Genomic DNA, 209,074 nt, shown 5'->3' with positions numbered 1-209,074 from the left:
TGATCTGATAACGACTGGTTTGTGGGAAGGAGGCAACTCCCTCCAAAGAGAATTCCAACCTGGAGAGAATATGATTTGCAAATAGCAGTGATCTGTACTTTCCAGTTGTATCAGAAAAGGAGGCATCTGAAATACATAGCTGTGAAAACAGAGATTTTTACAGCTCCTCTTCTATTTGTTCTCCCTAATTTTTTGCAAATTTCCCACGTTCCAAACCATGTTCCCCATTGTTAGCCCCAGTCTCCTTTCCTCAAAATGAGGAGCACCTCAAAATGAGTGCTCTCAGGTGTTCCTTATTGTCTCCTTCTAGGCTAGATTACATTCAGATTGCCACAGGTGCCTCTAGCATCCTTGATCACAGTGATTATCAACAGATACAAAAGTGGATTAGCAAAGGTTAACAATTAATGGGACACAGAAACATGTGGAGAGAGCTGATAGGAGGAGAACTGCCCTGTTCAGTGAAAGGTGTATGGGGAGATGTGTGAGATTTTGCAGCTGAACTATGCAATGAATAAGTTATCATTGTAGAAGGTATGTTTCATTCGTCGCTTGTGGAAATAATCTGGTGGCAGGAAGATTAAATGTCTGCCATACATTTTGGTGTTACCTAGAATTTGTAGATATTTGTGTATTGATTTTGCTTTATGTTGTAGTTTCTTAGGTGATGTGTGTAAAAGCATATGTACCTGTATTCCTTAGAGATGGCCATTATTCTTGCTCCTCTCCTCCCTCCCACAAGCTACCATCAATGAAAATGATCAATTCTAATGAAAGAACTCAACTACCGTGTATTAATTTTAGATGGCACCTCAAATATACTGGCAAGTTAGATTCCTTTAGATCCACTGTTCACGTTAACATTGTGCTAAAGCCCATAGTTATTGTTTCTGGACGCTGTGTTCTGTGCTGTAAGAACTCTGACAGCAAACCTTTTGACTAAATCCACAACAAAGCTCTGTTTAACACTCAGCAATCTGATTTCCATTATCCAGTTGGACTGTTTTTTTGGGTTGTGCCTTGAAGTTTTATTGCAACTATTTGGATCTAAACTAGACATCAGAGTGGAAAGGAGAATTTAAGAAGATAGGAGGAGCAAAGAAAGAGTTCTACTTTTATTTATTTTATTGTGTGCTCAGAAAAGAAAGGGAACGATTTTAAATCCAGCCTTTCAAGATGTAGCTTTCCATGTTATTTTAAATTTGGATCATACTTCAGTGTATTTCTATGGCAGTCTATCCCCCACTTCGAAACAAGCGGTAAATTGCTGCGTAACATTCTGACTGTGCAGAGGGAAGCTTTTCTGCTGCTCTGCCCTAGTCCTACAACAAATTAATAAGCCAGGGCACAAATTCGCTTTTAGCTGCAGGCTTTTTACAGTCCTTTTTCCTATCCCCCAAAGCAGACTCTGTTCTGGGGTGCAGGTTAGTGCACTCGAGCATGGGATCACACCAACCTATTCTCCATCAGTGAGATGATGAATTTGCAGGACAGAAAATGTCCCAAAACATTTTACCTTTTGGACTATGGGACAAATTTTGCTTGATTTCCCTGGTGTGTGTCAGAAATGGCTCAGTTACAACAGTGTAAATTTGATAAGCCCTATTGGCCTCGGTGGGATGGTTGAATTTGGCCCATTGCTTTACAACTGTGTTATTGAAACAGTAAATCTTCTGGCTGCAAGGAATAATATAAAAAAAATTAAAATTCACATATGTTGGGATGTGCCCTGGATAGTGTTGTAACAGGATAATCAGACTTAATCTTGTTTTGTACTACAGTGCTGACAACATATATGTGGCAGCACTGGAGAAAAACCAGCATCTTCATTATTCTCAGTGCATTTTGTAGCACACCAATGCGTCTGGGCAAGGAGAGTCTCAGAACCATGGCAGGGCTGGAAAAAATTGCCTGAAATGAGGTGTAAAGATGAATAAAGAATGATTTCCTTGTTTTAGCTTGAAGAAGAAAGTATTTTTTTCAAAAAGCAGGAAGATAAATTAGAAAGATTTGCAGCTAGTGTGAACAGTTCTATGTATATCCAATTAACAGAAAAAATACATCAAAATTTATGATGAATGATACGTCTGCTTCGTCCTATTCTCATTATACATACATCTGAAGTGGAACCAATGCTATTTATGAATAATTTAATTAAAGTGATGACAAGTATTATTTTTGTAGCATACAAAACTGTAAACATTAATTTAATAAGGCTGAGAATCATGAAATGCAATCTTAATTACTAGAAACTAGAATAATCAGCTGAACTGAGGCAGACAAGACAATTAACTCTTTAGAAAGGAGTTTACAGCTGCTAGGGTGGGACTAACATCCTAAGAGAGTTAGCATAGTCATTACTTTGAAGTGCACAATGTTTTGGAATAAACTATGAAACCACCATAAACTCCCTTCATTCCCCATGTCTTTTGAATATTCTACAGCCCTTAGAATTTCTCCCAATATCTTATGTTTCTGTTGTCTGCCAGCCCCAGGGCTTAGTAATAAATCTCCACGCCAGCTTTCCTTCCTAGTGGTGGCTAAGCTGTCTTCAGGTGAAACTACAGACTGGATGATACCCCTGGATCATTGCAGGCATTCATGTCATGTTTTCCCTCTCCTATCTATAACTATCAAGGTCTGCTTAATAATGAGTAAAGTTTCTTGCATCTTGCACTCTCCTGGAAGGCCCTTCACTGGCTTGTCAGGTGGAAACCTTCTTCCAATTTCCCAACCATTCCCTGCTTTTAGTTGAGGACACTTTTTATAGCTGCTTCTTTGCTCAGGTTTTTACCCCTCACCCTGATTATTTAAACAAAACAAGCATACTCTGTACTATCAGGATAAGCAAAGCAGTTGTTAAAGCCTCCTCTTGTAAGATGGGCTTACCTTTCCCCTGATCATTATTTCTATTTGATTTTAGCTTGCTTTAATATTGGTACCAAGATTGTTCATGGCTTTCTGTCTGGCTGTAGGGGAGAACGCTTTTCAAACTGGGTCACCCTCTGCAAGGGCAGACTTTTAGTCCAAGTTCAAAGTCATAAGCATCAGAAAGCTGAGAGTTATCACCCTGAGAATAAAATATACGGAGCCTTTAAACCATAAACACGGTGCTTGACAGCATCTCTGTTACTTACAGCAGGATAAAATGACACCGTCTGCTCTGCAAGTGGCACTGCTTTTTTTCTCAGTGTGTTCATTTCTCTGCTTTTCATTCTCTGGTGCCTCATTTCTGACTCATCGTATGAACAGAGCAAAAGAAGAATTTGAGCTGGTAGCTGAGGCTTCATGTTTTTCTTCCAAAGTCACCACATTCGCTCTCATCAGCCCTGCTGCCCCTGCATGCCGAGGGCCAAGCGTTTCCCACTTCTGTAATTCCCTAAGTTGCAACAGGATTACAAAACAAGCAAAAGTGTGATTTAGTGGAGATGAAATTCTGATCCCAAATTACAGATGTGATAGACAAATTTAGATGACATTTACACTTTACGAATAAAAGGGATGATTTAACCTTTGCCACAGTGTTTTAAGAGCTCAGATTTTGGAATACGGAATACTCATAATCATTAAATTAGGTAGAATATTCATTAGCATCACCAGTTCACATGTAAAACGATTTAAAATGAGAACGAGATTTAGAAGCTTATCTACTAACACACATAAAACTCACATGCTGGGGGGAAAAATCTTAATAAAGTGACATCTAGTGGCTACACACAGACATGACAGAAACTCTGAGAGGTTGGCCCAGCGCAGGGCTGTGCACAGCCTGTGTAATTCAAGGCAACACAGTTGCGGCAATAAAAGCAAGTGCCGTGTAATTTTGAAGGGAAAATACTTGAACGTAGCTTTTTAAAAACTCGGCTGGTAGCTGGCACTTTTCTCTCAGAGAACAGCCTATTTGTCCCTGGAACACAGGGCAAGTCACGTTCTAACATGAGAAGTGGGTCCTGCTGCAGTCTGTGAAATATTAACATTTACTTCAATAGGCAAGGATTTCTGACCCCAAAATTTAATTCCAGATTTAATACTGACGAACACTGTGAACATAATTCCTCTTGACTTGAGTTTCTCTATCTGCAAACTAGAGACAACACAGGGAAAATTTTTGTTTCAGCGTGGCTTTCCAGCAGTGCTTTATTAGGTCAGTTCTTACAAAACATTTGCCATTTTCAGATGGAAAATGCTACTAAGGAGCTTGATATTGTCAGATGTTCTAAAAACAGTCTTCTAATGCCAGGTAATTGAATTGATCGCGCACAGGAGATGGAGAAGCTGGTATGCTGTTCAGACTAAAAGGAAAGAAAGTGAAGACAAGTATTGTTAAAACCATTTAAACTGTTAAATTTAGTCTTTCTCTCTCAGAAGTGATGCATTTGGAAGACTTTGGAGAGGACAATTCTGATTTCACCAGCTGTCCCAGTGTATTTGTTAGCTGATGTGTTTCACCTTTTAAAGGCTGACTTGGTCATGCTGTGTCGCCTTTCTTCTAAATCAGCAAAAATAGACATCTTTCTCCATAGCTTCACTAGGAAGACCAGCGTGCAGGAGTGAAGGCATTTAATGCACTGTGTACCAGTACAACAGAACTGTCCTGTGTTTCAGACAGTGACTATGGCCAAAGTCCAGTTTACGCAAATAAACTACAGGGGCATCAGCCAGCAGAGCTGATCGGTCAGGATCTGGCTGACCGACACAGCTATGGAACACCTGGAACGATAGTGCTGCTTCTCTCACCAAAGCACTCAGCAGTATGATGCTGCTAGGATTGGGAATGCTTCCCAATGCTTCCCATCTAAGTATCCTGCTGAAATTTTTTTTCTTCTAGGTTTATTAAAAAATAATATTTATTTTTTCATTTGTAATTGTTAGCGCAAATTTTGCTGCTCTTGGCATTTTCAGTGTGTACCAAAGTTTCCCTTCCAATTTTATTTTGTGTTTTATGTTTTCTTGAAAGTTAATAGGTTTTTTTAATGCAATTCCAGCTTGAGGGAATATAAGGGAAGTAGAATTTGGTGGCATGAAGTGCTGAAATAGTACAAATTTCAGCAATATCTGAAATGCCTGTTGCTCCTTAGTTTGAATATATAGTGTCTATATTAGTTTTATTTCATTCCATGTACATTCATCAGCTTTGTGTCTCTTCAACAATGGCAACTTAATAAGTCATATTTGCCAGAAGCACTGAAGTTTGTATGTCATCAAGAGCAGTTTTACACAGAAGATGGATATTCCAGGGCTCTTAAATATAACCAACTAAAAATATGACTGTAACTTATTAAATTTGCTGTTTATATGTAACAGAACTATGTTTGTCTTGGAATTTCTATAAGAAAATACATGTATTTTTTCCCAGAAAGCAACATATTGTTAAACAACCTTGCACACTAAGGATCATATCACAGCTTCTGGTGGTTTATGTGGTGCATCTCTTATTTTAAAGAATTATTATTTCCATAGGAAGTTTCAATGATAATCAGTAAGGTTTGACAGTAAGTAAGTTTTAATGACAGAAAATAGAATCGTGCCTTTATATGGACAGACAACTGATTTCCTGATAGGCAAAAAATGTCTGATGGCACTTCAGAACTGACTGAGGGGTTGTTTTTGTACAGAATTAATCTATGTTGAACCATATGATTAAATTCAGACTTGGTCTTAAGTTGAAGTGTTTTGTGCAACTGTGAATCCATGGGGTTTTAGAAGTCATACTGTAGGAATCAGAAAATTTAGAAGTGCTGGAAACAGTCACTTCACAGAAATGAGAATCTAAACTGTGTGGAGTTTTATCTTCAAGTGTGAGTCCAAGAGAAACGTTGGTTTTCATGTCCCTCACCCCTCCCCAGCTCCTCCTCCTTCTCTCCCTTCAGCCAGTATCAGATTATAAATGGATGCAAAGGCTTCTTGCTAGGTCTAAGCAAATGCCCCAATTCCAGTTCTTCAGGAATTCTGTGTCATGATTTTACTCCTTGGTTCTGGCCTAGTTGGAGTGCTAGGTGAGTCACTCGCTTTGAATTCGTGTTATGAAAACAGGGCAGGGGGATCAGTTTGTAAAGACTACCTACAGAATATGTTGTAGTGGTGGCCAGAGAATAATGTAATGCTGGGAAACACAGAGAAATTATTTCCTATTTTACCACAGTCTTTAAAACAGAAAGGCAATGACTACTGTGTTAAGGACTCAAAGCATACTGGCAAACTGCTTGATAGGGCACATAAGGACATCCCACAATCCAGTCTTCGCAATCCTTCTTAAACAAGAGGAAGAAGCAAACTATTGCATTCTGTCATTAGACAAATATTCATTTCTCAAATATAACAGTACTGAGTATTTTATTGAAACTTCTAGACATCAGCCTGCACTCTCCTTATGTTCAGGGTTTTACAAGCTGTTTCCATTACAAAAAGAAATCGATGCTGAAGCCAGACAGTTAATTGGGTAAATCCTTTTTATTTGCCGAAAAAATGTAGGCAAAATGCTGTTCCTCTCAACACAGTAGGCAGATTCCTTGTTTATGCTTCCCAAACCTTCTTTTCCAGAAACCACTCTGCTTATAAAGCTTTCTCTGAGGAAGATGATTCTTTCACTTCCTCTTTTCTTTTGTTTGGTTTTGTTTGTTTGTTGTTGTTTTTTTAAATTGTTTCTCATTCATTAGGGTGAGAAGAGTTTTTCAGCCATATAGAACTTCTAAATCCAACCCTTTGAAAGGTCTGTTCATTTGTGCTGTCTTCTGTGAGAGTGAATTTCCTATTAGTCTATATTTTGCAAGGAATACTCATTATTGATACTAATCATGGATCAGTAGAAAGCATAATCTCCACTGTCTGTATAATTAATGCAACTGTTGGAAAGTTGCTGTAATCAGAAGAATGTGCTCCTGTTTTTGGTTTGTTTGTGGGTTTTTTTTCTTCAGGATGTGTAAGACAGGACAAAACACTTGTCCATTCAATGGCCAAATGGTATTAGAGAACGTGCTTCACAAAGGGATAAGTATCATCCAGTGAGTTTTATGGAGGGAAAAGCTGTCTGTAATAAAAAAGCTGCCCAGCTGCTCTTTATGCAGAAATTGCCCCATGTATTATTCAGGTTGTCACATCTGTCATAGGTCCACTGAAAGAGATTAAATTTTAGGTATGCAGATAAACTACACACTTTTCAATTTATGTTAACTGATACTGAGAGTCAGTGTTCAAATTGTGTTCTTAATTTTTGGTGGCATCAGCTCATTTACATGAAAGTTGAACCAGTTGAAGAGATCAATTTAGGAGCTCTCAGGGGTCCTCCCAAACTCTCATTCTCTACCATGATGAAAGTACCGTGCAGCACAAATGTCTGGTCACGTTGCCCATAGGAGCTTGGACTGCAGCACACACAGACTATCTGTATAGCAAACTTGGGAATCAAGAAGCTTTTGCACAGGTTAGTCGTTTGAGTCACTTGACTTCCCAAAAGGCCACTGCTACTATTAGTATCTGAAACAGCTGATGTAAAACCTAGATTGCATCTGCTTCAGTCACACCTCTTGTTGGCACTGCGTAGGAGCCCAGATGGAGCGGCTGCTGCTTACCTACCCTTCCTGAGCACCAGTGCTGCATCACAACCCGCTTTTTAGCAACTGCGGGGAGACAGGGACAGGAGGTCCAGCAAATTAACCATAATTTTAAAGTGTGCTGTCCTTTCTATATAATGTCTGTCTCATAATTCTTTCCCTTGCCGTAGAGTTAGAGCAGTTTTACATGTGAAAAGCCATCCTGTTTCCTGTTCAAAAAAGAAAGAAATGAGAATTTCTAAATTACTGAATATTTCTTTGTGAGGCAAATCCAAACATAAACCACATCATTACTGATCACAGTGGTGTAATTCCTGTTGTGGAGAAGTTAATTTTGGATTTTTTAAAGCAAAAAAAGTCTATTTCATTTGAATTTTCAGGGCTTTATGACCAGCAGAGGCTCAATTGCATTTCAGAGAGGTAATTTTTTCACTCATACTTTTGTTCTGTGAAGTGCAGATCAGAGCCAGCTCTGTAAAGTGGAACAGGCCAAAGCCACACTCCTAGCTATGGTCCTCTCTTAAACCCTTTTTACAAAGTGCTGTTTGAACACTTTTTTAATCTCATCTTTTCTGCACACGTGATACACCCTTTCTCTGAAATACATTCCCATTCTGGTGACTGGTGTTGCTCTTGGAGACTACCCCTGAAGAGTGTCTCTCTGAGTTTTGGAGCTATAGCTCTGCCTTGCAAAATTTGAAAAAATAAGTACTATTGTGGTTTTATTTTTAAAATCAGTACCTGATGCTCCAGATAATCTAGGTTCTACATAAGATGATTTTTGCTAATTAATAATGGACTGTGAGATTTCCTAGATGGCTGTTAAGAAATCCATTTATTGAAGTCAAATGGTTACACAATTGTTGTAAAATTTTGGAGCAGCAGAATGCATTTCAGTAGGCAGAATTTGAAATAATTAATTCTGTAAAATAAAGAAAAGGCAAGCTGGAGGGTATAGTCATTCCTTTAAAGTAACCTCTCCTGGAAAGTTCTTTGCATTACTATTCATCTGATTGATACTGTGTGGGAGGAAGGGTTTTATTTAGAAAGATGCAGCTGAAGGCTCAGTTTGCACGCTGTTAGGTGTGTGCAATTTTATTGAAGTAAATGGAGTCCTGCACAGGAACCAAGCTCTTAGACCGCTGTAGCTCATGCTATTTCCCAATGCCTACAGAAACCCCTCCAATTCCATCCTCTATGTGCATTACAGAACAAACAGGCAGAGCAAACAAAAAGTACCTTTGACTCTTCAAATACAGGCAGTACTTGTTTGCAATAGGAGGTGGCCAGCTCTGTGTCACCTAGGGAGAGGTAAGTAGCACCCAGTTCTTCACAGATCTGCCACTTGTTGCACTGATATTCTGTAGAAGGCCACACTATCAGATTTTCTTACTCCATCTCTGTAATTTGAATGGAAAACATTTCATTTGTAATGAATATGAAAGTTTCCATTGATACCAATGGTCTTTAAATCAGGAGCTTGTTGTGTAATCAAACATGGAGAGAGGATGAGAATATAGATGTTAAACAGAATGGGTTTGGCTATAACACAAAGACTGAATTATATTTAAAAAGAAAATCTGGTTGGCAGTTATGTAAGACTATTTTATCATGTTTGTTTATGACTTGGGAAAGGAGGAGAGCTTGGCAAGGAAATGTTTTGTTCTAAATCCTAGTAAGCATGTTCATATGCCAAAAATGCTGTTTTGTCTACTTTTCATTTTTCTAAATTCTGGAGACATCAGAAAATACCCGCCTGTGTGTTTGTGGACATTTATTCTGTTGTGAGAATGTAGATTCATCATGTGAATATGAAATCAAAAGATCAAATAATTAAGTATCACAGCTATTTCACACGTACGTGTTGAAAACTTAAAGTTTTCTCAGTATGCATTCTGAAGAGAAAAATACCCAATTCAGTAGAAATATTGCCTTGATTTTCCATTCATTTATATGACTTCTACATTATTGCAACCTTAATTGTTTCATTGCGCTTCGTCCCGATATACCACATTGCAAATGAAAACAGAATCGGCTCTATATGCTTCTGCAGACTTTCACTGGGTTTTGGTAGGTTGCTGATTTAGTTGGAGAGCCATAATCTCAGAAGAATACTAATCAAGTCATCTTTATCAAAAATATCTCAATGTCTTGCAGACATTTTTCATAACTTATTCGGCACGTTGGCTGATTTGTGCATTGGGCTTTAGTCTGATCTGTAGACTAATACAAACCATCTATAAAGAGCTGGAAATGAGGTTTTATTAGAAATTGTATTTACTAAAGGCAGTTTTCTTAACTGTCTTTGCATATACATCAAGAGCATGGTGATAGTAAAACAGAGCCATTCCATCATTTTCTAGATGGCCATAAGCATATGGTGAATTGAAGGGAATGTTTCTCAGACTTTTTTCTCTCCTAGAGCACCTGTAGCAAAGATTAGTGTGAATGACTCATAAGCCATATCTACATAAACAGTTTTAAACCCATACACCGTATGAACAACTGTCTCTAAGAATATAGCATTAAAATTATTAGAACAGGTATTTTTAAAGTATCAGTTCTTTACATGTATTACATTTTCATTTTTATGTTCTTAAATGTATGACACACCCTGAAGGGAAATTACAAATTCATATTCTATTGGGGATTGAAAGAAATAACTTACAGTTCCTGCACTATCAGTGCAAAACTTGAGTAAAACATCCTTCATTAGAACGTTTATGTTTCACATCTGAACATTGGGAGACCTCAGGTTAGATAGTTCACAGAGTCTGAGATCTAAAGAAGCTGACAAGTATCCTTTTAAGATGGATTTATTGCATAATGTGTCTCAACTAACCTGGCTGAGGGGAACAGTTTACGGAGTCCCAATTTATAGAGTTTATGGAGTCCCAGTTTCTGCTTTGAGTTGCAAGAGCAATTGCAGTATATTTCATACTGAGAGGCAGTGAATGATTCTGTCCTCTGTGGCAGAATTCAGTTTCTACTTTACTTTTGTAGTGATTTTGTAGTGAGGAATGACCAACCTTTAGTATCCAACACACAGCAATGAAAATAATACATGCAAGTGTTTGAACAGCTTGGGTAGCAGCTGGTAAATGGTGTGTAGGAAGGTTTGTTCTCTTATCCATGTACGTGCTAAATACTTACTGGTCCCCACCTTTTAAATATGAAATACTAAATAATGAAATTTAAAGCAGTAGAAGCTCTTAGGAAAAATGTGCTTTTATGTAATATGTGTCTCATATTTCATTATGCAATGACAATACACCTATATGTCAAGACAGGACTTAAAATTTAATCTTCACTCCCATACTAGACATTAATTTGGACTTTATGTGAATCCAAGGGCATTCAAACATATTTTGAAAAACATTGTTTGGCCAGCTGTCTATAATTAGCAAAGGAACTGAATAACACATCAGTAGTAATGAAAAGCCTATCAAATATTTGTACTAACCAACTTTAAACCTCAGCAAGTATAAGAATCCTGTAGTGGAACATTTACCAATTATTTTCTACCATATGGGCTAAACAGGAATGATGGAAATAAGTTTTAATACATGGTTTAAATGCTGTAGAACCAATAAGATATGTAGGTAACGTGCTAAACAGAAGAAAGTACAATCCAAGAAACCATACCTTTTAATTAAGTTTATGACGAAGTAATTTGGTGTTGGAATAACTTCTCATGCATTTTCAGAGGGGAGAAGAAACAGTTTGCCTACATCCCATTATTAAATAAATTCTGTAATGGATTATAAATGAAAATTCTGAAATTAACATTTCAGAATTTCTCATGTTTAAAGTCTATAGCAATTCATCATTTGATAGGGAATACAGAGATTCTAATTAGGTTATTTTACAAAACATTTAATGTAGAAATCATTCAGTGAGAGTGCTTTCTAATTGTAGAAATGTGCCTGTGTGAGCTACATCGAATAGGTGTGCTTGTGCCAAACCCTGTTCCCTGCTGTTCCTGAATATTCATTTGGAATTCCTGGACTGGCTTGCTACCTTGCATTTGTTTGACGATGGCTGGGGTGTTGATGGAACCAGCTGCTGTCCCAGCTATGCTGTGCTTGCCCCAGCCAGGTGCCATGGGTTGCGGTCCTGCCTGTGCTGTGGTTGCTCACAGCTTCCCTCACCAAGCAGCCCTTCTCTTACTGCTCCCTGACCATGAATTCGAGAAAGGATGGAAAGATTCCTATAAAGGAACAGGGGAATTTCTAGAAAGCTGCAGAAAAATTCATACAAAGTGAGGGGAGAAATACTAGAAAGCATCAGGAACAGGCCCAGAAAGCAGCACATGAATTCCTAGAATACTCTGTCAAAGTTCAAAGAAAGTCTAGGAGAAATTTCTGGAAAACAGTCAGGATATTCCTAGAAAGCACCAGGTGAATGCCTAGAAAGTATGAGGATTTCTACAGTCTAGATGGGGAAGCCCTAGAAAGTAGTGGGGAAATTCCTAGAAAGCAGTGAATGAATTGGTAGAAAGCAGAACGTGAATTCCTAGAAAGCCTCAGGAATATTGTTAAATGGACTGATGTAATTCCTAGAAAGCACAAGGAGAAATCTAAGAGAGCTCTTGAAAATTTCCAGAGTAAGGATTTCCCAGCAAGCTGCAGAAAAAGTATTTGGAAGTGCCAGAAAACACCAGCATTGGTTAAAGATCCAGTTTTCTTTATAAATCTTCAGAAAATATAATTTTTATACCTTTAAGCACAGCCTCTTGTTTTGCTTGAAAACTTGATACTCCATACTGGCCTTAGAAGTTCTTCCTTTTAATTGTTTTATTGCAAATATTCTCTCTCTCATCACGAGGAACTGTGATTTCACAGTCAGCAGCTTGTGATTTCAGACGAAGGAGAAGGAAGTGGAACTCATGAACTTCCAGGAAAAAAACCACTTGTTGTCACACAAACCTTCTTAATAAATGAAAAACAGGGAAGCAGGAAAAAAGAATAAAAATAACATAGGCTCTCAGCAGACTCAGTGAGATTGTTTTACATGAGAACTTAGTGGTTCTTAATGAATTACATGAATCTATTAAAATATACTGTCCATTTTTCAGTGTATAATGTCCCAACTTTCTGTGTAAAATACATGACTAATCTGATTTGAAATGATTTAGGAAGGTGCCAAAATAGCAATCACATATAGACACATGTGAAGGCTAAGGTGAATGTCCAAAGCAGTGCCTGCCTACACCTGACTATTTTCACCTAATTGTGTGAAAATTCTTCCCTACCATTGCCCTCCAAAGCCTTGTTGATTGAAATGTTTTTCCCTTTGTTCTTGTGCGTCAGCGTGATCCAGCAGACTGGGCCCCCCGACCGCATCTCTGCCAGGCCCTGCTCTTGCTTGTCCTCTTCCAAGCAGGAGTCTCAACAGCTCAGTTTACTTCTGTGTCTGCTTTCCCATTGAACCAGAGCTCCCCAACCACTGTGCAGCACTGTGAGATTCGTGAGCAAAAAGCACTAGTACTTGGTGGCTAACTAAATAGAATTCTTCAGGAAGAATTCTTTTCATTTCAATAGTCTTTGTGCCTGAGCAGGCCCTGCAGGTTATGCTAATGTGAACATTTAATAAATATATATTCCTTGGGGAACCTAATAACTAGATTTTCATACCAATGACTGATGAATGCACCACAGGGCTTGACCTGGCTAAAGGCATTTGAAATATTGGCCATGTTGAATAGTTACAAGCCGACATATGAATCTCTTGGGGCGTATTCCTTCTAGATAGGAAGTTCCCCATTGTAAATGGTTTCCCTGCTTTAAGGCACCAGACTTTTAATTCAGCCTTTATTGCAAATGCGTCTGGTTAATGTTAAATTAAAACACTCCAGGAAATCTGTACTTTTCACTGTATTTGTTATTTATGTAAATCTTTGGACAGCGTCCATTGCTCCAAGATCAAGTTAATTGGAAACATAGAGCAACAGGCGTGAACACAGTCCCAGCAGAGCATTCTGTGTCTGATGCTGAACTGTTAATCTTTATTATTCTTCTAAGACATTCTCCAGATTTCCACACTGTGAAATCTTCAGATGCCAGGTGAAGGCACAGTCTTTTATACTGAATTTCATTTTTTTTCTGAAGACTATTCCTATTCAGCAAATCATTTTAGGTAAACATTGTAAGTCAGGTTGATGTAAAATGAAATCCGTGCTCTGTTGATTTGGGGCTTTGGGCTGCATTTGAAAGGTTTGTGTAGATTGAGAGGTCAGACTCCATGACCAAGGCCACAGATGCTATTCTGATTCGCATGTCTGTGGCCTGTGGAATGTGATTGTCTGAATGAATGACAACATACAGTGCAGCTCTGCTGTCTCTCTGTGATGTTTTCAGTGACATTTTATACTGATGAAAGGCTTTGTAGACTCCTCCCAGGTTTTATAGTAGGTCAGCTCTCTGCTGCGTGAGACCATTTTCTCCATTGCAGGTTTGCGTAGCTTTGACAAAACGTTTCTCTGCTTGGCTGAAACACTTTCAGCATAACGCAGCCCAACATGTTTGCCCAGAAAACAGCACCGCAGCAGCAGCACTAAGTAACCATGGCTAGGGATACAGAGAATTTAGGAACTATCGTTTGGCTATATATTTTCTTCCTTTGATGAGTCTATTTGGGTGAAGTAGCTTATTCTACATTGAAATGCTTTTCCCAGCCTAGTTATATTGATTCCAAGTTTAACAAATCATATGTTACCTGCCAGCATAGCCTGACCAGCAAAAACTCTAACGTATGTGCACCTTAACCACAAAGTTAACCAGCTGTTGGTGCGCTGAGGCTGTGATAGTTAGGAAGATATTTTGATCAAGAGAAATTCAGGCAGAAGACCAGGCCACTCAAAGTGCCTTCTTGGGACTGAGCTTCCCCACGTATAATGTGCCACTCAACTCACAGAATTGCTTGAGAATCACAAGATTCTCTGACAACCAAAAGTGAGATCTAAAGTTGGTGTTCGTATCATAAAGTTTCCCTTAAGTAGGACGCGGTGATGACAGCGAGGGAGGAAGTTTTTTCTTTGATTGCAGGCATTGCCATGGCAGTTTGCAGATGTTAATTTTCAGGAAAAGAAGTTTTCATGGAAATGAGATGTAGTTGCAGAGAGGGGCTTTTACTTTGTCATACTGGTTTTGAAACTGGTGTAGGGCTGAGAAGTGCCATGTGCTAAAGTAAGGTAATTAGGATTCAGCCCCCAGTTGCTTAATCAAGAATTACAAAGATTAGCAAAAAGTAACAGCATGTTTTTACTTTGTGAAGTAAAACACAAAAGTTACCACAGGACAGCCCAGCCCCTAAATGTTCCAAGGTGTTCCTTGGCCAATTAACTTCAGGAGCAGGTGAGGCAAATTAGCCCCAGCTGAAGCCTTATTAATATAACTCCTGGCACCCAAGCTAGTATCTTCAGCCAGGCATGCAAAAACTGTGCTGCTGCCTTTGGAGAACTGCAGCTTTTCTAGATAACAAATTCTGCTCAGGTACCCCAGGATGCAGGTATGTGCATTTAGTTAAAGTCTTTAGCGCTTCCACTTTTGAGGATTTTTGCTCAAAGTCATATAGTCATCTCCCTCCCTCTCTTTCGACCGCAGCTGCATCTTGTTTTCTTTGCCTTTTGGCAAGTACAGCTGGTCAGCCTGAAAAAGCAGAGAGGAGGTCTCCTGCATTCGCAAAGCAACTGCTAAGTTTGATGAGGGTACCTGCATTGTGTTTCTCTCAGTTTGTATGCTGTAGCAGCTCTTCCAAAATGCTTGACAGCTTTTGAGCTTTATTTCATCGTAAGTATTCATAATTTTAGGGATCACTGTCTTTCTCCACAGATCTCATAGACTTCATCAGGTACTTGGTTCCTTTTTGTGACTTTCCTTCTGCAATATGTGTAGTCCCAACATCAAGGAGGCATATCTGTGTTTTCTTCTCAGATAAAAGGTATGCTTTTTAAAAAGTATTCAGTGCCTGGACTACTTCATTTTTATTTAAAGACTTAGTCCCAACTTTTGATAATTTTTTTGTTTCATGTAGACAGTGGTTGTTTGGTGGCCTTGACTTTGGAGGAATTTGAGAGTAAACTACAGGTTATTTTTTAAAAATCAAATTCAAACTGTGAAAGGAAATAAAAATTTATATAACTTATATTTCAAAACTGCACTGACTGTATTTTCTAATATATGTGCATCTTTTGGTTTTGCAGTCATAAGGACCTGAGAATTATAATCAAATTAAAATCCTGAAAGCACTGCTTGGTTGGTTTTTTTCTTTTTTCAAGATGGGGAAGATGAATATGATATTTGAAAGTGTCTTGGAGGAGGTCAAACATGGTTTATGTATATAAGAGGGGTTAAGTAAACTGTGTCAAGATTTTTTTGCAACATGTTTCACCGAGACTAAATATAACATGTCATCAGGCCTTTATGGGCTAACATTTATAGAAAGTATAAATTACGTATAAAGAGAAGACCAGGCAACTTCTTTAAATATTGCACATTTCCAAAGAGTTTGACTGAAGCACACTATTCTAATGGACTGCTTACTGCTGACAGTACTGGCTGTTATTGTGAGATAAACAGGTTAAATATTGACTATCTAATTTTAGTTGCTATGATTGTAAGTGGGCAACTACTAAAATATGCAAGTATATCTTGTAAGTCTAGATCAAAACAATCTAGTATGAAAGGAATGATTAATTATACATGAAATGTGTGAATCCCTCAGAAAACGCATTTTTATCCTAGGAAGTATTGAGATAGGGAAAGTAGATAGATGTTTTATGTGTGCCCATGGAGAACCTGATTCAAAACTCAATGAAAACAGTGGGCTTACTTTCAGTGGGAATAAAGTCCTAAATTAATGCACTGCACTAATTCCTATGGCAAATATGGACCTGGTCAATTCAAAACCATGGCCCTCCAGTGGGCTCCAAACAGTCGGGGAGATCTTTCAGGGACCTAAAAATTCTAATGCATGTCTTGTATTTGGAGATATGTTCAGTCCATTTGGTATGACTCAACTTTTAGAGCTTTTTGAAGTATATTTCATTTTCTTATGTGAACTTCAAACCATGCATAAGTTTATTTTTAATTATTTAGAGAATTTTGGAGTATCTTTTCATACTCTTTTGTTTACTTCAAACCAAACCACCTATTAAAGCTGAGGCAAAAGTGTGAGAATGTGATCTCATTTGAGTTTTAATTCTTTCTCTGAACATAATGTAAAACAAAAAGAACTTCTGGAACACAAATATACAGGTTGTACTGTAACATTAGTTTCAGCTATCCTGGGAACTCATTAGTTTCTCATTATATCTTTGGTCTAAACATAATTTTCTATTAAGTAATTAAGCAGTGAACTTCCTATCCTGTTTGTCATAATAATATGCTTAAGTACATATAATTCTCTGCTGGTGAATGGTACTGTGGAAACGTTGCTCTGATTAAAAACCATTAGTTGATAAGGAAGAAATTAGCGTGACAGAAAATTTGTGGTCCCGCAAGATCAAATGCTATTTTTTAGCAATACTGGGCAACGTACTAAGACTATACATTATATATAGCTTTCAATATTAGTCTACAAAATTAGCCTATCTTTTCTTGTAGTATAATAAAATTTTTTGATAACTTTTCACTTTCATAGTGCTCCTATATGACAAGGGTAAAGAACTTACAGCACAAGTAATCTCTTTATTGGCTGACTTACATGATTTTTCTTCTATTTGGTCTCTGCAAGATATTTTCTGGACGTGTGTTACAGTTTAATCCAGTGACTTTCATTTGGACTAGATTTTTGATTCCTGGACTCCTGAATTTTTCTTATTGAAAAACCTATATATAAACCACCTGGAAACTAAAAAATTTCAATACACGGAGGACAAAATGTTTAAAAGATGTCAATGACATAGGGTTCATATATTCTCTACTGTTTTAAAGTGTCCTCAATACTGAGAAGATATAGCATTTGCGGGGGGGGGGGGCAAATTTATGAGGGAAAAGTTTAAAATATCTTACGATGTGTACTTCTAATTCCATTATTTTCCGAGGCTGAAAAGAGGAAAAGTCAAATTTATTATAGTTCATATTATAGTTCAAATCTTCTCTTTTTGAAAAATTGAGCAAGAAAATATTTTAGTTTATTTTGGAGTTTTCTAATAAATCCAAAAATATAATTTTTGGATGAAGACCCAGTTTGAATGCACACTTAGTAGATAGCATAATTTTTGCCCAGCTGGCCTTTAAACAGTCATGCTTCCATATACTTCATTCACACCAGCAGCCTGCTTTATACCTGCAAAGCTTTATTCCTGTTTTATGTATATTCTGTTCTGAATGTGGGTGCACATAACATCACTCAGGGGTCATAAGAAAATGCTTTTTTCCTAGTACAAACCTTGAGGAAGAGAGTTGTGTGTAGGTTTCTGTAACTTGGATGCTAAATTCAGCAGATCTTTGCAATTTGTCTGCAACTATTACAGGTTGTGTAGCCCTCCTTGTCACAGCTAGGCTGATAGCTTTCTCCACCCTTTTGTAAAGAGCTTACTTTCGTGGTGTTCAGGAGATAGAAATCATTTTAAGAGGCTGTTCTGTTTTTCATGGTAATTCTGTCTCTGTAATTTTTTGGTCCTTCAACACTGAATAGGAAAAAGTAGTTATCCCTTAGGAAAAGCTCAGATATTGACTAAGGAGTAAACCATTAGATCAGACTGTTGCTGACATGAGATATTCCGATACGCTATTTCAATAATGAGCACTTGCTTTGCTTTAAAGATTTTATTAAGGTTCCCAGGAGGGCAAAACAACCAATCAGCTTAATGATGAGCTCTCCAGCTCACTCTGGAGCATGTAGTTCATGTTACTGTACGGGTCACTTTACCACATTCTGGCTCCTGCCCTGCAGCTGCATTAGCTGGTAGCTAGTGGTGTAATGGAAGCAGCGCATTCCCCCAACAGTCTCTTGTGTACAAAGGTAACTGTTCTTTTCTATCTTTAAAAGTACTTCCAAACTGGTGACACTCTCTTTTTTTTTTTTTTTTTTTAATACAAGTACAAAAAATAACCTAATAATAGAACAGTAGCTGGAATGTGAGCTACTTAACATGGATTAATGTGTTTATTAAAAATCTTGGGATTTTTGGATAGTCTTGTGAGATATGCATGACCTTTTCATGATAATCCCCAGAGATACTAGTCATACTGTCCAAAAGCAGCATAAAGTAGTTCAGTCTCATACAAACAATATAATTAAGGGCACTTTGAGCCTGGTAATGGGATATGAACGTACCAATCTGCTCAAATCATCTTTCCAAGTATACCATTGTTGTCAAATATTGCAATTAGTGCAAGGGGTTTATTTCTCTGGATATAAGTAAGTTTTGTGCTTTCATTGTTGAATATAAAGAATCAGTTTCTTCTCTTAGTAAGCTTATGCTAAATGCTACTCTGTGTAACAAGGAACCAGAATCTTCCTCTGAAACTCTGTGCGTGGTTTATGGTGATCTCAGTTTACTGGAAGTCTGTCCAGTCATAAAAGACAGCCATCACTCTCGGCGTTCCTTGGAAACTGTATTATTAGCAGTCTCACCAGAGGGGTCAAGGACTGCACAAATGACATAGGCTAATCTGTCTCCCCTACAACAAAGGGCTACGTTTGGGGTCAAGGATTATTGTGAAGCAGCAGAGAGAAGCTGCGTATCCTATTATCGTCCCCAATACTATGGGGCCTCGTCATTGTGCTTAGCATCATACAAACATGTAACAAAAAAATGTCTGCACTCAGACCTTAAAGTCTAATCATTGTCCTCCCCATCTGGGTGCAGGACTCAAGTGACTTAAGTGAGGCATCTATTTGTGTTACATTTGCTCACTCCATTTCGTACTTATGCTGCTGATGATTACAGAAGGCACCTCTGTAAAAACAGTAGGATCAATAGAACTTGCTCTTAAAAATTAATATTTAATAAGCTGATAGCATTTGAAAAATCTTCTAATTAAGACATTCACATAAGCAAACAGCTTAATAAAGTACAGGCATAGTCCGTATATTTCAAGACTGAGACGGATAAATAACTTTTTTTTTAACTAACGTGATCTTGCCATACTCATCACATTTACTATGTATATTTTACGTCAAAATAATATGTTTCTGTAGCACGTCACAGTCTTCAAAAAATAATAGTAAGTAATGGTGATAAACGGCACCCTATCCAAATCAAACTTTTAAAAACAGGCTTTGTTAAAAAAAAAATAAATAAAAAATCTACTGGTTGAGTACAGCTGATTACTAAAGCTTACAAGTGCTGTGGCTTTTGATACGTAAGTAACTGAAAGGTTTCTAGGTGGTGTTGCACTGTTGATGTTCTGGAGGAAAAAAAAAGGTTTCTTTAAAGGGCTGCCTTCCACCAGGAACTGCTCTTTGCCAGGTAAATGCTCGTGGCAGCATCTTCAGCGACTTATATTCACCTCTTCTGTATGTATTTGTAGCATCCCTTGGTCAAAGTTGCCCAGCAGAGGAATCATGTGCCTGAAGTACCTCCTTATGCTTCAGTGGTACATTTGCTACAATATAGGTTTTTTTTCTGCCCAAGCTTTTATCTGACCCTTATTGCAGAACAGCTGGACACCCACAGTCAGCACTGCACCCCTCCTTGGTAGGCCGGCCATCCTCTTCCTCTCACACCAGTGAAGCTGAGGTACCACTACAGCCTCCGTGCTAGACATTGCTTTTGATAAAGCTGTCCTACAGAATGAAGGACTATTCTGACAATGGAAAAAATCTTCCCAAAGCCACTGTAAGAGAAAGGTTTGTGGGATGAAGCCCTCTAGGATGGGCTGAGCAGCTGCAGTTTTTTTGGAAGCCTGGTGTGTAACACATTGCTCTTCTACAGTCAGATGCACCACCTGCAGGGAGTCAGGGAGCTTCGCTGTGTGTACCAAAGCTGAGGAGCAAGATGATCATGAAAGAGGATGTGTTTACCATCAGATCAAATAAAAGCACACAAGAAAGGACTGTGTTTGTGTTTACTAAAAAAAAAAAAAAAAAAGGCAAAAAGAAATATGAGAAAGTTCAGAAGCATTGGAACAGAGCACTACGCCTTCAGGGACATGAGGAAAAATGATGACAGAAGCAAAGTTCATAGCCAGAGGCTATGATGTTATAAATCTATGAAAGAAAAGTAAGTTTGGAAGTAAAGCAAACTAAGTATTTTTGGGCATGGTTATCTCAGTCATAATGTTAAAATGCCATCAAAAAGGCTCGGATTGTAGCAGTTCCTTTACAACATTTCATTTTTATGAATTGTATATACTTGCTGTTTGGGAATGGAGTGAAGTTTCTATATCTGAAGAGAGATTTTTTTTTTTTTCCAGGTTAGGTATGCTCTAAATTTTACTTAATATTTTTAGGGACATATGTTTTTTTCTGGCTTTCTAATTTCTAATGAAATTACCTGAAACCAGATGTACAAATAAGAACTCTGTTAACCTTAAACACTTTCCACCCAGAATCTGGAAGACAAGCTTATTCTTACTGATTTATGCACCATATCCTGTAACAGAGTGTAGCTAAGTACCCAGTTTCTCAGGGTCGATCTTGTATAGCAAATAAAATCCACCAATGCCTGAGCTACGTCTCTTTTTCTAGGATTTTCCCTTGGGGGAAATCCAAATCCCATGTACTGTAGATCTCCCTTAGTGAGATAACTGTTGTTCTGCTGGGTTGCTGTAAGCAACACATCTCATCAAAAGCAAGAAAAATAGTTTAATTGCCAGGTGAATTGTTGGACAACAAGTTTATTAGCAGTATACACTTTGAATTTGTATGGAACCATATGCATTTTGAAATACACCTTGAAATTGGTTTTTTTGGCTTCATGGAAATGGAATATTTTAGATGGGGCCTGGTGCTCAATGGATATGAGAGATCAGTGGCGCACAGTCAAGTGGGGAGCCCTTGAGAGAACTGGCCTGCTGACAGTTGTGCTAGAAAACCAGATAAAAGACTTCGAAGAAGAAAAGGCTACAGATTCACTTGCAGGCAGGGTAAATAGTTTAGGTAGATTTTTGTCCTTTGTTTTAAAGCTGTACTGTTCAGTTTCTTGTGTTTCTCTAATTTCAAAGAACTACCTATTTGACAGCAAATAGGGCTATTAATGGCTTCCAGTATTCTGTAGCTTTTAGTATTTTCTCTTTTTGTGACAGAGCAGATTGAAATGTTTGTAGTTATATCCATGTTTTGTTCAGCCATCACACTTGCTTGGATCAGAAGCCTCAGAAGTGCTAGTGCGGTTTGCATATACATTCCGTTTGCAAACGGCCTGTGTCTTCGAAGCATTCTTCTGTGAAGACTATTCATAGGTGTGAAGAATATGTGTTTCTGAGTCAAGATTTGTCTGTTGTTGCTTTCCTTCCCCAAGACTTGCTGGAGCAGCCTTTGCACTTGCTTTGTCTCCTGGGATTCCATGGTAATCTGGCAGATGGATTTATGTCTCTATTTGTGTTTCTGATAGCTGTTCTTCAGTGCTAGCATCTTCAAAAACATGTGTTTCTATAGCCTGAAAAGCATGAACCCGCTGGGGATTACATGTGTATGAGATGAAATTCTCTCTGCACTGAAGCCAAACAGGCTTTCTTCCTTAGATGGCAAAATGGTTACGTAGAAGAAGTTTTCTGCGGTGCGTTGCCATCAGTTGCCAATGTCTTGAACATCTGAGACGGAAATGAAGATACAACAATTCTGGTCTTGGTATTGTGCAGTTTAAATGGAAAGGTCCTTACTGCCCCTTGTGAGGGGCTGCAGCAGGGCTCATGGGGCTGGAAATTAATTCAAGAAAGTTACTACTGTGCTTGCCCTTTTCCCCGCTGATATTTGCATTCTTTTTTTCCTCTTTTTTTTGTTTGTTTTACTTTGTTTCAATAATCTGAAAATGTTAAAATACTCAAATTTTGCTCCTTTACTATGGAAAAAACCACCACTGCAGTTTATTCCTGTTATTGTCAAATAGAATTTATTTTATTAGTCTACTTAAAAGGCATTTACAAAAACACCCAGCTCTCTAATTTACCAATTTATTTTTTTTTTGCCAAGCTTGTGCTGCTGCTTTGGCTTTGTGCTTATTATTTGATGCCTCCATCATGCTACAGAAAATGTCTTCAATTCTGGTTGAGATTGTTCATTTCCTTTTGTTCAGACGCTGACTTTTCAAGTCTTAACGTACTGTTTGCTTTGTTGCTTTTCCAGTCACAGTCCTGTTAATAACTGGAAGGCAGGCAAGGCTTCCTGAGACGAGCTGTGCAGTGAAACAAAGTACTTACTTTTCACGCCCTCAGAAATGAATCCTTCAACTACTAGACTATTATGTGCCTAATGCTGAGGAAATAGTAGTACTCATGTGGCTAAACTGGTCCTCTTGGTGATACTGAGAATGTTTGAATTTGCGTCCAAGACAGAAGTGTTTTCTGATAGATGAACAAAAAGACAGTCTTCTGATGGTGTTATTTCATACCGTTGTCTCTTTATTTTCATATTCCTCAGTAAAATGTGTGCTACTTTCTGAAGTAACCAAGCATTTATCAATCAGCTGACCTCTGTCCAAAAGGGCTTGCTTTGTTTAACCAGCCTTTGAAGTTTTCTCTCTTCTTTATCATGGCTTTATTTGTCAGTGTAGCACATAGCAGGATCTTTACTCTCAGTTTCTGGATGGTTGAATTTCTGGATGGTGTGAAAGGAAAGCTTGATTTCTAATAATTTAAAGCAGACTGCTCAGTCCCTAGGCAGGTTGGAGAGAGACCATATTAGTCCATTCCCCTGTTGTGGAAAAGGAGTTAACTGGGTTATCTGGCCAGAAAGCTTGATCACCGCTGATTTAAAGTGCTGTAATATTGTGTTCCCTATCTTAGGAACAACCTTTGAAGGAAGTAGTGGTCAGCAAAGAGAGAAAAATAACATGAGTGTGCCATGTCTAGCTTCATACTATATGGATTTCTTTAATATTTGATTCAAATACACAAAGAAATGCCAATGGCTAGAAGTATTTACCTACTACTTTCTCCTCTGAGACTATGCCATTAGAGTGTGCAAATAAGCAGAAAGACACTAGCACTCACAGTACAATAATAAGAGGGGGGTTTTTTTTAACAGGTTGTAAGTGCAAATTGGAGATAAAAACCCAAACTACTAACTGATGTGCAGAGAATAATTTTTTCTGGATAATCTTGGTTATTTTTAATAGTGGTTTGAAAAAGGAAGGCTTTCAAATTTGTACATGTTTGCAAGAAGTAATCTGTTACGCAATAGCAATTGTACTAAACAGAAAAAGAGCAGCTGTTACTGGAAGTTACAGTTAATTGTTGTATTTTCCAGCACAAGGTTGTTTGGTGGGAACAGTGGGGAAAAAATGCAAGCAACTGCCAAAAAACAAGCGTGTGAGGTGAAACTTGAATTTGCTCTCATGAGAACTTTCTAAGATTCATAAGTAACTGAGAAAAGCATGCTGCATTTAAATCTCTGGAGATGTATTGTACTGTATAGAAACAGAGCACAGTGCACAGTGTTGGCAGGAGAAAGAAAGGAGAACAGAAAATCAGAGAGACTGAGGGGAAGGTAAGGGTCATTAGGATGGATAGAGGATAAAATGCCTGCTGCCACTTCAAATTGAGTTGTTGGTTTTATTTGTGTTGGTTTTTTTTTTCTTTTTTTGTGGCTTCCTGAGTAAATTTGAAGCTTCTAATATTTCCCTCTTCCCCCTGCGCCTGCAGAACAGGTTTTCATGTGATTTTTAAATGGAACAAGCAAAGCATGTCCCTGTTACAAATCTGTAGAGTAGAAGATAGATAAATTAGCTTGGGGCACTTTGTAAGCGCTGCAGGCCAAATCTGATTGATATATGCATGCCTTAAAAGCAATCTCTGAAGAGGGACTTAAGCAAAATATCCCACCTAGGTTCTGGCTATCGTTAGACCTGTGGGAAAGCTGTGGCAGAAAGCATCCCCAGGCAGGAACAGGGGAAGGCCCAGAGACAAAGGGCCTGGCCCTCTCGTTGCACGGGTCCCTCCTGGCCCAGCAATGGCCATTACTCACCTGGGAGTATTTCGGTGCTTTGGCGCTACTTCTGACCCACAAAATCTGCCACAGTGGCTGCACTCTGGGAATACAGCTTGTTAGTCAATGTGTTCTTCCAGCACAAGGCTATAAAACATTGCAAGTCATAATAGGCGGCTATTTATTTCTTAATATGTCCTTAGGTGCCAGAGGGGGGATTTGTTTATAAAAATAAAAATAGTACTGGAATGCATTTATTAGGGATTGACTGTATTTATTTGGAACTACAGCACATTCATCCAGATCCATGGTTCAAAAGTACAAGAAAGTACAGTTTCCAGTATACTCTGAGCTCGATTCTCTGAGCACTTATCCTTGCCTGTATTGCCTCCCGTTGTGAATAATTCCACTGGCTTCTATGAAACAACATGCAGTAGCCAACCTTTAACCCAGTACTATTTGCAGGATCACTCTCCAAATTACTTCAGTACTAAGTTTAGCTCTAAAGAACAAACACATTGCCCAAAAAGAACAAACACAGCCCAAAAGTTGAGCAATGCTCTGAAAATGAATTTTTTTCAACATTAAAACGAGCAAGCCTGATTACTATTAATTCATTAAGCAGAATGTCTTACAGCTGGAAAAACTGTTTCTTGTTGCCAACTGTATTATATTAATTCAATATGAGTGCAACCACTGAATATCAGTTGATATTAGAAAATTGCATAGTTCATGCAAAGTAAAAGTAGTTTTTTTGTTTTGCGCAAAACAATCATGATGTCTGTGAAAGCTTATGGCATGAGATGATTATTATTGTTCCCTTTATATTATGGAGATACTGTTCATGGCTCTGTAGTTAAAACTCAACTGAGTTTTGTCCCTAAAGCAGGAATTCAGTCTTATGCTTATAAATGTAAATTATGTCAAATCTGAGACAGGGCTATAACACCTTGTTCCTGAATGAAATTCTGGGGTTTATGAAGTCAGTACGAATTGTAGTATTAGTACCATGCATCTTCAAAGAATTTAAAAACCTACTAAATGACTAATTGAAGTTTAAGAATGAGTTATTTAAGCAAACGTAGGGTTGACAACAACTTATTGAGAGCATATTTTAGATATTGCTGTGCTATCACTCTATTGTGTCACTGCTTATGATGTGAATGTTGATAACTTCAAACAAGTAAATATCACTTATACAGAAATTCAGTGCATAGGAATGTCATGAATAGGAGAAACAAATCATGTTGACTTACAGGCAAAACCTGTTTTCATCAGAAGGATTTTGAGAAAACATACAACTTTATGTACCCTGGCCAACGCAGAGACACACAGCAAGTGTGAGCTGGTCACTCAGTAGGTTGTAGAAATAAACTTCTCATTCCTGACCAGTATTCTTCTTTTCCCCATGTTTTCCATGGTGTATTAAAGGACATAATATCATGAGGTGTATGAAGCCTACAGACTATACAAAATTCTAGCACAATAAGTGATAATTTGCCTCTACCACTTTGAACAAAATCAGTTACTTCTCTTAATTGGCTGTCTGTTTTTATTTTCTGCACAGACATTTCATGTTAGATGTTGGCGTCAGTGGAAGAGTATACGCCTTTCAGACCTGAGGGCAGCCCTCTGGCTGTTCCTACCTATGTAATCCCTCTGCTGACAGAGATGGCTGGCGGCCACCTAGGAGTGCTCCTGCCAGGTATCACCAAGGGGTGCGAGACAGCTCTCATTGCAAGGGGGAGCAAAAGGAGGCTCAGTCTGCAATTGCTTTTACACACCATCTTGTTTTATGTAGTGGGATTTATCAATTTGCAGGACAGATGAACTAGCTTGTCTGTGCTGCCAATATAAGATCTGCAGTTAGGAATCATTTCCACTTTGTACTCTTGATTCTCCTTTATTTGCCTCTGCTTGGGTTGAGGACTGATTCTGTAAACCCTCTTTCTTGTTATTGAGGCCCTCCAGATAATGATACTATGCAGTCAAATGTGAATGGGTTATAGCTATATCTGTTTTTAACCCACCGCAGAGAAACACTGAATCAAATGAGCATTTTGCACAGGGCTGATATGGTTGCTGGTCAGCCTAAGTTCATTACAGTTCTGTAAGTTTTATTCAAAAATATAATTAATATTGGAACTATACTGCCCCAAGTGTACCACATCATCTGACTTACAGCTGCAGCAAGCAAAGTTTTGCTTGACCTGATAGTTCTATGCCTTTGCTGCCAAGAATTGAGCGCAGCATACCAGAGAGCATGATAAAGACACATGGTGACACAGGCCTGATCTGCCCGAATGCTGAGGCAGATTCTCACCACAGTATGTTCCAAAACACTTGTGTGGATACCTCACCAAAATGTGTGGTTACTGGCATCACAAAGGGTTCCTCCCTTCAGGACCGATACCAGAAAAAATTGTGGAATGCTAGGGAGCAGAATTGTAGGAGTACAAAGGGAAGAATGCGCTAAAATGAGTGCATTGAACTTGGTACCCTGAAGTTTTGCTGTGAAAATAGCTCAGGAGCGTCACTGAATAGGATGTCTATTTATTCATCATCACCACCACCAATCATATATATATATATGTATACATATTACAAATGAACTTTGATTTAATTGGCTAGATTCAATTCACAATGACTAAGCAGAAATAACTTAATTATTCAAGGCTGGATATTTAGGGAGTGGTGTATGTCCAACCACTTCTCTTTAGCAAGAGAGAACCCATGCTTCAGAACTCCGATGAGGAGCTAGCCTTCCCTGAGGAATTTAGAACTAGGACTAGGTCTGACACCAGTTTCTAATTTTAATTACTGCTACAAAAATAAAAATTACTCCCATAAAGCTGATGAAATCCCCCCCATGTGGATCATCAGCAGAAGGCCTCTTTAAAGCTTATACAGGCATAGGCCTTGTGCTGACCTCTGCACAGCATTAGCCTCTGTTGCTGGCCCATCTCCACAGGGATTCATTTTATCCAGAAAGCACAGCGGAAGAGGTTCATACTGATATTCTAGGTTAGGATTTTAATATTGGGTAGCATAAAGGTCAAGTAAATAGTTTAAAAATAACTGGACATTATTGTTATGAAGAACCTGTGCAGAAGTACAGCTTTGTCTTTTTGGTGTTGATCTTATAACACACATTTTTTAGCTTTTGTGATCGCATTCCAAGTTACTAAACCTCATCACTGATAAGTTGATTCCTTGCTGTTCAATTAGTGACTTCATAAAAGTTTAGCAAGTTATTTAGAACCACTTCAGTTGACATTTAGGCAATTCAGGTATTGTTTTGAATTTTCAGGCAGCCATTCTTAAGTAATGGCTCTAAGACGTGAGCAGTGCTCTTGCACGTTAATTCATCACTGAACAAATTAACTACCTGTGCATCCCATTTTGTAAAAATATCTCATCTATTTTCCGTTAATTAGGCAACATGATTAAGATCATATGTGTTGAATTAGCAGGTCAGTGCATCATCTCACTACAATTTAACGTAGGAGATGACTTGCTCTGAAAGCCATACGAAAAGAACAACAATTTACTGCTCCTATCCCCAAATTCCCAGTTTTTAATGTGATCAGCCTGAAGTTTCATGGAAAGAGGTCAGTTTTGACCTTGTCTTTTATATAGATTTTCTGCTTTGAAATGTGAATTTCTACTTGAGGCATACAGGTTTTATAAAATGGTCCAAGCAATCATTTGCATAAAAGCTACACAACAAAATGAGAGAGAAAATTCTTCACTTCTTACTCCACATTGGTCAGTTCGTATTTGTCATACACATCATTTTCTTCTCCTGGTTGAGCGTCTGAGTGATGAATTTCAATAAAAACAATATAGGTCATTGCTCCAAGTACACCTCCCAGCATAGGTGCAACTATAGGGACCCACCACCAATTATTTCCAGCCCTGTAAGAAAAAAAAATAATAGTGAACAAGAGTTATCGTTGTTACTCTAGTGAAGAGTATTTGGCAGTGAACAGATACAGTGCTGTGACACTCACTATGCTGTAGACCTTTCTATTTTGTCTCCTGTTTCTGTAAATGGATGACACCCCTGTCTGTCCTGCCCATGTTGCGACTGAAAAGCTGAGTAACAGCCACCAGGTATGTTGGCCTAGTGCTGTACTCGCGCCTTAGCAAATAAGGCCTCTCTACTGCATGTCTGGTTTGGGGGCAGGGGATAACTTCTCCCTTGTGGAAAATGGGCTTCATTGATTTACAATGAAATGAACTGGGACATATTTATTGCACAGCAATCTTGACTGGTGCTGTTGCCAGATGCTCATGAATAGGTTTTTCAGGAGTGATTAATGCAGATGCATGTTGCAAAAATGGGTTATCTCATCTGCATGGAGATTTGCAGGTTGAGGCCTGCAATAGTATACACAGTGTTCCTCTTGACAAGTATAATAGATTATACTTGATTTTGAGTATATTTGCCTTAAGGAATGTAATGAACACTGTAAAAAAAAAAAAAAAACCAAACAAACAACCACCAACAAAATGTAAAGTGGATTATACTTGACTAGACTGGTCAAGATTCAAATTTCAGGATATAGTGTCTTTGTGTTTAAAATCTGGCGTCTTTCAGTAAGAGGTAAATAAGTGTTTAGAGGTTTTATACACCTAAAACTTAATCTTTCTTAAAACTGCTGTGTTTAGTAAGAAAGTCCAGCATATTGGTTCCTCTGAAATGTTTACATTCACTTTACACAATTACTAGGATTTAATTTTAAATGTGTAGATTTATGAACAATTTTAAAGAAACAAGTCCATTATTAAAAGGTACAAAACAATAAATAACAAGCTTGTAATGCAGGATGTAGAATTGCTTTCCCTTTCCTGGAGGTCCACATTCAGGCAATCAGTTGCTGAGTAGTGGTTTCAAAGCACAGGCTTTCATGTACTACTGGTGCATGAAGGTGTTTTGATTCAATAACATGCTGTATTAATTGAAAAAGCGAGTCTGCAGTGAAAACCCAGTCACCTCAATTTCATGCATATTGAAAATGGAGAAGTAACATTTCTTTCTCCCTCCCAGAATTACAAAGGGACAAATTCATCTGTGAGAGGAACTTTACAGGAAGCTCCCAGGGGAATTTTTAAACTGTGAGGATAATTTTTCGGTACTCAGTTGTACAAATTTATGCAGAAGTGAACTTGTGGTTAAGTCACACCACAAGAATAGAACAAGGCTAATCTCATGGTTTCCTATTGAAGATAATATTATTCCTTGTTCAGAATACCTTGGTTGTGTAAGTTTTGCCTTTGGAATTATTTAGATTTTGCTCTGAGGATATAAAATAACTCCTGATATTGTTCTACTGAGCTTGTAGATCTGTTTGTTGTTGAATTATGAAAGTCTTTTGAGCCCCTGAATTTCTGGAACAAGCGTGGACAAAGGTTTTATTGAATTAATCAGCAACAAAAAAAATCTATATCAAGTACTTGCATGTTCTCCTCTGTCTGAGTGCCTGTGTGTGTACGTGGGCATGCAGTGAAGGTGTTTCTTGGCAGGTTTCTCTCTTGGCTTGTTCCGCAAACTGACATGTGCCTCGTTGGCTCCTGCATGACCTTCTCCAAACTATGGCCTGTATTTGCAGCAGCTGCTGTCAGCTGTGTTTCAGACACCCTCTGCTAAAATGATGGGTGTAGAGTCTTTATAGAGGGTGATGCCAAAGCTGAAATGAGATCAGGACACAGCTGAGTTACGAGTTTCCATGACACCCAATTGTCCTTCATTGACACAGGAGCAAGAACTCTTTGTGACAAGCATAGATAGCTTCACTGAAGTAACATTAGTTCCCTTATATGTTAGCTTACAGCTTTGCTGCCGAGTTAGCAGGAAAACATCTAGCTATGCCTTTGCCATCATCCTGTGGTTTTACTGCTGGGCAGAGCAGGAGGGATGGGCACAGGCCCGGCAAGCAGCACTTTGGTTAACTGCAAAAATTTCCAGGAAACTACAGCATATAAACCACATGGACTAGGAACTTTGGCCCATTTTAGACTTGCAAATACTTTTCTTGCCTAGCCACCAGCTGCGGGACAGTGCGATAACACTCTGTGCCATAAGAAATGCCAGGATAATTCAGGCTTTCAGCAGCACGGAAGGTGTCTGGCTACTGACCTATGCCCCGGCAAGAAAGCAGAACATTTCAGAGGTCACTTTCCCATCCAGATCGCTGTGCAGCCAAGAGGTGCGTCTCCCGACCCTTCCAAAAATGCCGTTTGGTGTAGTCCGGGCGACTTGTCCCCGGTGCCGCCGGCGGGGCGGGCGGCCACGAGGTGTCAGCGTTACCGCGCCGGCGGCTCTGCCCGCCCGGCCCCGCCGAGCGCTCTCGGCGCCGCAGCCGCCCCCAGCCGCCGCAAAGGTGCAAAAGGGCCCGCAGTAAACCAATATTCTACAGCTAGCTTCAAACGCTGCTGTGAAACACTGTTCTGTAGAGCTGTTTCTCCCTTCTTCATTGCCATTTCATGCTCTGTTGTGCTTGTCAAAAGCCAGAGTCTGGTATTTGTACTCGAAGCTCTGGATGTTTTCTCACTGCAGTCAAAGCTTTGCTACCCAAAGCTTTTCTTAAGCTTATTAGAATATTAAGCATGTGCTTAAGAAAGACTCCTGGCTATCTCCATGGTCTTAGGGCAAATCATCAGAAACATTGTGGTCCCTAAAGTCAGCGGTTGTCTCTAATCATAGAATAGTTTCTGTTGGAAGAGACCTTAAAGATCATCTAGTTCCAACCCCCCCTGCCATGGGCAGGGACACCCCCCACCAGACCAGGCTGCTCAAAGCCCCATCCAACCTGGCCTTGAACACCTCCAGGGGCGGAGTGTCTGTGGCTTTTCTGGGCAACACGTTCCAGTGTCTGACCACCCTCACAGGAAAGAATTTCTTCCTAATATCTCAGTCTCTTCTCTTTCAGTTTAAAACCATTTCCCCTCATCCTACCACTACAGTCCCTCATAATGATGGGGACAGTTGCCACCTGTGACACCTATTCCCAACAGGTTGAGGAGCAGTTTGCAGGAAGAGGCCACAGTGCTGACTACGTCTGTCCTGTGCAAAATGGTGCTCTCTAGAGGGTGCTGGGCAGACACCCCCTTTCCAGCTGCAATGGGTCATAACAGCTTCTAATGGGAGCCTTTAACCAAAACAAATCCCATTGCACTAGCTCGGGAAACCACACCATGCTGAGAACATGATAAAACCAGAATTTACTGGACCTGCAAGCACAAAGAAGGGTAGAGGGAATTTTCGCCCTGGGAACCGATTATCTCAACGTTTAAAGCATTTCTTTGGGATCAGGGTATAGAGAAGGATGAGACTCTCTATGTGATCTCTTCTGAAGTGAGGCTTTCCCGGCGGTCCCTGCCTGCTCTCTAGGCAGCACCCAAACACTCACTGATCTGGACAGAGAGACTGTCACCTTGTGAGATGCTTCCATCCTCATTCCAATGAGTGCTCAGTGTCTCTTCAGTGTTTCCTATTGCTTGGTTTGTGCAGCACTCCCCTTGTGTCACTGGAGGTTTTGTGCTCAGGTCCCAGTTCCTGGGCATGCCTTTTAATAGAGAGCTTAAGCATCTGCCTCAAGGCTGTGAATTCCAGTTAAGCTGAGACATCCAAGGTTTAGCTGTCAACTGTTGCTACATTACTTAAGTCTCTCACACACGTGAAAAGCCAGCAGACCATCAGGTGCTTCAGGATCCGATTTCTCCCATGGCCTGTAACTGACCCAAAGCTTCCAGCTACCTAACAAAGCTCAAGTTCTTCCCAAGTCCCACCTGGATCTGGGCTGTAAATAGATGAGAATATATTCCTGTTGTATCATTCCCTTAAACTTGGTTACAGCTGTAGCCTTATAACTGAAGGCAGGGAAGAAGACTTTTTCCTCAATTTATACGTCCCTGAAACTGCTGGAAGTTTATTCTGGCAATGATGGGAGATCCAATATCTCATTTTTTATGTTCCCATTTTAAATTTCTTAGTATGGTCTTTACAGTGGGAATGTATTTCCTCTCTGTATATAAATCCTAGAAGTAAATTAGGGAAGAACCCGTGTTGGTACAGATGTAGAGTTTTCTTGTAATTTCGTAAATGTAAATGAGTAAGACCTTACTTCTGGAGATGAGGGGAGTTCACAGGTACTCTGTGACTAGACCACAGTACAATCAGGCTTCCAAAGTTTTTCAGCAATGTAATAGCCAACTTCATAATATATTACAGATTATAGCACATGACACTATGATTAACATCATAGTCGACAAATACTAGTTGTCAACAATTATTAGGAAAATAACTAAATAGGTATGAGAGAGGAGAATCATAGGTCTGGGATGTTGCTCTGTGTGCTGCTGTTTTTAAAAAAAAAAAAAATATATATGTCTAATGGTACCATGGTAAGAGCTGCTGGGGAGGAAAAGTTTGGAGGTAACTGGACTAGACAGCTGACCTCCCACCAGCGGCTCACTGGAGCTGGGTTACATCTGAGCTTTGGACCTGCCTACGGTGTGACTGTGTGCCTGTTTCTTCTATGCCGTGCCTAACTTTTTTTGTACAAGAAAAGCTTTGCTACTGCTCTCCTCTACTAAGGCACATGATTTGTGTAGATGGAAGTCATACTAAATAAATATAGATTATTTGTACTTGCTGAAGCAGCTAAAATGAAATATCTATTAACCAGAGCTCTCTAGTGGTCTACAGTACTTCTGGGGATTCCTACTTGTAAATAACTGGAAAAACAAACTATACAAAAATAAACTAAAAGATCTGCCTCCCGATGACAGATTACTCTTACTTGGATATCCCAGAGTGCCTCTTACACTGGATATGTGTAAACTGTGGATTTGATGTGCAACTAATTAGCTGTGCATTTGGCCAGCCGAGAGCGTATGTGTGTGCACGCGCATGCCCAGGGATTTGAGAGTGTGCTCTGAAATGTGGGAAAAATGAAGGGATCTTGCTTTCATTCACTCCTTCGCTCCCAGGCAGGAAGTCAGGCTTTTAGATTGTTGTATATTTCTGCAATAACTCAGTAGTAATAATAGGCTAAATCAATCTGATATGTCTGTGTTTTTTACAGCACCCAATAAATATTCCCACCTAACTCTCTCACGATTTCATTTTTTTTTCTGAAAGCTACAGGACAAGAGAAGAAAGCATTCTTATATTTTCAGTGACCTCTAAGAATCTCTAATATCTTGGGAAGGGTCTGCTTGAAACAGTGATTGATATTAGAGATAATGCATGTTTGATTTGCCCTGGGAGCAGGAAATCCTTTTTAAAGCCCAGTTCCTAGAGGATGTCTGGCTTAAAGTGCACGAATAGCTGCTTCTGGTATGCAAAGAATTACCTATATGTATATAAAGTATGACTTGGTACCATGTTGAATCAGGATCTTACTTTCCTAGGAAGAAATTTTAGCCAAGAGCATTTTACTTCATATCCAGGCATACTTACGTGAATACTTCCATCCCCCATCCTGCAATGGCTGTGAAGAGCCTTGGACCTAGATCCCTGGCCGGGTTCATGGCACAGCCACTGTTCATTCCCAAGGAGCAAGTTAGAACAATTATAAGAAGTCCTATTGCGATTGGCTCCAGGCCCTTTGGTACACTGTTATTTCTGGTGTCAAAAATTGCAAATACAGCCAGAAGAAGAACAGCTGTTGACATCACCTGGCCAATGCAAAGAAAAGAATATTGAATAAGTATGTGCAGATTCCTTCCACTAATGAAAAGAGGGGCCATGGCAGCTCTGTGGATTGTGGTGGCTTAGAGCTGGTATTTAGATTTATCCTGCTACAGAGTAGCAAAATTTGGAACCCAGTGCCTCTCTACTTCACAGTGCTGAGAAGTTTTGATACTTGTGCTGTAAGAAAAAGACAAGAAATGTGTTGAGGACATTGCTGCAAATCTGCAACAACCTGGTGTGGAAAGAATAGAGGAGTTAAAAGGCATCTCCTGTGTGAGGTCTGATGCTTTGTTCCCACATTTTTTCCTAGCAATTTAACGGTTCCGCTTGCTTGATTTTTGGTAGTTCTGCTATGCCAATACAATCAGTTACATTGTTATAAAAGTGGTTTATGTGACTGTAGCTTATGCTGATAAATTAGACTAAAAATGCGTCTCTTCATCCAGGTATTGCATAATGTGAGAAAAAAAAAAAAGTGAAGTCTACAAAGTGAAAACTGAGCAGCTAAAAAATTACCTAAAGTAAGATTGCACGTGTAACTGTAATGTGAACTCTATTGCATATGCTAATTGAGATGATGAAGGAAATTTTCGTGGAATTACTTTGATGGAAGTGCTGCTCTGCTTAAATCAAAGGCTTTGTAAATGTTGATTTTGATAATAATTAACTTAGAGGGAAGAACAGACAAAAGTTTCAGTGATGTCAAAACATTCAATTTCTATACTGATCTAAAGAAGTTTAAGTTTGGGGCTTTGAAAAATTATTTTTATTTCTTCTGGTTTTAATTTTGTTTTAAAATACCTGTGGGCAAAAAGATCTTATGGAAAAGGCTGTTGACTGATCCAAAGAATTGTCTACCTTACAAAATTTCAAAACAATATTTGGATTTTTTTGAAGCCAGATTTCACAATCTTCAAGTCCTTTACGTAAGGAATTCTTGCGCTCCAGCAATCTCTAGTTTTTCATAGCTTGCTTACGCAGTATATTTATTTACTGTATGCCTGAACAAGACAGGTAAATTGATTAGAAGTAGATAGAAGATATGAAACTTCATTTTTCAGTGTTGGATAAGTGGGATAAGAAGATACAGATTGTAAACAAAGTTGAGTTTTTTCAGATTCAGTCATTTGAAAAATAAAGAATATTACAAATGTATTCCCAAAGCGAATGTTAGAGAGGAGGCTTATGGTAGCAGAATACTTGGTTGTTCAAGGTGTGTTAATCTGGTGCTTAAGCCTTATTTAAGGAATAATAGGTCCACAAAATGGGCTGGATTTTGATGTAGATGGACATAGCTCTGCTAAAATTTGTGGAGAAACACTGATTTATGCTGGGAAAAACCTCTTACATATATTGCATTAAAGACATGTAGAGTGCAACAATTAATATGATGTACGTGGAAAGAACAACTTGAAATTATCTTTCTTGTAAAATATGACTAAAATGTTACCCCCACAAACAGCATTGCATTCTCATTGCTGTTGTAGGCAGGGATGTATGACCAAAATGGTGAGGTTATCGTAACCATTAAAGATCTCTATATTTTTTTACTGCTTGGTTTTACAGTTTTCAGTGTGTTTAATTTGTAGAATCAAGACAACAAGTGCACCTACCTGATCTGCAAATCCATTTATGAGGGACAGATACGGAGCTGGATATGTTGCAAAGATATGCGCTGTTGCGTTAGGTCCTGTGACTTCAAGTGTTCCATTGCTATACTCCATAAGGGCATCTGTAGAAAACAGACATTACCTGGTTGCACTTCTCCATAAAGACTAGGTTTTCTAGGACTAGAATACACGTGATAGGTCTGAGGACTTCACGTTCTCAACTGAAATGGATCAGTTTTCTGTGAGCACAGTTAATGGGTTTGAGGTGATGTACTAATTATACCCTCCTGTCTCGTCTCTCCTCTTGTGCATTGAAGTACTTGTTTTATCTATCGCAGCTTTCAAAATGGGGCTGTTTTTTTCCCTACTCATTGCTCCAGACTCAGTGCCAGGGAGCATTTTCTGATTCTGAACACAGTTGCATTATTCGGTAAGAGGTGCCTTATTTGGCATGATGCTCCCCAAAATCATAGCGTCCTGATTGTTGTGGATTCCCAGCCACCAGGAATTCCATTTGACAGTTGTGCAATGACTGCTGGGAATGCAGAGACCTCGTCTTCCAAAGGAGTTTGAATTTTTCACTCTGCTTGGGCTTCACACCCAACTGCTATGCTTGTCATCCAAGATGTGAAGGGGAGAAGCTAGCCCCAAATCTTCAGTTCTTAGTATATTTAATTAAGTGTATTTTTATATCTATTGTAAAGATTTATGTATATTTTAAATACATGTATATTTCTGTTAGTATATTTAAAGTGTATTTTAAATAGTACAATATGACTTCTGTGTCAGAAGAATTTGTTGCCTTGGCAAGCCCTGAAATGTTAGAAACAGGAAGATACTAAGATGAAGCACTCAAAAATCTGCACAGACAGACATGAATAACAAACGCTATGCCTTTATTTCACTAGTGGATCCAGGGATGAGGTGATACTTGTGAGTAAAGAAACAGCTCCCCATCTCCCATGGAAGTCATGGTGAGGGTGATTACCGTCTCCTGAAGCTAGCAGACAGATCTATTTCTCCTTGCCCCTGTTTTTTCTAGCTTAGCTTAAGGCCACGACATGGGTGCAGAGAATATGTGGTTGTTTACTTTGGTCAGGCTCTCTCATTTGCAGTGTCAGTTTATTTTGTTGCATTTAACTCTTAGGAGAAAAAAGAATACGGAAATTAAAACTTCTCAGTTGTGAATTACTTTGTACACCTTTAGAAGGGCCTCATGTTTCCAAATTCTAACACTAACCTTAAAAAAAACCAAACAAACAACTATCCCCTCTCCCCCCTGCCCCAAAACCCAAACAAACAAAACCTTGCCACCAAACACAAACCAGTTAACACACTTCCTAAAGATTTTTCTGTTCATGATTACTACTGGTACTGAGCACTTAGTTGACATACAATAGGTATTTTCTTTTCTTTTCTTTTTTTTTTTTTTTTTGTTGCACCTAAACCCAGCACTGTCTGCAGACATAGTGTCCATAAGGGAGAGGCTTTGGAGTAGGTGGGCTGGGACAGTAGAAGCAGAGTTTTGGAGAAGATGATTGAAGCAACTGATCCGATGGATTCATGAAGTCGGGGAGTCTGTTACTAAATTTTTTCCTTTTGTGGCACACCATGTAAAAGAAACATGCATCAAGGATAGGGGTACTCTTTTTTTTTTTTTTTCCCTCTCTTTTCTTTTTTTCCCTTCTAATGTGTGACCCCTTTATCACTCTACCTGGAGTTCATTGCCTTGGAGAGCTACCTCTCTAGGGTGGTCTGAAGTTTAGTCAGGAGGGACTTGATCTCATATCCTGTAACCTCAATGAACAACGTTGGTGATACTTGCCTACAGGCACTTGGATCAGGTCTTTAATGTTTCTAATTTGCTTGGAAGATGAATAGCCCTATATCCTGGCCATTAAGTAATTTAAAATCCTTACTGAGAAATACATGATCTCAGAGTATCTGATTTCCCATGAATAATTTTTTCTAAATTTCAGAATGCTTCCTGGAGTATTAGTGTTTCAGAAAAGTTGTAGGATAACTGGAATGTTTGAGCCTTTTTTTTTTCCTTCAGACTCTATGCTTCATCCTTTCCTCTTTATGGCTTTAGCTTCAGTCCTGTCATTAGCCCTGTGTGAACAGAGTCCTCTGCCTGCTTGGCATTCATTGAAAAATTGAGGCCTTAGAGACTGCCTGACCTCGAGTTTGTCCTGTGAGCACGTCTAAGGTGTACTCACCGTAATAAATCCCAAAGACAGCCGCTGCTCCAACAAATGCTCCCAGGAGTTGTGCTAATATGTAAATTGGTAATTTGGTCCATTTTAATCTTCCAGTCACGCACATGGCTAATGAAACGGCTGGGTTTATGTGACCACCTGAAAAATAAATCACAAAATAAGTCATATGGATGACTCAGATACATGAGAAAAGGTGAAGGATTTGTAAAAATGTGGGCACATTTGAGCATGAAATTAGCACATGCTTTTCTAGATGTTATTTTGCAATTAAATACTGACTGCAATTAAACTGAAACAAGCTGGATGAAATTAGAAGGGGGTGTGGAAAAAAGCCAGTATCCACCAAGATCCAGCTTCCCTCGTGATGTTTGCAGGCCGTGTTTTTTATCAGACTGATGCCTTGCAGTATATAATCTATAGATAACTCTTCTAGAGAAAGCCTAAACCTGCCTTATTTGTTGTGATGGGAGGGTCCATCATTCTGCATGTATTCTCTCTCCTCAAGAACTTTGAGTTTTTATTTTTCAGGGAGGACTGGGGCAGCAGAACGTTCATTCAGTTTAGCAAGCATGTATTAAGATTAAGGAATATTACTGGCTAGATCATGTATCTTGAGGGAGAAGTGGAGTACCCTGGATTTAAGTCATGTTTATGTCACTGTCTTCAACCTGGGGTTACTTAGGAAGTCAGTTTTCAGGAACATAAAATAACGTTAGGGCTGTCCAGCTTGAAGCTGACTGTGGGTGAGCTATGCCCAGGTGGGATCTGGGGACAGCAGAGCGTAGTTCTTCATCACACGTTTTCATCAGTTCTCACACCCTCCAGAAAGGTCCATGATAAGGAAACTGATAAAGTAGTTGTGCTGAAACAGAGAGTTCTATTTCCTATGGAATTTCCTTCCTTTGTATTTCGGAGTAGCTACACCTAAATTCGCACATGGAAAAGATTTCAGCAACATTGAAATTCTTTGTGACAATTTTACTTTTTAAAATACATTTATTATTATGTCACATACTAGTCACTTCCTCAACATCTTTTGTCAACGTGGAAAAGAAATGTTGAATACTTTTGGCAAAATTAACTTTTTACAAATATGTAGTTGATGCATAAGAAATACAAATTGCCAAATAAAGAGATGAAACAGTACTCCACAGCAAAAGTACAGCAAACCCCAAGATTTGCAAGGATGTAGCAGATATCCACTGCTTACCTTCCAGGCAAAGTCTCATTTCAGCCTGTATGGTTATCCTATCAGAAAAATGGCCTCTGTCTTAATAAAATAACTAAAAGAGCCTGACCTTTGTCTGTCAAAGGCTAGTCATGGAGAAAGGGCCTCTATGTACAGTTTCTGTGTTTGCTTGCACTTCAGGTCAGTGAGTCATTATCTTATGAAATCCAGGCACCTTTGATACATAATGAACTGACAAACACAGATAACAAGCTGGATAAAACTTTCTTTGTATCATTTCCAAAACTCTGACCTAGTAGCACAAGTCTTGAATTAATTTTGAATTCCTCGCTGTGTTTCAAATTCTCCACACAGAGCAAATAGATGGATGGCACCTTATTTAACAGCCCTTCATGTGAATCTTGATAAATTGTTGTCTTGTCTTTTGTTCTTTACTCTGGCTGGAATGAATCATTTTCCTTTCTTTCAGCACTTGATATTGTTCCCCACCTGTACATAATACAGACTGATTATGATGGCCAGGACAAGTCATAATAATATTAGAGATGTCTGATTAACATTAAATCTGGAAAGAAAAAGTCTAGTTGAAGGCTCTCACACTGACATAGGGAAGTTAAAATATTCTTGGTTCCTGTGCCACTGGTAGTTTCCCAGTTAAAAAAGAAAAAGGTCCATTTGGAAAGTGTGTTCCCTATTCTTTTGCAGTTGCAGTGATGACAGTCATGAATTTGTTTGAAATGTTAAGTTGGAAAAAATGGTGGGAAATTACCTAGACGTTGAGGAAAATTAGATGGAGGAAAAGCAAAAAGGGGAATTTTCCTAGGTAAAAGAGGAAACACACCACGTGTGCTGATTTTATGTTGCCATGAATTTAGAACTGTATAAAGAATGGATGCAAAATGTTTTAGCAGTACTTAAACATGAGACTTCATGGCCAAAGAGCCACAGAATTTGCTAGCAAATTCTATACAGGAACTGATATTCTGAAGTGTCCACTAGTGATCGGATGTTGGACAGTCATAGCCTGCTGAAATATCTGTTCCTATTCTTTCACAGAGAAAATGCACTGCATGCAGAATCCTTTGTCATGGGAAAAACACAGGAAGCACGATACTGCAACATCTGCAACTGCTCTGCCCTGCTGAGATTGAAGTCTAATCTTCTATATGATGAATATAGAGATGAACATCCCTTAAAAATGCAAACGTAGGCCGAGTTAGTGACTTTACAAGTTTTCTTTTCACGGTATTGCATTAGAGGAGTTTACCTGCCTACAGGTAAACCAAAAGCTGTAGTTTAAAATTGTTCAGATAACAGGAATGTAGGGCTGAATTAACTTTGTGTGGTATTAAGGAACCATCCTGCTCCATTTCAATGACAGTAACAAGACTGCTTCTTTTGCAGTACCTTGAGCACTTTCTAATGTGAACTTAGAAACCTCCTTATAGTGTCTTTATAAAAGACAAGAGATACGGCCCCAGTAATTTCTACTATAGCAACTATTTATAATGGCCTAGTTATACCTCGAGATATCTGCCCAAATTGACTTTACCCTTTTTATGAACGCTAAGAAATTCCTCTATGAGAACTGCAGTACAGGGTCACCGCTTGCTTTAACAGTGCAATAGAAACTCCACATACAGCATGAAGTATTGTGTATTATAATACACAACCCTGTGTATTATCATCATTTTCTCATTTTGAAGGGAGAATTTAAATGTTAAAAGCAGTTATGTTAATGTTCCTGATATTAATTTAGCCAAATTGAATGGTGGAAATAGGTGGCAAAGCGCCATCTGTTATGACACACGCAGACACTGATTAGTTAGCCCAGCTACAGACAAAAGAGAGATTCCTGAGCAATATATAGTGAGGAAAAGTTACAGCAGAAAGAAAGGGGCAATGACGGTACATTGACAGTGTATCACAGAACATATGTGTAGTACTGTATCTTTTTGCTGTTTCTGCTTTCTGTGATCTTCTGCAAATAAGCAAACAGACAGAAGCAGACTTGCTACTGCCTGTCATAGGACATGGAGAGATAAATTGTACTCTGTAAGGTGAATCTTGCTCATTATACCCATTAGCATGTCGTTCTACCTTCTACCTAGCTGGCAACCATTGTAGCTGGTGACTGCTGGATTCTGCAAGCTTTCCATGGTTATTTCCTTAAATGTGGTGCCTATGCTGTCCAGGATCATCTCTATTGACAGAATTTTCCAATGCCAAAGAAAGCAGATTTCTGGTTTGCGTAGACCACTTTCCATAAAGGCCAGAGGTCGGCCAAGGTTTGGATACAGTAGTTCAGTGTTTGGTGGAAGAACTTGTCAAATGCAAAAAGTAGAAGGAAACAAGAAAAACGGAAAAGATTTACTTGTGAAACTCTGGTGTGGGCTCTGTCGTTGTACTTGTTATGGTGCTTGTTATTGCTAGATACATAATTGTTTATATCATGAAATGGAAGTAATTTAATAAGGTAGCCTTAAACCTGTGTCAATAAAGGCTATATAAGAAAAAAAAAAGTCACTTACCAGAAACCCCCCCAGACACATACACTGCTATGGTGACTGCCATTGCAAATCCAACTGATATTGTCATGGTCCCACCATGGGTTCCTCGGCTAAGGACAGCCTGTCCCACACACCCACATCCAAGTGCCTGTATTTTAAAAGAGAAATGTAAAACCATGAGCATGTCTGTCAAATGTTATTGGTTATTTTGCAACTCCTGCTGCTGTCCAGGTATAGCTGAAAATGGTGTTAAATATTGAAGCAATGCTAGAACGTGAGATTAGTGGCATGTGTGCCATTGTTGCCTTTGCTGCAATGAACATTTGCTCTTTATTTTCCCCTGCCCTGTGATCAGGAGAAAAGTTTGCTAGTAAGCACCTCTCTCTCCCCAGAAAACAGTTTTCAAGTACGATGATGGGATACAGATCGGAACTTGGAGCCTAAACAAGATCTCAGAGGGTCTACAACAAATCTCTGAAAGCGAAGAGGGAATTAATTGTGCGGTAAGTTTTCAGTTCCAAATTGTTATAAGCAACGAAAAAATTACTATAAAAGTTATGAAAGATAGTTCAAGAAGCTTTTCATGTTTAATGCTGAAACTCTGGAATGAGACAACTTTCTGAAAATTAGAGTGTGTGTTACTGTTATGCTGCCTTGGTATCATATATTGCTGTATCAAAATATGAACTGTTAGACCTTAATATAGCTCATTTAAAATGGATACAATAAACAAGAGAGAAAGTTGTAACAGAATGATTCTGAGCCACGCATGAAGAATCAAGACTCAGGGCAATAGAAGTGAGAATCTGAGAGTTACTATGGAGCAAAGCTAAATAAAGAGAACTTAGGGCAAATCCTGGTGAAATGAGGCAAATAATGTTTGTGGCTTCATAGTTCAGACAGATTTAAAAATAAGTGGTTACTTACACACCTGAAGCATTAGTTCTCCCTTTGCCATGCTCATCTAGGTTGCTGCAAAAACTGAGAGCAGGGTATGTTCTAGGGAAAAGGAGAGGAGCTCTGGCTGTGGAGCACAACTGCTTAGCTTGAAGCATGTGTTTGGGTCCTATTAAAGTTGGTAGGAAAGATTTTCAGAGGTACAAAACACCTTTGGTTTAAGATAGACTAGCTGATCTGTTTCTGCCAGAAATCAATTTGTTTCTTTGAAAATCTCCTTTTACAATGTGTGCCTAAGTGCTTTGCTGAATAAGGACACGACACTCTCTGGAAGATATCAAATGATATCTATAGTCTGAAATATTTTGCTTCTCTGCAAGTATAAGTGATCTGAATCATACCATTTCTGGGATGACTAGATTTATCTTAAGCAACCTTAATTACTTTGATGTTAAATTGGATATATAATATATATACTCATATTCGTCCTTTGATGGTATATGGGAATCTCATCTTTTTTCTTCCTACAAAATCATACCATTTTAGCCAATGCAGTTGCTTTGGTTAATCTCCTTGTTTTGCTTTAGTGTTCTGCCATTACTGTGTGTCACCAATGACTGTATTGCAAATATTCTTCCTAACTATGCGTATTTGAATTAATAAAATTTAGTTATTTTATAAATGGTTATTTTCAGTTGCAAGGCAGTTGCATTCAGGAACTGCAATCTAATGGGAAAATCTGTTCTGCCTTAGAAATAGACTGTACCAAAAAGATTTGGTGATTGAGGTTTAACAAGCAAGTCCTGCCAGAATAGCTGCAATTTAAACAGGCAAAATTATACTTTTGCTTCCATTATTTCCCCAAGGGTTTTAACTAATACCAAAATGTGACAGAAAAACTCTCAATAAATTTACGCTCTTAACCAGCTTTGCAATGCACACGGAGTTTCTGTTATAAAACTGCCCCGAGCATGTGTCATATACCCAGGTGTGGTTCTTGCCTTGAGGTTATAATCATGCAAGCAAACAACATATTGTCTGGTGCCAAAGTGTTACAGCAGTCAGGTTAGGTAAGGGTAGGGTGGTGTTAGATAGCAGTAGTTTATTAGGCTTTATAATTGAAAGTTACGAGACGTAGCCCAAGCTGCGGTCAACTGCTGTGCAATGGATGACATATGCTTACGTTAGGCATTCTCTCATTGCTATTAGTATCACGTACCTAGCAATTCAAATGGTAAGCACAAATGCACATACAGATATAAATCCAAAACAAAATACATTTTACTTGTTTGCAGCTGAAATTACATGGTTTTTTAAAACTTCATATGAAACAATTCTACTCATTGTGTATTTATATATTTAATTAATATGGTAAGAATGGGTATGCTGGAATTTATCTAGCTCAAGATTAGGGCACAAGTCTAGAGGAGGTGGAATTAGCATGCTCTAGCCTTCATTTTCCAGACTTCTCAAAGGGAGTATTCCAGAAGTTGCACCAAGCAAGCTTTAGTGAAAGATACGGCTCAGAGGTGGAGCAAGTTCAGTTGACTGCTCTAGGGCCCTGTGTATGCTGGGGTGCACTTTGCATTCAGGCAAGCAGTTAGATCTACAAGTACACACTTGTGTTCTGAAATGGCATAGACGAAGTTTTGCAGATTCAAAGAAAAGGCCATTCTTTTGAAAATATTTACCCCATTCTGTAGGGACGATGGAAAAGGAGAACAGGAGTTGGGCAGATTGGTATAGAAAAGGATACAGGACAGTAACCACATCTGTGTATATTAACTACAAATTCAGAAGAAGAGGGAAGGAAATAACAGAGGAAGGCTGTGGCCTCCCCTCCCTGATTACCAGAACTGAGAAGAATCATACAGAAACAGCTGAGTAGTCCTCTTGCATAATAGCTTCTGCTCTGCACGTCGTAGGGAAATATGCAACCCCAGATGCTTCATTTTTGTGCTAGCCAGCCTCAGAAAAGTGAATCTACAAACAAAAAGGGATACAAGCCAGCTTGAACACAGCTGCACTGGCTTCTTGCTCAGCGGACATTGGTAAATGACTGCCTGATCATGTACGATGAATAAACACTACTGCAGGCACACTCAGTGTGTGCCCATTCTGGGATGGGGAAACTGGCAACCGAACCTGCAAATCTGAGCCATGTCATGGTAATATTTTCTCAGTCTGCTGTTATTTTAAGAAGGAGATAAAAAAAAATTCTCATACCTACTGTAGCTAGGTTAACATAACTGGAAACTATCACCTAATCATGTAATTACATGAGGAGCAATTTAATACACTGTGAATCTTTACTTGGCTGAGTTAAGACAAACTAGATCATCAAGTTGTAACTAAATATTCTAAGTTTCTATGCCAAGCTCAGACATCGGCTGCACCCACACAGACTCATTGATTGAAGCACATGGAGTCAATTGGAGCTTAATTTATAGTAGAATACAGACAGATCTCTCTATCTTATCTTATCTTATGTTACCAGGTTTTCATCTTAGCAGTTGCCTATAACCTGATCTGCATAAATTCACTGAAGTAGATTCAGTACTGACTTTTTGTTCACAAAGTAATTAGATTACTGTCATAAATAACATGTTTGGGTGTGGAATAGCTGTCTGCGCCTTCTCTGCCAAAAACCTTGCTTCATAGACATTAGATCTTTCTCTTTGTATTGTGTAACAAGGCTAATGTTGGAAAAGGAAAACAACTGACCTCCAATGAGCATAATGTCCTGTTAGTCCCTGGAAGCTTGCAGAACTTTTTCTCCATCCCACTCATCAGAGAGACTAAAGATCATTTTGCCTCCATCTGTGCCATTTTCAGGATTTTTGCAATAACTTCTAATAGCATTTTTCAATATAAATGGGATTTCCAGCAAGATCTGAATTCGGAATTCTAGGGATTCTATTTTTCTACGTGGCCTGTAAAGCTTTAGACATCTTAAAGCAGAATGCCTTGATAAAAAAGGGCTCTTCTTATTGAACAGACCTAGTGGCAGTGTGCATTCATAGCCTTACGCTCTTACTGTAACATTAAAGAAGAAGACAGGTGTCCAGCTTTTTAGCAGTGTGGAGACAATGACGTGTGTTTGTTATATCTTGTACATCACCAGCTGCCAAGCTGTGGTGAGTTATGTACGTAAGTGGGCTACCATAGTTGTCCCTGCAGGCAAAGTATGGTCTTAACGGCCGCGCAACTGATGGTGCTCTACATGAATGCAAGAATTCAGTGTGCTACAAGGAATCCAGAGTCAGCAGCTACAAAAAAATTGTATTTTAATTATAAGCTGTACACTTTCAATCAATGAATGCTGGAGAAATAGTTCAGAATTACTATTTTAGTCAATTTTCAGGACAGAACCGTACTTAAAACAACCACAGCTAATTATGAATAATCTCCAAGGATTCCTCTACCAATTTACAATTTTCTGTAAGGATGCCTTTGTTCAGGGAAGGCAGCAGCCCTGCCCCTTTCCCACGCTGCACTCCCACCTATGTTCTCCTACTGTTCCCCAGACAGGCATTTCCTGCTGGCCCCCGACTTGTCTGCTCCCCTTTTTTGGACTGGATGGACCTGCAGTATTGCTGGGGATTCTGCCACACACGCTTGTCTGCGCTCCTGCGCAGTGCGGTGAAGGGGACAGGCTCTCCAGGGCACTGCAATGCGTTAGGCTCAAGCTGTGTGCTTGTGGCGGGTGTCCTCCTGCTGTCCCAGAGGTACCCATTCCAAATCTGAGGAAGCAGAGCAATATTGCTGGGACACTCAAAGATACGAGAGCAAGCCCCAGTATTAGGGAAACCCCCATGACTTCTCCAAGCAGCTAGATTTAGCACCGCATATTTAGGCCCTTAAAAGCAGGGATACGGGCAGGAAGAGCCAGAGAGTCCTTTGGGGGCTGGGAAACGCGGTTACGTTTGACCTTAACTGCAGGTAGGGATCTCTTTGACCAGAATTGCCCATGAAAACATTAGAGGGTTGTTTGTGGTTTACTGTAGTCTTGTACAGTCCCCCCAGCCCCCCATTAATAGTTCCATTGGGTGTTGGTTATAAAAGTAGTAAATAAAATTTTCAGGTAGGAGGCTGATTACTAAATTGATGGTGTCCTTCTAAAGGTCTTTAATTTGGAGTGTGTTTTAGAACTCAGTTTCATTTCCAACCTCTTTATTTACAAAGCAAGTCTGCTTAAGAATTTATCTATTGCATTTCATAATAAGGTGTTTTATAATGGATTAGAAACTCTTTCCATACAGAGCCATGTTTTTGCTATGTTTGTTTATTATGTAGGGCTTTAATTCAGGCTGGGCTCCTAAGCATTCTTTCAACAGGGACGGTAATGCTAACAGCAACAATAATTGAGACACGTTAGATCTATTAAAATTCAGGGTATTAGCTCTGCAAGAATTCAAGTTGCAGGAAACCCCTGTTCTTCCAGGAAAGAGCAATCTTCATCTAATTTCATGTTTAATATTTGCTGTCTTTTGTTAGATCAGATAGTACTTAAATTTTTCAAGGTGAGATAAAAATACAGCTTACCAGTCAAGTAATTTTTTAATACTTTAAAAGCACGTGGGTCTTATTTTATCATTAATTAAATATTTTGGTGGGGGTGGGGAGGATTTCTGTACATTATGATTTAATCAAACTTGGAGTAATACAAAATCACTACATCCGTTCTCCTGATGCTCTCCTGGGACACAACCAATATCCTCTTGGGATCAAATGGATTTCCCTTTACTTTTTTCAGCCTTGCTATCTAATAAAATAAGGTTTTGAAAAAAAACCCCAACCTTATCATTTAGTTAATTAAATAGTATAGACATAAGTCTTAAAATGATTGCCATTTTGAAACCATTTTTTTAATGACAGAAGGCATTAGTACTAGGAGACATGAATGTAAATTTAATAAGGCTGTGGGTGAATTGTGTATATAAAGCTTTTAAAACATAAAGATCTGGTTCAAATTGCTCTGTGGGAAAAATACAGTGAAAATATTGAGGGACAGACTATGCTGTGTTATATACACTGATGCTTTTACGTTTTTATTACTGCTTTTGCACATGCAATAGGAGACAAATAAAAGCTTGAAATCACCTAGAGAGAATGCAAAGATCTGCATTCTCTCATATTTTATTATGATTAATACTACACTCTTCATCCTGAAATGCTAAAATGCTTTTCTTTCCTGAATTATATAAGGCAAGTGGCTTGAGTCAGTTTCTTCACTGGAGATTATTTTTATTTTCTTACTAAGTTTTAGAAGTTCATGAGAGGAAGGAAATGAAACATTTCATATTCAGATACAAACTTTCAGGAGTGAAACATGGCCTTGCGAAGGGGCTAGGAAGAAAAGGTTAGGCAAGGGAAGAAAATCTTACCTATTAGCTTCCTGAGGAGAAAAAGAGCCTATTCAGGTGCTGCTTCCCTCCCAGGCTACTCATTTATTCTTGAGCTGAGAGGTACTTCTCTGCTTTGCTTCCTACACTAACTGAAAAGATCAAAATCTCTCTAAACTCTTCATGCGTGTTTAGTCTCTGTAACGGTGCTCAGGGCACTGTACCATTCAGAGAGAGTGCAGGAGCGGGCATTGCAGTTTCTGAGAAAGGAGGTTTTCTGTCCTCTTTCAGGAGTACAAGGATACATGTGTCTTTTCTTTTACTCTTCCCTTTGGGTGCAGGAACAGGGTGGCTGGATCTTTGCTGTGCCCTTGTGCTTGGACGTGCATGGCTATGAGTAACCAGAGCCTCAGTATGTTCTCTTCCTAAGCTGATTTCTGTTCAGAAAAAAAAAAAAAAAGCTGAATGCTTTTAATAGTAAAGAAACCTTTGAGGTATGGGTTAGAGGAACTGAGTTGAGTTTGCTTTTAGATGAGACCGTGGATTGGAGAGCTCACTAGAATTCACTTTTTGCCAGAATGGTTTATTGAGGTGTTGAGATCACAGATATAAACTCACTGTATGGCATGAACTGCATTTATTATCTTTTATTCTGTTCTCCAACTGTTTATTACAGTTTTAAAAAGTTATTACTTTTATTACCTTCTTTTATTTGGCGAAACTTTTGAAAAAATGGACTGTAAATCTCTGTCTATAAAACGAATTCAAGTTTTGCACTCGCAGTTGAATGCTGGAAGGATGCAAGGCTTCTGAGAGTGCCTACACTTCAGTCCTAAAGATGCAAACTTTCTGCAAAAAAGTGCATCTACACAAAAAGCTCTTGGAAAATTAAGTTCAACTTACTGGAACCTCTTGGTTAAACAATGAGAGTCAAGTTATGTGTTAGGGCTGATGTTGCAGAGATGAAGATAATTCTGTTTTAAAACTTTCATGAAACACAGAACATCTGAGTCACCTGAAAGTTTAAAATGTCATATACTGGAAAACTTAAGTTTGTATTGAAAACAAAAGGTTTCCTGTGACTTTTCAGAATTATTTGCTGTAATAAACATTTCAGGGTGAAAAAACAATTAGGTAACCTTCCTTTCAGTTCTTTCACACTCTTAACTATTCATCTGACTTAAAGAATGACTTCAGGGAAACAGAAGTGTTGTCTAGAAAAACAAAAGTTAATTGATTTTGATAATAGTAAAATTATAGAAATAATACCGGTGTGCAAGAACACCTCCTTAACCTCAGCACAACTAAGCGTCTTTGTTACCACTTTGACTTCTGTTTGCAATGTTGATTTAATACAGCTGCAAGAAAGAGGACGAGTTTGCACATTTTCAGCAGAATTATAACCAAAATTTCATGCCATCAAAATACATAAAACTGGTACATTTGCAGAAACAGAAAGGAGTCCGAGTTGGTAACGGCAGGGAAAGGAAGCATCTTATTCCCATTAAATGAGTGGGTTTGGTCTAGCAGTGCAGGATTAAATTCTATGAGATTGGATTAATGAGTGACTTCTGTTATTTACTAGTTGTACTATAATATTGCTGATAGAGACCCTGATCTCAGAGATCTCTGTGACATGAGAGCCGCTTTTCAGAGTGCAAACATTGCTAAGGCCCATGTAGCATTATATAATATTTAAAAAGCTGTTGAGTGGCATACCAAAATACCATATATAAATAACTTTTAATAACCTTTTTTATCTAGCTTTGACAAACTGAAGTTCACAGTCTAAGAGGTAATTATACAAGATTCTGTACTCCAGGAAATTCATTGTTGGTGGCAAACAAAGTAGCTGTTAGAAGCTACTGCTATTTAATTTTCTACCTTAAACAAAACTGACTGTAAGCAATTTCATCCTATACAAAGAGCCTACCTTTCGCAAAAATTTAGACTGCGCAATTTATCTTTGCTTAAAATATCCAAGTAGTATTTTTTTATTAAATGCTAAACACTTATTTAAGGAGTAAATGATCAAAAGCTACATTTGCTTTCATGTAATAACTTCATGTAATGAGGATTCTAATACACATTTTGAATAAGGGATATGTATTACTATTCAGTACAGTAATTAACATGCACCGGGATGCAGGGCCACAAAAAAAAAGATACGGAAAAGTTATTTAAAGTTTAATCTTCTGGACTGAGCAAATCCATGGAATGTCATACTTAAAGATTTTTCAGGCAAGACTAAACTCTGCAGCAAAGCAGGAGTGATAATTTACATAATGAAGCGGTCAGAATATGAAAAATGGGCAAATATTTTGATGCACAGAAGATCAATAGAGTTCCTTCTCATTAGTTGGACTATTTGCAGCGTGGGGTGTCATGCATTCAATTCATGCTCATGCACTGCATGCTCTATGCACACACAAACATTTGCTTCAGTGGGTGTTTTGCAAGATGCTCCCCACCTCCAGTTGGAGTCTAAGGTTTGGGACAGGAATATATATACTACCTACTTGTCTTTATAGATGCTAAATGGAAGCCTGTGCTCTGTTTCAGCAAGGAAGCGTACACTGCTCCGGACTCAGGAGATACTGGCTCCTGTGCAGCTCCTTTCTGGGAAACTGTGCAGTAAGGCACTCTTGAGAGTGAAATTGAAACACAAACTCTGTTAGGTGAGCAGTAGCTGGTAAAGGAAGCCACATGGCCCATTTGGCTTCTCTTTTTGGAGCTGTTCCAATTCAGATATACTTAATGGCGTAAGCCAGAGTAAATCCCATTTTGTCTGAGAGCAATGCAGCCAAGTTCCAAAGCGGAAATATGAAGAGAAGCATGATTAAAAGCAGAGAGGCAGTTGGATAGGTGAGTTCCAGACAGACTGAAAAGTCACACAAGCCATCTATCTGATGCACTGTGGCTTCTTGTCTCTGTTGTGCTGACACCCAGATGTTGTCCCTCACAGTAACACACAGGAGCCCCAAGGGGAGATGTACTGAACCAGGAGACATGTTGGAGAACGAAACCCTCTCCAGAGAGCTCTTTTTTTAAGGGAGGCCTCAGGGGCAGCCACAGCTACAGAAGGCTGTGGCTGTGTCAGAGGCTGGGAAACGCATGTGCGCACTGGCCTCTCAGCCACCATGGTACAAATGGATGGGTGTCCTCCCACCTCAGGGACCTGTTGCATCGGTGTAGGGTGGGGGGACCAGTCCCACAAGTTGGTTCAAAGCACTCTGTGTGAAACCCACATCACTCAGTATCCATTTCCTGGAAAACAGTTGTATCCTTTTCAAATGTTCATTGAAAACTTTATGGGTAGATCGTGAGTTTCGTGGAAATTTATTCTAAATTACAAGTGGTGTGATTAAGTGTTGCAGGTTCAGGGTTTACCACATGACAGCACCAAGGTCAATGCAAGAAACAGGCAGGAGTTTACAAATAATCTGCAAATATAAAGACCATTATATCCACCTATACAGCAGGGCACTTCCAGGCTCCTAGAGTTTAGTGTTTCTCACTGAACCCTCAGAGGTTGGATATAAGCAGAGAGAGGCTCACATGGGCTATGTCTGTATTATCAAGTTGTGTAGTGCAAGCAGCTGGTTCAGAGAACATGACTATGGACATCTCAGGAGGGATTACTTAGGAGTATCTCCAGTCTGATCCACTGGGCTGAGCATCCATTAATGGTCAGCACATTTCCTGTGATTCTGGATCTCACCTTCCACTTCAGTTTCATCTGAAAAGAATTCAGTTTACGTGCTCTGAAAGCATGCTGCAAGCCAAACCACATCATATTAAGTAGGGGTGAGCAAGAGATGTTATCCAAACTGTATACCCAGTGACTTTCTCAAGGCTTGTCTCAGATCTGTTCAACATTGCAGGCAGAGCCCTTCTTACCCCAAGGTGAAGGCTTGGGTTTTGCCTGATGAGTGATTTCACTTTCTAGATGTCCTGAAATTAATCTTAGAGGTTGTACATTTTCCAGTTTGGAAAACAATGTTGCAAGTCTTGAGAGTTACCAAAGACGGTAGTTTAAGCTCTTAATAATATGTGGTCTGTGATGTTGTTCTCCAGAAAAAAACAGAAGTAGGCTATCTGGGGGGACAGAATTTCACCCAGCTAAGGTTGGTGCTAGGTTGGCCGCAGATTGAGGTACGGCCAAGGAGCATTGACTTCCAGAGAGAGCCTGTGGGTAATAGAAAGGTTGGTCCCTGCCTCTCTCCCTGGCACAGGTGCTCCCTGGCACGGGTGCTCCCCACAGGCCGTAAAACCCATCACAGTGACATGAAATGGCTTTCAGCAAAGACCTGAATCAACCGTGCTGTAGGCTGTGAACTCTCATCTCACTTTGACTTTGTAACAGGATTAAGACATAGTAATAGGAGGGTGGAGAAAGATATTGCATACTTGGTATCTGTTTTTCAAGGATTTCTGCCCTCAGACTTATCAGGGCGCCCCTTTAATTAGCTTCAATTTAAGTTAAGGGTTTAATATTTATCTGTTCTTAAAGAGAAACTACTTACTAGCTGACACAGCCTAAAAGCAATAGCAATAAATAACAGCAGCAAAGTCCGTTTCTTTACAATACACGCTTCATACTGCCACTAGCTTGCACAGTCGAAACATAAATCGAGGCATCCAAGCACCGAGAAAGCTTCAGTTTAATCCATGTGGGACTCTTCTCTGCTTTAAGTCAAGGTTGAAACAAGAAAGGGTAAGACAGAATTGAGAAAGATTATCAACAACAATTTTGGAGCTTCATTTGTTACTATATTCATATGGTGAATATACTAGAAAATGGGCTCTGGGTTTCCATTTCCTTCTAGTCTTGTGCAGCAGGACACTAAATAATAGCTTTTGCGGTCTAATCTGCACTTTAATATGTTTTCTTCACTTGCTCAATTGTATTAATGGAAAGAGGAGGATGATCTTGTGGCGAGGACAGAGTACTGGAAGTCAGGTGACCTGGGTTATATTCAGAGTTCTGCCACAGGCTTCCTGTGCAGTCTGCTGTAATCAGCTTTGCTAATATATAAAATGAACATAATGACATTTCCCCTCCTTACCAGGGTGTTGTGACACTTAATTCATTAATGTTTGTAAAGTGCTTTGTGCTCCTTGCTTCTAAATGTGCTCCTTACTGTAATAATGTCTTATGGATGGTATTAAATTTGAGAATAATGTTACTTTAGTGCCTGTGCACTTCAGTTGGCTGAAGTGTAGTAAAGACCATTATTTTCATATATTTTATGAGCTACTGGAATTTTTTAGATGACTTACTTGAAATTTAGCTAATATAGTTACAGTTATAAAGCATACTATGTCAGTACTATGCCCGCTTCTTATTTTTTTCTGTCCTTTGACTATGATGAAATATTCAGCAATAAGCAAGACAGCCTTGTTTGGACAAAAAAGAGGAAGAAAGAGTTTGGCATAAATACTCTAGCTGCTTCACTTCCAGCTCTGCCACTGAGCCTGCTCTCTCCCCCGGTAAATCACCAAACAGCTGTGTCCCAGTGCAAAACGCACAGAAAAATTGAGAAAAAAATTAAGTAAAAAAATATATCTGAGAATATGAAAATGGAGAGTCTGGGTGTTTACCTAAATTTTAGCAGCACTACAGGACCAAGCAACTGTATAGTTTATGTAGTACAGTTAAAAACAAAACAAAAAATAGTTAACTTAAAAAATCTCAGAAGGCTTGGCAAAAAAAGGCCAATAAATTCACTACAAATCACACAGCTAAATTTCTATATTGCGCAGGAAAATAACTCAGCTAAAATTCTCTTATTGTGCAATACAGTACATTAGTCAAAGAAAAGGGCAGTTGTGCATAGAAGTGAAAGTACAATAAAGAGCTGAGTTTTTTAAAAACAAAAGCAAGAGTATTATTAACATTCACTGTGCATGTCTGGATTTTTCAGAATGTGATAGTTCAACTGAAATTCTGCTCCTATATGAAATCAAATGCTTGTCAGGCAATTGTAATACATAAAGCTGTCTGGTTTTAATAGCCAGTGATAATTACATCAGGTGAAGAAAGGAATTACAAACTTACCATAAATAGAAGCAATTCATTCGAGGCTGTACAATGTTTGTCAGGCAATAACCACGCTGCTGGTACGGTACAAGAAAAAGCATACGTGTCCCCTTACAAGCGCTGTCCCACATTAGATTAGTAGGAAGAAAGGAAAGCAGCTGACACTTACTATCAATATAAAAGTTCCCAGGAATTCTGAGAGGGCTTCTTTAACCAAGCTGTTCTTCAAGGCAAATTTCTCCTTTAAACTCCTTTTGCTTTTCCGGCTCATTTTGGCTTCCTCTATTGCTCTGGTGCCCTAGTTACAAATACACACAAAATTTGTTCTGGATTCGTCCCTGCTTCGGCTGAACTTTGACGCTTTTACTTATACATTGAAATATGAGATTTCATCTTGTACAGCCAGTGAAATCATCTGACTGCAGGCATTGACAGAACCAACTCAACATGCCCTAACAATTCATCATGAGTTTTCAATCCTGTGCCTTCTCTGAGTACACTTCTATTTATACTGGTTAGATAACACCAGTAAGTTCACAATCAGAACTCTTCTTTTTTTTCTTGCAGAATGGATTAATAATTACCTTTCCTGCTATGTTACTTTTTTCTTTTTTTTTTTTCCAGTAAAAATGAATAAAATGTTGTTCCTGTCACCCTTATCAAAAAGAAAGGCAAAAAGAGAAACCGTGAAGTAAGGAGCCAAAACGTGGTTGAAAATTTCTCTCTGACCTAGATTGGGATTTAGACCGTGCTACTATTGGCTATCCAAAAAGTTTTAAAGGGGAGGTTGTGAAAGAGAGTGAATGCTTGTGAGAATGCTGTGCTCTGTAAACAGAAGCTCCTATCTTGTCACTTCTGAGGGAACTCAGTGGCTAATGGGGAATCTTACCTTGGTAGCATGTTGAATTTGTATAGTCACTCACAGTACTCTTTTTGGACTAAATGCCTTGCTCTCTAGTGACCTGCCCTGTTTACAAAAGAGCAATGAGGCAGGATAAATTAGGAACATTTAATGAACTCTGCTTCGGTCCAGTGGCTCCCTATAGTGCAGTATAGGGAAGCGAGGCACTGACTGACTATATGTCTCCAATATGTTTAACTTAAAAGTTCATAGATGCTACAGTATGAATCATTATAATATTATTTTCCATGGTCTTAAGACAGGAAGTTGCTGAATAGCTCAAAGAATTGGGCCTCCTAGAGAAAAATATTACACTCTCTGTCTCTTAAGCATCTTGAATGGTTTTATCAGATGTAATACTGACTTGACTAACAGGCCGTTTGGTTGATTTACAAGTATTTTCTGTTGTTTGACTTGACACCAAAACCTTAGCCCAGTTCCGGTAGACCATTTTGGCATGTGTTGTAGATGCTCAATGCCTTGGTTTGTATCTGTCCTAAACCTTTTTCACCTTGGTGGTAAATATGTTTAGGTCTGTCAGTACTGTTGCCTGCTGTGAATAGGGCAGAGCTTTATGGGATTGGGCAAATAGGCTACTTCTGTTATCCCATCAGTGCTCTTCCTTGACTTGAGCTAGGACCTGATGCATGTAGCCACCTTACCACCACCAGTTTCATCCCTTAACCACCCAGTTCTCCCTCACTGCCCAATTTTAATCCTTAACCACCTTTCCGTGTCCTTTTACTTGCCGTGTTCTAAACTCTGCATTCAAATACCCCTCTGCCTTTCGCTGATTCAGAAAATGATGGTGTGTGGAAAGGCACATAGGTGATGAATGATGAGATAAGTGCATCTGCACTGGTGCTGCACAAGCCAGGGTGAGCACCTATGCAGCAGCAGGCGTGCTCTGTTGTAGCAGTGCTACAGGTCCGCACTTGCACAGGCAGCTGGGAGCTGCCTCTGGGAAGCCCCTGAAAATAGCCGGTGTACCGCAGTTTGAAAACCTTTACCCTACACTACTGCAAAACAAAGATATTATTCAGGGCCCTAATTATCCCAGCATGCTAAAGTATATGTTTATTATGTCTGTGAGAGAAGTCTTTCAGAATTATGTATACAGTAGAACTGAGGGAGGATGCTAGGGAGGCCATTCATTACAGCAGGAATGAGATAAAGCACTTCCTCTCTTCCAGGAAAGCGATAAATAAATAAATACATTTATGAAAGCAATTTTTAGTTGATTGTCCATAGCGGTTCTTTCTCTTATGCAGATGCAGGTCTCCCTCGCAAAGTAGTATGCAGGTACCTCTTAGTTTAGTCTCATAACAGGTGCAAAGGCATTGATGCTATTTTTCAACTAGCAGTAGGGCAATGACATGTCAGAGACAGAAATCCCTACTTGTTTGTCCACATCACGGTGCCTCCCTCATAACAATTTTCTGTCTTTACAAGGTGGAAAACTGACACAAATATGAATATATTACATTTGCTTTCTTCAAATTGTCTTCAATACTTTATAGAAATCACATGATTTAACTCCATTAATAAGAACTGTGATGCTAAGTTAGACCAAAGATCCTTCTCAGCTCCATAACCAGATTCAAACAGATGCTCTAAGAAAGTATAGAAGAACGGAGTACACAGGGGATGATTGTTCCCTTGGTAAATTCTTCCAGATTTTGACAATTGGTAATTTAAAGTCATTACTACACTTTGGAATCATTTCCAAATAGAAAAGGGGCAACACAGAAAATTTGAATTGTTTCTCCTTTTGTTGTATTCAGAAAGGGGTTCTAAAGATATTTCCCAAATCTAAAAAATACGTACATAGCACTACAAGAAAGACAAGTAAAATGTAAAGATAAACACCATGAAAGCTTCGGCTTCATAATTACTAACCTATATGATCCATGCTCTGTGTTACTGCCTTTTAGTCACATGCAATGGACCACCTGGTTGAATAATGGAAAGAAAATACACTGTGATTACTGTTTTCTACTGATCTCCCTCACCCAGACCCTGCTCCCAGAGTCATAATGGTAAGGATATTGGCAGTGCCATCCATAAATATCAACAGCTGTGGCATCTGAGGGAAGAAAATGCAAGCATCCTTCAAAAATGGAAGTCGTATATAAGCAAGGAGCATAGAAAGAGCATAAACTCTGTCATATTGAATGTAGAACCATAACACAGCTGACCAAAAAGATTGTAAGATTTTGCCAAGAATGTGGAAGTAATAATGTAAACTTTTTCAAATTCCATCACCAGAGGAGTCCCACAAGACAGTAAGTAAAGCTATAGAGGATGAAAGTGTAGAAGCAGCATTCAGGGTGGCTAACTCCACAGCTAAAAAGCTGAAAGAATTATTTGCCTTGCTAAAGAACCAAACTTTAGGTGGGCTGAGTGTGAGGAACTGTCCTGAAATGAATTGTCAGTAGGAAAGACTTCGAGAGAAATTGATAAGTTAAACAGTAACTAATTGCTGGAGCTGTGCAGTGTTTCCACCAAGGGATTCAAATGTTCAGCTACTGAAGTGCTAGCCCCAGCGGGTTGTTTTTCGCTGAACCTGATCCTAATGCCAGCAAAATAGAACACAGGAAATGTACCACTGAGCTACTGGTCTTTCAAAAGAGTCCTCCAAGGGTGCTCATGGGAACCACAAAACTGTCAATGTGACTTCTATGCCAGGAAAATTATATGAACTGTTGTAAAGAACAAAATCAATAGATACACAGACAAAGCTGATACGCTGTAGAAGCATCAAATGGATTCTGTTAAGGGAGGTTATGCCTCACAAATCTATTGGCATTCTTTAAAGACATCAAAAAGCACATTGATATTATTATTCATGCTTGAATGTGTGATCAGCGTAACCTTAGATTGCAAGACTGAGACCCTTGGGATCCTTACCCCAAGGCAGTCTGAACGGAACTATTTCTTCTCTTCACCTGGATTCAAGCAGAGCAGGAATTCACACAGGGTATATAGCCTAACCATTTTTATAATAATCTTCACTCCTGTAGAAATAGCAAAGCAGAGAATAATACACATAGCTCCCACAGTTTAAATCCCATGGGTAACAGTGTATACTGTACTGAATTTTTAATAGCACATTATTCAGAGTATCACGTAAATTGTTATTACTGATGTAATAAAACCTAAACCAACACAGCTGGAGAGACCAAGGCTATAAATACACCATATATTTTTTTGTATTGTAATAATAATGGCCAAATTATTTTTAAGTCTAATTCTGCTGATTTTAGTTGAATTAGAAAAAGTCTGAATGTGTATATCTACTATGATTCATGTCCCTGGTCAAATGCCTTTCCCTAATTTATATTTCTGTTTTCATACAGAAACTGCTGCATGGTCCTTAAAGGACATTTTCTGGTTTATGGATTGATGCTGCTGCTGGGGAACTCAAAGAAAAAACATTCAGGTGAGGAAGATCTGAACACACTGTAACTCAGCATTCTAAGCTTTTTGAGTACATAAACCCCCTATTTCTTTAGTTCTTGTGTTTTATGATCATCCCTCTGTCTCTGCTGTAGTCCCTGGTGAAAAGTGCTCACGGGAGCAAACACCTGCACTGTGCAGCTCAGGTCCAGCAGGTCGCACCTTGCAGGAGGGGCAGGGCACACGGGGTGACCCCTTGCGAATTTCTTTGTTCCTTCTTCTCTGTTTCTGCGATCTCAGTGTCCAGATAAAACTTCTCAGTCCAGATCATGAATGTGAGATCAAAACCACATCACATGTCTGTGTTTCAAGCTTTTTGCCAGTAATCTTTAAGGCTCGATTCAGAGCTTGTTGAAGTCCACTGCTGCTGACGCCGATTTCAGGGAAAATTAAATTGGATTTTCTCTAAGGCAGGACTCAAACTTTTTCTTTGCTCTTGCTTGGCTGGGCACACCATCAGGCCTCAGTGCATAACTGATGCTACTACCCATATATGTGTTACATATAGTTATATAATTGATGATGGTAAATTTTAAAACTTGTGGTACGGACATGTCTGTGTATAACATAGGCCCTGAGAGTTTCTGAGGATGTTTAATCTCTGCGATAGCCACGCTGGCATAGTGGGGCACAGATAACGTTCCACACGGAAGGGCTCTGTGACAGGACTGTCGGCGCTGGCAAAGTGCACAAGTGTTAGGGAAATGTCGTACAGACGGTTAGGTGCACCGGCACTATCTGCTGCGCGGGGCTCTGCTTCCTTCTGAACGTACCGGACATGGTTCTAATATAAGCTTATCTGGTGGGTTACAGTATGGGCAGGTCTGACTTTCTGAATGCATCTGGAAAAAAGACTGCTTCAACGCAAGAAGAATTTTGCTTTTAAGGAATATATCAATTTAGTACAGAAACACTTTGTTGTAGCCAATTCCCTGCTCTTTTTTTTCTGCATGTTCCCTTTTCTCAAATGGTTAATGTACACAAGAAGTAAGTGTAAGGGAAGATTATTGATGGCATATTCTTTTTAAAATAACTCTTTCCTTTTCCAAATTCTTTATTAAAAGCCCTCAAAATGGAGATAAACACTTTAAATTCAGCTTTGCTATTAAAACCGAAAGATATCTTGGTAAATATATCCACTCAGCATGAAGAAAACCTCAAAGCATATCCAGTGGGCTTTGCAGTGATCTAAATCCTATGTTTTCTTAACCCAAATGGGATACGTTTTCCGCTTTCTACAAGGCACAGATTCCCTATAGCAATAGATGCTCTGAAACTTATTGTGGCTACCTGTAGGGTTGTGAAGAGCAGGAGATCTGAGCCTACCTAATTAATAAAAGAGATTTAACATGAAAGCCAAAGATCATGACAGATTTGACGCCACTGACACACAAAGGCCAAGTAGTGTGTTTGGCAGACAAATAGATGTAGCTAAATATGACTTCATGGTTCTGAAGTCTAATTACCGTCAGGAAATTGACGGTGTTTTCTGCATCTGACTCGCCAACACACCTCCCTTCAGCTGTCTCCCACTCGATGTGGACGCCCAAGGACGCCGTCCAGCCAGGATTTGACTCTCTGTTGGAGAAGTATTTGCTGTAAGAGCTGCTGTTCCTGGTGCTTTGTCCTCTCTCCTGCAACAAGAGCGTTCATTTGTTTTGCCTCCATGCTCCAAACACTCATCCCTTGCCCTTCAGTAGGTGAGCTGCCGGTCTGCCTGGTTTTCATTCTTTTAATTCCCTTTCACTCAGAATGATTCATATTTGAATGTTTAAATCTTCTGTCTTTCCAGAAACATAAGCTTTGCTTCTGGGATTCCTTTTACATATTAAATATTAACAATATAGATGATAAATTTATCTCAGGCCCCTGTAAAAGAATATTGGATTGCCAGGCCCGGTTCCTTTGGAACTCCCCCATCAAGGTATTTTAATCGAAAAAGATTGTTCTGAGGTTCATAGCAGACCCTTTATAGGGTGTACTTAGGAGCAGACCCAGGCAGCAATCTTTCGTTATTTCTGTGCAGTATCTATATTCATTAAGGTAATGAAGCTATTAATTGAATATGTAAGTTCAGGTAATTAAATATAAGACTTATTTCTTTAGTTTAAAGGGTAATAATAAAAAATTTAAACTTGCAAACTAGATCACACATTTAGTGATGATAAATGTGATCTGGAAAGTGCAATTTTCCAATATGAATTAGTTAATTGCATCTATTCATTAGGTGAGATACATTAGCAGAAGGTCAATCCATTTGAGGCTTGATGTGTTTTACAAATAACAAATTCAAACAGGTAAATTGAAGAGAGATTCAAAATAGAAGAGTTTTTTATATATTTAACCTCAGAATAGAACCCGTACAACCAAGAGCACATTGCCTATAACTTCAGAGTTAACGGCATGTGCTCTTTCCAGCACTCTCCCGCGGCACTGCCGCTCACTGCTGTGTGTACTCCACGGGAGGTGGGTGCTGTTTTGCAGAGACGGGGCTCACCCCCCCGTGGCTGTGCGTTGCTGCACGTTGCTGTGCACAGGGTGGTGACTGACCGAAGAGCAGCGCCGAGCTGGATGGTCCCAGGGAGTCTTCAGGCTGTAGGAGTGGTACCTGGGGCTCACTCCGTAACTGGGAAACCCACCCTTCTGCACAACAGCCTGGTGAGGGACATGTTACATTTCAACTGTCGACTTCAACTATGATACTGGGTTTTGAAACTGGCCCAATTATAAAGTGAATTGAACACTGACCGTCTTTCTGAACATATTCTGCTTTATTGCTATCACTGAATTATTTGTGGCTTGCTTAAATCCTTAAACTCGAGTTCCCATTTAGGACTGAATTTACTATAGCCGCAATATACAGTTCTACAGGGTATAAAATGGCCAATATCACAGGTGAGAAAACTGATCCGTTTGACTAATTTTTAGTAAAAATTATGTTAAATCAAGTTTTCTTCATTAACCATTCCTTGATTTTCAGTGATAAAACTGGTCGTTCCTGATATAAGCACTTATTTTATTTTTTATGTTAATGTAGAAATAAAGAAAATTAAAGTAGGTTTTGTTTCTTTAGAACTTAAAATATATCCAGACTCATTCTTAAACAATTATTAATACAATTTATAATTTTAAGACAATTAATTCACTGGGATATTTGAAAAATTTCTGAAATAATATTTTATAGGATCATCACAGTATTGCAGGTGTTGCTTTACAGATAATATTGCCTATGTGTATACCAGTATTTTTACCTTATATGTATAAAATATCTTTGTCTGGAGCAAGGACTGATACCATCCTGTGCACAATTCAAGGGCCATAATTCTTAAGAGATTTCAAACGGTGACCCTCTTTCAAATGATCGGGCTTAGAGACATTTAGAGAATTGATTCAATTAACCTAGAGGAAAAAAGTGCTATAATGTGTGATTTATGTTTGCAGATAAATTAAAATACAAGTATCTCCTGAAGAGCATTTGCTGCCATCATGGTCAGTAATGAAAATAGCAGGCAATTAAAATAGGACACCTGAGGCTGAAGCTTTTACTGTGTATATGTCAGAAAAAGAAGTTCAAATTTCTTAAGCGGAAATCTGAGCTGAAAAATAACTTAGTGGCAGTTTCTTTTCGGTCCCTATTTTTCTTCCAAAAGCAATTTCCAAAGCACATAATAGGAAGGGCCATTTGCTGAGGCGGGAGGCAAAGAGAAAGAGTACAGAGGCACCGGCTCTCTCAGTCACTACTGGGTTTGTATGAGGAACCAGGGATATCCTTGCTAAATGGCAGTGGGACAGCTGTGAGAAATATATATAAAAAGAATTCATGGGTCAGATTGGAAAAATTTTGGGGCAGGTTTTGAAGCTGCTCTTGAAATGAATCACTGGAAGTGTCTGACAGAATGATGTGATTCAGTTCCTTCGTGTGTGTGACAAAGTGCTCAGAATCTGGAGCTCACTAAGGAGCAGAAGAAGTTATCAGGGACTCGAAGCAGTAAGAACGAAGAGCTCTGTGTTGCGGTAGCCACTGTCCATTTCACAGGTGTGTCAGTATACGCTTTGGTTCAGTCCTCTGCCCAAAAGAGGCATTTGAGATACAGATGTTTTCACCCAGTCTTCTAGTTTCATGACTTCCTTTTGTCAATGGGGACACGGTAGCATAGAGCAGAAAATACCAGTCCTCTGCCTGAGCAACCCAGGAATGCCTTAATTACACCTGTACAGTCTTCAACATCACGGCTCTGGCTATTGCACCTTCTCTGGCTACCAAAGCTCCTGTTTCCATCAGATGGTGTTTGTATAAGCAAGGTCTATGTCCTTGTCCACAAATACTACCGGTTGCTGGGGGTGGGTGAAGAAACTGAAATTTGTAAATCAAACAAAGGTATTTTTTCAAGTTATGCATTCAGATTGATCTAAATAAAAAAAACTGAAACTCTTCAGGAACGATTTTGATCTTGACTATATACTAGCCTAAATCCTAACACTGAAAGAAGAAACAGAGTCACTTGGTTGTTCTTCTTTTTTTCGGCAGCCATTTCTTCACAAAGTGTGAAGACAGTAATATCTTTGTCATTACAGTCTGAAATAGAACAGATTTGTTTCCTGATGTGCTGTCTAAGTAGGAGTTTAATTAAAACCCATTCATGTGAGAGAAAATAAGCCAGTCTGAGTTAATTGCCAGTTGATTTAGTATTGCCAATTCACAACCAAAAAAAAAAAAAAAAAGCCAACCAGAAACTACGGGCCTGCAATAAGAATAAGGGGTTTCTCTGCCCTGAGTAGACGTTTAGGGACCACAGAACTCGGGCTGAACTGGAGCATTGTTTCTGTTCTTTCTCTTCTTGGTGACTGAGAGACTCACTTTTTTTCTTTCACAAATTAATTAGTTTACTTCTGTATTCATTGTTATTATGTTGTATTATGTTATTGTATTATGAGTTATTGTCCTTATGTCCAAGACAATAAGGATAGTAATCCCTTCCACAAAGAAATTGTGTTAAATATTAAGTATTCACTTGCACGATTTGAAGCCATGACTCAATTCGCTATCATAAAGAGGCCAGTGTCGTGCTGAATCACTGAAGCAGCTCACCACGCTGGATCCATCAGTGTCTCCAACATCCCGTTACAGACCTTGCTCCTAATTCTGTTCAGCAAAGCTGCTGTTGTACTCGATGAGACACCACTTGTGCTCCTGGCACTAAGGCCTACATCGTTGTCTTCCCAGGTGGCAGAAGACAAGCAAGTGAGGCTGGTCAGTTGCTGTTGGGAAGAGCAACGCACACATCCACCATGATCTTCTGGGGAGCCCTCTGAAGCTGGCTGTAGACCAGGAGCCTGCAACGTGGTAAGTGCAGTGCCATTCTCCACTTGGGGAGTGCCAGCAAGGTGTAGGCAGCAGTTAGGCTAGAGGTGGTCGGCTCCGAGAGCTTTTACAGAAAAAAAAATTGCTTTTAGATGCAAGAGGAATGTGGTTTGTATGACAAGTAGTTGATGGAGGTCTCTTAAACAGCTCCAGATTATGTGGGTTTGAAGCACATCTCCACATGCACTGGAATCTCTTCTCGCCAAAATCTCCTGAACTTTATTGACTTGATTTGATAATGAAACTGTTATACCGTTTCCTCATTCTTGAAACTTGTTTAAATACAGTCCCCTTTTGAAGGAGCACATCCCCACTCTGATTTATTTTAAAGCAGCTTTTAGAAGGTGTCATCCTTGTGATGAAGTGTTAGGTCTGTGTTGCCAGTGTGCCATTAAAAATTGAATTTCTGACGTTTAAAAGTCTCACTCATCCCAAGTGTCACAGTTTGACAGCTCTGCATGTCACATTACAGCACAGTATTATGGATCCATTTCCTCTGTTGGTGGGGGGGAGATGAAAAATGAGAGAAAGCAAAATCTGCAGTCTCTTTCTTCATTATTGAGCTGGAAATTTACAGCAATATGCATGCTAACCCTGGAAATGACTGAAATAGTACTCCATACCTTGTGCTGCCTGTCTGTGCAGAAGCAACCTTTGTCTCGCGCTCCTGTACAAACACTAAGAGAACACTGGGACAGTCTTTTCAATTGTCCATGAACTTGTAAAACACGGAGCAAGGAATATCTATGGAATCAACAAGTGGATAATGTAACAAAATCAAAACATGGCCAGATACCGTTGTTTATTCTTGACTAGGTCAATAAAAAGGTCACGCAGTATATTTCTTGCTGCTTTGCTTTGCCAACTTCAGACAGCTGTAGGCTTTGGTGTCCTTTCTCTGTTTATCTATCTGGAATGTGATAACCAAAACACGACATCTGATCGGTTTCAAAATGTTGGGAGTGTTTGCATCAGTAAGCAGAACTTTATTGATTTTGCCTAAAGTATCAAAAATGGTCTGGGCTTCATAGGTTTTCTGCCTGGAAGTTTTGACCAGAGAGAGTGTAGGGCTTTGACCACAGATTTCTGGTGTCCGTCAGACCAGCCAAGGCTCAAGCTCAAACCACCCGCTGTTTCATCCAGCAAGCTAGGACAGATGTCCGCTGCACATGGGCTGCTTGCGATGAGTTTCAGACAGAGAGCAGTGGTATCAGGTGCTATTTGGCTGCCAACTTCTCGCTGTATGGCGTGCCCGACCTCTTGCATGGTGTGGCCTCCCACTAAGAGAGCCCCCAAAAAAATAATAGCTGTGAACAGGTGGTTGTTGCTTGAACAAATTATTCTGCCCTTTAGGCCTCTTCCTTTTGCAAAGCACTTTCAAGAAAAGAGAAGGCCAGAAGGCCACAGCTTGGTGGCGGGACTTGCCCTGGCAGGGAGGACTTGCTCCTCTTGGTTGCTTTCTTTCCTGAGAGGAATTTGGAAACAGGTGCAACTGAGCGCCCTTGCTGCTCAAGTCCCAAGCCTCTGGGCTTCCACACAGGCTCTCTGTGTCTGCGGCCAGGCCTGTCAGTGAGGGCCATGCCTCCAGCACTGGAGATGGGAGACCGTCTTCGAGGAAGGAGGAATAACCCCATGTGCGTTAGGTCACAACAACCCCATGCAGCATTACAAGCTTTGGGCAGAGTGGCTGGAGAGCTGCCCGGTGGAAAAGGACCTGGAGGTGTTGTCGACAGCTGGCTGAACATGAGCCAGCAGTGTGCCCAGGTGGCCAAGAAGGCCAACAGCATCCTGGCTTGTATCAGGAACAGTGTGGCCAGCAGGACTAGGGCAGAGATCGTCCCCCTGTACTTGGCACTGGTGAGGCCCCACCTCGAGCGCTGTGTCCAGTTTTGGGCCCCTCACCACAAAAAAAGACATTGAGGTGCTGCAGCGGGTCCAGAGAAGGGCAACGGAGCTGGTGAGGGGTCTGGAGCACAAGTCTCATGAGCAGCGGCTGAGGGAGCTGGGGGTGTTGATCCTGGAGAAGAGGAGGCTGAGGGGAGACCTTCTCGCTCTCTACAACTCCCTGACAGGAGGGTGTGGTGGTGGGGATCAGTCTCATCTCTCAAGTAACAGGCAACAGGACAAGAGGGAACGGCCTCAAGTTGTGCCAGGGGAGGTTTAGGATGGATATTAGGAAAAATTTCTTCACTGAAAGGGTTGTCAAGCACTGGAACAGGCTGCCCAGGGGAGTGGTGGAATCACCATCCCTGGAGGTATTTAAAAGATGGGTAGACGTGGTACTGAGGGACATGGTTTGGTGGTGGTTTTGGCAGTGTTGGGTTGAGTGTTGGAGTCCATAATCTTAAAGGTCCCTTCCAACCTGAACAATTCTGTGATTCTGTGGAAGGTAGGACTGCACAGACCCGCCGCAGGGAGAGGGGAGTAAGCGCGGGCCCTGGCAAGGGGCAGCAGGGGCAGGCGCACAGCGCCCTTGGCTGAGGCAGCGGGAGGCGGGCAGCGGGACGAGGAGCGCACCCGGCGCTGCCGGCCGGGTGGAGAGCGGGGGCCTCGGCGCCGGACGGTGGCGGAGCCCAGCAGCGGCGGGAGGAAGGGCCCATCCTGCGCGGGGCCGCGGCGGGCGTGCGGCGGGGCAGAGGCTGTGGGTCGCCGAAGGTGCGGGGCGGGCGGCGAGGCGCGGCCGGCAGGGGGCAGCAGGCGGACGGGGATGGTGCCGCCGCGGCGGCAGGTAGGGCCGGGGCCGTGGAGGGGGGGGTGTCCGTGCATCCGTCACTGTCGCCGGGGACGCGCAGCCACTTCCATGTCAGTTGTCGCAAAACAGTAAAAGCGCGGCGGTGCGGGGAGCAGCGGGGACGGGCCCTCCGCAAGAGTGCCTGGGGGGAGCGGGGACGGGCGGCGGCAGCGCAGCCGCCAGGTGCGGAGCAGGCGGCGGGGGCTGGCCGGGGAGCGGGAACAGAGCGGCTGCCCCGGAGGCGGAGGCTTCGCCTGGCCTCACCGCGCCTCGGCCTGCGACCCCCGAGGGGCCGCTGCGGTGAGGTAATGCCGCCGTCCCCCGAGTCCCCCCCCGGCCTCCGCCCGGGGCTGTCAGGGCTCCCCCCGGGATGCCCCGGGCGGGGCGGCGCAGAGCCGGGGCCGGGGCTGTCCTGTCCCGGACGCGGCGCCTCCCCGCCGGCCCCCGCCCGGCCCGGGGGAGGCGAGGAACACACACACATACACACAAGTTTCGGCGACCCTCGCTCCCCCGCCGGCGCCGACCGGGTTCCCCCGTCCCGCTCCGCGGGCGGGAGGCAGCGACCCGCAGGCGGGAGCTCCGTCCCCCCTCGGGGTGGCAGGGGAATCCCCGGCGGCCGCGGGGGCCGGGGGGGGGCCCGGCGGAGGCTGCGCTGTGCCGCTATCGCCCTAGGTAGGACGGACCTGCCCCCCTGCCTCTGCCCCCATGTCCAATAAGAAGAGACCCGGCTTGACACCTGCCTATATACAGCGGAGGAGAGCAACATCTTCAGCGCTGGTCTTTGGAGGGGGGGGGGACCAACCCAAAACACAACATCAGGTCAGAGCGGGGGGCTCGGTGGTACTATAACCCCCCCCTCAAGGCTATGACTTCCAGTAAAATTGAGATGCCAGGGGAGGTGAAGGCAGATCCCGCAGCTCTGATGGCATCTCTGCATCTGCTGCCTTCTCCCACTCTCAACCTTGAAATCAAATACACCAAGGTAAGTTGTGTTCGTTTGTTCTGGCAGGGAAATTCACGGCTTTCCCTCTAAAGGAGGGATTTTGCTTAAAATCAGTTTTGTTCTGCCCTAACCAACTTGAATGTAGAGATAAAAAACTACTAAAAGACTGCCTTGAATCTGCAATAAAGGAAACAGATTTTTACCCTGTAATCATCTGAAAAACCACAGGATACAAGAAAAGCAAATTAGATCTGTTGGGACTAGCTTTGCCACTTCTCTTTAAACGTAGTATTTTCTACAGAGCTGTTGGGGTTTATTTTCAGTGCAAAATCAGTACTTCTCAAATACATTTCAGTTGCTTTTGATGTACTTCAGATGAACTTACTATACATACCTGTGTATCTCAATCAGAAAATAAAAATGTTTTCTTTCTTGAATTACCCTGTGTGCCCAAGGGACTCTTTTACAATTCCTGGAGGACTGTTAACACTACCAGGTTGTTACAGCACTGGAACAGGTCTCTCTGCTGACTTCCGTGATACTTGAATACACCCTTGAACAGCATTGCAAGAGAGCTTATTTTTCCTTACTAACCTTTAAAACTAATTTTCATAAAGAGAGGGTTAAGAACAAACCCATTGGGTCAATGTAGGAAAATTCTGCTGGTTTTCTATGGTGTATTATGGGACAAAATTGTTTTTGTCAATTAAAATGGGCTTTAAGAGCAGTCATTTGTTTGTAAATCCAATTTGAATTTTTAAATTCGTTTATATATTTTGAATCTTTGCATCTTTAGTATCTCTAGTTAAATAATGTTTTCATTTCTGTTGGAGAAGTTTCAAATGTATTGTATAAACAGACTACAATGTGTCAGACTTTGTTTCTAATTACTGGGTAACTTAATAGGAAAATAAGCACATCAGCACTGGAAAAAAGGTGATAACATTTTTATCTACTGGAAATACAACTTCAGGAGCTTTAAAGCTGATAGGAAACTCATTTTGGCTGATGCAGTGCAATTTTTTCCTCCATATCATCACTTTAGAAGCTTTTCATCTTTTCTCTTTTTTAAGCGGGTGCCAAAACTAATTTGTCCTCTAATTCGTTACAGCAATTCCATGTTCTAGAAGAATGTTTCAGAGGAAAGTCAACTATTTTAGATTTCATTCCATTTTAATGCAAACTGCAATATGCAAATTAAAAGATGCATATGGTTTCTTGCATGCGATTTCTTTGAAAATAGTTTAAATAAATAAGGAATGTAGTTATTTGTTGTTGTGTGGTGTTACACTTTGGGAGTAATCATACTGTGCAAATGGTACTTGGCATGAATTTTGTTTATTGCTGGTTTCAGTGTAAAATATGCTTCTGGAGTGTTGGAAGAACACTCTGTTGGTGGAGAATACTTGAGAGTATTATCACAGTCAGTTTGCATAATAAGTGTCCTTGCGTTTCTCTGTTCTAAAACTCGAGAGTTGGTTCTAAAAATCTTTGAAAAAGATAAGTCATCAGCAGTCATATCTTCCTGTCTGTGAGAACGTAAGCTGGATAGTAACCTTTAATAATTCAGAATATAGAGTGCCATCATCTCAGAAATATGTAAGATATTATACGCTTTATACTAATGGAACAAGTAAAAGAAAGTTATTTTATTTCAATATTAAGCCAAAAACAACGGCAACATGTTTCTTCTAAGCTCAGTTTTGAGATATCAGGTTAATTCCTGGTTGCTTTTGAGAGCTATTTGGTTTAGGACAGGTATTGAATATTTCACTTGGCATATCCTCTGCCTCTGTTTTTCTGTCTGTCTCGCTCTTCTCTCCTTTTTCTCTTTCTCTGCAGGAAATAGAAGTGATTTATAGATAATTGGAGTCTTCAGCTTGGAGTCTTGTCTTGGGCAGGACTTTTATCCAGGATCCACTTTCCCACCTATTACAAAGAAAAACAATCAAAAATTAAATAATGGATTGTAACTTGATTCTTTCTTTTGGGGGAGTGGTCACTTCATGTCTTAAATGACAAACAACTTCCATAAACAATAAATAACATTAGACTAAAGCACTTAGCAAAAAAAACCTCCAACAACCCCAAACCTTGTAAAATCAGACATCTGTAAGCATTCCTAGCAGCCTCTCTCCCGCTTGTTAGCTGAGAATTTTAAATACACAACTAGGACACAGAATTCCTGAGCTCTTTATTACAGCTCTCTCTGAATGTAAAATCATAACCATTTGGGAGTTAATTCTTTATGAAAAATAGAGGTACCTGTGAACACTTAAACTAAGTGAAATAATTTAAAAGTATGTTTTGCCAATAGAATTCCATTTGTGGAGTTCTAAAATTGAGAAACAGACCTTTTTTTTAGGATAGAACATGTTAAAATTCCAGGAATCCCTAAATGAGATTTGTTAAAGATTTGTAATATGCACCGGAAAAAAAGTAAATTTATTATTCATTAATCTTTAAAACACCACATTATCCTTGGAATTGCTTTGAAAGCTCCTTCCAAGAACACAGAGAGAAGAAATACTGCCCACGTAATTTTCACGTATTCGATTATTTAGCAGAATTATTGAAACTTGTGAAATACTCCTGAAATATTACTGAAGTGAGCAGAAATCTGGGTGTTAAGCCCTTCCGATCTGTACACCTGATGTAGCACACAGGGGCAATGTAGTTTTTCACTGGTGAGAAAAAATATATTTAATTAGTGATGAAAATTACACGATGCCTTGTTTTTTATGTAAGGTGTGCAGCAGTATCTATTGTGGGTTCAATACTGGGAGTCAGCCTATGCTTCCTTAAAAAAAATAGAAATATTCTTCCCAGCTTTTTAATACCATGCCATGGTCCTGTGAAAAGGGTTTTAGATGTGCATAATAAGAATTGGTGAATAGGGTGTGAACCAGACATTAAGATGAGTGCTCACGCACACAGGGTTAAGTTGTTCTGTGTGGCTGGCAAGTAGTAAAACTGCTACAGGCAAGATTATCTCTCTTTTCATTGGGATGACTCTTTAATTCTCTACTTCTTAACATTAACATTTGGGGAGGGATTGCATCTGCAGAACAGTATTGCCTGGAATTAGGTTATTCTACAGCCCTGTGGCACAGCAAGCCCTCCTCAGGCTTGTGAGGAGCATGTTGGCAGTGCTGTGCCCATACCTAAGGGAGGAAGGGGATCCATCCCTCTCCTTGGCAACAAGTCATACTTCTACAAATGTCCACTCTATGCCAGAAACTCTCCCAGAAAGGGCTGCTCCAGAAATATCAGACGTGTGAGACAAGCCATAGAATGGTGTCTGGTAAGGACACATTATTAGCGTGTTTCGTACAGGAAGCACACCCCTGAGGTAATGGCTCTGAGAACCTGATAGCTCTTGAGGGTGATCAGGGGGTTCTCAGCTCAGTATTATATTGATGCCTCCCTCTTTCATGCTCTTGCGAAACTCCATTCTCCCTCCTGAGGCTTGAGCGTCTCCCACGTATCTGACAGTAGATGTGGAATCAGCCCAATGGATTGAGCCCTTTGCAGCGTTCTCCTCCTGCTATCTCCATTTGAGGGGCTAAAGGTGTTTCTGCAGGATGTGGCTATCCTTCCTTTGGTGTAATAGTATAATCAAATCTGCTTTACAAAGTACTTTTGTAGTGGTTTTAGTAAGTCACGTTGACTTTAAAAGACTGTTTGGTATAAAATGAGGGTTCTGTCCCATCCTCGCTCTGTCACTGCATCATGTAACTGAGTGAACAAATGTTCTCATTTTGCATCACATTGGGGATGCTAATCCAGCTGGATGTTTTAAGTTTTGTTTCTTGATTGCCAACTGGTTGAAGTCTGAGAAAGAGCAGAAGAACTTTAGCATAAGGAAAAGTTGTAGGATTGTGGTTTTAAGAGCTTTTTACAAAGAGGTGCTCTAAAGGGGTGAAGTTACAGTGCTGTGGCAGTGAAGAGGTACAAAATGTAGTAAGATCCTGTGAATTCGCTGATAACTGTATTTTTTTTAATCTGTATAAAAGGGTTTGCCTCTGCTCATACATCAGTGGCTAAAATCAGGTAAACTGGCCGGCACTGCAACAGGAAATTGTATACAGCATTTTGTATTAAGTGTAGACAAACTGCTTCTGGGTAGACAGGAACTAACAAATATATTTCAAATTCTCATAAGATAAGCATTTGGGTTTGAAGTGTTTTGTTACTAAGTTTCTGTATTTTCATACCCATTGTGCTTTCTTGGCATTGCCCAGAAATGAGTGCTGCAGAACACTGTTATAAAATTCCAGATAAAATTCTAGACTGACATTAAGACAGGAGGCAGGAAATCTATTTTATTTACAATAATATGTAGAATCTTTGTCATTTTTTGAACTGAAGACAAGCTTTGGCAAAACTCAGGTAAGTGATGAATACCTGCTATTTCCCACCTGTTTTTCCCTGAATGAGCTCACTACTTCAGTGTCTCTTGAAGGCAGATTCAGTGACTGATAGCAGAAGAAATCAGCTAGCCTTTCGGGTCAGCTCAGTGAGCGCTGTCCACTTACAAAAGATGGGGCAGAGAAAATTAGAGATGTTTGTGTGAAGAGCAGACAAAGAGAAAAGCTATTTTTCCCATTTGTGGAGCACTTCAGCATCTGATGCTGACACTAGATATGTCCCTCTCTATCATCATATATGAAGTTTTAGGGTATCTACTGTATTTAGATTTACTGTTGTTTAAATCTACAGTTTGAATTCTCTTCTAGTGTGTTCATACTTTGTGGTTAGTATTACAATCCATCAACCCATATAGCAATTGCCAACTATTTATGCGTTTCTTTCCAATTAACAGCCTGAATATAGTATCCTTTCTCTTCTCCCAAACCTTTAAGGTCTTCTGCACAAACCAAATTTGCCCAGGTTTTGCATGAGGGATCAGGAAACAATTGTAGTCTTAATGCATATCCAGTCCCCTGCCTTTGCTTACTCCAATACAGCTGCTATAACCATGTTAATTCAAGAGCATTAAAAATACAGCAACTACGAGGCTGAAACTGGCAACAACTAGATAACTACTGCAGGTAACTAGTGTATTACTGAGTAGGTCACTCATGTAGCAGTGACCTCTGACTGTGCTGAATTTTTAGGGAAAAACTGAATCTTTAGGGAAAATGCAAATTGGATTAATGCATCAAGCTATACAATACTATATTGCTGGTTAGAGGGAAATTTTCTTCTCTTTGTCCAGTCTGTAAGGTCAGATGATACACTGAAAAACAACAGCCATGCAATTAGTGTTTTTCTCATCTTTGCAAAAATGTTCACGATTTCGAGTATTCCAATACAAAAGATGCATATATTTATTTGCACACCAAAGCCAGGTGGTCACTAATAATGAGAGTGCTTTCCCGAGGAGAAGAGCAGCCAAATTCATACCCCTGCTCTGAAGCAAACAGAGCAGAAACCTGAATATGGATCCCAACTTTCTGATGGTGGACAGGTCCCAGTTGGATGCTATCCACCTTTGGCTGTCCTTGGAAAGAGTCTCACGTTCTCTCCTGTTGCCTAATTCACTTGTAAGTATTTATGAGGCCTGAGAGATACCAACTTGATAGCCCAGTGGGCAGGACCCTCATGGGGAAAAAGTAGGATTCAGGTCTTTGCTGTAAGAATACTCATGATGTTGGACAGAGCAAGGATTTGATCTAAGATCTATGGCTGTCTCGGCATTGACCCTAACTACTGGACTATTGAGTTGGGATAATGTGTCTTGAACACACACTTTCATTGCGACAAAAAAAAAATAATCCCTCTTTAATTCTCCATTCCATTCTGTCCTTCAGAAACATTTTCCACAGAAGTTCACCAATCCTGGTACATTTCCATATTAAATTTCTGTCTTGATTTTCCCATCTGCATTTTCTGATAAAAAAATCCCAACAGTCCAAAAATTCTTGATGATCTCTGATCAGCTTGTCCATGTCCCTGTCTGTGCAGAATTGTTTCCCACAGACCTCCATGGGCTCTGCCAGTTTGAAGTTTGTTCCTGGGAGCCCCACGCAGTGGAACCACTGTATCCGTTTGTCTTCCCTTCTTTACAGTGCACATGAGCAGTTGCCTTCAATAAACCATCCATAGACTTTGCAAGTCATTGGGAACATATCAGCATCTAGAAGTAATTTGAACCCTCCCTTCCGACAGGCTTTGCTTTGCGTTTACTACCTTGGGCAAATTTCATCTACCCTTGAGTTGCCCAAATGCCTTTTAACTTCAGCCCGAGTGATATTTTCTTCAGTACTCTGATTAGTCTGAATATCTTTATCTACAAACTATGTACCTTACTATTAATGATCTGCAAAGGCAGGTGAACCAAGATATCGATCGCTAGTCACAGTAATGAAGGGGCACCTTGCTATTAACCTCTTTCCAGGGAGAATTATCCATTTATTTCCAGTCTTTTTATCTTATCTCTTAACCACTTTTTAATCCATGGCAGGACTTTATCTTTCACCATATGGTTACTAACTTTCCTTAATAGCCTCTTGCTAAGGACTTTATCATCAAAAGCCTTTTTAAAGTCTAAATAAATTATATCCACTGATTCATCTCGGCTCCTCATTTGACTAACTATCTCCCAAGAAATCTCCCAGGTTTACAGAGATAAATGACAGAAGATGAGTTCAGTGGTCTATATCATAAATTCTTAGTCTGATCCTGCATAAAGTCACATTTCTTCTTTTCCAGTTTTGCAGCTATCCTTCCTAAGACCGAACTGTAACATTTCGCTTTTTTTTTTTTTTTTGCAAATTGTTTAATTCTCTCCACTTGCAAAGAACACAAATTTTTATCTGTTCGTTTTTTAAAGAGTAGAACTCACTCTCTGAAACAAGTAACCAAAACATCAACTTAAGTTCAGCTGAAAGAAATGAGACAAAAAATGCATTTATACAGAGATGACATTATAAGGAAGCTATATAAATATAATATAAACACAGATGTGTAAAAGTTTAAAGAAGTCTTCAGGAAGTTGCACGTCTGTGCAGTCCTCTAGTGAGGAATCCTCAAACAAGTGCTGGCATCCCTACTCCAGCACAAATAAGTGCGTAAAATAGCCATGTGATGACTTACTACTAAGCAATATATGGAGAAAGATGAAGTCTAAAAAACTATTGCCATCTAAGGGCCCAGTCATTCATTACTTCTGTGCTTACTCAAATGAAGAGAGGAATTCCTGTCCAGCCTGCGTACACCTACTCGCTTTTTCTCCAAAACGCAAGTTCCATATGTCAGAATTTGTCTAAAACCACCAGCTACTGACCAGCATTTTCTGTTCCTTTTAATAGCAGTCCACCTTTGTGACATGAATGCGACACAGCAATTTTAAGTTACGCAGTGTAACTAAGCTTTAAATAGAGGTGCAGTTCATTAGTAGAAGTATGATACGTGAAGCCACATCAAAGTGCTGCTGCAACAGCATTGCTGAAATAGTCTCCAACTGACAAAAGAAAAAAAGGTCTTCATTCTTGTTCACTTGGAGTCAGTTCCTTTCCCAGAGAGCCCAGTGAACTAGATTTTTACCTTATGACTTGAAACATAATACATTCCAGCTTTGTTGGACTAAAGTGTGAAAATACTTTAGAGCAGAGAACCATCCACATCAAATTCTGTGACCCAAGTGAAAACGTTTAAGGTCAGCTCAATCTCAGTTGACCTCATCTGGAGGTTAAAACACAGGGACCGCACTGACCACTAGAGTATATAGACCTTAATCTGGGAGGGATTCATAGGTAATGAAGACTTTGAATTGAACTCCGAATCTAAAGAGATGCCAGAGGGACAGCTGTGGAGAGGTCTACAGCAGGTGGTGTGGTTACAGAAAAGATATACTTTTTCTGTGTGAATGATATACTAATTCCATGTGAATTTCCAGTATGCCCCAATTTAAAATAAGTGAGCTTCAAAAATCCATTTGAAAGTCACAAAGATGTAAGAAGTGTCGTACAGAACAGGCTGCGGCCTCTTTGCTGAACTCGGATGGGAAGAGGATGCCAGGAGAAACTGTTCTCTTACCATGCTCTGGTCATCTCACAATCATTACACAAAATCCCTCCATTTGGACACAGAAACTATCAGAAAGTGCCTTTCCCTACAGAAATTCCAAACGTACATGTTTACGCAGGTAAAGGCTTCAGTCTAAAGTGAAACTGATTTATTTCCAAAGCAGAGCTATTTACTGTTTCAGTTAAATACAGGTATTATTTGACCGTCAAATAAAAGTTGATTTAACCCTCTTGTGAATAGGTCAGCATGCCTTGAGTCTGGCCTCAAGTGACATGAGCTGGTCAGAACCTCAGGCCTACATTTCATCTGAAATATGCTCTCTCCAGCTGGAAGCTCCTTCCGAGTCTGTGCTGTGGCACTGTGTTCTCATGCTTCAGTGGGAAAAGCACCACTTAATACATCATCATCATCATCACCCCACCACCCTGGTATATGCTTAGTGGCTTTTGTGCAATTCCTGATGCCTCAGCTTTTGAAACCTGGAAGAATTGAGATGAATTAGCATTGGGGATTTCTTTCAGGAACTTCATTTCAACTCTTTGCAGCACGATTGGGACTGAAGCACCCTTGTCTTGGACATGGCCTTTCAGTGATCCTTGGTGTATTGCTGGTGTTAGAGTTTTAGTGAAGGTGACTCCCCAGAACAAGTATTTTACCTGTCATCTTCTAGTGTTCAAACTAGCGGCTTTGCTTTTCTTCCCTTGCCCCTACAACACACATTAAATTTTGGCCAGAAGTATCATCTTCTTTGGTATAGCCAAATTAAGATCCCCCGAAATGAGCAGCCACTTCTGGAAATATTTTTGGTCTCCCTTTTATACCTTTCATAGCTAGGTTGGTTTTGGAATCCACTGACTCTCCCCCAGGCCTATATTTGCTTCTTTATTAAAATTAGGCTTCTCTTGGCTGTTTTATTTGTGTTACCTTTTTGGTATTTTTCTTGAGAATATTTAGTAGCAATTTTTAATCTTCATTTTGTGTTTTGCAGTCTTTTAAATTTAGCACTCTGTTTCTTTTTTTGGCCTACATCTCCTCTTGTATTTTCCTGCTTAGCCACCCCATTTATTTTCTTGCTTGTGCTTCCCGTTTTTAGCCTTGGGAATGCAAATCTTCTTTGACTCTTTCACATGCTTAAGCCTCCATGCTGATTCTATGGATTTTAATTTCCTAGCTTCAAGCAGGGAGTTTCTAACTTACTTCCTCTTTTAAAAAAAAAAATCGCTTCTTGAAGTTTAGTATCCCAGAGAGTAGGGCTTCTTCATGTGTTCCTCTCCTGCAATGAAGCTGAAATTATTTATGTGATAACCGTTTCTCAGGGGTTCAGACACAATTTTTAGTCCTTGACAGGACTATGTCAAATGTTGTTTAGATTAGGATACAGAAAACTGTATGTTCTCTAGAGACTACCTCAGTGCAGCCCTCACTGAACTCATCTGCAGTTACTTTTGCACCCGTCTTATTGCCTTCATGTTCTTTTTCCACTTCAGTGCCACTTTAATGTCACTTCAGTTGCTCTTAACCAGAAGTCAGTACTTCACTCCTGCTATTATCCTTCCTGATCTAAACTGCCTCTATATCCGTGGGTCTAGTTATGCGTTATGTTTCTCTTCCAAGAAACATCCTTGCACGCAGAGCTGCTCCCCCTCTCTGCAGCCTGACTCGTCCTCCCTGCCTAGCTTATACCTAGAGATCGTGGTATGCCTCTGATAATCCTCATCCCCTTATGCTCCAAAAATGCTCGTCTTTTTCCTCTCTGTGATACAGTGCAGGTCACCCATTTTCATACTTAGATTTCTTACGCTGGTTTATAGGCACTTGCGCTTTTATTTCCTAACTCTAAGATGACCTAGATGAAAATTGTGATGTAGTTAGTTGAAAAACCCTGTAAAGTTTTTTCAGCTCAACCACTAAAGCACTTCCCATGGCATTGCACCTCATTCTCATTTACCACTCTGCAAGTGTAAAATGTCCTTAAAATAGAAATTAGGTTTAAACTGGCTTTAATACTTCTTTGCACTGTCAAATTGATTTGAGAAGGCATTTATGTAACTGCCAGTTGGATACATGGATTTTTAAATATTTTTTTAAGGAAACACTTAATTTTGTTGTTTGAAACATTTTTCATTTTAAATGTTGTTTGCATCCAGGCATAAAAGCACTGTCCCAAAGCACTGAGTATTTTCAAAACTTACCAGTATAGCTTAACATACGCATTTTACATTTGCTTACGTGGGTTTTTTTCAGCTGTAACAGAAATACTTTAAGCTTACTCTTGAGCAGTTAGAAACTACCAAGAAATTGCTACCTGTCTTTCCAAATCAAGGCGTTTATTTTATTCTCTCCAGTTTTTTCAGTTGTGACATGTGGTCGCAGCAGTCCTGTACCGGAATGGCCTGCATGGACCTTGAGAAAATGCACACGTGTTTTTCAGGACATCTGGCTAAGCCTTCACCCCCTTTTCCATCAGTGCTTGATGGTTTTTTGTTGGTCTTCCTCTTTTTGCCCTTATCACACCTTTTGTACCACAGCTACTTAACGGCCTCTTCTGTCTTTTGTGGTGTCTCTGGGATGCTGTTTACCTGAGAGGTGAGAATCAAGCTCTGCTTCTTCACTTGTCCACCTGAAATCCCGACACAAGACTAACACTAAATGGGTTAGCTGTGCTGATGATGACCTAGCCTTGGTGATCCAGGCCTTTGATAGTCGTTTTAAAATCCATTCTTTATATTACTAAGACACTTTTAGCTAGCATCACTCAACTGCAAGTGTTAATATTCTGCTCCTTCCATCAAAGCTTTTAGAAAGCATTAATTGATTCAGTCTCACTGTAAAACTGGTGACAAGGCTCCTTCACAGATGGGGGAGTTTAAATTTGTGGGAGTGTAACCATGACTAACTCAGACAGTGGGTCAGTGTCAGAGGCAGGATCTCTTGCTAAACCAGCCAGACTACTAGAAGATAAAACCTCTTTTTCTGTACGTACTATTCTGGGAAATGGAAATGCAGATGAACTTCAGAGCCAGTGTTTACCTGTGGATGTACGTCTACAATTCTGTTTGGTATTAATTGCACACTTTTCTGTGCACTCACCTATACATGCACACACAGCATAGACGAAAAGACCCCTTTCTTTGCTCTCTTTCTGTTTCACTTTATCAGGAGTTGTCGCTGTTATTGCCTTGAGCGTTGTCTGGGAGGCAGTGCCCTCCTTGCTGGAAGAGCTGCGTAACGAGTTCAAATGAAGCTGGAGCTTGCAGTGTTGCTCCTCTCTGTGCTTCTCTGTTAGGAGGAGGAATATTTCCATTGGTGCGATGCAGTGACAGTACTGGAAGCCCAGGTTGTTGTCTCTGGTATTGTTGCTATTCACTTTTCAAAGGTTTTGTTTTAGTGAGGTGCTCCAACATGGAGAGAGAAGGAAGGCCCTGCTATTAAGATGACAACCCAGCCCAGTGCAGAACATCCCAGCCGCTGGTGCAGCACAGCTCTTTCTCCCATCAGCTAAGACATTTGCTTTTAATGTTTGGATTCTAGCAGGAACACAAATGTGTTCATGCTCTTGCTTTCTGTCTCAGTTCATTTCTGTCCTTGAGGGAGCAGCAGGACAAATCCTTGATAACTTATTTCCTGGTTAGAAGCCTTTACCTGCTTTCCTAGAGTGGCTCCCTGTGACTGAGAACCTTTGTAGTCAGCTCTTCCAGCTGTTTGCCTAAATGGTCTTCAGGGAGACTAAAAGCAGTGACCCTGGAATAACAACATTTGACTTCAGCTAGGTACCATGAGAATTTAGTTATTACTTAATGGATTGAATTGGCGATATACCTTGTACCAGATAACTGCTAAAGGTTGCATGAAATTAACCTTCACAAACGGCTAGTTATTGGTGTGCTCCTTGCAGAAAGCTGGGCATTGGCTGACGTACGTTCACTTTAATTAATGCTGTTTCTCATACCTTTACATGCCAATAGCATTTGCACTGTCTGGGTGAAAAATTTCTCAGATTAAAGTCTTGATGGTGGTTTTAGCCATTTAGTGATCATGTGTCATTGTGTTCACTACACTGAGCATAAATCCTGTCTTGTAAACAGCAGGGAGACTAATGAGGTTTGCCCACATTCTGGTATCATTACAAGGGGTTCCAGCAGAGAAAAAGGGAATTTGGTTAGAAAGGGGAAGAGAAACATGAATTTTAAAGGAAATGGGGGGAAAAAAAAATTTCAGGACTGCATATATGAACGTTTGTTTTTAAGGAAGGCTTTTTATTGACGAGACTTACAACCTACTTTGCTCATTTAAGGAAATCTCTGCATAGTTAGGTTTTGGTTTTGCCCTAGTCCCTTTTTTTTAATGCGGCATGTTTGGCAAAAGGTGAGGGTCATGTTTTTAATTTACACACTCAAAGTTATTAGTCTGCTGCTATTTAAAGGTAAATAGAAGAGCTCATTTTTCATGCAGGCCTACATCTCTATACAGAATAGCTTGCCAGTCACATATAAAAATGTTAAACTCTCTTAAATATTGGCATTATTTGCTATACCCTGAAGTGTTTTATTTGCTTGGGACTGTAATCGGCTCTTACAAGAATGCTTCACATCCAATTTCAGTCTTAGCACCACAGTGTACTTTGGGGTGTAAATTTGTCAGGTATCCAAGCACAGCAGGGCACTTTGACAGCTTAAGCCCAGTTCTCCCCAATCAGCCTTATGAATACTAAAAAGCAGGATGATCTGTTTGAGTTTTGTATGTGTAAAGTCAATGGCTTATCAACAGAAAGAACTGGAGGAGAAATCAGAACTGAACTCTGAGGAAAGGGAATGTAGCTAAAGGTTTCTTCCCTCCAGAAGACTATTCTAAAGTAAATAAATCGGTATTTCCCAGGACTTCTTATTGAAAAGAATTTCCATCCTGAGAGATTTCATTGCAGCATTGAATGAGAGGTGTTGGGTTCCTTTGCATCCTCTTGAAGAGCAAAAAGGGTTTATAAATCAGACTTCTGGGAATTGTTATCTCACAGCTTCTTCTAACAAACACAACAATTTGTTTTAAAGGCTTTCACCAAAGATGTCATAAGTGGTAATCCCTATGTTGTAAGTGGGTACTTAATGTGATTTAACTTAATGCTGATGATGCAAAGCTATTCTCCCCCAAAGCCCATTAAGAACATCCAATTTTCTGGTAGACTAACACTCCTGCTTACTATCGTAGAGATAAGTGACTGTTTAACCAGGACAATAAGGAATAGTTTCAAACCAAGGCCGCAAAACTGAGTGGTCACAAAACTGGTCTTTGTGAAAGTCCAGACTTCAAAAGCAAATGTCACAAGCTGGATTTTTTTTCTTTTTTTTTAGGAGTAGTTTGAATTTGTGTAAGTACAGATACGTACCTAAGACGCTTTCAACCACCTTAATGAGGGTACTGGTGAATATCATTATTTATGATATTAGTAAGTATGGTCTAGGTAGAAAGGGGCCAGTGCAAGCCATTTATGTAAATGAAATAAGTTGATAAATACTGAATTTTATTTCATGTTGCCCTAAAATGCAGATAATTCTAATAGTTTATCCAAGATAATGCTTCTCATACTGCGTGCTTATTTGTTTGTTTGATTTTTTGTGGGTTCTGTACGAGCAGAATGACATGAAAGGAAATGTCACCGGCACCATTTAGCAAAACACGCTACCAGTAATATCTGAAAATATTCAGGATGCAAAGTAGAAGTGAAGGCAAACTTTCCAGGAGCTTATGGCTGCTCACTTGGGTCTAATATAGAGTTAGCACTTTGCAGGTCAGTGGCTCTGCTATTTGTCTCTGACCTAACAGATCTGGAGTTCTTCACATCAAAACCAAGTCTTGCTGAGCTGAGATCAAACGTGTTAAGGTAAGGATCTTGCCAGTGATTTATCGTGCCAGGGAGGGGTGATCAGGCCATAAGGGGCCACTGCAAATGAAGTTGACATTCCAGCAATTTCTCATGTGTAGTTATAAGGTAATTTTCTCAGACGGAGCTTTTAAGTCAAAATAAATTTGCCCATTGTATTTTTCTGTGTTGCCTGTAGTGTTTGAAATCCTAGTAGGAGTATTTATTTATGCAGCATCGCTAATTTCTAAGTAAGAACTTGTTCTTTGCTGATGAACATTTAAAATGGCAGTTACCTACAAGTGATGATCTGCTAGATTCTTTTAAATGGCAGAACATGTTTCCCATGCACAAATAAATGGACCACGCTGTTTTACATCACGCATAATGAGCACACAAGACTTGCAATGCACAAAGGATGCAAAACACAGGAAAACTGCACAGTCTAATACTAGTCTTGTTTGTACAAACCCCTCCTCACTCCCACCGTTTCAAATGAGTGCTTGTGGAAGGGTTTCCAGGATCAAGTTCTTAATAGGCACAACTTCATTAAAGCCCAGAGAAAGCCCAACAATTGATTCTGTAAACAAATACTCCCTCCTCTCACCTCCTGATTTAATGGATTTTTAGGAATCTTTCATTATTTAATTTTTAAGTTGCAGTAAGTGACATCAAGGATCATACTCCACAAAAACCACTGCCATCCTTACCCAAATCATTGAGTGATGACTTTTCTTTGTTATTAGTGGAAATGTAGAGCATACTTAATTTTTTAGTCATCCTGGCTTCAGAAACAGTATTTTATTGCAGTGCTAAGCAAGAGAGTGAATGTTCTTCTCCAGCAATTAGAGAGCTCCACAAGTGAAAGGATAAGTAAAGCCTTAGGAGCTTGGTTTCTTAGGAATACATGAAATATTACCTGAGCTATGGGAAAGTGTTATTGCTGCTGTATTGTGCTACTAACAGCAGATAAATTCTTCATTAACTGAAAAAAAAAAAAGGCAGAAATTACTTTGAGGAAGCCTTTATGTGCTGTAAGTAAAGTTTCTTCCCACAGGTTTAATAAGGCAGCCAAAAGGAATAAAATGTTTGTGGTGGGTATAGTTCAACAGAAAACACAATCTAAGTTTCTTCTCTTTAGATTAATTTTCTTGAGCAACCAGGCGCAAAATAATCCCTTTAACGAGACTGAATTGGAATAACGGACGCTATATCAGCATGTGGCACAGTGAGAAACTAAAATAGAAAAAAGTATCATCACAGTTTGGCAGCCTGGGTTTTGTGCAGGAAATACCTGGGGGGGGAGGAAAGTAAGCATGCTACTGCATGTTGTTAAGACTTATTTAATCTTCTTAACTAATTGCTCAAACTTCCTAATTCAAAATCATACAAACAAAAACGTTTAGATAAGCTGGGAGTTTTTTCAAATGGGTGCCCCCTACAGCTTAGAAAATAAACATGACAGGTTTGCCCTGTCTGATGTGCTGCCATTTGCAAAAGAACAGACCCAGCCCCCAGAAAGACAGAAGACTAATTAAGACAGGAAGACAGGCAGGTCAAACATTTGGTGTGAGGGATTTGGGACATAGGGGAGAAAAAAATCATGTTACATTCCACTTTCACAGCAGACTGACAGGAGGCTTCAAGCCCTTTCTCCGATTCCATTTGCTGCCCAGAGAACCTGGATTCCCCCAGTTTCTCCTCCTGGTCACACCCATTCCCTAGAGTGCCGTTCCCCAGACCCATGCTGTGAGCTGCCTCAGCGGGGGACTCACCACATCTACCTTTAAGCACCCAAACAACAGCCACTGGAGAGACCATCCCTTACAGGGGGTGACTGAGGTGGCGGGTACTGCCCGCAGGGAGTGCTTCTGCCTCTCCTCCCACCCCACGGGGACTGGAAAGAGCCTGAGCTTCTGCAGTAGGTGCCACCATTGGGTGCTAGCTCACATGAATCCTCCTCCAGCTTATGTCTGCCACGCTGAAGTCTGACTTCATTTATACAGGCTGAAATGTCACTGAGACCTTGATGTATTCACCTATTTTAAATACTTGGCTTCTGCTCCAAAGTCCAGTGATGTCAAGGACTGTTTTTGGTTTCAGTAAGCTTGGCTCAGGCCTTGCTACTTGGAAGTTACATCCAGAGAGGCTGAACACTCTGGCCTTCCCATCCAGACATGTACCCTTGGCACAGGACTCGGGTTGCGTAAACATTATTCTACTAGATTTTGACATACTGCTGCGCTGACAGCGAAACCAGAGCAGCCCCATTCACTTTTTGTGCATTTTCTTTTTGATTACACTTTTTTAATCTTCCTGCTGTAGTATGTTTGTAAATATTTCAAATTCGCCAACCCTCTCAGTACACTCTGAAGTTTGGACTTGAGATTCGTTGAGTGAACCTTCACACTTGAGTGTCTGAAGAAAACCCCCATTTATGGCAGTCTGTGTCTAAAAGCCATGACATTATCCTGCTGGCTCTGAGGTCCAAATGACTTTAACCCCTCCTGCCCAAACACCCCAAAACACACACTGCTTTAAAAAAGAGCTCTTCTTCCTTTTAATTTTTTTTTGGGGGGGGGTGTGGGGTGGTGTGAGATAAGGAGAGGGAAGGCGGCAGGACAACCCAGCAGTAAAGAAGAAGAAAAATAAAAATCAAAATGTTCTAGTTTTCTCTGGCCCTCAAGGCTCTAGAGCAGGTGTCAAGTTTTCAGTGAAACAGTTTTGTCTCCCAGCACAAACATCCCTCTGGAGACTGTTGCCATTGCTTCCTCTTCATCAACTGGGGCCTGATTCAGCTCCCACTGAAACCAGTTGGGTTTTTCCTTTTATTTTACTGTGGGTGGGATTGTACCTCTAATGTTTGAAAACCAGCGATGAATTAAATTTAGTGCAATGTTCAGTGCTTCTCGTGTACAGTTCACTGTTACTCTTCTTTAAACAATTACAGTTCCTCCACAGTTGAAAGTCATCTCACTACAAGAACCCAAATCTGGGTAACTTCTGCAGGACTAATGTTACTCTCTGATAACTCTAATGACCAACATGATAACCGGTTCTGTTTGTATGCTCAAGCCAGCCTGCCTTGACTTCAGTTGGTGTGTCATTTGAAAGCGATGCAGCCACCGGCGCTGCCCAAGGAAAGGCTCCATTGTGGATTGCCTTCAGCAGCGGATGCTGCACTGAGCCTGCTTGGGGAGGTTGGCCTCGAAGTCTGGGGCCCGTTACTCATGATTTGCAAACTGCCAGCAAGGACCAGCGACTCTTGCTGTTCACCTGACCAATCCCCTTCTTCAAAATAAAATAAAAGGACACTGCTGATCAATTGCTGGCTAGTCAGCAGTCGGTCTGCTGGCGTTGACTTTTGCTTTCCTGCTGCCTACTTATAAACCAGGTTGTTGCGGATCCCGTAGCCAGCTGTTGGGTTTTCAGTCACTCCCAGGAGTGCACCGCAACACGCTCTGCCTAGAATGGGAGAGATTTATTCTATCAAGACAGCCATAAAAGTGAAGGAAAACAAAGCTTGAGAAAATAAACAAGCTGCACCTCTGATGGGCAATTCCTTCTACTTCATTCCCTTGCAATTGTACTAATCGTTAGGACTCTTGAAATGTTTCCAAAGGAGAGGAAATGAAGTTGCTGAGATAGGAAAGGATATGAAATTTCCTGACCAGACTGAGGCACAGGTGCCCAGTATTTGTGATGTTATGCAGTATTTACCAAGGGAAATGCTGCTGCTGGATTTTTTGCATGCCTCTAAAATTGCTGTATGTTGCCCCCCCCACAAAAAAAAGGTGCCATTATGTATTTCTTAATGCCTGCAGCTATGAGAAGATGCTAAGGGCTGAACAGCTGTGATTCTTTTATAAAGTACTTTTTGGCATCCGATGCCCCCTCCCCCATCCTTGCAGACTTCACGTCAAAGGCTCTCTAAGGAGAAAGTCACATATGAAAAAAAGATCTTTGATGGAATGAAACTATAACCAGCTACTAAATCAATTGAGTTAGGAAATTCCCATTCCTTCCTCCATTCATCCAGAACCATATCTCCTGTGGGAAGCCATTATTATTTGGATGTTAAAATCCTCTTCCTGTACCAAAAAAACATTTCTGGAGCTGCAACAGCACAAAAACATTGTTTATTAAATCCATGGGAAAATAATTCCACTTCCAAAGAGCTGAATGCTAGGCCACTGTCTGTCCACTGGCCAAAGTTCTTACTTATACAGCTGGGGAGCCTGAAGAAAATGTCTGATGACATCATCACTAAGCAATATCGAATTAAGAATGTAGATCATCATTTCACTCGCACATCATTTGAGAACATTTTCAAGAAAGGAAATGAAAAGTTACATTGTTGCCACCTGTGTTGATTACTCTTATGAATTAAAGGAGCCCAAATTACTTTTTTTCTCTATGTTTTCAGGGAAGGCAATACAAAAAAGAGAGGCAGTGAGCATGCAGGACTCCCCCGTGAATTTAAAAATCGGTTCCATTTTCCAAATCCAGGGCTAGTCCCTGGGCGAACATCAGAATGACTCTGTAGTGCCATGAAACCAAATCTCATTCAACTAAGAGATGCAAAGGAGGTATTAGTTCTGTGCTGCATTTTAATTAATTATATTTATACACACCCCCACAAAGATAGTTGTTGTGTACTTCCTCAGTGGTAAATAGTGACGAAAACACAAGATCCTACCCATTTTCTCCCTGCTCTAAATTTTGCTGCTACTGCATTGCAGATGAGATTGTTCAGCCTGGTTTGTACACATCCCTTTCTCATTGAATACTTACCACTCCAATTACCTGCATGGTTTGAAATGAACATTAAGTTGCTAATTATTAGTAAGCCAACTGGGACAGATGGCTACTTAAACAAGATATTGTAGTTGTTTATTTGCAAAGCTTAATTTGCTTCACTTTATGCTAAAAACATTTACTCTTGGCTTGATTTCAACACTGATGAGCATCCAAAAATACTACTGAACTCAGTGCATAATGCTCTTGAAACGCAGGTCTTACGCAAAATGCAATATATAATTTCCTTCCGACTACATGTCAGCAGAGTCTCAAAGTAACTTCAATTTTTACATGGTAACTTTGAATTTTACTTTTTCTTTGTTTACCTTTTTTTTGTTTGATATGGTATCACAAAGGCTCGGAAGAGTTATGTGGATGTAGGATGGGTCAGGGTGCTTCCTTGATTAGTCCTATGGAACTCTGTCAACAGAGGCTGTATGTAATTTACCATGGGCAGAATTTGAACCTCGAAAATATGTGGTGGCACCATTATCTTGCAACTGTCCATCAAAAGTTCCATCAGAACATGTGTGTGTGAGGAAGACTTTATTCCCAGTACAAGGAGGGATGTGCCTGTTCTTTTAGGGAAACGCCATGCCGTCTTCATCTTTCACTTGGAAAGGAACAGAAATTATCAAGAGACCTTTACGATGGGATCTCATGAGAATGATGACACTTCAAGGGCACATTCACAGGGGCAACTGGGAGCTTCTGACCGCACCTATTACACTGTAAGGCCTGTCTGAAACGTCCCCATCCCACGCACATGCACACCTCACCCACCCGCTCCCTCGGCTGCTGCCTTGTGCTGCATGTTGCCTTGGGGGGCATTGCTGGGGAACAAATAGGATTTAGTTTCCTCCTTAGACCATTGTACATCAACTACAGGCAGACCCCGCACTTAACAGGAGGCATTGTCTGTTTTGCCAGTTGGGTTTGTTCTTGGCCAAATCACTGAACTGACAGGGACACCTAAGTAAAAGGGAAAGGTTTGCCGTTTCTCTTCCTGCTCTGACATTACTGCAGTTACTGGCTCTACTGAGAGTAGATGGCAAACTAAATGTTCATGTGTTCCAAAATTTTTCAAGTGTTCCTTTCTTCCCTTTCCATTTTGGCACAGTTTTGTTGAGAGCACGCAACAGGCCAGATTATTTAAGTACTCACAATACCGCATAGCAAATACATGACATACTATATACTTCTTCTTTTCCTTACTGCAAATCACAAAAGGTAACACTAGGACTCAAACAAAAACAAATTACCTCAGTAACTCCTGGAAAACTCAAGTGGTTAATCAGTTACCTTTTATTTACATATATATGCTTAATGCTGAATTAAGTTGTAAAAACCAAAGGCTGATTTATAGCCCCAGTCAGCCTTAATTAACATTGATTCCAGGGGAATAGTAAATGTGAATAGCCTTCACAATTGAGGTTGAACAATGAACTCACTGGGTGTTGTCCAATTTGTAGCATGATTTACATGGAAGCAAGCCCTTCTTTTTTCTCGGGTTACCCCTTTTTCATCTGGTGTTTAGGATGGGTTATATATAATCCATAGATAGGAACATTTGCTGTCAAATATTCTCCCTGATTTAGAGTTAGCCTTTACCATGGTCACTATAAATAAGGCAGAAAAAAAACCCAATTTGAGGCTTTGCAGGGATTCCTTGTTCTTGCAATGTGTCATCGCTTGTCCATTTCATGGCATTTTTACGAAGTGGCCATAATGAAAGTCAGATTAAATGTACAGGATATATACATTTAATCAACAGCCATTGGAGTCAGTAATGCTGGAAGAGTTATAAAAGCCCCCGTGAATGCAAATTTACTGCAAAAGAATTTGCGTCTTGGTGGTAGGAATATCTGCTGAATGGTACTACCTGACACAGAACACCTAAAACTTTCAAAAGTGAATTATTTAAGTGTAAGGTTTTGCTTGTAAAGCCGCCAGCTGCTGGATTTCAAGACTTGAAACTGTTCCAAAACATGGGACTAGGTACTTTATTTGTGCACTAGAGTAAATACTCTGATTTTACTGCCAATTTAAATGTGCTCAGTTTACAGTAATGAGCTTGTATAGGCAATATCTTGTTTATAGAAAGTGGAACAGGAAGAAACTAACATTAACCATTAACGGTAGCAATTTCTCTTGCCTTCAACTCTAGCTTTATGCCAAATAGATCCTTCCCATGTACTATCTGAAATATTTGCTATTACCGTTCTTTTTCTAAATCTGTGGGATAAATGGAGCATTCAATAAAACAATACACCTGATAGTTCCAGTTAACTTGAATTGCAACAATCTTTAGTAATTCCAGGGCACTATTTCTTGTTCCTATGGTGAAACGTATTTTAAGAACAAATATGTGTCCTGTGTACTAGCAAACCTGATGATAGGTGTTCATCCCAGCAGAATGTAGTTAACAATTTTAATCTTTTTAAAAAAGAACAGACCACTTCTGTAAGGGAAGCGTACTGAACTGTGGTTGCCTCCGCTTCTCAGGTTCTTGTACTCAACCAAGCTGTTTTATTCTTTCAAGACAGATCACGCGAGGAACCTATGTGTTTATGTACATACTGTAACCTTAAACAAACATCCTTACATTTCTTTTGGCCATCTGTTCCTGAAGCTGCAAGCTTTCCTCCCTTCCCCTCCCTCCTCAGCACACCCCCACGTACTTTGGGCATGGAGTTAACGCCGCAGAGCTCAATGGAAAGGGTGAGAGGGAAATCCTTCTTCCACACAGGTCACAGATCTCAGAGTTTCTTTGTTTCACTTACAGTCTAAAAAGTGACAATGATACACCGGAGGATTTCAGCTTGTGGTGTTAGTCACTAGAGATCATACTGGTGATTCTTTCATTATCTTATTTTGGCTGAGTTACCTCCAAAATGTCCTGTTGGGAACCAATACTTTGGTTTGCAAAGCAGTGTAATCACTGAGCAGGAAACACCACCCACAGTCTGAGAAGCTGACAGGCCACGGACATGAACAGGTTCAAGAGACAGACATTGTGCAAAGAAAGCGATAGATTGGTAATGTTGCGGTAGGTCCCGGGTTCAGCTACCTCTGAAAACCAAAACAAAAAGGAGGGGAAAGTAAAGCAAGGACGGACTCTGAAATGGATGGAAGGGCACACAACAAAGTGGCTGAGGCTAGAGGCACAGGGAAGATGAGGAAACACAACAGAAACACACCCATAAAGCAAAAGCACATGTAATTGTTGGTTTCTGTACACAGTTGTTACATCAGCGGGGTCTTCTCCAGGCAGCCACGGGTTCCTTCTGCCCATGTCCTGAGTCAGCTCTGAACCAGAAGCTGTGTCACTGCAGTTAGTGTGGCACTGAGCCTGAGCTAATAAGCCCTGCTGAGAACATGACTTCCATTTGGCTTGGAGAATGAGCAAGATCATGTCTGGTAACAGAAGATGCTATAGATGCATCTTTGCTGTCATATGTAAATATGAGTGTGCACCTTCCTTACTTTCTTTAAAATGCACAGGCACAATGACATCCTCACCATGTTCATTTCTTTTACAGACACTTTATATCTTTTGGTGTTGCCAATGTTCCTCTTGAGCGCTCTGACTGTATTTTCTCCTGGCTGCTTTTTTTGCTAGAATAGTGTTGTGGTTTTTTTTCCCAACTCAGTTTCTTCTCATCAATTTATGACTAGCTCTCTACTTCTTTCCTTCCTCCCTTACAGATATGTTAGAGCTTTGGTGTTCCTCTTTCCTTAAACACTCCGCATTTTGATGCTGATGCTTTTTTTTGGCCATCAGCCAAGTTGTAAACATTTAAGTTAGAATAAGTTTAAACTATTTAGTTGGCAGGCTGGTGTGGCTATCCTCATTGTACTATTCCAAGCCTAAAAAATCAGCAGCCGATGTAAATAATATCATACTATTATTTGACTAGAAAAGACAGGTATTACATTCCATTCATTTCCACATGAAAAAACATGTAATTTTTTTTGTCCTGGTTTTGCCACATCAAACTTTGCTATAAAGAAAACAAACAAAAAAGGAACCAGCAATGTGACACTGTTTAAGCAAAGTCCTTATATATGAACTGTCTTCCATTTTCTCCCTGAGCTCACCTGGCCGACCCAAGCCATGTACAAAGGTAACAGCTTCTTTATGGCATGGCTGTGAGACCGCAGAAAGTGCAAGATGAAAGAGGTAGCAAAGGACTACTCTGGGCAAGTTGTTTTGTGATGTTTCGTCGCCTCACCAGTGGGACAGGTTTTTGTCTCAGCATCTGTGGTGGTTCTGTGAGGAAACTGGACTGATACTGTATTCTTGTTCCGCAGCCATGATCGAAAAAGATAGGTCAGTTTCTACCACCTGAGTATCTCTGGAACTGAGACTCCTGAATCTTTCAAAGGGTCCCTCGGCTTTCTACTCATTCACAGTCGCAGGATCTGTGAGGGGTATGGGGCTTGGCTTTGCTTTACCCAGAGAAAGGTCCCTGTCTCTATAAACACAACCCCTCATGCAAAGAAGGGGGGTGAACATTCCTTCTAGCTAAGGGTGAACTACCTCCAATGAAGTCAGTGGTAAAATTCAATGAGGCCAGAACCTCCCCTTAGACGTTTAAACTTGTATTTCAGGGAATACAGTGAAAGCACATTGATACCTGAACTCCAAGGAAACCCTGTGGTGCCTGCACTTTTTGAACAAGGAAGTTCTTAGAAAGATTTCAAGGACAGGAAGAGTCTGAATACCTGGAAAACCTTTCACTCAGTCATTTTCCTAGAGTGACTTATTTCATATTTGCTAATAAATAATTGCATCCTGTTCTTGAAAGTCATTCAGTAGAAAATAACTGGCATGTAGACAGCTACCAGTAAAAAATCTACTTTAAATAAACTCATTTGTCATTACCTCTCTCAAGACAGCTGTTGTCAGCACCATTAAAATTCAAATTTGGTTTCCCCATGACAATTAAAATGATGTCAACACTGAGAGAATTTAACAGTTTCCATTGTTCCAAGCAGATAAGCAAGTTAATTCTGTGCTGCAAGCCATCACTGTAGCCATAATCGACTGACTGTGTATTGAAGAACTGTGATGTTTGAGATTATTCAGCCCTGACTGGGTTGTATCAGTCACCAAATGTTTACTTACTGAATTGAATGATTACTCCAAATCCTTGTCTTGTCTCCAGCGGTTTCAAGGCTTTTTCCCTGATACGAGTATTTCTTTTTTTAGTTTATTATTTGTTACAGTTTTTGAACCAAATATGAATGTCAACGAAGTTATTTAGAGTTTGATATTACTTCTCTAGTGACACTGCCACAGAATACAGAAAGACATCAGGGGCTGACCCTTAGCCTGAACTCTTGAAAACTGTAATTTTCACAGGCATAAATAAGATTCAGCTCTTTTATATGAGAATCTGCAGCCTTTCCCAGGAGTTTGTCATTATATACATTACTGTTTGTTCATACAGGAAGACTGATGACTTTTCTTCCTTTTCTAGATTTTCATCAATAATGAGTGGCAAAATTCTGAAAGCGGGAGAATATTCCCAGTATATAATCCAGCAACAGGAGAGCAGATCTGTGAGATCCAGGAAGCTGACAAGGTAACGCATCCCGAGAATGGGCAGAAATGTACAAACAGATCGAAGCAACAGGCCCAGAATAGCACTGCTGGGACAGTTATTTATCGCAGTTCCAAACCCCATCATGTTGTACATGTAAGGTTGTACAACAGCAAATTTCATAAGTCTGGTAATGTTAATTGCCTCAGTGCCTTTTGGTTTTTTTCTTCTCTCTTGACAGGTTGATACGGACAAAGCAGTGAGGGCAGCTCGCCTTGCTTTTTCTCTAGGTTCAGTTTGGAGGAGAATGGATGCATCGGAAAGAGGCCATCTTTTGGATAAGCTAGCAGACTTGGTTGAAAGAGACAGGGCAATTCTTGCTGTAAGTGGCACATGAAAATCAACACTCAAATCACCTGTCAGTTTTACATTCTGAGAGCAAATTAGTTCATAAATGTGTTAATATGAATTCTATTTCCAAACTACACTCAGCTGGATGGCTAACATGGCTGACTGTCTACTTAAGACCTGATCCAAAGCTCATAAAAGTCAACAAGAGTCTTCCAGCTGACTCAAATGAGCTTTAAATTGGACATCAGACAAACGAACAGGTATGCGCACACATGTATGCCTGTTACGCACGCTTGTAACTTTCCTAAAATTAAAAAAAAATGAGAAGACTGAGTGAAGGGATTTGTGCTGATATTAATGAAATGGCAGGTGAAATGCCTACTGACACTCCAGTGGTAACATAAATTCTGGGTATTGCACTATTTCGCTCACGTATGAAGCCATCTAAATGGTGGCATTGTTAATGTGGTTTTCCGCATGTCAAGTGCTTTGAACTAAGCTGGTGAACATCTTAATTCCAGCTTTGTCAACACTTAAATCATCTTACCACCAGTGTATACTGTAAAATCGCCACAGGGAGAAGGAAGTGCACAGCAAATCAAGTTTACTCTGCCTGTCATTTGATTTGTATTTCTAGAGCCAAGTTCTTTACTGAATTGCACCGCAGGCAACGCCATTAATTGCTCTTGGGGATATAAGTCAGTGCAGAATTAGGCCTCCATTCTTCTCTATAGAAACTCATTTGATGGTTGGTGTGTTACACACGGGCGTACTTTGCCCATTCTTAACGATTTCTATTAGACAGCTATGGAGAATGAGTTAAGCTACTCAACATCTTAGGATATTTTATTGGATTGTTTTTGCTAAATGATCTTAGGAACCCCTAAGAGGATAGCTTATAAGATACTTTTAAAAAGAGGAATATTAACTTAAAAATAAGGACATTAGCTTGTTAATTTATGAGCTTCCCTAGAGGAGAGTTTGTTTATTTGATGGCAATAAATAAACTGGCTGTACAGTATAGATATCTCAGACCTCAGCAGGAGTCTTGGCAGCCACATAGAGAAATTTTTATATTCACATCAATTATATAAAGAGGGATATGTCCATTCTTCTCTTTATGGATTCAGATCATTAATACGGGGTTACAAGGAGCCCCTTCTCAGCTGTTATCATTAACATAACAGAACCTAGTTTGACAGGCATTTTTATCTTGGCTCCTGATGAAAGCAATTTAGCATTTATATATCTGGACCAAACACAGTGGCTGTTAGGTCCAAAATACACACAGGCACATGTACATGCATGTGGATACACACACAAACCCACAAGACAGACAGACACACACACAAATAAACACACATACCCGCACACGTCCTTAAAATCATAGTCATTCCAGAATACTCCAGAAGGAACCAGATTTTATTTTTTTTAAAGAAAATGGTTTTTATTCACATTTTCAAAAAGTAACACAGGGGATCAGATAGTTGTTCTGAACCTTGTGCATTAAGACTATACTAAGACATAACTGGTTGGTCTTCAGAAAAATCTTTGTCGTGATTTTAAGACAGTGTTAAGACAGTGAATACTTAAGTACAATAGTCTAAAAATGCCACTGTGCTTATATCTCTTAACTTTTTCTTGACGTCTAGACTATGGAATCACTGAACAGTGGCAAACCTTTCTTGCAAGCTTTCTATGTGGATCTTCAGGGAGTCATAAAAACCCTGCGGTATTACGCCGGTTGGGCAGACAAAATCCATGGAACAACCATTCCTGTAGGTAAGGGAGACTAAAGCACAGGTAGGCACCTAAACCTTCTCATGGCCAAATGGCTTAATAGACTACAGCTACGTGAAAGGTAGAAGAGAACCTTGTTTTGCTCTTACAGTGTGTAGTATGTTGCTGAAGCAGATGTTGAAAAGTCAGCAAGTAGATGGCCTGCTATTGTTCTGCCCTACACGCACATCCAAGAGAGCGTTTTGTTTCTTTCGCATGTGTCCATCTCAGAGGGAGACAGCTCAATACCTACATTTAAGTATTGTTACACCTATAAAAATGGATGCAGTATAAGCCTGAAAAATACCTTGGAACACATGAAAATAGCGTTAGCTGTCTGCTTAAGAAACAGTATGCTTATGTATGTATCTCGTTTATATATGTCTTCTTACCCTATGCAAATCATTTTCCTTAGTCCTAACACTAGGTCCAAATTCATTTATACTTTGAGAGAGTTTGTAATGTTACTATAGAGAACTGTACATATGTATCAGATACATTTTGTTATTTATGCTTCTTCAAATTATTCAGTGGGATGAGTTTTATATTGTATCTATGAGATAAATCTTTATGGGCACTAAGAAATTAGTTATTTTGCTCTTATTTTTTGCTAAAGAGATAAGAAAAGAAAAAATCCTTACCATTATTTTTATTTAACAAGTCTCTTCCTCCTGCCCCTCCCTGCCAGCTGTTTAACAAATACAGGCTGCATTTCCTGTTGCAAACATATTCATTTACAGTCTGGAATAGATGTACCAACTGCTATAATTATGCAAAATGGCAAATGGTAGAAGAGAATGATTTTATGCAGGTGCAGTCATTAAGACAAATGTTCTCATCTTTTACCTGCATAAAATAAATCTTTGGAAAAACAGCAAGGAAAACCAACATTTATTCTATGGATTCTTTGTGGCTTCCTGGTGCACACTGTTCATTGCACATGCATGTTTATTACATTTCACTGAAGGAGACCAGGAAGGCACACTCACAGGTAAACAAATTTTGCTGTTGCCCATCTATTTCCATAAAATTACATTCCGATCGCTGCAGTACAGTAGCTTGCCTCCGTGCACAAAACTGCCAAAGTTAGGTGAGCAGATAAATTGAAAACACAAAATTTTCATGAGGAAAACAGATCATGTAACTCTTATTGCCATGTTACTCATCACGGTGTTTCAGCTTATTAAAATTGCAGGGTGTACTGACTGATGTTTATCATCACTAGTATACTTTCACCAAAGAAATGACAATATTAATATTTCAGGTGTATACACTCCTGTAAACACTCTTGAAGATTTCCACAGTCATTTGGGCTGAGATTCATAAATCCTGATTTTGCTGCTTGCACTTCAAATTTAAACATGCAAAAGTGCAGAGCACACCATAAATTCATATATTCAGCAAATTTCCTGTTCCCTAATCCCTTTCTCCCTGGTGAGTGAATGCCTCCTTCTCACTCATTAGCCCCGCAGGTACACAGAATAATTTAGGTCAGGCACCAAAAGGCATTGCCAGGTTAAGGAGAATAAATATTCTCTGCTTATTCTTGTCCTCAAGTAGTGTATCAGATGAAAACCCTGGTTTTTTCAGTGAGGTGGGCTACACTGTGGGAGAGGAAGGCACATTTTCAGCAGGCTTTCCAAATGCAAACTTTTGTGCTAACACACAGTTATCAGTAGTGCAGAATTGTAAGTCCATTCACAGATTTTCAGGGTATCAATTAGTTCTTCCTCTTGGTTTAACGCTCCTCTCCATTCCTCTAGTTTCACACCATAAATTTGTCATTCTCATAAAGCTATTTTAGAGCAAGGCCAGTGTTAAACAACGGTGCTCTTTACATTCACTTACCATCAGCTCATCAACAGAAATCAAAGACAAAAAACCAAAATAAAACCCCTATTAAATCTCAATCTCTTTCTGTTCAGTGTGCTAATAAATAGACAAATAGAACAGTGCATTTTGCAGTCACATTCCTTTTGGTCCCAGAGCTGCTAAAACCTTCAGGCTGCCCTTTGCTTGCTCCCACACGTAAAGACTTGATGATTTAAATTAAAACAGAAAGAGGCTAGACTAGAAACTGTTAAACTAATACACTGAATGCAAGCAAAAATGTATCTTTGAATCAATATATGATATGATAGGATACTGCTTAAAGAACCAGCTCGGCTCTCCTCACCCACTTGTTTGCTGTGTCCTGCTACATGAGGCACTTGACCGTATTATGATTGTTATGCGAATATCTGGGACAGAGACTCCTGATGGAAATCTGCGCAAACACATCTGTGGAAGGTATTGCTGTCCCAAAGTGAGATCCCTGGATAAATGGGGCCTGCTTTCTGGTTAAAAAATAAAAAAAACTTTGGGCCAGGTGCTAAGCAGCTGCAAATTGATCTGGCTCTACTAATATCAGCGAGGACTGAAGAATGCCAGTTTATATCAGCTAAGAATATTAAAAAAAACTTTTAAGACAAATTTTTAGATTGGATGGGGGATCAGACTGCCAGAGCCCTCTCAGGCAATGTTCTTCTGGCTGCCAGCTAGTAGAAGGGTAAAAGTAACAATCATCAGCAACGGCAGCTTAGAATAAATGTCATTAGCATGACTTGTATAAACTAATCTAAAATTCTAACATGTTTTAGAAGTCTCCTATTTAATTTCTGAGCACAGAGGAGCATTCTGTGCTCACTGTTCAGAAAAAAAAATTCACTTCATCAATCTTGAGTTATTTTGCCATGGTAACAGCTTGTTTTACATTATGGACAAAGTGGTTCTTAGATACATCTTTGGCCTGTCCAGAGGCATCTGAAGCTTCTGAATACCTTCAAGTCACATACGTTCACAAAGATATTGTTAGAAAGCAACCTCAAAAATCCCATCTTAACAGTAAGTCTGTGGATGATGAACTTTGGAAGTAGGTGTCAAAAAGGGCAGCTGTCAAGTCTAATGGAGGAAAGCAGTGCAAGCAACTCCGCATGGGAGGTATTGCTCTACAGAAAGAACGTTCTGCCTACGTTCAGTAGAGTTAACCACCATTTGTCTGACTTGGCAAGCAGGTTCAGGTTATCTATAACTTTATGTTATGAAGCACACAGACATGTGGCAATGATTATGCAGTGACAATCTAAAGTCAGACACTGCTAACGTAACTGTGTTACTGTTATGTTGTCACCATCCTTCTGGCTGAGAATCCACCTCTCACAGTATTACCAAGTACAAGCTGGTATTTTTAGCTGACTCCTCTATGTGTCTCTTGAGCACTTAGACAGTTTTGCCTGTATATAATTCTCTGTATTTTGACTCCTACTTTACTTCTGTCTGGTTTGATTATTCTTCCTACGGGCTGTGAGCCACTGCTAGCATCTGTGAAAGATAACCTAGAAAATCAAACTGATCATCCCAATTTGTGAAACAAATATTCTCATCTCCACTAGGAAGTTGATAAGCATCTAGAGATCAAAATGGTGCAATGACATTTTGTCAATGCAAAGCAAACTGACTGATCAACTATTTTCTTCCCCCTTTTCCTAATGTGAATCTCTCCCTCCCTGCTGTATTTCCCCTGTTCTGTCCCTTGTTCTTGGTTGCAGACTATTGGTACCTTTCTCATAATTACTCTGTAGCTGGCCCCCAGCTGATGTATTAGCTACTCTAGCTCAGGTTTCTACTGACCAAATCCTGTAAAGTAGATGTACAGAAATAAGCAGACCTGAAAATAAGTTATTTTCATTCAAATTCTAGTTGAAGTCTTTACTTAAACCCAAGAAGCTTTATGGATTAACCCATTTATTGTTGCCAGATGTATAGTACAGGACATTGCAGCACATTCCCAAAATGTACTCTCCGTTGTGAATTTGATCTAAATTCAGAGGTGGTTTGAGCCTGGGCTAGTTGATACAGCTACAAGACTCAATTTAGATACAAAAGTGCTGTAAATCTACTTTGCACTGATGCAGGCCAAGCACACTAACAAAGCTGATGGTTAGACAATACCTTAACCGGTCCTCACACAGAGCAGGTCATTTTCCTGCTCTTTATCAATTGGGAAGAAACCTACACCGTTATCACAGCATGTATGACCTCAGCGCGTCCTCCCAGACCACCGGCAAGTGCTGAAGCAGCAACAACCGTGCAGCTTTGTGAAAGAGCATGAACTCCATCAGCCCCTGTGACAGTCACTTATACCAGCTGTGCAAAGTGAGCCAGCAGAGGGGCCGGCCGCGCTGAGCTGGCCAGGCCACGGGAAAAGTTCCCACAGACCACAGGCCTGGCCCCAAATCACAGATCTGTTTATTTCACGACCTGACTCAGGCTGCCCTGAACTCAACAGTGTGTTAGTTAAGGACTGCAGATCCAGCGTAGCACTCACTTTAATTAATGATACCTCTCACCCCTGGAGCTTTTTGACATTTTTGTTCATCAGGACCTTAAAAATAATTAAGATCAAAGAGTTAATTAAGTAATTCCCTTTAGCCTCATACCATCCACACCTGCCGTTTGTGAACACGCAGTCTGCTTTTCCTGCATCTTTGTTGTTACGATCATTCTTAGTCCCTATTCTTATTTCTTGACTCAACTGACTCGACTGTCAAAAGTCGAGTGAGAAAAGCCCATCATTTCCAAGTTTCCAGTGACTTGGTCCCTTCATTTATTTATTCAAACCAAACCATTCACAAACCAAAAGGTTGGTGAAAACGTTTCTTATTCTCTGGTGTCTTGTTTTCTAGTCGCATCCAACTTTTCCCTGTCAACTTAAATTGACTGCCTATTTAGCTTGAGGCCATTTCTGATACAGGGCTCGTTCTGCAAGTCAGCTATCAGAGCATGACTATATGATGACTCCCGTATTCTCCTTAGTGTTGTCTTCTGCAGTAAGTTATGCTCAATTGCACATCAGTCACAGGCTTCCTCTTCATTCCACATCTACAGATTGTGGTAAATCATTCTATTACTTCAAACTGCCTGTGTCTTCAATGGAAGATGAGTGAGATGTACGTTACTCTATTATCGCACATCTCCTTGTAAATATACCTTTATATTGCCGTGTTCCAGTCATGCCTTTCAGGAAATTGCCTTTGTGACTCTTCCTTCATTTCTCTCACCCTGAAATCAGGTGAGGCCCGTAAGTGGCTTCCTTGCTACTGCCCTATTTTTCTGCGGTACAGCTTGTCCTCTTTCCCAAGGAACAAAGCAGGGTACTTTCTGCTGAGATGCCTGCTTCCTTTGTTCTACAGAAAGAACAATTAGGTTGCTCCTGAACCTAGGTTTCCCATGCTGGCTCATGAAAAAACATTTCCATGACTTCTTTATTTCTTTTACTGCCATCAAAGGCTGATCCTTAGAGCTTTTCCCCCCCTCTATTTTTTTTTTTTTGTTCTGCCAAGTCAAACTGCACTTGAGAGTAACCATGCTCATCTGTTTCAGATGGAGATTATTTTACGTTTACAAGACACGAACCCATTGGAGTGTGTGGACAGATCATCCCTGTGAGTATCTCTACTAGCGCTTTGTATTTATTTTCATTTGAACCAGCTCTCTTTAAAGACACATAAAACATGGTCCTCAGCTATGTGTGTTTTCCATTACGAAAAAAGCTGAGCTCATATTGTTGACATATCTTTAACAGTCTCCCTGCAAATGCTTATTTGAACATGCTAATAGGGTTTAGGCTCTGTTATTAGGAGTTAAGTTCTCAAGTCATAGAATTCTCATGATTAAAACAAGCAAAGCAAAACACAGTGTTAATATGCTGTCAGTGGTTATGGATGTTCACACAACTTATGGAAAATTGATGCTTTGCTGTGGTAGTCTTTTTATTTATTTAGTTTTTACTGCGATTTAACAGGCTCCTCAGTTCCTGGGAGAATGTGATGCGTTTTAATTCCATTCTTTCCTGCTATTTCTTTTACAAGGCTGGAGGAGAAAAGGAAACTCCAGGAGACATATCATTACAATTAACATTGTGTAGCTAATAAAAGACATGAAATGTTTGTTTTATTTGTTATGAGAGAGAAACACAGTATTTCATCAAATCTAATACTCCCCCTACACCCCAATATACATCCTTAATATACTGTTGCTGAATACTGCATGGGAATTCCACTGCGAAGCTAACCTTTTCAGAAGAACCAGTTAACAGGCTTTGGCAGAAATTTCAATGGGAGGCTCACATATAGCTATTAAAATATTGTATGGAAGCTTTTTTCCTTGAGAAAGCACTGGGGAACTAATCAGGACATTCTCTGAAATTTTTGTTGATGTTTTTTATTTTATTCATGTTGACCACAAAACCACTGAACAGCAACATGCAGCAATTCCATTAAAAGAGGAGCAGCCAGAAAAGAATACTTTAACAATGTTAAACCCTATTTTCCTATTTATACTTGCTGTTATTTCACGTCTTTGTTAAGGGGTGGCTATTGTGTTTGGCACTCTGTAGAAACTCAGAGAAACATGCAAACAACTCAGAGAGTCTGTGGCTACACCCGTCCTGCAAACACCTACACATTCTCCTAACTTGACTCGTAAGTGGTCCCTACGAATGAATGATTCCGCAGCTCTGTCACCATTCTTCAGCCAAGCACATGGATAAGCATTTGGGAAATGATAACCCCAAAGCTGCTGGACATCTCTTAGGCTTGTCTCATTGAGCTTGACTAACAGACCTGTTGAAGAAGTTTGGCTACAGGCTGAAGATCATGCCAAAAGTGGGATTTATTTAGGTTAGAATTGTAAAACTCTTTGTTCCGGGTACCTGGACATCTACCGCAGTTATTCATTCTTCCACCAGGTTTGTCCTCCAAAACTTCAACATGGCTGTCACATGCATCTATTCTAACGCTCTGCTAATCCGTTACATATTTCCTCCACAGCTACCAGTCACAGAGTACAGCCCCTGGGCCGCTGCATGCACTTAGCCATTACACTAGCAAATATGTTATTACAAAAATAAAATTAAACAGCAAGCCTACCACTAAACTCCTCATCCTCTTTCACATCCTAGCTTCCATCACAACATGTGCTCTTTGGCAGCTCTGTAGCGTAAACAAGGCTATATACTACCCTATAAAACTCGGCAGAGCTCTCCTTGCCATACCATGAGAAGTGCAGGCTGTCAGCACACTGTTGGCCCTATAGCTCCCCTCCCAGGTTTATATACTGGAGATGGAATTAAAACATCACTTTGTCTCCAGAGTTTATAAACAACTGAGGGAGTAAAAAATTGGGTGTTCGGTGAAGGAAAGACAGTTGTGTATTTTTTCAAGCTAGCCAGGGGCTGGAGAGATGTCCATGAGAGTGGCAGCTGATATGCATCAGGCAATAATATGTTCTGGCCAGTGGCTGACTCTTTGTGACTGATATTTTCTATTTTCTTTCCAAAGGAGATTATTATATGCATTTATAAGAGTGATTGTGCAAATGCAGTTATTTTATTACTCTGGCATTTCCACTGAAATCGGTGGGTCTAGCCACTTAACCTGTTAGTATAAGGCCTTGATGCAGAAAGGCTCGTTACTCTTATCTTTATCCACAACGTGGTTTTGCATCAAACTAATATAATTCACTACATCTGCTGCTGCAGTTAAATGAAGTTGAAATTAATGACGATATAAAATTTCATATCAGCAAAGAGTGTTTTGCTCAGTTTTTCTTTTAACGTCTTCCATATAAATTGCTCAGTAAGAAGTTTTCAAGAAAATGAAATGCTTTGACCGAGCATTGACTTTTATGGGTTTTTTTATTGTAATCCTGTCAATTAAAGATGATATAATTTTAAGCACGAATTTTATATCTTAAGATGTATTCAGGGATAGGAAATTTACATCCAGAAATGCTTCAGCATGAACAAACCGTTCTTTCCAAATGCATCAGAAGCAAGAATTATTTGTCATGGGGGAATTAAAAGTGCCAATTGCAAAACAGCAAATGAAATTAAAAAATTGTGACTAAAAAAATTAACAGATAACAGGAGATTCTTTTATGAAGACTGCGGGTGGGGGCTGTATTTCTTTGAACAGGAGAGAAAGAACTAAAAGGTCACTGTTGTCGCTTTCTTAATGGCAGTAATTAAAAAAAAATCCTTGCTTTGTGCTGGGAAAGATTTATGTTGAGGATCAGCCTGAGAAATAAGTGAGGTAGCAGCTTGACATCTTGAAAACAAAACACCACTGCAATATTTTTCCATCTATCAACTTTTATTTTTTCCTACAGTGGAACTTCCCCCTGCTGATGTTTGCATGGAAGATTGCTCCAGCTCTGTGCTGTGGCAATACAGTAGTTATTAAACCAGCAGAACAAACACCACTCAGCGCTCTCTATATGGGAGCCCTCATCAAGGAGGTAAGAATAATTGACAGGAATAATGTCTCTGTCTCTCCTTGTGGGGAAGGAACTACCAGCACATGCCTGGTTTAACGTGCTCTGTCAGTTTTCATAAATTATGCTTCACTTCATTCATTCCTATTTTGACAGGCTGGCTTTCCACCAGGAGTTATCAATATTTTGCCAGGATTTGGTCCAATTGTTGGTGCGGCCATAGCATCTCATGTTGGCATTGATAAAATTGCCTTTACTGGATCCACTGAGGTAAGAGGATTCACGGATATGTTACTGTAAAATGTGAGTAAATACTTAGGAAGATGGTATTAAGTCCTTGTGCTGCATTCCTCACTGTCGCCGAGTAAAACAGCTACATGTAAATAACAGTGGTCTGTCCTTCCCAGCTAAACTTGTGTACCGCAGTACTTGCAAAGCAGAAATGGCTCCCTTCCTCCAGCCCCTGCTGTGCTCGGCACCTCAGCACAGGAGATACGCCTGGAAAAATATTGCTGGGATTTCCTGTGGGCTTATGAGGATGTGAATCACATGCAAGTAGGCAGAACATCCCGTGTATATCACAGCACACATAAACGCTGTTTTAGCATCCATAATTTGTGTATCTTGGCATACTTGGGGAAAAGGGGAGAGGAAGGGGGCAAATTGGGGCAAATGTACTTCAACTTTGATGCCACATTCAAGTATATTGAGGATGAGGAGGAGGAGGTCTAAAAAGGAAGGAGTGCAGAGAGAAAAGGAGATTGTCCAAGGTATCTGTTCGCAAAATGATGGAAAGAAGCTGGCCAGAAGATGAAGGGAGTCAGTTGTCTCCTGGATGCCAAATGTCTTGCTATGAGTCTATGATGCAGATGTTACAGAGGAGGTTTGGTCTGAAGACGAAGGCTGTAATCTACAGAAGGAGTACCAAATCCCTCAAAACTCAGATCGTGCCTTGCTCTCAAATATGTGCAAAGCCGGCTGTTATCAGGGTTGGGGTGGGGATGATAGAGGTACTCCAGACTGAAGTCACAGGAGAAGGGGCCTTATCTCATCGTCTGAAGGCAGACAGAAAGGAATCTCAGTGGGAGTTGCAGGGCTAGTTATATTTAGAGAGTGCTAAACCCAGCCCTTTTCAATTCAAAATCTGACAAACTATTGTATGGAGGGAGCTAAACCCCAGGGAACCAGTCTCTCTCTGATATGTTTGACTCCCACTCGTGGCAGTGGGAGGCTTTATGCATCCCAGGGATACTGCTCTTCACAGTGAGTCAATTTGTTTTTGATTTGAGTTGATAAATTCACTGACCAAGCAGCCCTACTAGACATGCGTGGGTATCTCCCTGGTGGGCCCAGGGATTGCAGAGACCAGCTCAATTATTTCAAATAAATTATCCTTGTGGAATTAGCCTGTAATCGAGTTTGGAAGTCACAATACACAAGCCTAAATTACCAGTAAAATGTAGCTGCAGTCATACGCTAAATTTGCACACACAGAGTTGTTTTGCAATTACTATATGCCTGTACATGAATTTTTTATGGCTATTTTAGATTATAACATACACAGGTTACATTCTCAGTCAATGGCAACATCAGATTTCAGATTATTCTGTGGAATTACTCTAGTCATTACATCTCCCATGACCAATTTATATTAGCATCCTGGAATACTGAAAACCTTAATATGAGCTGATTACCCCCCATAAATTAAGTTGGAACAATTGTTTTCATAAAGATATGTGGTCTCTGTTTAAGATAAATATTCTGTTATACAGGATGTTGCACTGTTTGGAGGAGGAAAAATACAGATGGGTTAGGTTTCAAAGTTGTCTTTTGTAGCCAAAATAAATTTTTATTGTAGTTCCAGACAGCTTTAGTTTTAATAGGCGTTTAAACTCAAAAGCTGTGGGTTTTATACTAACTCAGTGCCTACCTTTAAAAGCCTTACTAATAGGAAGTGAAAAGCATTACAGAGATGAAAAAGCAATTCTCTAAGAACCTAAAGCAAGAACAGATGGAACGTTTTAATGCAGAGTTAGTGTAAACTATTCCATATTGTTTCTGATTTCCTGTAACACTGAATTTTTGTAACAGCAAGTCAACATTGTAACATTTTAAACACAATGCCGTGATACCAGCTGTACTATAGAGTCTCTGACTCCTCCAAAAGAGATCTCAATTTCTAATGAAATAATAATAATGGAAATATTTTGTCTCTTTGGTCTTGTCTGGGGCATGTCAACTATACACTCCAGTGATGTGGATGTCTGACAGCCATCAGATATATAAATGCCACAATACTAATTTCCATTCCCCCATTTCATCCAGGTGCTAGTTAAGGCAGTTAATACTTTCAACTTGAGCAAGTTAATGGCAAAACCTATCAGTACAAAAGCAGAGATCTTCAAGTTTAGATGTCTGAAGCACAGGTTTTTCTCAAGTTTTCACCATTACTTTCTTTAGGAAGAAAATATAAATTCTTTACCTTTGAAGTATATGCTTCTGGCTAATGAAAACTCACCATTTGCCTGTAAAAATCACAAACCCCAAGCTATTATTATCTATTTCCTGCAAAGTTTTTTTAAAGGCAGAAAACAGGCTGTTCTTCCTACAAAAAATTTAATGCTAATGTTTTCCAAAATTTGTAGAATCCAATCCATACGAATATGAGCCCAAAGGCCAAGTTCATGACCTTAACTCAACAAAGCCTGACATAGCCACACCAAAGATCCATCCAGCCTAGCACCTTATCTTGCAACATGACCAGGAACAGATGCTTACAGAAGAGATCATGTGCAGAGTGATCCTTTCCTTGCTGTAGCCTCACTACTTCTGGTAATTTAAGAGCTTCAACAATTTAAAGACTTCCTGAGTCCAAAGGTGGACAATTGTATTTGATAGCATCCAATGGCTTTGTTGTCCGTGCTTTAGTCCAGTCTCTCTGGAAACTCCTGACTATTGGTGAGGCCTCAAGCCCATGCCTATGTAACCACAACACATAAATGACTTCTAGTTTATGATACTGATTTCTAATTTATTATGCTGGTCCAGTTTGCACTCTCTATTTCTTTTTCATTTCTTAGATTCTCTAGTGCTTTGAAAATTGCTTTAAGTAACAATATTTACTTTTCACACACTCCTCCCAAATAATACGTGAAAAATCATAAAGACATCTTTTTCTGTGGTACTATCACTGTTTGATTCCGCTTCTCTCCCTCTTTCCTTCTGACCTCTCCTTTTATGGGTTAGCTCATGCACATTAAAAGAGTATTCTGCCAACACTTTCATCCCTTAGCCTGATTCTTATGAAACACCCTGCCATGGATCACCTCTTTTCCTGGTCCCCTAGTGCATGGCTCTCAAAACTCTTCCCTCTACAGCTCACCTGGAAGGATTCTGCAGACACCCGGCAGGCTATGAATTTCACTTTGACAACTGCCACGCTGAAAGAAAGAAAATCATACCGAGTAGGAAAGCAAGCCAAAAAATATTGTGCCTTCTTAGATTCCAGCAGCTTTCTTGGCTTCTCTGCTTGCTTTGGTTCATGCTCATCAGCAGCTTGTTTGATATGGGCATTTTAACAAAAGTGTTTATTTTTACTGTGTTGTTTTTAGTGAACCAGGGCTAATCTATGATCCTCCTTAATTACGGCAATCTCCTCTCAAGCTTCACTGACACATTTTTTCCTCATTTTACACAATCAGATGAAACTTAAACTGCCAAAACCAATCTTTCTTCCAGCCAATCTGACCATGTCAACACTGCTCCTATCCCTTTCTTACCTTCCCTTGAAAGCCAAAAATCAATTTAAATATCTCATTACGTCTTACTGTATTTCTCCTTGATCTTTCTGGTCGCTAGCTGTAGGGGGAAACTCTCACTCACCAGGACCTTGGGGGTGGTTCTGTAAAGCTCAGCTACCTCCCACATTATCCCAGTTGTTCACTATACATGCCTTTCCACTTTACTCTGCCCCTCTCTGCTTTAGCTTCTTCAGTGTTCCATGTATTCCTGTTTACTTGAGTTCCTTTTAAAAAATTACTTGCAACATTTAATTAAAATAAAACTCAGTCGTTTATATTTTCTGAGCTTAAGAACAGATCTAAATTCAGGATGTCTGGCTTACCCATTTGTCTGCTGTTGGGCTGCAGAGATCAGAAGTACAGGAGAGGTTGTACAAGTCTCTTCTCTTCCCCACTTAAATAAATAGTGGACCTTATTTATTTCCAAGACAAATGCTGCTGAGGGGACAATTTTTACACATATCAGAAATGCAGAGAGGTTCTTCTTATTACCTTCTTATTTTCTGAAAGAAGTTTTGCTAAGTAGCAAAGGTGAGAGACCTTCAAATAGCAGAAAAAAGCAGCCATCAGAAGTTGCTTTACTCTTCATTCGCCTTTATTTCTACTCAAGTCTGTGAATTCAGTTACAGACTTTGCAAATACAGCCACTTTGACTGCTCTGAGCTGTTGGGCCATGTATGTATATGTGTGCTCCATTTGAACAGGATCTGAGTATCCCGAAGTTTCTAGCGCACGTGGAATAGTCGGGTGCAGTGTGTTCTGGGTTTAAGATTAGAGATGATTATGAAGAGCAAGAAGTTATGCATTTAAAAACATGTGCGTTTAAAGCACTGGCTGGATTAAAAATTGTATTTTGCTTGTTGCAAAAGTTTAACGAGTTCTAATAACTTCTGTTCAAAACCAAGTTTGTTACCTCCAAATCAGAGTGGCTTACAACTCTCTCCAGTTGTTAAATGCTTTCAAGATGAGAATTATAGATAGCACACAAAATACTTGAAGCCCTGGCCAACAAGAAATGTAGCCTAAGTGGCTGCTTTCCACTTTGTTCAAACTATGTCCCATTAAAATGCAGACAGATTAAAGATAGGATTCAGGGCTGTGTTCATGAGGTTCTGTAGAGTAACCCAAATAAATATCCAACAAATTGGTTTGGATGCCTGTGTAAACAAAAGGTCTATAAACAACTGCAATAAACCCCAGCAAAAGAGTCTGCATTTTGCTTGGCAGAATGTTTTCTTTATGCACTTAGATTAACAAACCATGATCTCATCATTAGTCAACAAGATACTAGAGAGACCATCAAAGCAAACTACAGGAGAGTCGAGATTGATTCATGCCAAACAAATGTTTGTAGCTAACAGCTGTATTACCACTGATTCTAATTTACTCAGCAGGATTCTCCTTTCATTTCCGAAGTGAGATGAATGTCACAATGCATGATGTAGACAGAACGTCTACCTACTGCATGAGCAATGAGTTGTGTCAGCTCTCCTGGATCACACAATCTCTTGCTGAGTTTGGATATCATGAAGAATTACATCCTGGCATTTTCTACTTTGGCAACAAGAATCCTAAAGATGATCTGACCTGTTCTGAGAAGTCTGTTAGCTTACCATGCCACACACATGCCCTGTTCAAAAGAAGGAGGATTTAGGGAGGCTACATTATCATTCATTCCTGCTTCTGCTAAATCAGATCTTGGACAGCTTGTGCCTCCTGAATGAAAGGTAGCTGTATCCCTTTTCCTTCCTTAGTGTTTTTGGTAGCATTCAGGGAGCTGTCTTTGGACAACTGTTGTGCCTCTTTGCCTATAAAAGACAAATATCAAAAGGATTCGCCTTCTTAAAACTGAAACAAATAGGCTGGTGTATCAGCCCCGTCAAAAGTTAACAGGAGTTTAGACACAGACTTCCATGGGGCCAGGATTTAACCTAAGGAACAAATAAGCCATTTCTAGCTTAGGATTCTCTCTGGGAATTTTGTTTGGGATTGCCTTTTTACTTGTGCTGCACTGTTCACTATTCTCTATTCAGGGCTGCTCCTCACACAGGGCATTGCACAGTCAAATAAAGCTGCTCTTCTTCATGTCAATATTTCAAAATTCATTTGTCTTCACTAGACACATGCCCTGAACATGTCATGCAGTCCTAAAATGTTTCTCTGAAAGTTTTTGCATACAATCTGGAATTTTAAAAAAATCAGACGGAGTAAGTAAGCAGCAGCATGGGTTTGAAGGTTTTGCCAAAACACTGACATCCAGTGCCACAACAGCTGAGGAGAGAAAACTGCAATTCCAGAAAACATAGAAAAAAAAACATAGAATTTTTCTGTCTGATCATACCATCTCCCCTAAATTTACAGAATATCTCTCAATATTCTCCCAATATCCCAAGAATGGTATAATAGCAATGATGGGCAGCCCAGTTACTTAAAATGCCTAAGTAACTGAAGATGTATGTCTCCTCTGTCAATTTTTGCACTGTTCATGGAGTCTTTTAATCTAGGTAGCTTCCTGTGCAGTCTGACCTTCACAGTCTTGTCTGTGGCAGTGAGCAAGAAAATTACCTGCCATTCAGCCAGACTGAGGTTCCCCTATGTTCAGGTGTTCCCTAATGCCTTAAAGTGTATCTGTGATCAAAGGGAGGTTCAGAGCAGAGGAGAAGTCAGATGTTCTGACGGAGCCATAGAGGAAGTATCACAAACCTTGGAGGTTTGCTTTTGCCTTGTGAGACTTCCAGTGCTTTAAAAGTAACAGTCAAACCCACCTGTATCATTTAGAAATATTGATTTCTGTCTGAAAACAGAAAATTAAGAGAACATGAAAGGCAACAGACTTTTAATTTCTGCAGAAAGTATTTAAAATGTGACTACATAAGCCTCCTCTTGAAAGAGACATTAAACTTCCAAACACAGAAGGCATAAATAAGCAACAATCAATATTTTATATCCTGATACACTCTCAATGTCTAACGTCATACAGTTCACAGCCAAGAATCAGACCTTTCCAGGACTATTCTTCAAATAGCCTTTTTGCACAGGGGTGCCACAAAATGCTTCTTTAATCTTTTTTGCTGTTGTTGTTCTGAATAACAAATTGTTTTCTTTGAGATGGGCCAAATTACATCTGCCTCACCCTCCATGCAGCTTACAAGGTTATGGTGCTTCACAAGCTATCCAGGGATACTCCTGATATCAATCTTGAAGCCTATTCAAAACAAGGATGGGGAGTCAGGGCTTTCTCTGCCAACATTCCTGCTGAATAATCGCACAGCTCCATTATCTGTGGGGGAGTCCTCTCGTCCAGTGTTCCCTCGCAAGGCTGTACTGCCTGTTGGGAGCTCACAGATAAAGCTGAGAGACACCACAGGAAGCATGTACTGAAAGACCATACAGACTGGAACACTATCACTTATCCCTTTCATGCTGTCTTCCTATACAAAGAGAGGGTCAGCCACAAAAGGCTGCCTTTGTCATGAAAGAATCACAGCGCTGGTGCCTTCCCTAAGACTTTTCTCAACCTGTAAGTGCATAGGGCATAATAGGAGCACAGTGAACAAAAATGCTGATCAGCATGAGCCCTACCGTCCTCATGTCTACACTGTTTTCTAACAGGAAGGACACAGTGAAGCTGTCTGTTAAGTTTATACTTGGAAACTTGACAACAACCTCCCTCTATTAACAATACTCTGGACCATGCTTTTCCAAATTAACACCATTGTCGCCAAGCCCTTTAGACTTTAATATTTGCCATATACATGGACTTGCATATTTGCCAATCACTTGTTTGCATAGAATCCTTTTGAAATCTTTACTTACATGGACAAAAATGTTTTGACATTAAAGTGGTAGAATGGAAGGCTGAGATGGTGGGCTGGACGTGTTGCTCTTGCTTCTTTGGTCTGCTCTTTGTGACTTTTTGAGGGGAAATAGGTGGTGGTTGTTCTTTGAGAGAGGGAGGTTCAAGGCAGTGAGGGTGTGAATGGCATTGGCTGGCACTGGCTATAAACACAGCATTCTCACTGGTTTCCAGTGTACATTTTCAGCACAGTTTGAGAGACTGGAATTTCCAGATGACATGCTCGATGTATGTGGTGAGGGTGGAGGGCAGAAAGGTTCTTCTTTTTCATGTTCACTTCTGGCTGTCAGTCAAACATAGCAATAAAATCAGCTCCAATTAAGGGGATATGCAAGGAATTTCATGATAATGTCAACACTCCTTTCCATCAATACAGGGACAAAGAAAAGCAGCTAATTTTAATTTTATTTTTTTTTAAGAAATAACCTCAGTCACACTCGACTGTGGTATCACCAGATAAACAGTTAATCACAAAGGCACATGAAGTGGTTGACAATTCCTTCATTATCCTGTGGGGTTTTTGCTTTGTTTTTTCTGTGGGGGCCCTGGTTTCTGTTTCATTTGCTTTCTGATTACTCCAGTGCTGACTTAACTTTCTCCAGCAGACTGCCTTCAGTTCTCTAGGAGAGAGAGAGAAGCCTTCAGCTTCTCATCCATTAACCCCTTACTGCAGGGAATCTCACTCACCTGACCTTAGAAATAGAAAGCAGCTAGAGAGAACAGAGAACTATGTGGAGAAAAAGGTCCAGAACTGGACTCACTCCCATCTCACTTCACATCTAACTTTCTGTGTGACCTTAAAATATGTCCTGTTTAAAAGAAAGCACTTACCAAGGTTCTCAAGCTTCTCAATAGTCAATAGATACTTTTAATCCTGTGTTTTACTGTGTAGGGGCCTAAATGTATCTGTGATTACTTCCGAAACTGCAAAATGGGCATAGTTACACTGCAACAATATAAAATCTGATCTATTTTGGATTCCTTGATACAGACAAGGGAGAATTTCCAGGGAGCACGGCTGCGTCTCCAACTGTACATGGAAACACATCAAATATGTAGCTGTCAGACTGCTACTGCATTTAATCTACCCTCATGTTCCTTGGCAAGACCTACAATTTGCTGCTGCTCTGGCCACAGGGCTGCATTCTGCTCCAGCTGACCCCACAATCTACAAAGACATTTTGGAGGTGCTTTTGACCTTCTCAACCCATATGAAGATTATCTGTGGTGCAGTTGAGGGTCAGGTCTGGGATGGTGCCCTACTTGGTCTTCTACTGTGTGCTATTAATCCTGCAGAAAAGGCTGATGATTTCATCAGAATTTCATGTATTCTGGATGGTGATTTCATGGTCAAATTACTTAAACCTTTGGGCACTGAAAACTGTATTTTGAGGCAAACAAATGCCCTCCTACCAACAGGTTGGCTAGCAATTTAGTAATTATTAGTAGAGGGAATTAAATTCTAAAAGCCGTGATCATCTGGGGTAACTAACACCTGGACTGTATAAAGAAGTATGATAGCAGTTATTACTAATGAACAGTAATAGGCTTAATACATGCTTAATACATACTCAATACATACTCAGATAGCAGATCTATTTTCTTTCACTAGAAGTTAAATAACTAAACCTTTTAATAATGGTATCTAAAACCTTGTGAACATGCCACTAGTTTGGATGGAAGTAATTCTAGTTACACCACTTTCAGATTTTTAATTCAGCCCCCCTAAAGCACCCTAAAAGAAAGCCCCAAGCCATTTTAGCATAGATATAAATGGGTGAAGGGTACAAACACTTTGTGCTGTGCCTTATTCCCTCTCAATTTCTGGGAAAAAAAAAGGAAAGCTGTCCACTGCTTATGAGAATCTGTTTGGACTGTAGAACCTGCTGGACTGTTTAAAGCTTTGTTCCAGTGATAGCCAACATTGGCTGTTAAAGTGAACTGTATGACTACATTCCCTGTAAAATGTGTCTCCATTTCCTTTCAGGTTGGGAAGCTGATCCAAGAAGCAGCTGGAAGGAGTAATTTGAAGAGAGTTACACTGGAGCTGGGTGGGAAAAGCCCAAACATTATTTTTGCAGATGCTGATTGTAAGTCAGGACTTCCATATTTTTCTTAAAAACATGTTTGTGTGGTGTCTTTTTTTTTTTTTTAATATTTGAGCATATGTTTCATACAAAGTGAAATGGACCGATATAGCTGTATCGAATTGCTCTTTTTAATCTTACAGAAGCAGCCTAAGGTGTGAATTTTTTTATAAAAAGACAACATTTGAACCCACAGATTCATAGACAACAAGAAAACAGAAAAAACTTATAACCCAGCATATAGAATAACACCAAGTGGTATTATTCACCGTCATAGTGCCATACACATTTGCCATCCTAAACTCTGCAGCAAGGTGGTTTAGTGCTTTAAATCTGGAAAGCCTGTGATTTTTTTTGCTTCACAGCAATTTTAAAAAGGAAGGGCTTTAGTTTACACTTGAGTTGTGAATCTGGCCAGTGCAGTAGTCCTTTATTACGCTGTTTTAATAGTAGCCATAAATGGGGATTATTCCATTTTTTACATTTTCGCAATTGAAGAATTTTCTACTGAAATACCCTCGCTGCTACTGTCAGCAGGGAGCTGAAGATTTTTGCAGCTGGATGATGTTGTGCAGCTGAGATTTTTGGCACCTGAGAAGGTACAGGACAGCCATTTAGGATAGGATAAAAACACAAACTGGAAGTTTCTGCTTAAATGATCAGCAATGAAATAGTTAAAAATGTTAATATCTAAATTGTCCGCAGGAGGTTTTGAAGTTAACACCCCATTAAGATGAATGGGACAGTTCACACCTTGTTTTGAGCTATTGTTTCAGGCTGTATGCAGGCACACTGTACTCAATGCATTTTCTGAGAACTTTGTAACCCAAATAAATAGACATATAAGGATTTGGTCTTTTAATTTAAAAGGGGAAAGTGAATAGAAGAATGATACAGAATAGCATGAATTACAAGAGTTAGTTATAATCCTATATTCGTTTTCAAAACTTATCAATGTCTGAAAGACTAGGGAAAGCTTGAGAACTTTTAGCAGCTTTTCTACAGAAAAATGTTTTACCAATTACAGTCACAGTCATCCTGGTAAGCTAAAAAGGCTCCTGTCAGCTGGAGCCAGATGCAGATGTTGCAGCCTTCTACCCCAGTTACTCATCTCCATCTCCCACCAGAAATCACCACATTTCAAAGGTCCCAAACCTACTAACTCAGGCTGGATCACCTGAACACTTCTAGTAGAGTAATATATGCTGGGGGCAGGTCTGTGTTACGGCCTTCCACCGGGGAAGGAGACACACTCCTAGCTGCCCACACAGAGCTGTAGTTTTATCTGTGACTTGTATCTGCCATATAAGGTTGAGGACCTGGAGAGAAGTTGCAGGCAACAGGAGAATAACAGGGCACAGTGGAGAGCACAGTCTTTTTCAGGACTGTCAGTTCCACAGTATATCATACTAAAGCTCTCTGGTCTTCCCATAATTACAACCACCAGCACTTGACCTGAGATTCAGACTTCAAAGCTCTGATTATTTAAGAACAGCAGACAATTTGCTCACCATTCCAAAGGAGCTGTTTGTTCTTTTTGAGGAACACTGTGTGCCAAAAGTTAGCAGAAGGCATGATAAAGCTGCTGAATGTTTAGTGCACAAAAAACCCCAGAGAAGAATGGCTAAAGCCCCTCATGGTGAAAAACTGTGTTAACAATAGAGCAAGAAACATCAGTTAATCAGTTCTATCCACTAGTGTTTTCAATCTCCATAGAGCTGCCTGGGAAAATTTGAATGTGGTCCAGGAAACACCCTATATAATTTTTTTTCAAGACCGCACTCAGGGCAGAATAAGACACTTCAGTTAGATGGAGTTGTCTACAATGTGCTGAAAGTAAAGCACTGTTGCTTTGTTTATTCCAGAAAAGATTACACTTTAAGCAATGTTCCAAAGTGCTAGAGATGATAACAGAGGTATTACAGTGCTGTAGGGCATCACTGTTTAAGGATAAATTCAATATTCTTGTCTAGTCAGCTATCACACCCAATGAGAGAATTTAGCTCTGAATGTCTAAATATGACTGGATCCTTTCTCCCGCTTGGATAGTGAATGTGTTAGTTTACCTCCAAGAAAGTTAGAGCAGAAATCAATGGTTGTCTGTTCTATAATTGACCTATATTTTTAAAGCCTTACCCAGTCACCTGTATAGGCCAAGAAGATGTTTTTGTCTTGCAGAAAAATAATCTGGCTTTTGGGGAAGGATAGGTCTTGCCATTACCAAAGTCAGATTCTCTCAAGAACTTGGTTGGCTGTAATTCTCACATATGCAGTATTAAACCAAGTGCAAACTTGGTATCACAGACAAATTTTCCCCTCCTCTACTGACCTCAGTCAGATAGACTTCTATAATGTGGGTCACAATCTGCTTCCTATGGTCTCTTAAGAGTTTTAGTTGATAAATTACATGTTGCTGGCATATAAGACATCAGTGAAGTTGTTCTTGCATACCCTACTCCTATAGGCTGTTAAAGCACTGTCTTGATTTAATTTTTGCAGTGCAATATTAAGCAATATTTTGTGGCCTGTGTCACGAGATGGCATGTGGAATGTATTACCTATGGACCTTTCTTTACCTAGATGATGCCTGAAGTCCCAAGTGGTCCCTTGCAATCTAGTATTTGTGAAACAGTTGTAATGCCCTTAATATCATTCCAGTATAGCTGTGTCCAGGGTGGAATAAATGGGGAAAAAATCAACTTCAGACATGCTTAAAAAGTACGTATTTTCACAGGGATTATGACACAAAATGAAATGAATCATCTTCATTTATGGCCCGACACAACAATAGTATGTTTTGATTTGGTCACTTTGTTTTTTTTAACGAAATCCTACTTCTGCTTTGAAGTTTTGCGAATGTGGCACTATGTAATACACATGGCACTGGTGCAACAGCAGATGTGTTTATGATGTTTCAGAGCAACATATGTTGTCTTGGTTTTTTAGTGGACTATGCTGTGGAACAAGCTCACCAAGGGGTCTTCTTCAATCAAGGTCAATGCTGCACTGCAGGCTCACGGATTTACGTGGAAGAATCAATCTATGAAGAGTTTGTTAGAAGAAGCGTAGAACGTGCAAAGAGGAGAGTTGTGGGGAGTCCTTTTGACCCATCTACAGAACAAGGTCCACAGGTAAAGGAATAGTGTTCTGGCTCGACAGCCCAGAAGTTGTCTGTAAGCATTTAAACTCTACTAGGACAGAGGTCAGTTAATGCATACTCACTCACAGGCCAGGGTGGCTAACATGACAAACATTTTAAAGATTAAAATTCTAAAGGAGTAGACAATCTGTGCAGCTCAGAGGTGTTTCTTGTTAAGTAAAAACTCTCATCCTAAGTATCAATAAGTTTTTCTCCCAGCTTTAACAGCAAGATTCTGATCTTCAGCCCCAAAGATATGGATGTAAACTGTGAGAAGTTCTCAAAAGTCTCTGTGGGCAGGCACTTTCAAGAATTGTCTACAACCATAACTGTGCTTGTAGACCACTAGAGAGACAGGAATTCTAAGCAAAAGATGGGCAGGATTAGAAATAGGTCTTTAGAAAATGTTCCTGCCACTGATAACCAGCTGGACTTACACCATTTTCAGGAAGTTAACCTGGGCCAAAAAATAATGATCTGCTTCGTTTGTGCTTATAAACCAGATTGCTTAGCAAGAATGTGGGTTGAGCCACATACATAAGGGGACACATCCTTAAGAAGACTGAGCCCTAGGTTGCAGTCAGCAGCTATTTTTAGATTTGTGGCATCTCCAGCTCAAAAAGCACTGAATATAAGCATGAGTCTATTCACTGAGACATGACTTGCCTAAAAAAACAATTTTGACTTGATTGTCAAGTGCACGGTCTACAAGTCAAATGGCTTCTTCTCTCTTTCAGATTGATAAAAAACAATACAACAAGATCTTGGAACTGATTCAAAGCGGCATTACTGAAGGAGCAAAACTTGAATGTGGGGGTAAAGGGCTAGGAAGAAAGGGCTTCTTCATTGAACCTACGGTGTTTTCCAATGTAACCGATGACATGCGGATTGCCAAGGAGGAGGTATTCACACACAGGGGCAAGAATATTTTAGAATGTCCTAAACATGATTTTTTTTTCTTTTGTTTACTTTCTGAGACAAAAGCTTTACAGTTAAAATTACCACTATATTAAAAAAAATAATAAGGAATTGAGGGAAGAATGGACGAGTTTCACTGAGGCAACTGCTTTCGGAAATTCATGCAGTTTTACAGACAGCTAATTATCACTCCTAAATGTTGCTGCGGGAATTTGTAAAGAGTACAACAGGAGAGACAATTAAAAAAGCAGAATAAAACAGGAATAAAATGCCTCTGAATGGGCTTGTTTATTAATTAATGATTAATCTTTGTTGCAGATTTTTGGGCCTGTTCAAGAAATACTGAGGTTTAAAACCATGGATGAAGTTATAGAGAGAGCCAACAATTCTGATTTTGGGCTGGTAGCTGCTGTCTTTACAAATGACATAAACAAGGCTCTGACAGTCTCTTCAGCAATGCAGGCTGGGACAGTCTGGTAAGGCAGAAGTTATCACACTCCTGCTCTTGGAGATAAAGAGTTTGACTCACTATCATTATGGCACCTCAGTTTTGCACCCTTTGTCTGAAAAATGTTTATCTAGACCATTCTAGTGGTGAATCACTAACCAAGATATGGAACAGCTGTAGGGAAGTGGTGTCACTCCGCTCACTGCAGGTGAATGCTATTGAAAACTCGCTTTCCAGTGTGGCGGCCACACTGATGAGTGGCGTTACTGAAAACAAACAAAGCAGAATATAAACAATCCGTTCTGCGGAGCACAGGAATCCTGAGAGGTTTCTGCTAATGGCATAAAGAATCATGTACTCTCTACAACAATAAGCAACTGAGGGAACAGCTCTTCTCGCCAGTCCTTAGGAATAGGTAATGCCACATCTAGAGTTTAATAGCTTGCAGTTTGGTATGTGAAGCCTGGGTGAACTAAATATTCATGAGAAATCAGTGAGAAAAAGGACAAATTCAAATTTAATAGCTCTGTTTTATAAACTGGCACTGAGGTTTGTCGGCAGATTAACAGTTCATTACTGAAGCTGCATCCAAGTGTTCAGTGCTCTCTTCCAGTCCTCACAGGCCAAATCCCATTCTCCTTATGAGTAAGGAGCAGAATATTGGTTTTGTGGCATAAATCCCTCATTTCTTTTCAACATGATAGAAGTTTGTTATTACTAAGAGGTATACAGTGTCCCTAGCTCCACAAGTTTCAGACTCTCCCTGAGTTCTCCAAAGGCCTCGCTGACAGCAGAGTTGGACTTAATGTCTCTTCCTGTTACAGGATAAATTGCTACAATGCCTTAAATGCCCAAAGTCCTTTTGGAGGATTCAAAATGTCTGGCAATGGGAGAGAGATGTAAGTATTACACCACTGTCTTCTAAACTGTTTTCAGCTCTACAATTTAATAAACATCATTGAATTCTTCCATGCAAATTAAGATCAGGAAATATTCCTATCTGATGTTGAGGGCATATTATAGGATGACTGATAATCATTGCCAGTTCTAAATGCAATTGATTTATGTGGTAAGACGATTTTTTTTTCCTTTTGTTTTTTTGACATAGCAAAGCAAGTTACTGGAACTGCCTTCTTATTCTGAAAGGAACTGAAAATTTCTGAGTGTTTTTCTGAACTTGTAACCTGTGTTTTCTGAGAGTTTTTCTTAGCCATATTAACCAGCACTTTTGCAGAAAGATTATCATTTTGGTACTGCTGTGTCCTTGTTGACTGGTTTGATGTACTTGTTTCAGAGTTGTTTTGACATATATTTTGCCTCTTTTGCTATTTTTTTCTTTATTTTTCCCTACATTTAGGTGCATCTGAATTTTATTAAAATGTTATCTATCTCTTCCAGATTTATGAACAATGTTAAATTAAATCAGGCCTAGAGAAGGATACACAAATGCGTTTACATCCCTTTCAAAAAATCACCTTCCATTACAAAGTTTTCTGTCTTATTCCATTTAGAACTAAGTGCCAAATATTTTGAAATGGAGCTCCACGCTCAAATACTGTCTCATGTACTTAATTTAAAGTCTTAGCAGTTTTTAATTCTCATTACAATCACAAGGAAGTTTAGCAATTGCATCAGCCCCAGATTGGTTACGCATACAAAGAATTCAATTAATTTCTGTGCAGGAGGCATGTATACCAGATATGTCTCACCTAAGCTTTCAAAATAGCTTATGGCTAATGGCAAACTCAGCAGTAAAACTAAAGTAAGGTCAAACTCTTTAAAACTTTAAATATGTTGAAGTATACAACTTGATCTATAAAATAAGCTCTATGTAGTCTGAAATATTTTCCCTCATTAGGGAGTACTTTGAATAACACATTCATACTATTCTCCACATTCATGAGTTATGAGGTGATCTCACACTGGCATAAATATGTCAGCTCATCTAACTCTTATCATTGTGAAAATATTCTAAAACTACTAAGCTCGATAGAGCACATGCGTAACTTGACACCCAAGAGTGACCCCCATTGACTTCAGGGAGGTTAACTGTGCAAGCAAAATATTCACATATCGATATCGTCAAGTTTTTGAAGGGGGGAAAACCAGGCAGCACCCCAGCTCCCATGGAAAAAATCTATGGTAGTTGTACACTTGATTGCCATCTACAGCTTTGAAAATATTCAACATAAACAATAAATGTTGGGAATGGCAATAATCTCTATCTCACAAAGATGCCCCAAAAACTACTTATGAGTAACTATACTACTCCTTTCAGAACCTCTTTGATCAGATATCACCTTCTAACTCACCTCCTCCCCCCTGCATTAATATCTGCATACTTTTTATTAAAATTCCATGGTTTCTTAGATCCCTGTTTTTAAGGGATACATTTTACAGCATAAATAATGTTGAGTCAGGCAATTAAAGAACAAAAAAAAAAAAAAAAAAAGAAGAGAAAGCGTCCATAGATATGTGTGTCATTGTGAAGCTAATACTATGTTACAGCCAGATCATAATTGTGCCACTCTGCTGTCTATGCTAGCGTTGTATTATCTGGGACTTGTTTTGTTCCTGCATTTAAATTCACAGATTTTTATCACTCATAGGGAAAAGAATGAACACAGAAAGTTGAGATCTGCTGTACTGATTTTACACTCCCACAAAATGTAGCAGGGTATGTGCATACCAGTAGAGAACCAGAATTCATGTACACAATACAACTGATTTCTGTTTACATTAAGGCTACTTACAATATTCTCATATTCTTAAAGGAGTCTAAAAGAGGGATTTTTTTTTTACAGTTACAATTCTTTAAAGCTTATTATCACTGCCTGAGTGGTGTAAAATTTAAGTCCTGTAACTAAAAATCAGGTGCCTCATCCCACATTGCCACATGTGGCCTTTTTATATTAGATACTGTTCTCCAAAATGCTGGTCTCTCTCCAAGTGTCTTCAAGGGAAAGAGGTGCCATTCAACTTGAGAGCTGTCCTTTAATGTCATAGGAATTATTATTGTGTGCATAGCTCTGAGATAAAGCAGTGCATTCTCAAAAAGAAGTGCAAGCAGGAGAATGGCTTAGAACTATAATTCTTTTCCTTATCCTTTTTCTCTTGGACTGAGGGAGGGAAGAGAGTATGTATTATTTCTTTTCAAAGAGCAATTTGTTTCCCTTCCCTCACACCTACACAACCAAGGGATAGCATCATGCAAACTTGACCTGTGGGCTCCTTCCTTTTCACAGACACAACCCTTGTTCTCACCCAGATACCAAACTGCAATCCAAGTTGACCCAAAGTGGCCCTAGAATAGGACGTTATTGCTCCCTACTTCCCTGTATTAGGCTGTGGAGACAAGCGAGCCCTTTAATTGAACATGCACTGACTCTTCTGCTCTGAATGTCTGGAATAACCCATCTTCCTATTCAGCAAGAGCAACTTTTTAACTTTTGAAAAATATTTGCCTTAGAATTCATCACAGTTGTCCACTCCCAAACTTTCAGACAGAACAAAAATACGTAAGGCCCTGAAGCCTTGAGCTGAATAAACAAGACAATAAATACATCTAATTTTGTTTGCCAGACCAAGATGATAAACCAACTGGCAGCTGGAGCATACATAAAGGCAATCGATATTCTGTTGGCTAGGTTATCTATTGACTTGCAAAAATGTGTCCAACAGGTGTCTGGAGCCAAGCCACAGCCCTACTGAATCAAGCAGAAACTTTCACACAGAGAGACTTGCCAGCATTAGTTATTGGGCTCCATGCGGCTCCCGGTGACAGCTTCCACTGAGCCATAAGGGAATGGTTCTGGGGCTCAGCCGAGTCTGATAAATAGCTAAAGTTTTTAGTCATTCTTTGGAGACAAATCTACCACTTTCTACTGAAAGCTGGGGGTGGGGTGGTCCAAATCAATGGGAACATTTCACATGTCAAAAAATCTTTGCTAATATATTTCCTTAGACTCTGGTAAATCTTAAAATGCCTACTGAATCATCAGTCTGAGTTAACTATCAACCATTCCCTCACACTTAAGGCCTACCAAGCCATCAGGCACATCAGAAAGTTTTCAAAACTGCAGGTGGAGTGAAATGGGCTGGTAAATACTTATATTTCTGCCCAAATGAATTAACTTTCCAAGGAAGATTACAGGAGTTCCTCCCCTGATGATATATTTTGTGTAAAATTAGTGTAGAGGTAAATGCAGTAAAGTAAATAAGTAGGCTATGCAGCACCAGGGGCATACACAGGGCTTTAATTGCTTTGAACAGTGGCCCCTCACTCCATTCAGAAAGCAACATGTATTAGAAGGAGGTTCTGATGAATTCCCCTGAAATATTCTTTATGGTGCAGTTGGCATTAAACTCTGCACAGCTGGATCCAGAGGGAAGGCAGCATTAAATAGTAAACATGCTAAGATGATATGCATGTGAGCACTTTTTAGATTTTAATATAAATAAGGAAGCCGTATTGTCTGTGTTTCAGGGTGGGGCTAATAATTTAACCAAGAAACAAACATCTGTAAGGGCCTGGGCAAAAGAATCCTTGCATGAGTTCGGGTAGAAGAGATTCTCTACTTCTAGACTTGGACTGTACCTATTTTGAGGTGGGGAAACTGTTTGCTTTACACACACAGCATCCAGCAAACATAGTAGAACTTAACTAATGACTTGACTCAAAATACGCACAGCAAATGCAAATACCTATACTTCAGAGAAGACAGGCATAACTCCCAAGGAGTCATGCAATATCCACTCTAAACCTCAGCAGAGTTGCCCAAGAGATGAGCCAGGCAGGAGCTGACTACCACAAAATCTATGTAGCATTCAGAAACACCCATTTCTTAAGCACAATTTACCCAAAGCAGAACACGTAGCCCTCAGAGCCATGTGTGAGATGACTGGGACCTAGAGAGTGGCTAGCTTCTAGCAGTATAGTGGATCTTATGTGAGGTGCTGTGCCAGGACAAAAAGAGGTGCTATACGTAAATCTAGTGGAAACCTGAGCAGGCTGACCGCTCTTTCACAGTACATGCAAAAGCTGATTTCTGCTGCTGGGTATTTTGTAAGAGAAAAAAGATCAGTGGGTTAGGACTCAAGTTCATCTTTATCCAAGGTTGTGAGTAGTTCATTTTCCATAGTACTCAGTTGGGACCTTCTCTTTCTTGAGTGCAAACATAAGCAGTAATTTCACTGGCCAGTGGTGTATGTCGTGGTGTTTGGACATTTTCAAGGTCTGGAAAGGACAGAGGACATCAATTCACTCCCAATAGTTTCATTGACAGACAGTGAGTATTTCTGGGTTTAATGTAAATCTGTATTTCTTTATCAAATGCTGGAGCCATCCATTGTTCTTTTGACCTACGCTGAAACTTCATATTCAGGTTTTCTGAAAGATGGCGTGAAAGGAAAACCTGTACAAAATCATAATGCAACAGAAACCTATACTGAGAATTTTGGGTTATATCTTAACTTTATCAAGGAATAACTTTGCAGGTTTTTGCTCGATAAAGAATTAATGCCTGGTGTAAACTGATGCTGCAATTTGTTTTTTAGGGGTGAATGTGGATTGAGAGAATATTCTGAAGTTAAAACTGTGACAATAAAGATCCCTCAGAAGAATTCCTAAGATGACGAAGGACCACATTGTGCAGAAGAGCACATGATGCCACCCTCTCTATTCATGATGGAGACCAGCACTCAGGAATAAAAAGTGTTACACAATATATATTTAAGAAATTAAGTTGCAACTTATATACTGGGCACATAATTGCATACATAATGCAAAGCAACTCTGCATGTTTTCATAGAACTCTCTTGAGAATTGTTACATCTTTATAAAACTAATCATAACAAGAGATAAAATTGCTATTTGGCATCGTTAATAATGGTTCTAGCTATAAAACTGTTAAATGCAAATGCATGCACACACACATTTATCTTTTCTTTAAATAAACAAAATAAGTCTTACTGCTTTCAGGTTGCCTTCTCAAAATAACCTGCCTTGTGCTGACAGTCTAGTTTCGATCAGGGCTTTACAAGCCAGATTTCACCCAAAATGCTAGCAATGAACAACATAAACAAGTATCATTGACGTTCTTAGAAAATAAAAGACTCTGAACTCCGAAAGTACTGAGACAAAAACTGGTATATTAGCAACTTTCCAATTAGCATGCTCAAATAAAGAGGTCAGACTGGGGAGGGAATTAAACCATTATATGGACAATGAAATCCAAATACGTATCAGTGAGATTTGGCTTTCATGACCCACAGAGATTTGGTTTTCAAAGCTTGTTTTCATAATTACTTTATGTCTTGCTTTAAGCAAAAATCCTCCCTCACTTACAGGAACTTGAAATATTTTACCTGCCTTTCAAAAGAGCATGGTCAGACAGAGCTGGGAGGGTGTTAAGGAGAACAGAAACAGATCCCAAGGCTTCACAGAATATTTCAGTTTTCACTGCTTGCCTAGTTTTGTTGTTGTTACTGTTGTTGTTTTCAGCTTTTTTCTTTTTTTAAACAAGTATATGCACATGCAGACTCCATTTATTTGTCTGCTATTAAACTGCCTGTGATTACACTGGGAATCATTAAGTATTCCTTACACCAGCAAAAGCCCAACAAAAGCCCTCCTGACAAGAAGTAGCTTTACTTCATTTTCTTACTAAATGATGGCTTGCCATCATCACCATGCCTGTGAGCCTCAGCTGAGCGTACTGGCTGGTACTGACTTTTCAATTATGTCTGTTCTTTTTTTGGCTCAGGACAAAAATACGAGCAATTTCTTTTAGAATTGAGGTGTTTAAAACCTGTCACATTATTTCCTGCTGCCTACAGAATCTCTTCCAACTTGTAACTAACGAACTAAACACCATCTCTTTCTTCTTTCCAGCTTCAGAGCTCACCGATTCCCCAGACTTTTTTTTTTTAGAGAGGTTTCATTTTATGTTTTAACTTAGAATTAAGAAAATTTATTTTAAAAGTACAGTAAATCATCTAGACTGTGTAGCTACATTAGCTGGGGTGTAAGGACAGAATTATGGCCTCAGGTGTAACAGTTTTCCTAGCTGCAGAGTCTATACTACCAACTGTTGAAAACTCCAGACCTGATAGTCAAATTATTTCTGCGCGTTCTTAACTTCCTTTACGCTCTGAGGATTTCCTCTCAGATTTGAAGTTGTGTGTGTCCTTAAACATACTGCTGGATCAGGACAAGAGCATCCAGCATTTTGTAGTGTGCTGGCCCTCAATATTTTGTATTTCTAACTCATGTCAAACTGTGCATGTGTTTTTAAAGCAATATGTATCCATGATATTCAGAAATGACAGTACATTCACAGACATGGAGATGAATCAAAATATTCCTGAGTTGTTAAATGCAAATGCCATAGACTTCTACTGTAGTGTATGCCAGAGTTAAGAAAAACAAAATACAGCAAATAAGAGATTAGTTACCTTTTAAACTGCCATATAAAATGTGAAAAAGGAGATTTTACTTCTTTTCTCCTATTTACTTAAAAAAGAAACTTCCTGTGCTAACAGCATTTACATCATGTATTCTTTTGTATTCTTTTTGTGTATTTTGTATGTCTGTGCTTTATTCCCAGTACATTCAGGTAAATAATAGAGTTGCCATTTTTTTCAACCCTGTCACTGCAGCTCCATTTGATGTACATGGATTTGTGAAATCCTTTTTTAAATGTACCATCTGCATGGATCCAACAAAACATTTTTCCAATCCCTGCAGCTTTTTGTTACAGTTTTTAATCATGTATATAGTTATATGTTATTAAAAAAGTAAAAGGATATTTTCTATGAAGTTTTTTCCATTAAAAAGGTTTAGAGAAACACTTTAGACTGTGAGACTCCTTTATTGTTGACAAAGCTATAAAAATATTAAAAAAAATATTTTCTTAGCAAAAGATCTGCTCTCACAGTAGCTTTATTTTCATTCGCAAAAGTGAATGAAGTAAAAGGCCAATTACATTTTCTGAAATATTATTGCAGCTGTATGAAAAACACTTGTGAATTGCAGATCTAGGTCATAGCCAAAGTTCATCCTCACCCTCATGGTCATAAAGTTTAGCTATTGGGGAAGGTCTGAAATCATCAGAACCAGTGGGGCACCCTTGCAAACTGCCACATCACAGCTTGAATTTTGGATAATGTTTAAAAAAATCATGATGCCTTTTCTTTCTCCAGTAGATGAGTCACAGAGATGATTACATTAACACTCAGATCTTTTATGGAGTGATATTCTTCTTGTATTTAATTTCAAAATGCTAAAACATGGGAAAAGGACAGACAATGTTATTTAACAGCCAGTGAAATTCACATGGCCAGGTACTATTCAACTCTCCCTCAAGCAATCCCTTTATTCCAGGGTTACTTCCATGGCCAGGAACAGCATTCCTCTTTTGGAATGGTGCCTATTTAGATAAAGTAACTACTCAAGCTACTTCAAGGCCAAGCTACTTCATTGTATGGCAAGCAATGGTTATACCTCAGTGTCACAGAATAATACTGTTGGTTTAATCAACACCCTACAGGCAATCACAATAGATAAAGTAACTTGACTAAAACAGATGGGATAAAACAGAATAAAACTTAATAATAGGAGTGAATTTGCATTCTCAAAAAGGAGTACTGTTCCTGAAAGTCCTATATATCAGAAATATATTAAGCAGAGTTTCATTTCTATTTAACTAGTGGCATGGGCATATCATGGGACTGCGAGTGGACAATTAGTACTTCCCATCTTCCCTATCTCTCTGTCCTTTTTGCAACCTGCCTCGCCACTCCAAGTAGTCACATAGCACAAGCAACAGGGTGCTTTTCTGAAAGCAAAATGAATGAAGGAAGGCTGTTCTGGAATCCACTGAAAACAAGGAGTGTTGTCATCTAATGAAACAAGCAAATTTCAGTCCATAGTAAATAAGCACTCTGTGGAGCTGTGGAGCTTCAGCCAGTGAAAGTAAGTTATCAATAAATGCATACACAGGTCTAGTAAAGGGAGAGTTTGGAAATAATTGTGCATTTCTTCTGGGAAAAGGATGTGAAGAAAGGCAAAAAGAATTTCACTTCTGTGGCCTTCAGACAAAGTGATGGATATTGATACCACTTGAACAACATTCATGCATTTATTGGTGCCCTGTTACAAAGAATGCTTTTGCTCTTCCTCCCCACGAAGGCCAGGATGAAAAAGCTTGCCTTGCATATGCAGAGGCACTGTGTTACAGTGCCCTCTTATTTCTCAGCTCTGTCCTGGAAGAAACAGAACCCATAATAACACCAAATTCAGGGCACCAATTTAGCTAGAGAGGAAGTCAAAGACAAGTAATATGCTGTACTGTTTACTTACGGCTCTCTGCATGGTCACACCTAGAGCCTCTGGAGAGGTACATTTACAACCACCCTACATTTGCATCCATACATCTCCATTTACTGCATGCTCGGTCCATCAACACAGGAAGTTATTTTTCTCATAACAACTTCATACCACAATGACTGATATTCACAGCGCTACATCTATCAAGAGGCAGGAAAAGCCTCTGCGGCTATTAGATGCCATCAGCATTCCCAACCCATTCAAACAGACTTCTCTCAGCACATTAGACTACAGCTGCATAAAATGCATCTTTCTTCCTCGTCCTTGTTAAACACATAGTTGATTAATTCTTTTTGTATCTTCACTGTATCTTCTGTGTTCACTGACAGCACACAGGAACGTCTTGGTTTGAGGACAAGGTATCAGGGAAGGAATTATGTGTGGCTCTGCCAGAAAGTTCAGGAACTTCTAAAGCAAAGCAGGCAACTACAACATGAAGTTGGGCCATTTATAAGGATAGATAGGCTGATGTGAGACTAGTAGTATAAATTCATGTGACTAAAGTGTGGCTAGAATATGCTAGTACTAGGACTTGGGGTCCCACTTTCCTCTTTCACGCAGCACAATGTGGAGTGCTGGGATGCTGGTTTCAATAAGCACTTGCTTAATTTTTCTCAGAGGACCCGAACTGACACACTGGAATTCAAGGTTAACACAAGCAATGGATTATTACAGCTGGCTGCAGTGCAAGTTCAGTCATTTTAGTGGGGAATAGCAGGTTAAGCTGTCTGCGTAGCCACCGCTGCTACACTGGGGTAGTGCTCAGCACCAAGTGCTTGGTTCGCTAAGATTGAGGCCTAGGGGCTGCGCACACACACATGACTGAGAACGTGTCCCAAGGACAGTGAGTAGAGGAGGCACAAGGGTGACCTGCCTCTTGGTACAACTGGGATAAGTCACCCAAGCTATTGCATAATGTCCCTAATCCCCTTAGCTTACTGCAAGAGGGGGAGAAAAGGCACATCTACATGCCCCTGGTTCATAAGAGTGGTTAATTCTAAAACAGTTCAGCCAGCTGAGTTTAAACCCTGAACCCTCACTAAAAGCCAACCTCATCCCCCTAGCACAGGTACTCGAGAGCTCAGTTGCACCGTATAGACCGCCACTACTTTTTTCTGATATCAACATATTTAAATCCACTCAAGCTGCTACTGAAAAGAGGGACTGAACCCATGATCCACTGCTTCTCTGTGGTGAGCATTTGCATGGTAACTTTTCATGGGTTTGTAGGATGAGTTTCATCCAACAGCAGAGGCTGTCCTGTCCTGTACTTTTTTGGCTGTGCCGGCAGTGCCAGGAAGCACTCCAGGGAACATTACTTCACCCAATTTCAGGTGACATTTATAAACACATCATGGAGGGCCCTTGCCATCGGCTGTACTGCCCCGAAGTCTCCAATGTCCAGGAAGGCTGGGACATCTGCCAGGACGATTTGCCTTAAGGATCAATGAAGTCTGCATTACTGATATGTCCCATGGTGCATTACTGTAACCATTCCTTATATTGTTATTTAATCCTAGTATCTAACATCAAATCCTGCAATTCCAGGCTCGTTTTGAGGTGGTTTTGTCTGCCTGGAGTCTCTTGACAAGACCTGCTAACTAAACCTGGATTGTGCAACCACAACAGCAATAGACTGTAGGAGAAGCTGCAGCTGCAGAGGTTGCCAGGGAGGCTGTGCACACAGCAGGCTCAAGGAACCCAAAAGGGTGCTTGTGAAATGTTTGTGCTGCTGGCAGGCAGCACATTGCCAGGACAGATCACACATCATGCATTTGCACATCAAATGAAGCTGCACTGGTCTGAGAGCATGGGAAAGGCCTGTCTTGAACGGCATGTGTCCTACTTCCTAAACATGTATATTTTACACTTTACACTTGGTTATTGGCCAGATTGAAAGTACCGCAAGTTCCCCAAAGCTTGTCGTTTTCCCTTTGAAGTAGAACTGTTTGGATAATGTTTCCTTTGGCAATTTATCTATGTAACAAAGCAGGAACTTAGCTACACTGGTCTCTCAACAATCCACCACTAGCTTTTGTTGAAGTATTCATGCGTTTGTGTATATGCACTCACACACAATTTGATCATTTTTCATGACCTTGCTTAGCCCCTCTCTGTCTCCCTTATGGTCCCTCATGATGAGGTTGGTGTAACTTGTGCTAATATTAACTCGCTTCATTTTGGGGTTTTTCCCTGCTCTGTGTATGCCTGGCTGAGTTCCCATTTCCTACAGCAGCTTAATTAGCAGACATTTGTGTGCAGCCCACTCCTGCTGCTGACCAAAAAGAAGTGTTTGCACTGCTTCCCCTGGCAAAAGGGCTCCAGCTGATGGCACACTGGTTTTCTCAGACTCTCCTGGGACCACAAGAAGGATCTCTTGGGAAGTTTCTGCTGTTCCCTGCTTTCTATTAGTCCAAAACCTCTCCCACAGTCTTTGGCACTCGACATCCAATCTCAAAGCCCAGTCAGTGCCTGGCAAGAGAGGCCTCCTTTTAGTTTTTAATTTTGCACTTCACAAACACTCAGGTTTCTGGGAAGGATGCTGAAAGGAAAGGTACTCCTCGCTCCTACCTGCAGATTAGGGATGATGGCGTTGCCCTTGCGCATGGCGGTCCTGCCACTAGTCAGAACACCAAGCTCATTCATTCACCATGAGAGTGTGGCGCTCACTCAGAGCCAGCTAGTGAGATCCCCTATCCCCAGACTAAGCAGAGAGCCTTTATTTAAATCAAGCATTCCAAAAAGTCCTGAAAAGTCACCAAATACACTTCAGCTTTATTCTTCCAGTATCATGTGCATACTCTCTTTTAAATACAACCTGGCTGTGAAACTAAGGAGAAAAATACATTGTCTACAAAGAAATGGGCGTTCGTAGAGCCACCGATCTGTGGCTCCTGAGTAGGCTGGAGCTCCTGAGCAGTCCAAGGAAATCTCCTACACTACGATGTTGCAATGCACCGGGATTGCCTTATCAGAGGGACTGCCATGTCTGATGGAGGGGAGGAGGCAAGTCTAGTGAGGCCGCTGAGAGCACTATGCCCCTTCTGTCCTGGCATGAAACTAAACTGGAACAATGGACTCTTTTCTGAGAATCTGTGGCATGTTTCTCCACAGTGTGTATTGCACACCTTAAGACACAGGAAGCCATTGCTAGAGAGCTCCTGGGGACTGATGAGTTGGCACGACCTCTGATCACATCAATATATACAGAACCACCTACTCCTATAACTGAAACTGCAGCAAAACCCCCAGCAATTCCTGCTCCAGCAGTCTTCTTGCAGCATTTGCCTTCCAAGGACAAACAAAATTTGCCAGACATTTATGGGGAAAAAAGCCCAGAAAATGCCACTGGTACAACAGACTTTTACAGGAGTTTCCTTAGGGAATGCAGAACATTTGACCCTCTCCACAACCACAGTTCCCATTAGATTCCCCTTTGTGAACCTCTCTGATGTCACCATTTCAGATCGATCCAGTGGAAAAATGACAGTAGACTCCAGCTGCCCTTCAAAAAGACCTAGAAAGATGCATTCAGCTCCTGCATCTGTAGCAACTTTATAGCCAAGGCTCTGGGACAAATGTTTTAAGTTAATTTTATATTCCATTATAACAGACATAAAAAAATATGATGACAAAATCACCACCAATACTGTTTCTCAGGGTTTCAAGTCACCTTGCAGCTCGTTACTATGAAAATGCCAAACCTGTTTTCTTCCCTGTAGTGAACTGCGCATGTATTATAGAAGGGCTGGTACAAAGTTCTGCGAAAAGACAGGGTTGCTGCTTGATTTCTTTTTTAAAAACACATGGAATATCCTAAGCTCTTTCTCAGGGTTTTGGCAAAGAGGCTCTTTTAACTAACTGTGTTCTTAGGTAGAACAGCAACAAATGGCTCAATGATTTGTTTTTACAATGTCCACTCTGGGAAGACTAATTACCAGCTTGCCTTCTAGTGTGCAGTTTCAAACATTCGGGGCCCCATTCTTTTTCAGGCAAAATTCATACTATGGACTGCAGAATCTGCCTGGGCAGGGGCATTTTGCTGAAAGTTTCTTAAAGCTTTACGATTATGGGCTGACCAAGAGATTTCATGATGCTTCTAGAATTTTGAAAAATTAAGTAGGAAAAAATGACGCTTTCCTCTGTATTACTATTTGTCTTCCTAGGGTAGTAATATAGTCACCAAACCAAAGTCACTGCAAATGCTGTTCTCAGCTGTTTTGCACACAAAGCTCAGAAAAACAAAGGTAGATTTCATGCATTAGTTGTGAAATTAGTTCAGCAGCAAGAACCACATTGCACCAAGCAGTGCAGTGTGTTGAGCCACCAGCAGATTCTGCCTCACAAAGGAAAACAAACTGATAGCCTTCTTCCAATTGTCTTCAGGACAATCAAGTTTTCTTCCTCATTATTCTCCCTAGTGGACTTTCTCCCTTTTTAATTCCTACTCCTCTCAGAGTAAGTGGTGCTTCTCTAAAGGTTCTGGCTGAGGCAAAGCACTGAATGTTTAACTTCACTGTGCATACCGTCTCTGACAGTATTTTCCAGCTTTGCCATTAAACACTGGCAGGCCAGGCAGTAGCTCCTCATTAGACTATGTTCCTGGGTGACTTCGACTGCAGAACCAAGGCAGCAAACATAACTGACTTTCTGGAGTCAGTCACAACAGCCAATGCTCCGTAAGCCATTATTAGTGTTATCTGCACCAGCCTATCTTAACTAGCCCAACATGCCTTTTTCCCAATTATAGATATCAACCTTTACAGCACATAATTTCATAATCTAATTTTATCATGAAATTAAGCAGCTAAAGGTACTATATGCTCAGAACTCATTGTTCAAACATGTTTTATAACCTTTAAAATAAAAAATAAACAACACAAAGACTTGCTAGGTTTCTATCTACAGTCGAGTCTTCCCCTGCTTTGAAGGTTATTAAAGCTCTGGAAGACATGTTTTGCTTACTTTAGCTTGAGTCACAAACCATCCCCCTTTGCAATCACAGGCAAATTCATACCTAAGCAACTGCAGACGCTGCTGAGCAGAGAGGAAAAATTGATAAACCAGGATGAATTTTATGGAGGGGAAAGGGCAGTGGGAATGAGAGGCTTAAATGGGCTTTCACTTCCTCTTTCCCCCACAGTCCTTAGCACGCCTCATACAGCCTCACGCCTCCTGCAAAGCTCCTCTTCTACAACCCGCTGCAATTGTCCTTTAAGTAGCATTACTTTAGAAATATAAATGGAAAGGTTCCTCTGCGTATAAGAAATCAAGCCACATAAACCTCACACAATATTCAGAATTTCCAGAATCTATACACAAACCCATGAATTTGCTTCAGCTGCTTATTTGCATCAGGGATGTTCAAGAAGTTCAGACCTGGAAAGAAACTTATCCTCTCTTCATGAGACTGCAGGTACGGGCACTTCCTATGGAATATATTCACAACACAAATAGGCTTTGGATGGTCTACAAAACAAAGTTACAAGAACTGAGGGAGTTACAGTTACAAGGTAAGCATCCATTTTGAAACTGTTCTAATAAAATGAAGTTATTTCAGCTGCAATGGCCTGCAGGGCCAACGATATTTGCTTTCTTTTGCATCATCTTTGTCAATCCTCCTTCATGGCACAAAAAAAGAAAAAGGTGTTAATTGATCACCTGATAATTTGTACACAGTCGATCAAAACCATGGCCCCACTGTCCTCTACAAACATCATAGACTTGGTCTAGGCCTCAGAGGTTTTAAAAGTAAAATGAAAAGCCAGGAAAAAAGAAAATAATTATATTACCATTTTACAGACAAGGAGCTGATTGAGAGAAACAAATGCAGCTACTCAACCCGCGATTACTGAGGAAAATCTGGAGCAAAGGCTAGGACCAAGTACAGGTCTCCTGACTCCCAGAACAGTGCCCTACTTGGTACTGGCTTTTTCCCAAGACGTGTTTCTTGTATATAAGCACTGTAATTATACTATTGCAAAGGAGAAATTAATACAAGCAAACACATACACAGAGAACTGATGAGACAACTACAGAAGAATTCTGTCTAAAGATCAGTAGGAGTTGAATTTAAATACTTTTCAATTCTGACAAACTGAGCTGGGAAAAGCCCTTGAAATTCTTTGGAACTAATGATCTTTTAGCACCTTAGGTAGGGAGGTCCAATTTTTCTTGTTACAAATAGCCACATCAGCCATTTATTTCTACATATTTAGATTCAGTGCGGGATCTCTCAGCTAATAAATAATACCATCAGCTTTCACCAGGGCTTAACCATAGACAAATAAGCTTTTCAGCACTTGTATCAGTTTACTGCAGTTTTGGTGTGTTGTTTCCTGTTTCTCCACAGACAAGTGGCAAGCTCCATACATAGATATGCCTGTTATTTATTTATCTATCTATTTATTTATTTGTTTTTATACAAACACACACACACTCACGTTCAGGCTGCAGTCTTTTTTCATTTGGATGCATATAGTTCAATCCCTTGCATTTCCTCTCTCTCCCCATTCCTGCATTTGCTCCCCACAACAGGAGGTGAGCTTGCAGAGGACCTAAGCGCTGTTCATCCCTGCTGAGTTCACTGGGAACTGACATTGTTCAGCACCTCTGAAAATGTAGGATATATGGGTGGTTAGGTATCCGCCAGGCTTTAACTAAAGGAAGCAATTAGTCATCAGTTTGTGGCTGGCTGTGCTTAACATCAATTTGTAGCTGGCTGACTAAGAATCTTTGAGAAGTTGAGTCTAGAGATGGACCACCTAACAGAGGTCCAGCCAGCACAAGCAGTGGCACATGGGTTAGAGCTCTAGGTTGAGGTGAACTGTTCTCTAGAATCTGTTGACTAGACAGACCTCTTAGGACAGCAATGGGAGAATACAGCAGGCGTCAGCACCTCCAGCATAGACATACCAACTTCCTAATTTAGGAATCTTATTTAAAAATTACGTCCTTACCTAGATTAATTCAAATTATATTTAATGCTTCATTTTTTAAACTCAAAACTGTTGATGATTTGAGGGCAAATCTACATAACTATGTACACAACCTGCTGCATTAGAGCCTTTTATTAACTCTGTTGTTAAATCCTGAGGATTCAAAACATCAAGCCGCCAACATACAACTGCATTGTAACACAGGCATAACAATGCCAGTGTTATGTCAAAAATTAAAAAAAAAAAAAAACCAAACTAAAAATCTCATGCTTTTAAGTAAGACAGCTACAATTTTAGAAAAACATATATAGAGAGAAAACACTTAAACAGAAACAGTAGTTCATTTCAAGTTCTTGATAATCACTACCCTAAATGCCAATGATTTTGTAAACTGATCAGATAATTAATGACACGTTTTTCCTAAACTCTTGTCACTTATTCTTTTGGTTCCTTATTCACCTAAGCACTTACATAGTGTGATTTATGCCAACTTGTCTGTTATTTTCCTCTGCTCTTTTATTACTAGTCTCAGTACTCTTTTTTGCTGTCTAACACTGAACAAACTGCACATAGTCACACTAGCTACTTGCTCTTAGCTCCTGGTATCTTCTCTTTACAGCGCAATTACAGTGCAATACCCTCCTAGAAGGTACCAGGTACAACAGACAATTCTGCTGCCTTCACAACTGCAATAATATGCTTGAGCCAGTGCAAACAAGTGATGCAATGCAAGCTGTGTTCTTCCCAAGGGTGGAGAGCATCCCCCAGCCAGACTCTCAACTTGTTTCTTCCCAAAGAGAACAACTTGCAAGGTCACTTCTGAACCCTTACTTCCCATGAGGTGGCCACAGTCCACCCAGCAGAGTTAAGGGAAAAGAAAATTAACCTCTGAACTATCTTTGCTCATGTACAGGGTACATGAACTAGCAAACAGAAATACATAACACTAATTAATTGCAGCTTCACTTGCAAGGATTGAAAGATTCTCCTAAATGATCTGAAAAGATACATGACTAGTGCTGAATTCTTGTGACTTTATTTAGAAATTTAAATTAGATGGTAGCATATCAATATATAAGTAGTGTAAAATTTCCAAATGCATGAGCCTCAATTATTTTCTGTGTGTTTCTACAAGAGTTGCTTGTCATTCCCATCTAAAGCTATCATTCAGAAATTGGTTTAACTACAAGAAAAACACCATCTAAACAGATTAGAACTTTTCTAATTTTTGCTTTTTAAAGCATTGTGGAAATAGAGAATGTTAGAATATATTAATTAGTGTAACAAAGAATTTTAACACATTATAACAACACTTTAGTTACTAATCACGTTTCTTTATATAACCATTATTGCTTGACCACCTAATATCTACATTTGTTATTCTGATGTATATAAATAGCAATTTTTAAATTATTATTCTCTTCTTTAAGCAGCCAAAATATATATCTCTGAGTTGGCCCCTAATTGGATTTGGACTTTTAGCAGTTTTTCAAAATAGCAAGGATTTTAATAATAGACTGCACAAATAAAAGTCAATCTGTATTCCAAATATATAACTAGACATGAGCAGAAAAACATTTAAAAGAAGGCATGCAAGTCAGAGGCATTAAGAAATAGTTTGAACTTTTTGAAAATTATGAATGTCTCTGAAATCTCATCAAGGCTTAATATCCAAGTCCACCTCTTTTCCTGTACATTCCCCTGCTTCATTCCTATTCTGAATCTGTTTCATAGTTCAGTGCACCAGATAATTTTTTCTTGTCATGACTATCTCAGGCCAGCTGACTCTGGTTAGAAATCTCTTCTTGTGGTAGCCCAACCCATTCTCCACACAAAGAATGGTGATAAGCAACCAGACTTCTTAGAGGCCAGACCAATGTTCTTTCTGATCTTTTCAGACACTACTTGCTCGTAACATAGAACAAAACACTTTAATACCAGCCTTTTGCAATTAAATCAAGATTCTTACCTAACAGCTTAAAGAACCTCAAACCCCTTATCATCTTTTGCCTTAAATGTGTACACACAAAAGTAAAATATAAATTCCAAACCGGAATACATCACTGCATGTAGAAATAGACATGAGAATACACACACAACAGATGCTAGTTATTCTGTACTACTGGAAGGTTCTCAGACTGTACATGGTCTGGAATAGTCTGCAGGGAGACTTTTATACCACCTACAAAACATTGCTGCTGTGAGATTTTCTAGCATCTTTCAAGCAGATAAGCAGCTCCTGCAGTGTTATAAAAGGCCATGCTTGGGGCAACTTGGACTGGATTGGACTGAAATTGTGCAGCTTCTATACACAATAAAAATAACAAGTTTTCTTGCACAGTGTAATGTGACCTACTTAAAATTTAGTCTTAATGCCCATGGCATTCCAGAGCATCTACAGAAATTATGAACCACAGGTCAGACCTTCCAGTAGGTGACATCTGCTGTCCCAGTGATGTGTTCCATAACAAATAAGGGCATAACACTAAAGAAAACATGTGACATTGGTAAAGAAAAAAAAACATGGGAGGGAGAAAAGACAAGAAAAGACATCAAATTTTTTTAAGCAGGGCAGAACAAATGTTTGACTGAAAAGCTTCAGGTCCAGCTGGGAGAAGGCCAAGACTAATTTAACCTTTGGTCAAATGGCTGGGAGTTAGCTAGTTTCCTTTTTCCTCTTACATCACTCCCAGAGATTTCGACAAAAATAATACGGCCCCGATTACATGACATTACAGGCTCTCATAATGCACTGGGGAGGATAGTGTTGAAACCCCTTGGAGACAAATTAATCCCAGCAAAGCAACAGCTGTAAGATTTCTATAAACAGGGAAAACAACTACAATGTTTGCATCATGTACTTATACAATTTTAATATAAATTATTAAGGGGATTAGATTATCGTATTTCTTAACAGGTCTGACAGCCTTGTATCATCATGAAAATGTCAGTTGTCTGGTTCTGTGTAGTTGCTATTAAGACATTTAACCACTCAGTACATTCTTTAAAAAGCTAAAGCAACCCCAGGTATAAGATGATTTATCTTGCTTTCAGAAAATGTATGCAGTCAGAGAATACATGATGTACAGGGGTTCTTAAAATATGCTGGAATGGATCACCACTTCTGTCACCGTCTGCCTCACACAGCCCCTGTGACTGCTCAGGTGTCAAGCACCTGCTCAGCCTGCCTGCCCTGCTGACTCCCAGCCCCCTGCGCCCCGGTACGACGCTCCAGGAACCCCCTGAGGAGCCCCCCAGGGGCCTCGTGCAGAAACTTTCAACGTTTGCACTTTAAAAAAGCCTGATTCCCTAGTCAAAGGAAACATAACCCTCCTGTTCCCTGCTTTCCAGTTCCTCTATAGACATATCCCTTTTCTAGTACTCTTACTAATGCTGATGTGGTAACATCTCTGCTGTTCTCCTCTGCTATAAAACCACTCTGGTTGTAGCCCACACACTTATTTTGGAAAAAGACAAACTGACCTGGAGGCAGGTTCCAGTTTCAGGCCCCTCTCTTTGACTGCTCCCGTGGCCCAGGCCCACATGCTGCCGGCAAGCCAAGGGCAAACCTGCGCCCAGCCTGGCAGAGGCCCTGCTCTGCCATGGCGGAGCCACCCTGAGGCCACATAGGCTCCAGGCCCACTAATGGGGACCTCTGGAGAGCAGCAAAGTGTCACTTCAGCTGGGCCAGATTGCAAAGGATGGGCTTAACCCTCTCCATGTTCCTCACCCACCCACCCTCCTGCTTCCAGAGCACTGCGCTAAACCCCCGGTGTGAGCCCCACGCACCAAGGCAATGGCAGGGGGCGGGGATGACAATTCCAGCACAGGAAGGACGCAGGATGGGTCAAAGGCAGGTTTACCTGTGCTGGTTCTGCATGCAGGGTGAAGAGTAGCACTGGGAGACCACCCCGTCCAGGCACTGCCCGCAGGCTGGCCAGCATGGCCATCACTGCCACAGGGCTCCCCAGAGCCTGCCTGAGCCAGGCCAGGCGACCCCTCACTGCAGGGGGGCGGGAACCTTCTGGGCCCCTCGCTGTCAGGGCCTCATCGTCAGCTGCACCAAGAACTGTTCCCCATCCTTGCGCTCCCACCACAGCAGTGGAAATCCCTGGCGTAGCCATGCCCTCTGGGTGCCGCTTCTCCTGCAGCCTGGCCCCAGGCACCTGCGGCACAGCAGCTCTCAACGAGCAGCTCAATGGTGCCCCAACGAAATACAGTGCTTTCTCATGATAAAGCAGCAGAAACCACCTCCCTAAGTTTATAGCAGCCGGTAGAAAGCTGTGCAGTGAGAAGTGCAGAGACCTCTACATGTGCTGTGAGGAGAGAGGGAGATGATTTTTTTTCCAAACTGAGAAAATATGCTCATATGGAGGAGTATTTTTAGGTGCTTTCTGTTGCTGCTTTGAGAACAGGAGCTGGTTGGGTTTTATTTTCCCTTACTTGGTTTGGATTGCATTTCTGCTTTTCAGTTTGGAGGAGTAAAGAGAGATGTTCATGGTAACTGTGAAATATGACAGCACATTCATTTTTAAGAACAACTTCTATATACGGTGAGATTAATTTTATCAGATGAAATTTAACTTGGGATTGCAATTTGTACTGCTTCATTTAATGTGTTGTAGCTAACAACATAATGACTACAACAAATAGTATATGATATCACAAATATTGCTGTGAAATTTAGCGCATATTGTAACTTACAAATTTCATGAAAGGCATAAAGCAGTTTCATGAAAATTTGCATTGCTTTTGAATAAACACCATTTTTCACTTAAAATTATTCAGGTGAGACAAGATATGACTGGATAAGCTGTTATGTTCCCATATGTGTTTATCCATTTCATATGTATACTTCATGAAAATGTATAAATTTCTTGACAGACTTTAGAAATACATTACAGGAACTATACCTTGATAAATGCCATATCAATTACATTGTATGTGATCCATAGGGGTTTAAAAATGTAAAAATCCACAGGGGTTTAAAAAACATACTTTCTTCTTACAGAAATCTTACCATAATAGAACAAAATGTGCAAACTTGAGAACCAGTAATTAATAAAACCAGTGAAAGTTTTCACACTATGTTGAAAGCTCAACACTACCCACAAAGTTAAAACCCGCGAATGCATTCGCCTCTTCACTTCATGTTTGGGCTGGGCTGCTGCCCATCCGAGGGCTGCCACATTGTGCCAGAGGCCAGAGTGTTCCCCTGACAGCTCAGGCTGGTTCCTGAACCCCACAGCCTCCTCTGCCCCTCCAACACAGCAGCACGTGCAGCACGCTGCTCTCTCAGTACCCGAGACGCGTCCGGCTCTCTTTGTGGAGAGGATGAAGAGGACCGAAAGAGTATGTTACATGTTGCTGTGCAATTGCCATTCACCCCGTTCACAAAGTCACAGTGCTGGTCTACTGTGAAATCAGAAAGATGGAGGGTGCTTCCAGGCCACGTAGTCTGCCACATGTATAGGGAACGTGTAGGTAGATGCCTGCTGTGCCTTGCTGGGAACGGGGCTCTGTCAGTCAGGTGTTGCCCAGAGGCCATTGCCGTGGCCTGCCAGGCAGGGTCTTCCTATATTTAGTGGGAACAGGACAGTGAGCCTGTTGAGAGGACACGTTTTTTACGGGAGGTCAGATAAGCAATTATGTGTATTCTTATGGAGAGCATAGCTGTCACTTCTTAGGAGATGCAAAGTATGTCTCAAAGACAAGGGTCTCCACTGCAATCTAAGGTATGCTTTGATGTTATTCCTCTGAATGATCTTTCAAGATCTACTGAATTGGAAAGGCATCTCTACATATGGTGGAAGAAACAATAAGAAGATCTATCAAGTAACAAGGCCATAATAGAGCACTTTCCTTTAAATGTAATTGTTCTGCATGTACGCAAAAGATATACAAGTCTGCTGGGAAATAAACGAGGTTTTGTAAGGATCATTCCAAACCTAGAAAGGAAGAATGCTCTTCCTTCATGGATGCCTTATTAACTCTATATATTTTCACGTGTTTTCTAAAGAAAGTTTACAGTCTATTTAAAGTGTATGTCCTGTGCCAGAAAGAAAAAAAAAAAAGAGAAAAAAATCTAAATAGAATAGTATTGCATTCTCTTTATTTGCTATAAGCAATGCTGTAGAATACGCATCTAGGAACTACATGTATGGCTTGCAGAGTTAAGCCATCTTTTCAGTGCTACATTATGGGAGCTGTAATCTCAAGCAGGCACTAAGTGAGACAAACTCATTTAAATGTGGCCCACAGTGCAGTAATTGCAGCTTTTTTTGGCATGAAACTAACCCTAGTACCATGCTACTGTGATCTTGTCTATCCATTAGCATCTGAACAAGTAGGTATCATTTGATCAGCTTTGCTCCAGAATGGCAAACAAAGAGAACGGCCTGTTTCGGTAAAGGAATAAGGTAAAGGAATGCAGGATGGTAGCAAGGAGACAGCTAAACTAAGTCGTAGCACAACAGGCAGTCTACGTGAATGTCAACCCAATCTAACACGGCTCCGAAAATTCACTGCTTTCAAACAGGACACTAGAATACGCACATGTTCCCACCCATTAGCACGCAAAACTAATTACTTGAAGAAAAACAGGGATCAGTAACCCATGGCACTCATGGCCAAAAAAAGTCAGCCCATGGATCGATTCTGAATAGCATGTAGGAAAGCTAGTGTGTGGCTGAGAGCTGAAAGTTACAAAAGCTGAAGAGAGGTATCCATGGGAAGTAGCAGCTTCCACTGAGTTCAGCTCTGCGTGCAGTCACTGTACCACCCATCGGCTGGCCAGTCTGGAAATCAAGAGGAGCTGGAAGTGCTGCCTTGCCAGAAGAAAGGTGTTGTGATTAGCTCTAATCTACTTGCATACTTCTCCCCTAACTTTAGAAGAAAATACCCAGTTTGGCACTGGGCACCAAAATAGCATACTGGCCACTCATAAAATGTTGCTGACCCTAGCAGTATAACACATTGGCAAGCTACTTATTCAACCTAATGGAGTAATTCTGGTAAAGTTCCGTGTTAAAAATATTGGGACCATACTTTTCTAGTAATTGCATGAAGAAACTCTTAGTGCTGTTTAGAGGATAGCCTGGTAAGAGGAAACTAATCAACACAGCCAGTTTAGAGGAGCAATGAGATTAGAGTTTGGGGCACTGTTATATTTCTGCATTACTAATGATTACAATATGGAAAAAAATCCCTTCCTGGGACTGACTAGTAAAGATCTGTTGGGTGAAGGAAGGGGGAGGTAGCTGAAGTTGCTCTCCTGAGTCTCTGCAGTAAAAGCCCTTTGTATGATCCTGCTTTTAATAGAACATTCTAAAAAATTAAAAATAACGTTTTATAGAAGTCAGTATGCAGCCTCACTGCATATAAATGCACACACATGTATACATGCATATTATTGAAAGATATATTTTTACTTAACCTCTGAATACGAGAGCCATGCTGGTAGGCAGACTTCTCAAATGTCTTCCATTTCATGGTACACTTTTATGGTGGGAAGTTATTGACATCAGAAAGGAAGAATAATGAAACTGAGGTCACAGAGTTATTTACACTGGCGGGTGGATCCCACAGCATTCCTGTATGATTCGATTGTTTTGATGACCCTCTTTTTGGGATTCTGTCACACATTACATCTGATACTTGGATCTTCGTAAGTTGAAAGGGACACCGAGAGGTTTGTTTGGTTACTGTTACCAATGAGTTAGCACAAGGTTAAAAAGCCTGTCCCCATTCAAGCCAATGGCACAATTCCCAATGACTTCAGGAAGTTTCCAAACTCCCTGCCCCAAAGTGCTAACAAGCCAAATAGAAGAAGGAGCCCTGTAGATACCAAGCTGAGCAGGGGACCAAGGAACACCCAGTGAAATCTGATTAAATTCTTGATGGGGGGAGGAGAAGGAATAGTCACCAGTATGCAAGTGCCTTTAAAAGGCAAGCTTTATTTTTAATTTTGTTGTTGAAAGGGAAACTTGGGAATTAGTGCCTTAAAGACTTTTGTTTAGAGTTGGGAACTGACAGTCTACTGTTACATAAACCAATTAAAAAAAATAGAGCACAAAAAGCCGTGTTTAGATCATAAGCAGAAATCTCATAAATGCCCCAGTTCTGAGATGAGCCTTCCCTCTGTTTTCAGACCATTACTGTAAAGCTGTTAACCTTCACAGATACTGTATCAGAAGGAATTAAAAACACAGGCCACAGTGATTGGAAAAACCAGACTAGTGACACATTAGCAACAAGGACGTGTAAGTATGGCTGTGAATAACATGGCTCTGATCCTAGTGCAGAAGCTAAGGGCTTCATTACATTTAATTACTTCCGGCTTTAAATCAAGGCCTGCCTCAAAATGAGGGTGGCTTCTATTAAACTAAATTACTTTCCCCTCAAGCTTGTATGGAAAAGTACAGTACCAAAGGAAGACAACTTCTATTAAAAGCAGTATGGTAAAGGTGCTGCTGCCAATCTAGAGATGGTTTGTAACTGGGAGCAGCTCATAAATGAAGTTTTACATGGTATCTGTCTTTAATACTTTATGAGGGAGAAACCTTTGTGTTTGGCTCGGTTCCTTTCTGCCTGTTTCTTTTTGCTGCTCATTATGCCACTCTGAACTGCTATATACCAACCCTTCCTAATGCAGAAGTTACGCATCAGCACACTGATTCTTTTTCCTGTGGGTTTCCCCCCTCGCAGGGTGGGTATAGGGAGTGACGGTACGATACTCAGCAACACGAGACTTCCCAGAAACAGTGTACTCTGAGATGCAGGCAGGTTTGGATGACCATGTGTTTGAGCATAGATTTCAAACATAAACACATTTAGTGATAGAAGAAACCCTCTCCCACTAAGGTCACAACACCTACATCCTGGACCTACCCGGATGACAGGCCCAATTAGTACTGATTAAAAAAGCAGTAAGAAGCAAAACACCAGCAACACCCCTCGATAAAATAATCTGCTGTGGGATACACCAGATTCCTAGTGGACAAGCAGAAATGAAAACGAGGTATAGCTTACTCAAATCAAACCACATACAAACTGAAGAAGAATTTACCCAAATCTTCTGACAGGTTTTTTTAATCCCTGTTGTGTTTCTGGCTCTCACTCACATTCAGCATCTGCTCTCTATCCTTGATCACTATCCGAATATTTGTTCCATGCACTTAATTTCATTCTCTTTCATTTTACAGCCTGCATGGTTCATTTGTTCATTCTTTGATTTGCCCTCACATTTTCTCAGCTTTTCATCTCTTTCTGCTTCTTTTTTCCTGTCTCCTGGCTTTATTGTCTCTCTCTCTCTCTTTTCTTGCCTTAGCCCATATAGCCCTAAATTTCCCTTCCCTATTCCCCTATTGCCTTCCTGTCACCATTTGTTTTCTATCACCCTGCTTTTCTGCTGGCTGATGTTGGAAATATTTCAGGAATTTCTAATTCACAGTGCCATGAGAACTGTTATCTTTGCATTTTCACTGGTGAAAGTGCTCTCGCACGGTGAGGACAATGACGGAGCAAGCCTGGGACAGAGAGGTTTCAGATGGATTCTTCCCTGAGCCCACTTTGCCTCCGGAGTGGTACGCTCCAGCGTGGAATGTGTGAGAGGAAGCTGGGTCCATGGGGAGTGTGCGGGCTGGGGGCAGGGAATGTGTATTGAGAAACCTCAAATTCCACACAACAGAAATGAGTATAGGAGAAACTGAAATACGAGAGAAAAGCAGGATGAGGGACCAGCTGGAGAAGGGTGGGGGGCAGAGCAGGAAAAAAAATACACCCACCAACACCACACCCTAGCCTTCAAGTTTTTCTTCCATGCAGGTGCAGATAAGCAGCAGTACCAGCCCTTGCTAATATTCACTTGCTCTGAGTAGCAATACTAAGAAAGCCTCAGACCTCAATCTATCCATTATTTCTTTCCCTGAGCAGGGTTAAGGGTCACCTTTAAAATAACAACTGCAAACGAAAGGCAATTACATGGAATAAAAAATGATCAGTGACTGAAAAAGCCAGCCAATACATGGACTGCTAGTGACTTGTCATTGTAGTATGACAATATGACATCCCAAAGTCACCACAGAGAGAAAAATAAATAAATGGATAAGTGACTGTATTCCAGTATCTAGAGATGTCTCAGGAAAAGACCATCAAAGGTTAAACCACCTACTTTGTTATTGCTTCTGCTGCTCCTGCTATTGTTATTTGTATTCTGGTATCACCAAGAGGCCTCAACCAAGATCGAGGCTGTTGTGTTAGGCACAAGATAAATATGCACAGGAAGAGAAAGTTCCTGTTTTAAAAACTTAAAGCTTAATGGATAAGATGAGCAAGAAGTTGAGGAAAAACAGAGATAAAGAGAAGTGAAATGACTCAAACTGAGTCACAGCAGGTCAGTCAGAGGGCTGCTATCCTATGTTTTATAGCTGCAAGGAGTTGAGTAGGAAGAAACTGGGAACATTATGTATACTATTATGTTTATTGTTTAGAAATATAAGAACTCCACAGGATCTTCTATCTGCAGTGACAGAAGCCTACTCTGTATATGCAGATGAAAGTTAGTTCATGTTCACTGTTTACTAGGTTGATCCTTCACTTGCTCACCATACTGTCTCACCATGATAAACATACATAATATTCATTACCACTTACAGATCATGTGTAGATGGTGATGAGTTCAGGATATGTTTAGCTAATACAGAATATCTTTGTCTTGTCTAGTCATCTTCCTTCTTCCATTCAATTTCTGCACTGGCTTTAATTAAGCTCTCACAGTCTCAAGAGCTGCTAGAACTGTCCTGCTGTTACAGAAAAGGTGACCTCAATCACCAGGTAGGACTCAAGAGCTCCTTGGACTCTGAAGTCATCCCTGCTTCAACTTCATGTTCTCCAAATATTACTGCAAGCAGTTTGCTAAAATGCTACCATCAGGTGTGTACAACCTCATTAACTCATCATAGGCCTTCCAGCCAAACCTGTGCACGAAAATCTGATTTATGCATGCTTTATTAACCACTTTCCAGTACAGATGCAAAAAAGTTGCTGTGCAGCTGAAATTTGAACAGTAAGGTAAGCTAGTAAAGAGAAGCCACATGTCTACACAATGCAACAGCAGTCATTGTGCCAAACAGCAGCAGCACAGTATAATGCTCAAAAACAGTGTTTTAAAGCCTTCAGAAACATTTTACTGAAGTGCTACAACCTGCTATTGTAAGGTGCAGAGGTGTCCCTAACTGCTAGTTGCAGATTACAGACATACCAGGATGGGGCTCATGGAAGAAGTACTGCCTATCACCACCAGCTGTGTTTTTCAGAACTTCAAGAACTTCAGAGCTTAAAAAAAAAAATCACAGAATCACCCTAGTCCAGTGACAGCAGCTATTCCCAAGCCTTCAGGATGGATGCACTGTGGCTGGTAATGTTGCAAGACACTCATAAGATAATTAACCATAAGGTTTGTTCATACTGGGTCAACAGGACACAGTGGTACCTTGTTTGAGAGATGGCTATCCATCAAACTGACAAGTATTGAAGAGACTTTCAGCACGATTCAATACTATTAAACAACATTTTTTCCCTAAATAATAGAGAAGAGTAAGCAAGAGAATGCCTGTAATGATTACCTTTCCCTACTAAAAAGGCTTTTTCTTGCCATGATCACAGAGAAGTACACCTGAACTGACCCGCTGCAAGTGCCAGTTACACAGTCTTCCAAGCACCATGCAAGCTCCAAGCAGAAGACCTGGGACTATGACAGAGAACCCATTAGTCTTTGTCCTCATGATTTCCTGTGAAGCCCTATGAACTGGTTAGTAATGACTCACAGCTACTGCAGCATTGATTGACTCTAGTCTTTAAACATAAACCAAAGTAGCATGTTTATCAAAAGCTGTAGAATGGCTTAAGATGGCCAACTGGAAACAAGGAGTTACAAAACCCTGACATGGGGAATGAGGAGTTTTCTGAAATCAGGACAGAAACAAGCAAGGGAAGGTACTTCCATCAAGTGTGCCTCTCTCAGAATGACACGTTCCTGAGCACCTATTTCAAAACTATTTGGGTCCAACCTATAAAGATCAAAAACCAATAATACCCAACAGCAATCAGCTGAGAAAACAATTAGGACAAGACAAAGTAGGTTAATCATTGTGGTCTATTTAAAGTACTTATAAAACAGAGGCAGTCCTTTATTCTTAGTAGTCCTCAGGCATGTCACCATAAAATCCCTTAAGGAAAATGTATTTAATAAGTCTCTTCTCAGGCTCTGTTCCAAATATTTTAACTTCATTTGTAATCATACTGTGCACTGGTAGCCTCAGGACACAACAAATAGAAATGTAAAGTCAGGAAAGGAGTCAGATATGGATCAAAATATGCCTGACCACAAAAATATTTCATCATTACTTTCTAAGCTTTTGAAAAAACGTACCAACTCTGTTGTAAATATCAGAATGGAACTACTACTTCAGATGGTGTTCAAAATATGGCATAGCTAAAGCAGATGTGGACACACCAGACAAATGAAAACTTAGAGAAAAGTAACTGTGGTTTATTGTGGATCACAAACTGGAAACAAGTCAGCTGTGTCATGCTGTTGCAAAAAAAATGTAAATACAAGAGTGCAGAAACAGAAGCACAAGCAAGAAGACATGTTTACAGAGTACAGGTACAGGCTGGAGATGGTGAAAACAACGAGGCTGAGCAGTGATTCTGAAAGCATGAACACAGAAAAACTCAATGAACTAGAGGTACACAGCCCTGTGAAAATACTTTAGAAAGTGACAGGTGGTGGGAAGGTTAAAAACAGTAACAACCTCTGAACATGTAAAAGGCTATACAAAATGGACCAGAAGAGCCGGACCTCCATAAATTTAAACTGTGGCAACAGAAATTCAGATTAGGCATTAGGAAAAATCATTCTAATGTTAAATATTATACTGGACTGCATCACCTGAAAACTGTGGTGTCTTAATCACTGGACATCTTTAAGAATAGTTGGGAATGGCTTAGGTAGACCGCATCACCCTTTGGGCAAGAAGATAGACTGGATGCTTGTTCAGCGTAATGATTTTTCACAATTTTCATTGTAATTGGCCGGTCATCTCATATGTCTTATATAGAACTCCCTCTCTGGACTTCTGGTCCAGAAGCAACACTAGACTTCTGGTAATGCTCATATTCAAATCCCCCAGTTGCTAGACGTTCAAATTAGAGAATAGGTTTGGAAGAGCAAACAGAGAAGTTATCGACATGTCTTGAATGGTAATCTGGAGTCTAAAAAACCAGAAAATCTATTCAACAATGAAGAACAGACTGCATTTCGGGGTGTCCTCAAATCACTTCTCATATTGAGAAATCACAGCCATAATTTTCTGTGTAACTGACACAGTTTTGAAATAGTGAGCCCACCTTCATGCTAGCTCAGGTATTATCTATTTTCATGTCGTCTGATGCAAAATTACTCTTGACTTTTCCTGTGGAGAAGAGACGGAAAGGGGTCTCCCCAGAAGGCTTATGGGCAAAAACAAGAAAAAGAGGTTGACAGGATTTTTAAACTAATGCTCTTGATTACCTATCATGTTAGGTTCAAAACATTATCTTCCTTGTTCAACATGTCAATCTGTTTGACTTTTGTAACAAAAATATAGTCAGACCTGTGCATATTGCGTTTCAGAAAAGTCATTTTTTTTGAAACATCTGTTTGGAAGTGTTAAGGTTCTGCTGAAAAACCTCACACAGATGTGGGCAGTATGCCATATTCTGAACAACAATAGAATCTCCAAACATCCTCCCAGGACATCCTTAAATAAAATTCCCAAAGAAGAATGAAATCAAAGGTTTTTGACCAAAAATTTGTTTTGCTAAGCTGCACATGGTACCATATCTGCACATGGTACCATAGCTGTGCTAAGCTGCATGTGGTACCATCTGTACAGCTGCATTCTGTACATTCTGGCAGTGCCATGTCTTGCGCTATTGCATTTAGTGCCACTAACACAGCCCACAGTATGTTTTCCACTACCCCCCGTCTACTGACCCATAGCACATTAGGTACAGGAGAAGAAAAAGGGGAGAAACAATCACAGAACTCAGAGCAGTATGTTTTTCTTATTTCTTCCCTTTTTGCCATTACAGTACCCTGTATGTGCTGAGTATTTGCCAGGATTCTCCACCCAAACTTATTGCTCTCAATTCTCCCATATTTTTCAACACTTCTCTTGGGATTCTCATCCCATTGTTCTTTCAAATTTCATTTTCTTTTCTCTTTTTCTCTCTAGCTTTCTTTACTTTCCCCCCTATTTTCCACAGTCCCTCTCACCCCTGCAGGAAAAAAAAAAAAAAAAAGGAATGAAATGAACTGCATTTTAACAATCAGAATAACAGTGAAACAATGCTCTTGAGATCCCATCTGTTGCCAACACATCTCCCAAGACAGCAAATGATGGGCATTCCTGGCTAAATAAAGAGAATTTCCCACACCCATTAAAGATCTACACAGCAAAGACTGTTGCTTAAGTATTTACTTTTTATGGCATACAAGAAAACTACCTGGAATTGTAAATACCAATGACATATTGTTCACATCTCTACCAAACATGTGGTCAGTGGCCATATGGATAACTTCTAGGTGTGAAATGTCCTTTCTCCTTTTTACAGTGCTGCAATATCCTTGTGCCAGAAGCTTTTTTAAAAGTTTAATTGCATAATTCGACCTCCAATGGGTGAAATTAAATTCTATTTACAAACAAAACCCACATCCCCTCTTACCCCAAAAATCTACCACAGCAAACTGTGACTCAGTTCTTACACGTAACCCAATCAAGAGCTTTTTTTTTTTAATTCATTCAAATTTTTCTGATTAGGATTTCACAATTCTTGATCAGCAAGATTTACACACACCATTTACATCCTCCATCTAATTCACAAAGAATAGCAATGGTTTAGAATATGATGCCTTGGATTTCTACGGCAGACTTATCAAAAACATCAACACTGGCATAACACTTCTCAAAGTTATATAGTTTACTAAGGACTTAAATGGGAACATGGTGAAGCTACTGCAGAGCATCTTTAAAGTGCCATTTCTCATTAACTTGCTAATGAACTTTTCCATTAAAAAAGGAAGAGACAGACTTTGTAAGAGATAGTCTGTGAGTTCTTAAGAATTTTCTGGGGAGTTGCCTTGACATCCCTACTGTTTCGGCTTTAGGTCTGCACTCTAGAGAAATGCAATTTCCATATGGTTAAGCAAATGTTTCTCGCCAGCATATCTCCAAACCCAAGTTATTTTGTATCTCCTTTTTCATTAGAGTCATATCCCAGATGGTGCTTCATAACAATAGGTGTTACTGTGAAAATATCGAGGCTTCAGAAATGCAAAACCACAAGAGAAAATCTGAGACAAAGATGGAAAGAAAATGGTGCAAATTAATATCACTTTATTTGCATCAGTGCTGAAAGACTTTTTGAAAATGGGTGGAAATCCATGATCCAGGGAAACAAAAGGAGGAAAAGACAAATATGGAAGAGTGTAAGAGTAGATAACAGGCCTCTATTAGAGGAACAGGGGAAAGAAGGGAGGAAAAGATGTCCATGCAGAAGGCTGGAATGATCCCAAGACAATTTTAAAATCAAGTAATGCTTTTTTTGAAGCAGCTTGTAAATTTAGCGGGGAACCATTTGAGTTGTTTGAGGATGTGGGCAATGTAGTTATGCTGTCTTGCATATGAGATAATTTAGACAGCACTACTCTGCACAAGCTAGAATTTGAAGGAGGGGAGGCATGGAAAGCCACATAGAAAGAAACTGCATTAGGAAAGGTGGGAAGACAAAACCAACCACAGATAGGATTATGGCTAGTGCAAATCTGAACACTGGCAAACATGTTTGGTGTGGTATGATAGATGCTGAGAAGAGGAATTCATTCAGAGTTTAAACCAAAAGGCCAAATCTGTAGGTAGCAGAAGCAATCAGAAGGTCTGAGCAGAGAAGGGAGGCAGCTAATATGGAGTCATGTTGAAGAAGTTGCTCTGCTTTTGAGAGCTATTTAGCTGAAGAAATTAGCCAAATTATATTTACTGAGGGTTCTGTACAGATTTACAGTTGAACCTGATTATGATGAAAACAGTGTCACTAAAGCCATGACAATCTAAGGCACAGTTTATAGGCAAGGGTAGCACCTTTTATTATATAAAACTGATGTAGACATCATTGATGTAATTGAAAAATAAACAGCCTTTCAAATAGAGAATTTCCTATTCATATGCCATACAAATACAATAAGGTCCATGTTCTGGAATGAGAGTAAAGATAAGATGTCCAAGAGACAGAAAATAGTAGGAAAAGACAGAGGCCTAGGCAGTATAAAGGTGCATATCTTAGCAGAGAGCATTATCATTATACACAGAAGAGGAAGGGGAGACAGCTGTCTCGCTGATGTACATAAAACCTTGGAAGGAGGGAGGACAGCTGAAACAGTTCAGAAGGGTTAATGCATTTGAAAGCAGAATATATGCACTACCATTATCTTCCATATAATAAAACCCTTAATTGAAAATTATGGAGGATAAAAAGATCGGTGCCAAACTATAATGTTTCTCTCCAGCCTCAGTACAGACATCTCTGGAAGCTCAGGATTTGATCCTTACATCCAGAAAATGTTATTTCCAAGGAATGTTCTCTCCCTGCAGTGACACAGTATCACAGATAGGTTATTGCTGATTTGATCATCTGGTGCTGCAATAAACTATTTCATAATACAGTCTTGCAAGAAATAATATAAATCCTAACTTCTGTCTACATATAGTATGCTGGTTTTACTAATCCATTGCTCAGCAAGTGCACAGTTGTACTGCACAAATTGCTTGTGTTGCTTCTATTTAAATAACCATAGCCAGAAGTAAAAAGTCTGAGTTTCCTCATATGAGGAGGAAAGAGGGAAAGCATGTCAGGAGGAAATGGTCACACCTGTTTAGCAATGCCTGACTGATAAAATGGTGTGAACACATTTGTAAACGAGCTAAAATGCCTGAAGGATTTCACATTGTGGTTACATTTATGCTTCCTTGTCCATTCTGGCAAAGTAACAGTCTCTCACGTTTCTAAGATACTGCCATAAAGAGGCAGGAAGCACATGCAGCAGGTACAGCTTCATACTCCTTCCCAGTTGGAATTTGTTAAATCACTTTTGTGTTTTCCATTTTCCATTCCATGTCCCCTTTCACATATTCATCTTGCGGTCTGTTCCCTTATCTGGCCATAGCTGTGGAACGCATTTGTACTTTGCTGCACATGCAAATACTCAGTCTCATATGCAAATCAATGACAGAGGACATTTTCCTACTGTTTGGTGGGCAGGGAGAGTAGGAACAGATTCTATAAACAATTCTGAAGGATTATAAATAGTGTCTGATTCTGTTCTGTGACAGATCTCAAGTTAGCAAGAACCAGTTAGCCTTATGCCTTCCATCTCTCCTCACTCTGTGAGATAAAGAAATACACAACCAATTTGGTACTTGGAAAAACAAAAGGACACAGAGAACACAATTCTCTCCCAGATGATGAGGGCTGAATTAATAGCCTTTACTCTTTAACAAGACTGATTATTAATACTACCTCAATTATGCTTGATGATGATGAAGATATAATTAATGTACAGATCCATTATGTTTTATTGATGTTAAGTGTATGTTGATTATAAATGGGACAGGATGTATTACTTGAGCTTCACTCTTCAAGGAAGGTTGTGAAATCAGAGTCCAATCCTGCACTGAGAATAAAACCTGCACCTTTTATAATTGTAATAGTATCCAGATGTTCCTCTGTAACATGGATGCAGGTGGTGAAAGCAGTAAACCGGTACGGAGCAGATGTGCTCTTAGCACAGGTGGGACTTGTTCCCAGTGCTACAGTGAATTTTGCAGTCACTGACGTAACAAAAGAAGAGTCCAGAAGATATAAAAGTGTCGTAAAAAAGTGATGTAAAAATGTAAAAAACTTTCCGTTTTGGTGGCAAACCTCGATTGTTGGGATTTTAGAAAATCTAGCAAGCAAACAAACAGGTCTTTTTTAAACTGAAACTACAGAAATCCGAAGAGGACAGGTAACTGCTGAAAAGCTAGGAGCAACTGAGCATGCTCAGGTACAGAAATCCTGCAGGGTGTAGTACTTCATACGTCGTGGGATGTGTGTAATGTGCATCAGCTGCAGACATTGTTTCTGCCTCATGCCACCACATAAATAATCACTACTACCGTGTTTTGACTGCATATTAATTACCTAACTGACACTTGAGAATTACGCTCTTCTTTACTGTTCTATTGTGGTAGATTAGGGAAAATTGATTTGACTTTGTCAGCAAGCTGGGCCAACCAGCCTGATTCCTATTAACTTTTCAGACTGCATCTAAATAAATCTAACAAGTCTTCACTGTCATGTAGAACAGACTCTTTCTGAAATTTTACATAAAGGCTGAACACTACTTGTGCTTCTCTGTCATTATGTAACACAAATTCCCAGGATACATTCACCAATTAGGCCCTACCTGTGCTAGGTATCGAACTAGTCTAAACAGGGATGATCTGTGCCCCAAAAGTACATACACTGACAGACAGTCAATCGGATATGGAGAGACAAGATGCACTTGGAAACGGAGAATATAATCATCATCTCCACAGCACCCCTATGGGCTACTCACTGGCATGTTTTCTGTAGACATATATGCAAGAGAAAGTATGAGATAGGGTGTAGAAGGAAAGGAATGAGACAATGTTGTGGATGTTTGTAGAGTGCCTGTCAATTGTAGGAGGCAACATCAGAGTATATTCAACAAATGATGTTAGAGATCTAGATACTGTAGACAGACTTTGCCCTCTGGATACAGAAAGGCTAGGCTGTGAGAGACTGTGAAAGTGAAATCTGAGATAATTAGAAAGTAGGAACCACTTGAGGGATGCCCTGGCTTACCTGGAGGATAAGAAAGGAGTCCCACAGCCACACTCACAGTGGATCTGAATGGTGCAAGACTATGGATGTCAGAAGGAGGGTGAAGAAAATGTCACATAGTAAATTAGCATGGTATGCCAGTACAGTGACCTGGCTTGCAAAACCCACCCAATAAACTGCAATGGTTTGGTCACCAATGCACAGATTTGTGTTGGGTTAGTTTTCATTATCTCCAAGTCGTTATTTATACTAAATGCTCACGGACACCACCCAAAATAGGTGCTTTATAGGCAAATAATAAAGAGCCTGGTTCCTATCCCGTAGAGCTTGCAGTCTAGACAAAAACATCTCTGCTATTCCTAATCATATCAAGCTGAATCTGGCTGTTCACATTTGGAGCCCAGATGAGAATAAGATTTCTGAGGCATGCCCCATGACTACTTCCCCTCTGTGAGTTGAGTAATCAAGTTATAAACCATACCATGATGGGCTTGGCAATTAAACATTCTCTAGCTCATCTGAAGAGATTGCTATGGTAACAATTTCTATACCAGGTCTATTGTTTGTCCCATTTCTTCTACCCTTCTTCTTTATTTAGCAACAGTCATTCTTTATCATCCCTTTAACCATACAAGGTGGTTATCCTGATCACAGCAGATGTACGTAGTCTAATAACACTGCTATATAAGGAAAATGTTATAGCTATGATATGTCTGGATCAAAGAGATAAAGATACCGCATACATAAATTGTGATATTAATTCCCTGTATGAATGAGAAGCTTTATGATGGTATGCTGAAAAAATTAACAGTGAGACAACACACTACCTCATTAAATGACCTCCAAGCAAGCGAGTACTTTGGGGGACAATCACAGGACAGCAGTGATATTCCAGACTCCAGTTGCATAATTGTTTTGACATTGATAGGACCTAGTAGCTTGATGTCTACAAGCTATCTATAATGGCTGCAGTGCACTGTGGCTGCATCTGAGTTACCTTTAAATTTGCTAACAGGAATACCAACTACTGGTGTAAAGTTAGCTCCTTTAAAACTTCCAGACTTGGGCCATACATTAAGATTCATCCCTCTCACAGATAAAGGAAACCTCTGAGACGGAAGCACAGTTATCATTGACAGCTGCACAGCAACATAAGATATTGCACAATAAGATCAGAAGCAACAGCAATGAATACTGCGTGTATTTGAAATAGCCCATTGCATGAACTAAGCTGATTATAAAATTGAATAGAAATAACTCCCCTAAGAGTTTGGAAAAAGGACAAAGTAATTCTGCAAAAGGGGAAAAATCCTGACATTATATCTCATCCAAAGGACAGGTGGAAAAAATCTTTTTGTATCTTGAAGTTTAAAAGACTACCATTTTTATGTTTTCCACTATACTCACCTTTACCATGAGCACAAATGACATTTCATGGAATCAAAGGTTTCATGCATTTCCGTAATAAGTCAACTTATCATATTGAGAGAGAAGACTAAACTTCATAGTCTAAAGGTACTGGTCATAAAACATACCTATAGTTTCATACTTTTCCTACCACCAGCATAAGAGGAAGAATCTCACAAGAGGAAGGTCTATGCCAATGTGAACAGTTTGGGGTTTTTTTAAAAACCCGTTACAGGGCAAAACTGCCAGCTGCAGTGACTTAGCTGTTTCTTCTCTTTCGTACTTCAGGGTTAAGAGGAAGGACAGATAAGGAAACAGTTTGGAGTCCCAGAAAAATGAGACAATCCAAGAAGGAACAAACAACTTGGAAAAGGCAAAAATTGCTCTGCTTTGAGATATGTGGATGGGCAGAACTCTGCAGAGGTAAGTATTATGAAGGAAGGGAGAAGAGGAAACAACTGATAAAAAAGACTCCCACCTGTTTTAAGTATCAACAAATTCACCCTCCCAAAGGAATCAGTCCCCGAGGAAGGTAAGGAGATTTTCTGCATGTATCTTTGTAGGTAGTATAGCTGATATAGTCTGGATATGATAAGTCACACAGCACTGAAGAAAACTGATACTCAAGATTCAATTTACTCACGTGTAATATCATGCAAATTTGTGGTAGGAGTGAGCCAGCAACAGCAATGCACTGAGTTGCAATAACATAAGCACCACTGCTGCACCATAAAAATAAAGGATGGCCAAATCTCAAATGATTCTTAACTAGAGCTGATGACAACACCTGAAAAGTCACTGAAATTCTAGCCCAGAAAATCAGTTTCCAGTAGCATAAGTACCTATGTCCTAACTGTGTGAAAGACTACAGCTAATAACTCTAGCCATGTTTTGAGCTTATAGCATGTCTATAAGGCAGCCACAGAAGGCAGAAATACATAAAAATCTTAGGATAAAAGTTGTCCATGGCTTAATAAAGATATAAAGAGTTCCAATACAGGTTTGGTTTAACTTGGAACAATTAACTGTTACAGTGTTAAATGTAGACAGTTTGGTTCAAGAATGCTGGGAGTCAGAGTTGGCATCAAGAAAGACAGACTTATTTTTCATATTATAACCATACCGATGAAAGAGCATATTTACTGGATTATTGTTTCCATCATGGATAGATATGACCTCTGTTGCAATACGAGATTTTTTTTTAAAAACTTTATCACAAGTACCCTCCAAATCCTTTTTTTTTCTAAACTGAAGAAACAACCAAGCAGCCTACATCTATTTTTCTACTCTCAATAGTATTTCAGCACTAAGAAAAATTTACCTATTCCACTAATTTTTTGAGGCTGAGTTTCAGCTTAGTGTGAATGTGAACATATGTGATATGAGGGAAACTGATAGAACAATGATAACGCAACCTGACCTGTGTGCTGATGCCAAAAGAAAACTACAGCATCTTACCCTTACTGCACTGACTTTGCCTGCCTACCTAAAATAAGCACTAAAAGCAGAGCACATACAATACACACTGACTCCGTTCTTTCTATCCAGATAGATAAAAATCATTTAAAGGATATGAATCTTGCAGGAATTTTATGAGCTTGAGTATTGCCTCATTTCACATCTGTATTCCAGAATGATTTTGGTTATGTTTATACTTTATAGCCAAAGCTTCAGGTTCTGTCTACTGCCTTCTATGGAGGATGATGCCTTCATGTCATTGTACCTGTTGTGAATTTTGTTTTTATTGTACAGGGGTAAAGGATTGTTTTTAACACTTAGTTGGCTCCATGTCAACAATACCCAATGAAATCTCAGGGAAATGTATGGAAGACACTAAGACTGTGGTGAAAGTGGAGAATACTGTAGGTAGTTGTAGGTAGTAGGATGGTGCCTACTTCTATGGAGGATGATGCCTTCATGTCATTGTACCTGTTGTGAATTTTGTTTTTATTGTACAGGGGTAAGGGATGGTTTTTAACACTTAGTTGGCTCCATGTCAACAATACCCAATGAAATCTTGGGGAAATGTATGGAAGACACTAAGACTGTGGTGAAAGTGGAGAATACCTAAAGGGATGCTGTTTGGATGTATGTGCTTCCTCCAATTGTTCCACCTCCGGCTCTTTAGTGTTGCCACCTATCCCTCTCCTTATCATTTATCTTTCACGTGGGCTTTTTTCCATTACAGCTGCTGTTCCTCCCCATAAAAGGTACATTAATAAAATGGAAATGCCAAATTCCTGCTGTCTTCTGACTGACGTGCATTTTGCAGAACATACACAGCTGGAGTTTTAAGCTCTGTGTTATGGATTATATGTGGCTGGGAGATGAGGGAGTGAGGGGGAAGCCACCCTAAATTTACTGCTTACGTTTTGTGCACAGAAGAATCTAGGGAAACAATTAAAATGGTCTCAGTTGTAGTATGTAAGAGCTGATACCCATTGTGCCATATGCAGTTAGTAGTGAGTAAACATCACAGTGTCAAATAACACCACATTACACATTCCTCGATATTATAAGAATGGCTGACATACGGGGCAATATTTGTCAGTATATCTTTATTTAAGCAATTTAGACCAGGGATATATTTGGTCAAAAGTGAATTAGCATCAGTTCCGAGGACTCCTTAGAGCAACTTTTGAAATAATAACCTTTTTTCACAGGTAATTACTTTATATCAAACTGAAATGAAATTGAGATTTAAGCTTCTCTCAGGAGAACCCAGATACTAAAGTAGTCATATCATTAATAATCGAATTCTTTCCTTACTGCAACATACATGGGATTTCGATTTAAGGAAGAAGTGAATGTTTTCACATGGACCCCATTACACCATTCGTAACCATTTGAGGCATCTATGATTTTCATAAAAAAAAGGATAATAATGTTACTAAGAATCTCAACGCTGTTAAACCTTATACAGAAATGTCAGTGGGCATCAAAGACAGAGCAGGGTTTCTATTCTGTCAGAAATGCTTCTTATCCCAGCCAGTCTTGCCTTACTAAAAGACTGGACCTTCCCCAGGGGCCTTTTCCTGGTAGTGCCCCCAAAGATGTTGTCCTGCTCATCTTCCTCATGTTCTTTTGTGGGGCATGATTATCACTCTCCCTTCCTGCCATCAGCTGCCCTCTTATGAGCAGCACCTTATCCCACCCTGAGCCTTTGGCAGGAAGAGCAATGCACAGCACCAGGAGAAGTAGGGGAAAAGGGAACAGAGTCCACTTCCCACTTCTACCATCTTCCTATTGCCAGAGCATGGCAGCCATGAACGGCTGGGCAGAGACATAGCAGAGACACAATGGGACTTCACTTTGCTGAGCAGCGCCACTGGGCTGGGCACAAAACAAGTATCACAGAATCAGCACCTAGTAACTGATTTTTCTTTGCTTCTGCTTTTATAAAGAATCACTACATTATCCTATCGGTCCATTTCAGTCATTATTTCTGTGCTAACAGACAAATGACCATGCTAATAATTTGCTGCTCAGAGAAATTATTTACAGGAAGGTAGCACTGGCATGGAGCAGAAAGCTCTCTAAGCAGGAGAGGTGTCAAACTGAAATATTGCTTTTCTAGTGTATTTACTTTGCAATTGTCTGTGTTTTCAAGCAGTATAATGAAGTTAGTGCATTTTATGAATGAGAAGAATTCGTCACAGTATCTCTCCTGAATTAGTAAATGTTTGGTGTACTCTATTCAATGGTTTACTCAAAAGCATTTCATATTTTATATCACAATGTTAAGGAAAGGAAAAGGTTTCTTGAAGATTCCTGCTTGGGACAGGGCTCTGTCCTGCGCTCTCCAGTTCTCAGAGCACAACAAACTCTTCAGCAATGCCTTCCAAGCTCTTTCTATTTCCCATGCTCAGTAATTCCTATACCAATATTTCCTGTAAGTAGACCTTCTTAAGGAACTCTCCTTTTACTATGACAGAACTGATTGTACACTGCTTGGTTTATTCCTAATAAGTGCCACTTCTGTTAGACAGTCTCAGCTTCCCGTTTCTCCCTGTTTTTTACCACATGCAACACCAACTACCTCTCCTACTGCCCGCTGTCAAAACTGACAAGCCATTGCTTCAGGCTAGGGATCTTCAAATCCACTTTCCTCAGAGGCAAAGATATCCTCTCTAGCAAAAAGGTAAAAGTACAATGAAATCTCTTGCAAAACACTTCACAAATAGTCTCTCATTCACATCCGTCTTTTATTAAAACACAAAACCTAGCACAGTCAAAAAGACTACTACTCCACAGCCCTACTTCTGGACAAATCTCAAGTTGTTCATTTCCTTCCTAGCTAATACTTACGAAGGAAAAACACCTATTTCTTTGTAGCTTTAATTAGAAGTTGCTGACTTCATCCTTTACCTATAAATTTGAAGTAAATAAAAGAGTTGGCATACCTTTCTAATGCTGCTATAATTCAAAATACCCTCCTCTTATCACCCACCTCATGTCTTTACAACACTAAGCACTAAATGTGGTGATGTTTTTTTCCATTTCTTGTTTGCTTTGTAGCTAAAGACAGAATTTCAAAATAGATAATTTTACTGATATTTTCATCTAAATAGGGCATTTAAAAATCTATTTTATAAGTAAGCCCCAGTTCCAGGGAGCACCTTAACTATAAAATATAGTTTACATGCATGCTACAGTTCTTCTATTAAACAACAAGCTCCTTTCTTGGATGGGGACTAAAATTTGTTAGGCATAACTGAACCGTAACTCTAATATACTTTTGTTATCCAGAGGCCTAATTCATTACTATTATGTACAAAAACAGCATTAGAGCTTTTATATTAAGAGTTTGGGAAGACTTACTAGAACCAGAAACCGTGCATCCTTCAAATTTCTGCAGAGAGTACATTTGCTGTAGCACAAGTGATAAAGCTATTACCAACAGCCAAGTTTCCTTCCAACTTTTCATTTCTGAGTAATTTCTGCAATGAAGACAGAAGTGTAATAGACATGAAGGAATGTGGCAATCCATTTGTTTTATTTCTATGAAATTATTGCTGATTGCAGGTTTGGAGGATGTGTGGGTGAAGTTTGCTGATTTATTTCAGTTTGGTCAGGAATGCTTTTTTAAAACACCTTTAACCTTTTCCTTCCAAACAGTTAATTTGGGTCACTACTTTTGCACTGAAGCTTTGATTGTTAGAGGAAATACTTCTGCATACTTTTGCTCTGCTGTAAGAGAGGCAATATGTTGTGGGCCATATGCCAACAGATTTTAACCACAAATTTAGGGAAAGGAGACAGATTAGATTGTGGTGGTCTTATAATCAGGGTTTCTCAGTATTCTTTTCTTGCTAAGAGCAAGTATTCACCACTAAAGTGGTTCTATGTCATACAGATGGTGTATCCATAGTAATAGGGCAAACTAAACACCCTCAGCTGCATTCCTCTATTCTCCGATAAGCGTTCTACACTAATTTTATCACAGAACTTCTTTAAAGGGTCCAGCCAAATAATATACTTTAAGATCTTCAGTGAGTTCTGAATTACTTTTCAGCTGTCTGCGTGCAAGAATCTTATTCAATAGAGGGAGGTATTAAACAAAGACCTGGAGGTTTATGATGATGAGGAAAAGCCAAGCTTCTATTAAAACATTTACAAACACTGTTCCTTTTAAAAGCTGATGGTCAAGGAACAAAGAGAAACAAGATGTATTTGGTCACAGCATCTATCTGTCTGCCATTGCACATTTGCCTCCAGTAGCAAACTTTCTAGTTGTTTGGGCAATCTAGCTTTAATCACCTAAGATATAGATCAAACATATCCTCCACCAGCTCTCTAGGGAGACTACTGGTTAAAGTCTTCCCTTTCTAAAAGTCTTCCCTTTCTGTGAAACAGTCAGCAATTCTGTGCTTTTATGCTGTACATTCTTTTATTCCATTCATTACTCCTTAGCAGCTGCTGGTGCCAGAACAGGATCAGTTGATGTGGTGACTCACCTAGTTAGCATCTGGGCCTGTCCAGATCTAAGCATGTGTGAATGCCCTGGTCAAGAAAATGTATTAACACAGTGGGTGTTCCAGGGAGCTGTGAAGAAAGGGCGAGCCGAGCACCCCATAGGTGGGAACTCAAGAGTTTTTAAAATACGTAGCAGACTAGCCAGATGCAGAGTTTTCTTGATACAACAGCTGGGGAGGGACATTCCTCTCCTGTGTTGACACTGTGACACAAATGTACTGCAAAACCTGACCGCTTCCATATTCCATCTTTACTTGAAACACAAACATGCAAGTGAAAACACAGCCTGCTGTCAGACTGCTGCAGTTAGGAGCACAAAGCAAGTCATTTCTCAGGCAATGCAACAGAAAAGAGGTAGAGCATGAACCCACAAAACCATTCATGTACCTCTAGATAGAGGGAGTGTTAGTAAGCACTGACTTTCATTTTATATCCTAGTGGCTGAAATTTCTAATAAGGATGCTGCTTGTGTCAGTGTTGGGTTTTGTTTGTTTTTTAAAACATTCTTCAAGTTTAGAAAGACTTGATTTTGTAATTTTCAATTGCTTAGAGAATCTTAAATGCAGCAGCACACTAAAGGATTTAATATTTAAATAACTTCCTGTATAAATGAAACTTTTAGGGTTTATACCCATGTTTCCCGAAGCCATGTTAGTGCAGTGCTAAGCCCATGCTAAAAATCTCCTGATTAAGCCTGAAACGGATTTGCGGAACAGGAATCCATGCAGAGTGTTTTTTCTCAGATCTCATCATCTCTTCTGTGCCTCTGCTGTGTACAAAACTGGAATTTGTTACTAAGGAATGAGTCTCAGGAACTTGCAGAAGGAACCTCTTTCTCTTGAGGAAGAATGAGTAAACGATGGGCACCCACAGGAGACAGTAGCTTCAGCTTTTGCTTAAGGTGTCCATAACAAATGCACGCAGGACTAGCTGAGGAGGCAGCTTGCTGTGGTGGGAAGCAGGGAGGCAATGGCAGAGCTAGCATGACAAAAAATTTAAGTCACCTTCCCACCTTAAAAAAAACATCAGGTCACAATTTAAGTTTCTATGTGAAAAGTAGCCCTGTAATGCTGTCACATGAAAAAGGATGGTTGGAGAGCTTTGTCCTGCAAATGAAGTCATTTTCTACCCAATTCATAATCTCAAGTGTTACCTCAGAAGCAGATGTAAAAAGCAATGGCAGTTCCTTGCCCCACTTAAGAGGACCTGAAGTATGAACTTCTGACAGTCGCTCCTCTTTCTTTAATCACTCCCATTCAGACACCCTCATTTGATGATACAAATATATATAATACAGATAGATATAGATGTTACTCTTAAGTATGAATAAACAGTTTCAAACTAACGAACATAGTAGCTAATTAGGTTACAGTCTCCTCAAGAGGTACTACCATCACTAATACATTTATGTTGGTTTTAAGTATATGGAACTCAACTGAACACACTGGATCCCACATCCAAAGCAATCCCCAGAGATCAGCTTTCCATAGGATCAGACACACTGCTTCACATTTACCTAGCTTTGATTCGATCTCCAACCTGTCTCCATTTACCTCTCTTGAAAGTCACCCTCGCATAGATTCTCTTCAGGAAAGGAGGCATGATGGAGAGACATCTCATCAAGGATTAAAGTGGTATTGCTGGCTGGCTTTTAAAAAAGGTAGAGGATAAATCTGAATAGCTACAGAAAGCAAGCCTTTCTTTCATACTGTGCAAGTGATTTGACACTATAAGAGACAACAAAATGGTGTGCACAGGTAAAAATGATAGAAGGAAAACCAAGCTGACTCCTGTAAATAGAAATGAAACCAAGATCTTTTCACAAGACACTAGAAAAGACTCTTCAGGATTCTCAGTTGTCATGTAAAAAGATAAAAGATCCCTTCCTTTAAAAGACAGAAAGTAAAAAGTAGAGATTAAATGGTCATTCTGCACCACAAGTTGCCACAGAATTTGATCCCAAACAGCTGGGACCAGTACCGTTCAAACTATTCCAAATTATGCCGAAAATGGAGAGAATGGTAAGAAGGCACAGACTACTGACAGCACACAATTCAGGATAAAGAAAATTAAAAATAACTATGGAAAGCTTTTCAGCTTTTTTCAAAGTGTTTGTGACATGACACTGAATGATTGAGCAAATAAAATAAAAGGAGAAATTCAGTGCTGATAACTGCAAGAAAAAGCAGAAAAGTTAAAACCAACCTAAATTACACACATTAATCAACAGGATCTATATTAGTTATTACCTCTCACTAAAGAGATCTCAGTCACTGTTTTTCAAAAGCCGTTCATCTGAACTCAGCGCTCAATAAGAATTAAAGAAAATGGATTGGTAATAGTCATCAGGAACAAAAGTGAGAAGAAAAAAAGGATCATCATACCTCAGAAAGTATTACATGTGCAGCTTAAATGGACAATGTTGAGAACAGGCCAGCTATCTGTTAATTAGTTACACAGATTATGGTAGAAAAGTGTGTTAATTTATTCTTATGAAGATAACAGATTATCATGGAGAAAGAAATAATTGGTCTGTAATGATGGAAATTATCCATGCTGGCAAAATATGCCTTTGACTGTTCCACAACTTTGTCCTTTTAGGTACAACACTGTAACTTGTGGGAAACAGAGTCTTGGCAAAGCATTCTATATCACTTTTACCCCAAATGAGAGCTGCTGCATAAACATGTAGCTTACTGTTCAGAGCAAGAAGTGATTATGAAAAAAAAATAATTTAGGAGTAGTAGATTCATTTTATTGTGTTCCAATTCATTTTACTGGCCATCCATACAGGACAATTTCAATCACCATTTCAGTGCAAAAATGAAAAGAATTTGCCTAGCTATTCTTGTCTGCTTGCTTTACTGAACTGTGGTAGAGGCATTTGAAAGTGTCAACGGGGAGGTGCTTTTCTGCAGTCATCACTATTTTGTATCACATACCCTTAAAGCAAAGATATAAATATATTTTCAGCTTTTTGCTCCTTCCATCTCTTCTACAGATAATTTTTCCCTTCACAAAGCTTTGCTGTGGACAAATGGTGCCTTCCAGACCCCCTCAGAACATCAGTCTGAGTGTATTTTGCTATCAGTGTTTAGCATATTGATTAACTTGTTTTTAGATAAAAGCTGTGAAAGGGAAGATGCTTCTTTCTTCTGTTCCTCAGCAGGGATCTCAGCAGTTTCTCATCACCTCCAGATTACTTGCTGAATAGAGGTGTGGGGCCAAGTTGTCTGCAAACACTAACAGCTGTGCTTGGTGTAGCCAGCAACCCAAGCACATGTCATCTCAGCACTGCCCTCCAGGTATATTATTTACTTTTAGTGAAATAAACATCAAAAAGAAAAAGCTTATGGGAGAAGTTCCATATAACACAGTAGGAAATATTATCCTGTTAGTTCACTATTCTTCAGCTACCCTGTAGAGTTTATACTAATAATATTCCACCTAGACTATTTACCAAAAAACCATACAAAACCGACAGGGAGAAATGAGGTTCAACTTGTCATTCTCAGGTACGTGTAGAGTCCTCTTCAAGAGTCCTTTTTAGAGAAATGTATAAATCTTATTCTTACCCTATTCTAGAAGCTCTTCAGAAAGGGATGGGAAATCCAGGATTCAGATTGTTATTCCTGAATGATATTTTGAATCAATTTCTAAGTTTCATTTCTCATTTTGGAGATAGACATGCCCTGCCCTCCAGTCTTTACCACACTTACAGTTCTGGTAACCCACTCCCCAAGAGTTTTTGAAGGTTTAGGCAACTTAACAGCTTTATGAACAAGGACTCGCAGCATTTCATGTTCTTAAGCATCAAACACTTTCAGCATTTTTAACATAAAACCTGAAAAATTATTTTCTGTGTGAAAAAAGTCTCTACCCTGCTACTCACATGAATCTTGGAAACAGTTTTGTGGCATCATTTATTAGCCATGTACTGTTTGAGGTCAAAAAGCACATAGGTATTCATACAGCCACTGCTGAACTTCAGGATCACTCTGCAGCACTTTCCATACTGACCCAACCGTGATGTGTCTGCCCTGCAACAGCAACGCATGACTGCAGTCCTTGGTGACTTGCCAAGACCAGCTCTCATCAAACTAGTCTGGCACAACAGCTGTGAAACCATGAGAAGACAGACCGTCAAGCTTGATGCTAGGTGGGGGCCCAGAGCATTATGCAGGCTTCTTCAGGCTTAGCCAAAATTTTGGTGGAGCTTCAGTTCATGCTGTTGGCTATGACAGACTGTATATTGTTGGGGAGAGACTGCAATGACAGGGAAGGACATACCACAAAACGAATTACAGAAGCTGCTGTAGATCACTACATGTGAAAGCTCCCCTGCTGGCAGGAGCATTCCTCACAGTTAGTAATGAAGCAGAGTGTCTCAGAACCCAACTCTCCAGTCCTTCCCTGACACACTGAGATATGGCAGTACACATTCTGATTGGATTATAAGAAGTAAAGCAACAAAGCAAACCCAAGTTGCCCCCCTCAATTCAAAGGCTGGTGTTTGTTTCATAAGAGGATGAAAACCAGAAGCACAAAGTGTTCTCTTTAAAAGCTAGGATGCAGCTGAGCAGCACTTTCTGTCAAATTCAGGTACCATGGGAACAAGACCATGAAGTATGTGATGCAGATCCATCTGGTCTAACACTTCAATTTCTTCTCATGAAAGAAGTAATTTTTTTAATGTCATTGGAATAATGAGGAATAGTTGCAATCTCAGGGCTGACAACTTCTCTTCAGTGTCATGCTGCTTTTAAGTTAACATCTTTATAAGAAATGCAGGCATAGTCATGTCTTCAGCGAGCACATGAAAGAATATTACCAGAGAAGCAGAAGTTCACTACCTAAACACATGGTTCAGAAGCTGACCATTTGCTTGCAAGCATACACAACATTTGTTTAAATTCCCATGCTACTGAGATGATTAACAAATAGCTTATTTGCCATGTTTTTTTCCCGTGTCCTAATAGCTCAGGTAATAAATAATCCTTTACAAAGGTTAAAGAAAATATTCCTCAAACTTATAGAAATCTGTTGAATCCCAATAATTGAAGACTACTATTTTGAGAGGCATCATATCAAAATGTGACATGTTGTATTGAGTATAGTTACTTAAAAGGTATATGCCCAGGAATAGCCATTTTGGAAAGTAGCCCACATTTTTCTTCAGCTTTTTACATCTGGTGTCATAATGAAAATTCAAAAAAATTGACTCCATACTGACAGTCCAGAATGTGGTCAAGCCTCATATGAACAAACACACAAAATGTCATCCAACATCATCACATCACATACTAAAAAAAGTTAAAACCAAATGTACTGAGTCTTTTTCTGGTAGCCTAATATTAATTTAATCTAAGTTAACCACTGAAACATACTGATGTGCAACTGTTTCCCTTTACTATTTCATATTCATACAAAATTAAGTATTTTTGGAGTCTAGAGATGTAATCTACGAGAGATTCTTCCTCATTTGCCCATCAAAACACTAGCTCCTTGATGCAGCAGAAGTTATCTATTACTATTGGACTTTTTGAAGAAAAAAAGAAACACACGTAAACTGCAGCTGGCATATGCAATCCAACCCGCTACAGGCAAAACAGCAGTGTTTACCTACCCCATACTTGAATTTTGCTTGTATATCTGCACCTGCATGAATTCTATCCATATATATGCTAAGTGCTTTTTATGAAACTTTTGTTTTTCTTTTGAATTCTCTGTATGATTCAACTCAGATCTATCTGTCCACAAAAATATCTCATGCTATTAATCAGAGGCTGTCTCAGGATCTTTGTACTATGAGCAGGTTTTACAGGCATCAGTACTTTGGAAAGCATGTTGCCTTTGGATCTGCCAGTGTTCTGCTAAACCACAATAACCTTTTATCAAAAATATCACAAGAGGAAAAAGGCCTGCAAATTGAATTATTGTCCTCCTTTGCAATTTACATGGCTTGTAAGTGGAATGTATGTATTATCTTCAGGCATTTCAAATATACTGAGAAGTAACATCAGCGAAACTCCTCCAGTAGGAGAAGTTGATGTTCCGATCGAAATTTTTGTATTTTTGGGTCAAGTTGTCAACCATGACCACTGAAACAAATTGGATTCTTAGGAACTGTGCATTATACATTTTCTGAAAAGTCAGGACCCTGCAAGATATTTTGAAATAGTCACTCAAAAACGTAAGCACAGGAAGCCATAATCATTTCTGGAAGGCTTGATCCTGATTTATCCCATCTGATGTGAAATAGTAAGAGAACACAGAATAACTTCACTCTCATTCTAGTCACTTGGCTTGGAAAGGTTTTAAAGGACACATATGAAGATCAGTTTAAGAATGGTTTGAAAAACATAAAAAAATACTTCAAATGGATTTTGAAATTTTCAAAACTATTTTGATGTCAAAGAAAATCACTTTTCATTTACTTTTAATCATTCATTTAAAATTTGTATTAAAAAAGTATTCTGACAGTTGGGTTTTATACTCCTATTTCCTTTCTCTTTTCACTTTTGAAAAAAAGGAAAAGAAAAGCAGGGAGGACAAAACATGGAAAATGCTTTTGTCTGTTGGTATTGTTCTACAGAAGAGAAAATACCTCCATGCAATTCACTGAAAAAGAGAGAGAGGAAGAAATGTGTATGCACACACCTGTCCCAACAGTTACACTTTATATGTACGGTTGTCTGAGGATAGAAAATCTCTAGTCAAAACACTTGTACTTCTTTAAATTTTTGAGATTTACATTGGCTATGCAGATAATTATCCCATGTGATGAATTTATCTATTTGTCTGTAGACTGAACCATGACCTTGTACCTAAATAGCTAAAAATCAAAGTTCTGCCTGGGTTTATTTCATTTCATTAGCAGTGGAATTTAGGTTACGGTACTTTGTGAAGGCAACAGCTTACAGTTTGGCTAGCATCATATCCAGCTGCCGCGACATGCCCAGGCTACGTGAGAAGGTACTCATTTTCATCTGGTTTGTGAGGGTCAGCTTTCAGAACAGACTAATCCTAGACCCAAACAACCCGATCCTCTCTGCTACTTTATGCAATTTACCTTCCAAAACATGAAACCACATGGTACTCATGTGCAACTTTAATATCGCTTGAGAAATTTTTCTTCCCAAAGTAAGTCATACTGATGTCTCACTTCCTGTTAAGATTAGAAAGTACATTAAGCCAACTGTGGCTCTATACAACTCACAATCATAAGCATTGCTATGTCATTGCCAAGAGACATCATATGTTGACTAATACTTAGAAATTACAAACGCTTCATAAAAATGCTCCTCATAAGACTTCGAGCATTTGAATTGTCCCAGCAGCACTGCTTTGTCTGTCATGAGGGGTTTTTTAAAATTTTCTTCATATTTCATATTTTAAAAAAAATATCTGAAGGACAGAGGCTTTTCTTTCACAAGGCTAACAGATTCTATCATTGGACAGGTCTGGTTGTTGAGAAGAAACTGCAGAACCCAGCTCACGCATTACTAAGCCATTTGTTTTGTTAACTACCTGTCAATGTTGCAAAGTGATAATCTAGCTGAGGTACATAGATTCACAGCCTTCTTGAATAAACACTGTACTTCCCCACCCTGAACTTCTAAAGACAGAGTTCAAAAGAAAAAGCCAAGTTCATTTTCATATGCTGAAACAGGCAGTAATTAACAACCCTTAGTTAAATAGAAAGGGGTTTATTCCTGACTTGTCAGTTTACTTGTGAATATATTTGAGCAATTCAATAATTGAACTGATGTGTCTGTCCATAATGCTAAATCTGAAACTCCGCATTAAAATAGAAGTTATGCCTTTAAATGGAATGCGATGTGAAACACGTTTCACCATCCCTATTAGTATTTTCCAAAATGTTATTCAAAAAGGGAAAGGTATATCTACATACCAAAGCAGCTAAATTATTACAACGGAGAACACAATCGATAAATTCAGTGTTCTGTTGCGCCTTTAATAAATTTTACCATTTTATGTAGTACTGTAGCATGTTTACTAACTCAAACACCAAAGATTTCCCCTCCTTACTACGTGTTGCAAAACATCAGCATAACATTCTTGCATCATCAAATTTGAGCCCAAAGGTAACAACTTGTGGTTCAAGCCTTCCATCGTCCTAATGGCAGACCACTGGAAATTAGGTTAATTTATAAATGCTTTGCTTTGTAACCAATCACCATTTCTCTGATGTGTTTGCCCAAGAATTAACACAAATTATTCCCAAAGTACTTTTTTTTGAGGTGTAGTATCTATTGGAATACTCTAGCACTGGAGAAGATCTTACAACCCTACCAAAGTAGAAATATTTCAAGCTGCGGCAGCAATGTTGCTGTTAACTGTGGTGAGCAAGGCAGCCCTGCTGGAATGAAGCAATACCCTTTATCAGATGAAATGACAGAGCTGGGAAGGACAGACAAGATTTCAAGCATGGAGGCCAATCTATTGATGTGATATCTGATTGCCTCACTGATATTTTTCAGCAGACTGTCAGTGGAACTAAACATCCCTTTTAGTTACATAAAAGATGACTCAAGAAATTTGCTATTTTACCAAATAGGTGTGCCTAAGGGAAATCCTTGAAATAAGAAAGTTTTAACTTCTCGGTAGAGAGCATGTGTCATATAGGCTCCTTATCTGTCAGATGCGCTACAGTTCTGGTATTGCACCATGCTTTCTGTTTGATTAATCCTTCTTTGTCTCATCTCTGCCTTCATTTTTGTCCACATATCTTAAGTGACTGTTGTATTCCAAAGAGGCTATTTTTGCACCTTCTTAGCATGAATGGTATTCTTCATGAAGCCCTTTAAGAAGCAGAAGTCTAGGCAATAACATTGCTTGTTACTTTCAGAAAGGCAATGCAACTGTAGAAATGCAATATTAGGATTGAGAATTCCTCACTCAAATGGCCTTGAAAGAGATTTTATATCTGATCTCACAGACGTGATAAGCAGGACAAGAGTTCGAGGGTGTAAAAAGTCAACCTGAGTGCTGTTACTCCAGTGCCAAGAGATACAGAAGTCAGCAGTCTTGTTCTGGCTGCAGCTGATTCAAGTGAAGAGGTTACTGGTCCCAGCTGCTTCCCAGCATATCCAAGGTCACTGCCCCACTGCTTGCTTCCTAATCTAGTTCAATTAAAATGACTAGGTTAGCTTACGCACTTTTAAAAATATATGCATAACTTTTTTCTTAGATAGTCTAGAGAGCGTTTACACACACAGTTATCATGGCAGATCTCTAGGGAGTGGGAAAAGAAACAGAAGAGAGCCTGTGGGCAGTAACCTGTTCACCCTGCAAAGCTGCAATCTGAACAGAAAGTGTGACTTTATTGTGTCTTCACATTATGGTTCCCTAGACAGTACTGAGCATTGTTTCCTTTGTCCATAGAAACAATGGCACGTATAACTTTTTCATGTGGAGTTATTTGCAGGAGTTACTTGGCAGTATTGTATTAATCTGACAGAGTTGGGGGTAGCAATTAAATTGTGGAATCAACAGAAAAGCACAATAAGTGCATGCATGCAATGTACATAATGAAGGAAGTGGATATGACAAACAAGCTAAGGGAAGGTCAAGTTGTAATAGGTACCAAAGGACACCAGAGGGATTGTAATGGAGCTTCTCCAGAGAGAACTGAGCTGGCACGAGACTGACAACAGCTGATAATTCCCAAAGAACAGAACCTTGCACAAGTCTGCAAAGCCGGTAGGTTCGCAGGAGACATGGACTTCTTGTAATCAGAGCATTCACCACAAGAAATATTTGGTCAATTACACAAACATCTGAATGCCTGGACTAGAGGGAAGATGTTGAGAGAGAAGGGAGAATAGTTGTAGAAAGTACAGTCTCTTGTTTAAAGAAATGTGGGAATAAAGAAACAGCAAAGCCTGAACAGGTAAATAAAGCTGAGGAATAATTCAGGGAGCAATTTTTATTTCTTTTCAGTGCAACAGTTCAACAAGCACGGAAGATCCTGTATCATTAGTATTGCATAAGTGATGTCACCCATTCATATGCCAAGGGATGAGAGCATCTGATCTAGAAAGGGGCAGTGCTGTCATTCTGCCAAAATATTTGTTTCTGCAGTTATAACTAGAAGTTTGAAGAGACCCTAGATTAGGTCCCTCTGTGTAGTCAATGCCGTGAAGTAAAACTTTAAAGCCCAAAAGACCGCCTGCTGGGTAGTGCAGGATAGGCCTGCTGGAGGAGCAAAGGAGAGGGATCGTATAGCACAAGAGCCTTTATGGGATCATCCCAGCCAGCACAACCTGTAGCAGCCCAGAATACAAGATGCTCTGGAGGAAAGCTCTCTGCCCCCAGTCTGCCTCTAGCCGACTGCAGGATCCATGAAGATGACTCCTTTGAGCCTTTCTTTGCTGTCCCACTACTTACTTGTCTTGAAAAGTAACTAATACTTTGTTTTCCTCCTTTTAAACTAGGAACAAAATAAAACAGCGTAATCAAGTTAGAAATAAATTCTGACTTATTCTGTGACTCTGGCCATACAAACCCTCTGCAGGATACTGAGTTACACAATAGCCTCAACCAACAAAAAATAACTTAAAGGCATTACATCATCCCATCAGACCCAGAGGCAACAGCATTGTTACCTAACAACTTCAGACAGCTGACTAACCACTTTTTGTAGGGTGTCAATTATACCACGCCCTGCCTGTTCATAACTGTGTTGTTGACAGCACGACACAGCAAGAGAAAAGCGTACTACCCCCCACATACACACCCCATGTACACACACTAATGCTACTGCTAGAATGATGTGTTTAATTTGTCATGAACTCGGCTAGAAGTACTTAGAAACCTTCAGTAAATAAATAAGATAAACAAGCACAGCAACATAATGGCACATCTGGGCTTGTTACGAGATGGTATAGTGAAATTTTAAATGTCTTCACGTTATGACACTTGTTTGGGGAAACAGAGGGGTTTAGGAGGAGCAATGAAGACCTGTATGAAGGGAGCCATTCACCCTTGACACTGCCACTCTGAGATTCAAAAATCGCATTATGGAAAAGAGTCTTTAAAAAAATTCTTGTTTTATTCAATTTCCTTCACATTCTTTCTGCTCATCTTTAAGGTACATTTCATCATTATGTACATTACTGGTGCTAAGAAATTTAAAGTGATCTTTTCAGTTTGACGCAGAACTGATAATGCATACTTTCCTTATAACCTCTCTTTTCCATGTGCCTGCTGGAAATTGTTTTTCATTGTTCATAAATCCAAGGCGTGTTTACACTGGAATACAGGAAAAGCTGAAGGAGAATGCTGGTGTGTAAGCCATAGTGGCTTTTTTTGGCTTTTGCTGTGAAGTGATAAATGATTCTTGGTCCCCCATGGGTTAGAGGGCACCAAACTTCAAATAACTACAACATCCGATAACAAAGTTTTTCTCCATCATTTGCAATCAAAACACCAAGAACACAGCCCTCTGGACCTCTCATCCTTCATGTTCAATTGTAAATCCTGATTAAATAGCTTGCAGGTGTCAGGATTAGAGTATATTCATTGGGAGCCTAAACATAGCACCAGCTGGGTTCCTCATTTGCCAGTTGTAGTTGCTTCTTTGTTTTGAAACTGTTGACAGTACAACTAAAAATATTCCTTTGGGTAGAGACGGAGTTAAATAACAAGCAGGATGAGTAAGAGAACAGCTGTAGATATTTTTCTGTGTTTAACATACCTGCCTTGTTGATTTATAGTAAGCCCTCCATATAATGTACTTTCTGTGTAATCCAAAACATTTAACCTTTCGAGCTGGGGCTGTGATAAAGCTATCAAACACAGGAAAGGGTCTTGACAAGTCCTGTATTACCAGCCGTTTTCTCAAAGGAAAAGTGAAATATAGTTTCACCTCACTTTTAGTATACAACAACAAGCAGTATCATGCCTTATCAGTTGCTACCAACTAAACTGTATGCCAGACATCTACACAGATGGAGAAGAAAAGACCTAACTTTGGCAAGTTCTCCAAACCTTGCTCTAGCGAGTGTCCGGTTGGTTTGTGCATGTCTTCCTTGAAAGGAAAAGAAGCTCGGCTCTTCTTTCAAAAACAGAACCAAAGTCAGTAAGTGCCTAAAGAACAGAGAGGCCATTTTCACAATTAGTCCTTTGCACAAAAGCAAGCAGCATCTGCCAGCATGCAAGACCATCAGTTCAAATTCAAACCCCTTTTATTACAATTTTATAGTGCAAGGGTACTCCACTGCCAGTACTGTTGTCTTAAAATGTAACACCAGGGTTGCAACTCATTTCTATCATTAAAGAACTTCTATTGTTTTTGCTATTTTGTCCAAAGCCATGTTCTCTTTGGAATTAAGTTCTGACTACTTAAAAGTCCCTAAAGTTTTCAAATAGTTATTCATTTTGACTTCCTGTCCCAAACTCTTGAGTAAAACATTACTATGTTGTAATCCCAAAGGCCACTTCATTTCAGTGGGCAGTGAACCAAGTCATACGGAATACACGTAAAGAGAGGGACATTATTACTTTCCCTATAAAAGAGCAGAGGGAAAAATCTGAAAAATTTAATAGTCTTTTTATTACATGGCACTGAAGCAAAATAATTTTTGAGGGTTTCAGATAATCAGTCCAAGATAAGCTTAAACAAAATATTGACTACTTTACACATCTGTATTTATGAGGGGGGAGGATCACGAGTAGACATGGGCCAAATGGTCCCAAAGCAATTTGCACAGTAGTGAGGCACTCACCTCACTCATGACTAATTGAACTCACTTTTCCCAACATCAGGTCTCAGGAGAAATTCAAAGCACACTATAGCGTCTATCTTTAATACTGAGATTTTAACAAGTTAGCTTGCAATGCTGCTAGAGGTTTAAAGGCAAGTTCTTCCCAGTAAATAATATAATGAGAAAACATCAGCACTTAAGAGGATGCCACAGGGTTAATGCCAGGTTTTAAAGGACTTCAAAATGGATTTTACCCAGTTCACATGTCAGGAGGCACAGCACGGAATCAATTTACAGCAGGAGCCAAAGATCACAAATTTTAGGGGAGCCTGGGGACTGATTCCCCCAATCGGTGCCGTGGGGTGCACAGATGAAAGAGCAAACTTGTTTTTTTTCTTTAATGGTGACAGCATATTCTGAAATTACGCACAGCAGGCAGGAGAAACCTGCATAGATTTCAAAAGATACTGCAGGTTTGTGTGCTGAAGCACACATTTAAGGTCCTAGTTAATGTGCTAGCCTTTCACCTCCGGAGGCCTGGCCTCAGATTTATCTAAGGTAAAATGAAGGAGAATTTGGGACTTCTATCTTCTTAACCCTTATGGGCCTTCAGTCCATATCACAGAAGTACAAACCAGTTACCAAACTGGATCAAACTCTGCTTACTTTTACTATTCTGAAGCCAACCTGAAGTAATGAATCTAAATACTAATAACACAGTTCCGGTTTTCCATTGATTTAAAATGGACTTGCTGAAAAGCCAAATTCTATTCTTGTCTGTATCAATGGAAACCTAGACCTGTACCAGTATTCAGTACACACAAAGAAATAAAGTATAAGACATGAGAGAACAAGAGACCTACCCAGACTGGAAAGCAGACTTTTTTTCAGGTCCGGAATACTTGCTCAGAGCCTGCTTGGAAGATGCCATGTTCTCTATTTTTCTTGTCATGCACAAATGCTGTGTAAGTATATATTCTAAAAATGTGTGCATCCATTTGGCTTTTACTAATGCTGTTCTAGATAGAATTAGAGTTCCAGATGTACCAGGCAATTTCAGACACACCAAGATAATCCTTTTCCTTAAAGTGCAAAGCATTACAAAGAAAACAAACTACTCTCAAAAAAACCCTAAAAAGTAGCTCTTTGCATGGAGACTGTCCTGACAGAGTGGTAATTTAGCATCCATCCATTGAAGAAATGAGTTCTTAAAATAGGGAAAGAGAGCTCAGAAGACCTGTTGGATTATCCAGATCAGTAATTTTTAGGGCTTCTGTAAGATTGTTCCTATATAGTCATACTTCCAAATGTTTTTCTTACTGTCATTTTAGAATTTCCAAGCAACAAAGTACTTGCCACTTCTGCAGCCCAGTTCCTCTCACTTTTAGGAATGTTCTTCCCCATGCATTCATTGTCTCTCCTAATTTTCATTGTACCCATGTGAATCAAATAACTTACGTGAAACCTTTCCCTTCCAGACCTAACAACTACAAATCCAAGGTTATATCTGTGTATTTTTATGCCAGTTCTTATTATGTGTAAGATCTATGTTTCAAAGATTTGCACTGCATAGGGTGTGTCACCTGAGTGGATGTATTACACCATACTTTTTATCTAAAAGAGCTGTCTCTTGCAGCACGCTCTGAGGATAATGATGATATCTTTAGACTTAAGGACAGTAGAAAGTTAGTCTGCATTCATGAGTTTTCTCTCTCACATCCTCTGTGCTTTCAGATCTGTCAGCTGAAGCAACCACGCCCAGCATTTAGGCTGACCAATCTGTACCGTATATCAAGGCCACATGAACCTTTATTGCACTCAGGTACTATACTAGAGCAAGGTACAGTACCGAGTTTAGTTCCATGCTGATGCAGGTTAGGCTATGTACAAAACCCACTGGTCCTCTATGTAAATTCCATCCTTAACAAAGTCATCTTGAATCTTCATCATCCTCTCCAGCAACAGTACGCTGGTTATTTCCTGGTAGCACAGACAGTATTTGTTGCAGGCTAACAATTTTTCTGTTAGAGAGCTTCCAAGGACAGACATAACTTCTTGTAGGTATGACATTCCAGAAGAGACATATAGAGGTTTTTTGCTTGTTTTAAAACAGAAGGTCATCTCAGACAGAAGTTTATCCATCCATTTATTTTATTTCCTTTATTTTTATGATGAGCATAACCATCACAGTAACTCATATTCACTATTGCATTTATGTATGAAAATGCACTTTCTTCTCAGTGCACCTGGTTGCAGTTTTCCTCCAAAACAAAGTTAACCACCCAATTCTATTAAAAAAAAAAATACTTCTTAACACTTTACAGCTTTAAAGTCTTCATTTTCTCCAGAATGGCAGAAAGAGCTATGAATGATTTTTTTTTTTTTAAATATCTAAATAGCTTTGCTTAAGCTGACTGGGGGGGATCTGAATTTCCTCTGCAACCATTCCCTCTGAAATTTATCTTTAAACAATGCATGTAGCATTAAGCCTAAAAATACCTCAACAGTATTCTTTCCACCTCAGTTGAAGAAATATTTTTTAGGAAAACATGATAGTCACCATTTCTGTTTACTCATCAGTAACGTTCCTCTTTTCCATGAAGGACCTTTGAGTAAATTCTGGTGATAATGAACTTACGAAGCCCTCAGCAGGTTGAGAGACTGCTATTCGAATCATTTTTATAACCAGCAAGCCAAAAAAACTTGCCATAGATATATTCACTGGAGTCTCCCTTCCCCCTGCTCACTCTTTCCAAGTTCATTCAGTAATCATGGGTATAAAGAAGCCCAGCACATGCAGCTGTTTCAATATGCTGGCTGAGAAGTCTGACATGAACATGTAAGTTTGAAGTTTGGCAGTTGTTTGTGTTGCACGTGTTGAACAATGTTTTGTCTGGTTTCAGAAACAGGTTTAACATGACAACGTAAATAGCAATGAAAAGGACCACTTCTGTAAGGTAAATGTCACACACACATTATCAGTGCTCACGCACTCAGAAAAATACGTCAAAACAGAATAATTAGACAACACAAAGGAGTCAGTTATGCCCAATCACTTATGCTACCCAGAAAGCTGCGTGATACAATCCCATGTAAAGGGAAAAAATTTAACTGTGCAAAATATGACTTATTACAATCTGACACAGTAGACAATACACAGAAACACATAGAAATAAATACACCAGACTGAAGGACTGAACACAAAATGACAAACTACACCTTTGCACTGGGAGAGGCAGTCATAAAAGATGTATTTTGCTAAAACACCTTCTTGCTCTGGCTCATTTTCTTTGTTTTGGAAAAATGCTTTAAAAAGAAAAAAAAAATCCCTATTAGCTCATTTGAGATCTTCAAGTTTTTTCTAAACAGGACAGGTGAGTGAGGCAAGGAAAACCGTGCAAACTTCCTGAGCTAGAGCTAACAAGATGACAACCTGAATCATACTGTCTGGTCAGAACGTACAGAAGCTTTCTCTTTAGAGGTTTCTTGCAGGTATGAACAACCAAATGACTTGAATGTCATCTCCTATCATCATATACAATATATGTTCATTCATTCACACAAAGCTGAAGTGATGTATGTGAGATGTTACTTTGTACCCAGAGTAAAATAACCTGAAGGTTTTCTTTACTACAGTTCTATGCCTATATATGAAGAAACATATTTCCCCAAATGGCAATGTCTTCATTCTGTTCTAATTCAATAACTGAGGATAGAAACTATGTGAAAAATATCAGTAAATTTTATTTTATTTGGTGTTTTAACTTTGTTTTCTTATTGACATAAATTAAGTGTATTACATATTCTTTCCTGGAAAGACAAGTAATCTGATCTGTTCTTACTGAACTGCATGTGTATAATATATGCAAGTTGTTTGTGTATATGTGTAAACAGAGAGAAAAAAAACCCACAACACTGCATGTCTTATATAAGCAGTTGGTTAAACAAATCATTTGCCAATTTGAAGTTTAGATTTCATGATTAAAATACTGTTAATGCCATGAAAGTAATTTCAGGCAGCTTAAGTACGATGAACAGTCTTGTGTCCAGAGCCGTCTGGATTTTGTTTGTCAAAAATTACTTGGAATAAATCTTGATCTATCCATAGAGGCTAGAACAACGGTGTTCCAAGATAAATTGTGGAACAACCTTCAATTCAACTTATTTTACAGGGGACTTACTTCGTTTCTAGCAAACAGAGAGATTGGCCTGAAGCTTAGCCACCACAAGCAAAGCATAAAGGCACTAATTTAAACACCTGAACGGGGGTTTTGAGATTCCTAATCAACCTGTTACTCCTGTTGTATCATTCTTTTTGAAGATACATTCATTTTTTCCATGGATGATACTCAACACCACCTGTGACTGTATTTAAACTCTACCACATGCAGACGTTAAATCTGCATAAGATGTAGCAATATGCAACCTGCATTCCACGCCTTACAATTTGCACCTCACTTTTGTACCCAAACCACAACACAGTTGTTTGTTGAAACTAAAGTAAGCATACTTTAGCAGGAAGCAGCATCAATTAAAAGATGCATTGTAAAAAATAAAAATTAGAAAAATAAAAATCAAACCGTGGCCTCTAAGTGACACTGCCTGTAAGTGTTAGGTTATCACTGATTTCTTATGCCAGCTAAAGCAAGAAAACCAGAAAACTGGGAATCCATTGCTCATGGCAGATAGTACTCAACAGAGATCAAAATGACTATTCAACAGGAATCTAAAAAAGCTACCAGAAATGACAATTTATACATTTTAGAAAGTATTTGGCATGGTACAAACTGTAGTTTAATACCAACAAAAATATGAACTTACATAAAAAAGGATGATTTTTCAGCATAAATATTCATACAGCACACGAATTCCATAAACTTTTATTCATTAAGTAAAGTAAATGTGAGATTGACATAGAGACTGAAATTAATACAGCTATCTTGGTGACATACGTCAATTTAGAGTTTCTTCTTAAATGGGCTATTATGCCTAACCAATACAGTTAATTATTTTCAGAATAATTATTTTCTGAATGAGTTGCTGCCATACATTCTACAAATTCTGCTTCAGTACTCCTAAACGTTTCCCAAAAGATAATGGGACTCCTGCAAATTCTTCCCAGTCATAAAAAACAACCCTCCTATACAATCTCAAATATTTAAATCAGCAAGAACTAATTATGAAATGATGTTTCACAGAACTTTATGCCTGATCTACCATTAAGTATTTTCATCAGACATGATGGCTAATTTTACTGTAAGTAATAAAAAGCTCTTTCATGTAGTGTAATTTAAAATGACCACATTTTTCAGCAAATGAAACGACATGTTGTCAATGAAATTTAAGCAACCTCAAGAGTGCCATAGAGGTTTGACTAAATAATGATCAGATGAAAAATTAGTTGGTTGAGTCTTACCAAGGATGTCCACACATTAGAGTTAAGTCTGCACTGAAATGCTGCATAAACATATACTTCTTTAGGGTTTCTTTTTTTTTTTTTTAACTGAGTGTTTTTCATTTGGAGATTATATCACGAACAGATGTAGGATAATGTTAATAGTCCCTTCTGGAAACATTAATCACAAGGTTTTACTTATTATTTGGTGTCAGCATTTAAAAGTTAAAGCATTTCCAGAACTGTCACCATTGAAATATTCCTTTTGCTTAAAGCTAAATTACGAAACAGCAATTTATTTTACAGTCCTAGCATCTTTTTTAAGGCATATATAAGAAGGAAAATGGCAGGCAATGCCCTGTTCTCATAGCAACACTGCAGACCAACAGTAGTAAGCCTGTTTCTACTTTAGAAAGAGCACTGAAAATGCAACTCTACCAAACTTTTTCAATGTTTGAGCAAATATAAGTCTCCACAAAAGAGATTTTGGTTGTCAGCATGATACTAACATGATGCTTTCAAAGGTGAATTTCCCATTCCCAGCTCACTGAGCAAACATTAACCAGAATCAAAATAAAAGCAGGCTAGGGCCACGTTAGCAGAGATATCAACCTCTCTTCCATATATATTCCCACATGTAGAAAACTCTGCAGGTGAATCAGACTGCTACTCCTTCAAAATATGTGTTAATGTATGTGCAGAAATGTCCCACTAACTTTCTTCAAAACACCTAAGAAAGTAACCAAAACAAGTCCATATCCTCCTATTCCCGGGTAATAACCGTGTTGGTTGCTTCAATATCCTGGAACTCAGGTTCTTCCAGTTCAAGATTTGCTATGTATCACCCTGGACAGGTTCAGCAAAGAGTTTACAGGCACTTTTGTATTTGGGCTATTGAAAAAAAAAAAAATTTTAAAAATATGCAAGCTTGTACTTAAAGCGTCAATGAAATGTAATCACACACAGCAACACCAAAATCATTCTCAATTCACATTTGATCAAGGTGAAAGTTACTAACTACTCCACATGAGATTTACCTAAGGTTTTAGAGCAAGCAGATAAGAGAAAGAATATACGCTTGTTTAAACACTGCTATATTTGCCAGCATTTAGAGCCAAGAACTTTTCCTATAACATCCTCCATCACCTCTTATCTTTTAGAATATATAGGATGAACATCAAATCAGCTCCTCCTGGACATGCTTGTCTCCCTCCACCGGAGATGCCTGTCTCTCTCCACTGGCTCTAGAATTGAACCGGCTTCAACTAAACACCAAGTTTTCAGAGTGCTCAAGGAACGTGAAATTAATCCTAAAGTACATTTAGCTATTCCCACATCTTTAATTCTCAAATTTCAGCCTTAATCCTCTTCCTAACTCCACTAAGTGGTCCTTTACATTGTGTTTGGCACCTCTGGAGAACAATAGCAAAGGGCTAAAGTAAAGATGGAACTGCTTTTGCTTCCACATTTAGTAAAAGAGACCACATACTGCAGTCTGCACAGAAAAGTGGCTTAAGACTGCTCCCTGGCAAACTGAGTCTCTATTTAGTTTCCACAGTATAATTTTCACAAACGTCCATGTGAAAATGCAAGCACGTGCACCAGGGATTATTTTGACACATGGTATCCATCATTTGGATTTACTAATTTTACAAAATAAACTGTTTTGTCAGTTTCCCTGTGCATGTGAATTTTTGAGTAAAGGCAATGTGTGATGTTACAAGACACATTCATGTGCTGACCTTTCACAAAATCGAAATTGTTAGTAAAGTTAGGGTGGTGGGAAGCATTCCATTTTTATTTTGGCCAAAAGACTAAACCACCCAGATTTGAAAAGAGAAGCTGACCATCACTAGTTTGTGGCCTAATACTGCTACCTCACATGAGCGATCTGAGGACACAGCATTAATGAAAGTTTCTTGCATGACAAAATGTTCATATAAGTAGATCCTTTCAGAAAATTTACCTGCATATGACATGCACAAACCAGGCCTAGGCAAGTAATAGTAACTAACTACAGCTTATTTCCAGACCTAATTCCAGAGGCTCTGTGTTCCTGTAGTTTGGCACAGGTATTTCCGCAGCACACACTCACAGAGCCAAGTTTTGTATATTTCTTCCTAGTCCTACAATCACAGCTTCACCCTACTTTTACATAATATCCCCTATTACTTCCCATTCACAGGGTATTTACACATGTTCAGTTTATTGACAGACTGAATTCTTCCTTACTTGACAAGATTTATTTTTTTAAAATGTTTTGTATTTCCAGTTAAACTCTACACTGCATTTGAATGTATTTAGAAACCAAAATTCCAACCTTTATATATAACCACCCAGCAGCTATGGGGCTCCATGAAACTTAACCATGCAAAGAGGAGTTAGCAAAGCAAGTCACTTAAAGCTGCAGCACGCTCCCCCACAGGGCTGCAGAACAATGTAGTTACAATTCCTCGCTTCACTTGAGTCTCCCTTCTGGAAAAGGTAAATACCACTGCATGCTTTTTCAAGAGAATTTACGTGACATCAGTTTATATGCATTCTACCTTGCCCAAACCATGGCTCCCATTTTTACACAATAGTTTTTTCAGCACTCACGCGTGCTGTCTCATAAAATTGACCTCTGCTCAAAAGAGCTCAAAATATCACAAGGTTTTAAGCTGTACAATCTGAATTTTAAACATCCTGAGTTAAAACTAACTTTTCTTCAGTTCAGGCTGGTCTCCTAGGGGAAGGAAGCTTACACAATTACATGCTCTATCCTTTCCATCTGCCATTAAATTTTGAACCCATTCACTCATTTCAACTAAATGCAATGAAGGCAAAACAGCCATAACTCTGAGAACTGTTTTGTTACAGCAGACCCTTAAGAAGCCAGCATCGTTCCTTCCCCTTTCAATTCCACCAAAGGCAGGAAAAAGCTTCAAAGAAGCAACAGCAGTCACCATCTTCAAAGTACCAGAGAACAACAAATCCTTTTCAGCAGGTCTCCGTTCCCCAGATCAACCTTAACTTACCATTCCTAGCTCAGATACAGCCCAGGTCCTGTCCTCCTACTCCTCAAGGCAGTGAAATCTACTTTTGCCTGCAACACTGAAAAGCCTTTAACTGGCAGCGGGTAATCCTGGTACCTCTCCACAAATTACATTAGCAGAGTAAAAATTCCTGCTTTGTGGACTCTTAACTTCCACTTTCCTACAGCTGCGGTTTTAACAACAGCCAAAACACTCTGAGGGTCTGAAAACACAACTTTTTTCTCAGCTTCTGGGTACCCAACTCTGGACAACAACACTGGAACTGTCAAGGATCATCATCAATTTAAGTCCACGTTTAGAAAGTACTTCTGAAAACACAGTTACATACAAAATAGTAACACTCAGCAGCTTTTAACTAAGAATCTTTCACAGAGCTAAATGAAACCCTTACACAGTTCTTGTGGCGTGGTCTGGAGCTGCATTCATCCTCTCTTAGGAACCGCTGCAGCTGCATTACCTGAGCTGTGCACAGCCATTGCTACAGGAGATCTTCACTAATCCCACACCTTATTGCAGCTTCCAACTCCAAGTCTTTTGGAAAATGTAAAGGAATGCTTCTCCTCCCTGTGTCCCTCCCCTCCCTCCACACCCCTGCCCCGTATAAAAATCCACAAATTCCAAACACCCAGACATAAAACAAAAAAGATAAAACTTCTCTTCCCCTTGAAGCACTGCTCCTGCCTTAAACAGTATCACTTAAAAGCACTTCCGTAAGGGGGAATTTATCTTCCTACAAGTATCTGTATATAGAAATAATGAAATGATCCTTTAACCGTATAATCAGCCTTTGTAGCAGAAGGAAGTTCATTCTGGAAGGACACAGGACTTTCCACCCACGCAGCCCCAGAGTGTGCCCATCAAAGACATCTGACTTTGTACCTATTGTATTACGTGACTCGGTAATGGGGGTCAGTGTTTGCAGTTTCTGTCAGGATCCCCAAAGTAATTTTCAATGAAAAGGTTAAATGCTGGTACTTGTCAAATGTGAAGACATACAGTGCCATAACAATATGAAATAGCTTCCTTACAACTAAATTAATTTCATCGGGTATTTAAGTAGAGGTTGCAAATATTATGCCTTTGGGTAACTTGAAGAAATACCTAAATGAAGTGCAATCATTTTCTGTCACTATCTCTCAAGTGGAATACAAGCCTGACCTTCAAATCCTTTCAACTAAATGATTCAAATACATGTAGGTCCAACAAACATCTGAATATTTTGGTCCATTAATAGCCTATTTTTGTTAAATTAGCCATATTCTTAAAAAATCTACATTTTTCTTTAGAGTGCTAGTCTGCTTTTTCTGCCTCAAACATGTAAACTAGCCATAAATGAAGAATTAGTGATGCTTCCAGATAATCACACAAAGAATCAACAACTTTGACTAAAAACAGGTAGTACTGAATATATTATACACACACCTTCCAGCTTAACCTTCCTCTAATCAAACTGATAAATAGCAGAATTATTTCTTTTACAGGTCCATGGAAAAAAGCTTGGGAAATAGAACACACCTGAAACCAGGAAAACACAATAAATGATAGATACCTTCCAGAAATTGAAGACTCACTCCTACCCCCAGCAAACTCAAGAACAAAACTTTGATAATCTTCAAGACATATACGACTGGGCCTCTAATTTTTGTATCTAATTTGATTGAGAAGTGAGATTTATGAAAATATATGAAAGTATATTTAGCCAGAATTCTGAATCAGTCTGGGCCTGTGGCTAAGGCTCTGGCCTGGATTCAGACGACGAGCTAACAAGACTTTCGTAAGTTTCCCTGGTTTTAATACTCTTGTAAACACTTAACTTCTACATGTTTCAGTTTCCTCAGGTATAAAGAGAGAATAATGATGCTTACCCCAATTTGAAATGTACTTAGACTTGACAAAAGCACTTCATAGTTATTTTTAATTTAATTAATTTTCAAATCTGTTAAGTAAAATAATATTCTCAAATGCTGCTCCTGTTACACTAGGAGGTCAATGCAAAGATCCTATGCCTGGATCATTGTTTAAAGTGTTGAAGGATTTAAAAAAATGCATGTGATTAAAGTTTTGGCTCGGTAAATTCTTACAAATGAACTCAATATAACTGATGGGATTATCCTTGTATTTAAAATTAAGCTCATACACAACTTATGTGTTTAAATGCAGAAGTTCAGCTTGGCTGCAAGAAATATACTGCATACAGAAACAAAGCAAGAATAAATCTTAATTTTCCTGTGCAGATGTAAATGACAACCCCCCTCTTCTAGCCTTGTAACTTGTCCTCCATTCATCAGCTGGTGTGTTTATTTTTACTATATGTGATGTGACTAGCAGAACTTAGGCAATGAAAACTTTTTAATCAAGTGAAGATCTTTTGAAGAAAAAAGAGGACCTGCTCCACTTCTCAGAATGCAAGGTCAAGAGTTATATACACACATTTAGAGCCCAGTTTAATTTAGTTAAGTTTACAACTAAGAAAAGGAAACGTTTCTTCATATAACCACATAACCTGTGAAACCCACTGCCACAAAGAGTTACTGAAATAAATAATGTTTTGGCATTAACAGAAACAGAACTAGGTAAGTGTGTTACCATTAATAATCTATATATTTATGCAGATTATAACTCTGTACCAGATCACACAGCTCACATGAGTAAATCAGAGAGAAGATACTTCTATCTGATGCACAGCACTACTTTACCCCCAGACAAAGCATTGCAGAAATATGTTTTTATGCACTCACCTACCATCGAGGTTTTCAACCAGTAGATACATGAGCAGTCCTGTATTCCAGTACCTAGAAAAAAGATTCAGAAATTAGTCTCTTAGTGTCAGGAGTTGTCCCTCCAGCCTCCCATTGTAAGACAGGATTGCTGTAAAGACTAACAATAACTTGGAGTGAAGCACATACATTGCTATGGAGTAAGAGAGGTGGAAAGGTATCAGAGATTTTTGAAGGATTAACTCAGCTCACCTCAATTTTAACAACTTCAGTGAAGGGCATTATCTTATACGTATCGCAGAACTAAGATACAAGACTGAAAACAGTCCTACCTCTGCTACACATTCCCTTAGAGACATGGCCTTCTCCAAACCTCTGAGCACTTTCTTTGTACTCCTGGGAAACGCCCTGGGGAACCATGGGATGTATGGTTTTGACTTTAAAGTGCGAGCAGCATTTATTACTGGTGGAAATAAGTTATTTCTACACTCCAAGGAATGAATAGGAAAATAGGGAGAAAAGAGAAACTATGTATTTATTCCTGATTTGTTATTTATTTTCCTTGTTTATTTCCCTTCATTCTTTCTCTATAGAGGTAGGATATGCTCATTTCTTCTTCACTTTCCAGGCTTGGTTAGAAACATACAGTCAGTTTACATTAGGCTTAGAAGATAAACAAGTCATGGGAGAAGGGAGAAATGAAGCATACATCAGCAGAGGCGATGATACCCAAAACATAAAGGAGATGGGGCAGTGAAGCTGCCCACATGGCTTCACTGGTGCAAGGCACAGCTGTAGACCAAACATCGCACTATCTTTAAAATGCTGAAAGGAAACAAGTCAAAACTATAGGTAGCCTTTTCCATTCTGCCTCCATTATGTCCTATGTATGCCCAAGACTACTTATTCTTTTTCTTTTTCAAGCAAAACCAAAAATCACAGCTAGGTTACTTTCTCCCTTCCAGTGGAACAGTAAGTTTCCTTTGTTCATGGCCCCTGCTACACAGCCACAGTGCCTCTGCTTCCTTCCAGCCTCAAAGTTTCCTCCAGGATAAAGATCCCGTGCCAGCCACGAGCAGATGTAGAGTGCCCTGAGGGCACTCTCTACATTGCAGCAATCAGTTTGGCAACCAGAGCTGGGTTACAATGTCAGTCAAACAGAAAGTTATTGGCAATCCTCACAGACTACTAGGAAGTTACCTGAAAGCTAGGTTATATCTGTAGTGATATATATACCTCAAATGTCTGTCATTCCTACTTCTGTGTGTGCTCTTACACACCACTAACTTTCACAAGGATGAGTTAACTTGGCCTTCTCTCCTCTACTTGGAACTGCATCATGAAGTTTCTCTTATGGCAGAACCAGAGCAGTGGCAAAGGCAGTTAACAAAGCATACCTTACAAACTGGGGTTTCCCTTTCATTTGTACCTCATAGTAACTTATTTTTGTACCCACCTGTCCTTAAGCATGTGAAGTATACCAGCAGCTGCCAAACTAAAGATAAAACTATGTTTCCTTATATTGTTTTGTAAGGCCATTCCAAAATAAGAGAGAACACCACCTGTGTCAGGAGAAAAAGCTGGGGGAAAAAGGAAGTAAGTAAATATGACAAAATAAGGGAAAGAGGAAAAATATAAACTGTTATAATCCGTAGACATCAGGAGTTTGTGTCTGATGAGATAGAGAGGGAGAGAGTGGGACAGAAAGAGAAGCTGAAACTTAGGAAAGAAGAGATGTTTAACAACAATATTTGACAAGACCAAAAATGAAATAGAAAAAAGAAAAAAAAATGTAAGGAAAGACTCAAGTAAGGGTGTCTTTTGGGCCTAGTAAGCTAACACTTCCAGAACACTATGGGTTAGATTTAGAGTTTTTGGATTAAAATAGTTTTATTGGAGTTAAGAGCAGACTCAGCTTTTTAGCTCAGAAGGAAATTTCCATTCAGGAAATTCATAATTGCAGCCTTCAGTACCAATCAAGAGGAGAAGATTGGATTGTTTTCATTTTTTTAAAATTGCATGGGAAGTAAGTACAAGGGCGGGCTGATTATGCCACATAAGTATAAAATACAGGGTGCATCAGCTCTAACGGCACTACAGCCACGCTTTGTTCTAAACCATTAATAAAGAAGCCACAATTAATGATGAGGTAACATTCAAAACTGCTAGGTTTTTTATGGCCTTTTCATGTCATAGGACTATGACACTACAAAAGGTTTTTTATGAGCTATTCTGCAACTGCTTTATCAAGCCATTGAAAATAATCTAGTTAGTTCCATGTTTCATATGGATGGCTACAGCTTTCTGATTAAGATACAGCTTTTCATTAAGATACAGCTTTTCATTAAGATACAATCAACTTACATTAAATTAAAAGTAAGTTTTAAGGTCATAGCCAGCTTTATCAAACTTTCACTCTATTTTCACATGTATAGATTCCATTCACTTATTTTGTCAGGTTCAGATAGTTCCTAAAACAACTAAACAGCTTAAACAACTGTATATTTAGCTCTCGGCGTTTATTTTGTCAACAGCTATGCTACTTACTTTTAATCCTTCTACTGCAATGTCCATTTTCCAGAGAATTGAAATTCAGTGAATTTATCATTACCTTTAAGCACGAAAGATAAGATACTATTAAGCCAAACAGAAAATGAAATACGTGTCAGGTGTTAACTCAGCATCAGAAGCTACATAGGTTCTGGCTCCTTGCATCTTAAAAAAGGAATAGTAGAATTATAGAACATATAGAGATAGCAGCTAAAGTGATCAATAGTTTGCTGCAGTTGACTTACAAGGAGAGACCAAAAAGTCTAGGATTTATCAATCTGGAGAGAAGATCAAGAGGAAATACAATCAGGATTCCCAGAATGACGAAGGAAGCGTGAAAAATGAATGTAGAAATTTTATTCACAAAAATCTTGCAATTTTGGGGCTATTAGGTGGCAGTGAATGAACACGTAGTACAAGAGTGATAAAGTACTTCTTCACACAGTGGGCAGTATACTTCCTGACCTTGCTGCCACAGGTGGCAAGGACAGAGTGTACCAGCAGGTTCAGAAAGGGATTATATAAATTCATGGACAATAGGTCCATAAGTGGATTATTGGTGGACTGTACACCCTGATATCCCTACATAACAACTGCAGATGCTGCAGAGTCCAAGGAGAACAGACCACAGCAAGTGGCTAGGCTCAGGTGCACTCCTTATAGAGCGTCTCCTGTTGCAACAGTTGGAGCCACAGAGCTCCTCTGAACCAGTGAGGCGTTTCTCATGTTCTTATTTACATGACCTTAAGAAAAAGGTCACTTTATTTAACTATTCACTACGGAAATGTTAACTGACCTATATACCAAAAGCTTCAAGGTAGCCGCACACAGGTCAGATTATTTGTGAAACATACAGCCAAATTAGGATGCTAGAGGAGAGTTGTGTGGAAGTGTCAGAATGCATAAACCTGCAGTGTATATAGATTAGGAATGCATAAATAAAAGAACAGTATTTTGGTATTAAATTTGGAAGATCTGATCAACAGTGTTACTCATGTTTATCTGGAGTACAGTGCACTGGTATATACATGAACAGTTTTTCACAATTCAGTAGCCATCCCAGCTGCAGAAGACATAAAAAATAAAAGCTTCACATGGAAAACTGTTACTGTGTCAAACCAGTAGACAAACTTTGAGATTGTGAGTCGTACAATATTTTTTTTGAGACATAACATTGAGAAAAACATCACCATCCTTCCTGTGAGTAATGAGCATAGCAAGTCCCCTGAACAAAAGCCCTTCTTTGAAGAGAAGTTCTCCTAAAACCACAAGGAGCATAGAAATATATCTTAAGCAATGCATCTTAAATTTTTTGGGATATATTACAAACACAGCTGCACAAACGTTAGCATATGAAAAAAAGAATTTTAGCCAATTAGCACGCAAATCATAATTTAAAAGCCCCTTTGGTGTCATTTTTTTGTTTCAGTCAGAACTTAAATTTCAAATGCAACTATTCTGGGATATTTATTTTGTGGTAATCCACTTTTCAAAAGTTTGAATCTACTTTACTTTCATTGAAAAAGATGTTTCTAAAATGAAACATCTGGCTAAAAGAAGAGGAGAAGTTTTGGCATTCCTGGGTTTTAAAAATCTTACATATATGAACCCATGGTGACATGGCACATCAAAAGGAGAAAAATTAACGAGAAAAGCTGTCATGGTCCTAATCCTGCCAGCAGGACAATTGTTTTTCTTCTGAAAGAGAAGTATTACAGCAGCTTTTAGAGGATTTCAAAAGTACAACTTATCATGACCAGAGCATATAAAACACTGATTGACATCTATATAAATTTCCACACAGCATATTTATTTTCATACGCTGCTGCATTCTATTGTTATGAATGGGAAACACTTACAAAAGATTCTTCTTACAATACCATGTCATTCTGATTAGAACACGAATATGCTGACAATTTTATCAACAAGATTTTGGCTGTAAGTTAAGAGAGTCCTTTTTATTGAGAAGAAAATTATTCTGGTTTCGTGATACCTTCCTTCCTTGGGTGCTCAGAGTTGGAAGCAGATAAAAAGGGACTTCAGCAAAGGTATTTTTGAGCAAGTTATAAACACGAGTTAAACTGGGAATGTGAAATATTTTCTTTATTGGGAAGTAAAAATGCCTGTCCATCTAAATGCATTAAGTGGAGTAAGTATGCCATTTGTACTATGCATTGGTGAAAAATGAAAGTTATAAAGAATAAATTATAACAGAGCATGTGAAAATCTGGAAATCCATGAAATTTGAAATAAATGTTGGCACAGTGGAACAGCTTCTAGTTCTGTACACTGATTTGCTAGTCTTTCAGAGGGGTAATGAAAGATGGCCTTTAGTATAGCTTTAATGCCTTCCCATAACAATATGTTAAATTTTGTGGCCTTGTAGTTTTCCATACAGCATCAAGGTTTGATCTGCTACAGTGATAGTGTTTAAGGCATTACAGATTCTCAAGTTTAACCACTGAATCAAAAATAAAATCTCATGCGATTTCTACACACCCCTTAAAACACTGCCATCCAAATGCTAACCAAAGGGGAGTAACTTAGGATCAAGCAAGAAATTATGAAGCTCCTCCATAAGACTTCTGAGTTATGCCATCAGCTTCATCCACAGAAAAGCGCACTGTACTATTTCTCTATAAACCAATACAGTGCTGTAGTAAAACTAGTTCGTTCTTATTCTATCCCACTATGGTTGTTCCAGAACCTGACTCTTCTGTTAGAAATCTAAACTACAGCTCAAATTTCCTCAAGGCCAATTTATATATATTTGTTTGTCTTTTATTGTTGTCATTTAAATAGCATTGCTTTTCTGGTATTTTCTCCCATGGATATATTTATAAGTCACATCTCAGATTTCATTTTGCTAGGCTAAATAAACCAGTGCCAATTTAGTTTGTTCTTACAGATAAGCTTATCGCTCCCATGATCCCAGCAACTCTTCTGTGGATTTGTTGCAGCTTGAGCTTCCCTTTTTTCAACAAGGAAAATTGGAGTTGTACATGATATTCAGATACAGATTTATCATGCCTTGTCAGGCACAAATACTTCCTTATTTCAATTGGGAAGACTCGGTCAATCTCAAATTCTGTTTGCCCTTTGGTGCCTGGAACATATTGCTGGCTACCACCTATCTTGTGATCACCTAAAATACTCAAGTCTGTCCCTTCCTCTGTTGTTTCCAAACAATGAGCTTCCAGCCTATATCAAAAATTGCCAGTGATCCCAAAGTGCCTGACCTTGCACTTCATTCCATTAACTTTCAGCATGTTCCTATTACTCCATACCTAGAGGTTGTGCATTTCTTGCTTTAAGATATTCCTGCCCTTTCTGCATTAGCAATGGGTCCCAACTGTGTACCATCATCAAATTTCCTCAAAATTCGCTGTCTTTTTATGCCAAAGTCATTAATCAAAGTATAAAACACACCCAGTCCCCTGACTGATCACCAAGGAACCTTCCTTCTTGCCCATTACTTCCCCTCTCATCAGAGCCTGCTCTCCTCTCTCCTTCAGGCAGTTGCTCACCGCAGCACCTGCACGAATCCCCACCTCCTACAGTCTAACACTAGGAGTCCCCTGTTGCTCCCTAGCAAATGTTTTGCTGCAAAACATCTAGAACAGATATACTTTTTCTAGAGAAGCTATTGTTTTTTGTTTTAAATGCCTGTTTAATGGGCTAAGATCCAACTTCAGCAAGCACATCTCACATGTCACTTTTTTTTTTTTTTTTTTTAATCTCCATCTTTAATTATACTTTGTCTTTAACACTTGTTCTCAAGTCTTGAAAGCAGATTATATCCACTACAGGAGTATGGAGTGGCACACAGATTCAGATCCTGAATTGTATCTAGTCTTAAAGAATATTTTTAAATCATTTTTCTTCCTCTTTACTTTTCTGCCAATGGATTGGAAGACAGAGTGCATTACACTGAGATTGTTCAGTACTTTCTAATTCTAATTCTCAATTTGTTTGATTGAGATCTTTACTAGAAAGATGACAGATATGGATAACCTTCTACACAGTTGAAAAGAGAGAAATTTAAGGAAATATGGTTAAACAGGGAATGACTAGTCATTATTTTTCACAATAAAAGAATAAAGTAGGAGTACCATGTAAAATGACGTAAAACAAACCAAAGAAATAAACTGTTGCCATAGGATATGTGGAAGTCAAAAGTAAGAATGTCTTATGAAAGGGATTTGATCGGTTCATGAAAGATAGATATGCCCATGTCTATTAAACACAATTACCCAGCACAAGATATTCTCAAGCTGCCAACTTCCAAAATTTGAAAGGGTCTGTACCTGACCTTATAAGAAATGGCTACTGTTGGTACTTCATTAAATGAATATCTGGTCTGACACTATGATTTTCCCTGTAAAACATGATTGGGTGGAACATCTGATACAGCTAATGAAATTAATGATCTCCAATTATATTATCCATGGTGTTGAACAGAACTCAAGCCCCTCCATCAATACATAGGAATATCCCTTACAAATTAATTGAACCTATTTCCGTACCCTATTCATCCACCCACACAAAATTCCAGAAGACTGTACAATCCTATTTTATCATTCTTCTCAACAATTTACTCAGCTCTCTGCTAAAGTGAACTTGGTCCCACATCCCTCTTACACATCACAGAAAGTATTTCTTCCCTTTAACTTTTACATTATTTCAAATAGTGTAGTAATAAAACATAAATGGCTAGTCATGTATTGAAAACCATGAAGATCAATTTCACAGGAAACCTTAGCACTTTGATGTACTCAACTGAAGCATCTCATGTCCAATACAAACTCTATTTGACAGTATACCTGTAAGATCCAACACACCCTAGAGAGTTCAAACTCAGCCAAAAATATGTTTCCTGCTGAAGCATAAGACAAAGTCACAGCCCGCAAAAGGAGGCTGTGGGTGGACGAGAGATTGGGGCCGAATCATTTTTCTCCCAAAATCAAGGAATTGTTTTGGCTTCTTCTTTGCTGAGGTCATTTTGTGTCTGCATAGATAATAATAAATAAATACATTGTAATTACTGTGGATTTACGAGGCAACTGAAGCTGTTTGTGCTCTTGCAGAAAGCAAGGCTGGGAAAATAAGCTGACAATATTTTTGATGTGTCATATGCCCAACTAAAACAAGCTTAAATATAATTTCCCCTATTCATCTATACTTTACAAAAAAGAACCAACCACAGCTGGCATTAAACCCAGTGTGGGCAGCTATATTATGTGCCCACTTTGCAGACTTCAGAAGGAGCACTCAGAGGCTGGTTACAACACTGACAAAGCAAATTCTACCCCAACTGATTCTCACACACCCTTGGCAAACAGTTCTCTTCCTGCTTATTTTTCTGTCTTAAATTAATGCTCCAAATCCTACACCCTGCTGATTTGGTGTCATACTTATGAACACAATACAATCATTAGAAGGTTTCTCCAGATGAGCCACCACAGAAATAAACCTCACATTTTATTTTGTTTTTCCTGAAAGGAAAAGTCTTGATGTGGCATCTTAATTTGGATATCTATTGACTGGTGTAGCAAGCTGTCTCTACCTCTAAAATCCCAGCTGCTTCCTCTACAGATGTTAAACTTTTTGTAGCTTCTATAGTAAAAGGCCAAGGTTCAAAATATAAGGAAATAATACCGTGATATTTCCTGATGTGGACCTTATAAGGTCAATTCACCCTGGCACGTCACCTTATAAATAGCGTGATTTACTGAAGTGATTTTCAAACTCTCATTAAAATAAGTGTTGGTTTTTTCTTAGCAATGCCTTTCCTACCACAAGAACAGAAAGTTCTGAAAAGCTACTAATGGTGTTATTTCATTCCTAAGTTCCCACTCAGCTACAGCTTTGGCATATCTAAGGACATATGGATCTGCTTTGGGACCCCTACCAATGTGCTATACAAGAAAGGCTGAAGGATTTGGGTCTCTTCAGTCTAGAAAAAAGACGACTGAGGGGGGACCTTATCAACACTTATAAATACTTAAAGGGTGGGTGTCAGGAGGATGGGGCCAGGCTCCCAGGCTGGGCACTGGTGCCCAGCGACAGGACAAGAGGTCACGGGCACAAACTCAAGCATAGGAAGTTCCACCTAAACATGAGGAGGAACTTCTTTACTTTGAGGGTGGCAGAGCACTGGCACAGGCTGCCCAGAGAGGTGGTGGAGTCTCCATCTCTGGAGACATTCAAAACTCACCTGGACGCGTTCCTGGGCAACCTGCTCTGGGTGACCCTGCTCTGGCAGGGGGGTTGGAATAGATGATCTCTGGACGTCCCTTCCAACCCTACGAATCTGTGATTCTGTGAAACGCATACTTCAGGTTTCACACCATTTTATTGCCAGCTTTTTGGCATTTCATCTGTACATTTATTCAGGTACACTTCCTTAAATGAAAAAGGTAAAGTACGTTCCTTTTCCATTTTAAGTTCTCCAAAGGACTCTAGATCTTGTTCTTGCACCTAAGCCTTGCAGAAACAAGGGAAAGAGACACAAGGAACCTCAGCCATTTCAGTTATGAATGCACAGCTTTTAAGTGGTCAATGAATTGAATTTGCCCTGCCCCTAAACTTAACTACTGAAAACAGCCAGATCTTTCACATACAGTGAAAATAAAGTTTGGGCTGACTCTGCAGAAAGAACTCAACAAACAGAGTGAATAGGGTAAAAACTTTTGTAACAATATTGGCAGCCTTATAGCACTCCACATTCAAAGCTGACAAACATATTCTTAAGAAAAAAACATTCTTATATCTTCCCTAGAGATAGGGGCATATCTCTAAGAATATCCATGAACAAGGCCCAAAAATTAATCCCTATTCACTTGCTGAACATAGCATTTCTCTGTTGCTAATGTTACAACCAGAGGTACCAGTTTACTTAACAGAAAGTACTTTAAATTATCTTAGTAACACAACTGAATATTAACTATCACAACTACTACTTGAGGCCCACATCATGAATGGGAGTGAGGATGTGGACCTTAGTGCCCAAATACCAAACAAGACCAGGACCCGTTCCCTCTAAGTATTGCCAAAGCCTGTATGCATTGAAGCAGTTTAAGATGACAGCACAGACGAAGGGAGGGGACAGCACATACAAACAAGCAGAATGAGCAACATGAGACCACTTACAGTCCTGTTAGTTCTACATTTACGTATTAAATTTTCACAGGTAAGATAGTATGTCACAACCAGGAGCCTAGCTAGCTGTAGTGAAAATGGGTTGCCTTTAATTTCCCACTCTTGCTAAACAGAAGACCCAGAGCACTACAAATGCATATTTGCCCACCTATGAGATTTTGAAAAGCTTTAAGAGCCAGGAACAATATATTGCACAACATGGGTTATGCTGTGAAGTTCCAGCTTCCCTGAAGTCCACAGCAAAATTCCCATTGACTCAAGCAGAGCCAGGACTTCCTATCGGTTCCCAAGAGGTTGGCTATGCTGAGAATTGTGAGCTGTGTGCATTGCAAAGAGCGAGTATCACCAGCCCTTCAGCTTGCACTCACTCTTCTTGTGATCGTTTTTGCATGTGGTGGTTTTAGCTTTGCGTGCTTTACAGATCAAGAAGCCACCACAGCATTCTGGGTTTGTTTTATTTATTTCACGCAATAATGAGGCACACTTAGTTTCTGTTTTCCAACCAAAAGTGCTGCTGGGATGGAAATTAGATAAAACCTCATAATTCATCTGGTTTCCCACCCCCGCCAGCTAGCCCTCTTTATTGCAGTTACCAATTTGTTGCAGCTCAGTTACTAAAACTTTTCCCTGCTCCAAATAAACCTTGTTTCTTCAGCTTCAGTTACACATTATCAACACAGCTTACACAGTTGTTGCCTTACTGATGCATGTACGGAATCTGAAGAAAAGTTTAGCTTTGGATGAATTGCTGTCCCCGTAAGGAAAGTAGTTTGCCATCGAAAGACATCACAGTTCTTTAGCAGTACCGCTCCTGACAGCTACCACCATCAGACCACCTGGCCTTCACAATCATGTAGCAAAGAGGAGGAGACAAAGATGATCTGCGTAAACGGATAGAGCTTGAGCTGTAGGAAATTTTGCAAGTTTGGTTTGCGCAAGTTCTTATGAATTTTTCCTTTGATTTTTCCATATACATGTTTTTGCACCCCCTGAATTTCACTTTAAGTTTCAGGTTTGAACAAGAATGTTAAAAGCTCAAACTGAAACTCACTTGAAACCATCGGCTTTCATTTGCAAAACCGCAAAAGGGCTTCAAGTTGTTTGAAAGGTGCAAATTAAGGAATTTAAGTGAAACTTACAACAGGCAGTTTTATACCTAAATGCAGAGCAAAACTCGAAGGTAGGCAAGTTTCGTGTGGTTCTGCAAGAAACATTTCTTGCAGCAGTTCTCCTGGGCTTACTCTTGGTGTATGTGGAGAAATGTGCTCTCTGTGCTCGCCTGAGATGTTGCAATACTCTAATATGCCAGATTATTTTTTCTTTAAACCTCTGCTTAATATCTCTCCTCCTTACTCTGTCTGGAGAAGAACCAGCACCAAGACCTTTGGGCAATGAACTTTTATAATAATTCCCCAGAAACCTCCTCTCCTATTTTAGGACCTAAGGGGTTCCTTGCTCATGGTTATGCACTATCTGTCATTATCTACAAAGACTAAAATGCCAAGGATGGCCTTCAGCTGTCAGCTCTGCCCCTCTGAACAGGGTGTTACAGGATGTCTCATTCAGCATTAGCAGTCACAGGAGAGGGGAGATTCTTTCGTTCAGAGCAGGGAATAGTCTCCACAGCTGCAGAGCACAGGAGGCCCAGGGAACTTCCTAAGGCCAGCAGCTGTGGAAGCAAATTTTGGCTGGATTGGTCCATTATTGTTGATGTGCATAAGGCCTGAAAATCAGTTTCAGGAAATAGTGCACATGCAGAAAGACTCAGGGTCTTATTTTTCTTATTTAGATCTGCAACTGTATAATAGTTAAACCTTGCTTTGATGTTATGCTCAATATTGTTAGTATTAACAAGAACCTATGCCAGCTCTTCCAGTGAAGTCATATTTAAAGCAAAAGTCAGACCTTCCACCACCTCCTTTTTCGACTAAACCAGTCCACCAGTGCAGTAATGATGACTTGAAAAAGTTGCCACAAGCACAAAGTTAAACTAAGTTAGACATCTCTTCTTTCAGACTGTAGTACACATGAAGTTGGGAACATTCAATTTTTACGCTTACTGTGACTTAAGGACCAACTACTTACCATCCTAAATTACCCAACAGTGTAGCTGTATGCCCAGTCTCATTGCAAAAGTTCATCTTTCAGAAGCTTCCTAGGAGACCTACATGAAGATAATGAAACATAATGTGGTGTTCGGCACTAGACTTTTTTTAGTACTTCTGGCTCTGTCATTATGCCAACCCTGAAGATGGGGAGATTTCCTGCCACTTTGCAACGGAATTCTGAATTGCTTGAGTCTTCTTGTAAGCTCTGGGCTAACTCATATTATTTTTCCACCTTGATTTCAACTCCTGTAACATAGAGGCAACTCTTGCCTAACTTCACACAGATGTGTGTTTAGCTCATGACCCTCTCATATTCTTAGATGTAAATTCAGAACATTATTAGCAATACATCTAACCCCAGAAAGGGCTAGGAAGACACTTTCCCCAACACGTTCAGGCAGACACTAGACATGATCTTTCCATTTCCTTCCAGTTTTAGTCTGAGTGAAGTGGCAAAGACCGACCTTCCAAGTCTAATGTTCTGCAAAGCAGTGGCAGATTCGGCATCCCCTGCTTCATACCCCACAGAGCAAGCCAAAACCTAAGAAACAGACTTGCTCAACAGCTGAACAACAGAGGCAGAAACAGATCCATTCAGCAAGGAGAGCCAAAGAAGGAGTCAGAGACAGAGCCAAAGCCACCAGCTTCCTCCTGCTGGCTATGCAAGTAAGAAAGAAGCCCAGAACAATGGAGGCAGCAGAAGAGGATTACACTGGGGTCATTTGGTTTAGTTCCCAAATGGCTGCTAACAGACACCTCTAAGTAAAATTTGCTCTGCGTTGCTGCTGCCTCATCACCCTGGAGCCACATACCCCATGCTCAGTTTGGCAAACTGCTTCTCCTTGTCTGCTCCATCTATGCAGGCTGAGACCCAGACATCGATGGGCCCATGTGGGGGGCCCAAACTCCACTGGCTCCCCCATGTTTTGGACCCATCCCTAGAACTGCTAATTAATCCTCTGGCTGCGCTTGCCTGCCAGAGAGCATCTCCCAGCCCACCCCTGTGGGTTTATGAGAAAAGTGCAGCTGAGAAAAGGATCGATATAAAATGGGTCAACTGACAAGCAGAAAAGGATCAAAGACCACTTGATAAGCACAGGAACAGAGGACAGTGAGGCAGGAAAGGATGCTGAAGGACAGGACACCAAAAGGGACAGATCATGGGAAGGGACAGAGAATTTAGGGAACAAGAACATAAAGGGAACTATGACATGTTGGCTCCCAACCTATGGCTTGAAGGCAACACATTGTAATGTTGCTTGCGACACAGGAAATGACAACGTTCTGAGAAGGACATGGAAAACAAAGTACGATGTTGCCAGCAGTGGGATACTTGCTCAGTGTGGTTGTCGATAAGCCAACACAGGTTGGGGAGCACAGCTCTTTCTCTCCCTTAACTAGAAGTTAAAATTACTCCACCTGATTCCCCTCCAAATTTGTTTTTGTGGCTACATCTCTGGTTAGAAGAATTTGGCTTTGGAGCGGGCCAGCTCTAGTTGGCCACAGCATACGTAGGCACGCTCTGCAGCCAAGATAAAATGGTCACAGCCCATTTCCCTACAGACAAGCGAAGACCACACAAAATGTCCCCAGCACTGCCTGTGGCTGAACAAGCCTCTAATTCCTAGTGCTGCTAATTTTGGTGCTCTTGCCAATGACATGGTGACAGGCATGCGGAGAGATGCTCACTGCTGCTTTCTGGGCTGATCCTGTTTCTGAGGGTATGATCTTAACTTCCAAAAGTGTAAATCTGCCATGCTTCACAAGTACCCAATATATCATAAAAAAATTAAAGATTCCTGCTGGTGATCAGTTGAAAGAAAAGACTCTCCTGCGAGAATCAGAAGATAATGAAATTTCTTCATTTCTAACACCAAGGAAACACTGGTATGTTTATTCTCTGGTCCCCATTTCATGTACATGATGATGTTGGAATATTTCTGTTTATTTTATAATACACAGCAAAATGAATGCTCCTTACACGCAGAAATAAACAACCCTTTTTTCTCCCTGCCGTACACACACACACACAAAATTCTAGTAAGAAAATTCCTTCCACATCCTTCCTTTGTGGTTGTGAACTCCTCTGGCGCTGACACAACTCCCAGCAGAGGCAACAGAAACTTGCCATTGCTTTCAGCCAGAATATGATTGTGCCCCTTTCTTGTAGCAGGCAGAGAGTTAACTGAATGGAGTTGAAGATGTATTGTAGGAGACAGGAGTAAATCAAATTATATGAAAACATTCCCACGGTTTTGATTTACTTCACAGAAAGAAGCAAAATATTAGACATCTTATATTACTTCACATTTGCCCGGAGGGCAAATGTGAGGTAAATGTTCAGAAAATTCTAAAAATGTAGCAATAAACCCTTTCTACTAAGTTCTGTATGAGTTCTGCATTACTGAGAACACAATATCATTCTAAGACGCTGAATAGCAGTCTCTAATCCTGTCTCAGAGGCCAGTAGATTCCACCGGTTTAGATGGGCTATTCCTTTGCAAAACTGAAATTGGAAAACTAATTAAAATTGTAAACACGACTCTCGAAGCAGTAAACTGGGCAAGTTTGTAGTGTTGCTGACATCTACTGAGAGAAAGCGAAATTGCACGTCTTAGCAAAGGGATGAGGGGAGACATCGCCCTTATTTATTGTTTGCCGTTTTAGTTTTCAGCAGCATTTTATATGTATGCCTGTATATTTATTTATTATTTATCCTGTATCAATATTCACTTGCTTCATTTAAGGTCAGTGAGTAAATAGAGACGTTATAGAGGAAGTTTAAGAGGAAATAAAAGGGACATTCAGGAGATGGCTGTATCCCTTCTATAAATGCTGCAGACTTGTTCTCACAGTTCCAAAAGCCTGAGTTCCCAGATTGATACACAGCATCAGGTATATCAGGACACACACCCAGTTCAGACTGACTGCACGTAAAGCCCTCAAATTGTGGCAGCTGAGACCAAAATCCACACAGTACACAATACCGGATTCAGGAAACCATACTGCACAAGCGATATTGAAAATTTACATATCATTTGTTTCCTATAGGAAATGGATAATTTAGCTAAACTATGTCAGGAATAAAAATATCACCACTAAGAGAATGGTACTCAAAATAACAATTCAGAGATACTTTCTGATCTGTGTGTCTGTTGCCATGATGACATGTGGCAGTTACACTAATCAGGCAATTCAAGCAAAAAATTTGCCAGTATCTCATGCATTGTAAAGCATATTCTTTCCCCATGCTGAACAAAGAAGAACCCACAGCCATCCTTGCAGCTACAGAACAATAACCATTACTACAGCTCTCATGTCTAGGGATCTCATTCTACAAACAGGAAAGGTTTGCGTATCTCAGTTTGGGTAATCGCAAAACTAATTGTTGGGGGGGAGAAACAAGTTATAAAATTCTCACAGAGTTGGAATGAGTCAGGGTGATAATGATTGTGAGTGGATTTGTGTTTCTCTGCTCCTGGGTGAATTTCTCATCACTGAAGTTACACCGAATTTACAGGATTATAAATAAAAACTAATTTGGCCAGTAAATATTTGTATTATAGGGCAATGTTATCAATAAAGCAACTTAATTAATTTTCTTCTTGTAATATGAGAAACATCCACAGTCAAAATTAAATATCATGTTACAAGATTGATCTGTGATGGAAGTTGTTATGAAATGCCCCTCTTACCTTGACAGGGACAGGATGTCAATGTCTGCACGGGCTTTTCCCGTTTGTTTCTGCAGATTCTAAAATGGATATAAACATAAGAAAAGATCTTCAGCTTATGTATCTGACGTATAAAATACCCACAGCAGTCATGCTTGGTGACATACATAGGGCTAAACCTCAGCTTTTTTACTTCAGTAGGTCCAATGGATAAAGCTGATACATGCTCACCTCCCACTTACGTTCTGCTTTGAGTATCATACATAGACTAAAAACTGCAGTGCAGTGTTGAAAACTCTCTCCCAATTGTTCTCTAACTCAAATAGCTCATTTTCATCTATGCTCTAGTTATGACCTTGAAGTCTTCTTGGTACCTAAAGCTTGGCTTCTACATGCATTTTGACATGCCACAATCTTGGAAGGGGTATACAACTCAGCACTTACATCTCACACCGGGGTCCATCAGGATTCATGCAGTCATCAACTTGTGCCTGATCCAGTATACATTCTCATTTCTCACGCTGGCCTCCTCAGAAAACGTAGTTGCAGCCTCGTCTTTCTTTCTGGAGTAGGAAAAGGTGGGTTACATAGCTCATCCACCACAATAATCCTTCCAAGAGTGACTGGAACCTAATCTTTCCCTTCCATGTGTCGGACAGGTTGGAAACCCAGGCCATGTTCACCCTCTCCCCAAGGCCTGCTAATCTAGACAACAGCTTCCCCAGAGGAGATAAGCTAACACCAACACAGAATAGTTTGCAGGCCTGTAGCTAATGAATTCTTCAGAGACATACAAGAAATAGAAAGGGATTTAATTCCAGATGAATTCAACAGTCGCCTAATCACTGGATGGCATGATTTCAAAGAAATTACAGTCACCTAACTTCTGAAAAGAAATACCTGGGAACATTTTCTCCCGTCAGGAACAAGACTGCAAATCCAGAGTACCTGGAGTTATTTCCTTACTGGCCCTCTTTTTACTTTCTGATGTGATCTGGACTTTGCATGACTCTCTTAGAGGGGGCTTCTCACATGTTGTATAAGAAGCCCTGGCACTTAACTCATGGCTGTGCCTTTCACTCTGTGCTCTCACCTATAAAAACTGCACAGCACAGTGCTCAACACTGTAACATCTAAGTCTCAGAAAATCTCTTCATGAAATGCCATTTATACACTCATATCAATGCACTTTACGTGGGCATTTAGGAGGGTTAAGTATCAAGCAATGCAAAATCCCATGGCCTGGTACTTGGATGGAGTTCTAAGATAGTCTTATATTTAAAAATACACAGATCAGAAATAAAGATGAGGGAGCAGATATATTTGAACAACTGTTCCTGAACAGAAATTGTTTCCTTATTCTATTATAAATCTATTTCTGATTACCTAAAAAGAATGTTGAAACATTTGGCTTTCTAGAAATAACTTGGTTCCAAACATGAGTCTCTGAAAAGGCTCATTCTGGCTTGCACTCATTGAAAACCAAGGCACTCAAATTAATATCAACATTTTGGCAATTCTAATAACAAAGACTGCCAAAAATATGTTGTCTATCAAATGTACACGGAAGAAAGATGTTAGAATATTAAGAACAGATGTCACAGATATCTTCGAAAATACTCATGCTCCCTAAGTACTCTGCAAGGCAAGATGTACAAAAGCTCATGAAAGATGAAATTAATGCATTTTGTCCAAATGCTTCCAAATGCCACATATGTATGTAAACTTACTTATAAAATACATACTTTTAAAGATGTTAGAAAGGATTGCGTCATAATGTTATAATGGCCTTGTACCTTAAAATTTAGAGCTTTAACAGTTAAATAACATATTAAAGACTACTTTCTATAGTCTGTTATTTAAACCATTTTCTTCTGTTTCAGAGAGTGTGCAAGGTTTTCCACTTATTGAGTATTCATTTATTTACATTTTAGCTATTATTCTACTGACAAAGGAAGTTTACAACAAAACTCAATGAAAGTTATCTTTACATTAAAATAGCTTATTGTGTAAAATTAAAAGACTACTTAGAAAACCTAAATATCCTGAGAGTTTATTTGACCAGGCACAGAACACGCTTTCATCCTCTGCTCTGGTTAGCTTTAGTATTGGCAATTCCAAACAGTTAAAATAAAGCCAGCTTCCGAACAGAAAACCACAGAGATTGGACGATTTACTTCTTTATTTATTTGTAAACATGGGAAGCATTGGATTCTTTTTAATTGACAAAATTAAGAAAAGATTTTACCTCTAGACTTGACGTTTCCAGATTTCAGGCATAGAAAATCACCTTACACAAATGAAGCCAGAATTTTCATATATGACTGATTCAGGTGATGGAGCGTTAAAAAAAAAAACCACCCAAAAACCAAAACAACAAAAAACGAACAAGCAAACAAACCTATTGAATCATAGAATCTTCATGGTTGGAAAGGACCTTTGAGATCACTGAGTCCAACCATACACACACCAAAAAAAACCCCAAAAACCCCACAACCAACCAACCTATGATCTCTGCCACTGGAGCATGGCCTGAAGTGCCACATCTAGACGTTTCTTAAATACCTCTAGGGATGGTGACTCAACCATCTCCCTGGGCAGGCTGTTCCAGTGCCTGACCACTCTTGCAGTAAAGTAATGCTTCCTAATATCTAACCTAAACCTCCCCTGCCGCAACTTCAGACCATTTCCTCTGGTCCTGTCATTATTCACCTGGGAGAAGAGGCCAACACCCACCTCTCTACAGCCTCCTTTCAGGTAGTTGTAGAGGGTAACGAGGTCTCCCCCTCAGCCTCCTCTTCTCCAAGCTAAACATGCCCAGCTCCCTCAGCCTCTCCTCATAAGACTTGGTCTCCAGACTCCTCACCAGCCTGGTAGCTCTCCTCTGGACACGCTCCAGCACCTCAATGTCTCTCTTGTACAGAGGGCCCCAGAACTGAACACAGTACTCGAGGTGAGGCCTCACCAGTATTTTAGAACTCACAATAAAATAATGGGCAATGACAACACCGTGTTTCTTATGGGATGATATTTTTAAATGAACAATCAAGAAACCTGAACATAGCAGTTTGAGCTAATGATTTTGATTTTTTTAAATTTTCTTACTGAAATCAGCATTTTAGTAAGAAGTTGATCACAGCTCTGTAAGATATGCCACTAACTTGCATTCACTTGAGCAAGCACAACAAGACTTGAACACGACTTGTTTTTAAGTTTAAACCTGTGTGCATTCTAAACTAATATAAAGATGTTCTGAGGTAAAAGACTATTTGATGTTAAAATGACTGTGCTGAACTCAGAAACGTGATGTTGTGGGTGATGTAAGAGTAATGTAATAACATAATAATGCCAAAACGCGTGACATTTTGTGCTCTTTAAAGTTTTTAAAACTGCCCATTTCTTCTTACCATATAATGCTGATGGGATAATAGTGACACAACACTGACAACGATAATAATTTCTTGGCTGAGGACGGGCTGGGGTGCCCTCACAGCCCCGCAGGATGCCGTCCACCCAGCGCCAGCCCCGCCATGGAGGCCGGCTCTCCTCCCGCAGCACAGCTCTGGAAAACGTTTTATTTCTGTGAGCACCAGCATGTGTGAGGGCTTCATTGAAAAGGGAGAGATTTAAGCCTGTTTTTGTGAACGACACATTTACAGGCTTTGCTGAACCAGGCCCTAAACCATGACTTCTCTTTTTTTAAAATCATCCCCTTACATTAACAGATGTGAAAGCAAACTTGGCATATACGGATGGCTTAATTTTTTCCCTTCGCATAACCTGGTTATATCCAGTTTCCGCAGCAATTGTAAGAGTGTTTACATTGTTGGTTTTTTTTTTTTTCATTTCCCTCTTTTAATAATACGAAGCAGACACGGGTGCGTCTGATTTACCTCAGGAGGCAGCGGGAGAGGAAGGGTGCTGCCGGCTCCTCTGCGGAATGCACTGAGGGGAGTGGAAGGGGGTGCTGCGGTCGGAGTTATTTATTTTGTTAATATCTTCGGACCCCAAGGGCCCCATTCTCGTCCTCCCTGGCTGGTCTCCAGACCAAGGCTGTCAGCCAGGGAGAGTATAATATCTTCAGGCTATGGCCCATTTAAAGTTTTTCCTCAGCTCTCACTGAGCTTTTCCTGCGGCTCAGGGGAGGCCACGCCATCCTGCCTTGCCATGCGACCGCCATGGCCAGCAGGCCCCCTGAGGGCCTCACAGGGCCGGGGTCCCACAGGGACTGTCCCCTGTGCACCCACAGCAGCCATGAGGCCCGCTCCTCCCTGTCTGAGCAGCCCAAGAGCAGCGCTGCGGCTCAGCCACCATCCTGATTTTCTGTCACCCCAGGTTTTTTTGCGCCCCCTCACAAACAAAATCCCTGGGCCAGTACTTGAGGCCAGGATTCTCCTCAGAGCCCCGGCTCCTGGCTCGGGGGGTGACTTGCAAGGAGTTACTCCTGCTTTCTGCATTTCCCTTCTTCTTAAGCTCCCTAAGGAGATCTGATATTTAATTAAAGTATCATGAAATAACTAGATATTTAATTACATTATTATGTCAGGTAGCCTAGCTTGACAGAACATCATAAATCCACAGAAAAATGTTTTAATATCGGTGTTAAGCTGCTACCCAGAAATCGCAAACAGGCTAGCTATATTCTTCAAGCAATGGAAACAGAAGCAGTATCAGGCAGGGTTGCATACACCTGTACTTTTCAATATAAATATCAAAAGAAACTTGAAAACCCTCTTAAACAATATTCAAAATTTATCTTAATTGGTTTCTCTACTGACACAAGCGTACACTACCTAGCACAACACTGTTCATTAGCAGGGCTTCGTTAAGCCAGGCAGAGCTCGGCACTAATGAGGCTATATTGCCTCCAGTGCCCTGACAAACCCGCCAGCTTTCTGGGGTGCTGCCTGGTACCACGTCAATGTCTCTAATGGTGTTACACAAGGAATGCATGACCTAATTATATAAAAAACTAGTTACAATTTTCAAACCCTAAAGCAAGTTCCAAACAAGGCCATTTTAGTGGGAAAAAAAAAAATTGGTTTCTCTCTACCTTAGGGTTTAAAATTACTATGGCAGCCTTCAACTGTTGGCACAACAACAAAAAACACAAAATGACAAAATGCCTTGTATGGCACAGCCCAGCTGTGCAGCGGGGAACACAGTGATGGCAGGGGGACATCGTCTCTCCAGACAGAAGCACAAATTGGGATTTTACTGGGGTGGTGGCTCAATTAGATGGCAACCCTGGTTTTAAACACACAGCCCCAATCACAAACAAAACGCTGCTGGGCAGGTGAAACAAATGGCTACAACTGGTTCAGACTGACCCCATGAGTTTCACATTTGTTCCAGCTGTTCTGAAAAACACCTTTCCCCTGCCGGGCTGTGTGTTGGATTGGGTATTGCCTGTCCTTACCTAGCTGTCATAAAATCATAAAGGCAGCATAACCAGCACGATGGCTGCTCTGGCTAAATAGACAGGAACGAGTTGCGTATCCATGTGGTATCCTGGTCGAATTAGTACTGTTGGGTGATCCTGTAGTATACAGCACCAGTATTACTAATAGTAAAACCATAACCTGGAAAAATATTTCCTGCTGCGTTGGCAGGCTGTAAAGTGGAGCGTTTGTCCTTCAGTAAGTCTCCAGGTTCTCCACTGGCTAGACACAGCCAGGTGGTCCTTGATCAAAGCCCATGTGCAATGTATTTAAATGCAATCTAATCCAGGGCAGCCCTGTGACATGTACCACTCCTACAAACATCCTCTTATATTACTACCACAAACATCCATCTCACTGCAGTGTCTAGGCAACAAAGTATGAATTTCATATCAAGTTCCATGATAAAGTGTAATCTGACTCTCCTATCTCCTCTACTCCCACCAGTAAAGCTATTTACTTAGACATCAATTTAGCAGAGAACATAAAATTAGGTATAGCCTAGGTTAAAGGATGAATGTCGTAGCTGGAAAAAGTGTTCTAGGTTTTCATCCCAATCTCTACATCACTGAGTCTTACAGCCTCCAAATATTTTAGAGCTATCCTTTCTTATGCACCAACACTTGAAAGAGAGCACACCAAGTTCTCTGGAGCACTTGCCTCCTAAACTGTGGCAGAGAATTATGGACCACATACACAGGTTAGACAGATGTGACACAGGCTGAAACACAAACTGCTGCTCCCTCCAGCCCTACAAAACTTCATCTCTCCTCTCCCTGTTTTAAAAGGTAGGAAATGTGCATTTTGTGTGAGAGTCACCCATAGATTCTCAAGCCACCAGCAAAAGGACACTCTGATCTCTCTAGCACAAAACAAGAGGCAGAGCCCCTTTTCTGTGGAAAAAGAATATAACCCATAAGACAGGCATAATGGGTGAAATCTGAAATGGTGTTTTGCTGATTCCCTTTATGCTAAAAGGCAAACACAATCAATAACCTTGAGCAACTACTTATAAGATAGAGAACTGAGCTCCCCTAAACATCCGGCTAATATACCTGACCTGTACTCTGTTTTGCAGGAGGATTCTGATATCGCAATAATTGGTGGGTTGGGTTTTGGGGGGAGTTTTTGGTTGTGGCTTTTTTGTTGCTTTACTACTTACAAAGTGGCAAATTGTAGCTTTACCATCTACTGAGATATTTACTTGATTAACATTTTTTTCTACATCCTTTTTTTTTTCTTTTTTAAGCTTTCTCTGCATATAATATAGGTACGTGGCACATAGGTACAAAAGCCAGCTTGTAATGTATGTACTTAAAGGTTTGTTATCTTTGGATCTCTACAAAACTTTGTACAGAGGAATGACTTAACATTTCAAATGTACATATGTCAAATGTCTCAACAGCCACCAAGTACAAACCTTCAAAGTTCCCTTCCTCTCTACTGCATGGCACTTTGAGTCAAAGGAGGGGTCAAGACATAGAGCTCGAGCTCTTTTGCCTTTACACAAACAAACCACAAAAAGAACGCATAAAGAGAATTTACATCTGCTAGAAATAATTTGAAGATAATTTTATTATGGTTTTCTATCAGCATTTTTCATTCTTGGGGAAAAGTAATCAATGTTGGAACAGGGCACAGCTTGTAAGACAATTACCCAGACTGCCCCATCCTTTCAGCAAGATCAGAAAACAAAATTGGAGAAGGTAACCAGAACTATCAGTGTATTTCAGATTCAAGATCTGATGAGCAAATTCCATTAAATTCCACAGGAGTTAAGGTTGCTAAAGCAAACCCTCGCGTTAAAACCCTTTGTGTTTTAATCACAAATAGAACTGAACAGTGGCTGCCCTGTAAGAGAGGGGTATGCTGAAGTTATGGCATGGGGCAGCAGACAGAACAGCAGCAGCACATCCTGATTACCTGTTTACCTGCTCAGCACACAGCTGTTCTCTGCAGTCAGTACTTTGACCAGCACGGTTTTAAGCACCTGCAGATTAGAACCTAACACCTACCGATACGGGATCATTCAACAGATAATTCCTCTGTTGCAAGAGCTTTTGCTTAATAGTCACAACCTACATTTTCCGCTCAGCTTCATCCATTCAGCTTTATTCCCTGTCTTTCCTCAAATGCATCTCTCTGAGTAACAAACCTCTAAATAATTTGTCTTTCTCCTCTGTGTTCCTATAACAATGAACAGATTATACTGTCTGAACTACAGCACTATAAATTTCCGGTGCGTAGTTTCAGCAATAAGGAATTAGGTATTCTAATAAATACAAGGTTAAAACTAGGAGAAATTAATTACCAAGCTATAGATCAATGAGCAAGAGGTGAAACTATGGAAGAGATGCTCTTATTAGATTATCAGACTCAAGGCTGATTTATAGTTTGCACTGTGCTGCCTTATCCATCATTTTTATAGTACGTAGAAAGGGTTACAAAGCACAAATTGCCTTTTTTTAATTAACGTTGAAGTTTTAGATAGGCTCAGATCAGAATAACCAGGCTAGGTTACATTTATTTTTTTTCTCCAAAACATGAAAGCAGAAAACATATTTTATTGATCTGGGAGAGCTGTGACAGAACTGAATAATACAATACACTTGTCAGCCTGCAGCTTCCTAATATGCTTGCCTATGATTTGCCCAGAAATGACAACAAGCTGGGGAGCAGCCCGGCTGAAAAGGCCCTGGGGGTCTTGTTAAAGAGCGAGCTGCACCAGCCAGCGGTGTACCTGTTCAGCCTGGAGAAGGGAAGACTTCAAGGGGACTGAACAGCAGCCCTCCAGTACCTACGAGGAGGTCATCAAAAGACAGAGCCAGGCACAAGCTGAAACAAGAGAGTTTCAGACTGGGTTTAAAGAAAAACTTTTCCCCCTCAGGATGACAGTCACACATAGGAACAGGTTGCCCCGGGAGGCTGTGTAGTCTCCATCCTCGGAGGTTTTCAATACCAGACTGGATTAAAGCCCTGAGCAACCTCAACTGGCCTCACAGCTGACTGCTTTGTGCAGGAGGTTGGCCAAAAGCACTCCTGAGGTCCCTTCTAACCTGAACTGCTGTATGAACCCAAGCCTGACTCGGGATGCAACAATTTTGACAGCTAGCATAGAAGGGACTTTCCGAATCGTACTCAAACACAATTTTGCCTCGTCCACTTCTGAAAGGGATAATGACCTGTAGGTCAGGCTAACACAGCAGTTCCCTAAAACCTTCTTAACCTGTTGGTATAGCATAACTCAACCAAGTAGCTCAACAACGTGGGCAGCTAGCTTACACTAGTGCTCCTGCTAGTGACAGCCAAGGTAGCAAACTGTAGGAACATGTGCTGATGTTGACAGCCTGGGCTGTGGGGAAGCATAAATTAAACTGAAAGTGGCAATGGAGATTACTGAATCTTGAATACTCTTCAGAAGAATCCCTCAGTTTGTCCAGGGCCCCTGGCAACAAAGATACAGACTGTCTTAAAATAATAATAATAAAATTTTAAAAAAGCATGAAGGTAGTCATTTTAATATAATGTGTAAATAACCCTGCATCGTCAGAGACATGATTCATTCTTTCTGAAATAGGTGATTTTGCAATTATAGCCCACACTAGAGGCTTTTCTAAGGAACATAAAAGTTGCATAAAAACTGAGCATGCTTTTACTAGCCGTTCCCTTATCACAGTTGTAATATCAGAACCAGATCTGGACTGCACCCGGTGTTTCATTCAGTCTTGTAGCTTCATTGCTACCTCTCTTAAATACTTTGGTACACATAAACATCTCTTCACTGTCTGTAAGGGATACCATGTTCTTAGCACTACCATGTTACCAAAAATAAAAAAGATAAGGAAAACTTTTTAAAAATATTGAGAATACCTTTAAAAATTATTATTTATAATTTTCTTTTCAGCACAATTTCAGTGGTTACCATAGCTGGAATGAATTACAGTGCACTGCCAGGATTTTCAGAAAAGGCCCTTCCACCCCAGGAAAAGTTCAGTTGCATTCTGCTTTAATGGCTCTTGGCAAGCTTGCACTATTGTTTTTGTACAAACAGAAGTAAATTTGGTATAAATAAAAAATGGAACTTTATGTGAATGAAGCAAACATCAAATTCCTTAATCTTCAAAAGAAATTCTATCCCTGAATAATTAACTATGATATATTTATAAAACTAGAATAATTGAAAACAGAATTCTAAGTTGATTCATGTGGACTGCGCTGAAATATTTATTATTGCAAGTCCAGAAGATCTGTCTGGGTTTTGTCACTGGAAATGTCTAAACTCAGTGTCCAGATGTTTATTTAAGTTGCTCCCACATAGTTCTAATGTCAATTACCAGGGGTTATCAGAGAGCATCACTGTGTATCTTCCTTGACTAATATTCTCATTTCTTCTGCATCTTTGATGTTTTCTTTCATTAAAATTCCTGGCTCACAGCCACAAAAATCTGCCATGCAGGCAAAAAACTGGTCTGCAGACATGACATATGATGATGCCCAATGTCTGCGCAAGGATAATATTTATCATCAGCTATCATTTAAGCAGTACTACAATCAGTACGATGCCAATTTTAAGCAGCTCAGAGAAATACATCTGAAACCAGGGAATAAGAACTTCTAACCAATATGAAATAACTTGGGCCAGTAAAGAAAATATTCTTGCATATAATGAAGATTTTGTGAATCTGTTTTAGGGTTTTTTTCCCCCCTTCAGGAAAAAGCAGGGGGAAAGCCAATGACAAAGTAATTTCACACATAATTACAAATGGAATTGATGGATCTGTAACTCTGGAAATCACAATTACATTGAGACTTTTATAGTAACCAGGAGACAACACAGGACACTCGTAACAGTGACTTTTAAACAGAAAGAGTCTATCACACAGTCTCTGAAGATTTCCTGTGTTCAAATGCAAATAGTTGGCTAACACAACTCATTTATTTTTTTATATATATATTTCTGTTGCCCAAAATCAGTTGGTTCATTTGGTTTGTAGGTAAATTCTGGAAGAATTTTTAAAGATTGTAAGAAAACAGAAGAAAATCGATGCTAACTCAATATAAATGGAAGTAGAGATATAAAACGGCTGGAGAAAATAATGCCAATGTCACTTCATATTTTCGTGTTAGTACCCAAATACACCGGGTTCCTCTCTTCTTGAGGAATGTTACCCCTTTTAGTTC

At 39.7% G+C, this 209,074-nt stretch overlaps 2 protein-coding genes and 1 long non-coding RNA gene across 7 annotated transcripts; 2 read left to right on the top strand and 1 right to left on the bottom strand.

Annotated features, from left to right (window-relative positions):
• Window positions 1-415: 415 nt before the first annotated feature.
• On the top strand, window positions 416-64,127 carry LOC141748167 (uncharacterized). The gene is made up of 6 exons (XR_012588935.1): window positions 416-534; window positions 42,211-42,321; window positions 56,939-57,043; window positions 58,364-58,446; window positions 63,688-63,807; window positions 63,973-64,127. It is a non-coding gene; the product is annotated as an uncharacterized LOC141748167 (long non-coding RNA).
• Window positions 24,837-54,813, bottom strand: AQP9 (aquaporin 9). 5 transcript variants are annotated; one of them, XM_074599710.1, is made up of 8 exons: window positions 54,273-54,395; window positions 54,122-54,180; window positions 48,103-48,497; window positions 41,840-41,966; window positions 38,120-38,257; window positions 35,904-36,022; window positions 34,057-34,274; window positions 24,837-28,505 (listed from the first exon to the last, which is right to left on the bottom strand). In XM_074599710.1, the coding sequence occupies exons 4-8, from the start codon at window positions 41,904-41,906 to the stop codon at window positions 28,343-28,345; spliced, it is 705 nt and encodes a 234-aa protein (XP_074455811.1). In that variant the 5' UTR covers window positions 41,907-41,966; window positions 48,103-48,497; window positions 54,122-54,180; window positions 54,273-54,395; the 3' UTR covers window positions 24,837-28,342. The 5 variants fall into 5 exon arrangements, with proteins under 5 accessions (XP_074455811.1, XP_074455810.1, XP_074455808.1 ...); XM_074599709.1 differs by lacking the exon at window positions 54,122-54,180 and having other exon boundaries at window positions 54,273-54,812; XM_074599707.1 differs by lacking the exons at window positions 48,103-48,497; window positions 54,122-54,180 and adding an exon at window positions 54,688-54,800 and having other exon boundaries at window positions 54,273-54,401.
• A 2,875-nt stretch (window positions 64,128-67,002) lies between the features above and the next one.
• Window positions 67,003-124,277, top strand: ALDH1A2 (aldehyde dehydrogenase 1 family member A2). Its single transcript, XM_074601591.1, has 13 exons — window positions 67,003-67,538; window positions 91,674-91,778; window positions 91,978-92,118; window positions 93,740-93,869; window positions 99,288-99,349; window positions 102,075-102,203; window positions 102,336-102,449; window positions 111,823-111,925; window positions 114,869-115,053; window positions 115,799-115,963; window positions 116,298-116,455; window positions 117,252-117,326; window positions 121,984-124,277. The coding sequence occupies exons 1-13, from the start codon at window positions 67,422-67,424 to the stop codon at window positions 122,054-122,056; spliced, it is 1,557 nt and encodes a 518-aa protein (XP_074457692.1). The 5' UTR covers window positions 67,003-67,421; the 3' UTR covers window positions 122,057-124,277.
• The last annotated feature ends 84,797 nt before the right edge of the window (window positions 124,278-209,074 follow it).

The sequence above is a fragment of the Larus michahellis genome, chromosome 9, assembly GCF_964199755.1.
Source record: "Larus michahellis chromosome 9, bLarMic1.1, whole genome shotgun sequence".
Taxonomy (NCBI): Eukaryota; Metazoa; Chordata; class Aves; order Charadriiformes; family Laridae; genus Larus; species Larus michahellis.
This window is presented reverse-complemented; position numbering and strand designations above follow the sequence as displayed.

Excerpts from the sequence above, each read along its gene's own strand:
- AQP9 (XM_074599706.1), bottom strand. The coding sequence starts at position 54,374 with ATGAGCCGGAAAAGCAAAAGGAGTTTAAAGGAGAAATTTGCCTTGAAG. Across the intron at positions 38,258-41,839 it reads TGTGTCTGGGGGGGTTTCTG|GTGGTCACATAAACCCAGCC; the intron begins GTAAGTGACTTT and ends TTTATTTTTCAG. Across the intron at positions 34,275-35,903 it reads TAAATGGATTTGCAGATCAG|GTGATGTCAACAGCTGTTCT; the intron begins GTAGGTGCACTT and ends TGCATTGGCCAG.
- ALDH1A2 (XM_074601591.1), top strand. The coding sequence starts at position 67,422 with ATGACTTCCAGTAAAATTGAGATGCCAGGGGAGGTGAAGGCAGATCCC. Across the intron at positions 111,926-114,868 it reads TATTTTTGCAGATGCTGATT|TGGACTATGCTGTGGAACAA; the intron begins GTAAGTCAGGAC and ends TTGGTTTTTTAG. Across the intron at positions 116,456-117,251 it reads ATGCAGGCTGGGACAGTCTG|GATAAATTGCTACAATGCCT; the intron begins GTAAGGCAGAAG and ends TTCCTGTTACAG.